Here is a 276,687-nt window from a genome sequence, read left to right on the forward strand (position 1 = left end):
TCCTAAATTTTATTTGTCTCCCATAATGTATTTAATGTCTGCTGTATACTGTAATAATAACAGTGACAATAATGATTATAATTATATTAATAAAAATGTACTATTAATTAGGTTACAAATGTAGCCTACTATTAATTAATCACAATATGAATATTAATTGTTTTTTTTTACTGTTTTGATAAATATTTATGTAAGATAGGCTATTTATGTAAGATCAGGTCTGTAGAACAATATTTGCCCATCTAAAACTTAAATGTATCAATCAAATTATAGAACTGTGGAAATATAATTTTAACAACAATTAAATATGTTCAGTAGAATTGCTTTATTCGACATACATTACATCGTTTTCATTACACAGTGATTTGAGGGAGCAATAATTCTAGTTCAAAAGCAAAAAAAAAAAAACTTGACAAGTTTTTTATTTTATTTTCCTGGAATTTTAATGGTGAGTCAGATTAAATATGTAAATTAATTCTTAAAGAGATAGTTCACCCAAAAAATGTGTTGCCCTCATGTTGTTGCATTCTCAGTCACCATTTGCTTTCGTTTTATAGGAAAAAAGGCAATGAAAGTGAATGGTGACTGAGGCTGTCAGTTCCTTTTGTGTTCAACAATCAATTCAATCAATTCCTCGACCAACATTATTTACATTTTTGGGTGAGTTATTCCTTTCAAAGATTATGCGGTTCAAAACATATGGGGAAAAAAGACACACAACAACAACAACAACAACAAGTTGTGTCAGGACACTTTATATATATTTTATTCATATAATATTAGGCAATAAATATTCACATCTCTCCGAATTTGCTTAATTTCATATATTATCTGTATATACACAAATAAGATGACTTCATATACCTTTTTTCAAAATTACACTTCAATCTGCTTTGACATACACACTTGTACAAGTTTACAGATAAAATTAATTTTCTTGGATCAAAATAAATATGCAATGATCATCTACATTTAATGACATCTCCCTACACACACACACACACACACACAGACATACCTTTGACACTTTCCCTGTCTCGTTGTCAATATTAAATCACAGTCTATTTACAGTTTGTTACAGAGCTCAGTAAATAAAGACATACTCGTGCAAGAAAATTCACAGAGAAAGACAGACAGTCAATGAAAAATATCATGAAAATCTTGAAATAAAGTAAATGCAATTAATAAGTTAGGAATTTCTAATCTTTATCTCATATGGATATCCGGCCATGGAATATATGTAAATGGAGCCCCATTTTCCACCATACTGTCCTATTATTTAGTATGGTGCTGATCATATGTAGCTAAATAGCATATGCAGGAGCACATAGAAAGAGATGGCGATTTTTAAGGGCATAAATATCTTACACACAATAACTGAGCATCACATCAAGACAAATAATACTGAGCATCTGCATTAAGCCCAGTCCACAAATATAAAACAGCACTTGAGATCACGTTATGCATCCACACAAACAGAAACTTCAAGCAATACTTACACTAAGGCCTTACTTAAGGATACATTACCTTGATTTCTCGTACAGGTAAACTGAAATCCTTGTATTAATGTGATCATTTATTTATACAGGTTCCTCCATCTTCCTCCTCTCCTTCATTAATCATACAGAGGAAGGTTACTGAAGTATGACTGAAGTATGGTGCTATATTGTCAAAATAGGTCGTTTTTAAGCCCAAACCAAAAATCATCTGCACAAAACATCATGACCGGTATACACAACTCTTTAAAAAATGTTTTAAATAATACCCATACGAAGTCTCTGACATTCAAGGTCACTTGTAAAGACAAGTGTGTTTGTCCATAAAAATCATCAACAACAATAAATCCCTGACACTTCACTGTTGAATGTCAAAGCATGAGAAAACATTTTCTATTTACAAGTTGTTGTTTTTTTGTATTTTGTCAAATTTAGTTTCATAACATAAAATAAGAATAGTTATATTCATTAAAATTGAAATTCATAGCAAACATTCATATAATAGCATAAAACTAAAACACCTTGGTAAAGAGGTTGGCAGTATTGATGAGGACCCAATGGAAACTAAATGCAGACAATTAAGATGTGAAGACTGGCAACAATCTTTCATGGCATGTTTCCTTCATACGTCACTAGCCCTCGTAAAAATACTTAACGTGGGAAAAGTGTAATATATATATTTTTTTTTAATGGATTATGGAGATATATTAATTTAATATAGTTCAGAAAACACATTCATTTATAAAGTGCATTGGATGCCTTTTATTTTCACATTCTGGGCCTTGGCAAATTCACTGGAACTTTACTAGAAATGTGCTGATAAGAATTTAGACATGGATGATAATGCACACAAATTGGCTCAGTGATTTTTACTGTAATGTGAGTCAACATCCAGTTTGAAATTCATTCAAGCCCTTTGGGATTCTTCAAAAATAAAATTACTGTCAAATTGGATTAATATAAAGTAATGCTGTCATGAGAACATTTTTAGATTTGAGGCACAATACTTTGGATTTAAAATAAAAAAAATAAAATTATAAAAAATAATTTACCAAAACAAGCTCATTACAGATCAGATTATGAAATTTGTGTATTGTTTTCTCATTTGTGTATACATTTATATTTCTTTTTCTAAAACAAATTAAGTTTGTAGATAAAATAAATGTCACTGATTTATTATCTGACTGATTCAACATTACTGAAATATTATATTGTGTTAACATTTCATATAATTTTACACATGGTAATAATACTGAAAGTGATTCTAGGATGATTACAAACAGCACATCCACATACAAGGCGTTTTACAGCTGACTAGAGTTAAGAGTGGAAGAGGTCAGGCCAATACTTGCTTTAAACAATCATACCAGGTGTGAGATATTTGCTTTGTGGATTTATCTCTATTAACACTTACATATGTCAATGTTATAGATGTATACAAAAAGAGCAATAGAGCATTTAAAATTATTTAGCAAGTAGAAGCTGGACATCAATTAAGTGAAAAGATTATTGCATCTTGCGAATGCTATAGCGACTAATGCTTAACATGATTACTGGAATGTATGAAATCGTTGAACATACTGTGCTTTGATCTGTCCAGCACAATGTCATTTGTATGCTCTCTGGTCTTCACATTTCCTAAACAGGTTCCCAGGTCAAACAAGGTAGAGTTTCTCCAATGCCTGCGATGATGAATGCAGAATGCAACCATTTTACCCTAACTTTATGGCTCTACGCAACTAAAAACAAGACTGTGGACAATTTTATGTTCGAGTTTGTCCGCGTGTCTTTTACATGCTTTAGTAGGTTATTTCTCGTCTGAATATGGAATCTAAGAAGAAGCCAAGAAGTCAGCTGGCAGTCAAACCCATCTACATCAGCCGAACTGAAAAAAAGTGTCCTAATTGTTTCTCTTTATTGTTGTCTAGTATATTTCCCACAGCACTAATCTACCCAAGAGCCGTCAACTATCTGTGTGGCAGCGTTGCCTCGGCAAGTCCCTTCGATCACACTTGTGGGAAGCGCAGGTGAAAGTAGCAGAGTCTTAGCAGGCTGCGTTTCTTTTTCCCACTGGCATTATTATCAGATTTGGCCCTGCTGCTGCCCGCCTCCTCCACCCTCGCAGAGGTCCCCCCTCCGATTACCAAAGGACCCTTCAGCGTCCCCCAGCCTCGCGACCTCCCCCGGCTCACACTACCGTGCTGATCCGGTTGGTAGGTTTGGATTTGGCGCGTTCGACTGTGCCCGTCCCCCCAGGTGCGGCCCCACTCTGGGCCGGCGAGGGCCCTTGCTGACCCCCGGCTTGGGAAGGTGGGCCTTGGTGCTGGGGGGGGAGAGGGGAGAGAGGCGTAAGAGGGATAAGGGGGGAGGAAGGGGGGGGTAAAGGGGAGTGGGGGGGGGGAGGGGGAATAGAGCCCAACGGAGGATACTGGGGCAGATACTGGGCGGCCGGCGGCCCGTGGTGGACAGTGCCGGACGCGGAGACTGGAGGCGGCTGAGTTGGAGCTGGGAAGGGCGGGGGCGGAGGGCTGGCGAATACGAAGTGAGGTTGGTGCACGGGGTGGGAGCCCGGGTGCGGCGTGTGTACGTGCACGGGGTGGGTGTGGGAGTGTGCGTGCGGGTGCGGCTGAGAGTGCGACAGGGTGAGAGGGGGCTTGCTGATGCCGCCTCTGGCCGAGTGTGTGGGCTGCGTGTGGAACAGAGCAAACTGCGGATGAGGGGAGAGTGGGGAGTGAGGAGAAAGGGGGGGAGGGTGGCCGGAGCCCATGTTGCCCATGCTCCCGTAGCGACCCTGCAAAGTATGCTGGGAGATCGGCTGGTACGGGGATTGCGCGGAGGGGTTGGGGAGTGGCCGTCGAGGCAAGGTGACCCGCTGAAGAGTATGGAGGGGCGGCGGCCCAGACGTAGGTGCGGTCTGTGTATGGAAGCGGTGGTGGTGGTAGTACGGGGGTGGAGGCTGTCCACTGACATTGTTGCTGGTAGTATGGCAGTACTGGGCGTGCAGGGCCTGGATCTTGGAAGGACCCCCGCCCTCCCCCGGGCAAAGTGAGGACGGGGACAGAGGCGGCGGCCCTCCTGTAGTCGGCGGGGCCACAGGGGCGGGGTAAGGTGGCCCCGGGGGGATTATAGGACCTGGCGCTTTGGATCGTTTGCCCCCAAAAAGGGAGCCTAGGAAGGAACCGGTGTTGTTGCTGCTGTTGCTCCCAGTCCCCATTCCAGTCGTTCCTCTCTCGGTGCTGCTGGAGACTGGCCCAGCGCCAGTCACCGCAGGTGTGTGTTGCTGCCCCGGCCCACCCCCCACCCCCACTCCGGGGCTCAGGATGGGGCGGTGAGGCCGGTAATCTTCTGCTCCATAGCATCCCGGGAGAACAGTGGCTACTGGATAACGCTGGTGAGGCCGTGGACTGCTAATGATGGAACCCTAAGACAAAGAGAGTGGGGGGAAAGGAGGAAAAAAGAGGAGGACGGCAACGCCAAAAACAAGTGTTTGAGAGAGAAGAGAGGGTGTGCAAAGCGGAGCAGGAATGTGGGCAATAAACAAGAGAGAGAAAGAAAATATAGCAAAAGGATACAGAGAGAAAGGTGGTTTCGATGGGGAGGAAAAACAGAGGGTGAGTTGATTAGGGTAGTGAAACAAAATTCTGTCCGCATCATAATTCAGAACATTATTACACAAACACATGCGCCCAACTTTCTATTATGCGTCCCGAATGCTAATAATGCCAATTTTGCTATTGGTAACTTGGAATGTTATTCCTGTTTTGTGTAATGGTCAAAACCTACGCTATCTCACGACCAATTCGTACGAATTCGTACGAGTGATTCAAAAGTGGCTAATTCGTACTAATTCATACGACCTCACTCGTACGAATTTGTACGATTTGTCTAAACCCACGTGATGGTTATGTTTAGGGGCGGGGTCAGGGGTAGGTCATTCGTACGAATTCATACGAATTGGCTAATTCGTACATTGTGTACGATTTAGCAAAATCGTACTAATTCGTACGAGTGAGGTCGTACGAATTGTTACGAATTAGCCACCCGTGAGATCGGGTTGGTCAAAACCTATGCTTCCAAATAATTACTCATCTGTTTAGTGGCCATAAAATTGAATATGAAACAGCATTTGTAAACCATACTTCTGTAATCTACTTCTGTAAAGTTGAAACGATAATTCGTTTAATGTGGGCTCGAATCAATTCCCTTGAAAAATTAAGAGATGGTCCTCACTGCAGAACATGAAATCCACGGGGAGGAGTCGGATCCAGATCCAACTCCTCCCACCTTACATATACCTAAACCTACCCAGCTCCACCCCCTGATCCCTAAACACACTTCTAAACCTACCCAACTCCAACCCTCAGATCTGGATCCGACTCCGCCCCCTGGATCCGGTGTACTGCAATGAGGTGCTACTGAAAATTAAAGGACAACTCCAGCGCACAATGAACCTTTGGTCACATTGGTATAGTCGACCGTTCTCTGAGATTTGTTTTCATGATAATCGAATGTAAAGAGTTTTATCTCTAAAACTGTTTAGTGTATAATGCTAGTATATGGGGGCATATAATAAGTAAAAAGAAATCGCTAGTTAATACCACTAACAAGGCTCAAAATAGCCCCACACTAACACAGTAACAAAATGAGGGTCCCTACATGCAAAACGAAGTATTGAGAACGTTGTAAGTGTATAGACAGTTTAATAAGAAGATATTTTATAAAGACAGTGTACTTCGTGTATACAGGCAGCAGCCATCTTTGTAAAACAGTCTCGACAAGTCGAACCACGAACGCCGTTCATACAGTTCAGAAGTTCGCTGAACTTCATACAGTTCATCTCACTTGGCATGTCGTTCGTGGTTCGGTTACGTTACTGTGTTAGAGTGTGGGGATAATTTGAGCCTTGTTAGTGGTATTAACTAGCGATTTCTTTTTACTTATTAAATGCCCCCATATACTAGCCATACGCTAAACAGTAGAGATAAAACTCTTTACATTCGATTATCATAAAAACAAATCTCAGAAAACGGTCAACTAGGTACCAATGTGTAATTAGACCAAAGGTTCATTTTGCGCTGAAGTTCTCCTTTAAGAAATCAAAAAATCAACTTTGAAGTGGATAAATAGTTGGAAAAGCTGTTCAGCAATTGATTATCAATTTAGGATAGGCTATACGTATAGGTTAAAATTTGTAAAATCAAAAATAAATGATGAATACATTTTGCCTATTGCTCTTTTAATATCTTTTGCCTATTATCGATTTTACGCTGAACCAGGAAGTGGCATACAATCGGCTGTCATTCATTGCTGGTCCCGGTATTAGAGAAGCTGTCAGTGATCAATGCTGTTTCATATGGGAATCAGCATTTTAGGATTGCCCCAAAACACACTAATAAATCATGTATAATGAGACTATGTGTACTTAACGAGTAAAAAAGGGTACATTTTATTACATATTTGACTTGATTTGTGAGGGACACTTAATAAAATGCAGGACTTAGTACAAAAATTAAGAGATACATAAAAAAACATCATACAACCACTAGTCCATGCATAACATTTCAAATACCAAACCACATTACAAAAGCACAATGCAACCATACAATAATGAACCATAAATAACTAAATGTATGTATTTCTATAGAATATCAATGTCATGCAGAATTAATTCCGGGTCAATAAGATGTCTTCTAGTCCAGATGTCTCAGAGTAAACTCTATAAGATATTCAAACATGTCCCGAATGACTGCAAATCTTCACAGGTGTCTGAATAACTGGTGGTATTGATTCATCGCCTCAGTCACGTGTACATTAACATTCCACGGACCACATATGGTCACACAAGATGCACACGCATGGCTCTGTGTCTATGGTAAGGACACATGCAGAATGACGCCATGTTTTGTGGGGATTCCAGGCAGGCATGCGGGTGGTTGGGGTTTGGGGACTAAAGCTAAAGATACAGACCTCTGCTTCACTCAGACTTACTTCCATTGTACTGTCAAGGGAACCAACGCTGTTTCTGCGGCCACGTTTCCCTGTTACCCAGTTAGCAGATGTCAGTCACAACTGCAGTGTGTGTGTGCGTGTATATGTGTGAGAGAGTGAGTGTAATACAATGACAGTCAGTGTTAACTAGAGTTGTCAGACCAAAAACTTCGGTCAGACTTCGGTACCAAGTCGGTACTGAAATTTTTAAATTGTGACACTTTGAGCGTCAAGGCAATCAGAGGTGTTTACGATTTCACTCAACAGTGCTCAAAGCGTCACACACACAACTGTAGTGTTAACATAATTTTAACTTTTTTTGTTGGAGTCAACAAAATTTTGGATTATTCTTGAAGAATATATCACCCCAAAACGACAATTTAGCCTAAATAAGCCCTATAATAAAGACATAAGGACAAATAAAAAGAATCATACAAAAAAAAAATATTCAGTATTTTTAAAAATTGTTTTGACAAAAAACTTTGCATATGTACAGTATGTACATTTAAAGGGATATTCCACTCAAAAATAAATATTCTATCATCATTCACTCACCCACATATCATTCCAAACACATATATATTTCTTTCCTCCTCCGAACACAAAAGAAGATATTTTGAAGAATGTTGATAACCAAACAGTTGCGGGTCCTATTGACTTCAATTGTATTTTTTGTTCATACAGTGGAAGTCAAGGGTAACCGATACTGTTTAGTTACCAACAATCTTCAAAACATCCACTTTAGTGTTCCACAGGAGAAAGTAAATAGTACATGTTTGGAACAACATGATGGTGAGTAAAGTTTGACAGAATTTTTATTTTTGGGTAATGATCATAATGACCATAATTAAACTGGCTGCCAGTCACAGTAAAGAGTCTCACCTGAATCAGACAGGTCCCTCAGTGAGGAGCTGAGAGCAGTGCGTTTGAGGCCCTCTCCTGGTGAATAGTTATCATCCAAACTAGGCCTTCCCATAGTGCCATTCACCACTTCATTCTTGACTCCACCCACTCCTGCCATCATGCTGTTGGTGAGCAGGCTGGGCCGCATTACTCCCTTCTGCTTCTCCAATTCAGCTGCAGGAGGAGAAAGAACAAATATCATCAGGTGACTGCACAACGTTTCCAGCATCAAGTCATTTGTCTGTACACATACTAAAAGCTAATTGTTTACAATGAGCTATTTTTGTCTTGTTTACTATGTGTTTTCTATGAATCATCATTATGTTGACCAGACTGGGTTCATGTAAATCAATGATGATAATGATGTCGTAGTGGAGGGCCAGAATAAAGTGTAGTTGATTTATGAGAACAGCAGAGGGTGCTGTACTCACACTCTACTCGGTATTTCTCCATTTCCTGCACCTCAGCAATGCTCTCTCTCAGATCACTGACGAACCGTGTGCGGTCCTGTTGACTAGGCGCCGTGAACACAATCAAAACTTTATGCTCACCGCCCGGGTTGGCTGATGCTAATTTCACACCATGAGGATAGTCTGAGGGTCGAGAGAGAAAAAGATCACGTTTATTGAGGGTTCACAAATAACAATGTCACTTTACATTTTAAAAAGGGGTCAAGACATAAGAAATCAAAATCAAAAATTTTTGATTACATTTTTTTCCCCCCGGATAAATATTTGTTTTTGTTTTTTTGTGCAAAAAAAAAAACTTTTTTAGCATTATAAGTTAACCTCATGGAACATAGTACAATTATTTAAAAATCCATGTCATGATCCCTTTAAATATAGGTATAAGTGATGATTTTAGAAAAGCAGAAAAATTAATATTGACTATAGAAATTTCCATGACTTTCCATGATCTATCACAATATTATTTTATATATTTTTTCCAGGTTGTCCATGGCCATCGCACCTGAACCATGTTGATTATAATAATTTACAGCTTTATGAGAAAACTCTAAACTAAGCCTGGGAAGTCTGAATATGACACCTTATTTCTTTTATTATAATATTTTATTAAAAGTTTGGGGTCAGTATGAAAAAGGACATATGTAAGACATTTATAATGTTCTATTTCAAATATGTTTTTTTTTTTTTTTTACTTTTTATTTATCAAAGATTCCTGATTCCTGGAACTGTTTTCAACATTGATAATAATAAGGAATGTTTCTTGAGCACCAAACCAGCATATTAGAATGAATTCTGAAAAATCATGTGAAACTGAAAATTCCGCTTTGCATCACATGAATAAATTACGTTTTAAAATATAATAAAATGGAATGCAGCTATTCAAAAATTACAATCGCATTTCATTATATTACTATATTTTTGACATAAATACAGTCTGGGTGAGCATTAGAAATCTTTAAAAAAAAATAGTATTGACCCCAAACTTTTGAACTGTACTGTGTATATAAGAAAGACAAAAATTAACTTCAAATCTTACAGGAGTTTTGGAACATGTGGACCTGCATCTCCACAAGAGGGAAGGACTGTCTGAAACTGTATGTTACAGAGGTTTTCTTCTTCTGGAAGATCTTTGTAACCTTGAAATATAATAACAAAGAAAAATTACCACTAAGCATTTTAATGTGTATGAACTTTAAAATAAACATTCATTGCTAAAACATCTTGGGCCAATTCATTTGGCATGCATTGTTAAAGGAGTAGTTCACTTTAAAAAAAAAAAAACTTCTGCTAATAATGTATGTCGATTTGATTAATGTCATCCAAGATATCCATGTCTTTCTTTCTTCAGTCGAAAAGAAATTAAGGTTTTTGATGAAAACATTCCAGGATATTTCTCCATATAATGCACTTTACTCGTAACCAAACGGTTCGAGGTCCAAAAGACAGTTTCAGTGCAAACTGCAAACTGTTAAAAGGGCTTTAAACAATTCCAGACGATGAATAAGGGTCTTATCAAGTAACAAAGTTTAAGTTTAATAAGCTCAAATGGTCGCCTTGCTCTGTTCTGTGACGCACGTTCGTGACTCTCCTGTTCAAACTCGTTTATCAAAATGAACGAATCTTTTTTCGAGTCATTTGGTTCATTCAACGAATGAAATGAACGAATTGACTCTGGAAAAGATTCGTTCAATTTGATGAACGAGTTCAAACAGGAGAGTCACGAACGTGCGTCACAGAACAGAGCAAGATGAGGATTTGAGCTTATAAAACTTAAACATTGTTGTTATTTTTTTTTAAATGAGCGATCGTTTCGCTTGATAAGACCCTTATTTATCGTCTGGAATCGTTTAAAGCCCTTTGAACAGTTTGCAATTTGCACCGAAACTGTCTTTTGGACCTTGAACCGTTTGGTTACCAGTAAAGTGTATTATATGGAGAAAAATCCTGGAATGTTTTTATCAAAACCCTTAATTTCTTTTCGACTGAAGAAAAAAAGACATCTTGGATTACATGGGGGTGAGTAGCTAAATTATCAGCAAAAGTTTTTTTTTTGTTTTTTTTTTAAAGTGAACTACTCCTTTAATTGATGTCTGTTATTGACATTACCACAATCAGGTCGTTGAACAAGAAGACCTCTCTCTGGTGGACTCCAGACCTTTGAGGACGGTTGGTGTCCGGGACTTCATAGAGCTGACAGCAGCACACCAGTCTGCGGTGGGGCAGAGACAGAACCTACACACAGAGCAGATATTTACATTTACTTTGGAACTACATTACACATTGTTCATCAAACAGGTCAAAAGTAGGATTTTAAACTGACAGAAGTTCAGATACGTTCTCAAACATTCACTATTCTCAAAGATTCCAATCCAAAAAAACTCAATTTGATAAATGTCTCAGTAGTACTCACAGGTTTCTTGCCCACAATGACTCTCTCCACCGCCTGGACCTGAGAAACATGGTCATCATTGGTCCTCAGTTCCCACTTCTGAATGCGCTGGTAGATTCCAACTAGTAAGTCACGTGGGATGTCCTGACCATTATCCACCCCTGACAGAGAAAGAAATGACATGCACACAAGAAGGGATTTAGTCTATTTGCAAAATCCCTGACAGTTACATGGCACATTTAAAAGCAGATTGAGACTGTGTTTAGTTGGCCACTTAAGTAAGTGCCAAATATGTGAATGCGTGATATTTGAGAGAGAGAGAGAGAGAGAGAGAGAGAGAGAGAGAGAGAGAGAGAGAGATTTGAATACCACCTCGCAAGTTTTTGATGAAGTCGTCCAGCTTCATCTTCCTCTCCGCTTTGATGTTGGGGCTGTACATGTCTGTGTTGAGGAGGATGATGGCAAATGCTAGGATGAAGATGGTGTCTGGGTTCTGGAACTGTCTTACCAGTGCTGGGTTACAAACACAGTACCTCTGACTACAAGACAGATACAGAGAGAGAAATAGAATTTAAATGTGCAAATATTGAAGCATAGATAAAACACATTAGTAAACGCATTATACCAGCTTTGCAATCTGATGGGATGAGCCATGCATGTTTGATGCCACTATATAGCTGAATTATGAGCAATATCTGTTACCAAGACCCTTTAATAGCGTTAAAATCATTGTAACACATCGCCTCTCGTACTTAATTTAATAAATGTGAAGGTTTTTTTTTTTTTTCATCAATAGGAATCATACCTGAAAGCCTCAATAAGTCTTTCCACTTTTTGGGCCTCTCCTTGCACTTTTATCTGAGCTTGAAATTTCCTCAAAGCATCATCGAGATCCATTCCAGAAAAGTCCATTTCATCCACAACACAACTGAGAAAAACAAAAGTGGAAGAAAATGTTACATGTTTATACATTCTAATGCAAAAAATGTGCATTCATTTGTTTGAGGGTCAAGAAATTCTTTATTGTCTGTGCATTTTTTATGTAATTTTGTTCAGAATATTGTATTGCTCGATGGCAAGGGTGTTGGGTCTCCACAACCCCAAAGGGGTCCCCAGGAGTACTTCAGGGGTCTGGCAATATTATTGTTCTGATGTAAAAAAAAAAAAAAAATGTATGATTTTATGACTATTTTAAGCATCTTAAAGTCTGTACAGTAAATATATTAACATAAATAATACTACATGTGTGTTATTATAAGTCAGACCTAAAATGCAACAGTTTACTTGATACAACAGGGTCCTTGTCTCTCTATCCACCAAAGGGTCCTTGGCCTGAAAAAGGTTGAAGATCCCTGCTCTGCTGCACTGCAAGCTAAGTCCAGTGTTATGGTGTATGAAGAGTTCAGATGCAAAAGCCTCTAAATGCCATTTGAAATTTTCTTCTAAAATGACCATTTTTATCAAGCTTGTATATTTAAGTTCAGTAATTTCACTTAAATGACAATTAATAAGTAATCTTCATTGCCATTTAAGTGAAATTACTGAACTTAAATATACAAGCTTGATAAAAATGTTATCATTTTTACCTGTGTTACCCTGTTTACACCTGGTATTACACCTGGAAATCTCTTGAAGTCTCATTTCAGGCCAACAAGGAAGAAAAGAAATAGTCGAATAAAGTCGTTATTTTTGTTTGTTTTTTCTAACAAAAAGTATTCTCGTCGCTTGATAAACTTATAGTTGAGCCACTGTAGTCACATGGAATATTTAAAAATTTTCTTCATTGACTTTCTGGGCCGTCAAGTGTCATTCCCTTAAGAGCCTATGTAGTAGTGATTCGGCTCTCAAATTTAATTAAAAATATCTTAATTTGTGCTCCGAAGATGAACGAAGGTCTTACAGGGTTGGTACAGCATGGGGGTGAGTAATTAATGACTTAATTGGGTGAACTAACCCTTTAAGATGTGTTTTGGTTGATCGCATCACAAGTAGACGACAAGCTACACATGCTGTGGTAATCTGTCTCTTTAGACTTTCAACCATTTCTGATTTTTTGAGGGGACGTTCATAGACCGGCAAATGTATGTTGTTGTTTTTTTTTCCAAATCTACAGATCCAGAACAAAGTAAACTCACACAATTTACAGATGAACGTGCCTGAAGATGACAGAAAAACATGCCGAGAGCATCAGCTTTCGTTTCTGCTCTGATAGCAAGCCATGCTCAATGCTGCGAGTATATGAAATCAGGAATGGTGAGAGAACATTGTGCTCGGTACGTTTTTCTTCTTCAAACCAAACTTGGATCTTCAGCCAACAAAGTTTGAAACCCGTCTGGCTACCAAGCTTCCCATAATGTTTACGCGTTAGTTCAGTAGGCGGAGATTAGGCCGTCCTTTGTGGCTGTTCGAACGCATTCGACCACATGAGTGTTTACATTACAAAAGCATCTAGTCTAATGTGTTTTCGATTACCTCCGGAAGTAATCATAAGGTAAAACATTTTTAGATCCCGTTTACACCTGTATTTAGTGTCATCCACTTTAGATCCGATCGACCAAAACACATCTTCATACCAGGTGTAAACAGGGCCTTAGATCCTTTTTAGAGGATTTATTGTGTGAACTCACTCCAATACATCTTTGTTGAACTGTTTCTGTCTGTTTCCAAGGAACTCTCCAATCATCTGCCGACTCAGACCTTTTCTCTCCAGGATGAAGCGAGCGATGCCCACTGGTGTGTCTGACACGAAGCCCTTTTCAATCAGGTACTGAATACCCTTTTCCGGCTTCCTGCAGTCCAAAAAACAACAGTACAGTTTAATCATGCTTAAATCAGATTCATTCAGTCCATTACTCAATGTGATTTATAATAGATTAGTCACTGGCTTGCTATTATATTAAATGGTGGGATTGTTGCTTATAGAGGTAGAGTTCAATTTTCTCGTACTTGTTGAAGAGGTTGAGTCCAATGCGATATTGTCTTCTTTGAACCACATCGTTGTTAAAGGCTGGAGAGTCCCAGCTGTGCCGGCTTTCTCTCTGGTAGGTCTGTTTCCCTAATGGGGGCAGGGGCTCCCGCAGACTGTCCCTTGATGAAGACCCTGAGCTGCAATTAATGGTCTCATTAGAGTTTGTGGTGGAGTTCAGAGAGTCATTATCACCATCTGAGCAGCACTGCTGCTCCAAGCCACCAGGTGGCAGAGGTGCTGAAGAGGAGGATGAGAGTGGTGTGGTTGGGGGCTGTTGAGGAGAGGAGGAGGACGAAGGAGTGTCTGGGTACTGGTGATGGTGGTGGTGGTGATGGTGATGATGGTGAGCCATGTGGTGTGGGATATGCGACGGTATCGATCGGCTAGCTGGACGCGTTTGACCTTGTGCAGCTGTCGAGGATGTTGAACGAGCATTAGGGTTGTGTTTTAGTGTACCTTGAGGTGACCCTCCCACTGAATCCTGCTCATACACCAGTTGTCTGCTGAGGGAGCCTCGGTCTGAGCGGTCACTCATGTCCACGGAGCTGTCACTAGGTGGTTCAATTGTAAGTAGTGGCAAGTGCCCTCCCCGTAAACGGTAATCGCGGCACTCTGTGCAAGGTGTGCTTCGGCGACTATTGCTGCTTCCTCCTCCCTCTGTGTCACGGCTATCCTCCCTACCACCTACCCCGCTTCCAACACCCCCCCAGAACTCAGTGTCTGTGCTGCTAGGGGCCCGGTCTAGAGAAAGTGGCGAGGAAGGTAGTCCGTCATCCATGTAAAGTGTGACATCGCTGTAGGAGGTGGCTGTGCTATCCTCGTGCATGCTCAAGCCCCCTGTACCTCCTCGATCCCTGTCTGCAAGGCCTCTCCGTAAGGATGCGTGGCTGTTGCTGCTCCATATGCATTCGCCAAAGTCATCCACAACACCACTTCCGTCCCCTATCCCTTCCTGGGAGTCATCTCGGCGTGGTCGACAAGTTAGGGCATCATCAATGGAGTCAGCCAAAGACTTCACCTTGAGTGCAAAGAAATGAACATTGTCCCATAAACTGTGCAAAATATGTACTATTACTACTATAGGGCATTACCCCTAAAGGGGGCATATACATTAAAGTTACTACTATGCACATTTTATGAGGAAATATGGTACAAACTTAATTTCTTTAAAGGAGAACTCCGGCGCAAAATGAACCTTTGGTCTAATTACACATTGTTAGCTAGTCAACCGTTATCTGAGATTTGTTTTCATGATTGCCGAATGTAAATAGTTTTATCTCTAAAAACAGTTTAGCCTATAATGCAAGTATAATGCTAATATATAGGGCATGTTGTAATGACAAATAAAAATCGTTTGTTATTACCACTAACAAGGCTCAAAATAGCCCCACACTAACACGGTAGCATAATAAGGGTGCCTACATTCAAACCAAAGCATCAAGAACTTTGTCAGTGTCCATACAGTTTAATAAGAAGATACTTTATACACACAGTCAACTTTGCGAATACAGGAAGAAGCCATCTTTGAAAAATAGTCTCTACCAGTCGATCTACGAACGCCGATCCAAGTGCGCTGGAGAGATGTGAATAAGGTGATAAGGTGAGCGCGAACAGTAGGCTACATGTACATATTGAAGAGAAGAAAATAGTTTGTGTTTGTGTTTCTTCCGGAAACAACGGACCATATGAGATTCTGCACAGTTTAGCGCACTTGGATCGGCGTTCGTAGATCGACTGGTAGAGACTATTTTTCAAAGATGGCTTCTTCCTGTATTCGCGAAGTTGACTGTATGTATAAAATATCTTCTTATTTAACTGTATGGACACTGACAAAGTTCTCAATGCTTCGGTTTGAATGTAGGGACCCTTATTCTGCTGTCGTGTTAGTGTGGGGCTATTTTGAGCCTTGTTAATGGTAATAACAAACAATTTTTATTTGTCATTACTCTATGCCCTATATACTAGCGTTATACTAGCATTATAGGCTAAACTGTTTTTAGAGATAAAACTATTTACATTCGGCAATCATGAAAACAAATCTCAGATAACGGTTGACCAGGTAACAATGTGTAATTAGACCAAAGGTTCATTTTGCGCCGGAGTTCTCCTTTAAGGGTACTGCCAAGTCGCTGGTTGTGGCCTATAGAGGGCGCAACAGGATCAACAATCTTGGAAGTCCACTTTAAAGCTCTGTGTCCAAACAGTTCAAATGAAAAATAAATGCATTCTCCACTCCACAAGCGCTCCAGAAGATGTTTGATTATACTATCCAGATGCTCAAAATTGATCGGGAGAATACCCGTTTTAAACAACTTATTGTACACGTTAGTTAATCGCCATTCTAAACTAATGGGTGTCGCATTGTAACGCACACAAACACATACAGAAGCTTGCGCATAACTGATTTAGAACGAGCAGAAACTGTGAGAAATATAACAACCCAAAGACAAAATAACCGGTAAAAAATAAGTTGTTATGTATAGCCTCCTGGGCAGCGCTGTGTCAATATGCAACTTGCATTCGAGTTTCAGCTGGAGGTTCAGGCTTATTTGTTCATTAATGACATCATCAGCGACTAGTCGACGTCGACTCGACTTTCATCACATAAATATTGACTTTAAAAATCTGAAGTCGTTCAAACCCTAGTACTGCCACAATGACAAGTTGTCGTTTTTGTTTTCTGAGAGTGAAGGAGCCACATGATAGACATTTGTTCATAGCATTATCTAGTCATGATTTGACAGTTTTGAAAACATTTAAACAATCAGTTCACGTAAGGATATGTACGGAGAAGCTAAAGACAAGCTAAAGCATTTGACCTGTCGGCGAGCTCAACGATTTGCAAATCTGGCTTAAATCAAGCTTAAAATCATGTAGTGTGAATTAGGCTTAAGCTAACTATGAAGCCTGTACATTCAACACATTCTCATCCCAAGGCGTCATATACGGCGCTTTTGCCAAAGCGTAGACATCCAACACACATGGCACCCTTTAGCGTCAATATAACACGCACAGATTATGGGTAGGTTTAGGTCTGGGGTAAGGTTAGGGTTAGACCACTAGGAGGCGCCTTCTGGCCCATATATATCTGCGTCTCAAATTGACGCTAAAGGGTGCCATGAGCGTTGGATGTATACCCTTTGGCAAAAGCGTCGTATATGACGTCCTGGGGTGAGAACGGGCTGGTACATTAGCATCCACTGTTGAGGATCAACATCCAAAACACAACACAAACGAGTGACCACTTTGTCTTTTCAGCCGAATAAGTTCATTCTTAACCCTCAAAGGCCCTTTATCTCTATGATGACTTCATATACAGACAAACTGAGAACTTACTTGTTTAGAGAAGGAGTCCTCAAGGTGAGTGTACTCTGGCCGTGATGGGGAGCTTGGCTCTGTGGTGCAGGTTGGAGAATGCGGAGGACCCATTCCCGGACTGTGACTGTAGTGACTCGGTGGGGGAGGTTGAGGATGTCGGTCATCAAACGAATACTGCAGTCGCATGTTGGAAAGGATGATGCGGCGTGTCATGCGGCTCTCAGAAGCTGAGCTGCGGAGGCGCTCAAAGTTCTTGTTCATACGATATTGACGGAATGCTGTCTGGATGGTCCGCGCTGCTCGTCTACTTACGAAGTAGCCTCCATATTTCTTCTCCAGCATCTCCACCTACACGAAAGTCTTGTCAGTTATATTTTCTCCAACAGAATGTGATTTACTGTGAATCATAATACTTTTTTTTTTTTTTTTGCATGTCTTACCTTCTTGTCTTGTAGGTCTGTAGAGAGTTCATAGCTGTCTGATAGGACTTTGCACCTCTTGTTTTCCTCTTCCTCTTGCTTACGTAGGGCCAGGCTAGCTGGTTGGTTGCGTGTACGCTGTGCCCAGGCGAGACTGGCTGGGCTTGGAGGGGGCACAAAAGGCACCCGGGGGCCTGGGAGGGTGCAGCTGTTGTCCCCGTAACGGTCAGAGCGGTACACGTAAGGAGATTTGCTGCTGGAAGTGTCTGAAAAGGGACGTGAAGCTGAACTCTGGGTTTCCTCCTCACTGAAAGGGGTGGGTGGGTGAGAGAGAGAAGAGAGAAAGAGAGATAATAATTTTGAGTCTAAAACGCCCCCATAATGAAAGGATAAGATAAAAATCTCAAGCAACTCGGGAATTCATGACATTATTCATTTTCCACTGACTTGGCATTTTGACTTTCAGGAAAGCTTTAAACAGGGCAAATGTCCTAAACAAGCCTCAGGCTTCCCTAAAATTATCATAGTGTTAAAAGCAAAGATTCCAGGAAAAGTAGAACCATTCTAGCTTATATAGTACTTAGGATTTGTAACTAGAGGTCCAAGTTATCTAAGTCACTGTATTAGATAATGTAATAGATTTCTAGGTTTTCTGGAGAAAATACAAATGGTTCTTGCCAGTGCAAAACTCACTCAAGGTACTGTGTGTTGTAGGCGTTCTGAGAGGTTATCACATTTCTATGCAGTTTCAAAAGCATTCTGAGTTATCACATTGCTTTGCAACTTTTGGGATGTTCAGGGTTGTTGCTATTCGCCTGTTAATGAGGTTACCACGTCTTGCAAATTCTATGTAATTGAATGTTGTTGTTTTTTTTCCAGTGTTTTTCTTTTTAACAGCCAGGCAATAATTGCAATTTGCTTGGAAAAGCAATAACACACTTCTCATCAATCCACACAATCTGAGGTACCATTCATGCCAATAGAACAAACAAGTTACTCACTGGGATTTAATACTTTGTGTTAAGGGTTTGCAAACCACTGCATAAGAAATTACAGAATAAGAACAAAAAGTCTATTATAGTTTGCAGGGTCAGTCACCCCAGTGCAGGGGCGGTGACCCTTGGGTTTGCCATGGGAAACACAACAGCATGTGATCTGAACTCATAATCCTGACACAGCTTTCTGACAGGACAGTGGGTATTTCTGAATCACTGCAAGCAGCTTCCTGTTCTGACTTAGAGGAGGTTATTGAAGGCAAGATATTATCATATAATGCTAATTTTATACTGCAATTCAGACATCTTACAAAACTATTCTCATTTTGCCTAAACGATTTCTCGCTCTCTCAAGCCCAAAGAAAGACCCTTGCATGCTTCAATCCTCGTTTTGTTGTTTATCACATTTGTAACAACAGGTAACCATTACACACAGAAAGGTCCAGTCTTTACAAAAGCACAATACCCTCCTTTCACTCTCCTTTGTATGCAGGAAATAGGCTTATAACAGCAGGTGTTAGGATTAAATGCCATACAATTTGCAATCTTAAACTGTACACTTACCACATTTACTAAAAACAGGTACATAAACCCACGCACATGAACATCCACCCGGAGAACGAGAGGAGGTTTCGCTTCCTTTAAGTCCAAATTTGGCAGTTGAAGCTCCTGGAATTCACCAAGTGCTGAACTTTGTGGCTTTTTAGAGTCGTTCTAGTTATGACCGACTGTCAGGAGGTCACCAACACATAGTCACATGGCAGTGCTTAAGCCCTCGCTCCTCCCATTTTCTCTCTCCCTCTCATTATTTACATTACACAAAGTGCTTTGGTGTAGTTCACCGAAGTCAGTGGCTTGGAAAGTGTGACCAGATATGTAACTGGAGTTTCTGGACCAATCAGCTTTAGGATCTCCTTCTGTGCTTGTATGTGTCATCTTCTTCATAGACGAGTCTAGAATAGTTTTTCACACAAGTGTGTGCGGTCATCTTCTATGAAATTCACAAAAAAAAGTTGAGTTCCCCTCTCTGTTGTGCTGGTATGTATTTTCCACCCCTAATATTGGTGGTTAAATCACCGTGGTTTCCTGTATTTGTAGGAAGTGGACAAAAGATTGAAGGGGAGGAAGAAAGACAGCCATCGCCTTTTGAGCTGTACTGTGTCAGTTGTACCCATTTGAAAGAAAAATCATAAGTGAGATCTCTTTAAAGTCTCATTTGTTTCTCCTGGAAAGCAATGATATCAAATGAGAACCAGATTGTATGATTTTGTTTCCCCTAGGGAAAAAGACCCCAGTGATATATCTCACATGTTCTCAAGCTCACAAGAATTCACAACAACGTCCAAAGTTAGCTACATTAATACGGCTGCAAAAAATAAATAAATTAATAAATAATGTAAGCTGAAACAAATTAAAAATTCGTACAATATCAAATTCATCTAAGCCACGCAATACAAATCATTTAGTGCTCACTGTACAACAACAGTCACATTTGTGAAACACTGCATGTTTGTATAAGGAACAGTTCAAACATGAACATTTTAAAATCTCCATAATAAACATTCTCTCATTATTTACTCACACTCACATTGTTCCAAACCCAAATGACTTGATATTAAAGTCCCCGTGAACCGGAAGTTGCAAACGATTTTTCTCCAGTGCTGTGACGTATTTCCAAGCGAAACGGAATATTGAACAGAGGGCAGGGTTTTACTCTAGCGCTCCTCCTCTCCATCTCTCGCTCATAGCAAACTAACGGTTTGAGGGGAGTGGTTAAGCGTTTCCCCACCCAAACTGTGAAACCTACGTCATCAGAAAAAGAAACCGTTCCAGACCGGAAGTAACATTTCAGATTTTGATTAAAGATTACCAAGGTAAAACATTTTTTAAATATATTTTTACTTGCACGGATTAATTGTTCACCACAAGACTAGTAATATGCGCTAACAAAGTAAATAGGTTCAATTTTGATTTCACAGGGACTTTAACACAATTTATTAATAATTCAATCGCAATGGCCACTGTTGTTTTTCTGTGCACCAAATACATATTTGCCCTATGCACTTTTTTCGCTGATATTCCTGCATGCTTTGTCAACTCTTTCCCCGCCAGATTTGTTTTTTTAAAAAAGTTGCCAGCCAGCGATAATTTTCTCAAAAACTTTCAGGGTCCCCAGAATATTTTGTTGAATGATATCTGAACATAAAATATATCAAAAGAAAGAACAGACCTCTGCTTTAAGAAGAAAGAACCATTTTATTCTTCATAGTTTTTTTTTTTTTTTAAATAAACCCTTGTGGGTAAATTTCATTAAAAAAAAAATATTTTGAAAATAGCGCTTAAGACCATGTCAAAATGGGATTCGTAATCAAAACATAAATCGAGTAGATTGAGTCAATCAACACCCCCAAAGCTTGAACTGTCCCATTCTTTTTTTCTCCATTCTGTCACCTGATGGAGTTTGGGTTTCTTGCCACTGTCGTCTCTGGCTTGCTTAGTTTGTCGACACTAACATTCAACAATATTATTGATTTGACTGTACTGACACTATAGTATGAGAACTAAACTGAACTAGACGATGACATCACTGTTTTCTGCAGAACTGCTTTAGATAAAATGACCTAATTTAATAATAGATAATCTTTACCACGGAAATGAATCGACACTGAACTGACTTCAGCTGAACAATGACATCATTTTCTTTTAGAGCTGCTGTACAGCCGAAATGAACTCAAAAAAAATCTGTATTGTATAAAGCGCTATATAAATAAAGATGATTTGACTGTACCTCTTCCTTGGTCAACATTTCATTTGGTGAAGTTTGCCACTTTTAATTTATAAGCTGTTTGATGTACACGTTAGCATAAGCAATGCTTCGTTTGCTTGTTTCTGCTTCTTCTTTTCCTGTGTTTCTACCTGGTGATTCAGTACTATTTCAGAGGATGCGTAATAGCGCCCCCCTACTGTATAACAGTGAAAACACGGATTTCTGGAAAATTCTGTCAATGCTAGGGAAGCATTGTCTCATAAATGACGGAAAATTCCGCCAATGGCAGGTAGAAAGAGGTAAATGTGTTAACGCTCAATATACTGCCATTGTATTGAATTCCTTACACCAGATATTCATTACATCATCACATTTTGTGTGCGATGGAAAAAAAGAAAGTCACACGGGTTTTGGAACAAGGGGAATAAGTTTTGATTCTGAGTGAACTATCCATTTGAAATAAAAACAATAGATTGCTCATAACTTGCCTACCTGAAAACAAATTCTAGTTTCACAATCAACACCGACGCCCGGTTTCACAGACAAGGCTACACTGTAAAAAAATATTGTTGGTTTAACTTAAAAAATTAAGTAACCTGGTTGCTTTAAAATTTTAAGTTGATTGAAATGGAAAAAAGTGAGTTAATACAACGAAGGAGATTGATTTAATCATCAGAAACTCAAAAAAATAATAAGTTATCTGAACTAAATAAATGATTTAGGTTGATTTGACAAAAGAAAAAATGTTGTATTTTTTTCAAGATAACAAATCTTGAAAATATATATATTTTTTTACAGTGTAGTCTAGTCTAATCCTAGACTAAAATGTTTGATGTTGTTTTAGCAGAAAGCAGTTTGCACCGGCGAATTTTAAAATATGTCACTGCCATTGTTTTGTCACAAGATAGACACCCATGGAATTTTTTTTTCAAAGGCACGTTTATAAAATCTACTTAAATGTTCTAACTGAAGGCATAATTGTGACATAATCTATTTACTCAGACATTTGAGTGACGTAATTATTTTCTTTGCAAATATTGTTTACATTTCGTCAGTCTTAAAAGGGCAGTTGACAAAACATGAACAAACATATCCACTATACTAGGGTACTTTACATCAGTAAATGGACTAGTTGCTTTCAAGACTTAGCCCAACTGAGTATATATGTTATTTACTGTTTTGGACTGTTTTTTAAAGAGCTTTAAATAGTTGCATAAACGTAAATCCTATAAACTTACACTGAATGAAAGAGGCCTGGTATGTCACTGAGGCCTGAGCAACCACATAACAGTGCATGAAAACATACTTATGCTTTACTTTAATACTGGTTTAGAAAGTTGGCCATAGCTTAGTTTAGCTGTGTACTGCAACATGGTTTAGAAATGTAATCAGACATCTGCTGCCTACATTCAATGACAAACCTGCAGTGCTGTTTTATTCTGGGAATGCTGCTCATAACATCTGCTCATAAAATTGTCTTTTTGCATCTTCCTTTTCCCCATTCCTCCCACTCCTCCCACACACACTCTCTCTCTCTCACACACACACACACATGTAGGAGTGAGGGAGGTAGGGTTGCTTAGTGACAGTTGCCGTGAGACCACCGTGGGAGGTGAGGCAGTCATTAGAAAGAGTGTTGCTATAGATACGGTCCGGAGCACTAATACGGTAAAACCGTGGGTGTTGGTGGATAAGTTGCAGGTTGTAAGATTGTAAGATTTTGAATGTTACAACAGATGAGTAAGATTAGAATTTAACTACTCACATACACCCAATTAAATGACTCAGTATGTGCTACAGTGTGCTGTAAATGAAGAATTTGCATAAATGAAACAATAATATTCAAAATTAACAGGATAGTCCAGCCAAAAATAGAAAATCATTAATCACTCTCATATCGTTGCAAACCTGTAACACGGGTTCGGCAGAAGAAAGAAACACATACAGGTTTGAACAACTTGAGGGTGAGTAAATGATGACAGAATTTACATTTTGTTGGTCTCTTAGGAGCTAAAGAGAGATATAAAAGCATTATTTAGAATGTCAAAAGGAATTATCTGGGTCTATATGAATTTTTGTAGCTTTTTTATTGTTATGGACGAGATTTATCTTTATTCTTGTTTTTTAGTTCAGGAGGAAGCAGGCTAGCTTTGTCAAATGCTTGTTAAACAGCAGGAATGTTGTAGTAACTTGCTGAGCAGGTTGCATCAGAAAAAATATGTCCAATTAAAGTTTTCTAAAAACTAAATACTCAGCATATTTTACTCTGCAAATACATTCACAAACACCAGAGCCAGCTTATATTAAGAGGCCCCAAGAGGTACTTTGACACTTAAGCCAAACTAAAAAACAGGCAAAATAAGTACCATTTATGTAAAGAAAGACGGCACAAACAGACCTTTCAAACTAAACATTTCGCAAAAAACACTTTGTGTTTTTGTGAACATTCACTAAAAAAAGCAAGAGAAAGGCTTGAGCAGAAGTCATTTGGTTTGACATTGAAGTGATTGACGTGTGCAAATACTTTTGCAAAAGTCACTTTTGTGTTAGGTAACACAATACTGTTAATTACTACTAACTACGACATACAATGTTGTGTAAGCTTGAGCAATTACAGTATGTTGTCTATTTCCAAATGTGCTTTATAAATCCAAAACCTTCATAACACCATCCATGTGTGAACCATCAAGGTCAGTTCACTAGAAAGAATATGGATTCCTTCACATACTGTAATGAGCTGTAATTCTGTGAGACTGTGTGCTGTGATCATTCACCTTGACTAAATTAGTCCCTGATTATTTTAATTGGTGGGAAGACAACTTTTCAACACAGTGACACAAACAGCACTATGAGTGACAGTAAATAACATTTCAATAATGGGCTGTTGACAACTAAAAAAAAGAAAGATTGACATGCCACACATTTGCGGTAAAATTTGGATGTGTTTTTAAGCAACTTTTATGCTTTATCAACATGCAAAAAACACAGACAGATGTTCGCTATTTTTTATATTTCTGATGCTCACCAAGGCTGCATTTATTTGATCAAAACCAGTCATATTTTGAAATAATATTATACAATTTAAAATAAGTGCTTTCTACCTTAAATGGGTGGTTGAATATGATTTCACTTTTCTAAATTTAGTTAATGTGTAATGTTGCTGTTTGAGCATAAACAACATCTGCAAAGTCCCAACACTTAAAGTTCAAAGTAAAGGGACAAATTATCTTTTACAGAAATTGCTTTTTAAGGACTACAACAAACGGCTGGTAGGGACTACATACAAAGCTTCCTCCCAGGTTAATGACATCATCAAAATGTACAAATGGTGCGTTCAAGCAGAGACTATTTATATAGAGACATGCCACTTCCTCAATCCTTAAAGTCCCCGTGAAATCAAAATTGAACCTATTTACTTTGTTAGCGCATATTACTAGTCTTGTGGTGAACAATTACTCCGTGCAAGTAAAAATATATTTAAAAAATGTTTTACCTTGGTAATCTTTAATCAAAATCTGAAAAGTTACTTCCGGTCTGGAACGGTTTCTTTTTCTGATGACGTAGGTTTCACAACTTGGGTGGGGAAACGCTTAACCACTCCCCTCAAACCGTTAGTTTGCTATGAGCGAGAGATGGAGAGGAGGAGCGCTAGAGTAAAACCCTGCCCTCTGTTCAATATTCCGTTTCACTTGGAAATACGTCACAGCACTGGAGAAAAATCGTTTGCAACTTCCGGTTCATGGGGACTTTAATACAAATGTATAGGGAAAACCCGTAACACCAAAGATGGCGCTTGTATGCAAATGCCCCGCCCCTCCCGTTGGACAGCCAATCGTCTGCTTTTAATAGTCAAGCCGGGAAACATTTAAATATGTAACTGTTTGAAAAGGCGGCAGATTAGATATGCAGTATGTGTGCGTTGTGTAAATATCAGACATCCCAAGTCTCCCAGAAGTTCCGGGTGTCTCCTGATGCCCGCAAATTAGTTCAAATCTCCCGGAATCTAGAGCGAGCGAGCAAGAGCGCGCATTTGAAACTGTGCAGCGCGCGCGACAGAGAGCGAGAGAACCCTTGCGCATGTGCAGTAAAAAACCTGTGGGAAAACGGAATTCTTGTGACCATACGTCAACATCCGCCTTTTTAGGGTACCCTTAAACGTCGGTTATGACGTTATCGGATCCTTACCCTACCCCAGACCTAAACCTACCCCTAAACCTACACCGTCACCTAACTGACGTTAAAGGCTACCCTAAAAAGGCGGATGTTGACGTATGGTCAAAAGACGTCCCAAGACGTCAGTTAAATGATTTCTTGGGATGAGACTGAGTTATACGTACGTTCGTACGTTCGAGGTGGGAAGTCGTGTTTACGACGGCAGTGCGTTCAAGTCACTTTCGTCGGAGGAAGATGGCGGAGTACTTTCTCTTAATTAATTACACAAAAATACAGTAAGGTTCTTAAACTCTTGTTCTAGAAAATGAAGAACTAAGAAATATACATCGGATGTACTTTGCTTTTTTTATGTTTTTAATTAATTTATGAAGCCAGCTGCCAACTTTATCGTTGCACTGTTATATTATAATGCCCTCATATTCTGTGCAGACAATTCGCTTAACTGCGCTGTAAATAAGAAAACCTTGACAATCTCACTGCATAATATTTAAGTATTGTGGTATTCCGCCATGTTTCTCAGTGACACGCCCACAACTCGGAAAGATCGAGGCTTAGAGAAAATCCCGAGCTCCCCACTGGTATTTACGACATTGTGGTGGCGTTCAAGTGCGTTCAACTCGTAAATAAGATCTATACGAGATGACTTGAACGCACCAACAATCCCCGCCCCTGGGAACACGATTTATAGATTATCAAGACAGAATATGCTAATCAATGACTAGAAGATAACTACACAAAAGCTACATAAATTCATCAACTAACCATTTAGAAATGTTGTCTACATGTTGTCACTTTTGAGTCTCTCTATCTTTGTCTGACTTCGGTTAAAAGGCTAAAAGTTTTTTTTTTTTTTAAATATTCAGTGCATGTCTGTGTGAGGTAAAAGGACACAAGCTGTTGTAAACAGTGTTGCCAACTATTTTCAAATGAAAGTAGCTAACGCCTTCCCTAAAACTCGCCAAATGTTGCTAGATGACGTGATACGTTAATTAGCATATTCGTGACATCATCACGCCGGACTTGCGTTCCGCTTGCCAAATGTGTTTTCTCTATAAATTAATGCTCAGCTCACATATTGTATTTAATATATTATTAATTATTTAATTAATTAATAATTAATTAATATATTATTATTAATTAAATATAGCCGAACGTAAAATAAAGCTGTTCTCATTTTCTATATATTTTTGTTACACAGAACGAGTTGATATAGTGAATGACAAAAAAAGCAATACTGTAAGCACAAGAAAAGAAAGGAAACTAAATTGTTTAAATAAAAAACATTATTATTTAGAGAAAGCAGATAAGTGATAAGTCCGTGGAAAAACACTGCTCATTCACATCTGTCAGTGGCCGTGCGTTCAACAGATGGTCTGCTCCTCTCAGCCATTCACTGAACAGGGCAGACGTAGAGTGAGTGACGGCAGGGAGAAAGCAAAAAGTCGGGGTCTGAAAAGTCGCTAAAAACAGCGACTACGCGATTGTTTTGCAGTTTGTACGAGGAGGAGAACATCTTCTGCTCTGTCTGTTTACAGCAGGGAGGGGCTACTGCGCGAGGACTGGGCCACCTGTGAGTGGTTTCTCACCTGTGAGAAAAAAACAATATGTGCTTTCATGTCAAAGAGTCTCCAAAAGTCTCTTATAACACCAGAAAAAGTCGTTAGATTTGTCGCTAGTCGCTTTTTTGAAAATTTGTCGCTAGAGGGGTCTGAATACTCGATAAATATAGCGACAAAGTCGCTAAGTTGGCAACACTGGTTGTAAGCTCCGCCCCGTTCCGGGAGCAGCAGCTCATTTGCATTTAAAGGGACAGACACAAAAACTGTGTGTTTTTTCTCACTCTCAAAATGTGACAATGTTAACATGCTATATCAAAATATATGTGGGGTATTTTGAGCTAAAACATCACATACACACTCTGGGGACATTAAAAAGACTTATTTTACATCTTGTGAAAAGGGCATTATACCACCCCTTTAAAGGGATAGTTCACTTTGAAATTAATTTTTGATATGTTTTAGCTTACCTCAAGGGCATCCAAGATGTACAGTTTAGGTGTCTTTGTTTTCACAGTATTTTCAATTTTGATATTTTTCGGTCAAACCATTGTTGTCTATCAGTCGTATAACGGAGATTTATGGGCCCCGCGTCAAAGAGCATGCACAGAGAAGTCCAAATTAAACATGATTTAACGACTCGTAAATGTAAGTACACATTGATCTTTATAATGAAAATACTGTGGAAACAAAGACACCTACATCTAGGATGCCCTTGAGGTAAGTTAAAACATTAGCTTACAAAAATTCATTTCAGAGAATCCCTTTAATATATTTTAATGTGTAATTCATTCCTGATGTAAAAGCTGAATTTCAGCATCATTACTCCACTCTTCAGTGTTACATTATCCTTCAGAAATCGTTCTAATATGCTGATTTGCTGCTCAAGAAACATTTATCATGATCAATGTTGAAGACAGTGCCTAATATTTTTGTGGAAACCATGACACATTTGTCCAGGATTCTTTGATGAATAAAAAGTTCAAAAAAAGAACAGCGTTTATATGGAATAGAAACTTTGTGACATTATAAATGACTTTTCTGTCACTTTATCAATTTTAATGCATCATTGCCGAATCAAAAATATGTATCCCTTTAACCCTTTACTACCAGGTGAAAACAGTGGTGTGTCTCATCTGCCCAGTGTTTAGATCACCCAAGACGCTCCATATACTTTTATATGATGACATTTAACCCTTAAGTGAGTGCAAAGACAAAGCCAAGGAACTCTAATTAGATACTTAAATCTAGGGTTTAAAAAATAAATTAAGTGGGCTGTTTTCAGTCCATTAACCAGGATATGACATGACATGACTTGAAGTCTATGCTGCAATGGCTTCAGGACAGGTGTCCTCGAGAGGCCCAATCAAAGAGCAACTCAGAAAAGTCCCGAAAAAACCTGACAGATTTTGAGACAAACTCCATGGTAATGAGAGAAACCGACCAAATAGGCACATTTCATCAAGTCAACCAAAGAAAGATCTAAAATTAGAAGTTATAAGCCCATATACTATTTATTCTTTAAAAGACATTCTGAAAACTGAAAAGGTCTGAATCCGTTCCATGCACAGGATAAGGGGCGCAATGAAAGAAATATTCAAGAAAATCAGCGAGTTATTGATGCAAACACCAGGAAAGAGCTGTCAAGACTTGCTTGAAAAAAAAAAAAGGATCAAATTGAGTCATTTTAAAGTTGCAAATTTCACAGATTCTCTTGTGCCAGAATGTAATCAGTGCTATACAGATATGCTAATCCGAGTTGTCCACGGGGATGAGAAGCGGTTAAAACACTACACAAACACAAAGATAGCAGAGTGGGTAAACGCAGTGAAGTGTTCATTCCTCGCTGACTGCGACGCATCACAGAATTATGTGTGCATGTTTTTATTTCCTTTTGCCTCAATGAAATGACCCACAGGTCAGTCCAGATGGATTGTTTCAAGGATTACAGTATAACACAACTGTGATGTAATGTAGTGAAAGTACCTCAGTGCAACAAAAAGAAGAACCAATACCAAATTAAGGACATGCACATGCATAATTAAAATAGAATATGATGTAAAGTATAAGCCTCAAGAAATATGATGAGATGTATGATAGTGAATAAAATAGAATATAGTCGAGAGAGAATAGATTAGAGAATTGTATGCAAAACATACAAAAATAAAACGTAAAAACATAGAAACTGCACTGTGTGCAAAAACAGCACTGCCTCCATATGGGAGAAATCTTCAGATTGGATGATAAGATTAAAGATGATAAGATGTGTTAAACTTAGTTTATAGCAGACTTATTATTTGATTCAGCCATTTAAACACAAGATCAAACAGGCTGAAATACTGAAATGCAAAGGGATTAAACTTTATGCAGGTATTTCTTTTTTGTTTTGTTTTTTTAGATTTTTTATTTATTTATTTTTTTTGGGGGGAGGGCATTTTATGAAATAATTCTATTACGTTTTAGGACCAAAAATTAATTTAATTTAATTTAATTAATATTTTGACCCCATTGACTTGCATATGTGTGTATTTATTTATACAAAATAATTATACACATTACACGCACATATATTATGTAAACACAAACTTTTATTTTGGACGCGATTAATCGTCATATATATATATATATATATATATATATATATATATATATATAGAGAGAGAGAGAGAGAGAGAGAGAGAGAGAGAGAGAGAGAGAGAGAGAGAGTTTTTCAGATATGGTGATGTATCCACTTGACAAGATTGCATAAAAGATTACACAAGATTACATTTTAGGACCAAAAATTAATTTAATTTAATTTAATTTAATTTAATTTAATTTAATTTAATTTAATTTAATTTAATTTAATTTAATTTAATTTAATTTAATTTAATTTAATTTAATTTAATTTAATTAATAGTTTGACCCCATTGACTTGCGTGTATTTATTTATACAAAATAATTATACACATTACAAACACATATTATGTATTATTATTATGTAAACACAAACTTTTATTTTGGATGCGATTAATTGCGATATATATATATATATATATATATATATATATATATATATATATATATATATATATATATATATATCCACTTGACAAGATTACATAAAATAATACTTCTGAAAATAAAAAAATGAACCAGCCAATTGCATCTGAACACAAATGCCATTAGTTTCACAACAAGCAGAAACACAATTTGACCAGTTTTACTTCGAAAACGATTAACTCTTCTCTTTTCCAGCATTCACTCTATCCTGTCAGAGAGATCCCATACTGATGATCATTCCTCATCCATCCTCAAAGACCATTTACAGCCTTATCCTCCCTCTCCTTGTACGGTATTTGCACCCCTCACACACACAGCTCAGGGTCTTACTAGAGATCCTGCCATCTCTTGATGACACACAGACACACATAAAAAAGGTATTTCACTTGTCTCTCTCTCTCTCTGCTGAAACATGTTCAGCTGCTCTTCAGCTGCTGGTTATGATTAGCATAGTCAGTAAACACACTCAAACCACATATATTTAACAGCAAGAAATAATTGTCCTTAAAATACAACAACAACAAAAAAAAGAACAAAGTGCAAATATGACCTCAGCATTTCCTCCTCTTTGCCACAGTAACACCATTCACACAACAACAAGAAAACAGAAAAGTTGACTACACTTTGCATATTAATCTGTATACATTTACCTAGAGCATGAAAAATGAAAGTATTTGAGCCTCAGACAAGAAATCTCAGGATATACTACAGTAATATCGCTAATAGCTCTGTAGCCTGTAACTGCCATAACCATTATATTCATATCAGTAATCCAACAACTCTTTTGTGTGATGGACAGTGGGGACAATATTGTATATGAGTATGACGAGCATATGAACACTTACCGTGTTGCTGGTTCAGTCAGACATTCACACTGATCCTATGTGACAAAAACCGCACCCTCATTCAAGTTCACTCCCTCAAACTCATACTGTAGAGTTGAATGACTACATTTCTGACAGTCTTTTGACAGCTCAAGCTGTGGCAAAACAATGTGTGTAAATACAGCTGGCTGACGCATATGGTAATTGCTGCCACAACATTAAAACTGAAAGAAGTGAATGCATGTCATACATACATTCCTGAGCAGTATGTGTGCAATCATAAAAAGGGGTGGGGCAAAGGTCATGTGGATCAGGAACCTGCGGGGGAGGTTAAAAAAAGCTGGTGAAATATTCATTTACTAGTTACATAGTTTCATTATGAGTGTGTGTACGTGTATGAAAGAGAAACAGAGTTTTCAGCCTTCACATTTATTCATATCAGTTTAATTTCAATAAAAGCACCTTGGTTTTGTGGAGAACCTCATTTAATAGTGTGCTTCTGTCCCTTTACATGTAATATGTGCGCATCAGTAAATAAATAACATTGTTCAAATATTGTTTCTACTACATCTTTGCCATTCTCAGGAAACGCTGCCATTTGTGTACCAAATGTGTCACTATGACTAAAGGTGTGGTTGCGTTTGTGAAATTCACGCAAAATTTAGTGGGCATTGTCGACTGCCAAAAGTCCAGCGATGTATGATGCACAGCTCACACAGAAGTCACTTTCAAACTGAGCAGCTTTCTGTTGGTCAATGCTGTGAATCTGTGGGATTTACTTGAACCCGCATGGGTAAATCTTTTGTTCTTAAGAAAAAATCTCGGTAACACTTTTTTTTACGGTGTCTGTGATACAGAGTAGTTGCTTAACTAATTACTTAGTAGTAGACGTTGTAATAACATGTAACAAGATGTAATTAACATGTAACAAAGTTATAGAACAGCCTGTACTTACAGATTGTAATTACACACATGTAATAGGCAGCTATTGTTACACATGTGTAACAGGCCGAGTCGGTTACATACGTGTTGCCGACTTGGTACAATGTAATTATATAAAAAAGTATGTTGTACTACTCAATGTAACAAAAAGTATTTAATTATGTTACGAAGGTGTGAAAAAAGCCAGCAGTTACACATGGTCATTTTGTACCTTCTAAAATATTGTATCAAGATTGTACTTAAGTGTACTTCATGTGTATAAGGTATGTAGATACACATGAAGTACACTTAAGTAAAATCTTGATACACTTTATTTTACGTAGCTTATCCCTGTGTAATATTATGTAATTGCAATGTAATTAGGAAGCTACCGAATGCATTTATGCTGTGAACGAGGGAGTTAGGCCTAATTCAAATTTAAGTACATATGGATTAGGTTTGTAGATTCACATGTAGTACACTTAAGTACAATCTCAATATACTTTATTTTACGTAGCTTATACCTGTGTAATATTATGTAAATTGGATGTAATTAAGAAGCTACTGCATATTTAAGCTGTTAACTAGAGGGTTAATTTACATGGATAAGGTATGGAGATACACATGTAGTACACTTAAGTACAATCTTGATTCACTTTATTTTACGTAGCTTATACCTGTGTAATATTATGTAAATTGAATGTAATTAAGAAGCTACTGCATATATTTAAGCTGTTAACTAGAGGGTTAATTCAGATGGATAAGGTACATACACATGAAGTACACTTAAGTACAATCTTGATACACTTGATTTAACGTAGCTTATCCCTGTGTAATATTATGTAATTGCAATGTAATTAGGAAGCTACCGAATGCATTTATGCTGTGAACGAGAAGTTAGGCCTAATTCAAATTTAAGTACATATGGATTAGGTTTGTAAATTCACATATAGTACACTTAAGTACAATCTTGATACACTTGATTTTACATAGCTTATACCTGTGTAATATTATGTAAATATTATGTAAGAAACTACTGCATGTATTTAAGCTGTTAAGAGGGTTAATTCAGATGGATAAGGTATGTGGATACTCACTAAGTGCACTTAAGTACTTGATACACTTTATTTTAGAAGGTACAAAATGACCATGTGTAACTGCAGGCTTTTTACCTTAGTAACCTTACCTTAAGTCCCTGTTACATTGTACCAAGTTGGTAACACGTATGTAACAGGAGCCGCCTATTGCATGAGTGTAATTACAATCTGGCTGTTCCATAACTTAGTTACATGTTAATTACATTTTGTTACATGTTATTACAATGCTTACTACTTTAATTAAGTAACTTCTCTCTATCACGGACACCGTAAAATCTCATGTGGAGTCCAGTTGAAATTATTGGATTTCACTTAACTTGTGACAATTCGACTAACAATGGTAAATGCACTTTTACAGTAATACTGATTCAACTTTAATTGGTCCCTTTTTGAACAAACAAATGGGGAATCCCCACATTTATAAGTGGGTTCAACTTCGTCAAGGGGCGAGGAAAGTTTATTTGGACAGACCCTCGCACCCTTGATTTTGACAAGAGGGAGCGAGTCTACTCAATATGTATCTGCCTCACTTCAGGCAGATCCATAGACCACAATGCACCATAAATTGTGACGTCACAGCAGATTGAGCTTAATGACACAGTCTATAATGACACAGTTTTGATATTTAACCGCATTTAATATTAGTAACAACCTTAAGATGACTGTTTTTTTACACAGTTATAGTCTATTGTGTTATTGCCATTTTTGTTTCTGTATTTTTTTTAATATTTAATATTATTGTATTAATTTTCAGAGGCTGCATTTGAGGCCAATTGCATCACTGCGGCGTGACGAAGGCTGTCTCAATTCAAAGGCTGCAAATGTGGCCTCCAAATGCATCCTACGTAGCCCGTGAAATAAAGGATATACAACAGACGGATTCTTCATGGCCTTGCCTGCCCCAGAATTCACTGCGTGCAGTGAGAACAGGATTTTTTGAGAGAAATTGTCGAATTACACTTTTAAACATAAGTATGGGTTTAAGCTTACTCAAATAATGATACAAAACAAATATATATAAAGCAGTTCAAATGTTGACTAATATCTTACTAAAATGCAGTTCATTTATACTCTTTATTATAAACAGAAATGGACCGTGTTAAATATTTTAAAAGTCTGTAAATTTTGGGTTTTAGACAGTTGATTTTCTAAAAAGTCTAGTACAAATGTTCCTGTCACTCATCAATGGCAGCTGTCACAGTTGCTAGGCGACAAGAACAGTCCTCCGTAGGCTAGACCGTCCCATTTAACAACGCTCAGTCCGACTTTCACGGCATTGGAAGTCAGAATGTGCTCTGATTGGTCGACTTGATTAATCGCATTGAGCATGTTTCGGAAATGTTACACCCCTTAACATAACCAAGATCTGGGTGAAAAAAAAGAGTATTTGCATCCGAAATTGCATACTTCCCTACTATAGGTGAAAAACAGTAATCACAGTACTCATAAAAAAAAATAGGCAAAAACTTCTGAAGTGTGCATACGATGGGCGGCATTTACCATTGCATGAGGCCATGGGAGAGTATTCGTGAATGGCAGTGAAAGGACATAACTGATAATGACAACATGGTTATTAAGTCCAGATTGCATTCATACTACACACATTCTAGAACATACTTGAAGTAATGACTTGTTCAAAATAAGTACCAACTAAATTCAAGAGAGTATATGTGTCTCTTGGACATGGTGACAAAACACTACCAGTGAAATTCAACCAGTATGCCTTGGGTTAAATTCATTATTTAAACGGGAAATACTGTGATGTGTTCGTTCCTGGAAAAAAAACTCAAGACTTCAAATAAGGCATTTTAGGGAGTTTGGAACTTAGCTTACTGAGAATAACTCTCTTTGGAGGGACTTTGTTCTTAGTAACTTTGCAGACCTTTTTCATGTCCTAACAGCAACATTACACGCTAAAGAAAGTTTTAAAAAAAAAGGCATAATATAGGTCGTCTTCAATGTTTAATTCAAGTTTTAATATGTTTTTTTCTAATCTGAATATCAGCTTACTGACTTCTACCTGAACTTTACTTTTATTGAAATTATAATGTCATGCCATAGTCAGTGTTGTGACATTTTCCTCATTTTCTGTTCCCCACTTCCTGCTTCTGACGTCCTGAAAATTCAGTGTAAATTTGAAGTTATATGGCAGTGTGTCCTGATAATGATCTACTCATAGTGACACATTGAGCTATAATATATGTCTTCTACTAGAGAAAACAACAAAGTGTAAACATGAATATGAACAATAGTTAACATGGTGTACACAAAATCAACAAGCACAGTGACATTTGCCATGCTATTCATTTACAAAACTAAGTTCTAAACAGTGTCTGAAATGAGGATTAAATGATATTAAAATGTCAGCATAGAAAGGAAAGATTATCCAGCAAATGTTCTGATCTTATGATGTATAAGCAACTTTAAAGACATCTTAAACGGCTGCAAAGTCATTATACCTTTGCAGTGTTGATTCAAACAAACAAAAAACAATCACAAAAAGCTCTGACACATGATATCTCTGTACAGAGAATATAAAAGTACAGTAATAGTAAGATAGCAACACAAAGTTTTTTTGATAGTCCAACACTATCTCACGACCAATTCGTACGAATTCGACGAATGAATAAATAGTGTATAATTCGTACGACCTCACTCGTACGAATTTGTACGGTTTGTCTAAACCCACGTGATGGTTAGGTTTAGGGGCGGAGTAAGGGGTAGGAATTCATAAGAGTTGGCCAATTCGTAAAATATGTACGATTTAGCAAAATCGTACTAATTTGTACAAGTGAGGTCGTATGAATTGTTACGATTTAGCCACTTTTTAATAATTCGTCGAATTCATACGGCTTGGTCGTGAGATCGGGTTGGATAGTCCGCCGACTGAATACAGCATTTATCGACTGATTTGATTGTGGAAATGAATTCAATAAGTTATCAGAAACACATGTAACAGTAGTTAATCGAGACTATTCAAGCTATTGAACATGCAATTACAAAAACTGAAACCAAAAGAAAATTGTAGTGTCTGTAAATCACAGAGTTCAACTAACAAATGTCAATCAAGCAGCTCCACTCATGCTGATTGGTTGCAGGTTAGCGAGAGGAGGGGCTACTGCACCCGGAGGCGGTGCAACAGAACTGATGCACAGAATCACTCCCACCCTCCTCCTTCTCCTCCTCCTCACTAATGATGAGGGACAAGAGGGTCAGAGAGTTGAAAGACAGAGATACAGGGACAGAAAGTCAGAAAAAGAGGGATGAAAACACATAAAGAACATTGAAAAATACACGCAAAATTATTGAGTTGATTCTCAAATAGGATAAACTATTGATGTCAGATTCAGAATGCTCAGAAAAACTGCTTGGCTCAAATATGTCCACTAGATGGCAGACTCAACACATTCCACTAGTTGCTTAATCACAAATTTGTGTCATCTATAGACTGGATCACCACAAATCTACAACTTTTAGCCTAATTGGAAAATATGTACATGTTTTTTTTCTGAATAAGTATAAACATTTTATTATTACAGTGCTTCCTACTGTTTAGCTAAAGTGTTTAAGCGCCATATTTAATTTATTGTGAATGAAAATGAGGCTATGAAGGCTGTTTATACTAGGTCACATGTAATTTTAGAAGCTATAGGCTATGTTTTGTTTGTTTTTGTCCACTGAAAATACCAAAATATGTAGTTTTAATGTTTTATTTACATTGAAGCTGAAGGGTGTAATCTCTCCGCTCTACAGAAACTGCAAAAACAAATATTGTTATCAAACAGGTTTCCGAACTCTCTATCTCAGTTGAGCTGTCGCTGTACGGAGCCGGTCAGACTCTCAAGCAAAGCGAGTTATTGCATCACAGAGAGTATTTGAAGAGTTCAGATGCAAAAGCCTCTAAATGCCATTTGAAATTTTTATCTCTAATGATGATTTTTATCAAACTTGTATATTTAAGTTCAGTAACTTCACTTAAATAACAATTAATAGATAATCTTCATTGCCATTTAAGTGAAATTACTGAACTGAAATATACAAGTTTGTTAAAAATCATCATTAAAGAAGAAAATTTCAAATGGCACTTAGAGGCTTTTGCATCTGAACTCTTCATTTACACTTTTAGGAGAAAACAATAAATTAATGGTTTACTTGGCTCCATATTAAACTGGGATAGAAGAAACTGTAAAATGACATTGGGCCTCATTCATGAGACTTTATTAACCATATTCGGAGTGTGTAAAATGGAATGGAACTTTCCAGAAACTCTCCTTTGGATTCAAAAAAGCTATTGTGTCTCCTAGAGTCCCATTCATGTTTAATTACAGGATTGAAAATTACGTATATTGAGAAGAGATTATTAAAATAACAAAAAGTATTTAATAATAGTGTGGAAAAACTATACCAAAATCGATTTAAAATACATCTAATTCATACCAAGTATACTTCAAATCCATTATGCACAAATGACTTAAGACTTACTGATGTACAATTATATTTAAACTTTATCTAGAGTATTTCTTTATTGCACACTACACATTTCTTAATATTACGTTTAAAATGTGTTTTAACATCACTATTAATAATGATTGTGATATCTGTATAATTTCAGTCTTTAAATGCAAGATATTTAAAGTGTACCTAAAGTACAAGTATACTAATAGTTCCACTTCAGCACAGTCTAATATACTTATAATATACCTATATGCATATCTTTAGTTTGTCCTCAGCACTACTTCTGCACAATTCGGGTGCATTAAGTACAAAATTAGTTGTTCAAATCTAGAAGATTTTAATTATACAAGTTTAGTGTACCAAAAGTACAATTGTTTGTGTATATATATATATATATATATATAAATTTTAGTGTATTCTTTCACTAAGGTAGCTTAAAGTCAAATACTGATGATCAGACTAATAGTGATTTATAATAAAAAATACAAATGGCCATGTGACTGTTTTTAATTATATTTGTTTATTCAAAATATCAATTTGATTAATTTTGTTATTATTTATTATTGGTAAATATTATTATAAAAATACAGTGTAATCAGTCTGCCTAAAAGAAAACACGTTCAGTGCATGGCTGGGAGCAGGTGTACATTTTTGGAAAAAAAAAAAAAAAACATTTTAGAAATTTGAACATTCATGAATCAGAAAATCAGATCATCGTTATAAGCATTTTTCAAAAAAAAAAATATTCTGCCTGTGTTCTTTTTCATTCGCGCTAAATTAAATATGACGAAAACATTGAATGAATCACTTGCAGAGTGATACAAAGTTAAAATAAAAAGCAAAGCATGATGATATCAGAGTGAAGAAAATAGGAATGTGAGTAATGAGAAGGCTTTTATTTTGGGAGGCATTTTGGGAGCCAGACGAGACGTGTGCACAAGGCTTTAAATGGCACACTTAAGGAAAAGAGAGAGCGACAGATCAGGTTCACACACTCTGCGTCTCTCTTCATTTAGTCTCTCTCTCAATCGTGGCTTGTTTTGTGAGGTTTGAATTGAGCCAGCCATGTTTGATCACGAAGAGCTCATTAACAGAGACTTAGGGGCCGTTTACATGACACCGTTTTCAGCTAAGAACAGAACACTTTTGATGCGTTTTGGCCGTTCATTTACACGACAACGGCATTTAAGAGGCCTTAAAAACACAAGCTTTTGAAACCGGGTTTCAAAGCGCACATTTTTGAAAACAATGCCGTTATTGTCTCGGTGTAAACTACAAAAAGGGACGTAATGGGCATGCGTATTACGTCTTCAATCTAAAAGCGTAGTGTTTCTTTAACAAGTGACATCACCAACTACTGGCCTGGCATGAATAATCCAGCGTTTTTAATTGTTTTTGCGGATCCGTGTGAACAGGGATCATTTAATGATGCTGAAATTCAGCTTTGCATCACATAAATAAATTACATTTTAAAAAAATGCTTTTGCCAACGTTATATGCGGAAAACACAAAGGAAAGAGAGAGAGAGCGAATGAAGGACACTGGTGGACAAGGACAGAGAAATAAATGAGGAACTGATGGTGAAACGGTAGCAACTGCGTATGACAGGCATCTGTCAAACCGTAAGACATTAATTGCTAGCTCTCACTTCCTCAAGCGTCTGTCTGACATGCTTCATCTAGCATCTTCTCTGACACAGTGCTAAAGTGATCACTCCCTCCTCCGCCGTCCCTTTTCTCAGCACTTTACAGCGAGGGCAAGAGGAAGGACACGGTGGAACCCACAAAATGTGACACACCAGGTGAGGGCAACAGTTTGGAAGGGTGCAGGAGGTCAAAGGTCAAGAGGTGAGGGACAGATTAGTGAAAGGCTTGTGGAAGCACATCAGTGTTGGTGAATGAGACACAGCGGAGAGCATTACACCATGTAACATCCTAAAGCAGGATGATATAAAGCAACAAGTGATAAATATAATCAGAGTGTACATATAATAATAAAAGTATTCCTTCCTTTCAGACCCCAAACTGTTAAACAGTTGTGTGTATTGAAGATTATATGAATATTGAGCTGTGAATTCCTGCTGATGTTCGGAACAAAAGCACTCTTGCTCGTGCGATACTGATCTTGTATCCATTGTTGCAAAATGTGCTGATTTGTCACTAGGGGGATTTTATCTAGCTGGCTAAAATAGATAAGTTTTTCTTTTTTCAAAACTACAGAAATAACTTGTAATCGCCTTGAGAGCCTTCATAAGAATCAGCCAATCAGTAATGAGTAATGCAAACGCACCATATACCATTGTGTAGCAAACATGAATTTATAGAGTAACATAACAGCTGTGAATGTGAATGATCGTATTGCCTATTTTCTTTTTGTAAAGAAAAAAATATGATTACACTTTAAAAACAAAAATAAAAAACTACATTTAATCCAAATCTATATTTCCAGAATTCAAATTTGATCATTCTTTCTTGGGGAATTTAGTGAAAAACTAAAATAGGGCCAAGTGAAAAAAAGATACACTGCCAGTTCAAAAGATTGGTAAGATTGTTAATATTTTTAAAAAGTCTCTTTTATTTGATTATAAATCCCCCTAAAAACCTGTAATATTGTTAAACATAATGAAAATTTAAAAGAACCGTTTTGATATGATCCTTCAGAAATCATTATAATATGCTAATTTGCTGCTAAAAAAACATTAATTATTATAATTTATTTGAAATCTTTTGAACCTTTTGTAACATTGTAATTGTCATGATGTGGTTTTGTCTTTGTATTATTAGTGGTTCCCTGTCTATTGAGTTTTTCCAGGTGTTTCCTATTGTCCACGCCCCCTTGTTACCTTGTTAAGTTTTCCTTCCCGTGTTTCTGCCACACCACGGTACCGGCATCACAGAACAACTCACCAAAACATGGATCTAGCAGGTAGTAGCCAGAGCTCACTGAGCAAACTTTGCTCTATTTATCAGAATAATCGCTGCATCGAGGATTATGTGGAGGAATTCCTTTTGTATAGCCATCTCGTTCCGGATGTAGAAGATACATTGAAGGACTCAGACACAGGAGCGACTAACATCGACCTCACACGTTCAACAACTCACAAACTAAGACAGAAACACAGGGCTTAAATAATCAGACAAGCAAACTTAACAAGGTAACAAGGGGGCGTGGACAATAGGAAACACCTGGAAAAACTCAATAGACAGGGAACCACTAATAATACAAAGGCAAAGAAAAAACCACATCATGACAGTAATTGTTTTTACTGTAACTTTTGATCAATTTAATGCATCCACACTGATTAAAACTATTGATCCCCCATTCTTACTGACCCCAAACTTTTGAATTGTAGTGCATAATGTTACAAAAGCTTTTTATTTCAGATACATGCTGTTCTTTTGAAATTTCGATCAAATAATATCAAATAATCCAGATTTTTTTTTTTTACATAACTGTTTTCAACATTGATAACAATAATAAACGTTTCTTGAGCAGCAAATCAGCATTTGAATGATTTCTAAAGGATCATGTGACAGTGAAGACTGGAGTAATGATGTTGAAAATTCAGCTTTGCATCACAGAAATAAATTACCTTTAAAAAATATTCAAAAAGAATGTTATTTTAAATTGTAATAATATTTTACAATATTACCGTTTTTTTTTTTTTTTTTTTTTTTTACTTTTAATCAAATAAATGCTGGCTCGGTGAGCATAAGAGACTTCTTTTAAAAACATTAAAAACCTTCCTGATCCCAACTTTTGAATGGCAGTATATATATATGAAGAGTTCAGATGCAAAAGCCTCTAAATGCCATTTGAAATTTTCTTCTTTAATGATGATTTTTATCAAACTTGTATATTTAAGTTCAGTAATTTCACTTAAATAACAATTAATAGGTAATTATCATTGCCATTTAAGTGAAATCACTGAACTTAAATATACAAGCTTGATAAAAATTATCATTCTAGAAGAAAATTTCAAATGGCACTTAGAGGCTTTTGCATCTGAACTCTTCATATATATATATATATGTTCACATATTAAGCACTGGAAAATGTCCAGACTGGATTTGATTTTGCCGCTTTGTACAGTAATTTACATTCATTGAAGAGAGAAAAAAAAATTACTTGACCCTAGAGACTTGTTGCATATCACATGATCACATGGTGTAAAAGTATGTTCACAATGTCAGCATTTTGCAGCAAAACTTTTCGACTTTAATCAGAGCTGGTGATTTGTGGAAGGCCTTTTTTAACCTTGCAGTAAGGGTAAAAGAGGATCAGGATCAGGACATGAACTAGGTCAGATCCAAACCTGGTTTTCCAAAAACCAACAGCTCTCCTATGTTCTGAGTATGTTTGACTTACAGGGATAGTTCACTTTGAAATTAATTTTTGACATGTTTTAACTTACCTCAAGGGCTTCCAAGATGTAGGTGTCTTTGTTTCCACAGTATTTTCAATTTTGATATTTTTAGGTGAAACCGTTGTTGTCTATTAGTCATCTAATGGAGGTTTATGGGGTCCACCCTCGGTTCACCTCTTAATGCACAGAGAAATCCAAATTAAACATGATTTAATGACTCGTAAATGTTGGCCTAAGACACGAAATGAGTGGTTTGTGTGAGAAAACAAACAGTATTTATATCATTTTTAAACATATTTAGATATACAGGAAATTGCAATGGAAGACGATTTCGATGTATCAAAAGACACATTTTTTTTTTCTCTGTGCATGCTCTTTAAGGTGGACAGAGGGAGGACCCCATAAAAATCCATTATATGACTGACAGACAAGAACGGTTTGATATAAAAATATCAAAATTGAAAATACCGTGGAAACAAAGACACCTACATCTTGGATGCACTTGAGGTAAGCTAAAACATATCAAAAATTAATTTCAAAGTGAACTATCCCTTTAATGCAAATGAGCAGTGAATGAGCAGTCAGATTCTATCACCAATAAAACTACAGTTTTAGGAGGTGGATCTCCTTCTGCACTCCCATTGGAAGTCTCTGCATTGTATTGCTGCTCATTTGCATACAGTTGAGCTCTAATTATCTTTTGCTTTTGTCGGCGGAAATTAATCTTTTTCAGAATGAATGACTCGGGTTGCTTTGTCACTGCAAATGTCTGTCATTGTGAATGACTCTTCAAGGTGATGTGGGAATCTGACGGGGGAAATAGGCTGGTGTTGTGGGTACGGAAACAGTGGACTAAGGGATTTTGGATCAGTCGGCCCTTACCTGGCCCGCTCTGAAGGCCCGCTGAAGGGCGGCTCTGGCCTGCCCAACCTGGAAGGGCAGCAGAACTGATGGTGACTTTTAGCAGGCTGGTGTGAACTGAAGGTGGAGGCTGAGGAGAGATGAGTGAGTGTGGAGCAGCTGGAGGATGAGTGTAGTCTGACACCTCTGAGAGAGACAGAGAAACACACAAACGGGGATGGAAGGACGAGTGGAGAGCAAATAAAGGGACAGAGATGGAAAGAGAAAGAACAGATAAGCAGATGATAGCAGAAACAAACAAACAAGCAAAAGCAGTTCATACAATACACAGAAAAGCTAGAGAGTTGATCTGACACGGCAATGAGATAGTAAAATGTTAATAAGTAATGTGAGATCAACTTAAAAATGATTGTTAGCAGCAATTACAAACACAAAGTTCTGTCATGAAACTCAAGATGGCGCAGACTGAGAGGTCAACTCAGTTTGCTTGCAATCACATCGTTCTCTATAGACCACCGCTGATTGGTTCTTGCCAATGAACCAATGAGTTTACGGCTCAGCTTTCAAATACTCGTTCAGCGTTTGCTGTAGAAGTTTTCAGACACCCTCCACCTGTGTAGATCTATATGGGTTATTGTGCAGCAGCAGCATGTCTTACATTCTCACAGAAGCGTGTCTGTGGACGTACTGTATTGGCAGTAGCAAGTCCAAACCAAACATATCTACATTATACATTACCATGCCAAACACTTTGAGAGTTGTCATAACAATTTCTTCTACTTAATATAGAGGGATATTCTCTTTGATAGACATGTCTTTTTAAATTATGTTTCTATATGTACTAAAAAATTATTAAAACAACGTTTACAGTCAATAAAGCTTGGCAACGTGATCTGCCAGCCCGTTCTCATCCTTTAACGTCATATAGAACGCTATATGCAAAAACGGCGCTATACTACGCACATGGCACCCTTTATCGTTAATATAACACGCGAACCCAAGACGTCATAAATCCTTTAGCGTGAATATGACACGCAGACCCTACCCCACACCTAAACTTAGCCCTCACAGCACGTGTTATATTAACGATAAAGGGTGCCATGTGTGTAGTATAGCGCCGTTTTTGCTTATAGCGTTCTATATGACGTTAAAGGATGAGAATGCGTTGGTTCTGCACATGAACAATTGTGTCAAGCTTTAAAACAAAATTATTGCTTTATTTTTTTCATGGGGAGTGTTATTTGCTTTTAGCCAAGCTGAACAAAACAGGGTTAAAAAAATAATAATAATTATTAGACCAATATAAAAGTGTATATAAATGACACAATCATTTAATTGTATTTTCAGCGCCAGCAAAATTAAATAAAATATATGCATTATGCACTTAGTAATTGTTTTATGATGTACTGTCTAATATGGCATAATATAATTTTGAACTTCTACTGACATATAGTGTCATGGATGCAGAATTATGTAAAAATCAATAGTTTTGGTTAAAGATGCTGCCAATGCTTTATTCACAGTCTGCCATCATTAATTCGGCTAATGAAAGTGCCCAGTTTGTGTCTGACAGCCAATAAACGGCCGATATTAAAAATCATTCAAGAAAAACACTATAAATACAATATTTTTTTTTGTGAATGTGAATTTAGGCATGAGAACGTTTTAATGCACATTGTGAAAAATGTATATTCATTTTAAGATTTGCTAAAAAAAATATTTGACAGTGTTAATAATTATTAACATATAACTTTCAGTGAGGGTTAAATTATGGCAAAGATAATCTAAATATAAAAATAGAGGAAATGAGCAAGAATATATGGCTGTCTGATACCAGTAATTTAATAATATTAATATTAATATTAGCAAATAACAGATGTCACCAACATATTGTGCATACCTAGTATGTATCTAGTGTCAACATATTTTTCAAAAGTATTCCAATTAAATTTGTACATTTTAACGAGTGCACGATTAGTCACGATGTAAGAAAACCATTCAAGTGATGTGTATCACCTTGCAATAATGGCCACCCTGCTGTAATGTAAAAAGTGACATTGTTTGGTGATTGAGAGAAAGAGAGATGGAGAAACAGCACTCTTGAGCTCTGAGAGAGGAACTAAAGAATCCCAACGCCCCAGTGGCTTACACAAACCAATACAGAGACTGAAATCTTCATATTGTGCAAGTCTGCTCATTATGTGTGTGGTATTTTCCCCATGAATCTTTTATTCATTTCTTTTCATACAGTATGCACTCATGAGATTTGCTATTCAGCTGACATTCAAAACCGCTCCACACGCAGTATAAGCGCTTCTGTGTGCTTCCACAGTGTTCTGTTTGGGAAGATTTCCAGTCTCATGCTGCAGCATCTCCAAGGAAGAATGAAGAAATCAGTGAAGTGATCTTCACTGAATCACTATATGCACTTCTACAAACCAGCTGTGCTGCGTGAGTCACTCAATCTGTAGCACGTTAGCATTTAGCTGTTGGAATGGGCTTTAGAAGCCAAAGATGCAGATCCAAACCACGTTTTAATCTCACCATGGCAACAACACGATGTGATCTGTACAGATCAAAATGTGTATTTTTTTGTCACAAACATTTTTCTGTCTAGTCACAATATGATATACAGTATTGAGAATGAGGAGATGACGTCATTTTACAGTGCCCCTCCCCTTTCCGCCATGTTGGTAGGATTCTCACGGCAAAACAGTATTGATTACGTGTGTTTTTAGCTCGGTAGTAGAGGAGTTTCTCGCAATACCAATACCGCACTGTTTACCATGCCTGGAAGTAACTGCTGTGTTAAAAACTCCTCCAGTAACTCACACGATACATTTGGAAAACATAGGAACAATGGAATTAAGTTTTTGGGGTTACCGAAATGGACACAGCAGGGAGAGTCTGATCTGACGAGGAGACGCCGGATTGCTAGGTTTGCTGATGCCTTTAGTATACGATTTTCACTGTTTGCTGTGCCTTAACGAACATATGCAAAAGTGTTGTTTGAGTGCCTTGTTCATTACTTTTTTATTTCATTGAAATACATGTTTGAAACAACTTGATATGGCCTAACAATATTTATTGAGAACTGAAATATATAGGCTATTTGGACAACAAGTTTCATGGACAACATAAGTAATAATAATAAAATAATAATGTTATTAGCAGTGTTGGGAGTAACGCATTACAAAAGTAATACATTACAGTAACATATTACTTTTTGCTGTAACGCAGTAGTGTAAGGCATTACTAATCAATTTTCAGTAATATTTTACTCGTTACATGTTCAGTGAGGCTTGTATTACAGTTGTATTACAGTCTGCTTTTACTTCTTAAAGGCAACAGACTGTGTAAAAGTTTTAAAGCAGTCTTTTAGTGCCAGTTCAGAGCGGTCGCGTCTGTAACATTGTTTTTTCCTCATAAATGCGAACACGAAAACTAAAATAAAATTAATATTTTAAGTTCTATGGAGACTGGAGAGCCAACCCTTCCTCATCCGATTTGTGCAGTGTAATTAACAGAATTACAAAAAATCGTTTTTGCCTCCTATTTTTTTGTCACGCATAAATGTGTGTCTTTTCCCTAATATTAAAAATAAAACATAGACTGATATTTGTCTAATGTCTGGAGTCCTTTAAGGAAGTAGCCTATACGTTTCAATACATGTATTTTCTGAGAATTTTTATTTCAAGTTTTGACTGCAAATGTCATGATCATAATGCTGGACTTCCCCATTTTTTAATAATTTATCCTCAACTAGTTTTGTGGTGTAGGTCTACGTATTTTATAATGTTAACTTCAAATAATACTAATAGCCTAATTTAAAGATAAGGCAGCATTGGATCTGGATGGTAAGGAGAATAACGCTGGAGTTGGAAGAGGTGTGTCGCGATTCTGTAGGTTCGTGGATCTGAGTCGTGTGGCGAATCGCGATTTCGGTTTCATATTGCATATCGTTACAGCCCAAAAGTTAAGTTCTACTTAGTTATTTTGGTGAAAGTAACTCAAAAGTAATACATGAGTAATGTAACGCATTACAATTCTGGGACAGTAATATTGTAAGGTAATGAATTACTTTTAAATAACAGTAACAAGTAATACCTAATGTATTACAGTTTGGAAGTAACTTGCACAACACTGGTTATTAGTGCAAAAGAACAAATATATCGATGCTGCTTCTCCAAATACAGCTGTTTTGCACTTTGTGTGAGTTTGTTCCTGGAAGGTCCCTTTTCTTTCGCCTTATCTTTTAGCATTGCTTTACTTTCTTCCTTTTTTTCTCGTATTCTTAGATCCGTCTCTGTCCTGCCAAAATAATAAATGCGCGAAAATTTAAGAGCTCTGGAATGTTTAGTCGCGTCTATGGGTTCTAAAGGCGTTGCCCCTGGTAACCGATAGCGTCTCCTACCATCATGGCCGACCGGCTCAGACCCCGCCCAAATAGGCACGTGACTCCTCATTCTCAATAGCCTGTTATTGATATTATCGAGTTATCAATATTATCTATTCTTTAAACAAATGTGTGTTTATTTCAAGTTTGGTTTTTCATCGAGGATGTATTAAATTGATAAAAGTGACAGTAAAGATTAGATAAAAATGATTTCTATTTCAAATACATTTTTTCTATGTATCAAAGATGCCTGGGAAAAATGTATTATGATGACCCTTATTTTTCCAGTAGTCCTCTGACCTTGTCTCTTGTGACACTGAAGACTTATAATATAAAAATAATGCCGAATGATAATTCAACTTTGCCATCACATGAAGAAGTTACAAAAATAAAAATAAAAAATCATACCCATCCAAACCTTTCAATTGTAGTGTATGTACAGTCTCTATGTAAGGCAAGCAGACAAGGGGTTGTGTATGCAAATCCAAGAAAAATATATCAAATGATTTGAGAGAAACAAGACAAAACAAAACGAACCATGTGACGTATATTCATTAGCTAAATTCAGCCACACACTGTCACAAAACTTCAATGCTTTTTCTTTAATTGGTCTCATGAATCTGTTCATAACAGCCTTGAAAAAAAAAGGGAGAAAACACTTTCATAATATTTGCCTGGTGAGAAACTATGCAAAGACTACCATCATGAGGTAATTAAGCCCATGAATTAATGAAATGCGAATTGCTCCTCAAATGTTATACACATATACTACAATGTTTAGTTAGGGTGATACACTGAGCTGTTGGACTGAAAAGTAGTGTAAATCATTCCAAACCTTAACATGTTGGCTCATGAATATTAATTAGGCGAGGTAACATTCGCTTAGTTCTCGTTGAAGCAAGTAAGTGGGCTCTAGACATAGTAAAATACCACTTGCATGTTCGTTCAGTCCATTACTGAAGCAAATAGCAGACCAAGGCTTCAGCTTGATTGTTTTATGTTTAGTTCAATGTTTTTTCTTTGCAAATAATTGCAAGTAGCCTAACTGAAAAGCACAAAACCTGCTTCAACGTCAAAGCAGTGTTGATAATGTACAGTATATATGCAAATCATGCGGATTGTCGCTACATATCATTATAGACATGGGATTAAACAGCATCTTACCTCTGTAAATGTTTTTTGACAGAAACTGAATTAAAGACAGGGAGAGAGAGAGTCGGTCCCCGGAGCAAAAGCTCCCAGTGGGAAGATTACGCAACACCGTCAGTAAGAGCTTTTCAACAGAGCCACGTTTATTACCCCTACGCCGCAACCTGTACCTATCCGCTAAAGCTCGAGTAATTGGCTCACCTGAGGGGTCTCGCTTTCCATTTCTCACACACATATTTGCTCAAACTCATTGCTTTTTCTAAAAGATAAGACTCGATTTCCATCTCATTCCTGTCACACTTAACTGTAATTAAAGAAAGACTCAATCCTCTTTTCTGCAGAGTTCTCTATTTATATTCTCCAGTTCCCTCACACCTCCGTTTATCTTTTCTGTTCCTCAATCTTTCTAGCGCTTCACCGCCTGCTTTTCCTTTGGCGTGCTGTAGGGTCAGGAAATTGGTCTCGTAGTGAGAGCTAGAGAGAAAAAGAGAGAGACTGTGTCTCGAATCCTATTGAGATGCCTATCTAGACAGCATTTGCACATCTAAGTATTAGACTTTGAACTAAAAGTCTTTTGAGCTGCCTATACCTGGACAGCATTTTTTGACATCCAGTAGGAACTTTTGATTTGAATGTCTCAACTCAAAACTTAGCGAGCTGCAGCTCAAAAGATAACATTTGGGCATCGTGAGCACATTTGAGCATTCAATTTTAATGTCTGAATGTAAAATCTGGTTAGCAGCCTTCATGTACATCGTTTGAACTTTTGATTTGAATGTCCAGACTGAGTTACCTAACTAAACAGCATTTTTAAGCATCATCATAACCATATTTGAATGTTTGATTTGGACATTAAAACTGAAATCCTAGTGGGCTGCCTAAACAGACAACATATTGGGGGACTACAGGAGTGTTTCATGTTTGAATCAAGCATTTGAAAGCAAAACCTGGTAAGCTGTCTACAGCATTTTAGTCTACAGCATTAGATTTAAGAAGAAGCACTCATTTTTTTAACTAGTATACATCACCATGAAACTTTCCCAGTGTCATTAAGATGAGAAAAAAGTTTAAATATACAGATTAAGCATTATCTAATTACATATGTGCTAATTTCCATATATATATATATATATATATATAAAACGAAATCTGAGTATTCGATAAAGCCAGGTTTAAAACAGCATCCAACAGCGTTGTACAGGAGATAGAGAGCTTTCTAACAGTGTATGTGATGACAGGGTGCAGACAGCGATCGTGGAGCAGCGGGAGGATTTAAAACGCCAACTTTTGTTGAATTTATGAGAAATCTAAAGACGTAAACAGACAAAGTGTAGTAAAATATAGACCTAAATGTGTATTTCTGACTTTTTTTCACCACAAGTCTGAAAGACATGTTATTGAAGACAAATATCTCAAAATCTAAAAAAAATAATAAAAATTTCGCCTTAAATTTCCGTCATAAATCCCTCACACTCATACCCTTCCAAACCCTTAAGATATTCTGTTATTTTCGGAAGACAAAAATGAAGGTATTTTTAATGAAATCTAAGAAATTTCTATAACTCTATTGACAGCAGCTACGAATAGAGTGGTTTAGTCCTAATTTTCTGAAGAGACATAGTCGCTTTATACGATGAACCGATTGAATTTAGGTTTTTATTCACATAAACGTTGATATTGCACATTCAATCTCAAAACTAGGCTGTCAAAACCAGTATTTTTGTAAATCTGTACTCAAAACCTAATGGCCCACTAATCAACACCGCAGTTTTAGGTGTTTCAAGCATGTTTTAATATTATATTTAATTCAAACACAGCAATTTTTGGGCGCTGTATATATTTCATAACTAAAACATTAAACTCAACTCAAAACCTATAGTGAATTGTCAATCAAGACAGCATTTTTTGACCATCCATCATGTGAAAATGTCAAAATTGAATAATAAGACTCAAAATCCAGAGAAAATCCAACCTAGACAGATTTTTTAAAAATGAAATAAAGTGAACTAAATAAAAAATGCTGTCTATGCAGGGGGCTCACTAGGATTTGAGACGCAGCCAATGAGTGAGTGAGGAGAGAGGGAGACATCAAGGGATGAGCAGCAGGATAAATGGAGAAACACCTACACAGCGAATGGTCGATCCAACGTTTTGAGGAGGCCATGGGATGGAAGTTTGGAAGCTCACATGAAGACACAGAGGTGGCTGAAGGACAGAACTAGGACTTCACACAGAGTGGGAGAGGAGAGTGGGAGGAGAAACACAGAAAATACAATAAAAAAAAGTGTGCAAAAGGCTTACTATGGGGGTGGCTGAGGGCAGGGAAAGAGAGGGGAGAGGATATATTTCTCCTGATTCGTAAAACGGTAGATGTTTAAAGATCAGTGTCAACGTGTGGGAGCATCTGTGCTTATTAGAGAGTGAAATAAGAGCAAGAGGAGGAGAACAAAAATAACAGCAGAGAAAAACAACAGGGACAAAAGAATGAAAAACGAGAGGAAGATTGTTATTGCACTTGAATCAGTCAGTCAGCACACGGTCCTCACTTCTCATATAGACAACAATAACATACAAAAATGTCCCTGTAAATATTTTTTCTCTCAATACAATCTATAATTCTGTAATGTTTCAAGATAATATAGCACACTCTTATTGAGCCGCTGAAATACTCCCACATAAATGAACCCTCCAATCAGTTAGGTAAAGTTTATGTAATGTGTTTTACAGTAAAAGCTCTTCTAGGTTCTGTAATATAGGCAGCGTTTCAGCAAATGTATCAAGGGGATGACATTCTTGTTTTCCAGCAGTGGCTATAGCCCCGCAACGGCTCACTCCATCCTTCTTTCAAACAGAGAAATACATTCCTGAAATGTCCTTGATGTTATCAGCTAAGCTACGCTGTTACAACGTTGCGATACATCTATCACGGGTAACAAAAATGGACTGGCAAGACAGATAACAAACTTCTTCACATAACAACTCTCTCTTTATCCTAACAAAGCTGCCAGTTTGACAAAATGTTGTGCTGATCTTTATCAGAATTCATTTATTGACACACAACAGATGCACAAACAAGAACTCTTCACTGTAAAAAAAAATATTTTCAAGATTTGTTATCACAACATATTTTCTTTTGTCAAATCAACTTTATAATAATTTATTTAGTTCAGATAACTTATTATTTTGAGTTTCTGATGGTTAAATTAATCTACTTCATTGTATTAACTCACTTTTTCCAGTTCAATCAACTTAAAATTTTAAGGCCACCCAAGTTACTTACTTTTTTAAGTTAAACCAACAATATTTTTTTACAGTGTAGTAATCACAACATTTTTTCTTTTGTCAAATCAACTTAAATAATTTATTTAGTTCAGATAACATATCATTTTGAGTTCCTGATGGTTAAATTACACTGTAAAAAAATATTGATGGTTTAACTTAAAAAGTAAGTAACCTGGTTGCCTTAAAATTTTAAGTTCATTGAACTGGAAAAAGTGAGTTAATACAATGAAGGAGATAAATTTAACCATCAGAAACTCAAAATTATATGTTATCTGAACTAAATAAATGATTTAAGTTGATTTGACAAAATAAAAAATGTTGTGATTACTACACTGTAAAAAAATATTGTTGGTTTAACTTAAAAAAGTAAGTAACCTGGGTTGCCTTAAAATTTTAAGTTGATTGAACTGGAAAAAGTGAGTTAATACAATGAAGTAGATTAATTTAACCATCAGAAACTCAAAATAATAACTTATCTCAACTAAATAAATTATTATAAAGTTGATTTGACAAAAGAAAATATGTTGTGATAACAAATCTTGAAAATATTTTTTTACAGTGTAGTCTCCTTCATTGTATTAACTCACTTTTTCCAGTTCAATCAACTTAAAATTTTAAGGCAACCAGGTTACTTACTTTTTTAAGTTAACCCATCAATATTTTTTAACAGTGTTGTTAGAAAAAGGAAAAGCCACTGAAACAAACACACTTTAAACACTCGCTCTCCAACTTGTCCATGAATCTCAAGTTCAGTTTGAGTGCAGCTACAAGCCCAAAACTATTATTAAAAAAATTGACAAAAATCTAAAAGATGAATCATGATGAATCACTAAAAGCAGATTTGACCTCTAAAATAAACTCCAGTGTTATTCAATCCTAATTAGAGCGTCTAAATTAGCCAATTATCTATTAATTAAACAATTTAAAGAAAGATAAATGCCCTCCAAATACAGATGACCATTATCTAGAAATAGAGAGAGGAAGACAGACGAACATGATCAGGGAGAGAGCAGAGCATAGACACTGTGATCTGTAGCAAATAGAGGATGAGGAACACTTTCGATTCATCTGTACTACAATAGCCATAATAATTTGAGAGCCATAATAGAGAGAGCCAAAATCTATGATAATTTGAGAATAATCTCAGTGAGCATCCCTTGCTTAGATTTTGCAATATTAACGCTTTCATTTCTTAAACTTAATTCTCAAAATCTTAGGCTTTAACATGGCACTAAAACAGCATTGTCCAAAAGATGTTGTCTTACTTTTTGTGGAGGTTTAGTCAATTTTGAGTGCAAGTTCACAACTAAATCATCATTTTGTCACATTAAGCAGTGGCACAGGATACAATTGCAAGCAATCACCAGAATCAAAATATCTGATTGGGATATTATGCCAAGAAAGCATTAGTCTTTTGCCCTTTTGATATAACCGCTGTCTGGTTAACAAAGCCTTGGTGATTTGCTGCAAAATTGGATGAATCAGCTGACATTAGAAGTGAATCAGATGTTGTTGCATATGTTCTTCTCAAAGACTTTAATATCAACAAACATATTCTGGGGATGTAATTAGAGCCCGACCGATGAAGGATTTTGAAGGCCGATACCAATACAAATATTTTTTGGTTTTAAAATCCGATATTCCGATATATCGGCCGATATTTTAAATTTTTTTTATTTCAGAAACGCGCAACATAACATTAACAGATTTCCCTAACATTAGTTATTTATAGTTATTTATGAGTTTTAACTAAAATAATATGATAATGCATTTTAAAAAGAAACTTGTTTCTTTTATTGTCACAACAGAACAGACTGATGATAGTGGCATTAGCTAGCTTTATGGTTAGCAAGTCTATGATGAGCAATAATTCAGCAATGGATCACATCATACTGCAAATTGTAAAACATACCTTTTCAATATAACAGTCACATACATTTTTAATATATGGTTAACATGGTTCAAGCATGTTTCGTCCGTTTTTATTTTATTTTTTAAATATTAATTTATCGGCCATTATAACTGCCAATACCGATAGTTTGGAAAATGCCTGATATCGGCCGATAATATCGGCCTGCCGATATATCGGTCTGGCTCTAGATGTAATACATTTTTACTGGTAAAAAACGGGCAAAAATATAATGAATTCGCCAAAATACAGAAGACAGAAACAGAAGAAAAACATTTAAAACAGAAGAAAAATATTTAATGAAAAAAAAATAGAAGAAAAATCATTGACAAACTCAGTCGTTTTAGTAAAACAGTTCAATTGAATTTCAGCATGTGTGTAGCAGCAATCATTATTTTACAACCATATCTGGAGGTAATCATTTGATTCTACAGACGCATGGCTCTGAACGTGAGGCTTCTGGCTGTGGCAGGAATTGTACAGCACTGAACTGGCATTGCTTTGTCCCCCGGTAACCAGGACACACTCCTGCTGCCTGGCAACCCAACGGCTGTGTGTGTGTGTGTGTGTGTGTATAGGGGGGTGTAGTTTGAGGAGTGCCAAGAGATGAATTCCAGTGTTCAGAGACCAAGATGAAGGATTATTACATTCTGACTGCCAGCACCTGCAACACTTTTTTCATTTTGCAGTGTTTTTGGGAGTTCCACTTATAAGCTCTCCAGTAATAACTAGTGGCACTACATCACTGGTTCAACACTGAGTGAATCTGTTCAGTTGCGCAACTTGTAACAATTTGTTTGTAACACTAACATTACACAATATCATATAAAATGAAAATGACTCATATAACCAAACAAGCAAGCACACAACGTCTCCTCAGGGCAACATGCACAAACTTCTACAATTTGAATACTAGAAATTCTCATTCCTGAGGTAGTTTGAAGTAGAAAAATGCCGCATGTTGCTATCCTATGTTGCTGTTTGTCAGCAGTGAATATTAAAAGGCTATGCAAAATACATGTAGTGTTCAGTATTAATAAAAAGGTTGACAACCCAAGGCTAAAGTGTATGCCTGGTAATTGGAAGGCTGCTGTTTTGCTCCTTGTAAGAGCCATGAGCCTTCACCATTATGCCCTTAACTCCAGGATGCTCCAGTTATCCCTGTAATAAGTGCACTTTACGTATAAAAGCATCTGCTAAATCACTACTTCAAAATCTTAAGAAGGTCTAAGTAGCACCTGAAGAAATTACTTCTAATATTAAAGATTAGATGACTTCTATAAATTTAATTTAGCTACACTTATCACTATCAGGAATAAAAATATAACATGACACATCAAATGAATATTTAACCTGAAAAAATATTACCTTCATGTCATTTCAAATGACTCTTTCCTTCTAAAGATTTTCCATGCAATTACAGTTAATCGGTACAAATACTTTTTGTGCTTAAGGACACACAAAACACCATTCAGTAATATAAAAGTAATCAATACAACTTTGGTGTTTTATTCCAAGTCTTCTGAAGCCATATTATGCAGTTTTTGATCAACAGACTAAAATTTAAGTCTTTATTCGCTGATAATCACTGATGGAAACTCCAACTGACCAATACCAAATCACTGAGTGATCACTGATTCAGTCAGTGTCCTGAAAAAAATCCCTCAGGGGTGAGTTTCCCATACAACAATTCGTTGTTTAATTACCATTAAGAAATCAACTAGCTGGTCACGACTGTTTCCGAAACCATATTGTCATATATTTGTCGTTCAACCACGTTGGTTAATGATGTCATACAGGTGGTCGGGTAATAACTTCTTAATGAATCCTTTTGAGTTAGAATTAATGCTAGATGTTTTGCTATAAATTAGGGCTGCACAATTAATTGAATGTCTAATCATGATTATGATTCTGGATGCACGATTGCGCGATTTAAAAAAAAAAAGTCCACTTACATTATTTTGCGTGCTTAACAAGAGGTATGTTTACGTTGTGAGAGGCGAATCACTAAAGTGTACAGTGATTGGTCGAATACACACGAAACACCCAGCCCGTTCTCATCCTTTAACGTCATATAGAACGCTATATGCAAAAACGGCGCTATACGCACATGGCACCCTTTATCGTTAATATAACACGCGAACCCAAGATGTCATAAATCCTTTAGCGTGAATATGACACGCACACCCTACCCCACACTAAACTTAGCCCTCACAGCGCGTGTTATATTAACGATAACGGGTGCCATGTGCGTAGTATAGCGCCGTTTTTGCATATAGCGTTCTATATGACGATAAAGGATGAGAATGCGTTGAAACACCAGAACCCGCTATTTTTATAAAGCCGCGTAAACAGCCTATATTACTCCATAAACTAACTCTATGAACATGAAAAACAGTGATAGACGGACCAAGGTGAAAATGGGAGCGTTGTGTGCTCAGGCTAAATAACTCAAACAACAACAAGTGGCTTACATCACTTCAGAGTTCCTACTGGCGGAGTTTATTCCGCCTATTTGTAACCAGGAAAACGTCCATAGGGGGACATTAGTTAGGCTTGTTCCTATAAATTCACAGAACTACCCAGAGCAAAAGCCCCTGTTATTGTCAAAGTGTCTGGTTGTGTTCCCTTGTTTGTCACTATAGAGGTCGTCGTTCTCACGGTGTCTTTCACATTTGACTTTATTTCCCAGCATTCTGTCTGTCACTCATCAGTTCATTGCACTCAGCTGTTTCCCATCACCTTGAGATTGTGTCAGAGCCCGTCTAACGGAGAGCCTTGGCACTTCCTATTAGCCCCGTTGTGTATTATCTTGGTTGCAGTTCCATTAGAATTCCACTGGAGGTGATCGCGGGCGAGAGCAGAATGAATGGGAGTCTATGGGGCTAAACGGCTAAATGTGTCTCTTTCACCTGCTTGTCGTTAAATCAACACAGATTTTATTGTTGATTCCGCAAGTTCAATATAGATTATAGGCCAAAAGTCGAATGAACGAGTACTTATGTCCTTTTGATTTCTTACAGGTTAGGCTGTTGTTGGCCGGAAAACGCTAGCATTCTGCTATTGTGTGACGTCATCACAGTTTTGAACGGATTTTTAGAATAGATAAGTGAACTTAAAAATGCAATTTTCAGCTGAGTGTATTTTCTTAGCCCTCCCTTTTGAATGCAACTTTAAAATTACTTGACAAAAAATTACATCCTGAGAAAAGTGGATTTCTGGGGGTGAAACCCCATTGACTCCCATTCATTCTGCACTCGACCGGGAGCGCCCCCGCATGGACAGAGACATGTAACTGCAGCCAGTCCAGAAACCGGAAGTAACCAGCCAGTGCCAATTCTCTTCAATTAGACATTCTCTGATTGTGTATAAATACCCTGTCTGTTTTAGTATTGTTACGGATTCCTTAGTCTGTGTCACACCACTTCAGGTGTGTGTTTGTTCTAGTTCTTGTTTTGTTTATTGTTTTGACGGCATATTTGGATTGACCTCTGCATGTTGACAATGAGTTTGGATTGCCCTTTAATTAAAAAAACTGCTCATGGATTATCTGCTTCCCGTGTGGTTTACGTGACAATTACACCATGCATATTTTTACTTTTTATTTATTTATTTAAAGAAACCAAACTAATGTATAGTTGACATTTGAGGTTTAATGCAATAAGAAGCAATAGAACACTTAGCTTAAAAGCAATAAAAGTTTTTCAGGAAGAGTGTTTTCAGCTCGTTTTATATTTGTATATAAAATTGTGTAATGCAGTCCCTTCAAACCATGCATACAGCTATTCAAAATATCATTCAATGTGAAATGTGATGATCGTTATTAATAATCACAATTGCAATTTTTCTACTATAAATTACAGATATGGCATCTGAAGGCTAATTCCATTTTTTTTAATTCCAGTTATTTTGCTTTATTTACAGATTCAATTATAGGCTTGTTCTTCGCACATGCACACTCTTCAAAAATGCTGCTTTAAATCTCTCGACAAACTAAAAGATGTAGATGACATTTATATGTATTTGAAATGAAAAATACATATTTTCCTGAATGCCAGCTTGCCTATTTTGCTAAAGGTAATGATTTATTAAGTCCCCATGCCATTGAAACAAGTCCCTCCCCTTCCGGTCGACCACCATGGGACCTTATTTCGGAAAAATATTGTATGGTAGTCAATGGCGAGAGACAACAAATATTTTGATCTCGTTTGAATTGTGCCCTGAATTACACATATGATGTTTGTCAATTTAAAAGATACATTTTGAAAGTCGCAGTTTGATGTGAAACTGTTGAGGTATAAGACTGTGAAAATACGTAATTACAAAGACTACAAACCCCAAAGGCGCACATTTTCTCTCAATGAATGAAGCTAACTTTACTGAGGCTATTGTCTGTCATTGTTTCTATAGTCTTACGTTATAATCATAACGTTACGCCGTCATACCTGAGAGTTTTGTACCAGACTGCACACACACGAGCAGCGCTCACTCGTTGTTTCGCTTCCCGGGGGATGTAGTTCAGAGAGCGATTTTCACATAAAACTAAATGTTACTCTTCTGTCTTATGACAAACTGCGACGTTTTTGACTTTCAGAATTATCTTTTAAATTGACAAACGTCATATGTGTAATTGAGGGCAAAGTTCAGACGGAATAAAAAGATAAGTTGTCTCTCGCCATTGACTACCATTCATATTTTTTCCGAAATAAGGTCCCATGCGCCGGAAGCGGAGGGGCGGGACTTAGGCTCTCTATACTGTAACCACACAACTTTTCGATACTGTTAGCAAATATTTGTTAGAACTATGGTTTCGGGAAACACTTACTCGACGGAACTTGCAACCATAGTTGGCTAACAATAGTTTCGGGACACACATCCCAGAATTTTTTTTTTTTTTTAACCACATCTGATCCAGAAGATTCGTTCACAAATCAGGCATCATATGGAATACTTTAAAGGTTCTTTATAATATTTTTGCACCTTTGTGTCCTTCAGTGTTCTTGAATGAAAAACAGAGATCAACTCATTCCTTCGGAATTTTACATTTTGTTCCACTGCGAAAAGTAAAGCAGGTTTGGAACAACTTGATGGTGAATAAATACTGACAAAACTAACTAAAATTTTGGGGTCCTATTAACACAGAGCCTAAGAATGAAATACAGTATACTTTCACAAACAATCTAAGGTTAAACTAATTCAAAAGAAGGAATAAATTAGCTGGCAACATCAAACGCAAATAGCAATGGGTAATCATGCCACCTCAAAAACAAATGCTGTGTCACTTATATATATATATATAAAAACAAATCCTTTTCCCCAACTCTACTGTTCTCCACATTACAGTCTTTCTCTCTCTTCTTCCTCCCACCCATGTTTCTTTCACTGTTGTGTTTCGCCCACTGAGTTGCTCTGAGCTCATACGGTTCCCTCGGCAACAGATCTCCTCCACTCAAGAGCCATGTTTATTAAGGAGACCCGCGAGAGTGCTAGTTATGGCTTATCACACATTACATATTCAATAGCTCCTGAGGCAGAAGCACGTCATCAATCCAAACACACAGAAAATCCACTCAGACGCTTATGAGCTATCATTACCCCGTTGTAAAAGACGGACGAGTTTTCATATGAGGCTGATGAATCAACTTCAAGATATCAAAAAAGAGTGCTGCATTTAATATTCAATAGTTTTGAAAGAGGGGTTTCCCAAAATCAGAGAAGAACTGCTATAAGGCAGTTTTAAGTGTGTAAATGTTGTTTATTTACATTTAAATGAAGAGGGAATGCTACATTTTTCTCAATGTGCTTCTCCAACCTCTACTGGACACGTGTAATTAAATCTAACATTCAATCCCATCCGATTAGACCAGCAGGAAAACAGTTACTAGTTACAACATGACAGATCATACTCTGTCACCATCTGCATGACTCTCAATAATGAAAAGAGTCCACATACTGTAATTAGCAGGTTCCAGATACTATAATTGACGTAACGAGAGGTTGTCTGTACACTAGACTTGCACTTTTTCCTAGAGTGATTGTAAATAGTAAGGAAATATGGCCAATTGAATTACTTCCAACATACATGATACGAGTGTATAGAGGCTAAATCTCAGGGCTGGTAACTGAAAAGTTGCTGTTTTGAAGCTAATAATTTGTGAGCCATAATCACTCCATTGCTCTTGAGTAAAGCAATTAACCCCAGTTTGCCCAGGGCAGGACAAGATTAGTTAAAGCCATGATTAAATGAAAATGGTGCAAGATCTTTTCTTGCATATTAATGGTAGAACATTTTTTAAGGCTGGAACTTGGATCTATTCATGGGTTAGTCTCAGCCTCAGATGTCACACCCACGGACCGTTGGCTGAGCGTCTGGTGCATATGGCACACAAAATGGGAAACACTTCGGGGGTTTCGAAGTCATCATCTGATCGGGAGACGTGTGTCACGCTGTCAAATGCAGGGTCGTAACCACCAACCACCAACCCCATTTTCCACTGCAAAGAAGGTTATTTTTAGTGGAAAAGTATTGTTAAAATGTTCTTTACACTCGTCACCATTGTGTTCAGTTGTATTCTGTTCTAGGAGTTTGTTGTCATTTCCGTCTCGTGTTCCTAATTGCCGCCACTTATCGGTCACCACATACACAATCATGACAGCTATTCGTCATTTAGTCATTTGTATTTAAGTTTCTGTGTTCTTTTCACTGTCCGATACAGAAAAAAAAATTTAAGTACATTTTTAAGTGTTAATATGTACATTTTTAAGTGTTAATATGTACATTTTAGGTGCTAAAATGTAAATTTTAGTTGTTAATGTATACATTTTAGGTGCTAATATGTACATTAGGTGCTAATTATGTGCATTTTAGGTGTTAATATGTACATTTTAGGAGCTAATATGTCCATTTTAGGTGCTAATATGTCCATTTTAGGTGCTAATGTGTACATTTCAGGAGCTAATATGTCCATTTTAGGTGATAATAAGTACATTTTAGGTGCTAAAGTGTACATTGTAAGTGCTAATAAGTACATTTTAGGTGCTAATATGTACATTTTAAATGTTAATATGTACATTTTTGGTCCTAATATATACATTTTAGGTGTCAATATGTACATTTTAGGTGCTAATATGTACATTTTAGGTGCTAATATGTACATTTTAGGTGCTAATTAAGGTACCAATATGCAGCCTTTGGGTACAAAAGTGTACCTTTTGAAAAGATACAGCCCCAGTGACAGCTTTTGTACCTTTTTTTCTGAGAGTGTATAACGTCTTTGGTGTCTAACGTATGTGTGTGTTGCTTCCTGTTTGCCCTTCTGTTGGATTATTGATTATTGTCGTTTTCATACAAGTTAATTTGATTCTATAGGGTCTAGATGAAAAGTTTGTAATATACTTTCGTTAAAAATTATCATTAGTTTTGTAAGAAAACACTAATTTTACCTGGTCAAAAACAACTTTTTTCAGCACGCCGTTTCAGTGCATAATATGCCTTTAAATGATAACGAGCTACGCTGACTCCTCCCCTCTGTTCTGCGGGCGCTTTGACACAACGCATGTGGAGTGTTGCTTTAACAGTTGAGGGTATATTTTGGAGAGAGAATAAATCAAACTCTAACTGTAACTCTATAGTAAGTACAATTGATATTACTACTTATTTGAGTAAGTACAATGTAACTTACGTCACCAAAGTGTAACTGAAAGGCTCTTCTTCTATGGCATTGCTGCAAAAAAGTTTTATGGTTTCGGGAAACACTTACTCAACCCTGATTTATTTATTTTATTTTTTAATTTTAATTTTTACCTTTATTTTAAGAGTGTATGCATGGATAAAAAATAAACAATAAGATCAATAACATGCATCAAGAAAATAGATATAGGATGGATTTTTATTTCATGCCAAATTTAATACTTGCTACATATGTGAATTCAAATTAAATGAGAGCTACTGAAGGAAACTATCAGCTGGAAAATGAAAAACATTTCACTGCTTGAGTTCTGTACATGCAAAATGAAACAATCAATCAAATGGCAAATTACTAAAAACAGCTTGCAGATTACAGAATGAGAAGACTATGCCCTTATCACTTTGGGCTTAGTTTAGCTCCTCCTAAATGGCACAAGGCAGGCCCAGCTCAAAGAAGGAAGCTGGTAGTCAACGAGGTGCGAAAGCAGGAGGAGAGGATGAGGTGTATAAAGGCCATTTCCCAGGCCAAGCAGGGAGATTGGATAAGACGAGAGAGTGTGGAACAACGCAAGATGGGCCGTCAAGACCTTTGGTCAATGGAAGAGAGTAGGATTAGTTTCCTTATCAGGTCAACATATGATGTTCTCCCATCACCACAGAACCTAAACCTCTGGGCAGGAGGGGATCACTCTTGTCCTTTGTGTTCATCACCTGCCACATTAAGGCACATTTTGACTGGATGTAAGGTGGCTCTTAGCCAAGGTCGGTTTACTTGGCGCCATGACCAAGTACTGCGATGTTTGGCTTTAGCTTTGGAAGGCAAGCGTAACATGACCAATAAGTTGCCACCTGTTCTAGCAAAACATTACACACAAGACAATATTCATCCGCCCAGACGAGCAACCACCAAGAAAAGATGTTAAAACCAATTCTCGCCCAGAACAACTGGAAGCTGCTAGGGACTGGAAAGTGCTGGCTGATATTGATCAACGGCTTATTTTTCCACCTGAGATTGCCACCACTAACCTCCGACCAGATATTGTTTTGTGGTCTGATCAGCCCACATTGTTCAACTAATAGAGTTAACAGTGCCATGGGAGGATGCTGTAGATGAGAGGAAGAAATTGAGGTATGCTCATCTGGCCACTGAAGCAGAACAGCGAGGATGGAGAGTCCATGTTTATCCAGTGGAAGTGGGTTGTCAAGGATTTGTGGCACACTCTACAACCCGGTTCCTCAGAGACATGGGATTCAGTGCCCAAGAGTTGTGTTGAACAGTAAAGAACTTATTTGAAGCAGGAGAGAGGAGAAGCAACTGGATGTGGTTGAGATGGGAAAAATTCTGGCTGGCTGTGTACAGGCCATGCTACGGTTTCGTAGAATTCTTGAAAAACTCAAAGAGTCTGTTGGTTTACTTGATTAGTTTGCATAGTAATTACAGTTAATACGTTCCTGTGTATATTGCGTAAATGAGGGGTGGTGTTTGGGCAGATATTGTTTTGCGGTAGGTGGTATGCCATACGGAACCGTTGCCACTTAACCTACTTTAACAAAGACAGTGGGGCTTGACAGCCTTAGTCAAACGCGTTGGCACTTATGGTTGGGTTGTGGAGAGATTGTAAAATTGTGGTTAGGTCACATGTGAACTACGAAGGAGCAACCTCAACAGCAGGAGGGATGTAAAGGTCAGTAAGGCCCCCCTCCATGGTCGCAAAAGTTTTAATCCAAGCTAAACTCAAAAGTTAGTAGCTATGTGAATTTTTAACATCTACTCTGTAATGGAAATCATCAATGCAGACCCAGAGTCTAGAGTGTCTGACAGCAGCTGCTAGAGTCAAGGACTCGTATGACACTTTTCAGTGTAAAAGCATGTCACATTTATTAGGTGAGAGGTTGACATTGCAAGCATGAAAATTATAGAGCTTTCGGCTCTATATAGGAATGGGTAGGAATGGCTTTTTTCTCTTTCCATGTGACTGTATCTGTTTTTTCTGTTTTCCTGAAGCTGCGGGAAAAACGGCCTCCTCAGCATGGAAGTATTTGTAATTCATTGTACTGCTGTTTACAAGTAAATCCCTATAATATGTAAAAATAAAATAAAATCTTATTTACTACTTATTTATTCCATTATAAATACAAATATTTTACTTTTCTGTGTCGCACAGGGTTAATTGCAGCAATAAAATTGGAACTTTTTTCACTTATGGTTTTTATCTTAAATAAAGCAAGGTATGTTCAGTAAACGTGGTTGGAACCAACACATAACAATTCAAATCCATCTTAATAAATGAACATGGATGGGACTAGTTTAAGATGTGATGTAACATTAACCAGAAAGATTAGCTCTAGGAATTAGATGCTTTGCACTTAAGTATGTATTTTAGGGAAGATAATGTGTGCAGTTATGGGAATTATTGGTTACTGCTAGGAGGCATATTTCATCAAAACTTTTACCTGCTAACACCCACCTGTTATATGGATATAACAGTGGGATATGAATTAGCTTTTAGAGAGGTAAAGAGCTTAGTCATTAGTTCATTCCATTAACAGCTTTGTTTAATGTTTTTGAAACTTTCAACAAGGTCCTACATAGCAGCCATAACCAGAAACTGAGGTGATTACTGGCATCAACAAATACTTACATGAGGGAGAGATATGCATATTAAAGTCACAATAAAATGCGTTCATAACCCATTTTACAGTACTTCTGTAATGGGATATATTCCATGTGCACTGATGAATTGTGCACAAGAAGACCATGTATGTGCATTAAAAAAGTCTTTAAAAAAGGTCAAACTTTTTTAACAAATAACCCATGACCCCATTCCTTTTTAAATAGGTCCACAAATTCCCTAGAGAGTTACTATTCAAGAAAATAAACAAAATAAATACATAAATAAATAATATACAGAAACATTAACAATGGGGACATGTATTATTGTTCGTTAACAATATTTACCCTTAAATTCCAACTTCAGTTCACTGTGTTCACAAAAATATCTAAACCGTTTCCAAAAATATGAAGCAAATTTAATATGTGTAATGATAAGTGCAGAGTATGTATGTCAACAGATCAGAGAATGCCATATTTAATTAAATTTTTTTGCAGTGCTTGTAAGATGATATTTATATTTATATTACTAAATAGGGTGATACAACTCCATTGTCATGACGACTAAGATTTATAAGGACAATTTACCTCCTTAAAACTAAATAATGATGACAAAATAAAATGATAAATATGAACCAACTTCCCTGTCTGGTGAACAATAAAACATGAAAATGACTCAAAAATGGTAAATAGAGTCCTCAATGTAACTCCTACAGATTAGCATCTCAAGGCACAGAATAACTGCTATGCCAACATGACATCATGACTTTTGCGTAAACATACACGCCACTTTCGAGTCAGGTGGCGTGTTATCTCTACGCATTTTGAGCTATCCGCGTGTATCTGCGTGTATGTCTTCGCCATTAACGTCCGCGTCATTCCGCGTCTGTACACGCAGTCAAATCTCCAGTCATAAATGCCATTAACCCCAGTGACGGTTAAGTTTAGGGATGGGGTTGAGGTAAGTCATATCTTTTTTTTTACCTAGGATGGTAAGGGAACAGTCATAAATGCCAAATAACCCCAGTGACGGTTAGGTTTAGGGACGGGGTTGAGGTAAGTCATATATTTATATAACGTTAAGTCAACGGCATTCATAAACACGCTGAAAGGCGATTATGCGTCTTGATAGCATGCCAAAAATGGAAATACGAATTGGCGTGGCATACACACGCTACTTCATGAGATCAGTCTGCCCGGGCACTTGCCCTTGGGACTTTGGTGTTGGATCCCTGCACGCACGGCGTTGTAACATTGTGTTCCCCTAGCGTAAGACATTACGCAGTACGACAGAACCTCTCGTAAGAGAACATACTAACGTAACCTCAGTTCTCTCTAGAAGAAGGAACTAGTATTGCGTATCTTGCCGTGCCTGCAACACGCTCTGGTTCGGCGATGAAAAACCAGTGATATCAGCCCATCGAGCTATACTTATCGAGTGTGACGCAATGGGCGTGAAGTGTCCCCATTGGGCCGTCACCAAAGGGCCTCTCTCGATAGGCTGCGGCAGTTGCCGCAGGGCAGCCAATATGTTGCGCAAGCCGCCTTGCCTATGTCTGCATGCTGCCGCAACGCGTTTTACATTATTACAAAATTAAGGATAACTTTTGGCTTCAATATCTTGTGGAAAAGAGGTTTTACCCTAGCATAAATATTACGCAATACTCATTACCTCTTCTAGAGAGAAGAGAACCGAGGTTACGTTAGTAACTGAGTACAGTTTCAATTGTTGCTTTGCACAGTATCACTCTTAGAAATGAAGCATGGGTGTAGTTTAATTTAAATACTAGTTTTATGGTAAAATTACTAAAAGTATTATGTTTATGCAGTAAAAATAAGCGAGTTTCATAGCATTAAATTAATAGTATAATATTTCAAGTCAACAAAATGTCACAGATTTAAACCAACGTAACCAGATCATTTTAAACCAACTAGCGGTTGAAGATTGTCCCAAAGCGCTTTCCGTACATTCAATCTCGCACATGATGCACGAGAAGATGATAGCATTTTCCACCTGTCCTTGGGCAACTTTTGAATCCATTATCATCCATAAATTATTTGGTAAGTAGAATGTTTTTTTTTTTTGTAATATATTTTACATTTTTACATTTGTGACAACAGATGATGTTTTTTGCGCTTAGCTGTAAACTTGTGCCCAACCCTGCTCCTGCCGATCGACTGTCCTGCACAGTTCATCTCCAATTCTAATCAAACACACCTGCCTTTAATTTTCAAGTGATCCTGAAGACCTTAATTGGTTGCTTCAGGTGTGTTTGATTAGGTTTGGAGATAAACTGTGCAGGACAGTCGATCGGCAGGAGCATGCACACCTTTTAAAACGATCTCTTGCTAGCTTAATTTACACAGCATTAGCATGTATCCTTGTCATAGTAAGTGTGTTAGAAGTGGAAATAGTGAGAATTTGGTGGGGTTTTTTTTTTTTTTAGTTTAGTTGTAATTTAGCTTTAAACTTTTTTTATTGACATTTAACTGTAGCTTAACATAACACATGGCCTAGCTATATTCTTTTTTAATGTTTTTTTTTTTTTAGCCCCAGTAGGCTATAGTATTAAACTAATATTGTTTTTGTTGTTTTTTAAGCTCTTTATTAAATAAGTGCTGCTGTCTGTCTGTTATGCCTGAGGAAGAAAGGAAAGCACTGATATTGGAGGTGAAAAAGAAGAACAACCAACAGCTAATCAAAAGTAAAATGGAAAGAACCTTTGCCTATAGAAGACAGGAAGTCGTTAAAGATATGCCCTTCATAGCAAAGTTCAAAAACAGATGGCCAGCCCTGTTTTCTGAGAGCCAGGTAAAGTATTATTCATCATCTGTATTTAATTTAAATATGTGTAATTAATGTCTAAATACTGTATTAGGGTATTAATTTTAAACAAATGAGTAATATTTAATTGACAAAGGTTTGGAGGCAATGTCGTAAGAATCCATGCATATGGTTGTTCTGCTCTATATTAGGCCTACAATGCACATTACACAAACATCCATATAAAATGGTTACAGATAGCCCACATTGAACAGACAACTAAAAACATTTAGCCAAAAGCAAACTCATGTTCCCTTCCAGGGGTGTCAAACTCAAAGTTACAGAGAGGGCCAAAATTAAGAACTGGTACTGTAGTGCTGTCTTAATATTATTATTATGGCCACGCCAGCTCCACTATCGAGGCAAACTGGATATAATTGTACTACGGCCAGATGTAGCCCACAGAGTTTGACATATTTTGTTTTAACTTGAATTTGTGTTTTAATACGTTTCAGGTAAATGCAGAATTCACCCTCATCACCACAGTCCCCCTGTTCTCAACCTTTATGTCCCGACTGGATCATTACTCCAACCAGCCATTGAGGGTATTCAAAAAGAAGGGGGGAACAGCAAGACGCGATATTGACGTAATCATTGCGGAAATGGACAAGGTATGTGTTTTGGGTGTATTTTGGGCTCTGACCCTGGGGGTTTAACATTTACTCTAAACATAATTACTACATTAAAACGAATTACTCTAAATATGACTTGCTATCACAAATACAAAATTCTATGATTTGTACAAATAGAGGTATTTCTGTAAATGTTTTTAATTTACGAAAAGGATGCTTTAAATTCTGTGCAGATTTATCATGAAATGTCAGTTGTACATCTGTAATTCTGCTTGTGAAATGTTGAATCTGCCTTTCTGAATTGCCTGATGCAATTGTTCATTTGTCCATTCAATTACGTATATTTTAGTTCAAACTGAACAATACTGCCTCCTTCAATGTGTCAATGGTATAAGCTTGAGAAACACTTTAGGTATCTGTGTAAATTAGGGCTTGCTAAATAGTGAAATTATTTTCTCAAAATAACATCCTTAAATGGAATGAGTCTGTAGATCACGCAGTTGACAAATTAATGACAAATAAACTACAGATTTACAATTGATATTTAATTAAAATTGCATAAATCAATTAATTAAAAAACTTGGTAGAATAAGGTCATAATAGATTTGTCAATGTGATAATGGCAGTTTCCTCAAATAAAATGTTCAAAATCAGTTGTTGGTTTCCCACAGAATCCCAGTGTTGAAGTACGACGGACTGAAATGAAAAGCCTGGCAGCCTTATTAAGGAGCACTGAGCACTGAGATGAGAGAGGTATCCATCAACTCGTCTTAGTTAAGGGAATAACATAGTTTAATATAAAAAATGGTGGAATGTTCAACATCTTTTTGGTTTGTTACTAGTGTCATATATGCATAATTAATAATGGGTCTCTTTGTTTGTCATAGGCTATCGAGGATATTGGTATTTATGCAATGACGGAAATGGAGAAACTGGCTTTGGGTCTCTATGTTGTTCGACATGATGGAGCAGATGCTACAGATCCACCTGAGGATGTTGGCATCGTCATTGAAGGCTGCACAGTGCTGCGAGATCTGAGAGAGGTTACAAATGGATGTGCAGTCCTGTTTGGGTTGATCTACTGTTTAAACTTGAGCTATCCCATGGAGCTGCGATACTTTCGAATTTCTTCAGGAAGTGTTAATGGAATTGGATGGATGGGAACAAGCTCTCCACTAAAGTGCAGGTCCTCAAAAACAAACTGCATGAGTAAAATCACCTGCACCAGGCAAGACTGGACCTGGCCTTTTGTTGACTGCTGCTTTATTTTTGGACTGCTGCTGGACAAGGTAAAGCTGTGATCAATAATGTTTGGAATAAGCAGACAAGACTGTAGTTGATTAATTTTAATTAGTCTATTTGCATTTTATGTGTATTTATGTTGGTGTCTTCAATTTTATTTGTACACTTTGCATTTGTAAGTTTTGCTTACATATTTTGCATAATTGTGTCAGTCATGACAGTGCCAGCTAGTAATGCACATTGAAGGTCAAAATTACTTTGACTAATATTTCAAAACCAAAGGTGAATAAAGTTAAAGTGACTTGAGTATTTTTATTAACAGTTTATATTATTGATCTGTGTTGTATATTTCATGTTATCATTGTGAAGCTGCTTTGATACAATCTGTATTGTAAAATGCGCTATATAAATAAATTTGACTTGACTTAACAGCAACTAAGTTCTAGTTATTAAGTACAATCAACACAAATGGACTACATAGATACCTAAAATGGCTTCTGTTTAATAAATTTAACTTAATCAGGTCATGTTAGTTCAAGCTATAGTCATTAAATGCAATGCAATAATTTACATTTATTCAAAATAATTGTGCAATGTTCCATTTAATTAACACAGTTATGAACGATTTACTTAAAACATTATGTTAGGATTAATTGTATATTACCCTTTCCATTTAAGCAAGTAAGTTTTGTGGGACCGGTTGACATAACTTTATTAATTAAAGGGTAACTAAACCCCTGGTCAGAGCCTGACTCCACCCACTAGCAATATTTGAAAAATGCTGAAAAAATGGGCAGACCCCAGCGGGGCTAGGGGGCGTGCACCTGAGACCCGCCGTGAGTGACAGCTGCTGTCAGACTCTAATAGAGCGAGACTAGTCTGGAGTGACTCAATAGCTGCCTTTGCAACAGAGCGGCCATTTGAAGTCGAGGACTTTTCTCCCTCACCTTCACCTTCACCTGAAGTGGATGAGGGTGAATTGTATACACAGGGCCAAATCCATTCGAGCTGCTGGCTCAAACTGCGGTCTTAACTCCCGCATCGCGACCGGCATCTGATGAGTTATGTCGTCGAGTTGATCTCAATAGCGCACGCTATTGATATTATGCCGCTATATGAAAAAATCCAGCAAAATGCAGCGGCTCGTTTGTCGACCCTAGAGGATTAACTTTATCCTAACCATAAATTGTGATTAAAATATCCATGATCACTCACATCAAGACGCCACTGCGGTGGAGGAGTCCATGCAGGACGAGCAGTGTTTGGCACTGCGTGTGCAGCTGTGTGGAGAAGCCCATGTCCACCTCTATTCCGTTACTATCCTGATCACTGTACTAAACACTGATAAATCTATGCTAACTTGAAGCTATCCTAACTGTACTATGCTACTAGCTACACAAAATAATCTAAATTATCTATATAATGCTATGCTAAATAGATGCAACAATACTATCCTGGTCGTTTTCAAAAATAATCTAAATAACTATATAAATGCTATGCTAACTAGATGCTATTATATGCTATAGTATCCTGATCGTTTTCAATATTCATAAATCCAACTCCTGACTCGCTACAGTAGTTTTGACGGAACCAGATGCTTTTATACCAGGGGCTGCCAAGGGCGTGGTGAGCTCGCACCAAGGGTGTGACAGAGTGCGTCTGAGAGTTCGCTACGTCAGCAAGTACCCCTACTGCAGGAGCTTTCCGTTTAACCTGAAGAGGGCAGCACTCAGACGTTTTTACACCATATATTTGAAAATCAAAACACTTTATACTCAATTGTCAAAAAATGTACTCGAATCAATGAACAGCATTTATGAAGCTCCATTCTTACAGATCATTAACTAAAAAAAGTTGTTTTGGTGTTTAGTTACCCTTTAAATACAACATCTTATTTTTTAGAGTGTATGTGATATTTCAACGCATTCTCATCCTTTAACGTCATATACAAATCTATATGCAAAAACGGCGCTATACTACGCACATAACACGCGCTGTGAGGGCTAAGTTTAGGTGTGGGGTAGGGTGTGCGTGTCATATTCACGCTAAAGGATTTATGACGTCTTGGGTTCGCGTGTTATATTAACGATAAAGGGTGCCATGTGCGTAGTATAGCGCCGTTTTTGCATATAGCGTTCTATATGACGTTAAAGGATGAGAACGGCCTGGATATTTTATCTAGGGATGCACGATGATATCGGGACAACATCGGTATCGGCCAATAAAGCCGATGAGCCTTGCCGATTGGGTGGTGTGTTTCCTATGCGCACGTGACGACCACGAACGAAGCATGAGCGCCAGCAACTTAAACTTCCAACTAGGGGTGTGCGTGCGTCTGACGGTTTCTGCTTTTGAAGAAAAATTATAGTAGGCTATCGTGCATTCTATCAGTTCAATTCTGGCGCCTTCATCTGTACAACGCGACGTACATTCACATCACATCACATGTAAACGCAGAGATAGAGTTACACTCACGGGACACCGCAATTCACAAAAGTTGATTATTTGCATGTGCGTCAAAGTCTTGCTAGGTAAACGTATCATTCACGTGCTGTGCTGATGCGCTGTTCTAACATCCGCTTTTCTGAGCGCGTTCACCCGACGCTCACAGGAACTAAAAGCCTGGCACAGCGCCTGCTAATCTTCCGAGTCTTATTGCGCTGATACAGTCAAATACACACAAAGTTTACATAAACAAAGTCGGTTATGTCTAAAGTGAAAGCAAACAGAGAAAGTCTGCTTGTCAAATACGTGTATATTAGACGCATCACGTGCAGTTCTTAAAGAGACAGTAATAATATGCTGCCGCTTGTCCTTAAAGAGATACTGCACCCATAAAACTTCTGTCATTATTTACTCACTCTAATGTTGTTCCAAACCTGTATTCATTTCTTTCTTGTGCTTAAATATACTATGGAAGTCACTGGAGTACAGCAACTGTTTGGTTAGCCACATTCTTCCAAATAACTTTTATAATTTCAATAGAAGAAAGAAACTTGAAAGAGTAGTAAATGATGACAATTTAAATTTTTTGGGAGAACTATCCCGTTAATATTAATAAAACAACAAAACACAGAGGAAATCACTCACTGCTCTTGACTGAGAACTTTAATAGAAGCTTTAATAAGCTTTTTTTGCACTTCAAAAAAAATACAAATATATCGGTATCGGGCAAAATTAGTTTGAAAATATCGGCATATCAAACATCGGCCAAAATCCTATATCGTGCATCCCTAATTTTATCTACATGATACGCGGCTAGAGTTTTGACACCGAGTCAATTGGCTCTGTCTAATTCTTTCTTTGTCATTTGTTTATCGTCTTTTACTATTCACCCGTCTTTGTTTTCTGAGCAGGTGCCACTCGAGAAATTGGCAGTTCAGGTTGTTTGTCCGCCATTAGCACAGCAGCGGCACACCGGCAATCTTGAGTTTGGTTTGAACGACGGTACACGCTGTGCAGCGCATACACGATTGACACTGGGAGCGGTGTATTTATGCAAATGAAAATAGGACCACTGGGAGGAGCCAGATGAGATTGATTTTTTTTCACAGATTATCTGTCTCATATTCTACTGCCAGGACATAATGACAGTTTTAAAAAATATGTGATGTTTTTTTTGTTTTTTTTTTACAAAAGTTACCTACTGCTTTAAGTGCTTCTGAAGCTTAAGCTTAATTTATATTTCCAGTCTTCAAAAAAATATAAAAATCAAAAAGATTTATAGTCCTAAGAGAATTTTCAAAAATGCTTGCTTTTTCTAACAATCTGGTGGACTATTTCAAAGCTGAGTAATTTTTTAATTTAATTTTTTTGGATACATGAACATCTGGGTTTGGAGTGTACCTTATTTTGCAAGTCATTCTGTAAAGCAAGGTTGTCATCGCTGGTTACACAAGAACCGTTTGAAAGATGTGAATGAGTAATCCATCTCCAAGCGGAGGTGAAGAGGATGCTCATCCACAAACACACACATACACATTCACTCACTCTGAGAAGCGTCTGTGGGTAGGAGGCAGGGGGCGGAAGGGTGGCTCGAACCCTATGAACAGCCTGCGGGAATCTTCAGTTTCCACAGCAACCATATTATTCATACAACGATCTGCTTTTCATGTGTGAAAAAACGCTTTTATGGAATTAGAACAGACTAAATTAATATCTGCTTTGCTAAACCGTGCGTATGGGAAAACACACAAACGCTTGTGCACACACAAACTCTGGCTTGACTTTGTAAACTCTGATGTTCTGAAAAGATCAATGCTTAAACAGGAAATGGAATTGATTTTTATACTTTCTAACCAAGATACATGCAATTAGAACACAAAAAATAAAACAAACAAGAATACTGACCAAGTTATGTATTGACTTTGTATGAAGTGCTTTACATATGCACGTTAGCCTATACATACTGTATATCACAGTTCCAGTTAAAAGAATGGTTTCTCCTCGACTGCGAATCACTGAATGACACATCATAAATGCATATAATTATTAACAGCAGGTTTTTTTCGCCAGATTGAGAATTGGAACATCATTAACAGCATAAAGCCTTGTGGAAAGATGTTTAACAATGCATTTACAGTACACTGGAATCAAGAAATCATCGGTTCAATGTATCTGCTGCTAGTAGATTCTCTTGCACAGTGGAGTGAAAACATACACATTACAGTATAGAGCTTTTAGAGTCATCTTGTCCAATAACATAATACAACAACTGGACTGTTACCACTCAGGTTTTTTCAAGTATTATTAAAGGTACTATTTATGTAGTATTATGGTTAAAATGTACTGACAAGCATTTATGGTAAATAAATACTAAAACAATTTAAGGTAAACTAAACTAAAATATATTTCTATTGAAGCATATAGTTGGGTCATAGCAAATCTGTGACCGTGGCGAGCAAAGGTTCGTTTCTCACTGGATTTGTCATCTATAAAGGTTAAAGAAAAAAAATGAGCCGGAATGCCCCTCACAAAGATGTGGGGAAATTTTGTGAATGGCCGATATCCAAAATTGCTGGAAATTAACTTTTTAATGGTTTTCCCCACAGTTTAGCATAGATGGTTTCTGAGATTATTTGGACCCTAACCATCTACCAATACTCTAATGAGAGTTAGTTGACATGTAATTGCAAAGTTACTCATAGTTAGTAGAATGTCTGAAGTGGACCATTTAAGTAAAGGATAACTTTGTAATTAATTACACATTTGAAATTATGAAGTTGCAATTTAGTGGCATACAAAATTATATCAAGTACTTTGCATGTGTTTTAGTATTTTAATCAGTCAGCCCATCAAAATAAGTGTACTTCTATAAATAATGATAAAAAAAAAATCATTAAAAGAGAATTGTAGACCTACTTTAAAAGTGTACTTGAGTGTGTTAATAAAATTAAAGTAAAATTGAATCTCTTCAAGTATTCTTAAGAGACATTTTACTTTATTTCATGAATATTATTTTATCTGTAATTAGTTTTTTTTAAACATAATTTTAAAATTTAAAGTGCACTACACATGCACAATAGCACACTGTTTTGTTTTCACAGGATTCGTTAAGTAAAAAGCTATAGATTTGTTTTTTAAATAATTAATTAATTGTTCTGTCAACAATTATGCAGTGAGTATTAATGAATTCTTACTTTTACAGAATATCAAGGCTTATTGCTAATTTAACATCACAGCAATATAACATACTGACTCCTGAAACTGTTTAAGTTATTTTGAGACGGTTGATTGTTCTAACCTCTGGTGGGAAGGACATTTAGAGACCTCTTGTACATTTAAATGAACGCCCCTGCTGTATATAAAAAAGCAGCAAACCGAACACACAGAACGGATCACACACACCCACACAGATAAATGCAGAAACTTGGTTTCAGTTGGACATCTCTGGCAAGAAATGCCACTTTGGGCTATTTGTGCAATGTGCAGAAGCCTGAGTGTGCAAGTGCGTGTGAGGGAAAGGCAGTTTGCAAAAAATAGAGAATTAAATAAATAAATAAATGCAGGGCTTATATAATATGCAAGGTGAGAGTGCACTCAAATAACCAGGAGGGACGGTCCCACGTTTAATAGTCATCGCCCCTCTCTCTTTCTGCCACTCAGCCGTAAGTCAGTACGGGACAAACTATTGTGTGACAGTCCAGTTCACCCTCACTCTCTCCATTGGTTCAGTCCTTGGTAAATGCTCTTGTTTGCTTGCCATGAGGTAAAAGGAGCCACACAGGCCTGGCACGATCGCATCGCTCTGAGCACGGGATTACATCATCACAGCCAACAAAAACCTGAACCCACAGCAGGGTCGCTCTTCAGGGACGTGGCCTAAAGATACTCTTCAAGAAAATAAATAAATAAACAAAAGAACAGAAGACAAATAATGCACTCTTTAAAGGGGTGTTGACATGGATTTTTTGTTTAATTAATTTAATATGTTCCTTGAAGTTCACTTATAATGACAAAAAACAATTATTTGCACCTTCATTCTAGCCCTCTGTCTGAAATGATCAGTTTTAAGGGGCGGCTGAGCGGCTCCTTTAAGGCTTGTCAGTAAACTGCCAATTTAATGATTGGCTAACGTCATTGCATTGGAAAAAGTATCAATGCCCACTCGCTATTACACGAAAGTAGTAAGTGTTTTGAAAACATTATCAATATAAAACCTGCATTTATAGAAACAGCATTATGAAATTATTTACTTATGGTTTGTAGCCTGTACAGAGACACAAACGAACTGTTTAAACTGGACGCATTAAAACAAACCTTCATTCACTCTTCTATTTGTCCTGTTGTCGACAGTTTTAGACGCCTAAAGTATGTCAGAAACTGAACGTGCATCTGTATACTGTATCCAGTGATTATAATGGGTTCTATATGCAACGCTCGCATCTACTGTAGGCAAATGTAAAATGTTATTCAAGCTATGAAACTTGCAGGAAGTTTTAATGTTACAAAGACCTCTGAAATATCAAAAGATCATGGCAAAGACAAACTTTCTCATGTCATGGCCCCTTTAAATGTCAACACCTCCCCATCTCACTGTACATCCCCTCAGCATATTATGAGTGAATTCAACTCTGCAGTTCTTAACCATTTTTACATATTAAACTATGTTATTCCCATAAGACGAGCTGATACATACCTCTCTCGTCTCGGTGCGTGCACTTAATCGCTCTGGCGTGCGAGACACTTTGATTGCACTTAATTTAGCCCAGTTCATTCAATAGGATCCAAGCAGAGAAGCGACCAAACACCTCCACGTTTTCCCTATTTAAATGTAGTTACACGAGTAGTGTAACTCGACCAAGAATTACACAAAATAAAACGTTGCACTTTTCTAAGCGTGTAAAGTGGATAACTATATGAAGAGTTCAGATGCAAAAGCCTCTAAGTGCCATTTGAAATTTTCTTCTAGAATGATCATTTTTATCAAGCTTGTATATTTAAGTTCAGTGATTTCACTTAAATGGCGATGATAATTACCTATTAATTGTTATTTAAGTGAAATTACTGAACTTAAATATACAAGTTTGATAAAAATCATCATTAAAGAAGAAAATTTCAAATGGCATTTAGAGGCTTTTGCATCTGAACTCTTCATATTGTATGGCGGAATACCACAGCAAGTGTTAGGGAGTACTACGACTCGGCGCAGTAATATCATCACTCGTGAAAAGACCTCTCCCTCTCCGGAGTGATGATATCATTGTGCAGAGTCGAAATGCTCCCAAGCACTTACTGTGGTAGCACTTCGCACTCCTCTGCTAGTTTGTTGAAATGCTAAACCCCGCCAGCATATGATGTGATTGGTTACAAAGTAGTTTGTGACATCAGAAACACCACCGATTTCAAACCGCGTTTTTGAAACTGTCTTTGGTTCACTGCAGATTTAAGGAGAAAATACTCAACAATGGTGTTGACTTAAACCACATTAAAAACACCACATTTTAACACAACATTAAAAGCTTGATTTTCACCACAGGGGGACTTTAATATCGCCATTTGATTTAAGCTCACTTTAGGCCGTGTGTCCACCAAAGCGTTTTTCCACTCGCCTGGCGTATGTTTTCAATTGTTTTCAATGGGAACGCTTCGTTTTTTAAACGCCAGGCGCTGAGCGTTTTTTTCAAGCTGAAGTGCTGAGCGCCCGGCGTTTTTTACTGGTCGCCGAGAATTGAAAAATGATCAACTTTGGAGAAAACGCAGCGCTCAACACTGTCACTTTTTAACCATCCGTCCAATCACAGTGGAGGAGGGGCGGGACTAAACCACACTGACCAACTGTCACAACATTCTTTCTGTACAACGACATCAACCAGCAGAGCTAACCGAACAAAATTGAAGAGAAATAAATTTTAGTATGAAACCAATTATATGCGAAATCAGTTACAAGTAAACTGTGCTGCAGATATTCTGTATCATAGCAACGAAACATCTCAACGGAAGAAACGCTGCGCTGCCAAAACGCTATCAAGCGCCCAAAGCACGGCTTCTTCAGCAGAGCGTCTGGCGTTTTCAGCTGGCTAAAAACGCTTTGGTGGACACACAGCCTTATGGTAAGCAGTGTTGGGCAGTAGCGTCGCTACAAGTAGTGACGCTACTACTACATTTCTCAGTAGCGTGGTGGTAGCGTCACTGTTTTCTGAATCAAAAGCTTTTCAGTAGCGAAGTTCTTTTTTGATCAAGTAGTGCGGTAGCATCCACACACTACACACAAGCTACATTTTCCTAAATACATTTTCCATTTAGCTACAACTGCTAAGTATCACTTATCTGAATAATTGACGATTACTTCTTCATGTTTTTTACCGTGGTTGGCAACCATAGGACTATATTACATTCCTGCGATGCAGAAAACATGGACCGAATCGCGGAATCCAGGCATAGAAACGGAATTTAGCCCACTGCATAACACGGAAATTCACGGAATTGTCATATCTTGGATAAAACCGCGATATAGACTATGTGAATATTTGCATAAAAAGTATTTAAATAGGAATCATCCAGGTTCTGCGTGTCTCCGAATGAACCATTTAATGATGTATCATTTACCACAACACTCAAACACAGACTGAGGCACGCAAGACGCTCTTGATGTTTTCAGACTATATGAGTACACTAATACATGAACTTTATCTACACAGCCGCACTGAGAACCACTTCTGCAGCATTTCAGCTGGATTTGAGAAAAACTATCGTCATATCATAAAAAACACACAGAGACAAAGGTCTACACGGCAACCCGTCAAAATAAAAGGTTGGTTTAACCTTTGAAGAAAGTTTTGTTTAAATCATCACATTTGAAATCATTGGTTGTTAATGTAGTTAAACCCTGGAATGGAATCAAGAAAACAAAACAAAAAGAAAACCATTTTTTAAAGTCATAGTGCTCTAAATTTAATTAATTTTAATATTTGAATAAAACGATTGTTAAATTGTATAAGTTTCATGGTTTCAATTAATTAGATATGCTTTTTTTTATTACAAAAAAATAATTTATTAAAATGGGAGTCACTCTCCCGACACCTGGTTTGTTATAGTTTTATATAGATATGTTTTTTTTTACAGTTATATTATAGTTTTTTTTGTTATGTTTTTTTTTTCCAAATTGGAACAATTTGGAACAGTTTGTGAATAAACAATTGAACTTATAAATTATGCCAGCCTATCTTGTTTGACTGACATGATAGTATATTTTTTTCCTACTATGGAAGTCAATGAGACCAGAAACTGTCTGGCTACTGATATTCTTGTAAATATCAGAAAATCGTCTGAATGCATTGGGAAAACGGTAAAACTCAACTGTTTAACACTGGGGGAGTTGTAAAATGAACATATTTCCAAAAAAAAAAAAAAAAAAACCTCGCGTCTGGCGCTGCATTGCGCCGAGTGTATGATAGGGCCTCATATATTCAAGCCAAGCAGAACACATTAGAAACTGACTTGCAATGCCCTAACTAGAACCCAGAAACAGCCACAGCATCAGTGAGTTTTGCACAAGCATACACAACTTTAGAAAAGGTAGAAATCTATTTATATACACTGAACTGAAGCATGGAGAGAGGAAGATGAGGTATAGATAGAGGAGAGATAAAGGAAGGAGGACAGTGGGGTAAAACAGAAAACGTGAAAAATTTTATTTTCTGAGTCATCGCTTCAACACACACAAACATAAATGGAAAGAGATGAAAAAAAAAAGACAGAGCTATTCTTTGATACTGCAATGAGCCTATTCCAATCTGATAATACATACATTTAATAACGAAATTGCCCATGCACATTCAATAAACCAGGATGGGAAAGGACAGATGTGTGTTTATGTGTGAGAGGGACAGAGGCAGAGAGAAAAAAAAACTATCATAAAAATAGCAAAATTGTAGGCAGATTCAAGCCTAAAAAGCAAATCCTGTCAACTTGTCCTCCCTGGTGGATTGTAAGAGTTTCTGCTGGTGATTGTTAGCTCCAAGTTAAGATATTGCATAACTGGCCTGCTGAGAGTGCAGCATTAGGAAACAGTAATGCCAGAATGAAAAATAAACCACAATTATGCAAATGTATGAAATAAAAACAGTGTTGGATAATTAGGCTTCTTTTTATTCACTTACAGTTGAGAGCAATTCCTTCAGCACAGATAACAGTATGTGGGCACGTTTACACCGTTACTTGATTTTTCACATGTGATACTCATTAACCTTAAGTATTCATCTTGTGTATATTAATCATCCCACACTCTTTGTGCGATAACATTGTCACTGTGCCACTTGCAACACGTGTTATAACTTTATATTTTACCTGGCAGATGATAGGCAAAAATACCAGATTTACATTAAAGGAGGTTTACGTTTTTGATAAAAGGATGTGCTAAATGCATAAATATTCATCATTCACAATAATATTTTTATATAAAACAAAAGTCTAAAGTCTTGTTTGTCCCGCCCTGATAGGTCAAAGTAAATAAATGTTAAGCTGAATTTCATTTTGAGCACAGGAGAGAACACATATAAAGATCACAGCGGTAATTAACACTCTTGGCTCATTGTAATTACACTCAGGTCACACTAATTAAACACTCTCATAGTGTGTGTGTCGGACTCCCTAAAAAAGCTGTCTGACAAACACGTCATTGAGAACACTTTTACCTCCTTCACTCATTCTTTACATTTACTGAACAAGCTGACTTGACAGACTTTTGAGAAGTTGAGAAGACACGGTGTGACATTATTTTAAACCTTTCACTATTTATTTATTTATTTTTCATAATTAGCATCCGTACATCTTTTATGAACTCATATTGAGAGGACACGTGACATATTTGTGAAATTCATTTGTGACACCGCAGACCATTCCAAAGCAGTGAAGAAAAAAGTTGCTGAAAAGACATTGAGACAAGAAGCAAGATAAATGCATGGTCCATTATAACTACCCACGTGCAGGATGAAGGTGAATTACATAGTACAATATAACTGTGACTGTGGAAAATTGGTTTCCATTAATAGTTCATGTGCAAGTGAAAAAAGGTGATAATTGCTCACGCTAGTGTTCATGTAGCATTAAATAAATAATAATGTGAGTTATTAAATCAAAAGATTTTTGGCATTTTTTTTTTTTAATGAAAGATCAAAAGGAAAACAATGCAGATTTATTTTTTACAGCCAGTTTGGATCATATTTACCAGGGGTGCCATTAATTCTGAGCATGGCTGTATATATGGTCTTTGACATATAGTTAAAGTGTATTGACAAATGTACACACAAGCATTTATGGTTAGCTAAAATACTGTAATTTATATTGAAACATATATGTCATTTATTATTGTTAACCCTCCATTTACCCTCAAATCTGATAACACTTTTTACCCTCTGGGGTCAATTTGACCCCAGTAATTTAAACCTCCACAATATGTTTTTTTTTTTTTTACAAAGGTTTGTCTCAGTTAATTTGTCTTTGTTGACTACTTAAGTAACGTTTTAAGTTGACATCCACCCACCACCCCCCTCCCCACCCCACCTCACCTAACCCCTTATACATCCAGAATACCCATTGCACGACTATGGACAAATTTACAAATCAACATAAAATCTTACTGATTTGACCTAAAATTGGAAAAGTATAAATACATCTGGTGTTTTATTTGTTTTATAATATTTCTAAGTATAGATTTATGTAATCTATGACATTTGGAAAGAAAAACTATTTATTTTATCAAGGATAGTAACACGAGTTATGTTTGGGGTCAATCTCACAAAAATTATGTTTTCTCCTCCCCCATGGCACGGGCAACATCAAAATTCTCACAAAAATGATGTTTTCCCCTCCCAAATACACAGGAAAAAATTATTAGTTATCTTGAGAATTATGTCACATGTCATGTGAACTACAGTACTAGTAGTTCTCGCAATACTACAGATATGGTTATGTTTGGTTAGAGCCCTAAAACAGAGGGATGTTTTTTTGAAAATGATATTGAATATGTAAAAATACAATGAACATTATAAATTCAAATTATAACATGTTATAATGACCTCAATATAACAACCAAAACAAATGTGTGTGATATTTTAATATTTCTTCTGTTTTATTATACATCTAAAAGAGCCTGGGGTCAAATTGACCCCAAGGAACACCGATGTTACAAAATTTGTACAGGACTTTGAAAAAATATTAGCAGGTTAATTTTATGTTTACAGAGTTGTCCCCATTAAATTAGGAAAAGTCATTAAATTTGAAGCAAAATAAATAAATAAATAAATAAAATTATGTTTTTACAGACATTAAACATTGAATGGGGTCAAATTGACCCCAAGGATAAGCACATTTGGAATTAAGTTGCAATTCAGTTTATTTTAAAAATATTTATACTTTAAATGTAGTATCAAATAACACATAAGAGTTATTAATATATTATTATTAGTATTATAATCAAAAACTCTACTTGAGCTTTTGTATGTTATTCAACACACAAAAGAGTTGTACTTCATTAAAGCTTGACAAACAATGATTAACACAGAATGGTTCAAAATGTACTTTGAAAAACGTTTAATTTGACATTATTACAGTGCACTTTTTAAATGTGTACTTAAGTGTGTTAAGTACCCGGCATGAAAGTGTAGTCACTTAAGTAGTCTTTAATTTAATTTAATATTATCTATAAGTAGTTTTTAAAATACAGTTGGAAGTGCATATTCAATAAATGTGAGCACACTTACATGTTACATCCTTTTATGTTACATGTACGTACGTACAAATAAAAACAGTAATTTATGCATAATTGCAGCTAAGCCTAACCCAATAGTAAGTACATGTTGTTAATTAATATTACTCAGAACTTAAATGTATAACTGCACTGTTACAAGGACACCTTAAAAAAGTGTAAACCTTTTGTAAATAAGCTCTGTTATAATTGGCTTAGCTCAGCAAACTGGAGTAGATCACACTGTGGTTTGTCAAGGTGGTTTGTTGTTGAATACCGAACAAGGCATCAGGAGGTTGAAATGAATAGGAAGTTGGCATCAAGACCTGGCAGTAGACATGAGATAATCAGCTATTTATACACCTGAATCGCCGTGATAGACATAATTGCGTGAACATGCTCCTCTTAATGTGTGATCATGTGGCACAGGTGCAATATTTAAACAAATGAATTAAATAACACTAAATTATGATGTTAATAAATTAGCATTGTTGACTAAATGCCAGCATTTGCTGCAAATAGAAGCTCTGATGTTCTGTTCACAATAGCACATTTGAGTTATACAAATGTCACATGACTCATGTCAACATTCACTGAACTACATGAAATGAAGCATCACACAGAGCGCCACACAGCACACTGTAACGTGTTGTAACATGCCACTTAAAATTCAAACAATTTCAACATGACTCTTGCCCTTGTTTCCACTGACCTTTTGAAGCGCAGCCAATGAGTAAGGTATCATTTTACATTATGTGTGCAATGTGTAGCTTTGAAAAGTTGTGATGGATGGATGGATGGATGGATGGAATGGATGGATGGATGGATGGATGGATGGATGGATGGATGGATGGATGGAATGGATGGATGGATGGATGGATGAATGGATGGATGGATGGATGGATGGATGGATGGATGGATGGGATGGGATGGGATGGGATGGAATGGGATGGATGGATGGAATGGATGGAATGGAATGATGGATGGATGGATGGATAGATCAGTTATGACTTATTGATTTTTGATTGAATCTGAGAGCTGGATCACTCTTCCATAGGCTTCCTAAGGGACTGGCTCTTGACGGCCCATAAAGTCATTAAAGAAAAGGTTTAAATATTCCATGTGCCTACAGCGGCTCAATTATAAGTTTATCAAGCGACGAGAATACTTTTTGTGCGAAAAAAACATAAATAACGACTTTATTCGACTTATATTATGACTTTATTCAACTATTCTATTACTTCCTTATGGGCGCATGCGCGAGAACTGAGACGAGGACGTTCTCATTCGTCTACTTCTTGTTACCGGCTGCTCACCGCTTAGGAGTATTACCGCCCCGTACCGTATAAGATGATGTGCTGATATAGCTGGAAGCGCAAAACTTTCTGTTTACAAGCAGAGGAAGATGCGCGCTGTAAATACGCTTTTTAATTTGCGTATTTCCCGCACTATAAGGTGCACTTAAAAGCCTTTAATCTTCTCAAAAAACGACAGTGTTCCTTATAATCTGGAGCGCCTTATATATGGATCATCATTTTATACGGTAGGTGGCGGTAAAACTCCTAAGCGGTGAGCAGCCGGTAACAAAAAGTAGACAAATGAGAACGTCCTCGTCTCAGTTCTCGCGCATGCGCCCATAAGGAAGTAATGGAATAGTGGAATAAAGTCGTTATTTATGTTTTTTTCGCACAAAAAGTAGTCTCGTCGCTTGATAAACTTATAATTGAGCCGCTGTAGGCACATGGAATATTTAAACCTTTTCTTTAATGACTTTCTGGGCCATCAAGAGCCAGTCCCTTAGGAAGCCTATGGAAGAGTGATCCAGCCCTCAGATTCAATCAAAAATATCTTTATTTGTGTTCCGAAGAGGAACGAAGGTCTTACGGGGTTGGAACAGCATGGGGGTGAGTAATTAATGACTTAATTTTCATTTTTGGGTGAACTAACCCTTTAACATTGGGACCTACTTTATATTAAGTGTCTTTAATGTGCACTAACATTTCAATTAACCATTTGATACAATTCATTAATTGTGCACATTTACATTGTACTTCATTTAATCTGTAGGCCTAATTAATTTCTGTTCTTACATCTATAATTACAGCGTTGACCATGCATCAACCCCACACCTTAACCCAACCTTAAACCTTTCCTTTTTAGCAATCCATTTTTTCATGCAAGCACATAGTAGTTAAAGACACCTCACATAAAGTGGGACCCACAGTAATTAATGTAAAATGTATCCAACCATCCAGGCACATAAGTGAAAGCCAAATGAGGAGAGGGAAGCCCCAATTAATGAAAATAAATCATGACTGCAATAGACCTAGTTTGACTGTCTCAATAAAAAAAAAAAAAAAAAAAACGGTGCTTTTCACACAATAATGAAAAAAATTCCTGGACACAGACTAACTTGATCGAGCATTCTGAGGCAAAAACTCAGGAATCAGATATGGCAGGGTTTCCAAAAAGGGGGTTATTGAGGGAACTGCAGCTAAATGAATTAGCAATGCCATAAAGTCAAATTACTTTTCCTTTTCTCACCATAGGCATGTCAGAAGAAATGCCATTTCAAAGGTTGAGACAAACAATGATGATGAATCATTTACAATAAGAGAAGGGATATTTATTAAATAAACATGATCACATTTATTTTCATGTTGTCTAACCACAAATGCTCAAGGCTATTGCAAAGGGCATAAACAGCAGAGTTCAGACTGCTGGCACACAGCCGGAGCCATCAGACACACTCTAAAAGCACAACATAGGTCAATAATTAACATCCGCTGCAGATAACCCTGACCTAATGCCATATCATCAACACACAGATACAGGGAGAGATGACAATGAAAAGATGGAGATGTGATCTGATACAGGATTTACTCTAAGACTATGGAGATGAGCTAAAATGGAGGAGATGTAGGAGGAAAGAGAGATCAGCAGAGAGAGAGAGAGAAAGACCTTCTCTCAGCATGTTCGACTCTAAAAGAGAAGTGGTGGAACACACACACTGATTCGCCATCTGTTGGCCACAGAGAGGGTGGAGAGGAAAAAAGAGAGAGGGACACCTAAAAACATCAGGAGAGGGAGTTTAAAAAAGCAAAGGAGAGAGAAACTCATAAATGGATAGGTTGAGTCAAACAACAAGAGAGAGGGAGAAAAGACCACGGAAGTGGAGAGAAGATATGAATAAAGAATGACCTCTGACCTGAAGCAGTGAAAAGAGGATGTGAGAGATGAGTGTGAAAAGAGGATGAGACAAGACTCAGAAAGCAGAATGATGTCCGGAATAACATGCTTTATGCTTTGGAGGGGAAAAAAATCTTTAAAGGCAAAAAAAGTGCTCTTAAAAATAACTCAATAAACTGGAGTGGATGTTGAATGCATTAAAGCGACAGAATATCATCCTGTCATCATTTACTCACCCTTCAAACCTGTTTGACTTCCTTCTGTGTCTATATATATATATATATATATATATATATATATATATATATATATATATATATATTTAAATAAAACATATTTTCATTTTGAACTGTCCGAAAACTGAGGCTGTCAATCTCGAATGACAAAGAAAAACAAAAAGCATAAAAAAGCAAAAGATAAAATTAGACCTTGATATGACTTGTTGATGGTAAAGTTTGCAGAGGTTAAAAGACACTGGAGAGGATGATTATGTGAATAAATTACCTAAATGTCAGTCTGTTTGTCAAAAATAAAACTTGTTTTAGATGACTAAGAAAAAAGTCAATTAGACCACTTTATAATGGATTTTTTTTTCCATGATATGCTTTTGCATCCTTTGTGAAGCTTAAATGCTCCCATTCATTATAGTTGTATAAATAATAATAAGTACAGGCTTTTCCTTCTTTCCTTCCTCTTTCTTTCTTTCTTTCTTTCTTTCTTTCTTTCTTTCTTTCTTTCTTTCTTTCTTTCTTTCTTTCTTTCTTTCCTTCTTTCTTTCTTTCTTTCTTTCCTTCTTTCTTTCTTTCTTTCTTTCTTTCTTTCTTTCTTTCTTTCTTTCTTTCTTTCTTTCTTTCTTTCTTTCTTTCTTTCTTTCTAAGCGCCTCTATAATTCTATGGTTACATTTTGTTCTGAAAGTCTCCTACAATGATTACATTCACCGAGGGTCAAAAAACACTTACATTTTCTCATAATATACTCTACACATTACTTGATTTCTGAAAATGAAATCTTAAAAAAAAAAAAAAAAAAAAACGAATCTGAAAATGGTTAGTTTGAAGATTTAGTCTCTCAAAACCCCTCCCTTCCACAAATCTACTCCGCTCTGATTTGTCAGACAGCCCAGTCTGTTGTGATTGGTCCAGAGCATAAAGCGCCTGCAGGAAATTAAACGCTCATTACGATATCTAAATTTCCAGCCCGTTCTCATCCTTTAGCGTCATATGTGACACTATATGACAAAACTGTGAAATACTACGCATATGGCACCCTTATCGTTAATATAACACGTGAACCCAAGGCGTCATAAATCCTTTAGCGTAATATGAGACTACCCTTCCCTACCCCAAACCTAAACCTACCCATCACAGCGCGAGTAATATTTACGATAACGGGTGCCATGCGCATAGTATTTGGCCGTTTTGTCATATAGCATCACATATGACGCTAAAGGATGAGAATGCGTTGGAATTTCCACCCTGGAGGCTTCCTCAGCGCTTGCTACACAGTAACGATGGTTTCGGTGTTTCTGTATCAGTTGCAGTGAGAGACCTTATTCTTTTGAAATGCATCCAAAGTGGATTTGCAGTGCTGAAAACAGCATCATGTCGACAACACCAACCAAACTCTTCCAGGTCTCAGCTACAACTACAGTGTTTTGAGGGATGGTCAAAGTAGACGTTGTTTGTGGGCAGACCATATAGGCAGGTATTATGCAAATTTGTTACATTGTTGCTTAGAAATGTTACGGGAAGTGAGTCTGGAGTTGCTGATGACTCGTTTCAGCAGTTCAGAATCGATTTTTCCTTTTAGGCGACAATAGCTTCATTTGTTGTGTACTTTGATCTTTAAAACATTGCAGGCATTTTACATTCACAGCTAAACTGCATGAAAGGCAATATTCAAAAAAACATAATATGGGCACTTTAATATTTCCTAGAGAATTAAAAGAGGCTTCCTAAGAATGTTTACGAAAACTAAAACTACTATTATTTTCAATAATTTAAATAAAGCTATGAGATAAAAATTAACCTCAAAATTAGAATAACATAATTATTGAACTAAAATTAAAATGTAAAGATAAAAAGACAAAAATTTTACATAATTTGATAATAAATACTTTAATGGTAAATAATACCAAAATAACAGTGTTCCAATCAACCCTTTTATTGCTCTCATGGCACTTTAGCTGAAAAGCCGCATAACACATTTACTGTATCTCTAACTGATTTTACAATGTTGTGAAGTAGCATCCCAAAATTGTGGAAAGCTTTAGTCTGCACAGATATTATATCAGGTTTAAAAGTGCCCGTGAGGTCCTAAATCTGAGGTCATTGTGCTAAACCACACAAGCAAATTAAAATCATAGTGAAGGAGCTAATTAGAGGATAAATCTAGACAGAAATGGAAGCGTTTCATTTGCTGCCTCCGCTATGATCTCTGTAGTACTGGAACAAACTGCCCAGCCAATCAGCACAGTCTTACACCCACATAAATAACTAATATATGTTCCTTACTAATGACTAACGGCCCCATGGGAGGGAGGCAAAGAAGAGGAGGATGCAGAGAGAGAGAGAGAGAGAGAGAGTCAGTCAATGAATATCATTTGCCTGAAATACCAACCAAATGAATCCTCCACTGCTGATTGCTAACAAATCCTTTTTCAAAAAGTAACAATAAAAAACTAACCCGTGGAAAGTGTATATGTGTTTGGAAAATGACCGAACAATAAGTGCTAAGCCCATTAAAAATTTGCATTCAGCTAAATTGTCTGATTTTTAACTTTTTTTTTTCTTTTGTAAAAGTTATTTTTTAATGATTCAGATGAATCGATTTGCAAGAGTATGATGAGTTTGTAATGGTCATATGGGGTGGACTACATGTTGGAGCCAAAAGCAACATAAAATTTGATTTAATCTACAAAACTTTAACATCAGTAATAAACATCAGTGTTATCAGGTTTGTTTTTTCTCTCTATAAAAAAAAAGAAAAAAAAAAAGAGTAAAAGTCAACACAGGGACCTGGGAAAGATTTTGAGAGATCACTCAAATGAATTAGTGAATGTTTTTTAACCGGTTGACTGACACAAACTGTTTAAAATTTCAATAAATAAGTTAGACTGTCAGACATTTTTTTCAAAATGTCAGAGTATTTCATCTAATGACGTGTATCCAAAAATGTAAATGTATACAGACAGTTCAATAAGAAATTCTTGCTGGAAAACACTTTTTTAACATTCAAAGACATCTTCAACCCAGTAGAAAAGCTTCCAATTAGATATGGTCGGCAGTGGATGAGAATCATCTGACCAAATCTCAGCTTGAACTTCACACTGAACACTTAACGACAAACATTAAATCTGTGTTCCCCATCAGCCTGGTTCATTTTAGTGTTTTTATTTTGGCTTGTTCTGAACTCGATGATTCAACATTGTGAAAGGAGAGTGATGGATTGTTCTAGTCAATAATTTCAGACAAGCGAGGGTGAACGAGCCAGAAGATGAACAGATCTAAGAGCTCTCAAGATACTTGAGTAGAGAATACAGGGGTTGTGCAGCTGCTGGCGATGAGCGAGCAAACATAATTATATGAGCCGAGTATAGAGGGTTGAGCTCAATGAGGCAGAGAGGAAGACACACGCTGAGATTGAAGCTCTGGAGCTGCTGCTTCTGTTGATGCCTGGATCACCCAAGGATGCAGAAAAAAAAACATCTGCAGGATACTTAACCTTTCCCCCACCAACAACAAACTCCATGTGTTTGCTTACTTCAAAATGGAAAAAACACTGAAGCATAACATCTGAGCAGAATAAGCACACAAAATAAGCAGAAGTGGGAGAACTTGGTGTTTCATTTCAATTCCAGAGAACCCCAAAATTCTTTCAACCCCAAAGTTAACCCAGATTGTGCTTTTGTCAAACACATACCTGTACATACACAGAGCACATGCTTTCACACAAAAATGTAGACCTCACTTATATATAAAGTGTTTTACAATATTTCAGATTGCATCCATATACAGAAATAAATCCAGAACCAAGCAAAAAACGGAAGAAATGTGTTCTCAACACGTTCACGTCTCTGCCATTGAATCTTCAAGATCAAGTCTAAATATTTTCCTGCTTCAGGTTAAAGTTCACCCAAAAATGAAAATTTTGTCAGTATTTACTCACCCTCATGTTGTTTCAACCCCGTAAGACCTTCGTTCATCTTCGGAACACAAATTAAGATATTTTTGATGAAATCTGAGAGCTGGATCACTGCTACTGTACATACTAGTCCATATAGGCTTCTTGAGGAATTGAAACTTGCCGTCCTCAAAAAGTTATTAAAGACATTGTTAAAATAGTCCAAGTGACTACTGTGGCTCAATCTTAACTTTATCAAGCGAGGAGAATACTTTTTGTGTGCAAAAACAAACATAAATAACGACTTTATTATATTTATAATATATTAATTTCCTTCTTTCACGTAGGCTCACTATTGGCCGACGTTGGTCATGTGTCTGATGCGTGTGACGTACAACAGATCATACGCTGTTAAACTCGAGGCCAAGAGGGAAGGAAATGAAGAGTTGAAATAAAGTCGTTATTTATTTATTTTTTTTGCGTACAAAAAGTATCTTCGTCATTTGATAAACTTAAGATTGAGCCACTGTAGTCACTTTAACGATGTCTTTAATAACTTTTCCAGGCCGGCAAGTTTCAATTCCTCAAGAAGCTTATGAACTAGTATGCAGCAGGAGTGATCCAGCTCTCAGATGTAATCAAAAATATCCTAATTTTTGTTTTTGTGTTCCAAAGATGATCGAAGGTCTTACGGGGTTGGAACAACATGAGGGTGAGTAAATACTGACAGAATTTTCATTTTTGGGTGAACTAACCCTTTAAGTTTATAAATCCTGTGATATAGGACAAATATTATTATTATCATTGTTTTTTCATCCATTAGGTCACACTATAGTTCAAAAGAAAGTATAAATTTACATGAATAAAAAACAAACAATATTCAATCTGAAGTAATAATAATAATAATAATACTTATTATTATTATTATTATTATTATTATTATATTGTTGTTGTTAATAATAATGGAATAATAATATTTATTATTATTATTATTATTATTATGTTGTTGATAATAATAATAATAATAATAATAATTTTTATTCATATTATTCTTTTAGTTAATAGAAAATCAATATGTTTCCCTGTAGTAAATAAATGAGTTACTTACTGTGGTAAACAATGTGTTTTTGCTCACACTAAGTCACATGGTACACTGCCAGCATATGATGTACTACCACTCATACTATCAATCATAATATCTATATCTGCATGTGTGGAAAAAAGGAAAGAATAATATAATATAATATAATATAATATAATATAATATAATATAATATAATATAATATAATATACTTCTCCTTGCAGATCTAAAGAATTGTAGAAATCAAAGTCTAGGTTAAATTATGTTCAAGTCTAAGGGAAACGATATAGTTGGAATCACTTTCAGAAACTTTTTTTTTCCTGCTGATGAATGATAAAAACATTGAGAGCCAATAAGAATCCATCCTGCTTTAAACAACCTAAGTTTTTAATGAGGCAGACATAAAACTAACACAAACAGAATATATCGTCCGCTGGTGTGGACACCAATGTAGTTATTGTAATAGTTATCGCTCTTTGTGTGAACAGGCCTAAAGAGTCTCAACTCAATGTATTTCTGAATTAATTGAGTCTTAGACTTTCATCTCTTGCACAGAAGCACACACACTTTTGTTGACCAGACTTTGTAATTCATATCAACACTAAATTAACTTATCCTACCACAAAAATAGCACAAATACCATATGGCAACACAAATGCCCGAACAATAGCCCAATAGCCCAGATCAACCCATTATAATATGAGGTCTATAACACAAGAGAATGAGGCACTTACTGTTTCCGTAGAGTCGAGGTGTTGTTGGTCCCAGAGCTGTCATTGCGCTCCAGTCGGCTTCTCTCTTTCTCAACAGGTGCTGACCCACATGACAGGCCTCGGGTCAGCCTCGTGTGTGTCCGTCGAGCTGGACCAGGCACTGTGGATGAGGGTATATTACTGCTGCTGTTCTGAATGATGCCTCCGGAATTGTGGTTTGGTAGTGATGATGGCTGGCTGGGCTTTGAGCTCTGATTGTAGTTGTGGATCTGCTGCGAGTTCTCGGTTCCTGGGTTCCTGTCCTGCCGCAGGTCCTGGTTCTCCTGGTTGACCTGGTCTAGCTGCGTCTCGAGCTCTTCAATGCGTTTACGTTGAGTTTCTAGCAGCTTGGCCTGGTTCTCGATGATGTTATTGAGTTCCAGAAGGTACTCCACAGCCCGGCTTGGGCTGTCTGGGTTGGACTCCATTGTTTGGGCCTTACCCTTCCCCCCCACCTGATAAGTTCAGTGGGGGGGAGATAAAACAAAAAAGCCCGAAGGTAGAAGCTTGACAGATCTGTCTTTTATCCTATAAGTTGCAACGAGTATCAATAAATGAAAAACACCAGCAAAGGACATTTACAGCACCAATGTTATTTGCAGCGATTGCATCTTAATGTTCATCCATGAATCCTTCAATTGTGAAAAAAAAAGGTATGGCCTGTAACTGCAGCTCTCAGCAAATGAGTTCAGCTGTGATTGTACTTCAAAAAGTTAGTAAATAACGATAAATTCTAAAAAAGGGCATGGCATGGACCGTTCTGAGCATCGGCTTAGTTGTTCCAGACAAAAAAGATCCATTTGAGTCCACGTGACGACATGAACTCATGGACATAAGTGATGTAAATAAATGCTTATATTACAGTCAAAGGAAATCTGTAGATCATTTCTACTGTTTCCACAAACCCAGTCATTCCAAAATCCAGTCATCTTGGGATTTGTTGTGCTACACACAACTCCCACATGCTGAGGTAGCACAGTGGAACAGCAGCAAAAATATACCAATTTATTCCCTGAAATCCACTATGATCTGTATAGCTTGAGATTGAAAACATACTCTAAATATAAGTGAAGAAACGGCTTTCTTCATTAACAGACCAGTGAAATTCTAAAACTGAATCATAAATGTGAAGTCCAACATCTCAAGACAGTAACCCGCTTTTATACAAAGCAGCAGAAGAAGAATTTGAGATAAATACATTAAAAGTCTATGAAACAATTGCACGCGCTGAGCGAGCTTACTCTTCTTCTTCAATACAGTGTCAATGCATTTCAAAATCTAATTTACATATAGCCTATGGTTCCAGTTCCACATGTTTAAAAAAAATCCTACTTACACCTCTCTTTATCTTCGTTTTCTTTTCTTCAACCCATTTTAAGGGAAGCTTTCAGTGCATCTCGAGCGCTCCGATTTCTTTGTACATTCTTCGCGTCTTGTTAGTTTATTTTAACCTCGACGTTGGTCGAGTGTGAATAACAACGTCTTTTAAGACGGCATTTGTATGTTCTCTCATAAAACAGACTTTTCCAAGACGTAAATCAACGAGGTGACCGAGGACCACCTGCGCTGAAGTTCCTCCTGTATTTCCCGAAGTAACCGACGCTTGGTCACTTGACGCGCGCTGATGCTTTTGAAGATGCTCGCGGATGCTCAGATTCGTGAGCGCGCTTCTCACCTGACAGATCCAGTAGCAACTGAAAAGCAGAGCGTAAAGCTAGTCTTTCCTGCGCTCGTCACACAGTCTTCCCACGCAAGATCTTTTCAGTAGAACAGAGCGAGAGAGATTTAAACAAATGAAGCTTGAATCATACAAACATGTTAGGCTACGTATGTAACGTAACAATTTGAATAGTCTTACAAAAATTACCATAGGCTAACAACATCTCTATCAAAAATGTAATATTTAGCTACAACAGTTATTGTCAATAAATACATTTAAAGAAAGAGAATTACTTTGTTTAATGTAACAAAATCAAGTTGGGATATCCAGTTCATTCAAACTGGTGGGCTAGCTGTCTTTTTCTTTTTCTTTTTTTTGGAACATAGTTTAGTCATGCATTAGCTGGTTGACAATTTTCCAAAGCCATGGTCACCACAGGATGCTATGACCTTGTTACAAGCCCAGCTAAATCATGTTCTAAATCCAAGCAGCTACCACCTTCCAACAGGAATAAAAAAAAAAAAAAAAAAAAACCTTATTTCATTTGAAATTTAGAAATGATAGAAATGTTATCAGGGGAAATATGCTGTAAAAATCAAACCAATAAAATTGAAGATTTAAGTTTTTGTTGGCTTTAATTTAAGTAAAAAATTGTGCATCAAAATGTTAGTAAGTTAATTACACTTTTCACTTAAGAACTGTATTATTATGAACAGTATGAATATAACTGTATTAATCATGACAATATTGTAGTAAAGAATTAAACAATTTTTGGTTACACTATATTTTTAAGGTGTCCTTATAATTATACATTTAAGTAGTCAATAATATTAATTAACAACATGCTTTCACAACATCAATAGGGCTATTTGCCTGTACAGTAATTATGCATAATTTACCGTTGTTACTACAGTAAGCACATATAACATATATAACAAGTACGCTGTAAAATAAGTGTATAATAAAGTGTCTGATAAATTAATAAATAATTACATTTTTGGTTATCTCAAATACTAAAGTCAAGTTATTTTTATCTTCAAGTTATGAAGTGTTTTTCAATACACTTTGCTGTCATCTACTGCTCAGGGTAGAAATTACATCCACATGGAACACTACACACACACACAGAGAGAGAGAGAGAGAGAGAGAGAGAGAGAGAGAGAGAGAGAGAGAGAGAGAGAGAGAGAGAGAGAGAGAGAGAGAGAGAGAGAGAGAGAGAGAGAGAGAGAGAGAGAGAGAGAGAGAGAGAGAGAGAGAGAGAGTCCAGTCCACAATTGATCTCAGGTAAATACATTAATGTTTATTATAACTCTTATACAGTTTGTTATCTGCATTTGGATTACAATAGATTATAACAATATAATCATAATAGAAACATAATATTATATGTATATATATTAATATTATATGTATATATATATTTATTTATATTTATATCTATTTACAATCGGTACATATGGCCATTAGTATGGACATAAAGACAATGTGAGACTCTAAAATGGACCCTTCGAATTTAACGTGTAATAAATATAGAGGCGTAGGACTCGTTAGTGAAAGCTTATGTGGCATTGGCTCATACTTTGAATATCATGATATGTTTAAAGATGCATGGACCACCAACACCAGACTGACTTCGACTTGATCCCAGACCTGCTGGGCTGCACAGAACACACTGCTGTCCCAATGATCTAAAATGGCAACATCTTATGCATAGTTTAAATGTGCGTACAAGTTCTGCTAGACAGTATGACACACACAATGAACAATATTGGGTGACATTTGGGTTTGAGGACACAAAAAATGAATCAAGGAAATAAGTAGTAGGCACAGTTCTTAGGTTAAATGCTAAAATATCATTAGTATATCTACAGTTCACAAGAGCATAATACAGTCATCCTCTCTCGCACTTTTACTAGCAAGCTTTCACAAATAAAGAGAAAGACCTTGGTACATTAAAATAAAGAGGTTTTGCAGGCTTGGCACAGCACCACTCAGTATTGCATCCAACTTACAGTATATTTCCAATACAAATGTTCAGCACAATAGGCCTTTTTGGTTGACGGGGTCAAAACGCCCGAGAGCAGAAAGAGGGCCGTTTCATAAAGCATTTCTTTGTCCTTTATCAATTACTGTTTATATTTAAAATAAATAGATACTTCATATGATTTTCATATATACTCTATATTCTCTTTATGGAAGTTGGACTGAGAGTTCATCTTTGTATAGTGTGAATCATACTTTGATAGATGCAGGAAATGTGTCAAGCATTGTTCTGGTAAATGGCATAAACTAAAATCTCAGAAATGAAAACCTTTTAAAAATATATTAATCAACATTTCTTTTGAACTCAATTGAGATTTCCGAGGTCAGCAGACGAGTCTTTTGTTACAAAGGCAATAAGGGCAATTTTGAGGGTCTATAAGGGATTCATAAAAAAAAAAAAAAAGTTTATATATTTATATATATGCTTCCTGAGATGTCAGAGACCCAGAGGGCACAAGATGAATACAATAATAATAATAATTTATGTATAAATGCGTGAAAAACTAAACATGTTTCAGGGGAAACTCTTGGGAATACGACAAATATATGGCCTCTTGTGTAAGCTTACATGTTTACACACCATTCACAAGAACACTAATTTATACAGTCATATAAGCAGAGATCTGAATAATGCTTTTTTTGAACAAATTGTTCTAAGTTAATGTTTCGAACATGAAATCTCAGGCTACTACTGTTCAAAAGTTTGGGATACGTTTTTAAAGTTAAAGTCTCCTATGATCAAAAGTACAGAGAAATTATTACAATTTAAAATATTTTAATATATTATAAAATGTAATTTATTCCAGAAATGGCTAAGCTGAATTTTCAGTAAAGTCGGATGATCCTTCAGAAATTATTCTACTATGCCGATTTGCTGCTCAAGAAACATTTCTTATTATTATCAATGTTTAAAACAGTTGAGCTGGTTAATATTTTTGAGGAAACCAACATATTTTTCCCCCGTATTCTTTGATGAATAGAAAGCATTTACTTCAAAAAGACATCTTTTGTATCTTTTAAAGTCTTTACTGTCAATTTAAAAGTATTATTAAAAAAACAAAAACATACTGACCCTAAACTTTTGAAAGGTAGTCAATCAATATTTGCTTTGAAGGTAATGAAATGTGCGCATACAGTGTATCATCGTTCCATGGTTTATATGGAGCATTGTTTAAGATTATAGAGAGTTCACACAGTGGTACAGAAGAGGGAAAACAGCTGTGCAAAAGGTAAGAACTGGACTCAAGCTATCATTAAAGATAAGAAGATTATTTGGCCCTAAGCATGATCCTCTTGTTGTATACGAAGTCAACATACTGTAACAGTCTGGCCGAAAAGTAAAAGATGTTGTGTTGATCAAGGCAGACATTCCTTATGAAGGACAAAGTGGAAAAGAGGAAGAGAGAAAGGCTTGAGAGAGCAAACTGGTGTGGGAGTGTTCAAAAAAACAAAAATATAATAATGAAAATAATAATTTCCTGTAAGTGGCATTTGCCATCGTCACCATGATGGTTGTTGTAAATGGTTGCTAGGGGGTTACTAATATGCTTAAAAACGTCCTTATCTTTTAAACTTGGCAACTTGCTATTGTGTACGATAAATATTGCTGCATGGCACAAATTACTTGTTATTTTCCGTATTCAAGTCACCTTGGATAAAATCATTAAATGTAAATTTAGATTTTCTATTACTTAGAAAAGGAACAGAACAGCTCTACAAAATTATTGCGAACCATTCATCCATGCATGTTTATTATTTAAAAAATTTGTACACCTCGTCATTTTGTTTTATTAAAATGTCCTAAATCGCTCTTTCGGTGAAACCATAGACTTCCCTCATGTAACGTACACTGTAAAAAAAATATTTTCAAGATTTGTTATCACAACATATTTTCTTTTGTCAAATCAACTTTATAATAATTTATTTAGTTGAGATAACTTATTATTTTGAGTTTCTGATGGTTAAATTAATCTACTTCATTGTATTAACTCACTTTTTCCAGTTCAATCAACTTAAAATGTTAAGGCAACCCAGGTTACTTACTTTTTTAAGTTAAACCAACAATATTTTTTTTTTACAGTGTAGTAATCACAACATTTTTTCTTTTGTCAAATCAACTTAAATAATTTATTTAGTTCAGATAACATATCATTTTGAGTTTCTGATGGTTAAATTAATCTCCTTCATTGTATGAACTCACCTTTTCCAGTTCAATCAACTTAAAATTTTAAGGCAACCAGGTTACTTACTTTTTTAAGTTAAACCATCAATATTTTTTTACAGTGTATGGATTTCCTCAATCATTTAGTTTACGTAAACCTTTCTGCTTTCTTATAATCGACTGCAAGCTTGCATTCAGATTTGCCTCCATCCAATCAAAAATTGGAGAGCCAAGTCTCGGCCTCGGGCCTTCATTTGTTTTCAATCTGTTTCACTCAGATGTACGTCACAATACGGAAGAAAAAAAGACTATTCCGTTTGATCGCGACTTTGAACATAAATATGAGCAACAGTAAAGAAGATCATAAATCATGTTTCAGTTCTTCTACCTTTCCCTAGCATTCGTATCCTCTCAGCCTCTCTAATGATTCTCTTTGAGCTGGGTTTTAGCCAGGGGCCAGGAAGTGGGGGGCCCGAGGCCCTTTGTGTGGTTTTTGACTTACTCAGATACACAGAGAGACCAGAGATACTGGCCGCAGACATGCTACACTCAGACACACTGGCTCCTGACTCGGACTCTGCGTAGTCGGACGGCCCAGACGCGAGGAAAGCGAACGGGGTCCGATTGAACTCAGCGTCCCCTGCCGGCCCTTCCGATGAGAGGCCAGATAAGGGTCGAAGTGTGCGGGGCTGAATGTCTGAAGGTAGCACACGGACGCCCAAACAACGCAGGCGCTTATGAAAACTAATTTCTTGCTCTCCGTTCAATTCGCCTTGTTCAGTTTTTTTGTTCAGCTCCCACTCAAGCGCTTCCTTATTCGCCATTCTCTTCTTTTCTCTTTCCCATTCCCTGTCGCTCTCTGATTTCCTCTCCTCCTCCCATTCTCTCTCTTTCAGCCTTTCTCTCTCTCTCTCCAACTCATCGTCCTCCTCGTCTTCCTCCCACTGCAGTTTAGGCTCAGGAAGTCTCTGGTTATTGATGGTTTGTTTGTTCTTGCTCTCATCCCCTTCACTCGTTCTCTCCACCCGTCTCGCCCTCTCTTCGCTCTTGCTCCGTCCTGACCTGTCTTTCTTTCTCTCGTTACCTTTTTCCTTCTTTCTCCCATTTCTTTCAACACTTCCCTCTTCACTATACCCTCTAAGTGTGTTTCTAGGCAAGCTCTGCGACCGTTTGTCTCTCGACCTTCGCCCCCCACCCTCGAGACTGTCAGGGCTTTGGCGGTCTCCTCCGTCACCTTCCCTTTCTACTCTCCCCCCTTGGTTGGTCTTCCCTGGTTTTTGAACGCTGGATTTGGCATCCTGTTGAGCACGGCGTCGGGTTACTGCAGCCAAACCCGACTGCAGGGCCTGGGGTGAGGAGGAGACGGCTGTGACGTCTTCAGGGTCTGAGAGTGAGACGTAATGGCGGAGAGAAAAGAGGAAAAATGAACATTGTAAGCATTTACTCACTCGATTATGTAACATTATTACATTAATGCAACAAACATTGTTGAAAAGAGTTCAGTGCTTCTGTTGCAGACAAGATATTTGTGTGGGGAAATCTTTCAGTAACTCTTGTTCAAGTCAAATGGAGAGTGAATTATGGTTTAGACATGAAAACCAATCACAACGAATGTTCCGGAACACTTCAAGTGTTTCGCGCGGGTCTTTTGTCACCCTCTTCAGCGAGGACTTTGAGGTCATTCTGAATGTGCCGCGTGCTTCACTTTTATAAATGCGGCTGACTCATTAAAACTAAAAGCTAAGAAGCTTTTTGAAATGCAAAAGAGTCTGTTTGATATGCTAATAATGATCTACTTATTTATATGCAATACCTTTATTATTGCATGACATAACTTTACTAATAAATAATATATAAGAAAACCTAAGCCATGTTTATAATTACAATAAAATCAAATAACAAAATAATTGCCAAAGTTCACATTATTCTTAAATAATAGAGATTCCAAAGGACGCGATGAATCTTTCACCACACCTTTAGTGTGAAGAACAACTTAAAAAATAAATAAATAAACTTTTATGCAATGGAAAGATTCCATGGCTGTTAAAGTCTGACGGAATTATCAATGCAAATAAATATAATTTTTTTTTATATGTATAAGAACAAAACAAACAAATAAGAACAAAATGAATGAATTATGTTTCTAGTATGTAATATGTTTGGCAACAGTTCTTCTACCCCTAATATAATATATATATATACTGTATATATATATATATATATATATATATATATATACTATATATATATATATATATAAAATCCCTGGTAAATATGATAAAAAATGGCTGTAAAAATAAATCCGCATTGTTTTTCCTTTTGATCTTTCATTCAAAAAATTGGCAAAATCCTAACCTTTCGTTTAAGTAAAAGAATTAAAAATGTGGGGGAAATCACATTATAAAATAAATGTTTTTCTCCAAAATGTGTTGGCCACAATTATTCACACCTTTTATTAAATACCTTTTTGCAATCTCCTTTTGCCAAGATAACTGCTCTGAGTCTTCCGCTATAATGCCTGATGAGTTTGGACAACACCTGACAAGAGATTCCTCCATACAGACTCTCTCTAGATCCTTTAGATTCCCAGATCCATGTTTGTGCTTCTTCTCTTCAGTTCAGACCACTCATTTTCTATATGGTTCAGGTCAAGACACCGGGACAGTCATGGCAGAAGCTTCATTTTGTGCTCCGTAACACATTTTTGTGTTGATTTTGATGTTTGTTTTGGATCGTTGTCCAGATGGAAGATCCAACCACGGCCCATTATATGATTTCTAGCAGAAGGCGTCAGGTTTAGTTTTTTTTAACTGTTGATATTTGATAGAATCCACAATGCCATGTATCTGAATAAGAAGTCCAGGACCTCCAGCAGAAAAATAGGACCCCAACATTAAAGATCCAATGGTATATTAAATTGTACACATGGGGTACTTTTTATCCTTGTGTGCACCAAACCCATCTAGTGTGTTTGCTGCCAAAAAGCTCTTTTTTTCTCATCTGACCACAGAACCCTGTGCCGTTTGAAGATCCAGTCGTGTCTGACCACTGAATGTGCTGGAGTTTGTTTTAGGAGCATTTTTCTTAAAAACCTCCCAAACAACATGTTGGGATGTAGTATATGGGTTGTTTGATTTTTTTTAAATAGGCTTTCTGACCCCCAAGACTGAACTAATCTCTGCAATTCTCCATCTATGATCATTGAAGAGTCTTTGGCCACTCAAACTCTCATCCTCACCGTCCATTAAGAAAATATAGACACACATCCTCTTCCTGGCAGAATCGTAACATCTTTAGTTGATTATAACTTCTTAATTATAGCCCTGATGGTCAAAATGGGAATTTTCAATTCTTTAGCTATTTTTCTTACCATACCATACCATACCATACCAACTTTATTTATAAAGCACATTTAAAAACAACCAAGGCTGACCAAAGTGCTGTACATTAACAGATAAACAACAACAACAAGCAAGCAATTAAAACAATCAATAAACTATAAAACTATACAAGGTACAACTCTCACGCAGGAGTAAATGCCAATGAATAAAAGTGTATCTTAAGTCGTGATTTAAAAGTGTGTAGGCTAGGGGCTAATCTGACGTGCAGAGGCAGATCATTCCACAACCTTGGGGCCACAACTGAAAAAGCTCGATCACCCCTATTTTTGAGGCGCGTTCTAGGGACCGATAAGATTAGCTGGTCAGCAGACCTTAATGACCTCGAAGGAGCGTGAATCTTCAGTAGTTCAGAGATATAAACTGGGGCTTGACCATTAAGAGATTTAAAAACAAACAACAAAATCTTAAATTGTATTCTAAAACAAACTGGTAGCCAATGAAGGGAGGCAAGGACAGGCGTAATATGATCTCTTTTCCGTGTTCCGGTTAGGACTCGAGCAGCAGCGTTTTGAACCTTGTAATCTAGAGAGGGAGGTCTGGTTAATGCCCACATATAAGGCATTGCAGTAGTCCAGACGAGTTGTAATAAAAGCATGTATAACCCTCTCAAAATCTGTAGATGATAAAAATGGCTTTAGTTTGGTAAGCAGTCTAAGTTGAAAGAAACTGGCTCTTACAACGGAACTTATCTGCTTATCAAGTCGAAAATCACCATACATCCACTTTCTATTTTGTGAAGCTCAACAATCTTTTGATGCACATCAGAACCATGTTCTTTGGTTTTATTCATTGTGATGGATGATTCAGGGAATTTGGCCTTTGTGCTTCCTCATATTTAAACTCCTGTGAAACAAGAAGTCATGACTGGACAATTTCATGTTCCTAGTCACCCTGGTATGCTAAAAAAGGGTAAATATTAATGGGAATATATACTTCATAGATATTTTATTCATAAAAATTCTAGGGGTATGAATAATTGTGGCCAACGTGTTTTGGAGAAAAACATTTATTTTATAATGTGATTTCCCCCCCATTTTCAAATCTTTTACTTCACAGGAAGGTTCGATTTTTGCCAATTTTTTTTTTAATGAAAGATCAAAAAGATAAACGATGCAGATTTATTTTTTTTAAAGCCATTTTCAATCATATTTACCAGGGGTATGATTAATTATGGGCACAACTGTATATATATATATATATATATATATATATATATATATATATATATAACATAGATGTGATCTCGAATAGATACGTTCTTTAAACATAGATGTGTTCTTATTTTATATAGATGTGAATTCATTCAAAGGTAGAGTGTGTCAAAGAAAACTGCAAGATGCATAACCTCCTATGCAAGTGGGACGTGAACAGAAAAGAGGATGCGAAACAGTTTGTTTTTCTCAAAAAAAGATAAGCTTGCTTGCACATGTAGCAGAAACATGTTATTCAGGAAGAAGTTGTCTTTAAGAAATGACGTATGTGTTGTTACTGTGAGTAAATAAGAATAAGGGGTGTCAGATTGTCAATGGGTCATAAGTGGGTATGAACAAAGGGCCAATGAATTCCGAGAACTGTGTGAGGAACTTGAGCAAGCTGTTGTGTGGAGATAATAGGGGGAGGTGTACTGTTTTAGGGTATATAAACTGTGTGACATGAGAGGACCTTTGCGCTTCTCATGTCAGACTCTGTCTGTGTGTGAACTGCCTTTCTTATGAGAAATAAATACTCATGCTTATGACTTTCGAGATCTTAATTTGTTCTTTAATTGTTGTTTAAGATTCAGGTAAATTAATTTCCATACCAGTTTGGCGAAAAAGGAAGGGGATCGCAACACTGACGACCTCCGTGGAGGGATCAATTGTCTGATCAACCCAGAGAAGCCTCTCTGGCTCCAAACCCCCAACTTTGAGGGACGGGAGAATTGTGAAACCACGGGAGGCCTAGGTGGACGCGACTCTGAGTAAAATCACACTGCAAAAAGCACGGTGAGAAACAAACATTTTTTTTGGCACTAAAAAGTTATTCCAAAAGACCCAGGGAGACGTGCACATTTCCCTAAAGGGTCAAAGAGGTGTGGGTATCTCATGTTAAAAGCCCAGTAGTGACGATTATTGGAAAGTCTCAAGGAAAGACCAACAGTGACGGACTGTGACACGGGAAAACTTTTCAGTAAGATATTTCTGAAAAAAGCTATTTTAGTGCTGGAAAAAATGGGAAGTTCTAATAGTAAAGATTCTTTAAAGACAGCGGATTTCTCGAAACCAAATTATAATTATATGACTAAGAAAAATGGAACGTGGTGGCATCAAAGTGTACCACGAATAATTGAGAAATATGGTTTTAATGGAGGTTTGAGTGTAAACCATCTGCAAAAGACTAAGGAAAATTGGGAAAAAACAAACCCAAAAAGAAAAGATAAAAACAATTATAATCTTGATGGTCAGATCATAGAGTTATGGTTAAAGGAGGCAATTATCAGACAAAGAAAACAGAAGAGTGCAGCACCAAAACCGATAGAAGACACAGATAGTAAAGATAAAAAGGCTGAAGAAGTCAAGAAAACTTTCCTAAATTCTGTTTCTTTTTCTTCTGAGGAAATGAGATGCACAAAGACCCGCCTGGCTGAGGATGACCACTGTCCGGCTCCCCGCTTCCCCCACCGACCGCAGCCCAGCATACAACAACAACAAGAACAGCTAGGAGCGGCTGGAGGACGAGATCCTGAGGGTGATGAAAAAGAAGACGACAAACCACTCCATGTCCACCCAGACCTGACACCATTGAATATTCTACCCTCTAATCCGACTCCTCCACACTACACTGCTTCACCTCAAAAATCTAAATCATCACCCAAGAGAGGACTGCAGCACGGCCAACCACTAAAGAAAGGTCGAGGTGGAGGACTTCAAAACCCTCAAAACAGATCAGTAACCAGATCATTGACAAGAGAGGATACAGGAAGTCGATTCCTGAAACTGAAGGCGGAGGATGACTGGAACTCATTGACAGAGGACGAACAGAACGATGAGTGTGAAGAAATGATGCTCAGAGCAAAAAAAATCAAAGTTACGGGCCATAAGGTTCCAATCCTGATCCACAGACCATGGACAGAGGCAGACATCAAAGAAGCAGCCTTCAGTCATCTGTCTGACCTGGATGTAGGAGGAAAACAGCTGGGTGATGAGATTGAAGCATTCTGCAAAGAATTCAGACCGACCATCGATGAACTAGTAAGACTTTTGAAACTTAAACATGGTCCCGTCATATGGTCAAAAATGACTGGGCGTTGGCCCACCGACGCACGCTCGGTGAACCCAAATTGGGGGGACAAGGGAAACGCTGAGTATGTGAACAAAATCAATGAATTGAAAACCGCATTTGCAACAGTTTTTCCTAGATATGTCAACATCTACAAGATCAGAGCGTGTAAGCAGAATGATGACGAGAACACTGAGGATTATTTTCAAAGACTGAAAGCAGTATTCGACCGATGCAGCGGTCTCACTGAACCAGGTCCACCAGCTGAGGGTCTACCACCTCAACAAGACATGAGTGCTTATGAAGACTATTTAAAAACTTTTTTTCTGGATGGCCTGGACCCAGAAATTGGGGAAAAGGTCAAAACGTCTAGTGTGGCGTATCATTATGCGCACCTGAAAGAAATCCGGCGGCATGCCACTCATCACCAACAGCTGCTGAGAGATAAGGCGAAGGAAAAGCAGAGAAAGACTGACAAAGACACTCAACTTCTGTTAAAAATGTTTGTGTTAATGATGGAAAATCATCAAGGAGGACTTAGGGGTGAGCGAGGAAAAGGTAAAAGAGGCAGAGGAGGAAGAGGAATGGGTTACAGACCCACAATGGATCCTGAAGCCAGTTTTAACTGCAAGGAAATGGGACACTGGAGAAATGACTGTCCGTATCGTCCAAAACAACGAGGATTCAGTCCGCAGCAATAACAAAGAAATGATTTTTCATCAGGAGAATTTCACCAACAACAGCAGGGAGATTGAGAAGGGGAGGGGAGCGACGGTGAAGGGTCAGACTCCCAGGTGGTAAATATGTTTTCTTATTTCTGCTTCTTGCAATGAAGAAATCTTGCTTGCTAACTCTGAATGTATGTATGAAGCATTTCCTAAATTACCAATGATTGAAGTACAGGTTGAAGAGAAAAAAGTTGAGTTTTTAATCGATTCTAGTGCGACTAATTTTGTAATTTAACAAAAAGAATTGCCTGATTTAACTGTATAGAGGGAATGCATTGACGTCACTTTCCCGCCGGAAAAACCCCCCTCAGCCTGACCGAGTGGCAAAAGATCTGCTGCGTGACTGAATTTAATAGGGGAGACTGCGAAAATGCGACTAAAACGAACAATTTTATCTATCTAAACTATAGTGTTCCTTACAACTTCCTAAAGATCCAGTAATCCATGGATATTGACATGCAGCCAGGAATCGTGTTGCCTGACATTTATGTTTGCCTAATTTCGATATTCGGGGAAATAAAAAAAAATATAGACCTAAACATAAAGCAAATTTGCCTGTGAACGCTTTACATAAATAATATAGGACTAAATCCGGGTGATCACTTATATCACTGTTATATATTTATCATCATATCGTCAGGCCCTAAAACTTTATAGTTTTTTTTTTTGGTCAACGTTTATTAAAAAGCATCCAATAATGCAGAATATGCAATGATAAATATTTAATTGATGAGGTGTAAATATATAAAACAATACAATATATATGGGTATGGTTTTACACCTAAATTCAGCATATTGACACAAAATGATAACTGCAAATCCACCTTTCGCTGACTGGAGTCCAGTTGTTTCTGTGAATTGCAGCGATCCATTTGCTCCTCTAATAGCAGTCTGTAAAAATATACCTCCGATTTTTTGTCAAATCTAGCAGTACAGTCAATCACAAAGCTCTTTCCCACTTTACATGTGTTGTGTTTGTTTTTCGTGGCATTCACGCTGAAAACACATAAAGCCACTTATAAAGTCTTTTTGCCACTCTAACTGTGAGTTACTGGAAAATGGGCAACCTCCAGAACCGCCACAGGGCATCTGGTTAGATTTTTCTTGTCAGATTGGTGCTAACTCATTTGCTCATGCGTTTCTGGTAACAAACACTTGCCCATGTAATCTGCTGGGTAGAGATTTAATGTGTAAATTAAAGCTGAATTTGTAATGTGATGACAATGGTCTCACTGCTGATGTGACTATGGTAAAAATGCCTGTTGAAATTTTGTATGTTTTTGAATGGAGTACTCCTCACAGTGGCTTAAAAACAAAAGCCACAAATAGGTGGTCACTCCTGACCATGATTTCATGCATTGTATATGTCACATCAGCAATGAGCCAGGTGAAACTTTTGTTGAAAAGTGGACTGAAATTGAAGCCGAGGAACTGCAGACTTTAGAGTTTTTTTGGTCTGATGAAGTGTGTGCTATTAACATTGAATTGGCTTTATGCACAGCTGCACTACTTCCTGAACTTAAGCCAGCTCCTTTGTTTCCTGTCTGCCATTATTGGACAAATTGATTAGTTCAGGTGTGCCTGACCTCAGTAGTCATGGCAACAATAATCAAACACACCTGAATTAATCAAGCTCGGCCAATAATGACAGACAGGAAACAAAGGAGCTGGCTTAAGTTCAGGAAGTAGTGCAGCTGTGCATGAAGCCAATTGACTGATAGCCAGCAAGCGTTGTATGATGTGGTGTGATGTAGGAAAAATAATGTATGTACGCTTAGGTTTATAAAAGAAATTTCTGTTTTGTTTTTACTTTTCAAAGATATAAAAAATTGAGTGGAATGTAATGGGAATTCTTTTTTTAAAACACATATATATATATAGACCATTTCACAAGATGTAAACAACACTGGTCCAGAAGCACTTCCTGTTTCAGTTTTTTAATACTACATAAAAGCTGGGATACAATACAACCAACAGAACATTTAAAACTGAATCAAAAAGTTAAACAAACATCTTTAGGATGTTTTCTTTACATGTGAAATAAAGAAAACAGTTACAAACTGAAACAGGAAGTGCTTCTGGACCAGTGTTGTTTACATCTTGTGAAATGGTCTATATATATATATATATATACACTTGTGTGTTTTATTAAACATAGATGTGTTATTTAAACATAGATGTGATCTCATATAGATACGTTCTTTAAACATAGATGTGTTCTTATAGATTCAAAGTTAGAGAGTGTCAAAGAAAACTGCAAGATGCATGACCTCCTATGCAATTGGGACGTGAACAGAAAAAGGGATGTGAAACAGTTTGTTTTTCTCAAAAATAGATAAAGTAAGCTTGCTTGCACATGTAGCAGAAACATGTTATTCAGGAAGAAGTTGTCTTTAAGAAATGATATATGTGTTGTTACTGTGAGTAAATAAGAATAAGGGGTGTCAGACTGTCAAGGGGTCATAAGTGGGTATGAACAAAGGGCCATTGAATTCTGATAACTGTGTGAGGAACTTGAGCAAGATGTTGTGTGGAGATAATAGGGGGAGGTGTACTGTTTTAGGGTATATAAACTGTGTGACTGACATGAGAGGACCTTTGCGCTTCTCATGCCAAACTCTGTCTGTGTGTGAACTGCCTTTCTTACAATAAATACTCATGCTTATGACTTTCGAGATCATCATTTGTTCTTTAATTGTTGTTTAAGATTCAGGTAAATAATTTCCATAACACAGGACAATTTCATAACCAAAATGTCTAATATAATTGGCTAATAGAATATATAAGAGCTAAGTAAATTTTAATGACTGTTCTAAATTAGATGATTTAATAATAGCGAAGCCATTTGCAGTCTTTGTGCGGCAGAACTGAATTATTATTAAAAAAAGGTATGATATTAAAGCGCAACACACCATTGATGGTTGAAATGATAATGAGCAGGCCATCTCTGTAACATATTTTGTTTTCTCTCATTAAACAAGGAGCTAAACGCACTGGGAATGACTGCACAACATTTTAATCATGCTCCCTGACCCATAAATTCTGTAATGAGGAATTTTCCTCCCATTGGAGCAACTGAAGCTTGAAGTACCCTCTAAATGCTATGCACGTTTTGCATGATTTAATTGGATGTCAAAATAATGTAATGTATCTTAATTACGTTCATTTGGTTAGTTTATAAGCATTTAATTAATTTGATTATTGAATTTTAAATGATTGAAAGCCATATGATACTTGAACATCTACTGACAACCTTAAAATAATATAATGCAAAGTTAATTAGCTTCATCTGGAATTACCAACAAACATTTCAGCTGTTTTTAAATCATTACCTCTTTTGTCATACTGCATCACAAACAGGTCGACATCACAGTGACTCTTTGTGTATTATTAACTGACATGACTGGGAGACCGGGAAACATGGTCAAAGACGTTTAGACGACAGAGAAATATGAGACAGATGTAGAGAAACAGTAAAATGGAGGACTAACAGGAACAGCTACCAACCGCGTATTTTCTGTCCTTCCAATCACATAGAAACACGGTTCGCCCAGCTTGGAGTTGGTCATACAGAGAGAGAGACTGGAGAGCTCCACTAAAGGAGGAAGAAAAGAAAGAGAGAAAGCCGAAAGGAGGAGAAGAGGAGGAGGAGAGTGAAATATTAAAAAATGGTTCAATAAAGGCAATGAAAGATCAAAGATGTAAATATAAAGAAAGCAATGAGATAAAAATAAGGATGAAGGGCAAATTAGACGAGATGACCCAAAAAGTAAGTGTAAATAATTTGTTAAAAAGACACAAATAATGAATTATAAAAAAATGAAACCAAGGAGAATGGAAAAAGGGAAATGTCCAAATAGAAAAACCAGAGAAGAGCTGTTAGTAAGCTAATACACTCTCAGAAAAAAAGGTACAAAAGCTGTCACTGGGGCTGTACCTTTTCAAAAGGTACACTTTTGTCCATTTTAGGTGCTAATATGTACATTTCAGGTGCTAATATGTACATTTTAGGTGCTGATATACACATTTAGGTCATAGTATGTAAATTGTAGGTGCTAATATGTACATTTAATGTGATAATATGTACATTTTAGGTGCTGATATACACATTTTAGGTCATAGTATGTACATTTTAGGTCATAATAGGTACATTTTAGGTACTAACATGTACATTTTAAGTGTTAATATGTACATTTTAGGTGCTAATATGTCCATTTCAGGAGCTATGTCCATTTCAGGAACTATGTCCATGTGAGGTGGTAATATGTACATTTCAGGTGCTAATATGTACATTTCAGGTGCTAATATGTACCACTAAGGTACAAATATGGAGCCTTTGGGTACAAAAGTGTACCTTTTGAAAAGGTACAGCCCTAGTGACAGCTTGTGTACCTTTTTTTTCTGAGAGTGTAGATACAGAGATTTTCATAAAAAGACAAAGACTGTTGTATACTGTAAATACTATTGACTGATGAGCATTTAACTTTTGAAATAATTAACCCTGGATCATCCTGGGTAAATGTAATCCTGGGTTATCTTGATACCGTTTATTTGCAACATGTGGTGATTCAATGACCATCCAAAGCGTGTGAATATGAGCCCTACATTTGGTTGTACAATACTAACACCACATGGTTTCACATTTTGCAAGTTTGGCACAGCAATGCAGAGAAAAAAAGCAGTGCTAACCCTGCTTCTAAATAACAAGTGTGAAATATTCCTTTACCCGGGGCTAAAAGCAGGATTTAAACCAACGATAACCCAGGATTAAAAGCCTTATTTAATTCTACACATTCTATATGCAAGTCTACATCAACAAAAAATGATTTTTATTTATCTATTTTTATTATTATTTATTGAACATTGGTCTATTTTATAATTTAGTTTAGCTGTTTGAAAAAGCAACAAAGAAGCCACAGAAGGCTTTTAGATAGTGATTTTACCATGGTTAAAGGAGTAGTTCACTTTTCAAAAAACTTTTGCTTATAATTTACTCACCCCCATGTCATCCAAGATGTCCATGTCATTCTTTTTTTCAGTCGAAAAGAAATTAAGGTTTTTGATAAAAACCTTCCAGCATTTTTCTCCATGTAATGCACTTGGTGGGAACCAAATGGTTCAAGGTCCAAAAGGCACTTTCAGTACAAACTGCAAACTGTTCAAAGGGCTTTAAACGATTTCAGACGATGAATAAGGGTCTTATCAAGCGAAACAATCACTTATTTAAAAAAAAAAATAACAAAGTTTAAGTTTTATAATCATTAAGTTTTATAATTTATATATCAATTCGTTCGTTTAGTTTGTTGAATGAACCAAATGACTTCGAAAAAGATTTGTTCATTTTGATAAACGAGTTCGAACAGGAGAGTCACAAACGTGCGTCACAGAACAGAGCAAGCTGACCATTTGAACTTATAAAACTTAAACTTTTTTATTTATTTATTAAATAAGCGATCGTTTCGCTTGATAAGACCCTTATTCATCGCCTGGAATCGTTTAAAGCCCTTTGAACAGTTTGCACTGAAAGTGTCTTTTGGACCTTGAACCGTTTGGTTCCCACTGAAGTGCATTATATGGAGAAAAATGCTGGAATGTTTTCATCAAAAACCTTCATTTCTTTTTGACTGAAGAAAGAAAGACATGTACATATTGGATGACAAGGGGGTGAGTAAATCATCAGCAAAAGTTTTTTCAAAAGTGAACTATTCCTTTAAGGGGATTTTATGCTAACAACGGCCCTTTACCACAGTTAAACCACCTTTACATACAGCCTCTCATGGCTTTTATTGCTTTGTACATAATCATGTTATGTTATTATTTGTTATCTGGTGACCATATAATCCTAATAGTAATGTGAATATGATCATCATGTTTTAGATGATAAAATTCGGGTGATGTTCAGCTGACTTCTGACATGTTGTCTTACCGTAGTCAGGGACGTATCCATTTCCTCTTTTAAACACAAGGTGTATCCTGGTTCCTCCGGTCCTGATCTGCTCCACAGCCTGACTGTGAGTCATTCCTGTTGTACTGTCTCCATTGATCTCCACCAGCTGATCGCTCACCTATAGCAAACACAATTGCAACACAAATGAGCCACAATTGTGTTTTAGACATTATTATTATTATTATTTGTACAGTGAATAAACATCAACATTTATAAAAGTAAAAGGATTTCTTTTTTGGACCAACATTAGTGCGATTAAACACAATTAGGTATTATAGGTAAATATTACAATATTCAATATAGGTAAATATTTTCTAATTTGTGATGTTTGCTAAGGAGCTTTTCTAAGCGAACAAACTGACAGTAAACATTGACAATAATAAGAAATATTTATTGAGCATCAAATCAAAATATTAAAATAATTTCTGAAGGATCATGTGACACTGAAGAATGGAGTAATGATGCTGAAAATTCAGCTTTGTCATCACAGGAATAAATTACATTTTAAAGTATATATTATATAAAAGTATATATATAGTATTTTAATAATAAAAACTCACAATACAATATAAAAGAGTCTTCTTAAAAAAAAAAAATCTTTTAAATGGTAGGGTATTATAAAATAGTATTGTTTTTTAAAATGTCTGACAATGTATACTGTATCACATGCTCTCCTCCAAAAGCAACATTTTGCAGCCTCTACCACACACTAAATAAGGATGTAGATAAATAAGGTAACTATAATTACTACAGACTAATACTAACCCCAAAATAATACTTAGAATGAAACCATTGTCATTATTTAGTCTCTTTACACTTTTTCAGGCATTTTTGCCCAAAATTATCCCCAAAAGTAGTTATTTTATCTATAGATCAAAGCCACCCATCTGCACCTGTATTTTGTGGCTGCGCGAGGCCGGTCCTCCCTCCATCAGTCCCAGCACATAGAGTCCCATGTTGTATTCACTTCCTCCTCTCAGACTAAAGCCGAATCCAGTGGACCCCCTCTCCAGTTCCACACTGTAGTACCGTGTGGCATCCTGCTTTGTGTTTCAAAGAGGAACAAAAAATGAAAAAGGAGGGAGTTATTATTTGTAATTTTTCAGCCAGACAGCTTAAGTAAAGGCATTGTAAGGTAAAGGTATTGCTAACCTTTGGTTTTGACCTGTGAGTTTTCCTGTTCTTATAATCAGAATCATTCTCTGCTCGCTCTGAGGAATCTGACGGGAGAAAGGTATTAGGATACTATTTTGTTTCAATGTTATTTATTGTTTTAGATATACAGTATATTAAATATAAATGAAGAGTTCAGATGCAAAAGCCTCTAAATGCCATTTGAAATTTTCTTCTTTAATGATGATTTTTATCAAACTTGTATATTTAAGTTCAGTAATTTCACTTAAATGGCAATTATTTAAGTGAAATTACTGAACTTAAATATACAAGTTTGATAAAAATCATCATTAAAGAAGAAAATTTCAAATGGCATTTAGAGGCTTTTGCATCTGAACTCTTCAAATACTTACAGTATATATACATATATAAAAAATATAGGGCACTGCTTAGTAGTTTCTTACTGGCACTATTTATTTAATGAAGTAAAACATGATCAGCACATGTGTATGAAGTAATCCACTTACGAGCGCTGGCGCGGGGTACGATGGTCAAGCGGAGGGTGTTTCCAGCTCTCCTCAGGATCTGAGCCAGCTCTCTGTGAGGTAAATTCACCACTGATCTCCCATCCACAGCTTCCAGACGATCCCCAGGCCTGATCTGACCACTGCGAGCCGCCGGGCTGCCTCTGCGTACCGTCACAAACCTGTGAGGCAGCAGAGACGCTGCTGCAGAAGAAACAGAGAAATGTTCATTTAACATGAAGAGAGATGCTTGCCTCTTCAAAACCTGACAACACAATATCAGGGAGTTTAGGGTGTAGAGAATTGTTATTTGTTGCTATTGTGTTTTAAGCAGGAGTTCTACACTCACCTAAAGGATTATTAGGAACACCATACTAATACTGTGTTTGACCCCCTTTTCCCTCATTGTTTTGTTCAAGAAACCAATTTGAAATGATTCGAGCTTTGTGACATGGTGCATTATCCAGCTGGAAGTAGCCATCAGAGGATGGGTATAGAGAGCCCAAGTCCCGCCCCTCCGCTTCCGGCTCATGGGACCTTATTTCGGAAAAAATATGTGTGGTAGTCAATGGCGAGAGACAACTTATCTTTTTATTCCGTCTGAACTGTGCCCTAAATTACACATACGATGTTTGTCAATTTAAAAGATAATTCTGAAAGTCAAAAAACGTCGCAGTTTGTCATAAGACAGAAGAGTAACATTTAGTTTTATGTGAAAATCGCTCAATGAACTACATCTCCCAGGAAGCGAAACAACGAGTGCGATCCGCTGCTCGTGTGTGTGCAGTCTGGTACAAAACACTCAGGCATGACGGCGTAATGTTACGATTATAATGTAAGACTATAGAAACAATGACAGACTTTAGCCTAAGTAAAGTTAGCTTCATTCATTGAGAGAAAATGTGCGCCTTTGGGGTTTGTAATCCCCGTTTTCACAGTCTTTTACCTCAACAGTATACATCAAACTACTTTAAATTGTATCTTTTAAATTGACAAACATCATATGTGTAATTCAGGGCACAATTCAAACGAGATCAAAATATTTGTTGTCTCTCGCCATTGACCACCATAGAAATATTTTTTTCCGAAATAAGGTCCCATGGTGGTCGACTGGAAGGGGAGGGACTTAGGCTCTCTATATGGTGGCCATAAAGGGATGGACATGATCAGAAACAATGCTCAGGCATTTAAACGATGCCCAATTGGCACCAAGGGGCTTAAAGTGTGCCAAGAAAACATCCTCCACACCATTACACCACCATCACCAGCCTGCACAGTGGTAACAAGGCATGATGGATCCATGTTCTCATTCTGTTTACACAAAATTCTGACTCAACAGAAATCGAGACTCATCAGACCAAGCAACATTTTTCCAGTCTTCAACTGCCCAATTTTGGTGAGCTCTTGCAAATTGTAGCCTCTTTTTCCGATTTGTAGTGGAGATGAGTGGTACCCGGTAGGGTCTACTGCTGTTGTAGCCCATCCGCCTCAAGGTTGTGCGTGTTGTGGCTTCACAAATGCTTTGCTGCATACCTCGGTTGTAACGAGTGGTTATTTCAGTCAAAGTTGCTCTTCTATCAGCTTGAATCAGTCGGCCCATTCCCCTCTGACCTCTAGCATCAACAAGCCATTTTCACCCACAGGACTGCCACATACTGGATGTTTTTCCCTTTTCACACCATTTTTGTAAACTCTAGAGACGGATGTTCCTGAAAATTCTGAGCAGATTGTGAAATACTCAGACCGGCCCGTCCGGCACCAACAACCATGCCATGCTCAAAAATTGCCTAATCACCTTTCTTTCCCATTCTGACATTCAGTTTGGAGTTTATGAGATTGTCTTGACCAGGACCACACCCTGAAATGCATTGAAGCAACTGCCATGTGATTGGTTGATTAGATAATTGTATAAATGAGAAATTGAACAGGTGTTTCTAATAATCCTTTAGGTGAGTGTATATGGTTGCTAGGGCACTGCTTAGTAGTTTCTTACTTGCACTTATCAGAGAGAATAAATAATTGAAGTCTGTCTGACATTTTTCTTTTAAATAAGCATTTTTATCAGGCTCCTATGTTTAGGTTCAGTGATTTCACTTTCATGACAATGAAAAGGTTATTTGTCAGTTATTGAAATGTCTTACTTTTCAAAAATGCCACTGATAAGAGTAAAATTGAAAACATAATGCTCTTTTAAAAGATAAATGTCAGACAGACTTAAAGGTTTTTGCATCTGAAGTCTTCAATTATACATCTGATAGACTGTAATTTCGTTTGGGCAAAGGACAGTATGAATGAGACAGACAGAAGAAAGAGAAAAGAACAATCAGAAAAAAACATTGTTTTTGTGTTAAGATGTTACAAGCTGGTTGGTGGAAAATGTTCTTTAGCTCAACGACTCCAAAATCCTTAATCTTTATTGGGTAATTTTTGACCCCACACTCAAACTTGATAACAGATAAATTCAGCATTTTCTTTTTCAGCTTAGTTAAGATTGCCAAAATAAAACCTTTCTTCCCACAATGACTTAGAAACTATTATTCAAGCATTTATTTAATTGAGATTTGACTATTTGCAACTCAATACAAAGTTCTGTCATGAAACTCTAGATGGATCATGCTAAGATCCTCAACCAAACTTGCTTGCAATCACATCATTCTCTACAGGGAACAGTTGATTGGTTCCTGCTGTATCAGTAGTCAATGACCTTCAAATACTTGGTGAGCATTTGCCTCAGCAGTGCAGCATGCTTTCAGACACCCTCCACCTTCCCCAGCTACAACTGTATAGACAAGGTTAATTCATGTACGCTGTATCTTAGAGGAGTAGCATCTCTTACTTGCTCACAGCAGTATGTTGTGTATGTATTGGGAGTAGCAAGTCCCGAACTTGCTCTACAGCAGCAGCATGATAGCTCTATCCTGTTAAGACCAAATATTTCAAAATCTAAAAACCATTTAAAACCATTACCATACCAAACACTGAGTCACACTACAGAATTATATTTAGGGGTCTCTCAATCTTGTCTATCCCATCTCCAGTTGGTCCAAAATGCTGCAGCCAGACTTCTAATTGGCACTAGAAAGAGGGAAAGTATTACACCCGTTTTTGGCTCCAAAGTCCTTGAATGGTTTGGCACCACACTATTTATCTCTCTTACCCTCAGCCCAATAGGTACTTAAGGACATCTAATACTCTGTTGCTGTCTGAACAGATGTGCTTAAAACTTAAAGGGGTGGCAGCACCTCAGTTCTGGAATGACTTGCCATTGTACCAAAAATCTTCCTCTTCTAAATGTGTTTTTTAAACATTTGCTTAAGGTGTATCTCTTTAAAATGGCTTATGAGTTAGGGTTACCAGACCTGGAACCTAAGAAAGGGGATTGTTTGTGTAATTTACCATTATCTGTAATTTTATTACTGTCTTGTTTTGTGTAATATTGGTTTATGTCTTGTTATTATTGTTATTTACTTGTCTGTGCAGCTCTTTAATCAGTTTTGTCATTATTAAATAAATAAGCTAAATTAAACTGCACTAAAATCATATTGCATGATAACTATCCCCTATGTGTACAATGACAGTTAGCCAAGAAAAACACACAGATAAGAATAAAGATGGATTATCTAGGGAGAAGCAGATAGAGAAACCTCTGTTGAGATTTCTCTCTCCGGATAGAGATAAGAGAGATGATGGATGGAGGGTGGAAAGAGTAAAGTGGGAGGCATTCAAATGGGACAGAGAGAAAGATTGCGAGAGAAAGATAGAGGGAAATTATTTATCAGTGTGGCAGGAAAAAAGTTACTCTCTCTCATTCAATGTCAAACTCTTTCCAGGGTGGCTTTTAAAGGCATCCATCATTAATATACGTCTGATTCTGTGGCTGCTGCAGATCCTCTCAGTAAACTCACACTGAATGTCACCTACAGAAACCTGACGCAGCTCGCAGTCAGATTATCAATGTAGATTTAATGCACATCCTTCATCGTGGTGCTTATATGATATTAGGGATTACAGACAGATAAGAGATTACACATTTCTGATCTGGAGCTAAATCCTCAAATGAGACCTTTTTCAGATATTCTTTTTTATGTTGGTGGTTTACTTGAAGTAAGGTATTAATCCAATTCACATGAGATAAATTTGAATAAATTATTATAAATTTGGCATATACTAATAACTAATGGTGCATTACATTCTAGACAGTAACGGTTATTGTACATCCATAATGTTTTTAACTACGCTATCTCACGACCAATTCATACGAATTCGTATGAGTGATTAAAAAGTGGCTAATTCGTACTAATTCATACGACCTCACTCGTACGAATTCGTACGATTTGTCCAAACCCACGGTTTAGGGGCGGGGTCAGGGCTAGGTCATTCGTACAAATTCATACGAATTGGCCAATTCATAAAATATGTACGATTTAGCAAAAACGTACTAATTCGTACGAGTGAGGACGTACGAATTTTTACGAATTAGCCACCTCGTAAAATTCGCATGAATTCTCGTGAGATTCTTTTGTGAGAGTTTTTAAAGGTCTAAATCTTTTAGATGTTTTGAGTGAAATCGTGAAGACAACTTTTAACATGCTTTAAATAAACATGATGTTGTACGTTCGAAAATATGGATAACTTATGGAATATGGAAATATGGATAAAAAAAGAGAAGAACAAAAATGCTGAAAAAATGAAATACTTTCAACATTCAATGTTAAACATTTGAAAACAAAACAAAAACAAATCAGAAGCAAAGCAAACGAAAACAAAACGTGGAAACACCATCTTACTAAAAATTAAGAAATTGAGTCTATTTCCTTTTAAAACATACTCCAATAATTTTTTTAAAATATATATATATGTGTGTGTGTGTGTGTGTAATATACAGAGCCACGCACATGCAGACAAAAAAAAATGTGGCCACTATTTACAAATTTGTTCACTCGTTTCAGTTAACCCTCTGGGGTCCAAGGTGTATTTGGGGTCCTTGAGATGTTCTGACATGCCCTGACATCTGTGCTTTTTTCAGTTGCTAATAAACATATTAATGGGACAAGTGAAATTACACTATATTTAGCACAAGCAGCACCAGGGCTACCATAATATGTGAGCAACATGTATGTACATGTTTGTATTTTTGAGAGAATATTGTTTATGCGTGGTTATTGAAAAAACTAAAAATGAAAGTTTCTGAAATAAGGCCACAAAACACAAACAAAATATGCGTCCACATTACTTTTGACTAATGGATGTTGTGGCCTAGAGTTTTTTCTTCACAATGATCTGAAAATCATCCGGCCTAATCGTTCACATAAAGCTATGAATTGGGTTATATTGTGAAAAATATTTTTTGTTTGCCAAGGCAATATGCGAATGGAAATGAACAGGAGCGAGAGTGAATGAACGCACAGCGCGTGAGCGTCTAAATTTTATTAATATGGCCATTAATGATGGAGTATTTTAAGTCTATGTTGTAGCTATGTGGGGAAAAAAAAACGATCAAAACGTGTTTTTGGTCCCCAGAGGATTAAATCATGGCCAATAATTAAGAATTTTTTCCAACGACTTATTAATCTGTTCCCTCGTTTTAGTAAATCGTGGCCACGTTGAACTCATCTGTTCCTTCATTTTAACTAAAACAAGGGAACAACATGCATGCTTTAGTAAAACAAGGGAACGAATAATTAAAACGAGGGAAAGAATTAGTAAAATATGCTAGCGTATTAGTAAGTTGCGGCAACACATTTTTAATTTGAGCTCTTCATGAGGTGCATCATGGGATACTATTAAACACTATTTTACATGTATGTGCTTTCCCTCAACCATCTGGTCCAACTCATCCAATAAATAAATAGTCAAATATTCTGACAATCACTGTATGCACTAACATTTGTTACAGTTGTTAGTTTGCTAAATACAGTATGTTCTCTATTAAAACCGAACCAGCTGTTGAGTCTAAACTGGAAGTTTCTTAAATCAATTATTAGGGGTAATGTCTGTGTACACATAGATAGAGCAATACTAATCCAAAAGTCACATGCAGACACTAACGGGAAATGACCTTGTAAGTCCACATCTTTGTCCCTAAAGTCAATCTGCCCGTCTCCATTAGCGTACGCCATTACCGAGAACAGAAACTTGTCCTGTGCCGACCTACTTAGAAACACACACTCACACACACACACTGTTGGAGGCACAAATATTCACATGCCCACACACATCTCTCTTTCTGTCCAGCCTCTGCAAGCAGAGAGCTGAGAAACAGAAATCTTAAGTAATGTTTAATGCTTGCTCGTTTTAGCTCAAAGGGAAAAATTCATGCTTAGCCTTTTAATTTTCCCTCCATTCTCCCCAGCCTGAGGGAATATCTGTAAGAACTAGCATTAGCGTCTTGGATTAACATGACTTTCTATTACGTTTCTGGGCCAATGCCAGTGTAAGATCTGCCTAGGAGGTGTTATGCATTACAGATTCTGCTTTTACTCAAGAAATTAATTGACTGAGACCATCATGTTAATGACAATCCAAGTACCATTTGACTTTTAATGTTGCCTGATTGGCAGTTTGGATTTTGTGTTAAGTGTCTATGATAAATGCCATATTCTACACATTATAATGTGACAAACACATACAAAAGCAGTAATTGAATCTTATTTGAATCATTGTGCACTGTACATTTAAGACATATACGTTAATGATATGGGCTTGTCATATGTGGATTAATTGTGGATAAATGTGTTTGCTAAATGATGTTTATGTAATTATGGTTGCCCAAGTTCAATAATTAATCATTTTGATCTGGCTTTTTGAGGGTCGGCAGGCATTTTAGTGGTTAAGTGTCTGGGTTGGTAAACCCAAAGGCTCAAATCCCATAATGGGAAATATAAGAAGAGGAAAGTGCTCGGAGTTCCCATCACTAATCTGCTTGTGAGTAAAGCACTTAGTCCTGATTCCTCTGGAGGGACTGTTCCTGTAATAAAAATAAGTCACTCTGGATAAGATGGCAGCAGTATTACGTAGACAGTTACGTATATGTTATGCATTCGTAATGCCTTATAATACAGCTTACAATCAGATGTTGGAATAATAACCACAGATATTATCAAATAAATTATAATACTTATCAATTATATGTACAGTACCGTCTAAAAGTTTGGAGTCAGTAAGATTTTTCGGAAAGAAATTAATACTTGTATTCAGTATGGTTATGTTAAATTGAACAAAGTGACAGTAAAGACATTTATATTGCTACATGAAATTTATATTTCAATTGCTGTTGTTTTAAACTTTCTAATCATTATAGAATCCAGAAGAACATTTATAACAGTTAAAACATATTAAGCAAGCACAACTGTTTTCATTATTGATTGTAAGAAATGTTTCTTGAGAAGCAAATCAGATTTGAGACTGTAGACTGGAGTAATCACAGGAATAAAGTAACAAAAAATAAAATATAAAACAGTTGTCATCAAATCAAATTGTCTTATAAATAGTAATACTATTTCACAATATTACTGTTTTCACTTTATTTTTGATCAAATAAATGCAGCGCAAGTATAAAAGTATTGTTTTCAACAACAATAAACTTGTAAATATTTCCTACTGAAATAAAAATATTGCCCATTGTACTTTTATATCTCATATTTTCATTTTTTGGGGCATAATGCTAAGAATATTCCAAAAATGTATTCAAGAGAGAAAAAAAAACATCATGTGATTGTAAATATAGAATTGACTTGACGTACATGACTTTTTATTAGTGAGATTCAGACAATTGCTCTTTCAACTCATGAATCAAACCAAGAATGATGTTATGGTCAAAAAATTTGTTAATCTTCAAAGATTCAGGTACTGTAGAATGACTAGAATAAATGATTGTTATTTCCGAATGTGATATTAATAAGACTTTAGTTGTTGTAAACTGTTATAAATATATTTTGATGACACACACACACACACACACACACACACACACACACACACAAGTTTCTACCATAAAACACATTCATTTTTGTTGCAGAGAAAGTAAAAATCTGAACTGCTGGTCTGACCAGCCAGTTGTGTTTCTCACTAGACAGGATTCAACTGTTACTAAAACATCAGTTATGACAAATCACTAAATTACTAAATAACAACATAAGTCCTTTCAATGCGAGAAAGTGTAAAGCTGAGAAAAACAGACAAGCAGAGTTATGAGTGGAGTGGAGGAGAATCGTAATCACGGCTGTCACTGAAAATCATTCGTTTTCACACAATGCAGCATCCAGTGTGAGTCATACAGATTCAGCCTCCGGAAACACTTGAGTGCTGAATGAGAGAGCTGACGACTGACGTGTGTGAGTGTGTATAAAGAGCAGACACATTTACATTTGTTCGGAATCATTGTTGCCAAGACAACGTTCCTGAAACATAAGCCACCTTTAACCTCTTAAAACTTTTCATCTTTCATCTGTTCGACCTCTCCTGCATCTTTTTCTTGCCCTTCATCTTCTTCCCTCTCATATCAACTCTCATTTCTTTACATTAACTCTCCATCCCCCATACTTTGTTACTCTTTCAGTGAAGCTGCTGTTTTGTTGAGTCAGAATCATTTTATAGGGCATCAGACCCAGAAAACACAACCTGCATGTAGAGCAAACACTCGTTCAGCAGTAAACAAATTACAGTCAGGGTTCAAACATTTACTTTTTGATGTCAATCCCAATGGAGAGTGAATTGGGAACATTTAACAACTATAAATGTTTCTTACCAGCCATTAAATTAACTGTTTTTAAGTATCTTAAATAACACATAGTCTGCATTCTGTGTCTTTGTGACAATCGGTTTATTTAGCAGTTTTTCAGTAAAAATGTTATGATAAATTTACATTAACATTTATTCATTTAGCTGACACTTTTATCCAATGCGACTTAGAATTGCTATACTGTATATGTCAGAGGTCGCACGCCTCTGGAGCAACTAGTGGTTAAGTGTCTTGCTCAGGGTCACATTGGTGTAGTCGTCGTCTCTCAGCAAAATGACACCAGCCACAAAAACATCAACTCATTTTTACTCATTGTCATTGTTACTGAGTCATTGTTACTCATATTTGGTAATTTGGCTCACCGCATGGACTTCGGGAACATTAAAAAATTATTAAAAAAAAATAAAAATAGATAAAAGATGGTAAAATCATCAGATGATGCACAAATTGCAACATATGTTTTCTTAAGTAGATTTAAATTCTACACATCGTTTGCATCTGTGAGGGTCAAACTATCATTCATATACACTACAGTACAGTGATTAAATTTAAATAATGTATTATGTTGCATTTATGAATAATAAATACGCATGCATCAGGTAATTGTTGGTTGTATAGCATTTTAAAGGTGAAGGGCGTATTTGTTATGGACAAATGAGACTTCTTGACTGAATTAGGGTAAGGGTGTAATTTCTGAATTGCAAACATAACTGCTTTCAAACAGACTTCTTCAACACCCCTGCCGTTACTCGTACAAGCAGACTGTCCTGTCACAAACCAAAATTAAATCATCCTACAAACTGCTTACTTATACATGTTTTGTCCACACAATGGTAGTCAATAGTTACCAAAAATGTTTGATCACCAACATTCTTCAAAATATCATGAAGAAAGAAAGCCATACAGGTTTGAAATAGTATGATGTTAAGTAAATGGTGACAATTTGATTTTGGGTGAAATAAGAATGATGCTCTGTCGATCTTTGATAGCTTGATAGCTGGAAACTGCATAACAATATTGGGCTTGAAGTATTGCACAATGTACATAGACATGTGCACTTAGTCTTGATATCCTGGAAAACACTGGACCACCTTCAAACAGGCAGTAAGTTATGGAGTTAAGCTGAACCATGTGAACAGCACAAGACACTTCTTATTCACGTACACACATCATTTTATAACAGACCTGACTGTAAGCGTTGAAGCCATCTGCATATATGCTAATGCACTCCAAAATAGAGAAAATTCACTATATGATATATTAAATCTATAATGTTCCAGGAAAGTAGAGCAAAAATATTGATTACTCTTTCTGCACTACACAGATTTCTGTCAAAACAAATGCTTGATTTGGCTGTAGACACAAGGCCGTAGGCAATCACAGCCGTGCTGAAATTCAGACCAATGATTGTGAATGTGCTTTTAGACACAATAAAACAACAAAAAGTTAATATTGAGTAACACAATATTTAAGTAATTATAGACACAGTTTAGATATTGCTATACTCTAGAGAGAAGAAACCTATACCAAAATACATTTAAAATACATTTCATAATAAGCGAAACTTTTTTTGAGTATCTCTTCAATGCACATGTCTTAATATTAAGCCTAAAGTGTGTTTAGTATTCCTATTAGTAAGGATAGTATTATTTCTGTATAATATCATTTTAAATGAAAGATATTTAAAGTGTACTTGCATTACTAAATATATTTTTAGTTTACCTCAGCACTGCTTCCGGATAACTAAAGAAGATTGAGAACAAAATATAGTTCAAGTACACCAATTTAGAATATTAAAAGTACAATTGCGGGGTATTATTATTAAGTACATGTAAATGTATTTTTTAGTATACTTAGCATAAAATGAACATATTTCAAATTAATTTAAGGATATTTATTTTTAGGTTTGCACCTAAATAGTTTCAAACTCAAAACAGATTGAACCGTTGAGTCGAACAAGTAATACACAGTAGAGGAGTTTCATTGAGTGAATTTGTGTTTTTCAAACAAATCGACTGAGTGAATAATTTAATAGCCCCTTTTAACAATACAGTCTTTACAGGTAAAATTACCGGTAAATTACTGATAAGAGATCATGTGTGAACAAGGCATTTAAAAAAATACTAATTAGTTCCAGCATTTTATAGTATGAGAAGTTGTAACATTACCAGTTTTAAGTACTGGCGGTATGATGCGGTGTGTGTTCAAAGAAAGAAGATTACCGTTATGAGCATGTACAAAAATAGGAATGATGACGCAAGAAGTCTCCTTTATACAAATCATCAAGTTCTTATGGAAATGACACAATTACTCCGCGCTGTTTACAGTAACCTCTGCTGCTTTTTAAAGAGCCCTTATCATGGATTTTTGGTGTGGTGTGGAATATAGCTCTAAGGGAATGAAAACATCCTGCAAAGATTTATATCTGAAAATGCACCGTATATAAAGTTATTGTCTTTCAAAAGTAAGAGTCGACTCTGAGTCTATGAAATGAATTGTTTTTGAAACGAGTCATTAGCTGTTACATCGTGACGTAGAGAGGTCATTGGCCGCGCTCAATTACTGCGTGCGCAGACGGAAGTGTAAACTTGAAGTCTACACATTCAAATACTTCATCATAGCATCATGTCAAGAAGACGCTGTGTTCCACAATGCAAAGATAGTTCAGCCACTTTGTTTTCATTTACCAGGGACGAGCACGTGAAGAATCGGTGGTTAGAGTTCATATTTTCAACGATACCACAACAGTACAGCCCGATTGTGTTCTCATCATTTTAATTACGAATCGTTCAAAAACATAAATGAATTCAAATGTGGATTCACAAGCGGTTGTTTCTGAAGGAGGGCTCAGTAACTTACTTACCCAGCGTATATGGATCAGCTTCCTCCTTTGAATCATAACCTGTAAGTATTATTAATAATTGTTGCTTTTATGGGTTTTGAACGGTTTTTTAGCGTAATAGGCATAATAAGTATGTGTGTGCACACGCGTGTGTGTGTGTGTGTGTGTAAGTTACGCTCAGCGCAGCTTCTAGGTCTCCAATGTCAATTTTTTTTTAAAATATGTGAAAAAAATGTTTTGTCGCTGTTATTGGAGTTGTCATAAAGAATAGAGCGTCTTGTAGTACTGCAGTGCTTTATCAATATGTTTATGCGTTATGCTAACAAACAATAACTGACTGGGTCTGTCATCTGACCAATCACCGCCGATTAGCGTCACGCAAAGGAGTGGTTTGGAAAAATGAGTCGTTGTACGAATCATTTTGGAGTCGGTGAGCAAATCAGTTAAAAATAAATGCATATTATAAGACAAATAAAGTGTTTTTTATCCTTGCATGCATGTTAAACTGTATTTGAGAACTCCTAAAACAAAAATAGGAACATTTCAAATGCTATGATAGGGGCTCTTCTTTAATATTTGTTCTATGTAAATATGCACTAGATGAACATCTTTGACCGGCGTTGTGCTATGTTTTGCAGCTTTTTTAGTGTCACACTCAAGACAAAGTCTTCTTTTCCATTCATCAGTGCTGCGGCTCTGCAGTTGAATACTATTATGTGTGTCTTGTGTTTTTAAGAGCAAAAAACACATTCTTTGTGATCATTCCTTTACGCCTGTCAAAAATGTTGTCAAATTGAACAGATAGTGAAACTAAAAGGCTTCTCCTCATGCGGGTGGATGAAGACAATGGCGCAGCGTTTAAAGATAATTTCCGATCTGACATCACTGAATTTAGTTACCGGTATTTTGGCACTCATGTGTGAATGGTCTCTTAACGGTAAAAAGCCTGAATACCGGTAATTTTACGGTAATTTACTGGTATTACTGTGTGAAAGGGGCTAATGATTCAAACATAATACAGTTACTTATTTCCTGAGTGAACCAGTGTTTTGAATGAATCAGTTGAATGAATGATTCAGTGGCTCACTTACTCATAAAGACAGTCACTTGTTGCCACCTACTGGCATAATGATGTAGAAAGAGTGGCTGTAAAATCCACAGACTGACAGTCTGTCTAAATAGAACAAACAGATGAGCACAGTGATGCAAACAGTGCGTCTTTTAAGTGACATGATGAAAGTTTGTCATATAACAGCAGTCTTTGTACAGTCTTCATCTCAATAATAAAAGTGCTCCACAGCTGCTGAAATGCACTGGCTGGCACTGTAACACCATTCACTTCAGAAGACCAGCGCTGCATACTAAAATACAAGAGAGAGACTGAGCGGTACAAGAGAAAGACACAGAAAGAGTGTGTGATGCTCATTATCAACCTGTGTTGCACTGCAGCAATATATAGCTTTTCCCAGTACAGTATCAAATATAGGTATGACTGTATAAATAGTGACAACTGTTAATAAAAATAAGTAACAATCCTGTAAATGGGTGTTTTCGATGGCAATACAACACTATTTTACTCATTCATTTTACTAATTCATTAATTTAACAAGCCCTTAAGCGCTAAAAATCTAATATATAATATGTGCACAAGTTGTAAGAAACACACAAGCACTTCTGACTTCTGAGCAAACAACAGCTTCAACTGATTGGAAAAAAGTCTGTCAAGAAAATACATTACTCATCAAATTCATACGAGGAATGAGACAACAATTACAAAACGTAATTAAAGATGACAAGCCTCAGCATAAAGTTACAAAAATGAATGTCTAAAATATATCACAACTGAAGCAGATGTGAATACGAACCGTTATGAATGAGATGAAGATAATATATCATTTTATCTTGCTAGTTAATGAGAGAATGTTCTGCAGATGTGCAATTGATTTAGGTACAATGCAGTACTGCTGTATCTGAAGCAAGAGCAGAGAATGCAGTGGGCTTTTGCACTGTCACAATAATAGGTGTGTGTGGTCCAGGTAAAGCCTACAATATGAGGACAAAATGTCCCCACAAGGATGGCAATATTCAAAATCATTATACATTTTCGGTCCCCAGGAGGAAAACAGCTTATAAAGCATACTAAATGTTTTGAAAAAGCTAAAGTTTTAGGTTTAGGGGGTAGAATAATCATTGTGTGCAGTATAAAAATCATGATGTATATGGAATGTCCCCATAAAACCCCAAACATGTGTTTTTTGTGTGTGTGTTGTGATGTTTTTGTGAAAATCTAAAAAAAAAAAAAGAAGAAGAAAAAAGCAGAATATTTTCTATAATAGTTTGGGTAGATTTATGAGGTAGAACATACAGTTTATACAGCTTTATGTCTATAAAATAACCCCATAAAACCCCAATGTGTTTGTGTGTTTTGTGGTCTAGGGGAAAGTCCCCCAAACTAATTTTGACAGGTCAAAAAAAGCAATAACATATTTTGTGTAATTAGTTTCTATGCATAAAGATCAGATTTTTACATTCACAAAATACACACAACACTTTGTTTTTATATTGTTTATATTTTATATGGTGGTTTCCAATGATTTTAAATGTGTTTACTGAGCGAAAGATATTTGTACACAGTGAAACTGTATAAATTATTCCTCAACATCTGCATATCTTAATCTTAATATAAACGCACTGCAGATATCACCTGTCATAACAATTCAAATTAGCAGGCCAGAGCCAATTAAACCACATAATAGTAAAGCACTACATATCTCTCCCATTTAAAACACAGATATTCTCCCAACAGTAATATGACAGCTTGTCTTTTTAAGAAAAAAGGGATGAAACCAAGTAAGAGAAAAAAATATTTACGTTTGGAGTCCTTCACACTTTTCAAGGCAGACTGCAGTCTCTCCAGCATGGCTTGGTTTGTGTGTGTGTGTTAGTGTGTGTATGTGGAGGCAGGGTCCCGATCCCGGATCACACTCCGTTTAAATCCCCACACATGTGAGAGCGATCACGCGGAAGGGTCATAATGAGAAAACTAATGGAGGGCATAAACAAACAACTGAAGAGAACAAAACAGAACGAGCCTCTGTATTGCTGTGCGAGCGAACTGCTTACTGTAGCGGGTTCATTTTCCTTTGGCATCTGGAATCGGTGAATGAGATGAGCGGGAGGGAGGGAGGTGGACAGGCAGAGAAAAGGAGGGAATAAAGACAGAGAGATGGAGATAAGAGGAGGGGCGATAAGAGAGCGAACGAGATGAACGATTTAATCCTTGGACCACTGCAGAGCGGGGGTGCCGATCGGGGGAATGGAAGGGAGAGCGAGAGAGAGAGAGAGAGAGAGAGAGAGAGAGAGAGAGAGAGAGAGAGAGAGAGACCTACATGCACATACAGTATGTGTGTAATCTGACTTTTGGATTGCTGATGCATGCTGGTCATGCCAATAAAAAGCATTTGAGGGATTGAAATGCTGTATCAGTGAAATAAGCATAATGACAACACTGGTGCAACATAAAAATATTTAATGTAATTATAGGGATAAATCGACCAAAAATGTATCTACATAATAAAAAAAAAACATAATTATCTGTGCACAGTCAAAATGTAACTTTTTGTGAATGGCATTGCACTTCTACACTGTGACTGTGGAGGGCAGTAAAGTAAACCTACATATAACATACGTATAACAGATCTTTTTACAGCATATTGATGTGAAAACTAAACAAAGAAAGCATCTCTTATATATAAAAAAAAAAATACAAAATGGGCCACGATGAAATTAAAACCAATTTTCCATACGTTCGTTTTTAACTACACATACATCCAACGCACACGCACAACGTCCGGCCGCTGCACTTCCATGCTTCAGAGTTATGCCTATGTTTCGTCAATATTACATTATTTGAAAATATTAGAAAATCAAATTTTATATTTCTTAATTGATTCAGAATCGTCCACATCGCGATTAATCTAAGCATGGATTAGATAACCCCCACCCACCCCTACTCTGCCCCGTGTGTGCAGTGCTGGAGGAGGTTATAGATCGCACTGAGGGCAGACTGCGGTTGCCTTGGCACCGTGATAGGGGGAGAGGTTGCTCGCGGAAGGCTTGACGATCGGTTTTTCCCTGACCATAAGCCAGGTGAGCCTTCCATTCCTTCCTGATCTTCATACGGAGATCGAGAGGGCATGGAAAAACCCATATTTGGCCTGTATCCATCAACATCAGCGGGCTACCTGTAGTTTCACTGATGCTGAGGGGATTCGTGAACATGGGTATTTGTCGATGCTGCCCATGGACGAGATGTTCACAAACTATCTATTTGTGACACTGAGAGCTCCAACCCCGCCATCCAAACCGCTTAATGCAACATCTAATTTCAATGGCAGAGCATACCCAGCATCGCCCTCCTTGAGCTCCGTTTTCAGTAGGCTGGGCAGTTCTGCAGCCCCTAAAAAAAAAGAAAAAGGCTGTGGCTCCTCCGAGCCCTCAGGTAGATCTATGCTTACAGACTAGCCCTCACCAGTGCCTCCTCTGCAGCTGGCCTAGGCTATGCTACGGATAGTGTAGGCGTTCTGCTAAAACATTTTTGCCTCTAACCCTTCACTTTGTGAATGTAGGTCTTTTAGGATCCCTATATGATAGCCTCCTCCCATGAGAGTCGTTAGGCCAATGCCCACCCCCTTTCTGCGTGCTGGGGCAAGAAGAGTAATGCAGGTTGGAGTGCAGGTTTCATTGATAAAGACCTAGGCCTTCAAGCCTCCCCAGTGCATTGGGTCTTTTTGGGCAGGGTCAGGCAGTCTTTCGCTCTGTGAAGAGATTGTTTTGATTCGTCCGATCCCACCATGTAGAGCTGGCATATGGATTTGTGCCACCAGAGTAGGCTCCATTTAGCTCACTGAGCCTCCGCTCAAGCAATGGGCTTAAGGTGGTTGACTCACAAGCAAAGTCAACCACTCTCTCTCAGCACTGTATCTTTCCATCTCACACCACTATGGCTTGGGTTGAGAGGGAATTTCTAACCTTCACTTTGTCTTGGTCTACGAAATACTCTCCCTTGAAGACAGAACACTTCCCTGAGCTGACGCCCATGTGTATAGATGGTAGGCCCCTGAAACTGGGGTCTCCATTGAGGCAGAGTGACATATGTTTTACTCCTGTGGGTGGCCTCAATATTTGTGTTGGTGTAGTATTATTCCCAATGGTATATGTTTGCAGCAGAATAGACTGGCTATTAGCTAGTAGGCCCTATTAAGCCTCCCTGAAGACGAGTTCCCGGCAGTATGGGTAAATTGGCTGACCACACTGGCTCTCAGGCCTAGTAGCCCTCTCATCCTTGAAGTGGGTTTCAAGTGTCGGGGTACACAGCCAGCAGTGTTATTGGTCAGCCCTCCCTGACCCTGAGTAACTCAACATGGGGTGCTCGGCTGTTAAATCTCACTGGCTAATCAGACAGTAGGCTTTAGTGGGCCTGAATCTGAGGCTGGCCCTGATTATGATTAGCTGTATTTGCCACATTGGCCGTTTTAGGCCTCCCCAGAAGGCAAACCCCCAACAGCGTAGATTATTTCTGCCAGCCAGCAAGACCACTGTCAGGTGGTTGACCTTGAATATAGGTCACCATGAAAGCTCAGTCTTTAAGCAACTGGACAGCAAGCCTGTCCGGCTATCAGGTAGTATGCCTCACCTGGTCTCCCTGAGGGCGAGTTCCCAAGGGTGGGCAACTGTACAGCTAACCTGACAGGCTATCAGGTAGTAGGCCTCACCAGGCCCCTCAGAGGGCTTGGTAACCAATGTTCTGGTTATCTGGTAACAGGGCTCACCAGGCCTCCCTTGGGTGAGCTCCCAAGAATGGACTCTAGATAGCCAACATTCTTTTATCAGGTAGCAAGCCTCTCCAGGCCTCCCTGAGGGCGAGCTCCCAAGTATGGGCTCTAGGTAGCCAGTCCTATGGTTATTAGGTAGTAGGCTTCACCAGGCCTCCCTGTGAGTGGTTTCCCAATGATACTGGGTTCTGGCAACTGTGGCCGCTCTGCTATCAGTTCAGCTGGCCTTAGCAGGCAGTTTCTGAAGGTGAGCTTAGGCCCTAGCATGACTAAAGTGTTAACTTTCTGCTACTGGTTCCCTCCTGCAACCTCTCTATCTAGCCTACAGCCTGGTTTGCCTACCAGGCAGGTTGTAAGCACTATGCTGAGTCATGCTCTCCGGTATACCCCGTCTCTGAGATCCGGGCGGATTGGTTCACTGCCAGCTTTGCAGTCCCTCGGGTTGGATGCCTTAGTTAAAGGCAAATGTCCAGAGGTTTAGTCTCCGGACAGACAGGAAGTGGCCAGACTAAAGTGTACAATGTTAGCGACACCAGGTCAGGCCTTCCTTGAGGCATTTTGGTTGAGTACATTCCCCTGAATATTCTAGCCACATTCCCTAGAGAAAACCACTTATAAATTTGAAGCTGTGGTCCTAGGTAGAGGTCTTCACAGTGCACCCGAGACCTGTCGGCCCGGGACCCGGTATATTAATGATCAAGCATCGAGCACTTCCTATTAGCCCATTAGTATATTTTAAATGATCAGCCGGGTCCGGGTCGGGTCGGGTCCGAATCTATTACTTCGGGTCCCGGGTCTGTTTAAAATTGTGTGTAATACCCGCGCGATCGGAGTGCAATCTCAAGCGTGTGTCATGTTTCTATGGCAACCAGAGAAGAGCTTCAGCCAAACCGCGCTTTACATTTTCTCCAATGTTTATAATATAAATGAAACGTCTTGTTTAATCTAAAGTTTTGGTAGTCAGATTCAGACTCAATGAAGAGCAGAGAGCACAGATATGATCAAACTGAACAAGCAACAAGCAATCGTTATTATAGTTCAAAAGGCAAACAGTTGAAGTTATTATGCGAGCGAGTTAACTCGAGTTAGAATGTACATGTGCAAGGTTGCATTTGTCATCCATCACCGTGACATCAAGTGGAATTTTAAAGCTGAAATAATAAGCGGATTAAGCTTGGAATAATGAGAGAAATAACATGGATAGAACTTTCTTGTCGGTGGACTGTAATGCATCACAGTCAGTCAGGTAACGTAACAAGGAAGTAAGACGACGGCTACTAAATTTAGGTAAGACAAAAAGTTTTATTTTTCGCAACTTGTGTGAAATAATGTGACAATCGGGTCCAATCGGGTTTGTATCTTCCCGCCGGGTTCGGGTCCAGTTTTCAAATAATAGACGGGTCCAGGTCGGGTCCGGGCAGTACATTTATGACATTTCTCGGGTCTGCACGGGTCCGGGTCCAACTTTTGAAATGAACGACGGGTCCGGGTCAGTTCGGTGTAGCACATTACGGGTCTCTTCCGGTTCGGGCATTAATTTTTGGACCCGTGAAGACCTCTAGTCCTAGGCCCTTGAGCAGGCCCAGGTAGGCCTCTCATCAAATAATGTTTATGCAAGGGGGTAATCCATTAGCTGGGAGTTGAAGCCTCGTGGGAGGCACCATTGTAGCAGAACTTCACCCGCTGTAAGCAACCCATTGACTCACATTCATTTTGGCATCACTTTGACAGCGAATAACTTTACATCTGAGGTGTCCAAAGACTTCATTTGTCCATTATTTATTTCTAAATAAACTGGACAATGTATAAAATGCTCCATTATTTTATATCTTACGTTATGGCCCGTAGATGCCGTTTTTTGTGAAAAATAGGCTAACGATTGCGTCATCACTACGCAACTTTCTGTCGCACAATAGACACAGCTACTAGAAGATTTACAACCGTCAGACTGTCGTCATGCTCAGTTTGAGCCTGTGCAGTCGCTTAGACAGGAAGTGCAAAAATCGGGCTTCAGTCTTCTTCGTTGAAATCAATGGGGTCGCCCTGTCCATTTCTTTTACTGTCTATGTGTTTATGGAGGTTTTCCTGAGTGGTTCAGGCATTTAATTTGAACTTGCTGGTTCTGACAGTTGTCACTCCCCTTAGCATGATGGCGTTGGTATATCATTTGCCAAATCATCATTCGATGCAGCACAAGTTCCCTTTCGAAAGGGAATGTCTAGGTTAAGACTGTAACCTTGTTTCCCTGAGAACAGGGAACGAGACACTGCGTCTTTCACCATGCCTTGGGGCCTCCCTGCCAAACAGTCCCTTCAGATGTAAAGGTGTTTAAGGTGACCAAAAAGTTCTATTTTGGTCTCATCTGACTACATGACTTTCTCCCATGACTCTCTGGATCATCCAAATGGTCATTGACGTTGATCAAACTTAAGACGGGCCTTGACATGTGCTGGTTTAAGCAAGGGAACCTTCCATGCCATGCATGATTTCAAACCATGACGTCTTAGTGTATTACCAACTTGGAAACGGTGGTCCCAGCTCTTTTCAGGTCATTGCCCAGCTCCTCCCGTGTAGTTCTGTGCTGATTTCTCACCTTTCTTAGGCTCATTGAGACCCCACAAGGTGAGATCTTGCATGGAGCCCCAGTCTAAAGGGAGATTGACAGTCATGTTTAGCTTCTTCCATTTTCTAATGATTGCTCCAACAGTGGACCTTTTTCACCAAGCTGCTTGGCAATTTCCCCGTAGCCCTTTCTAGCCTTGTGGTGTCTTTGGACAGCTCTTTGGTCTTAGTCATGTTAGTAGTTGGCAGAGCCCATCTAACGGAGAGCCTTGGCACTTCCTAATAGCCCATTGTGTATCATCCTGGTTGCAGTTCATTAGAATTCCACTGGAGGTGATCGCGGGCGAGTGCAGAATAAATGGGAGTCTATGGAGCTAAGCGGCTAAAAGTGTCTCTTTCACCTGCTTGTCATTAAATTAACATAGATTTTATTGTTGATTCCGCAAGTTCAATATAGATTATAGGCCAAATGTCGAATGAACGAGTAGTTATGTCCTTTTGATTTCTTACAGGTTAGGCTGTTGTTGGCTGGAACACGCTAGCATTCTGCTATTGTGTGATGTCATCACAGTTTTGAACGGATTTTTAGAACAGATAAGTGAACTTAAAAATGCAATTTTCAGCTGAGTGTATTATCTTAGCCCTCCCTTTTGAATGCAACTTTCAAATTACTTGACAAAAAATTAGATCCTGAGAAAAGTGGATTTATGGGAATGAAACCCCATTGACTCCCATTCATTCTGCACTCGACCGCGAGCACCCCCGCATGGACAGAGACGCGTTACTGCAGCCAGTCCAGAACCCGGAAGTAACCAGCCAGTGCCAATTCTCTTCAATTAAACATTGTCTGGTAGTTGGATTCTTACTGATTGTATAGGGTGGACAGGTGTCTTTATGCAGCTAACGACCTCAAACAGATGCATCTAATTTAGGATAATATATTGAGTGGAGGTGGACATTTTAAAGGCAGACTAACAGGTCTTTGAGGGTCGTAGTTTTAGCTGATAGACAGGTGTTCAAATACTTATTTGCAGCTGTATCATACAAATAAATAGTTAAAAATCATATGTTGTGATTTCTGGATTTTTATTTATTTATTTTTTTAGAGTATGTCTCTCAGAGTGGACATGCACCTACGATGACAATTTCAGACCCCTCCATGATTTCTAAGTGGGAGAACTTGCAAAATAGCAGGGTGTTCAAATACTTATTTTCCTCACTGTACCTGAAGAACTGTCACTGTAGTTTTTTACGTGGAGTTTTGGGCAACTACAGGTGCCGGTTTTTAGTGTAAACAAAATCTTGACAGTGTACTCCATATTGCAAATCTTCCGAAGCCATATTATAATTTATGTGACAAACACAACAAAATTGCATTTCGTTATTCACTCACGAATAGAGATTCAGCTAAGATTCAGCTAAACACTTAATGAATCACTAAACTTTAAAGTCTATCCGTCTGTCAAAGTTTTTGACTGGCCACAACACTTGATCTTTTTGTGTTTCACCTCAGAAACAAGTCAATTAGGTTCGGAAAACTCATAAAAGTGAATAACATTTTTTGGGTGAACTGTCTCTTTAAGGGATCTAATGGCAGTGGCAAAACTAGTATTGATTCATGATCTGTAACTTCCATGGTTTGCTTGCTGACATCATTCATTCTCTCTTTATAATTTGCAGTGTCTTCCTAGACATTTCTTTTATTGACACCATCCCTGAATTTGATATAGCTCTACAGTCATCAGCTGTACACACAAACACACACACACACCAGTGTTTCATCAAGTATCACAGTCTCAAGGCAAACTCTCTTTTATCTCCATACTGAGCCTTTAATTGCCAGCCATTAATGTACGGTACATGTGTAGGAATTCAATTTATTTTTAGTTTAGGCTATTTCCCAAATGCCTAGGAGAAGGAACAGGATCAGTTAGATGAGCCAGACTTGATCTTGCATTGCCAATTTGAGAACAATAGCTTAACATAAATGTTCTAAACACAAACTAACCAATAGGCTAGTCAATGTGAATGCCACTACAATCAAACTATATAATTATAAAATGTAAAACATTGTCATGTATATTATCATACTGTATATAATCTCAATCATAATACTGTCATAATCTCACATTTGAACTGTAATTCTACTTGAGTCTCCGAGGCTGTGTAAAACATCAAAACAACACATTCATCTAAAAGAGATTATGAAATCAAGTCATACAGAAGAGAAGGATCTAATATATTGATATACATGGAAACAGCTGTGACATTGGGGACAGGCACTTTTTTAGATGCTCATGCTTTAGTGATGCCATGGCCTCAATAAAAACCAAAGGAACACTGAGCAAAATGAGGTCATTGTGGGCTTAGGTAGGGGAGAGTGGGAGGGTGAAGGAGGGGTGCGTGTATCTGGGCCTGACTGTTGGCAGGCCTCAATGTTGGCAGGCCTTTGTCTCACTGTCAGTCAGTCAACTTAATACAGCTGCCACTAAATAAGCACAATTATGCACACAACACAGTTTGTGGCTGCTTTAAATGAATAACATACGTACTTAGTACTTTTAGCCAAAAACATAGCATGAAACTCCATGGAGCTTCATTAAAATGGAACGTTTGTGAATTCCCAATTACAAATACTGATCAATAGATATTTTGAACATATTATTACAATTGCTTTTTTTCTGTTTATATTTTTAAATGTAATTTATTGATGGCAAAGCTATTTTTTTTAGTAGCATTACTCAGTCTTACTCCAGTCAGCGTCACAGGATCCTTCAGAAATCATTTAAATTTGCTTATTTGGTGATCAATATTTCTTATTATTATCCATGTTGAAAATAGTTGTCCTCCTTAATATTTTTTAAATACATTTTAAATAGAAATATTACGGTGGGATCTAAGGCTTTCAAAGCAAGCTTCTGTGCTATTGTTAGGTTTTATGAAGCTGCACACTCTAGCTTTAAAGTCTTTGTTAATTATTAACAAATAATTAACAAAGACCCCCCCCCCCCCCCCCACACACACACACACACACAGACACTAATACAGGGTCACCATTCAGATGCACCATTTTGCTGACCAGCTGCATCACTGTCTTCTTTATGATGTAGAAAAGGCTAAAACATGCCATAATGGCATAATGGCAATTTGATAAGGATGTTTCTAATTTTCCAATCAGGTGATTCTTCATTTTGATCATTAACCTTTTAACCAATTAGTATGACATCTTGAGTGGAACTTGTTGGCTGTTTTCAATTTTTTTTATGAGTAAGTCAGCATGGGGGTATTTTCTGTTACTTGTGCAGTGTCTCATTAACAGAACGATCCAAAAAACACATCAAATAACACTGAAGAGAAGAATGTCTATTACTCACAGCCTCAATTTCCTTCCCATTAAAAATCAAAGATGGTGCTGCCACATTTAAGGTCTATAGTGAATGTACGAGTAGGTGTTACAAACCATCCACCTGTGGTAAAACTCTCCCATCTCTCTATGTGCCCTGGACACTTTAACATCCTCACCCAGACTCACCAGGATAATACATATGTCTACATACACTACAGACTCACATTGCACTGTCTCCAAGTTGCGCTGTGTCCCCTGAATGTCTCTTTTTGCACCACTGCACTGTTGTTACAAGTGAAATTCAACAGTACAGTTTATATTAAGTATTTGTATAATTTTGATTATGTATATGTATAGTTAGATTAAGTGTGTAGTAGTTAATATTTGTATAGGTATAGTTAGAATATATATAGTTAAGTTAAGTTTTCAATAGATTATCTTTGTGTAGGTTTATACTTGTTTATTTGTTTATACTTCAACTTTTTATATGTTAATATTTATGTCAAATATTTGATTCCACTGTAAGTGTTTACAAAGAGTAGAAAGACAATAAGGGCCCTATTTTAACGATCTAAACATAGAGTCTAAAGCACACGGCGCAAGTGCACTTTTGCTAGTTTAACGACGGGAAAAATGTCTCTTAAAGGGGCACTTGGCAACTCTAGTCATTGTTTTGCTGATTTTCACTTTTGTTGTCACATGTTGTCTCATTGAGCTCCCCCTACAGCTGTGCGGTGCATATTTTCACAACACTGTCATAAAAAAAACTCACTTGTGGCACCTTCCTCCCGCCTTTCTCCCACTGCCCATGTGCATTTGTTATTATCAGAGCCGGACAACTCTATCGCGTGGAGCTATGTCTACCGAGGTGGGTAATACATCATGCAAAGTATCATAGATTTGTCAAATTGCCATAAAGCAGTTTGTGTTTCTCGCTCATTCTCACTTCTCACAAGACTTCCTATTTCCAACTTACCGGGACGTTAGTCCTCATGCTGCAAGGTTGGTTTTCCACCTGGAGATGCTGAGGGGGGCGGGAAAGGCACCATTCTCTCCAGAACACGTTATTGAACCATTCAAATTATTTTTTTTAACAGTTTTATTAAGTTGCAATAGTTGCCAAGTGCCCCTTTAATGAGTATTGGGTGTGTTTTGGGCGTAACGTGAAATAAACCAATGAGAGTCTTATCTCCCATTCCCTTTAAAAACCTAACATTTTCAGACACAAAATGGGCGCAAATGCATTTGCTATTTAAACACCGTGGTGCAGGACGTGAAAATGATAACTACATTGGGCTGAAACTAGCAAAAACAAACAGGATATTGCATGGTGTTGGTGCATTATAAATACTGACCTTTGACATTTTCCACATCCTGAGAGGCGATAACAAATCCAAAGCCTTCACCTGGCTTCCTCTTCAGCTCTACCTCATACCCCCGTAGCACAGGCTGTTCTTTCTGCTCTGTTCTTAATCTGGGACTGAGCACCGTCCCGCCTTCTTCCAAACTCATCCAATCACGTGGCTCAAGCGTGAGAGTGACAGGTACAGAATCCAGGAAGCTGGTGCTCTGGACCAATGAGGAGCGCACCAGCGCTGGAGAGGGTGGAGTAATGGAGCTACGCGATAATGGCACAGAGTCGATAAGAGGGACTTCAGAGTCAGAGGCTGACCGAGGAGGGGGAGGAGTTAGTCGCCGCACAGAATTAGGGGAATTGGAGAAATGTGAGGTCCCTACAACGAAAGGACAGAATTATTTATATTTGATGAACGGGGATGAAGACTACACAATTGTTATGGATTTTCAGCAATCTAAACATGCCACTTAATTTTTTTAAAATAGTACATACACTAGGTTTAAAGTCTGAAGGTTGAATTGAAAAATGAACATGAATATCTGAATGTATATTTATTTGGTTTGCATCCTGACAGCATGACTCGAGCTGCATATATGATATATCAGTATTGGCCGATAAATGTGTCTCTTAAATAAAATAAAGGTAAAGGTATTTAATCTATTTCAGACAAACTTTGTATTTCTTAATTATAAAAAATAATGGTAACACTTTACAATAAGGTTCATTAGTTAACATTAGTTAACTACATTAGTTAACATGTACAATATGTGAACAATACTTCTTCAGCATTTATTAATCTTAGTTAATATTAATTCCAACATTTACTAATACGTTATTAAAATCAAAGGTTGTATTAGTTAACATTAGTTAATGGACCGTGAACTAACATGAACACACAATGAACAGCTGTATTTGTATTAACTAACATTAACAAAGATTAATAAACACTGTAACTAATGCATTGCTCATCGTTAGTTCATGTTAGCTAATGCATTTACTAATGTTAACTAATGAACCTTATTGTAAAGTGTTACCAAAAAAATAATAAAATAAAATACCCTATAAGGTTTTTATCCAGCCAATACATATTCAAAATATAAATAACTGTGGTAGTGGCAACAATTTCTATATCACACCTAGTGAGGATAATGTTATGGAGAATTATTTGAAAATATTCAAAATTATTACATGATTAGTGACCTATAAAAAGTGCAGAATCTAAAATATTTCTTAGACATTTTACATCATTCCAAATCCTAAAGCTTTGTTTATTCGAAAGTATAAATCGGGGATGTGTATTTTCAATGTGAACACTGTACTGTAATGAGTGAACACATAACTTACCCCCTCGGTAAACCAGGAGAATAACCTCCCCTTTTTTAGTGTGTTCTTGCAAAATCCGTTGGACCTTGAATAATACACAAAAATAAAATATATAATATATAATTGTACACCATAAAAAAACCCTGAATATTATCAGCTCTTTTTCTACCTGTGCAAAGCTGAGACTTTGTACATCTGCTCCATTGATCTTCACAATGGCGTCTCCAGACTGCAGCCCATTACACTGTCTGTGGTCCCAGACTTTCTTCACAAGGGTCTGTCTGCCTCCATGACCTCCTGCCGTCACACTGAACCCCATATTGCTGCCTCTCTCGCATTTTGCCAAGGCAACAGGGACTAATTCCCCACCTCCCGCTATTCCTCCAACTCCACTTCCAATCACAGCGCTCATGGCTCCAGGTGAAGGAATGCTGTTTGGGCTGCCGCTGCTGGCACTGGCTGTGCCGTTGAAGGTGAAGTAAGGCCCGTCTGAATGGGTGCTGCTAGGTGGGGTTAGCAGTGTGTTTTGTGGTTTACGGAGATGGGAGTAGCGCCTTCCTCCTCCTGGAGAGTAAGGGACGGGACCCGGACTTAGTTCAGTGTGGGCTAGGGGCAATCGAGATATGGGCGGTGGAGTACTTGAGGAAAGGTCACTCTCAGAAGATTTGAAGGAGTTCAGGCGGAGAGGTGGTGGAGTGGAGAGAGAGTTGTTGTTGTGGTTACGGATAAACGAGGCCCTGTGAAGATAAAAAGAGAAAGACCATGTGGTCAGGCAAAGCAAAGCACAGAAGACATAGTTTATCAGGGTTGGTAGGAACAGAATACATGTACGTTCCAACTTAAATGCTGGTAATCAGTTAGATTCAAACAGTATTTAGATTTAACAGCATTGAAACACTCTTATGATGTTTCATTCCTCCGTGTAGACACGCTGGCTGAGTCGTCAAGAACAAAAACTGAAATTATTGAGGAACTTTGGTTTTGGGAATTATAATATCATTCTGCTCATAACAAAAGGGCTTTGACAGATGAAACAAGATTATGGCAATATGTGGTTTTTCTGTGTTTTTATGCATTGGTACGAGAAAGAAAAATGAAGAAAAATGAGAAATATAAGAAATGCTTTAACATTTAGCATTGCAAAGACAGCTACAAATAATGTATTTTCTACCTCATTCCATGAAAAGAATCGACCTATGATAAGTTGGGAACTCATTGGGGGTTTAAGTAAATCATGAGAAGCAGAAAAAAGTTAAACTAGTGTAAATGATCATGTTATCATTTAGCTTTATGCTAAACTAAAGTGCTATTTCTAGTGTTTGTGATACCAGGCGCCGCTATTACATGATACAATCTGTCAAGAAAAAATCTATTTCAGATCATAAATAGATTATAGATACATCATGATCATGTTATCATTTAGCTTTATGCTAAACTAAAGTGCTATTTTAGTCCTTGCATGCACTTGATACCAGGCGCTATTGTATTACCTGATACAAACTGTCAGGAAAAAATCAATTTCAGATCATAGATAGATTGATAATGAAAAAATGTTTCTTAAGACCCAAATCAGCATATTAGAAATTTCTCTGAAGTATCCTGTGACGCTGAATACAAATAATGCTAAAAATGCAGCTTTAACATCACAGTATTACATTACATTTTAAAATATCTTAAAACTTAAAAAGTCATTTTAAATCATAAAATTATTTCACAATTTTACTTTTTTAATATATTTCTGATCTAATACGTGCAGCTTTGGTGAGCAAAAATTCTTGATCAGTAAAAAAAAAAAAAAAACTTCAAAGAAAATAAATGGACAGTTAAAGGGGTAGTTCACTTTCAAAAAAAAATAAATTGCTGATAATTTACTCATCAAAATGTCAATTCATTAATTTCGTTCGTTGAATGAACCAAATGACTCGAAAAAAGATTTGTTCATTTTGATGAACGAGTACAAACAGGAGAGTCACGAACGCGCATCACAGAACAGAGCAAGGCGACCATTTGAGCTTATAAAACTTAAACTTTTTTTTTTTTTTAATGAGCGATCGTTTCGCTTGATAAAGACCCTTATTCATCGTCTGGAATCGTTTAGAGCCCTTTGAACAGTTTGCAATTCGCACTGAAACTGTCCTTTTGACTTTGAACCGTTTGGTTCCCAATGAAGTCCATTTTATGGAAAAAAAATCCTGGAATGTTTTCATCAAAAACTTTAATTTCTTTTTGACTGAAGAAAGAAAGACATGGACATCTTGGATGACATTGGGGTGAGTAAATTATCAGCAAAAGTTTTTTTTAAAAGTGAACTACTCCTTTAAGAAGCAGTGGCAGATCTTTTTTCACTTGTTTATACTTAAAACAAATCAAATAAGCAATCTAACACAATATGTTACAAATTACATTTTACAGCACGCGTTATATAATCTAACCCTGGTCATAACAGTGACAATATAACATATAAAATCCCTTCACCTATGTGATCCAATCGCGGACACCACCTCACTGTCACTCTGGCTGGCCAGTTCTGCACTCTGTAACCTCCTTATGCTTCTTGCAGTGCGTGGCGGTCTCAGGAATCCACTCCCATACCCGTTAGAGTACTGGTATGATGATGGAGGTCTTTGAGGTGAAGCGATCGGAGGTGAATTACCATTAGCATCCAGACTGAACCTTGATGCCCGTACTCTGAGATTCCTTGAGGATCCCCTCTCAAATTCAGACCACATGGGACCATTGTGGTTAGGGTGTAGCTGTGCGTATGGGAGAGGAGCCTGGGCCTGGGGTTGGGTGGTGGTTGGTGGAGGTAGATGTAGTGACTGGTCTTGGGAAGCCATTAGCCTAGAATTGGGCATTTTCGGGCAGCCGTCAGAGTTATAGAGCATAGGGTAGCCCCTACGGACTACAACATCCACGGTATGACCCACCGGTATGGCTTTCAACATTTCCACTACCTCTTTGTGAAAGAAGCCGAGCACACAGGTATCATTGATATACACCAGAATGTCCGCTGGAAAAAAGGCAAGAGATGGACTGTGTTAAATTGCATGCAATTCATAATATGAAAGTTCAACCTAACCTAAAGTTCAAAACTATTTAACTAAATAAGACAGAGGGCCCTATTTTAACGATCTGAAACGCAAGTGTAAAAGCGCAACGCGCAAGTAACTTTGTGGGCGGGTCCCGGCGCTGTTGCTATTTTCCCGGCGGGATAAATGCCTCTTGAGCCTGGCGCAAATCTAAAAGAGGTTGGTCTGAAGTAGCTTCATTATTCATAGGTGTGGTTTGAGCGTAACGTGAAATAAACCAATCAGAGTGCCATCCAACATACCCTTTAAGAGCAAGTGCGCATGTTGCATGACGGATTGTTATTATAACGGCGGGTTTACCAGGCGAGCGTTCAAAGCCGATGAGACCTACGTTCTTGTCAGGGCAGTGAAAGACAGATAAGTGACGTTGTATGGGTTTGGGAGAAACCCTCACACATCAGCGTCGATTAAACATTATATACGTATGTTTCTTGCCACTATTGGGCAAACAGGTCTGATCCTTCCTTACTACAATTAGCCATAAAAAATGGGTAATTAGGTTTTTTCATCTTCATGTAAACCGCAATGATTTCCCTCATGTGTTAATATTTTCCTTGTTATAATGTATGATTTGCAAAAATAAAAACTACTACATCTGTGTTGATGAGAGAATCAAAGTGTATGTGCGTTGTGCACCCGCTACATTATGGCCAAGCATGCGCGCTTAAAATAGCATTATGAACAACGCGCAACGCGACACTGACTTTAGACCAGTTTTTTTTTTCTGGTCAGTGGCGCAATTTGTTTTCTGAAGTGTTTTCTGGAAAAAGCCTGCTTTGCGCTTGCAAAATAGGAATGAGACATGCGTTTGTGTATAAAGTCATTTGCGCCGGGTGCAAGATAGAGCCCAGAGAGTTGGGAGCCCAAGGCTCATCGATGCAAAAGGGTAAGGAAGGCTGTCAGGTCCGAGCCAACTGGAGGTCTACTATGGCAAAAATGTTCATGATGGTTATGGGACGAATGTGTCACAACACTCTGCTGCATATAGGAAAGACCAATCAGAGTGCCTATGATGACTCCTGTCCACCAACAAAAGTATCTACAATGGGCAGCCAAGCCTCGTAACTGGACCTTGGAGCAGTGGAAGAAGGTCGCCTGGTCCGATAAGTCCAGTTTTCTTTTACATCAGGTGGACGGCCTTATACGTATGTGCCATTTATTAGGGAAGTAATGGTGCCGGCCTGAACTGTCGTTTGGCGGCAAGCCATTGGAGGAAGTGTGATGCTCTGGGCAATGTTTTGATGGAAAACCCCGGGTCCGGCCATTCATGTGGGCATAAATTTGACGTGCCATCTACCTAAACATTATTGTAGACCATAGGGCTGGGTAATAAATATCGATTTCTCGATATTAATCGATTCTCATTTTTACGAACCGATATCGATTCTTAAGTCTCAAGAATCGATTATTCATCCTGTTTCATTTGAATGAATGGGATATTGTATCGCGGCTGCGCGCATCAAAAAAATCGCAATAATCTTTGTCCTTTGTTACTATTGATATGAAGCAAAGTCTCAATTTTCAAATTACGTCCATTGTCTTTAGAAATTCAAAAACATAAATAGAGTTTTGGCGCTGTGGCGTGAGATCGCTCTGGCGCAGCTGATGAGAAGCAGCAGCGCTGATCTCTCTTCCGGCTTGATAATACCAGTCACCGCATGAACATGAGGTGTGCAAATAAACATGAATGAGCGTCTGAAAGTGTGTTAAAAGATAGAGTACAACTTATCGAAATTCGTATCATGTCACATTGATTCGCTCAATCAGCGTTTCAACCGTGGAAAGACGTCAGTCAAACAGCTTGTAATCAATGTATCGTCATATTTACCTCAGAAAACCCACATAAACTCGTTAGTCAGCTGAAAAAATAACTACAGAGAGGAGCATTTTGCTAAATATATAGCCACCATTTAAATGTTTATATTTCATATAATCTTCTTATTATAAAAATAAATAAAAGTGTAATTTAAGTGATTCATTCATTATTACCTTCATATTAGGCTAATGAAGCCTAGTAGGCCACAACTAGACTCCCATAGTTTACAGCATTAGTTAAGAGATTTGATTTCCTTGAGAAAAAATGCCATTTATTGTAACTGATATCCAAAATAATCGATATTGAATCGAATCGAATCGTAATCGAATCGAATTGCAAGCTTGTAAATCGAAATCGAATCGAATTGTGAAATTTGTCTCAATACCCAGCCCTAGTAGGTATACCCCTTCATGACAATGGTGTTCCCAGGAAGAATTGGCCTCTTTTTTGGCTTGAGGAACAAAATAAAGAGTTTAAGGTGTTGTTCTAGCCACCAAATTCCCCAGATCTCAATCCAATTGAGCATCTGTGGGGTGTGCAGGACCAACTTAAGATTGAACATACATATATTTTTAAGTCTGCATGTAATAGCGAAGTGAGAGAGAGCGTGTTCATAATTTCACATTTTACTTGTAAATGTGTGTGTCGGCAGTGAGTGATAGCTGGATTACTCCATGCTGGCCATTAGGATTAGAGGGAGATCGAGACTCTCATTCTACAGGATCACACAATCACAACACTAATCCACAGTGGGACAGAAAATGTAATATAGAGGAAGAGAAAAAGAGAGCTGCAACCTATAGATAAAACATAGTCCTCTACCGCAGTGGGCGGCTGAAGAGAGATGAGGTGTTACCTGTGTTAAGTGTTGAAGGTCCTCCGGGGGTGATGCTGTAAATCTGCAGGAACTCCCTCCGCCTGCTGCCTCCCACTATGTTGAAGCCGAAGCCCCGTGGACCCTTCACCAAACGAGTGTGAACCGAGAAGCCTCTCAATTCACCCGGCTGGTCTGTAAACTCAGCCACTACATAGCACAAAACCAGAGAAAGAAGATGGTCTGAGGTTTAAATTATGATGACAGACAGATTATTTAGGAAATTAACCCATTAACAGTAAAGAAAAGAAGCAATGATAAACATTACAAAAGATGGAAGGTGAAAGGTAAAGACAAATATGATAGGTAGAGACAAGTGAATCTAAATTCTGTCCCGCTAGCTCAACATGATGCTAGCACTGCTAAGATCATGGAATCAAATCCAAGGGAACACACAAACTGACAAAAATGTATACCTTGAATGCACTGTAAGTAGCTTTGTAAGTCTGTGAGTGTCTGCCAAATGCATGAATTTGAAATGTCTGAAGGAAAAGAGAGGTAGAAGTACAGACAGAGGTAAGCATTTGCATGTTTGAGCACACTGTTCAAGCGTATGTTGAACAGCAGATTCGCATGCAGCACTTTACAGCACTAAATGAAAACACATAACCACCTAAAGCAAACATGGAGTTTTAAAGCTGTAATGGCATCTTGTTCTTATAACCTAAACTATTTACATTTATACCACCCTCTACAGTAGTACATTGATGTACTGTACTGCATACAGACTTCAAAGCAATAACTTTGTACACTTTTAGTATTATTTTCTTATTAAAGAGTACTAACGCACTGAAGAGTTAAGAGTATAATACTGGTATTTCAGATGATTTATAGGCATTTTATTTTATTCATTATATATATATATATATATATATATATATATATATATATATATATATATATATATATATATATACTGTACAGTATGTATTTGATATAATTAAATATCTAGTTTATGATTTTTTATGGTCAGCAGGTTATCATTTGCTTGTCATGACATAAGAATTCAATTAAAAAAACATAAAAAGTAAACAATGTTACTCATTTTCAATGTTATCTTTAATCCAATCGAAAAAGAGTTTGTGTCTACAGTTATTTGTAATTTCATGGAAATAATGACCAGTGCATCATTCAAAATCTCATTTGTAATCACTAATCATGTTATACAAGTATAAATAAACAGATACTTAACCTGAAATACTTAGAAAAGGATATTTTAAAAAGCACTTTTTGTTAAGTATCATGTTTGATACATCAGGCCTTTATGAATCATATACTAGGATATAATTTGGATCTTCTACTTGAGAAGAAAAAAACACGTAATTCTTATTCAGTGACCCAAACTGAGCAACAATATTCAATTTGGTGCATTCGTTGATATTTATATGGCCAAAAATAAGATGATATTCTGATAGCTTGTAATAAGATTTTCTGTATAAAAGTTTAGCAGATTACTTACATTACTTACATCATTCAATAACTCATGATAATATGTTTTAGTAAGATTATTTTGAAATGCTCAGTTTTATTAAAGCTCTTCAGTTTTTATTGTGTGTGGGGGGGTGGGTGAGGGGTGCAGTGCAATACAATGATGATGATACATTCCTCAAAAGCCTGATGTATCATATTTAATACTCACATTTGTATGAATAATCAAGTAAACCTAAATTGCTTCAGTCTAGCAAATTATCATCTTGAAATGCTACTAAGAATATAGTTAGTATGTTATTCTTGCATTTACTTAATAATACCAGTATAGATTTTACAGCACAGAGACACATGTATTACGGCCTAAAGAAGGGCATTTTAAGAAATATACTAAAAGGCATTTTACTTGCTAAAAAGTATCATATCTTGCAAATAGCTATCAATCAGATGACAGAGGTTTTCAGCTAAATCTTGATACCTTGGAAAAATTGTGTATCAAATATGATACAGTTAGGCTTATACTTGGGTTAAGAACATGTTAAATCGTCCATTCATGGGTAGTTTTAAAATATACACAAGTTATACTACCTGAATTGATCAACTGAAGAAATAACCAGCATGGGCCTACCTTTTTAGAAAGGTAAGATGTTTTGCTCATGGGTGATATTTCATGCATGGTAAACCTCGATGATGAGTAAAAGTGGGGATTTTGTTTTTAACCCTTTGCCATAAAAATCACACGGTGACAGCCATATATATAGACTTTATATACCCACCCAAAAGAGTTGTGAAACATCACTTCTTTTTTTTATCAAACTATCAAGCAAACATCCTAATGTAGCTGCAGCACCACAGGAAGTAGTGTATTTACAAGATAATAAAACTTTTATACAGTGCATATACTAAATATGTATTCTTATTTAAATCTAAAACTGTTAAATGACTTAAACCCTACTGGAAACAATAGAATAGAATAGAATAGAATAGAATAGAATAGAATAGAATAGAATAGAATAGAATAGAATAGAATAGAATAGAATAGAATAGAATAGAGTCTTACATTCTGACATACAGACATTCTCTCTGCTGTGAGTTGGGCGATCATGCCAAGAGGATGGCTTTAGATGATGGCTGCAGGACAAACACATAACACAAGATGTCAGTGTTGTCATTGAAAACACCACTGTGCATGACTGGAAGCATTTCTTCACAATTAAAATATCACACTTAAAATAATTGTGTTGCTAATAAATGTTATATGGACTACATAATAAAAAAGCAGCTAATCATGTACTTGTTCATAGTTAAAATAGCAAAAAAGTCTTACATTTTTAAATGGGAGGACAAAATATTTCCATATCTCTTGGAGTCAAAATCCAATCAGACTCTACCATACTGTACTGCAAATTCATCCGTGTCTTAGTTGAAGCCAAATTATATAGATGTCAACCAGCACAGGTTGTGTGACATTCCCAAGGTCAATACAATATGACCCAAACTGCATTAAAACAAACACATTTACATTTAAGAGACGTTTAGTAATAGAGTGCCGAAGTTACAACGTCACTCTGTAGACCAAAACGCGGAAGTGAGTTAGCATTTTAGCACTCCGGGTTCCCTCGCTCTTAAGTCTATGGGATTTTTGAATAGGTTTTTGCTAAATCGCCTGAAAGTCTGTGGTGAACAAAGCCTCTAAATATTTTCACGTTTTGATCTATGACATAGAACACACAGTTATAACCTGCTTGTGGTTTTTTAAACTTTATTATGTCTGCTTGTGTTTTTAAAAAACTTTATATAGGCTTCAAAATGTATACATTTGGGATTAACTTGTAAAGATTATCTTGATAGACAAAACTTGTAAGGGTCAACTATTTGTTAAAAACAGATCTTATTTTTTGCGATTTTCCAAAAGTCTATGGGGAACATGCATAGCTTTTCGAACAAGGAAACCCAGGTGTCGCTAGCTTCCGAGTTATGTTAAACAAACATATTTGGGTCACACTTTATATTAGGTGTCTTTAACTACTGTAAACTTACTACTACAGTTACAATGTATTCATGTTGTATTGCCAAACACTTTTTCTGCTTTTGAGCTGGGGTACAGGTAAAGTTCGGGACAGGTTTTGTGGTATGGTTAGGTTTAAGTGGTAAGGGAAGGGTCACTAGTGTATTAGTAAGTAGAACCCAATTTTGGGGCCACTTGTAAGCAAAAAACCCCATTTGAATAGACAAAAACAGAAGAGAAATTCTTCAAAATATCTTCTTTTATGTTCTGCTTTTTAGGATGAACCATTGATATCCATTGATTCTATTGTAATATCAGGGTCCTGAAGTAAAACCAGCTGTGTTTTTAGTGCTCTAGATCTTGTGGTCTATGGGATTAACACAGTATAAATCATTCATAGTGATCATTTATCTTCTTACTCTTTGTAATAGGCATTCCCTGAGTCGCTGTACGCCATCTGCCAGTTTTCTGACCCTGTCACCCGTGCTCCTCTACGAGGTCCGAGCCCATTCTCCAAGGCACTGCCGTCTCCTCCACTTGAATTTCGTGATTGGCTGGGGGATGAAGTGGGCACGCGGGCACTGCTCGCCCCAAGCGAACCACCTAAAACACAAATGAAGAGAAAACAAACTGAAACACAAAAACTATTCTGTCTGAGAGCTTCCAATTGAACATTCATTGAATTATTATTCATAGTCATTCTCTTTTCTATTTACTGTAGTAATAAATTGGTTTATTTCTACTATTGAACACATGAAAGCAAGAACAGCAGAATGAAACTATTATTGTGCATTACCATCATATAGGTTTCTATTTATAGTTTGCTATTTACATTTTCATTATGTCACCTAAGTTTGCATATGTGTGTGTTTAGTGAGATTCAGGGACACCCTACGTTATGGGGACAAAATGTCCCCATAAAGATGGCACAAACAGCTTACGATTTTTTTTTTTTTTTTTTTTGGAAAACAGCTTATACATCATACTAAGTGTCATTTTCTAAAAATGTAAAAAGGTGTAGGTTTAGGGTTAGGGGATATGAAATACAATTTGTACAGCATAAAACTCATTATGTCTATGGAATGTCCCCATAAAGCACTAAAACCCAACGTACGTGTCAGCTAAATATATTTAACATACTATAACTGAACTGATCAAAGTGCTTAATTCAGCAATTAGAAATGCACTCAGTAATTAGACAGAGCAGCACATCATTTTTTAATTCAGGAGTTTCAATCTGACCCATTGCCACAAGTGTATAAAAGGAAGCACCCATCCACACAGTCTGAATTTAAACATTTGTGGAAAAAAGAGTTGTTCTGAAGAGATGTGAATTCAAATGTGGAACTGTGATACCTATGTCGCACCTTTGCGATAAGTCAGTTCATGAAATTTCATGCAAGATGGTTAACTGTAAGTGCAGCCACTCAGCCATGAAGCAGAAGACCACGTAAAGTCACAGAGTAGGGTCACCATGGTGTGTAAACCTCTCTGCCGATTCCATAGCTGAAGAGTTATAAACTTCTACTGATTTCGATTCCTTGTTTCGATTCCGGTTCCTAACGATTCTCGATTCCGATTCTTTTAAGAAGCAGGGTCAAAAAAGTTTAGCTAACCTTGCTAACCAACGGTCTTTCTGAAGGAAATACTCCTTGTGTCACAAATACTTCTTGTGTCACAAATTTTGCATTTTGCCGAGATTTCGTTATTTTTAGAAAAGTGAAGCCACACTTTGGACCGCCGACGTAAGCTACTCATGTTCGACTCGCGCGGTTATGCCAACACTTCCGGTAGACGCTTCTTCGTTTCTTCTTCCGCTCGGCGGACTGTGAATATCGAAACTAGGAATCGAAATTTTAACTTTTAAACGATTCCGGGAAAAATGAAAAGTTAGCCCCGGTTCCAATCGATACTCGATTCTCGATACCCAACCCTAATTAATACCACCACAAAACCTGTGAGATCATGCTTCTCTGTTTGGCAGTCTGATTGGAGAGTCTGGGTTTGGCAGATGCCAGGAAAACTTGACTGCATTGTCCAAACTGTAAAGTTTGGTGGAGGTTTTTGGGGCTGTTTTTCAGATGTTAGCTATTGGGCCCTTACTTCCGATGAAGGAAAATCTTAATGCTTCGACATGCCTACATATTTTAGACAATGCTATGCTTCCAAGTTTGTGCGCACAGTTTGGGGAATGCCCTTTTCTATTCCAGCATGACTGTTCTCCAGAGCACAAAGCAAACTCCAAAAAGACATGGTTGGATGAGTTTGGTGTTGAAGAACTTGACTGGCCCACAGAGAGCCCTGACCTCAACCCCATCGAACACCGCTGGGATGAACCGCAACAAAGCCTTTCCGTCTAACTTCAGTGATCTCACTGATCTCACAAATGCTCTACTGGATGAAAGGGCACAAGTCCCACAGAAACACTCTTGTGGAAAGCCTTCCCAGAAGAGTGGAAACTGTCATAGCTGCAAAGGGGGACCAACTCTTAGAATGCAATGTCACTGAAGTCCCTGTAGCTGTAATTATACATGACAGCCATCGGCACAGATCCTCAGCAAAGACCACGAGAACCAGACAATCATCTGAACCTACGACCATAGTACATCCATACTGGCGTCATGAATCCTATATTCAACCAAAGGAACTGGATGAAATATTTGAATGCTACCGATACACAATCTAATCATGACTTATGCGGCCTGAATCATAATCACACCATGTTCGTTATTTGCACTGACACTATGGGATGGCAACGGAACCGAGCTAGACGATGACTGCTTTATAGATGAACTGCTTTATAGATGAAATGAACTCATTTAATAATTGATGATCTTCACAACGGAACTGAATCAACACTGAACTGACTTCAGCTGAACGATGACATTATTTTCTTTTAGAGCTGCTGTAGCCTACACCTGAAATAAACTGTTTGCATCATTGAATCATTTTCCTGTTATTCCTGTAAAGCTGCTTTGAAACAATCTGAAAAAATGCTATAGAAGTAAAGATGATTTGACTTGACTTAATGGTCAGGTGTCACAATACTTTTGTCCATGTAGTGTACTTAACGACAACACTAACAGTGGTTTAGTGTATCACTTTCAAAAAATAATGGCTTGAAAATACCTCTTCTATAAAGAGAATGCTTTTCCTGTTTGAGTTCAAATGTGTTGCTATATCTTTGTTCATAAAATTTAAATATCAGGAATACAACTGTTCGGATATGATGAAGAAAAAGAATGAAACTCTCAGTAATATTCTTTTTAAGTAGTTTTGAAAAAAAAAATTATTTCAAGCATTTTTTAATCTAAAAATGTTATGACATATATCAGGTTGTTAATGCCATGCCCAAAAAACGTTAATGATCTTTATGAATGATTAATTAATTTTATTTGTATTGGTGGAAAAAAAAAAACTTTTTACACTGAAAAATATCTTACAAAAACATGTTTAAAAAAAATAATGATTAAGATAAGGAAAACAGTGTTCATCACTATATCAGTAATCAAGGTTCACTATGGTGATTGAATGTGTTTGTCATTCCCAAAACAAACTTTTTAGAAATTTGATTAAGCTAAAAAGCAATCCCAAGTTTTCCCTATTCTAAATTCTAAAGGAAATCGCTTCAGTGTCAATTGTGAACTGTACTGTGCGCAGGGTCAGCATAAGAGACAGAGCGCTACATTGAATCCACAGAGGCAGATCGGTATGTTGATTGGCTTCAATGTCATGCTTTGATCGATGCCTCTGTCATCTATGCCACTACCCATGGGGTGAAGACACCAGGGCTTGACAAAAGTGCACAGACAAACAAAACCCAAGTGAACTTATGAAAGAGTTGACTGGACAGTTTTGTCAGCTTGTAGTCTGAACTCTGAAATGTCTTCTGACGTGTATTGTTGCTTCATAGTATGCACTGAAACACAGTTTTCACTGAAACATCAAAACCAAAATTACAAATTACATTTAACTGAAAACCAAATACATTTTGGGTAATAGCTTTCAGGTAATTGGATAATTGTATGCTGGTCAGTGTGTTGTTTTGTCTGGTGATAACTGAAACTAGTAATGTTCTTTGAGAACCAGCAACATCTCTTTTTTTTTACAAATTTTACATAGTGATAGTGATTTCAGGATCCTTTTTGGGCACAGTGAAAAACATTGTCACTGCTGACATGTTCATTTTATCGCTGCTGTGAGCACTAAATAGACACTGACATGGTCAAAGATGGGCATCATCGCTAAAGTTCAGATTAAATGTCATTGTTTTGACCAATGATTTATTTCAGTCCTCCAATTGGGTTTTCTGTACTTGCAGGTATTTATAGCCTACTTATAGAGTACACTTTCATGCCAATGTTTAGTGCAAAAGTGCACTTTATAATATTGTCACATTGAGCGCTTTTTCTTTAAAGTACATTTTAAATCATTACGGTTTAATAATAATATAATGTAAAGTGTTTGAATTTAACTTTGTTCAGAAAATTTTATTTACTTTTTTTTTTTTAATTGGTCAAGAACGCGATTTAAAAAAAAAAAAAAAACTTTTATAATGTTCTCTGGGGTCCACTTATTATGTTATCAAGATTTTTACATAAATGAAAAAAATCCCAATTTAGAAGAAATAAACTATTTTCTATCCTGTTTTTGAGCATCTCTTTCGAACACTCTGTTTTGATGGACGTGTCGCATTCAAGACTTGGGGCTCGTTCTTCGTACGTCGCTAACTCAGTTAGCTGGATTTGATTGTTGGCGATTTGCCATGATCTTGGATCGTTTGGTTCTTCGACGCTCATCCTGGACTTGCTGTCATAGCAACAGGTCCGTCAGCTTGAACCTGCTCGCGAGCAGGCTTATTTCATGTAAACAGGATTAGATCGCGGCTGATACGGGAAGTCCTTCAGCGCAGTGTGACAGTGTAGCCTAATTTCTGAGATTTATTTTTTCTCGTAAAAAACGATCGTCGTGAGGGTGTCGTTTAAATACATTATTATTTTGTTGAAAATGCACATTAATGTTCGATTCGATATCGGGCTTCAACAACAGCACAAAATGTTTGCATTGCCCTAAAATTATTTGCGAGTGGCTTCCTTTACACTATTGGAGATGCGGAGAACTTGATAAGCTTTCTGTCGTTTTTTTTTTTTTTGCCAACTTAGGGTATATTATAATTTTTAATGAAGATAATGCAATCATGATGACCATGCCGATTATGACTTATGACTTAGGCTTAACTTAAGTGATTGGTGCCATACACTGTAGACTACACACATGTTCACATCAAGGCCTCAATGAAGGGATTTTGTGAGCAGAAAGGGGGCTTATGTAAATGTGCAGCCAAATATTACAATTTTTAATATTCCAGATTAGTAATATTATATCACTTTTTTTTAAAAGGCAGAGTAAAATCTCTTAGATGGTGTGTGTGACCATGTTCCATATCACAAATCAGTGTGAAAGCAAAATGGCCAGTGCATTACTCAAGAATTTTAAGAGATTCACATTTATGAACATTATTTGAATGTGGTGAGAAAAATTATAAAGATCAAACTCACGGTATTACATACACTTATGCTGAGAACTGCATTTTTCCATTAAACAGGTGATTACAACAGGATCCTGCATGGAGACAGGTGTTTTATGACCCCATTCCCTGACCCAAACCCCAGACCAGTTACAATGCAGCTCTAGGACAAGGGCACACAATGACATGAGCTTTGGCCAACTAAAGGGGAGATTTCAGGGTCTGAAAAGCCTGAGGGTTGCACCTGACTGGGCCTGTGACATTGCATGTGCCATATTACACAACAGTGCCAACATCAGAAAAAGAAAAAAAAAAGTTTAATTAAGCCTAAAATAAAAGACAAGACAAATTTGCAAAACTCTATTTGCTTAGAGTTTTATTTCAATAGTTCTTAGTAAAGAAAAGCCAGTTATTCAGTCATCTTTTAAAAAGATATTATGCAAGGTCAGCAATAGTACTCTGTGTGAAATAGTGTATTTTACTCTGAAGTTTATTTTGAAGCAACTCTATTTCTAGTGCAATTTTTTCTTTGTCAAGTTCTATTTCTCCCCCTGATTTTTGTTTTTTTCAAAATACTCTATTTTCTGTTGAAGACTCATATAGGGAACGAATTTAACCCTGTGTCGTTTGTGTCACACATGCCTCATGCAACAAATAAAAAGCAAAAGTTGTCTCTACACTGCCCACCCCTGTATCACTGCTGTGTGCAGACTCTTCTGTAGGCCTTTCTGTACGTGTGGACTCTTGTCAGAAATAATAGGCATAGGGACAAGTAGAAATCAATTAAAGCCATCAATTAAATTAAAGTACTTCCTCCAAAGGACAGTCATCTGAGAAGTTTTCTTCACTCTCCAGTGCAATGTGATTGATAACTCATGGCAAAATATTTTTACATTAACATAAGTTTATCAGTTTTTACTTTCACAAGACAAAGCAATTTATCATTACTCAAGATTTAACAGTTGAAATGACTAAACCAGACATTTGGATTATAGGTCTACTACTTCATTTAATGCAGCAACAAATTATTTCACAGTGTACAAAGATAATTTCCCAGTGATGAAGGTGTTGCTGCTACTGGTCCCTGATGTGGCTCTGGAAGAACTGAACCCAGGGATGCCCTTCACAGGGCAATTCACATTCAACCCAAGGGTCAGCTCTTCTGCCAGGGTCAGGAGCATCATTATTATTTTTTTCTCAGCCTTTTTCCTGGTTGCTTTTATAAACAGACAATCATTTATTTAACAGTGCCTTTTTAAAAGAGACTAGTAGGCCTATAAGGCCTAAAATTACCATTAAGTAGAACATTTTTGTACTTAACTTTCACCATGTCCATTATTATAGTGTGGTGACTCGACATTACAATGAACAAAGTAATTATGAAATTATGAAAATAAAAATAAAATAATAATAAGTTATTAAAACATCTAACATGGCCACCACAAACGCATTTAATTTGTCTTCTACTTTTGCCAGCACTCTCTCCTGGCTTTTGCACACTTTGAGGTGTTCCTGGCGTTTTAATTAAAGACTGAAATTCGGCATAACCTTGCATTAAAAGCGCTTGCTCTGCTTGGGAGAAAAACTGGGCGTGTTCTTTGGCCATGCTGAACAGCCAATAGCAGCGTTGCTGATCACTGGTTCTGCTATCGATACATGTCCCCTTTTAAACCAACGCGAGAACGCGCAGTTATCTCAGATAACTCAATCCAGCGATACTAATCATAAACAACAGGTGTGTTCGAAGAACCCAATTAGCCGGATCATGATTAGCACGATGATATTATCTTGGATGTCTCATTTGATCTCGGATGTTTTAAGCAACGTACGAAGAACGAGCCCTTGGAAGTAAACGTTCACTGTTATGATTGCATAAGAGTTTTGCTAATTTAAAAAAAAAATGTTTTTTTTTTTGTTCATGACCCCTTTAAAGTTAATATAGTTAAAAATCATCATTGAAATGTGTCATCACCAGTGTTGGGAGTAACGCATTACAAAAGTAATACATTACAGTAACATATTACTTTTTGCTGTAACGCAGTAGTGTAAGGCATTACTAATCAATTTTCAGTAATATTTTACTCGTTACATGTTCAGTGAGGCTTGTATTACAGTTGTATTACAGTGTATTTTACTTCTTAAAGGCAACAGACTGTGTAAAAGTTTTAAAGCAGTCTTTTAGTGCCAGTTCAGAGCGGTCGCGTCTGTAACATTGTTTTTTCCTCATAAATGCGAACACGAAAACTAAAATAAAATTAATATTTTAAGTTCTATGGAGACTGGAGAGCCAACCCTTCCTCATCCAATTTGCGTAGTGTAATTAACAGAATTACAAAAAATCGTTTTTGCCTCCTATTTTTTTGTCACGCATAAATGTGTGTCTTTTCCCTAATATTAAAAATAAAACATAGACTGATATTTGTCTAATGTCTGGAGTCCTTTAAGGAAGTAGCCTATACGTTTCAATACATGTATTTTCTGAGAATTTTTATTTCAAGTTTTGACTGCAAATGTCATGATCATAATGCTGGACTTCCCCATTTTTAAATAATTTATCCTCAACTAGTTTTGTGGTGTAGGTCTACGTATTTTATAATGTTAACTTCAAATAATACTAATAGCCTAATTTAAAGATAAGGCAGCATTGGATCTGGATGGTAAGGAGAATAACGCTGGAGTTGGAAGAGGTGTGTCGCGATTCTGTAGGTTCGTGGATCTGAGTCGTGTGGCGAATCGCGATTTCGGTTTCATATTGCATATCGTTACAGCCCAAAAGTTAAGTTCTACTTAGTTATTTTGGTGAAAGTAACTCAAAAGTAATACATGAGTAATGTAACGCATTACAATTCTGGGACAGTAATATTGTAAGGTAATGAATTACTTTTAAATAACAGTAACAAGTAATACCTAATGTATTACAGTTTGGAAGTAACTTGCACAACACTGGTCATCACAAATATATTTCATTATATGACATTTAAAATTTTAAATAGAAATTCAATTTAAGTATATTTTACTTATATTAAAGTATATTCATGTAAATAAATGTCAGTACAATTTAACCATATTTCAATAGACAATACAAGTAATCATGAAATTATATTTAATGTATTTTTAATATTTAAATTCAAATGACATGCAATTAAGTATCCAAAACATTGCATTTGGTTCACACTTAAATATATAAATTTAAAGTATATTATTTCCATAACAACTGCCACCACTTTATAAAAGTGAGCTAAAGGGTAAGCTTATTTAAAATAATTTTTTGTACATTTATAATGTGTAACCCACACCAACTTAAAAAGAACCGGTATAGAACCGGCTTCACAATCATCTACAGAAGAAAAAAAAAGCTGTATGGCTGTTAAACTGAACCCGTATCTAACAACTATTCATTAATATAAAGACATCCTCTTATATCACTTGACATACCATATTGCTAGTATACAAATGAAGGATCCCCAGCTGGGACCTGAACATCTGCAACCTGCACTCTGTATTGAGGTAATTAGCATATTCCCACAAGAATCATAAGCCCAGCTGCAAACAAACACACACACCCTTGGCTGTGGTGTCATATACACACAATCTATCTGCTTTAACAGCACTGCTGTTTAGCAAGAGGGGAATTATACCATGAACTCTGACATCCAGATGCTATTTTAGTCAACATGATGGATATAGCCATGAATTTCTTTTCATATTTATACCATATTACGGTATATTCAATATAATACTTGCAATATATAATTATTTAGCAAAATGTAATTGTTAGTTTAAATTGACATTTATGCATTTGGTGGATGTTTTTAACCAGTGACTTAGATTTGATTTAAAGTACACATTTATCTGTACAATACACTGCATTCCCTGGGAATTGAACCCATGAAGATGGCATTTGAAATTTCAGTTTACCTCTAAATGTTAAGTGTAAATCAAATTGTTAAATCTGCATCTAAAAGTTTACTCATCATCACACTTCTACATTTAATGTCAGCATTGCACAAGTCTCTTTGCATAAGCAGAATTACATTGAGACTATTTTTTTTAGTCACAAAACAACCAGTGCTGAAATGTGGCAAATAAACCTTTAAGATCGGACTTAAATTATGCAAAATGGTTGATTTTGGAGTCCTTAAACATTGCAATATGTTTTATGCCTTGTGAAAAAGATGTACACTTTAGCATAAGTTTAGCACATATTACAGAAAAAAACATGTACATAAGTGTATCCTAAATGTAATATTTTCCGACCTTTAATTCCATGTTATTTACAAATAAAAATACTGTCGTAGACTACACTTGACAACAAAAAGTAGCCTTTTGTTTCACTGATATTATATTATCTGCAATTACTTGTGATATGAGCCAATTAAAGGTGGTTAGACATGCATGAAAAGTGGAGCATCACCATAAACTTGATCAAGTTTAAGGGTGGAATGGTGTTTTAGGGTACACTATGTATCTTTTAGTGGTTAAAAAACAAAACTGCATGCATTTGGTGGATAAACATTGGTTGTGCTTTGGCTCTCTGTGACTGAGTGTGGATGAAAAATGCTATCCTTTACTGCTCATAAAACATTCACTACTAGATATAACCAGTTTAGATGAAAGGATCTCAAGATGATTAGCTGAAGATTAGCCATCTTTACGTCACTTTAAGAGTGGCGTAACATGTCACAACATGTCAAATCCATCAGTTCTCACGATTTCCAAAAAGCAATGTTGATTCTCGTTTTATTACAAGCTATATGCAATTTCGTTTTAGCCAGTTAACTTTCCTCTCTTCAATGTGTTTATTTTATTTTATTTTAGCTTCTCCACGTCAACTTTCTACCACTCCCAAAATACACACGTCAAAGTAGCCAGAGAAACTTTTCTCTATTGACGGATATAACGAGAAACGCACGGGCGAGTGATGCATGTACGCAATTTCCAGTAAAAACCATCCAGTCACGTCTAAAATATAAACCCTTATAATAGGCTTGTCATAGTGAATCAGGGTAAGACAAAAAAAATTTTTTTTTAACAAAACAAAAAAGTTACATAGTGTCCCTTTGTCACCTTTGTACCTTCTCTGTTTTCATGGACTCTTATTTCCGGTTTCCTGTGTTTCCATTGCTGTTAGTTTCTATCCACAAGTTTCCGAGGGGCGCTCCTGTAAAAAATAAAGTGGGTGAAACTTCCGGTGAGGCGGCGGAAGTAGCATTCTAATGGTATTTTGTGTGTTAGTTAGCGAAGAGGCTAGCTGTTTTTCGGATAATTATTTTACTATTTAAAGACGCAAATCTTTATGAGAGATGTCGTTACGGAGCTCAGGGACAACATGTGCTGTTCGCGGTTGTATGTATAACCGGACTAAACTAATTTTCAGTGGTTTAAACGTGATTGTTTTGAACATAAGCTGAAAACGAAATCAGAGTGATTCTGCCAGAGCCCGTCTCTGATCCTGCCAACGACTGTAGTTTCCATCATCTCCCAAAAGACGACGAATCTTCCTGTGTACATTTGTTTACATTCTTAATATTCTATAAACTTTTATCAGCATGTGATTGGCTGTTCTCTACTGATGTTGCACCTAAACTCAGGATCAAAGCCTGTGTTGACAGAATACCAAATGTGCCAGTTAATGTATTCAAGTAGCACATTCATTTATAATTTTGAATAAACTCTAAAGCACAATGACTAAGTGTGTATTTTTTATTTTAATTGTTTGTCAGCTCGCACAACTGTCTGTCACCATGCCTTGATGAGTATTGATTATTAATAATGTTATTTATAATAATGCCAATCAACTACTACGGAGGGTAAAGGTACTGTTATTTCACCCTTTTGAATTTCGTTGAGGTTGTGTTCCCACATCATTAGCTAGTTTGGATCGCTATAACTTGAATGACTGTCAACTGTTGAATGAACGAGTGTCAAGCATGTCAAATCGCGCTTTGTTTACTTCGAACCGGAAGTCGCGCCCACTTTTGACGCAAGGCCTCGGGGCGTAGGAAACTTGTGGATAGTTAACCTTTTTTGTAACCATGCCAACTAATCACCTGCACCTGTCTATCATTAGTCCCTTGTTGTCATCTAGTGCATTTAAACCCTCAGTCATCCTCTGTTCATTGTCTTGTGTTAATGTTCCGTGCTGGTATTTCTCTTTATTGGTCCTTGTGTTTTTATTTTTCATCTGCTCCAAGCCTCTTGAATATGGATTATCAAGTCAAGCAGGTATACATGACAACCTTTAAGATACTGAAAACGTAATAAAATAAAACCTACCCAGACAAACATAATCCTGGCAGTGGTGCTATATTTTTCAAGGTGAGAGCATCCATGCCCTGTGAAGTATGTAAGTCAGAATAGTATCCTCTCAAATGTGTGTCTGGTGGGCCGATTGCAGTAAGCACAGATGGTTCATGCGCTGTTCAAGTCTCTCAAAGTTCTTTGCAACTAGTTAGCAATCTTAGGAATGTTTGTGTTCTCATTTTGTTGCAAAGAAACAGCGCCAAGGCTATTTTTTTAAATAGATTTCAGGGGGAAACAGAAGCTGAGCTTGATCCCATCCTGACCTTTTGTTTGCTCTAAAAGCAACATTGATTGCACTTCGTCTATCTTCAAAACGAAGTACACAAAAATAAAAGTAATTCAATCATGCATTTGAACCAGAAAAAAAATACATTTAAATGATCAAATCTGTGGGTTTAATAACAGGATAATCCTGTGTAATGATGTGACAAGCCTCTGTGATATATTGTGTTTTGTGCCCACACAGTCCCCTCAGATCCAAATGTCAGGGAAAGGTGGAATAATAATAAATGACAAGAAAACCTGAAATAACAAAAGGCACGCAGGTTTGTAGGCTTCTCAAGAAGAAAGAGAATATGTTAGAGCTGACAATAGAGGGGGATATCAGAGACTGAAAAAGCTGGCTGGTATTGTTTGCCTGGTAATTACTCTGCTGTCACTTTGAGCATGAAAGACAAAAGAAAAACTGGGAATTTTTATGTATCAACAATTACAGCCACACTTTTGGTCTTGTATGTATTAGCTTTATCTTATTATTTTTTTAAGAATGGCATCAATTATCAAAATTCAAATTTTTAAAAGCAAAATGACAGAAATTGGCTATTTTGTGTTAATATAGCCCATATTGTCATAGGTTAGAGGATTTGAGTCCATTCTGTAATATCCAGATTCAATCCAGGATCACCAGAATACAATTAAAAAACAGGGAGATGATGTGGTTTGAATCCTTAAACAATAAACGGTGTCCTTAAAATTTTTGATTATATAAATTATATTGTTATATTATCACGCACGTTATAATCTTGCTGTCTGAATTTAATTAGATTAGATGTTTGTAAAAAAAAAATGCACCTTTTGCATTTCCTTTGCAGTTGTCCATACAGGCGTCACAAACACCAACAACATAACACCCAATCAGGTGTTGTCACAAGGATGAAGATGAAAGGATGAACATGGAGAGCTAAAAAGTTTCCTATAAACAAAATTATTTAATGAAAACAAACTCATGTAATCTACAATGACGAAGAGAATGTAAAGTGTGTGAAATGCACAAACAACAACCTACAAACACAGAGTGAAGGTAAGGACTAAATTACACAGTGATAATGAGGAGATGAAGAACAGGTGTAATGATCTGATGAGTGTCCATGACAACTGATTAGTGGCGGGAAAATAAGACACGTGTGATGAACGAAAAGTCCAGAACAAAACTGAAAGTCCATGAAAGTGAAACTAAAGATGAATAAGTCCAGATAAATATGACAGGTGTAGTCCAATTCATGGTCTTGTCCAATTTCATGACTCTTATTGTTGGTTTTTGAATAGTTCAAAATGATTCATGAATTTACAAATTACCCGAGTTTAATCAGCATGATGAATCCTTCACTCCCTCAATGAACTCACAAACATAACTGCAAGTTAACGTTACAATAAGTAATGCTTAGAAATTCAGAAAGTTTTACTTTCTGTAAAGAGAGAAACTTGTCAAATCTGTTGGCTTACCACGGATATTACTACTACAATGCTTCTCTGACCAGAGATCTCAATCTTTTTGTATTGTCCTTTCTGATTTTGAGAGAAAATGTAGAATAATGTGGATTAGATTTAAATATAACAAAACAAATAAATTGAAAGGGAGTATAGTAGGCAGGGATGTGTCCTAACTTCCTGGACCATAATGTGACAAAAACAGGAGTTATTCATTTTTAGAAAGAACAGTTTTAACCCAGAAGCCAGCATTCATTCATGGCAAAAATGTTGAAATTGTAGAGATGTATAAGGGTTTAGGAACCATGTTTGACTCTAACCTCAAGTTTGACAAAAACACAGAGCTAATCAGAAGTGGGGACAACAAAGAATCCACTTGACGTGGAAGCTAAATTCTTTCAATGTATCTCAGAGGATCTTGTGTAACTTTTATTATTCATTTATTGAAAGCACATTTTCTTTTATCTGCTGGTTTTATGGATTGTCTGTGGGGGACATGAATAACCTCAGCAGTATTGTTAAAATCTGCTTCAAGATCATTGGAGCCGTTTTTACCAAAGGTAAAAACGGCCGTTTTTACCAAAGGTACCTCAGGTCTGTCAACTGAACTCCAGAAGGCTAGACAGGTCATGAGTTATCCTGACCATGTTTTTGGTCAGGAATTCTGTCTATTGCCCTCAGGACGGTGCTACCTTGAAATATGATGTCATTGACAGTGTTTCTGAATGCTTGATTGGTTGTCTTCTTGTCTTGTTGATAGGCTAAATCGTGTAAGCTAAAACTTAATTGCCCTGTGGGGATAAATAAAGCTGTTTGAATTGAATTAAATTGTACTCTCAAAATATACTTTGCCAATAAACTTAATGAACAAACACACAAGGGGCAGTGGATGTGTATACTATATATGGATGTGTTTTCATTGACTGTGCATCTGCAACCTTGTTATTCACATGTATGAATAGGTATATCAGAAATAGACATTAAAGGCATAGTTCACCCAAAAATTAACATTCTGTCCCCATTTACTCACGCTCAAGTTTTTCCAAACCCGTATGAATTTCTTTCTTCTGCTGAACGCAAAAGAAGATGTTTTGAAGAATATGGGGCAATAACAGTAGATGTGCTCCATTGAATTCCATTTTTTTCCCATACTATTGAAGTCATGGAAGGTTTGGAAAAACTTCAGGATGAGTAAATGATGACAATTAAAATTTTTGGTTTGGGTAAATGAAAGTTTCCTTTAAGCATTTAGATTATCATTAATGTGATAATTCTTCATATGGATATTACACATTAACACAAACCAGCACATTCTCGTCTCTGAAAGGTTATAAATAAGTGTTTTTCACTGACATTTTCAATGAAAATTAATTAATGTGAGTGATAAACAGCATCATATTAACCGTTCCAAGATGGCGGACATGCCGACTTGTCTGGAGCAGTCGAATAAGGCATTCTTCCTACCTGATAGACCCGAGTCCTCCTCACTGTTGTCGCCCTCCTCGCCTGCCTTCTCCAGGTTGCTGAGGGACTTGCTACGGGTACGGAAGTTTCTCAGCAGGTTGCGGTGCTCCTGGTAGGTAATAGGAGGGCTTTCTGGACCGATGTGAACAGGACGAGGGGTTCCGTAGTAGTTCCCTAATCCAGGAAATATAAAAAGGTTCTCACTCAGGCCTTTCAGGGACAGTTATAATACTGCTTGGAAGTTATTTTGTTCATAAAGTGTTGATTTAGTTTCTTATTTTAGGGTCTATTTAGTGTACCCTAACCTCATGGTACAGGAAACATGTTACATCTCTCTATATATACTGTATATAGCCTACACACCTATGTTCCTCAACAGTTTTTCGCATCACTCCGACTCCTCACTATTGGCTGGTTCCAATCCCACCCAGGAATATGGAGGGAGTACTCTGGGTTTGGGCCAAATTCCGACCTCGGAGCTCTCCCCTCGCCAAATTCGCATACTCTCTACACTCTCTGAATATTTGTAAGTGTGAACAAATGAAACACAATTAAAGGATTTACATACTAGGGATTTATGGCTAGTGGTTAAAGCCATGGATATGTTGTATATTTTCTTGCAGAGTGAATCAATAGCTTTATTTCAATACAAATAGCTAACAGGAGCAACAAATCAAGGTCACCTTAAAAAAAGATTATAATCCATTATATTGTCATAGTATGTTGTCTAAAAACATATAAACCACCTCAAGGATGGAATACTGTACAGGAGGGGTGACATTATACAGTATCTTCAGATGGTACCATAGATTTTAAACGTGTCCTGATCTCCATCTGTTATTGATTGAGTAACTTGCCTTTGCAGTGGTGAGTAAATCATACCCTGCCGTGTCGGCAAGGTGAGAATGGCGTTTACGGCATTTTGTAAATGCGTCTGCATTTTTTATGCTAATTCATTTTATTCGTTTAATCAGGCGGCGTAGGCGAACCTGCCCCTGAGAGCCATAACTTACATGCTAAAGGCACATGTGTCTCAGAGCCCACAGTAATGATGCCGAGAGAGGAATGAGCTTGGAATTCCACACTGAACACTGAATTGTGATACATTTGCCATGAAATGCCTATTTTGAAGGGTATTTCTGTGTAATGGACAATGATCTTTTATTTATAGCATAAACTGATATTATGTGGCTCAAAGTAGTGTAAGCATTTCTGCAGATTCCTATAAAAAATTATACAAATATAAAGACATGAGACAGACTGAAAGTAAATTAAACTTGCTCTAACCAGGAATAACAAATTATGTTATTAATGTACCATTGTCTTGACATTTGTATAGTATAGATGTTGTCGTTGTTGTTTTTATTTTTTTATTTTTTTTTTTTTTTTTTGTTATTTTTAACTTTTTTTTTCTTCCTGTGCTTGTTTTAATGTAAATGTTTCTAAAATCAATAAATACAATGTTGAAAAAAAAAAATAATTAAACTTGCTCTTATTATCAGTTTTACTTCCTTATGTGAAATATCACTCTATTTTAAGATATGAGAGCCATTTTATAAGACCTCAATCAAATTTTGCTTCTCCAAACATGTTACAAAAGAAATAGGACACTAACCGATTTAGAAAATTGTTAAATTCATGTAAACTGATCACGTAAAATTCATGTAAACTGTAAATTGTTATGCTGACTATACAATAATATAATATAATATAATATAATAATATTTAAAAATAATCAAGAGTATATGAAGACATACAGTATACTCGATATTTAGGCATAATTCCATAGAACACAAAATACATTATTTATCAAAAATTCCTGAACAACATTTTTCTTTAACAACAAAAATCCAAAAAGGATTTTTTTTTAAAAATGATAAAAGGGGTCTATACAAGTTGTGTGCTATTTTCAAAAGCCGTGATATCTTTGTATACCCCCTTTCATACAACGTTGATCCCGAGAAATTGGCGGGAAATTGCCAGAACGCCTCCTGTGTGAACGCAAACACGACCCAGGATTGATACCGGGACTGATCCCGGGTTGGGGACCTAGTAACATTGCCGGAATCAGTCCCGGAACGCGCGCTGTTTAAAAGCCAGGACCGATGCCGTAAAGGGTGTGTCATAGTGATGACGTTCGTGCCATCGCGTGACTCTGTTGCTCTTAGAAGAAAGTTTGTGTTCGTCATCAACAAAGAAAGGACGAACAAATACCTGCAAACTGGAACGAAGCAGAGACCAGGAGCTCCACACTATCCACGATGAAGCTGAGATCGTTCACCAGCTTTGTGGAACTGTATGCGCGTGTACATGTTTTCGACGCGTACGTTACACGTCTCATCCTGACGTCATTACGGTATCTTTACGGGTTGTGTGTGAACGCACTCACAGATCCCGGCAAATCACTGGCAGTGTGAATGAACCGAAATCAAACAATCCCGGGACAAATGCCAGGTCACATTATCCGTGTATTTTCCGCAATCTCTGTGTGAAAGGGGCTTATGAGAAAGAGAATGAATGATGATTTTTGGGTGAGCTATCGCTTTAAACGTTGAACTGTTGTATAAATGAGTATTGCCAACACAACAGTTGTGTTGATGCATGTTGATGTGTGTAAATGGAGCTCCAGCAGTGAATCAATAGACCAACACTGGATAGAAAGCCCCATAGATATCATGTGTGACCTTAAAAAGAGTCCAGAGAACAACTGAAATAATGGATTTTCACTGTAACACTTTATTTTCTTCATAAATTATTCAGGTATGGTGTCATGAACGTGGGCTGACCTTTAAACTTTCCACTTTCCAACAGCGCCCCCGACTCCTCCAATGAGAAGAACTCCTCGACGGAAACAAAGTTATAGTCGACTCCCGTGATCTCGCCGTCTCGTGGCTGTCTAGTCGTACCTGCGGGTGACAATGTACAGAAAGGGACGCGTTAAACACAGCAAGTCCAAATAAGTTAAAGAATTATTGACAGATCGCTGACCCGCACTTCGGCTTAGTGTGTGTTTGTGTGTGTCTGCTGCCAGATTAAGACGGCATTTTATCCCCTCTCCATCCAGCCTTGACTGACAAGTTAACAGAGCTATGAACAGCCCAGACCAATTACAGCGATCCAGCCTCGAAAATCTGACACAGCCCTCCCTCTCTCCGCAGGCTTTGAAACGGCTCCACACTGACACAACATCAATCACGAATTCTTTATCACTCTATCCCACACACACACACACAGATCCTACCTCCTTTCCGCTTCAGTGTCTCTAATTAAGAGTCTGATAAGCGAAATCCCCCAGTACATCACAACATGAGCATTAGTCCCAGCACTTCACTCTTGAGGTCCTGCACTCTGCAAGTGTGTGTGTGTGTGTGTTTGTGTGCATATTGATATTTTCACCCGCAGCTCACACAGCTAGAGGCGCACTGGAATGATTAGACCGAATTACTAACCGCCACACCCACCACACGTCAATCTCAGATAGACAAGAGGACACTCGGAGCGAGGACAGGGAAATGCAGAGTCTGTCTAATTTAAGGCTGGCCTCAAGGGTGTGTGTGGGAGCATATGTGTGTACAAAATTAAGCAATGCCTAATTGCACGTGAAATGAGTGGATTCTGGGCAAAAATACTGTTGTGAATAGTGTATAATAGGAAAGGTCTGTACATATCACGTGTTATGCATTTGCAACTGCAACTGAGTGTTCATTTAATAACCAGTCATATACACAATGAGTTTATTGACATTAGCATAGATCATTCTGAAGAGCACACTGCTGTGCGTTTAACAGATGTAAAATTGTGGCAGGCCGCTCGCGGTTTGGATGGTATCGAGTGGGTTTCTTCCATGCCAGTGGACATGTAACGAGATGGATGGATGGCGGGCTTTGAAACGGATATCAGATGTGAGAAATGAAAGATCAAATATTGTGCTGTATACAAATGCATGCTAGAAAGGAATCCAAACATAATTCAATATGCAAATATTATAAGGACAATAAGCTAAATAGGACAAGCAAAAACATCTGTCTTCTGTTTTTTATGTGGAAATTTGCAAATAAACAGACAATAGATTTGTTCTTTATGGAAGCTTAAATTTACACTTATTCATTTAGCTGACACTATTATCCAAATTGAGTTACAATTGCTATATGTGACAGAGGTCGCACGCCTCTGGAGCAACTAGGGGTTAAATGTCTTGCTCAGGGACACATTGATGTCTCACAGTGGATTCGAACCCAGGTCTCTCACACCAAAGGCATGTGTCTTATCCACTGCACCACCACCACCCCGAATCTAGTTTCTTAAAAATGAAATAAAATAATATGAGATAATCTTATTCTCCTGATTATGCTGTTATATCACATTTTCAATTACTGTCATGATGTGGTTTTGTGTCTTGTCAATTTGTATTCAGTTGTTCCCTGTCTAGTTATTATCCCAGGTGTTTCTCATTTCTCACGCCCCCTTGTTACCTTGCCTAGCTCGTTTGTCCCTATTATTTAAGCCCTGTGTTCCTGCCTTGTCTTTGTGAGTTCTTGTTTAATGTCGAGTGGTCGATGTTGGTTGTTCCTGAGTCTAAAGTCTAGTCTGTTGAAGTCTGTAGTCTGTTTGAGTTTTGAGCGTGTTCAATAAAACGTGTGCTGCACCTGGATCCAATGCCTCCTTTCTTCAACCGCACTACCACCGTCACATACTTTCCAATAAATGTGACTTTGTATATATCATAAAGTTTTTTTTTTCTTTTTTTACAAATGTACAATTACAGTCACAATTATCTTTATTTATTCTAATTGATAATTGATATATCTAATTGATAATTTATTATATTTCACAATTGTATCTTTATATCTCAAAATTGTGGCTTTTTCACATTATGCACTCTCAAAACTACATTTCTATATTTCACAATTGCAACTATTTGAATTAAAAATATGCATTTTACACCTCAGAATTGTGATTTTTTTTTCACAATTGCATTTATTTCACAAATATATATTTTTAGAGCCGGGACTTTAACGCGTTAATTAAGATTAATTAATTACAGACTTGAACGCATTAATTAATTACACAAAATAAATTAACGCATTTTAATCACACTTATTTTTGGACCGCGGAACATTTCTCACTGGATTAGTTTAGGGTGAACCGATTATACTGGAGCACCAACTAGCATTCATGACTTTTTAATTAAACAACAAACCACTGTGAACATGAACGATGAAGCTGACGAGACCGCTTTGGTTGGTCCCATGGATGGGAAATTTTGTTATAAAACAAACGGATGGAAGCGTCATTAAGAGCATGGTTGTGTGCAAGCTACGCAACAAGGAATTCGCATATCACATCGACCCTCGTTGAACAAAAATAAACAATATTTTGTTGCTTAAGCTCATGTATTCATTCATTCAGTCATTATTAAATGGTATACTAAAAATCCATGTGAAAAAAAATCTTCTCACTGTTCTCAGTTCAAATATTTATGCAATTAAAATGCGATTAATTTCAATTAATTAATTACAAAGCCTCTAATTAATTAGATTAATTTTTTTAATCGAGTCCCGCACCTAATATTTTTATATCTCAAAGTTGTCACAGTTTTTCACAAAACTGTGGCTATTTTCCACAATTGGGCCTCAAAAATTGCACCTTTATTTCTCACATTTGCAACTATTTTTACCAATTGGGACTTATATCTTATAATTGTGTCTTTATACCTCAAAATTGTAGATACTGTACTTTTACAGATGTGCATTTACATTTCACAATGCCAACATCATGTCAGAACTATGACAAAGTCAAGAGCACACTACACTTCCAACCAAACGTTATTAAGACAAGAACCGATGCAAACTATGGGTTTAAATACACAAAGGATAGTAATTAATGAAACAAGGGAAAACCAAACTAACGCTTCCTTAGTTTGGTTTCTTCTTGTCGTTAAGTAGTGCATATTTAATCATTTGAAGCGTGTTATATGTTACACAGCGATAATAACAAGCTGACCATCTAGTGCAGTGAATGTTAATATGGTTGTCTTTATCGTTTTGGCTTTCCCCACTATAGGCAAGAATAGACCTGATGTTTTAAATGATTCCTGTTCTCTTCGACAACAAAGTAGGCCTACTTGAATGCAACAAGCTCATAATCCCAACTACAGAAGTGGGAGGTTGTAGATGATAGCATGTAAAGGCAGCATAAAACACACCGAAACTGACACTCATCTGCTATCAACTACAATTTGAAATAAAAACACTTATCCAACAATCTCTTTGTAGTTAGCATGTTAGCATTAGCTTTCAATTACTGTGTTTTACTTAGCTGCAGTTTTGTATATTTGAATGTAAATATATACATGGCAATGTGGAGTAACAAATATATTCACGAGAGAAAAATAAATGTTTCTGGTCACCTAAATAGACTTGGGAGGTAAACAACAGCTTGCTACTATTACAAATATGCTAAAATTGCAAACCTAAAATACTCCTCTACAAACCCTCTGTTGTTTCGAAAGTCTACAAATATCAGCATAAATTCCCCGAGGCTCACAGGGTTGGCAGTGGTATCACAATCCTCACAGACACTATAGACAAGCTCAGTGTGAATAATTCTCTCCAAGCTCCAGCTAAGTGATTGAAGCAAACATCAGACATCGAGAACACATTAGGACTCTCACCCTCCATGAATTAATGATGAGCTCATTAATTGATTGCCAGGTGTTCCCGACCCTGCATGTCATAACGGTGACCTTCTATAAATAACCTCCCGCTGACCTCAGCAAAACCCAAGGTCCTTCTTGACAGATTGAGACCCACAGCAAGAGTGACACTTCAGTTCACACTCACTCAAACAAACACACACTCAGCAGAAGTCTTCCTTCAACACGAGTACAGGGGAATTCAGCAGGGCGTACTGATACATCTTATTTCCACTTTGGTGAAGGACCACAAATTATGCTCAAGGCACGCACAAAGCAAATGAATGACAAACACATGGTGCCAAAGGGAAAATTATGTAACTTGAATACATTTTTGGTGATTCTGTTTAGCAGCACTGATGTATTTCATTTTTAATTTTTAGAATACAATCAAACTACTTGATTTTGAAAGTTCGTTGTACATCATACAAAAGCAGAGTAATATGTGCAGTGTGCAAACTATTCTCTAAAGAGACCCCCTCTTTACTTACCCATTATAAAAGCCATTTAATTTGATTCTATTGCATGAATAATTGATAAACGACCGAGCGTTTCTTAATTCCTTTAAGCGGTTTAATCCTTTATGTCCTGCGCTCTTCTTTAGCAGTGGACCATGTGAACTCTCTCTCAGCGCCGCTGCCCCAGTCGATCTCTATTGTTCAATGGCTTTGGTTTAGTTGAACCAGCAGCTATATTTGCTTTATTCTAATGTGCCCTCATTTGAAATCGATACAAAAACACTTTAAATATCTGAAAATACTTCTAAAAAAACAATGTGGTCTGTGGTGGACGGATTTATAGACATACAGTATGGTGAGAATGAATTTACCATGATAAAAATAGTATATTAAAACTTGCTTGTATGCATACTGTTGACCTCTTTATAAACTTGAAATGAGGCATGACGGGATAAACAGCATTAAACAATCCAATCAAGTCAGAAAATACAATCATAAAGTCAATTAATTTCAAAATGAATTATAAAACTAAAATGTTTGCTGGGGATTTAAGTGTTCCACTTCGAATGTATTATTGCAATATATTTTGCACACACATATTTGCACACTGTCCTCCTCCTGCCTACAGCTATATGAGACAGACATTATGTAACAATGGTCTGATACAGTCATACAGTCTCTAACAGTCATTATACTGCAGTCATTTGACTTAGAGACCAGCTTTGTTGTCCACAGCCTTATAAAGGAACAGTAAAATCCAATCATTTCAATAGGAATCCATGCATAGGAATTTCTCATATGCAGTGTTGGGAGTAATGCATCAAAAGTAACACAAATTATGTAATCAGATTACTTTTTAAGTAACTAAGTAACAGGTTACTTTTAAATATCGGAGATAGTTCTTCAAATAAGTAACGCAAGTTACTTTGCCTTCCCATGACTGACAGCTCTCCAGTCCCCATATGTTGGGAATCTAGCCTAAAACTCACTTGCACAAAAACGGATTCAGTATTCCTAAAAATGAATAAAAACAGTGAAATTAAACTCTGAATGTTACGCAAACCAGCAATTATTAAATGTTAACACAAAAGTATTTAAATATTTAAGTATTTAACCTCACTTCATGAACCAATATCTTTGCTGCTGACCTTTGATGATCCAATTTAACCTAGTAATAAACTCTAGAGAGCCAGGACATTTTTTTAATATAACTCAGATTGTATTCGTCTGAAAGGAGAATGTCACATACACCTAGGGTAAAACATGGGCTAATTTTCATTTTGGGGTGAACTATCTCTTTAAGGTGTGAAAGGGCCTTTACAATTGCCAAAAAATAACTTTTTTCCTTTTTTCCTAGATGAAAAAAGCATGCATTTAGTTACTTTTTAGGGAGTAACGCATTATTGTAACACATTACTTAGTACTTAGGATCTGTACTAGGATTAGTACTTAGGATTACTTAGTACTTAATCTGAAGGATCTGGAGAGATTCTGTATGGAGGAATGGTCTCTGATCTCTTGTCAGGTGTTCTCCAAACTCGTCAGGCATTATAGCAGAAAACGCAGAGCAGTTATCTTGGCAAAAGGAGATTGCAAAAAGATTTTTAATAAAAGGGTATGAATAATTGTGGCCAACATGTTTTGGAGAAAAACATTTATTTTATAATGTAATTGTATAAAAATACAAAATATTCTGGGGGCCATGAAAAATGGTCAAAAACGCTGGTGGTGGCTAGAAACTTTTTGTTTTTAAATGCTGGAGGGGAAAAAGTTAAGCATAAAAATACATCACACATAATATTTAGGCAATAGCTATTTAAAAGCAGCTATATGCTATTAACAATGAGCGTGAATAGTGGTGAATGCCATGTGCATGTGTGTAAACAGATACAAATAGCATCATATTTACACTAAGTGCAAATAGTGATAGATTATATTCATACAAAGTGTAAATAGAAATGATATGCTGTTTGTCCAAAGGGTAAATTATCCAAGCAATGGTGGACAGAGTTAGTGCTAATTTGCACTTAGTGTAAATAGACACTGCCTTTACGTATAATCTTCCCCCATTTTGGATATTCTAGGATTGCCATCTCTGTAAAGAATACATGCATTATTTTGCCCTTGAATTTTGGCAAAGAGACAGCAAGTCAACTCACACAATTCAGTGGCTAAAAGATTACATAAACCAAATATATTCACCATAATATAACATATATTACCTAGTAAAAACCACCATAAGGATTTTCCATTTTTCCATTTGGTAACGCTTTAGATTACAGCCCGGAAAGTACTGCGTAATTAAAATGATTTTACAATGTAGTTATAATGTACCAGGAGAATAAAAAAAAATAATAATAAAATAACCTTTGGTAATTATACTGTAAAGTACTTGCATGTATAAGGGAACAATATGTAAAGTTTGGGGAATAAAGGGGTAACAACCAGGAGAATTAAAAAAAAAATTATACTGTAAGTATTATAGAACTAAGGGGTACTTATTCAACTATTATGATACAACAATCTTACATTTGGGAGCAATTTAGCAAGAACATACACTCCGTACCTTTTTGAAACAATGGTGTACCAATCAACACTATATAGGCTATTTAAAAATGAAAGGGTACATACTGTATCTATGCGTTTATACAGTAATCTTTTTAACAAAAGTGCACTGAAAGCTGCAGCTTTTGCTTAAATATTGGGGAAAGATACTTTTGTTTCATGCTTGTTACCCACCATGTAGTTACAGGGTAAGTACAAATACATACACACAATCTAATATCAACGACTCAGAAACCTTTTTTTGAAAAACGACTTAACTCGAAACAGATTTACAATCTGTAAATAATACTTCTTTTTCGGTTAAACTGCTTTTTTTTAAATCAACAATTCAGTTCAAATGCTTAAGTCTTGACAGAAAGTAGCACCTTTTGGCAGACGCTTTTATCCAAAGCGACTAACATTGCATTTTAAGGTACACATTTCCATTCTTATCAGTTCTTGCTTTCCCTAGGAATCGAACCCATGACCTTTGCGTTGCAAGCGTCAATGCTCTAGGAAAGTTCTCCAGGAAAGCAATTACCGAAATTACTGATAATTACCGAAAATAACGCTATAAATTATGCAGTACTTTCCGGCCAGTATAAGCATTACCTTTCATTTTTGTCAGCAGATTCAAAGTCAGGATTTGACTCCCATTGATTTATTTATTAAATATTTGACCTTAGATCAAGGCGTGATGGTATACGAATTCATGTCGCTCCAATTAGTGTCAACATTAATGCTGCATATATTGGACAGGTAAAGTATGACTACCAAGCTGGAGGCATCCAGACTGTTTACTCTGCTATTTTCCATCTCTGTCAGATGAAACTAGAGCTCCCACCCGGAGGCCTCGACAGGCCTTCCTGTCTACTCTACTTAGCCAAACTTAAGCCCCTCCAGGGTCAGGCAGAGTGATTTGCACAGCTATTCTACATTGTGTGAAAAAAAAAAAAAAATTATGTCATTGTTTACTTGCCCATATGCCGTTCCAACCCTGCATGACATTCTTTCTTATAAGTGAAGAAGCATTTTTCCAAACAATGAAAGGGAATGGTTGGGGACAAGGGACAACCATCATTCACTTTTATTGTGTGGAAAAGAGCAGCTTGGACATTTTGCTAGATAGCAGACTAATAAAAAAGTATTTGGCTCATGTGTCTGAACGACACATTTGAGATCAGTAGAGCTGACAGAGCTGGTCTCAGAGTACAAGAAATATAAAAGCCAAAAGTGTAACAAGCAAGAGAGTGAAAAGATGTGATTTGAAAAGAAACTGCGGACAAAAAAATTCTTATAAATGTATACAACACCTGGCAGAACTGCATTACAATAGCTCTGCTATTATTACTAACAGTACACCTATATTATTGTCATTATTCCGCAATATTCACTATATCATCATGAATGAAAGTTTATTGTCAAATGACTTGTATTTTGCACTAAAGTACGAATAATGTTAATTTGGTAATTTGTAGGCTGTTTTTGCGCGTTAAGCAATGGTGCTTAACAATTAATCGATTTCAGTAACACTTTAGACAGTATAAAAATTAGAAAACAGAGAAAAATAAAAAGGAAAAATTAGGCGAGTGACAAAAAAAAGCTACCAGGAAGTGTTAGTGCAAGTGGACTGGCTTAATTAAGGGACTTTGATAACTGCAGACGTCATGGTCAGTTTCCTCAAACCAAATCCATGTCCTTTAAAGCTTTGACTGCCTTGTGATGATTATTCATAAGCTGAACTCTGTTCACTATCATAATAGAATCAGCTTTTTAAAATGCAATCTGTCTCTCTGGCAAATTACGCTGTGAAATGAGTCTTATTGCGATAATAAGATCAAGAATATATCATCAAAGACTTCTCTAAATGATAATTTTGCCCAAATATTGCAAGATTTTAACTGAAGCCTTGTTCATGCTGTCAGTCTAAATGATTTTAGTGCATATCTTAGTGGAATCTGATCATATTTAGTATGTGTGAACATCAAAAAAAATCTAATTACGCAAATAATCGGATTTGGATTGATAGTGTGAAATGTGAATGTAGCCATATATTGTTGTCTGCAAAACATGTTAAAACATAACATATGGCAAAGTGCACAATGGCTTAAATGATCACACATCAGCAGCTGAAACATCTGTAAACATCTATAAACATCTCTGTTTGTACAAACGGCTTATTCTCAGGACTAAGTGTAGAAAGTTAAGGTGAGACATCATCGGGAATTGAAAGTACCTAGCTTAAGGGGCACTGCCTCATTCAGCAGACTGAGATAAAGAGAAAAACTAGCCAGAACAGTGTGTTTTGTGTGTTCACTGTCCTGTGTAATTATTTGAATAATTCATGTTTGAGGGTGTCCATGTGAGTGCAGCATGTGTGAATCTTAAAGTGCGTTGTTGCAGTATCCCAAATGAAGCTTATGTGTGTTTTGGAAGAGCCAAAGACAAGCTCAAAGGCATCCCTGCAGTAGTTATTGTGAGTGTGTGTGTGTGTGTGTGTCAGCAAGCAGAATGGCACACGACAGGCAGCGTCAAGCTCGGCATGACCTACTTCACTATAAATCACTATAAATCAGAGATTACCCCACTCAAGTCTACGCTATGTTTCAAACACACTCCCACACACACTCAAACACATGTGCAGAGCCAGACCATGCAGCATCGTGTCCGAACTACGAGAACTCACTGAAACATTTTGAACAATGAAAGAGAAACAAGAGAGACAGCATCATCAGAAAGTTCCCAAAGTAGCCACAAATGTTTTATAATGTAAACAAAGTCACTTTGAGACAAGCCAGTTCACTCTGTAGGCGGCCATATTGGTAACATCACACATTCTAAGAAAAAAAAAGGTACAAAAGTTGTAAAAAATGTCCACCTGTCGCCTTAAAAATGCATATCATACCTTCAAGGTAAATATTAGTACTACAGTGTACATATTAGAATCACAGAGTACAGGCAGCTCCAATTAAATTGAGTGAGAAAAGGCTAAACTCTCTGAAACTGGTATCAAGACTGTTTCAATAACATATGTATCAATAACACATCAAATCAGCAATACAATTTGATAAGATTGATAAATAAAAATGATTTTTTTTTTAGCTCAAATAACACTATAAATCTTTAGAGTTATCCCTTTTTTTAGGGTTATCTTGTGCAATATAGAATAAACAAACTCAATCAAAAAGGTGATTGGCTCTTTTAACTCAAAGGTTAGCTTACTCATAGGCTTACATACTCATAGGTTTACCTCATATGTTATACCTATGATTTCACAAAAAAACACAATCTCATGGTAATTCGCAACTACTTTTTCCAAATTAGTTTCTAATTCAAAGAATTTGTACAATCATATGTTTTCATAGAATCTTCATATAGCCTGCTCACTGTTAGCTTTATGGGTAGGGTTAGGGGTTTTCATATGACTCATGCTATGCTAATCATGCTATACAAGTTCGTGCGAAACAGCCATCTCATAATATCTTGTGAGATCAGTATGTTATTTTCTACAAGTGGTCTATCTCCCCCTCCTTGTATCGTCTCTGGTTATAATTCCACTGTAAAAACCAGCAGAACTTCATCTACTTAACAAAAGCTTATGAATTTGACAGAGGTTAATCCAAATCTATTTCTTATCACTGCACAAAGATTAAAATATGAAACAAATTACTCAAAATCAAAATATAATTAGGATTTTAAAGCTCAGGATAAAGGGCACAGAAAAATGAAAGCAACAGGGAGTTGAGCGGAAAAGAGGGTGTGAAAGAGAGACAACTGGTGGAAAAGAGCGTGAAAAGTGAAGTGAAAAGCATGGAAATGTTATGAGGCCATATTTCTCTCAGTTTTCTCTCACAGAGCATGGAGATTGCCTCACTTTTATGAAAAAAAAAATCACTGCCCATATTATAGGATTATATGAAGTATAAAACACATTCTTTAAACACTCTTTGGCATTCCACAGGAAAAATAACAGTATGTTGGGTTCGGAATGACACGAGTGTGTCATGTAAATAATGATGGGAAATTCACTTTTGCCACAACTATTGCTTTGATAACTATCTTTCATCTTCCCCCTTCTCTGTCTCTCTTTTCATTCTCTCGCATCCTTCCTTTTTTGTCTCAGTGAAACCAGTTGGAGCTGTCAACACCTGCTTACCATTAAATGGATCACACGCCAATTAACACTTCATCAGAAAAACTGCAATACCTTGAGCTAGATCAGCAAGCGTGCAAGATGTTAACTGCTGTTGCATGAAATAACAAGATCATTTTCAAGTAGTTCAATAGTTTGTTTAAACATATGTGCATGTGAGGTTAACCATGAAAAATGACACATAAAATCTCTGACAGCAATGAAATGAAATGAAATGGAGCAGATGGAGACTTTTCCTTTAGTCTTTTGCTTCTCAGATTTGTCTTTTAAGAAAAAAATAGATCATAACATGTATAGAAAATGACAAAGATTAGAAATAAAACATAAAGATTTCGATATGCACGCCAACAAATCTTCAAATCCTTCTAAAATCCCTCAATCCTCCTAAAACAAAATCATTTGAGTTAGGCTATCCATATACAGTAAAGGTCCCATTTCTTTATCCTATATATACTGTGTATAAATAGTTTCTAAATAGTGATATATCTAAATAGTGATAAATCTAATAGTTTCTAAATAGTGATATATCTTATAGTTTCTAAATGATATATCTAATAGTTTCTAACAGTGTTGGGTAAGTTACTCTAAAAAAGTAATTAATTACTAGTTACTAATTACCTCTTCAACAGTGTAATTAGATTACTAATTACTCTCTCTAAAAAGTATTTAATTACTTTTAATTACTAATTACTTTCAAAATCCCATATCAATCTCAACCACCTGAATAATATAAGGATAGACATGAATCTGTTTTAATTCTTTCAAATAAATACTATAAAATTGCATGAATTATCCTTAAACTGACTAAGGTGGAGAAGGTTACATTATTAATACATACTTTTTAGCATCAGACAATACATTTTGATGTTAAACCCACTATTGTTTTATCTGATCTCATGACATTTCACACTTTTTTCATACATATTTTACAATAATTCATACGAATTTGTACGAGTGCGGTCGTACTATTTAGACACCTCATAAAATGCATACGAATCTCTGTGAGATCGGATTGATCTATACACAGTATTTAACTCAATTACATCAGAAGTAACTGTAATTAAATTTCAGATAAATTTAGAGTTATCCTTTACATTTTCAAGGGAAAATTAATTAAATTACAGTAACTAATTACTTAGTAATTAGTTACACCCAACACTGGTTTCTAAATAGTGATAGTGATATATTAATGGTGAATATAAATAATGTATCATTTGTTTCTCCTGGTAAATAATGTATCAATAATGTATCAATTGTATGTGTCCTAAGGGCTTTTAAAAAAAAAGGCTGAGACAAACCTAAAGGCACTATCAAAATATTGCTCTGTTTGTTTGAGCACTTAAGTAACTTAACATTAAGTAACATCTCAACCAATAATGTGAGTTGGGGGTGGAGCTATCAGTTTGTCTAACCAATGACAGAAGTGGGGGAGTGTTTGGGAAACCTGTCTGGAAATCAGTAACTTTTTATTCTGTTTGTGGCACTAGTGACAATTGGAGATAGACAGACATAAATCCTCCTCCTAGCTATGTTCTAAAACAGTTTTCTAACATTATTATTAAGTTATTTCTGAGCGTTAAAAACAGATGAACATCCAACAAAAAGAAAATGTAAAGTTAATGTTTTTGTGCAAATGTTTTGAGAGCATCATTGAAGACCAGATAAATTTGAACAAACATTCTATGTTTCTGGAAAAAAAAACATTTGTTTTCCCATTGAACATTCCCTGTAAGATGGGATATAGGTGTTTTAATCACTAAAAGAGCAACTTCTGAACAATCTTTTTTGGGGTACTCACAGGGCACGGCTCTCAAGTAGAGGTTTTCTCGGATCACCTGCTGGAGTTGACTGTCCATAGAACCCGGTGTGAAACATTTGCTCAGGTATAACCTTAGATCCTTGCATAGAGTTGAGCCTAAAAGCAGGAAAGATGAGGAATTAGAAAGGGAAAGACAGACAAGCAAACAAACTAACAGAGACATTGTCATTCATTTAAAACACAGTAAGAATATCCCATAAATTAACATTTACAAACGAGGCAATGTGCTTACCCGCCTCAAAATCTGCAATTCAAAAAAACTGAAGAGCTTGCGAAAATAAACACACACAGATACATTCTGCCTATCCCCTGGAGGCAGCATTGATTAACCTTTAGATATCAGAGGTGTTTCTAATCAATCAAATGAAGCCAGCCTACCGTTTGGCCAGAACCGCAAAGAAATGCTACTGAAGAGTACAATGAATTCACATTTTTATGGTCAGTATAATGGTGTATCACTCTATGTAGAAACACATTCGGGTTTTAATGAAAAGTGTGTGCCGTACCGAGACGTTCTCCCACAAACACACACGCAGCCTTGGATTAAAGTGAAAAATGTCACACACGCAGTCTTGGCACGGCTGCCCAATGCTCCACTCAACATGGCTGATCTCTTTATTTCATCTGCTGTGGTTTATGGTCTCTGATGACAGGCCACTTGGCTGTTATAGATGAACAGAGTGCCTCTCGAACCCATCAAAATGACAGACCCACCCCCACCCAACCTCTCCTAGTAATAAAACACAGCTCACAGTTCTCATAAAGGAACATAAGCCCTGCAACCACATGAGCACACACAAACGCAGCATATACAGTATGTATGAAATGACCGCTATGACATTCTGGAAGGACACTAATGCTGGTCGGCTGTTCTCCTTGAACTTTATTTATCTAATTCAGCCAGGGCTGCGTTTCACAAGAGCCTCGCAAAGACCATAGCCGCCAATGCTCTCTACGATCAACTTCGAACACGATGCTTTTAGGAAACGCGGCCCAGATTAGTGTTGATTGCATTAGTAAGAGTTAGGGATCAGCAAAATGTATTAAACTTCAGCATGTGCCACTTTGTTTATTCTAAGAACATGAATGATGCCTCAAATCATGCGACTGAGCATTAAGAACAAGAGAATAAATCCCATGGATTTACATTAAAGGAAGGAGCTCTTTTGGCCAGTAAGCAACCACAGAGCAACCACCGAGAGCACCCTATCAACCACCTAGCAACGCCCAAGCAACGGCATAGCAACGCTCTAAACTGCAATCAGTGACCACATAACAATGATTTGACTACTCTCCAGAACATCCCAGTACTATTACAGGATAGCCATCTACAACTACATTGCAGCATTAAACAGAAACACATCAGAACACCTCAACAACAGCATAGCAATCAATCATTTATGATAACTATCCTGAACTTTCTAGTAATGCCCTAGTAACCACATGGCAATGTGGTTTATAGGGGCCTCATTTATAAAACTGTGCGTAGAATACTCACTAAAAGTGTACGTACGCCCGAAAGCCAAAAATGTCGTACGCAAAAAAATATTCAGACTTATAAAACCGTGCGTACGGCAGAACCTGCGCAGAATTCACTTTATAAATCCCAGTCAGCGGAAAAATGCGCGCACATGCGTCTCCACCCCGAAATAACCATATATGGAGATTTCAACGCCTAGTTTTACTATGCATATCCTCATCTGCATATCATTTGCATTACATTTTAGAGAAAGTTTTTCTCAATCTTTTCCACTGGCCAAATAGTATTTTAATTTTTAAAATATATTTTAATATATTTTTAATGGAAACAGATAGACCTTGTTGTGCATTATTTCCACGAAACCATTTTCTCAGACAATCTGCTATCGTGATAAGCAATTATCTAGGTAGTTAACACATTAAAACACACAAAGCATGCCAGAGTAAAAGTGTTCAAAAGCATCACATCCACATCAAATATTTATATTTATTGAATATAAAACTCTTGTAACTTCTCAGTAATGATTTCATGTAGTTTAAGTGTAACTCCATTAATGAGAATGGCAAATTTATTCTAAATGTTTATATCAGAAGTAAAACATAGTTTAAATCATTCATTTATGTATTTAAACTGTTATTGTGAACATGCACTGTATTTTTGATGGACTCATAATGAAGATTTACGGTTTTACTTCATCTGCCTTTAGATTACAGGCTATATGTGAGTCAGTTTCACTAAACGGCACAACGCGCTCGCTGGCGCGGCTATTTAAGAAGGGATGGATTTTTGCTTCATGTGATAGGTTTGGTGAGTGAAATTATATTTGTATTATCTTTCTGTATATGTATAATTTCCTCAGATTTTCTGTCTAAAAGTGACCAAAAAGACATTCAACTCGAGCTCACCATCGGTGTCGCCAAACTGCTCCATCTCCAAAACGTTTGTACGGTGCGCAAATTTTCCCGTCAAGTTTGTTTTTATAAATCACAACTTATTCGTCGGAAGTGGTGTACGCCTCTTTCAGGGCCTGTTTTGTGCGTACTCAACGGTTATAAATGAGGCCCCTGATGTTTTAATCGCTCTCTTATTTATGTTTTGCATTGCTAGAGTGTTATGTGGGGTTGCTAGAGTGTTGCTAGCCAATTTCCAAATGGCTGCTAAGTGGTTCTGATATGCCCTGTTTACACCCGGTGTTAAGATTGGCCAATTTGATCACAAGTAGACGACATATACCCATTTACACCTGGTGTTTTAATCCATCTCTTTTGTCTACTTTCAACCACTTCTGTCCTGATTTCTTCAAGGGTAGGTAAATGTAAGGTTTTCCTTTCGATCAAATGGATGAAATAAGCTTTTACAATTTACCTATATGAATGCGACAGGAGATGAGAGAAAAAAACACACTGAGAGCATCAGCTCTTGTTTCTGCACTGACAGCCGTAAGATCATGCTGAAGACTGTGAGTGTATGTTAGTAATCATGAATGATGAGAGAATAGTGTGCTTGGTACGTTTTTCATCTTCAACCCAAACTTGGGTCTCCAGTCAACGTTTAAACCCTGTCTGGCTAAGGCGCTTCTCATAAGTTCAGTAGGCAGAGAGTAGGCATCTTGCAGCTGTTTGAACATATTCAACCACATGAGAGTTAACACTACGAAAGCAATCCAGTCAAATGCATTTTCGACTATACCTCTGGAAGTGCTAGAAAGTGGACAATCTCAAAACTATTTAGACCATGTTTACACCTGTATTAATTCCACTTGTGATCGGATTGATGAAAACGCATCTTAATACCAGGTGTACACATGGACCAAGAATACTGTATACTAACCATATAGAATTGTTTCTGAACACCTTAGCAACCATATAGCATTGATCTGGTAGTAACCATTCAGAACACCTTAGAAACACCATATAAAGCAACCATACCAAATAAAGCAACCACATAGCAACATGCCAAACACTACTCTCAACACCACAGAAACCACATAACAATAAAATAACAACTACCCAGGTCAGAATATCCAACAACTACAAAGAAACAGTAAATATTACCCAGTCATCTAGCAACCATCCAGAACACCCTAGCAACCACTGGTAATACTGTAGCAGCCATATAGCAAAGCATTAAACACCATTGAGTACACCTCAGTGGCCATTTAGCAATGACCTGGCAACCAACTAGAACACATCACACATAATGGTGGCATAAAATTTAGTCTAACTGAATAAATAAAATGGAAATGAAACTGGTCTAAATGAAAAAAAAAAAAGAAAAAGAATCCTCAGGAGTTCACTATGATCAATTCCACTGTTTGGGAGACAGAGCTGCTTTTATAAAGACTTTATAAAGGATTTATTTCAGCAGGGACATATTGATCTTTTTTTTAAAATAGAAGTGCCAGAATTAGCACAAAGCTCCTCTTTCTCTGTGGCCACTGTGTTTATATAGGATACACGGGCAGATCAGAAGACGATATTAATAACAGAACAGGATACATAATTCTGCATTTCTAGGACTATGAGATATTCTTAACAGCTAATTCAACATGCAACAGTGAAATTTAACCTTACTGACAAAGCTCAACTGAATTCACTGTAGTTGGTAGTTGGAGGTGTTAGAGGTGTGAGAACAGCAGAAGAAAGGGGGGCGCAGCAGACTTGGTCGGATCATCTAATAGGATGGAGGAAGTCATGGTCAGGTGTGACACAGTTTGAAAAAATAAAATCACCCATGCCATGACACTGTGTGATAAATTTCAGCGCCCCCTAAGGGTGACATACGACCCATGTGATGTAAATATCACCATCCAGCAACAAGGGAACAAACTATAAAGAGTTGACAAAGATGGATTTCACAGTGGGAGTATGTGTCAGGGTTCTGTCACTTCTGTCTAGTCTATTTCTTGGTTTTGTTACAGAGCCCTGACAATCTGGTTTTGTCTTGTCTGTGTGCCTTGTTTCATGTGCGGGGCGAGGTGTTTGGATCCTGGCACGTCGCTCTAGTTTGTTTCGGGTTCTCTGTCAGTATTCTGACATTTATGGTCAGAGGATTTTTTGGCTGGAGGCTAAAGACTAGTCAGTAGTAGGGGCTATCCCGCTATTTTCAACCCGCCCATAGAGGATGTGATCTCACTCACAGAATGTACACATAGTGTCAGCCATATTTTTTTGGAAGTTAAGCTAGCATGCTCTTGTTCTGTAGAAAAAGCTGAATAGTATAAGTTACCATCCTCTTTTTCCAGGACATGTCCGGCCGTCAATGTCCGGGATTCAGCTTTTATTTTCTTTCTTCCACATAAGCCAAAAATACATTTTCTGGCTTTTCTCAGTCTAGAAAGCTCCAAATTCAAAAATAATTTCACATTTCTTCTAAATAAATGACCCATTTTAAATACACATTCATCTTTCCAGAGGTGAAGTATCCCTTTAATTGAAATAAAGCTGAATTAAAACAGTACTGAAATATCTAAAGCTAAAACTGAATAAAAAATTTAATCAAAGCTATATTTAAAAACAACTAATAAAAATGACACAAGCACATAAGAAGATTACTTAAACTAAAATTAAAAATTAAAAGCTAATTCAAAGTATTAATATATAGTATATTATACTATAACAGTCAAAATAAAGTAAAAGTAAAATTACAACTACAACTGGGTTTTTTTTAATTATAAAAAGGTAATATTCCTGTGATGCAATTATTATTATTATATCAGCATTATTATTTCATTCTTCAGTGTCACATGATCCTTCAGAAATCATTCTAATATGCTGATTAGCTGCAAAAGAAACATTTTAATTACTATGTTGAATTATTTATAATGTTGAAAACAGCTGCGCGTTTTAATATTTTTGTTTATTAAACTTCAAAACAACAGCACTTGAAATCTTAATGTTTTGTAACATTATAAACATCGACACTTTGGATCAATTTAATGTGTCCTTGGAGAATAAAAGTATTCGTTCAGTTGAATGGTGGTGCATTTGTAAATGAGAGACTAGGGGGAAAATATATAAACTATTAGACTGTTGTGGGTGGTTGACAGGGTGTTGCTATGAAGTTGCTAAGGTAGTTGCTAAGGTAGACTGAGTGGTTGCTAGGGTATTGCTAGGTATTTGTTCTTGTAAGTGTTGGTTTGTAAGTGTCATTAACCTAAAGTATGAGCTGTAGCAGTAGTGATGCTTGCATTAACAAGAATCACTAACAATGATAAAAACGCTATTGGAGAAAAAAAAACATTTAGAGACCAAAAAGCCATGTTCAAGCCAATTATGTGAGAATGTAATGTTCTAAGATTACCTGGAGACACTGATTTGATACGGATTGGATGGGGGCAGGAATTTAGGAGCCCACGCACATCTCCTAAAGTCAGGCCCAAAACAGGAGTTCCCCCGATTTCTATGATGATATCGCCAACTGTGATCCCTCCCCCTGGTGCAGCCGTGACAAATGGGAACTCTCCATAATCGGCCCCACCTCCGATGGCAATTCCCAACTCTCCAGAGCCGCCAACCAGCGGTATGAAAGTCTCCTGCACTTTGGAGCGCCAGTGCAGCTTCTTTCCTGCAACTTTAGACATGGCCAACGAACTGACAGAGAAAAAGAGAAAGAGAGATAGAGAAAGAGGGGATATAGACAGAGATTAAATTCATGTCAGTAGGGAATAAACATAGAAAATCTAATGCTAAACATTCAGTGTTTGCACATGTTTTAAATATCCATGGATGTAAGGTTTTCAAAAGACTATATAATCACAGAATAATCATTTTGGTATGAACTATTTCTTTAAATCTAGGGCTAAGATCGAGCAGACAGATCAGGGAGGGCAAGAGATCAACATGTGCCCTAAACAACAAGGAGTATGCCCTCATTTCTATGTGTTCTGTAAGGAGCCTCGAGACAAATCAACAGATGCCGTCTCAGTGGGAGGCACAATGAACATACACAAACCCCCTTTACTAAAACAGGTGGATGAGCTCTTCAAGGCAAACATGCTATTTGAAGCAACCCCTCAACAAAACACCTACAGTGGCCCCAAAAAATATTTCAGCACTGAAGGCATGCTTAAAAATGAATTAATATCATTGTATTAGACAAAGATAGATTTGAAATAACGATAGTACAGGCACATTTAAAACCAGAGATATATTCTTTAAAACTGATGAAAATGTATTACAATATTATATGACAATTATAAAAAATTATAAAATTACAAAAATGTATGATAAATTGCTTGTTATTTATAAGTTTTAGGCTTATGTTCCTTTATTTTTAAGTCCCATTAGATAAAAGCATTTGCTAAATGAATGAATATAAATGTAAATTTAAAGAGCACCTATTAAGCTTTAGCGTGTAATGTTGCTTTTGAGTATGGCAAGTCAATCCAAAGGGAGTAATGCTCTATATCACCATTCCCTTTCAGGAACTCAAGCTGCATGAAACGCTATGGGAATGCCCCTTGCGTTGTGCGTCATGAAGCACGTATGGAATCAGTCCAAAGGCGAGAAGGCGGTAACGTCATCGACAAGGAAACTATAAAGCACTCCAAATCACAACCGCGACAACTTCTGTTGTCTTCATCAAGCGCTCTGTGTGTGAATCTGTTCCAAGTGTTTTTGTCTGTCTTTAGTGATTCCTAGGCAGGAGTTTTCCACTTATATATACAGTATATATTCACATATATTATCATGGTGAGCGAACAGCAATATAGTGTTCCTCCCTGTATTCGTTATCTCACCGGTGAGGATCTGTGTGTTGTTTGTCTGGGAGTGCAGCATGCCCAGTCAGCTCTCGAGGGGACTGATTGCGAGCATTGCAAGCGTTTTCCCCTAAGAACGCTCCGCTCCCGCGATCACTCTTCGAGGAGAGTGGTTCGGTTCGCACTCCCCGCGGCTCAGGTCCCGCTTCTGTCGAGGCAGAGTGGTGGCACTTGTCGTGGGGATCGCAAATGGATCTGGCAGCCGGGTTTGAGACAGGCTTTGCCTTTTCTCAGCCTTTACCTGCCAATTCCAGTGCCTCTGTTCCGGGTGTGGAAGCACACGCTGTGGTTTCTTCCACCCAGGCAGAGGCACCAATAATTCAGCTATTCAGTTCTGAGGAGCTGGATGTTGTTAGTTGTTAGAAGAGAAAGAGCTTATGGAAGTGCTCACTCGTGCTGTTTCCAAATTAAGCATTGAGTGGCCAGCTGTTAGGCAGGAGGGTGTTTCTAGAAGCAAGCTTGATGAAAGATTTCTGCCTTCTCGTGTTCACCCTCCATTTCTGTGCCTACCATTTCTTCCCGACCTCCACACCGAGGTGTCGCCTTTTTAGCCCTCTGATGTCCACTTATGCTAATATTTCGGGGGGTAAATTATATGGTTTGGAACGATGCTTAAGGCGGAGGACACTCTAGTTAGCCACCTTTCCGCTGAGTCTACTTTGTCCCTTAATGCACCAGCTTTGCCCTCTAAGCCGCTTTGAAACACTTCGGCTTTGGTGGGCAAAGTTTATTCGGCCGGTCAGTATGGCTGGTCAATCTTGCACGTGGCACTCTCAGGCAAAGTCCTCTGGTAGTAAGACGGAGGACAGTCATTATTGCCAGAATTGCTTAGTCTAAGATGAAGTCCTGACACCACTGGCTCTGGTAATGGAACAAGAGGTGAAAACCCTCCTACAAAAGGAGGCCATAGAACGGGTTCCTCCTCCCAGTATCGAGTCAGGTTATTACAGCCGATATTTAATCGTTCCAAAGAAGGAAGGGGGTTGCGTAAAATTTGTCAAATCGCTCAGTAACGAAGCTCAAGTTCAGGATGCTCACTCTGAGGTAGATCGTGTCACAAATCGGGTCCGAGGACTGGTTTGTCACGATAGATCTGAAGGACACGTATTTCCATATCTCCATCCTTCTGCAAACCAGGAAGTTCCTGAGGTTTGCTTTCGGGGGCAAATCGTACCAATATCGTGTTTTTTTTGTTTGGTCTAGCTTTATCTCCCCACACGTTTACGAAGTGCATGGAAGCAGCGTTAGTTCTACTGAGCCTCCAGGGCATTTGTATCCTGAATTATATAGTTGATTGGTTGATTCTGGCTCAGTCAGAGCATCAGGTGGTCTGGCATCGAGATGTTGTTCTCGCTCACATCAGGGGATTAGGGTTGAGGCTGAATGCCAAAAAAAGCATGTTATCTCCAGCACAGAGGACCTCTTTTCTGGGTGTTATATGGGATTCGATGTTGATGCAGACCTTTCCGTATTACTTCGATTCTTTCAGCAATTAAAACAAGTAAAGCTAGGCCAGTTGCTCACTGTAAAGTAGTTTCAGAGACTGTTGGGTCTGATGGCAGCAGCATCCAATGTTTTACCTTGTGGCCAGCTGTACATGAGACTGTTACAGTGGTGGCTCAGAACCAAGGGGTTCTCCCCGAGGGGAAACCCCCTTAGCATGATCAAGGTTACACAGCGTTGCCTCTGTGCCTTGGTCATGTGGAAGGATCCTTGGTTTCTGTCCAAGGGACCTGTGTTGGGTGCTCTTTGTTGTTGTGTAACGCTAACGACAAATGCCTCTCTTATAGGCTGGGGGGGGGGCGATCATGAGTGGTCTCCAGCCCAGGGTCTGTGGTAGGACCATCATCGGTTGTGGCATATAAATCGTCTAGAGATGTTGACAGTGTTTCGGGCTCTGAAACACTTCCTCCCAGACCTAAGATGTCATCATGTTCTTCGGCCACTTCGGTGGTCTCTTAAATAAATCATCAGGGGTGTCTGCGCTCTCGCCTGTTGTACAAGCTGGCTCGCCAGACGCTTCTATGGTCCTAGAAGAAGCTTCTTTCAGTAACAGCGATTTATATCCTGGGGTATCTAAATCAGGGAGTTTTGTCAAGGAATCTTGTCAAGGCAGGAGGTGAGGCCTTTGGAAGCATTTCAGGTGTGCCGAGGTAGACCTGTTTGCTTCCAGAGAAGCATCACACTTTCCACTCTGGTTTTGCTAAGCCATTCAGCCCCTGTTCGCCTTCCCCCGGATTGCTCTGCTCCCAGGAGTTCTGGAGAGGTTCCACCGGGACCGGGTCAGTCTGTTATTGGTAGCCCCATTCTGGCCAGCCCAAGCCTGGTTTGCAGACCTAGTATCTCTCCTCGACGGCTCTCCTCTGGAGATTCTGATCAGGAGGGACCTTCTCTCTCAGGCAAGTGGGTCGATACTTCACCCCAGCCCAGAACTGTTGAAACTATGGGCTTGGCCTCTGAGAGGGCCCAACTCGTAGGTGCTGCTCTCTCAACTGAGGTTTTTGAGACCATCCTTCACTCCAGAGCTCAGTCCACAAAAAAGTTATATGCCTTGAAGAGGAGATTGTTCACTTCTTGTTGTGGAGAACACCAGCTGGACCCAGTTAACTGCCCAGTGGGTGCAGTGCTGGAGTTCCTGCAGGAGCGTTTCTTCTCAAGGCTATCCCCCTCCACACTAAAGGTGTACGTGGCGGCACTAGCTGCTTACCACGTCCCTTTGAGTGGAGTTTCTTTGTGGAGACACCCACTTATTACACACTTTCTCCGTGGTACCTTGAGTCTGTGGCCTGTAGTCCGCATGAGGGTGCCAACATGGGATTTGGCCATTGTTTTAGAGGGTCTCTCCCTAGCTCCTTTCGAGCCTATTGAGGAAGTTGCTGAAAAGTTCATCACTTTGAAGGCTATCTCGTCTCTCAAAAGGATTGGAGACATTCAGGCTCTTTCGGTTTCTCCCTTGTGCCTGCAATGTTTGCCTGGTATGGTGAAGGCCTTTCTCCATCCCAGGCCAGGTTATGTCCCTAAGGTTCCTACTAATGTCGCCAGACCTATAGTTCTGCAAGCTTTGTGTACTCCTCTGAATACATCATTGGATCAGGAAAAAAAAATTAATTTACTCTGCCCGGTTAGAGCTTTAGATGCTTATGTCCACAGAGCTGCCCTGTGGAGGAAATCTGAACAATTGTTTGCTTGCTTTGGGTCACTCAGGAAGGGGTGTACTGCATCTAAACAGAGAATGAGTAAGTGGGTGGTCGAGGCCATCTCACTTGCTTATGAGTCAGCCGGTCAGCCTTTAGCTTTAGCTGTTCGGGCTCATTCTACTAGGAGTATGGCGGCTTCCAAAGCCTTATTGTCAGGAGTTTCTCTCCATGATGTTTGTGAGGTGGCAGGCTGGTCTTCACCGCTTACTTTCGTCAGGTTTTATAACCCAGATCTCAGCTCCACTCCTGGGATGCAGGTGCTCTCGGCTGGATGTGCCTCTTGATTCACACAGTCGGTCACTTGCTCGTATAGTCACTTGCTCCTATAAGTGTTCCCATAGTGTTTCACGCAGCTCGAGTTCCTGAAAGGGAACGTCTCGGTTACGCATGTATACGCCTTGGTTCCCCCGAGGGGAACGAGATGCTGTGTGTCGTTGCCATAATCCCGGCATTCCCGTGATCGACTTGCTTCAGACCTTTCAGTTTTTGGGGTGCTTTATAGTTTCCTTGTTGATGACCTTTCAGGGCCTTCAAAGTGTTCATTAAATATCTGTCAATGGAGCCCCCCAAGCCATCAGATTTCATAAAAAATATCTTGCTTTGTGTTCCAAAGGTGAACTATGCCTTTAAGCTGCATTCACACAAAGTGACATGATCCAGCCCATTCTCATCCCAAGGCGTCATACACTGACGCTTTTGCCAATGCGTAGACATCCAACGCACATGGCACCCTTTAGCGTCAATATGAGACGCAGATACATACGGAGCAGAAGGCGCCTCCTAGTGGTCTAACGCTAACCCTACCCCAGACCTAAACCTACCCATACTCTGTGCGGAGCAACAATGTCAAATTATGAAAAATAAGTCATACTAAAAGTCATTGCAAAAAATGTCTCAGAAAAGTTACGTTATTTCTGAGAAAATCTCTAGCAGCATTTGTTTGCAGACGCTACATGATTAGATATTGTATTATCTAATGCAAAAAAATGAATATATTTTAAGGGTGGCTTATGTGACCAAATACTATTTTTGGGCCACTCTTTAGTGTTTTTCAACAAAATCCTCTAGAACTGTCCAACTGGGGCCTGTGGTCTGTAATATTAGGCTGCATATACAAAATTGATATTGCATAACGTAAACAAAGCTTACTGAAATTATGATTTACTGCTGTATTACATATAATGTTGCAACTGTGTCTATTCTTCATGTAATCTTTTCATGTCAATGTAGCATAATGTTAAATATTTCATGCAATGATTAAAATTAATTGTATTTTAACTATGCATTGATTAATTATACATTACTACTTGCAAAATTAGCTTAATGTAGCATGGTAATACCATGGTATAATTTGAAGCACCTTTCAGTACCATGCAAATATATTATATATGCAGTTTGAAATATAACATTTTATTATTTTATTATATTCTCAAAAAAATTAATTTCAGTCATTTAATTAAAGATTTTTTTTGTGATTTTCATATTATACACAAGACACAGTCCAATTGGCCCAAAAACATAAACTTCAAATGTTTTCTAAAAAAAAAAGATAATTAATCAAACAAACAAAAAAACAATATTTTTCACTCAATTCTTACTTGGCAACATTGATCAAATTCAAAGTCCAATTAGAATAGACAGATCATTTGATAAAGGTGAAAGACAGACCATAATTTAAAGAGACTAGGACTTTTAAATCTCAGAGCTTTAACATGCAGAGATGCCCCACTAAGTGACAGTTGGCCGGGCTCGCGCGAGGGGCAGGTGCGGTCTGAGCGAGAGCGCCTTGAGACATGACAGTATTGGAGCAGCGCTGTCACTCCCTCGCCGGCCCCATCCAATCTCTTACTCTGAAGCGACTTTAAAGCGGCAGAGATGTGTAGATGTCCGGTGAGAAACAGATAGGGGAAAGAGAGAGATAATCAGAGAGGGAGATCAAGACAGGACAGATGGCGAGGGAGCATGAGGGGCTGACAGAATGAAGAAATGAACGTGAGAGGAGGGCAAGGAGTTGGGTCACGGAGGAAAACACAGAGGTAGGTTAGTTAGAGGACTGATGCCAAATAGAGCAGGAGATAGTGCTATACAAGAGGGGATAAGGATTAGATAAGCTGGGGGAAAATATGTTTGTGACAGCCAAAGGGGATAATGCAGATCAGGCAGTCAGTGTGGAAAAAACGAGCAAGTAACTGCCTTGCAAATATTTGCAATGAAAACCATAATTTGCCAAAATGCCAAAGCTATTAAAGTTGCTACTCTACCAATTTCATCATGAAATTAGAGCTTCTAAAGGTTGTTTGGAGATATTATAGCTCCCCTGTTGTGCTGTAGCATTGAATGCTATTAACATGAATATTATTTCAGGTAATAAGGCTTTTTGAGGTGTGCTATTGCTTTTCTAATACATGTGATTCTCACTTGGCACTTGGCAGATGATTAAACTGTTAAATCAATTTTTATTAACCAGCTCTTATACTTTCCCAATCACCTAACAATACTTTAAAATATTCGGGAGTGCAACCATCTAGCAAACAACCACCCATAACAGCTAGTAACCACCTAACAAAGCTGTAGCAACCAATTAACCATCACCCAACAACCAAGCAACCATCTACAATCCAGAAGACACTAACAACAACCTAGCAATGCTTTAACAATCAAATACCCACACAGAACACTCTTGCAATCACCTAGCAACACCTTAGCAACTAATTAACCACACAGAAATGTCCTAGAAACCAAGCGACCATCTAACAACCCTTTACAACACACTAACAACCGACTAAAGATTTTTCTAGACAACTAATAGTTGCTCATTTAAGCCATTAGTCTCACATTTATATTATTTTAATAACTTAAATATGTCCATTACGGACTTTGTGACTTCTCCACTTCCTGTAGAGTTTTTTTTTTCTTCCACTAACCGACTACAGTAATACAATTTTGACTGACTAAGCCTCTTCTCTTCGCCTAATGTTTGGTCGACTATTAGGAGGCAGCCTTACAAGCAACCATCTTGCAACCACCCCGAAATGCTAGAGAAAACAAACAACCATCTAACCACAATCCAGAAGATCCTAGCAACCCCCTAGCAACCCAGCAAACAAATTTAGGTTCTGGGAACGTTCTGGGAACCAAAAACTAACGTTCCCAGAAACTAAATTTGTTTCCTGGGTTAAGGGAACATTCCCAGAACATTCTCCTTACGTTATAAAAATGGAACCTAAAATAACCAACATGGAAAGTTCCTATAATATTCTTGTTTGGTTCCCAAAAAAATAACCTCATGGGACCATTCGGGAACGTTAGGGGAATGTTCTGTGTTTGCTGGGAAGCAACTAAGCAACCATTTACCAAACAACCCAAAACACTATAGCAACCACTTAACCACACCCCAGCAAACACAAAACGGTTTTAGCATAGCAACCAACTATACTTGCATCACATGTTTTCGATGGGCCAACATCACTTGAATTTTCTTCAAAACATGTCTGATGATATTAAAATACTAACAATGATTGCAGTATTTGACCCTTTTTTAAACCACTCTGGGCTAGTTTGCTTGTTTATGGTGATCTTAGCTAGTTTAAACTGTAAGCTGGTTTAAACTCACAGCCTGGCTTTGCTGGTGTTCAACTGGTTTAGCAGGTCTCCAATTCCCAACTACCTCTAAAAGAGTGATGTAACGGCTGAAAACAGTTGTTTTTCCCACAGGCCCTTTTCAGGTTATTCAGATTGTAGAATTTAAAATGCATAAAACCCTAAAAAAACATCCTGTGAATAAAAAGAGCATCTTTGCACTAACCATAAAACCTGATTTATAGAAAGGCAGTGCATGAGTTAGCTTCCAGCGCCATATAACACTTTCCTCTTAATTGTCTCTGTTATGTTATTACCACCGGGGGGTCTGAGAAAGATCAATACACCCTAATTGATGATCGATACAATCCTAACCAGGGGTCAGATGGAGGAGCAGTCAAACAGACTGTGGCACAGTATTCACCACGGTTATGGCGTCCGCACGTCCCCTCAGGCTGTCCTGCCCACCAGGCTTAATGAGGCTAATTAAACAGCATGAGAAGCATCTGAGGAGATATGACTTTCCAGTTGAGCAATTGGCCGATCGGTCATTTATCCAGTCCCACCCCCTGGAGAACCAGCAGCTGATAGGATGAGTCTTCTCTTTAACAGCTACAGAGACAGAGATAAACTGAGCCAGGCTCCACGCAGGCTGCCATTGGCACAGGAAGAGGAGTCGTGGATGTGACCTTGAAGCAGGAGAGCTCAGGTGTCCATGGATGGAGGGGCGGGATAAAGCCAACTATCTATGTACACAAAAATGTATTCCCTTACAGTGATTAAATAACTTGAAAGGGAACATAAGAATTAGAAGTGAAAATGTGAAGTGATGTAAAACAGAATAGATATTCTGTTCAAATAACAGTGCTTCAGTCCCTTATAGCCTCATTTCATGGGTAGAAATGGATGTAGGATTAAATATATCATCTAAGGTCATAGGTAGATTTGAGTGATTTGTTTTGTGAGCTGAAAGGCATATATTTCAATGTCATGCATGTATACAGATGTACACATGCTGTATTTCCCCTTCTCGTTTTTTTTATTTTTTGCGTCCAGCTGTGTGACCTTCTGTTGGGACAGTACCTCTGCACATGGTTTTGCACATGAAAACGAAATGCATGCAGCTCCAATTTATAATAGGTAAAAAGTAAACATACATTATAAAGGATAATATATATTATTTACAGTAATTTATAAATACACATTTGACAAGGTGTTGACTTGACAGTCTAAGCTTACAGTAAAATAAACCTTGTTGATAGATAGATAGATAGATAGATAGATAGATAGATAGATAGATAGATAGATAGATAGATAGATAGATAGATAGATAGATAGATAGATAGATAGATAGATAGATAGATAGATAGATAGATAGATTGATTTGCAAATATAGACAGACAGATAGATAGACAGACTGAGAGAGAGAGAAAGATAGACAGACAGACAGACAGATAGACATAGGTAGAACGACAGACGGACAGACGGATAGATAGATAGATGGATAGATAGATAGATTTGCAAATACAGACAGACAGATAGATAGATAGACAGACTGACAGAGAGACGGACGGACGGACGGATGGATAGATTGATAGATGGATAGATGGATAGATTTACAAATACAGACAGACAGACAGACAGACAGACAGACAGACAGATAGATAGATAGATAGATAGATAGATAGATAGATAGATAGATAGATAGATAGATAGATAGATAGATAGATAGATAGATAGATAGATAGATAGATAGATAGATAGATAGATAGATTTGCAAATACAGACACACAGACAGATAGATAGATAGACAGACAGACAGACAGACAGACAGACAGACAGACAGATAGATAGATAGATAGATAGATAGATAGATAGATAGATAGATAGATAGATAGATAGATAGATAGATAGATAGATAGATAGATAGATAGATAGATAGATAGATAGATAGATAGATAGATAGATAGATAGATAGATAGATATGCAAATACAGACAGACAGATAGATAGATAGATAGATAGATAGATAGATAGATAGATAGATAGATAGATAGATAGATAGATAGATAGATAGATAGATAGATAGATAGATAGATAGATAGATAGATAGATAGATAGATTTGCAAATACAGACACACAGACAGATAGATAGATAGACAGACAGACAGACAGACAGACAGACAGACAGACAGACAGACAGACAGACAGACAGATAGATAGATAGATAGATAGATAGATAGATAGATAGATAGATAGATAGATAGATAGATAGATAGATAGATAGATAGATAGATAGATAGATAGATAGATAGATAGATATGCAAATACAGACAGACAGACAGACAGACAGACAGACAGACAGACAGATAGATAGATAGATAGATAGATAGATAGATAGATAGATAGATAGATAGATAGATAGATAGATAGATAGATAGATAGATAGATAGACAGACAGACAGACAGACAGACAGACAGACAGACAGATCATGGTCCAATGCTGTCCGTTTACTTGTAGCAAGATCAAGCAAATATATCCCTAGTTACACACTCAAATGTCTAGAGGTGTCTTTGTGTTACACAAACTGTCAAGTCTGGTTGCTTTGAGACGGCTCATGCTGTCAGGCACACACACACACACACACACACACACACACACACACACACACACACGCACACAGTGCTGGTTCTGGTTATACAGCTACACATCTTCACGCTCTAGAGTCTAGACTGTCAACCTTGCTCAGCAGCATTAGTTGCATCTATATTCTAAGGTTGAAACTGTGAGATCAAAACCCTCGTTGTCATTGCTGCAAATAAAAGAGCATTTTGATCTATATCTAAGGGAAACAAAACACATTTAATGCATACATTTGTAAATTCATCATCATTTAATTTTGATTATTTATCATTAGTGACACTGGCGAATGTATACTGCTGCAGTCTGAACGAGAACGGCTCTGAACGGCTGCAGTCTGAACGAGACATTCTGGTGACTCTACGAAGATGCTGCATATTTTACATGTAGAGTTGAAAATGCTGACCCTTAAGGTCAAGAAAGAGCTGACCACCCCATATCCGTTTTCATATCACCAGTGAAATTCCATACAGTCCCGGAGCAAAACAATCCGTCACATCTACCGCCATTGTTGTTTTCTCTCAATACACATCCTATAAGACCTATTTTTGGATCAGTCCTTATTCCAGGAACACCCGTGGCATCTCATTCATGAGAACATGAATAACTAATGCTAAAGGCTATACATCGTGTGTGCCAATGAAACTAGTATAGAGTCATGTGGTCGGCTGCTGTGTGTCTGTTCGTGGTCGGAATGTGGAACAACGGATGTTCATCTATGAATTCATTATCGTAGTCGACCTTACCCTGGGCTGCTGACTTTTTAGAGACTGCTGAATTCATTATCACTGTAAGTGTTTAAAGAAAAGCATTCTCGAAATGCAGACTTTTCTGGAACAGGAAAGCATTCAACTTTTAAAGTCAAGTTTACATTTACATTTATTCATTTAGCTGACATTTTTATCCAAAGCGACTTTCAATTGCTATATATGTCAGAGGTCGCACTCCTCTGGAGCAACTAGGGGTTAAGTGTCTTGTTTAGGGACACATTGGTGTCTCACAGTGGATTCAAACCCGAGTCTCACACCAAACGGCATGCGTCTTATCCACTGCCCCATCACCACCCACCCGTTGTGATAGTCTTGTGATAGTCTTTTCCTTTCCTATTATTGTGATGTATCCGAGTGAGACGAATGCTCAGACAAGAAAAAATGTAGGTGGGACTTGAATTTGTTCAACTGGCTTTGATTGGATCAGTGTAGTTTCCTATTGCTGTGATCTCATGTGAGTAACAGATTGTCCTGCACTCACGCTAGTAAACAGAGAATCAGAGAAGAGAAGTCTATGGAAGCTTATTTCCACCACAGAATACAAAAATCATACATTTAGAATTTTTTTCTCTCAATTGTGTGTTTATATCTCATAATTCTGCCTTCATAACTCACAATTGCGAGTTTATATCTCACAATTCCTAGATAAAAAGTAGCAATTTTCCATAGATATCAATGCAAGTTGGAAGGGAAGTTATTTTGATTAAAGATTACGATGGCATGAATGAAAAAATAATGATGATGGATATATCATGTAGTAAATATTGCATAGTCCATAAAAATAAAATAAATAAAAAAACATTTTGATTTTGTGGTGACTATAGAACTGCAGAAAGGTAAGTCTTGGTTAGATGGAAACAGCAAGCAATTTCGAAGCATGTTCGTTATTATGAACACCCAAAGGACAGAGGGAGATAAAAAAATAAATATGAGTAACTTTTTTTGGCCAGTGAAGATAAACAGGGGCTCCAGGCTGTGACACTAATTAGAAGGTGACTATGGCAATAAAGGGATTTATCCGTTCAGACGGCGCTCTGAGAGAAAAAACAACTGAGATAAAATAGCAAAGATTCATAACATTTAATGACAATGTAATTAGAAAAACTGAGGCTCTTTTACATAATTATCAAAGTAACACTGCAATGAAACTTCATTGAAATCGTTCAAAAGTGGACATTATTAATAAACAATGGTGTCTGACTCCTGACAATCTATTGTTTTGTTTTTCTATCAAGATCATTCAGAGCTCTGTTGGTCACCCAGGAGATTGCAGGCAGCCAATGCTTGCAAAATAAATCAAGCAAAACTTGTTGCTATAGAAAAAGTATGTAAAAATCTAAAATCCTGTTAATTGGTTAACTGTCAGATGATTCCTATTTCTGTAATAATGATATTTTTACTAGGACAATACTGTTCTGGGTCAAAAGCTTAATCGAAAAGAAGAGAAGCGTGATGCAGAATAAATGAATAACAAAGACTTTAAATCAACACAAAGAGTGATGGCAATGGCATACATAACTACTGTAAAAAAAAATGCAAATCTCTGAAAAGGATGAATTCACGCACAGGTGACTTCATTGATCATTTTGACAATGGTGTCGTATGTACCCGGAAAACTCAAAGAAAAAACTTCTCTGTTTTAAGCATATCTTTGTGATACATAACCGACTAGAAACTAAATAAGACAATGTAACAGAACATGACTGATGAATACATGTAATTGTACTGCATTATACTCTATAAATTGTCTATATATATATATATATATATATATATATATTCTTTATTTAATAAGACAATACGTGTATTTTTACAGTAAACATTATTCAAAAATAATATATTTTGCAAGCAAAATGTATGATTATATTTTAATCATAGTTACGTTTTGATTGTTTTTAATAGATATACAGTATACCTAACTAACAATGACAATACATTTGTTACATGCAGCATATACAGTATTTACTCATTTTTGTTAACAATTACCTAATAAAAATACAATTGATCATTATTAGTGCCAATAGCTCAGGTCTATTTATGAATGTGCAGCTTTTGATTTCAATAATGTGTAAATGTTGAAAATAAATAACACTAAGATTAATAAAAGTTTTAAAAGTTTTTTATTGTTAGTTCATGTTAACTACTGTTATATTGCTCATTAGTTATCATTACATTAATGTTAACAAATAATACCTTTTTTTTAAGTGTTACAACTATTATTTTTTGTGACATGAGTTGTAGTGTGATGTTTTGTTTTTGCATGGTTATGTCTCAACTAGGTTGTGTTAAACTCATGAAGACGAACATTAGTAAAATAGTCTTTAATGACAAAGCTCGGGAGATAATACTGGATCCCAAACGGAAAACAAAATTACATTGACGAGAACATGGACCAAACAAATGAGCTGGATAGGCTAATTCACAGGACACAGGTGAATAACATGACTAATTCAACAAACTAGGTCACGGGAAACACACACACAAAAAAAACAAGGATACATTTAATAAGTTAACAATGTCCACTGTCTGAACATGTTTAAAAAAAATTTTTTAAGGTCATTAATGCTAAACTAAGCAATTTATCTGACCTTCGATAATTATATATTTTGGTATAAACATTTCGGTTAAAGATAGAGTCAATGTTGTGCCGCATATCTTGGAACCCACGCCTACAAACTCAATCTCAATCTCAACAGAGACGTGCCCAAATTATGAAAGTACAGAGAAGAGTGTAAACAAAATGACTCAATTACAAAACTGTCTAATTGAATTCCACAGTCAATCAATCAAAAAATGGGCAACGGACATTCAAAAGGAAAGGAAAGAAACAGTGACTGAGACAGAATAAAGAATAAACCACCAAGGATTGAATTATAAAGAACATGTTGTTTATCAAAAGAAAAATTGGATAGCAATATATAATGTATAAAATGTCCACCAAGAATAAAGACTAACAATCAAGAACAATAACACATCTACCCGCAACAGCAACAAACCACAGTAGGTAAAACATTAAGTTATCTGACTCATGACATCTATCCTAACAGAAATAAATAAGAGCTGTAAGGTGAATATTGCACCTGTTATATCTGATTAATCGTAAAAACATGCAGTGACAGCATCTGCTCAACCATCTAGAGCATTTATTCCAGTCAAAGCAGGAAAAGCACCTCATTCATATGAGAAACACCTTTCTCTAATAGGAATATCACCCAGCGTGAAATAGGCATCTGTGTTTGTGCGGACTGATTGTTATGCCGGCTGGGGACAAAAGTGGGGAAAGACAAAGGAAACAAATCTTGGAATTAAAACTGAACATTTCACCTTGCAGATTTTCTCCTTCACAAATCGTGAGAGGAATCAATTTACTCAGTCATTCCACCGTGTTTGTTTTATCCTTGCTGTGTTAGTGTTGTTAAGCATGAGAACTGTCTGACTGAATTACTTCCCTTCACAGAATCATTAGGGACCAATAGTCCAATAATGCTTTTATTGGTGTCTTGATATTTTATGTAACAGGGGTCCACCTTTAAATATATATTTGAAAATCAGAAAATTTGATGGATGAATATGGCTATCCAAAATACATTTCAACTACGGTTACCCTTGTGTTGTGAAAAAGAAATATGCTTTAGCATACTTACTTAACACTGAAATTATATACTTTAAAAGAATATCCTTAAGCGCAAACTGAATGTAAAGTTTCGAACTTAGTTGCATGTTATTTACATTATAAAAATGTGTTATTGTTTAAATTTATATTAAATTTAATGGGATTAGCTGAACTTGAGAGTACTCATTGACAGACCCACATAAGGATGAAAGTACATCTTTAAATAAAATGACATATATACGTATTGTCTTTGATTAAGTTTTAATTTGAACCTAAATGGCCCTTTATTTCATTAATATTATCTGCGAGTACATTTTTTTTATAAATATACATTTAAGATTTGATGTACACTACAAGTCCGCATTCAATACAATTAAGCACACTTCTTCTTCACACGACTCGTCATGTCACGGTAAAGTAACTGGAGAAATAATATAGAAGTAAAATAATGACAAATATTTTTGAAACAAAAAAGCCTGTTGAATTGCACTACTTAAAAAAAAATGCATTGTATTACCGTAACACTGCTTTAGGGCTTGCACTTTTAAGGGCTGAAATTCAACATGGTTGTATATTTAAGCTGTGAATATTAGAATTCAAAACATTTCACACGTTTTCATTAATAAAAATTCAATAATCCATATTCAAAGGGCTACGAGGAAATTGCCAAGCAGCTTGGTAAAAAAAGGTCCACTGTTGGAGCAATCATTAGAAAATGGAAGAAGCTAAACATGACTGTCAATCTCCCTCAGACTGGGGCTCCATGCAAGATCTCACCTCATGGGGTCTCAATGATCCTAAGAAAGGTGAGAAATCAGCACAGAACTACACGGGAGGAGCTGGCCAATGACCTGAAAAGAGCTGGGACCACCGTTTCCAAGGTTACTGTTGGTAATACACTGATGGTAATATACAAGAGGTCATGGTTTGTAATCATGCATGGCATGGAAAGTTCCCCTGCTTAAACCAGCACATGTCAAGGCCCATCTTAAATTTGCCAATGACTATTTGGATGATCCAGAGGAGTCATGGGAGAAAGTCATGTGGTCAGATGAGACCAAAATAGAACTTTTTGGTCATATTCCACTAACCGTGTTGGGAGGAAGAAGAATGATGAGTACCATCCCAAGAACATCATCCCTATTGTGAAGCATGGGGATGGTAGCATCATGCTCTGGGGGTGTTTTTCTGTACATGGGACAGGGCGACTGCACTGTATTAAGGAGAGGATGACCAGGGTCATGTATTGCAATATTTTGGGGAACAACCTCCTTCCCTCAGTTAGAGCATTGAAGATGGGTCGAGGCTGGGTCTTCCAACATGACAATGACCAGAAGCACACAGCCAGGATAACCAAGGAGTGTCTCTGTAAGAAGCACATCACGGTTCTGGCGTGGCCTAACCAGTCTACACACCTAAACCCAATAAAGAATCTTTGGAGATTCGTGTTTCTCAGCGACAGCCCAGAAACCTGACTGATCTAGAGAAGATCTGTGTGGAGGAGAGGACCAACAGTGTGTGCAGTGTGTGCAAACCTGGTGAAAAACTACAGGAAAGGTTTGACCTCTGTAATTGCAAACAAAGGCTGCTGTACCAAATATTAACATTGATTTTCTCAGGTGTTCAAATACTTATTTCCAGCTGTATTATACAAATAAATAGTTAAAAATCATATATCGTGATTTATGGATTTTTTTTTTTAGATTATGTCTCTCACAGTAGACATGCACCCGTATGATTACAATTTCAGACCCCTCCATGATTTCTAAGTGGGAGAACTTGCAAAATAGCAGGGTGTTCAAATACTTATTTTCCTCACTATATATATATATATATATATATATATATGGAAAGGCTGATAAAGACACAAAAGCTGTGTTAACATGCAAGTCTTCACAGTTATTTTTGCACATGTAAGCAGCTTTCTACCGTGAACAAGATTATAATGTTATTCCCCAATGCTGATGTACAGATAAAATGTTAAATCTGAGTTAGCAGACATATGTTTCTTTCGATGTGCTGCAAAACTGGAGGTTCCCTCAATATGTCATTCTCCAGAATGTGGTCAGGACACTTAACACAAAATGGACTAATACAAAAGTATAAAAGATCAAACTCACACCGTATTTGGGGATGTAGGCTATACCAGATATAGGAACAGGCATCTGGAGCAATGGAATACATGTAAAGGCATTACGTATTTAAAATACAAAATATGAGTACCTGCATTCAGTTATAGTTCAAACGATTTGTAATCAGATTAGTTACATTCATATTTTGATTTCAAAATAGATTGCTTGAATTGAATTTTTCTCTTATCAAAACAATTTCACTATTTTTCACATCAAAATACATACTACACAAGAGTCTAATGCGTTACTAGGAATAATAATGTAAGCTTTGGCGTTGTCTAATATTTTTTAAAAACCTGCATTTGAGCAGTTATGTCACCCCTTCACTGTCCTAACCTGTATTTGGCTGCGCTGACCCTAATCTTTCATCACCCTCCATGGAGACACTTGCTGGAGGCCAGCCAGCACATGCATCTTAAATTACAAACGACCTCCAAACAAACCTTAGCATCCACACAGCCTATAGACCGCTGGAGAATGTCTGATAGTAACACATCTCGCATCTAATCACTCTCCCGCACCCTCAGACACGGGGTGCGTTAAACTCCGTGATGCTCAATCCTGCCCAAATCTGGGCCACTGGTGTAGCCGACACACACACGGACAGCCGTGACAGATTTAAAAATAAAAGATTAAATGTGAGTGGGCTGAAAAACACGCAGCAAACATTCCCAAACACAGCAAGGACACACACACATGTCAGAATTAATACCGATGAAACTCAATACAATCAGGGTAGGAAATAAATGTGCTACTATGAATTTAATAAGGGAATATAAAATCGTGTACACTACCATTCAAAAGTTTGTATCTTAAAGAGGTTTATTTGATTTATATATATATATATATATATATATATATATATATATATATATATATATATATATATATGAAGAGTTCAGATGCAAAAGCCTCTAAATGCCATTTGAAATTTTCTCCTAAAATGATCATTTTTATCAAGCTTGTATATTTAAGTTCAGTAATTTCACTTAAATGACAATTAATAGGTAATCTTCATTGCAATTTAAGTGAAATTACTGAACTGAAATATACAAGCTTGATAAAAATGATCATTCTAGAAGAAAATTTCAAATGGCACTTAGAGGCTTTTGCATCTGAACTCTTCATATATATATATATATATATATATATATGACAAAGCTGAATTTTCAGCATCATCATTACCCCAGTCTTCAGTGTCACATGACCTTTCAGAAATCATTCTACTATACTGATTTGGTGCTCAAGAAACATTTCTCATTATTATCAATATTGAAAATGTAAAAAAAAAAGAAAAAAAAAAGCTTAATATTTTTTGTGGATTTTTCACAATAGATTTTTCAGGATTTTTTTTATTAATAGAAAGTTAAAAAGAACATCTTTTATTTGAAATAGAATATTTTTGTAACATTATAAAGTCTTATAAATCCTGCTTAAAGGGGTTATAATTTCACTTTTCTAACTTTAGTTAGTGTGTAATGTTGCTGTTTGAGCATAAACAACATATGCAAAGTCACAATGCTCAAAGTTCAAAGCAAAGGGAGATATTTGCTTTTAAAGAGCCCCTATCATGGATTTTTGGTGTGGTGTGGAATATAGCTCTAAGGGAATGAAAACATCCTGCAAAGATTTATATCTGAAAGTGCACCGTATATAAAGTTATTGTCTTTCAAAAGTGAGAGTCAACTCTGAGTCTATGAAATTAATTGTTTTTGAAACGAGTCATTAGCTGTTACATCGTGACGTAGAGACATATTGGCCGCACCCAGTTACTGCGCGTGCAGACGGAAGTGTAAACTTGAAGTCTACACATGATTCAAATACTTCGTCATAGCATCATGTCGAGAAGACGCTGTGTTCTACAATGCAAAGATAGTTCAGCCACTTTGTTTTCATTTACCAGGGACGAGCATGTGAAGAATCGGTGGTTAGAGTTCATATTTGCAACGATACCACAACAGTACAGCCCGATTGTGTTCTCATCATTTTAATTACGAATCGTTCAAAAACATAAATGAATTCAAATGTGGATTCACAAGCGGTTGTTCCTGAAGGAGGGCTCAGTAACTTACTTACCCAGTGTATATGGATCAGCTTCCTCCTTTGAATCAAAACCTGTAAGTATTATTAATAATTGTTGTTTTATGGGTTTTGAACGGTTTTGTAGCGTCGGGCGTGAGGAGGGAAGGCATAATAAGTATGTGTGCGCGCGCGTGTATGTGTGTGTGTAAGTTACGCTCAGCGAAGCTTCTAGGTCTCGAATGTCAATTTTTTTAAATATGTGAAATGTTTGTCGCTGTTATTGGAGTTGTCATAAAGAATAGATCGTCTTGTAGTACTGCAGTGCTTTATCAATATGTTTATGTGTTATGCTAACAAACAATAACTGACTGAGTCAGTCATCTGACCAATCACCGCCGATTAGCGTCACGCAAAGGAGTGGTTTGGAAAAATGAGTCGCTCTACGAATCATTTGGGAGTTGGTGAGCAAATCAGTTAAAAATAAATGCATATTATAAGACAAATAAAGTGTTTTTTATCCTTGCATGCATGTTAAACTGTTTTTGGGAACTCCTAAAACAAAAATAGGAACATTTCAAATGCTATGATAGGGGCTCTTTAAAGAAAATGCTTTTTAAAGACTACATCAAATGGCTGGTAGGGACTACACAAGCTTCCTCCCAGGTTAGTGACATCACCAACCCTATAATTCACATAATCCCCACCTCCGGGAACACATTTATAGATGATCATGACAGATTTTGCTAATCAATAACTAGAAGATAGGCTTGTCCGACTTCATGCAGCTCTGCGCAGAGGGATCGGTGGCTGACTTGAAGTTAAATTTTGTCCGACTTGATGCAGCGCTGCTGCTGACACCACATGACTGTGAAGTATGCTATCAATACCGCGAGAGTGATTCGAGAGTAGCCGGAGGACTTAGACAGCACAGTTTCTAAACAGCGGCTGCACAAGCTCCGATGATGTCACAGCTGTTCCACGATTCGCCGGATTCACCGCATGACAACGATTACATGCGTTTCGTGTTTATTATTATAACCCTTTACTTCCACTAAAGCTCACAAATCAGTTTTTTATAACAGTAAACAGTATTTTCATGTAGTTGCCATGTTATATTGTGTCATATTTATCAAAATAAAACTAATTAAAAAACGTTCACTCCACTTCATTGATATAGCTTATTTTGAACTTTTTTCTAGTTCAAACGGATGCTGTATGAGGCAGTAACGTATTGAATGAAAATGTGTCTGAAATAGCTGTGTATTTGGCAAATATTGCATTTACTTCCCTTCAGCTGTGGTAAAGTATCCAAACACCACGTGAACGGTCACTACGGGAACCAGAAAGTGTCCGACTTCACGTCTCCGTTTGCAGCTCCTCCCCGCCTGCACGCGGCTATTCTCGCCAATCGCTTACATCCAGCCACAGCCTATGTCGAACACACCTGATAACTACATAAAAGCTACTTAAATTCATCAACTAACTATTCAGAAATGTTGTCAACACGTTGTCACTTCATCTTGAATCTCTCTATCTTTCTCTGACTCCAGTTTGAACATAAAAGGCTAAAGGTTTTTGAAATATTCAGTGCATGTCTGTGTGCGGTAAAAGGACACAAGCTGTTGAAGCTCCACCCCCTGTGCCGGGAGCAGCAGCTCATTTGCATTTAAAGGGACAGACACAAAAACTGCATTTTTGCTCAGCCTCAATTTGAACATTTTGAGCTAAAACTTAACATACACACTCTGGGGACATCAGAGACATATTTTACATCTTGTGAAAAGGGCAATATACCACCACCCCTTTAATAAAAGTATAAATTAATGCTACACATATCTTATGCATATACATACTTTACTGATATCACATTTTCACAAAAAATGGATGGAAATACAGCAAAGTACTTCAGAGATTCAGTCATAGATCAAAAATGCCTGAAAGCTTTTAATTGTATTTTCTCTATATCAAAAGTCTTTTTATTGTGAGAGATAAGACATAATTGTCTCAGAATGATGTGCAGAGGCTGAAAACAAAAGTATGACGGAGCAAAACGCATGTGGAGGTGGGGTGATTGTCTGTAAAGATAGAGCGAGAGATAGACCAAAGCTGTTGACATAATATAAGTCAGATGAAAAATGACCCAAACTCGAAAAATGTCTTGGCATATCGTGAAATGACAAAAGACTCTAAAGCTCCATGATGACAATGACATGAAATTGGAGAAAGTTAAACCATCACAAATCATAAATCCTGAATTCCGTGTAGTAGCTCTAGAAGGGCAAATATAGGAAGAGAAAAGATTGAGTTTGAATAGATGAAAGGTCAAAGGAGAAGGGATAAAAAGAGACTGAAAGAAAAATGAAACAGAACAGAAAGAGTCCCAGCATGCTCGGCTAGGTCACAGTGCAGTAACCCGAGTGGGAAAGATTGTGCTGAATCAGATGCCATCGCTGAAGGTGACCCTCCATCGCTCCCTTCTGCATTCTCTCTCCTTTTTCTCCTCTCTCACACCGCCTCCTCATCCTTCCTTCAATCCCTTGCCCCTCTCTTTCTCCCTCCTCAACCATATCTTCCATCCCTTGTTCTTCTCCTGCTCACTTGATATTGATCCCTGCAGCAGTGCAGCCTACAGCTCAAGGCTGTGTGCGGTTTACTTGTAACAATTTAACAGCGACACGCTTCTTCCGTACCGGCTATCAATATCCATATAACGAGGACCGATCCATCACCATTCCGATTTTTATTTGTGTTGTTCCAAGCAACAGACATGTCAAGGTCCATTTGGCCTGGATAATGAAGCCAGGGGAACTATGGTCCAGGTATTGACTCCCGGGTTAAATAGTGGGAAGATAAAGAACGATACAATCTAGACTGTGCCACACTTCACTGACCCATGTTAAGGTTTAAGTGTTCAAACAATTTGGTTCATTGATTGGTGAGGGTGTGTTGTGATAGTTCTGCTTTTTTTTTGTCCTTAGGGTATGTATAACAACAATGTACTTAGTATGGAAAAGTTTTTCTTTCACATTTTTCACGTACAGACGACACCATTGTCAAAACGATCCACATTCACACGGATCCGTGAAAAACAACTATGAAACAACATTCTGCTGCCAGGCCAGTAGTTGGCGGTGATACTTTGTCAACAAACACTATGTGCCTATGGACTCAACCACAATACACAAAAAAAATATTATCGGCCGATATTAGGCATTTTCCAAACTATCGGTATATAATGGCTGTTATAATGGCTGATAAATTAATATTTCAAAGATAAAATAAAAATGGATGAAACACTCTTGAACCATGTCATGAGTGTTGGAGTTGTATAGTTTGTCCACCAGAGGACGCTCTACACCTGTTGGCAACACTCGTTGAGTTGGTCACGATACATTGAATAACAATTAAAAGAACATCCGTATCGGTTCTCTTAACTCAAATAAGCATGACAAAATTTGTGACTCATGTCCAGTTTTGCTGCTGTTAAATAAACCGAGAGTGAAGCGGAATTAGCTAGTAATAGTTGTTATGTTGTTACAGTGTAGTTGACTGACTGTCCTTTTAACTTTTGATAACGTTACTGAAGTATTTCTTTAATAGCGTGTGACAGTTATAGCAATGAAACGTATCGTTCATCTCTCCTTGGCCTGTTATATTGAAAATGTATGTTTTACAATTTGCACTATGACGTAATCCATTGCTAAATTATGGCTCATCATAGACTAGCTAACCATAAAGCTAGCTAATGCCACTATCATCAGTCTGTCCTGTTGTCACAATAAAAGAAACAAGTTTCTTTTTAAAATGCATTATCATATTATTTTAGTTAAAACTCATAAATAACTACAAATAACCAATGTTAGGGAAATCTGTTGTTTTGTTGCACGTTTCTGAAAAAAAAAAGTTAAAAAATATTGGCCGATATATCGGAATATCAGATTTTAAAACCAACAAATATTTGTATCGGTGATACAAATTTCAAAGAATTTTGAAAGTACACAGTTCGCACACACATTGAAAGCGTTTGCAAAAGTTTGTGCTTTAAGGCTCCCAAAACGCCATTGTTGTGTAAATGAACTATCAAAAGGCATAAAAGTTGTATGTTTTAATTTGAAAATGGTGTTGTACAAATGGCCCCTGAGTCTTGTGCCATTACAATATTTGCTTAAAGGGACAGTGTGCTACAAAAATGAATGTCTTCACTACCCCCATAGCAATCCCATGTGAATTACCATAAAATTACTAGAATGACTTCACCGGTAAATACATATTGTTCACACAAGTGACTGAGGCTTTTTACTATTAAAAATAGACCATTCACACATCAGCACCCAAATACCGGTAAATTCTGTGAAGTCTTCATTCGCTAGCACGAGAAGTCTTCATTCGTTAGCATGCTTTAGTTTCTGTTCAATTTGACTTTTGTTTTGTTTTTTTACGCGTTTAATACTTTTTGTGCAAAAAAACAAACAAAAATAACAACTTTTTTTCGACTACTCATTTTCTTCCTTGTAGGCCTGAGACGAAAGTTCAAGAGATTTCCACGACGCATGCGCGAAAATTGCGACCTTCTTCAACTACTGCAGTTCAGTTCTCGCGCATGCGTCGTGAAAATCTCTTGAACTATTGTTGAAGGTCTTACGTGGTTGGAACAGCATGGGGGGTGAGTAATTAATGACTTCATTTTCATTTTTGGGTGAACTATCCCTTTAAGAAAAAGATGCGAGAGATGCAGTGCAACAGTCAAAGATGTGTCCATCTAGTTCTGCAGTTTTACAGTTCCAGTTTACAATACATGTGCAACATTCTTAAAAAGGTTTGTTTTCGTGTGGGTTTCATATCGGCTTTGAAGTGTTCAGTGTTTGAGTGTTCAATTTAAAGACTCAAAAATTGACATGTAAAACAACCAAGCAGAAAGTAAAAGGCCTACCATATTGTCCTTACACACTGAATGCATGTGATGTGAATGTAAAAAAATATTGATTGTATCAATTTTAATTAAATATATTTTTAATTTTAAAATATATTTCTCAGAGTAGTATTACTTATACAAAATGCGATGACTTCATGAGACTTTGTAAATATTATTAAGTTTTTCAAGAGTTGCAACACATGCCATTTCACTATCTTGTCATAAAAAGTTAATATGATTTAATATTTTAAGACACTTTACTGACCTTGACATTTATGTCTCATTTTTTATTTAATTATTTATTTTGTTCACACCACATGACTTTGATTTAGCTGAGTTTTTGTTAAATATTTATTTTCTAATAACTAATAAAAGATCATGCCAAACATACCAGCCCCTGGTCACTGTATGATAATTAGCACCATGGAAACTCTTGCAAATATCTCCATTCCTGTTTCATGGAAACAAGAAAGTCATACAACATGAGGGTTAGAAACTGATAACAGAAATGTCATTTTTTTATTGTGACATCAATTCCTTTACGAACGACCTTCACAATTGCTCATGATATGACTGATATTCCATTAGACATCTGAGACTGAATGAGACACAGATTAGCAGATTGTCATGGCCATGTAATGCAAACAGTGAGTCAAAGAAGCAGAGCTATATCTTGCAGCGCTATATCCTACACAGCAAGGTAAAACTGCAGCATCCACACATATCTCTCTCCTGCATCCACGCCTTCAACACATCACCTTGAATATGCATGAAGTGAGGTGTGGAGTGTGCATATGATCACACAATTAACAAGCACACACAATACATGCGCCGCGCAGATGATCAGAGTCTTCTCATTACCAGACACTCAGCTATCAGATGAACTCAAACTAGGCAATATTCAGACAGCTTCAGTAAGATGATTATAAGTAATTGGTTGAAGTTGGAATGATAATTTAGCTGAAATTGAGAAGGAGAGGGTGAGGCTATAGAGTTAACACACACACACACACCCTGGAGAGTAAACTGACTGTTTCTCTGTGATTCGGGATGGGGAATATTGCAATTGTTGCTTTCTTCAGACTTCTCTCTCTTCCTCCCTGTCTCTTTCTCATATTAATGAATGATTCATAACTGTATAGGATAACCTTGACTGCTCCCTGAGCCTTCAGCAATGCTGCACTGTTGTGAAGTCTGGGTCACAACATTCATTATTTCAGAACCAGATGAGGACAGACACACCCAAACACACACCGCAAGAACTCCAGAGTCTCTCTGCCGGTTTCTTGCACACATACACTCACATAAATGATTGAAAGTTACATAAACATATTCACACATACTGTACATGCCTTCAAGAGTTGTTCAAACCTGATGAAACGCAAAGTCGAGCATCGAGGTGATGACATGATGGAAAAATAAACAAATAATCAATCAAAATTAATTATCTGCCAAATCTAATGAATGAAATTAACATGGCAATCAATGCATATCTAGTTTCATCTAGTTTGCAGATGAAGGTCTAATTTAATAACAAATAAGTTACAAATAATAATAATTATATATATATATATATATATATATATATATATATATATATGAAGAGTTCAGATGCAAAAGCCTCTAAATGCCATTTGAAATTTTCTTCTAAAATGACCATTTTTATCAAGCTTGTATATTTAAGTTCAGTAATTTCACTTAAATGACAATTAATAGGTAATCTTCGTTGCCATTTAAGTGAAATTACTGAACTTAAATTTACAAGCTTGATAAAAATGATCATTTTAGAAGAAAATTTCAAATGGCACTTAGAGGCTTTTGCATTTGAACTCTTATATATATATATATATATATATATATATATATATAAACACACACACACACATGCATATATTACTTTAAGTTTAAATCAAATTAATATATGTATGATTAAAGTAATGTATGCTAAAATGCCATTAATGTGAATGTAATTGGTGCTAAATTGTCATTAATTTGAAACAATAGATAATAATTTATATAGACTTGGTATTATTTACAAACAAATAAATAAATTGTATATTAGGTCTGATTATAAGTCAACACTTATCTATGAATGAATTTACTTGTATACTTCATAAAGTAGCCTAATTATTTAAAGATTAAAATAATTAAATAAATAAATAAAAAGAAATGTGTCTAGCCTAGTTGAAACTGACTTGACTTGACAGCCTGAAATTTGACAATAAGCCTTAAATAAATAAATAAATAAATAAATAATCATAGATAGATAGATAGATAGATAGATAGATAGATAGATAGATAGATAGATAGATAGATAGATAGATAGATAGATAGATAGATAGATAGATAGATAGAATTATATAGCATGAGCTGTTGACAATGACAACCACAAATTCAACGTAGTCTAGTGTCTCTCCCACACCCACATTTACAGTCCAAACATTTCTTCAACACGGATATTTAGCAGAAAACACACTCACCTGCACTGCCGCTGACACACACACATTCTCTTCAAACAATTCAGCCGGTCAAAGATCATCCGTTTAAACGCGTCTATATACATTGATAAACTAGATTTGACCCCGACGGTCAAATTCCTAAAAAAAGGAATTCCTAAATGTTAATTATTCGGAAGGATGCTGCGAGATTTGCAACTTTATACGACTTGTAAACGTCTGTTTTCTACAGAGAACACTGTCTGCACGCAGACGAGACGCGCGCGCCAGACGCGTAGTGGACAGTGTGTGTTCAGCTGGGAACGGGACCAGTGATGATCCGCGAGGAAAAAAAAGAAAAAAAAGAAAAAGAAACCGCACATCGGATCGGACAGCACGTTTGCACTTGGTTGTAGACACTCCAAAACAACAGACACTGTCATTGGATTGTGGCTTTTGGGCCAATGATAACTTATGTCCCAAACAAACTGAATCGCTTTTTAAAAATTTTCTTCGTGTTAGCATCACCATGAGTGATTTACATTTTTCACATAGCAACACGTCCACTTAGAATCAATGGCAGAGCCCAAATCTTACCTTAGTTATCTTTCCTCTCATCGTGTGTCCCGAGGCGTTTTTATCCGCGTAATTATTATGACTTTTTGGATAAATGCGCTGATCGGTTACATTGCAGCGGTTATGCTGAGTCTGGCTCCTCGCATCGCTCGATAAGCAGAACACGGCGACAGTATCGATTAGGAACTGGAGGACAGTGTCACGGATGTCCGTGAAGGCATTGCTGCGGGAAGCGATGCGTGTCACCGGTTCAGATCGCATCTAGCGCACGCTTCGATATTCCCAGGCGCAGGCAATAAGGAAAGAACACTGTAATAAGAGTAAGAAGCGATATTGGAGGCGCTGAGGGGAGGGAAAGATATAGGGGAAGATCCGCCCCTTGTGTAAACGAACCAGGTAGTTTGCAGGTTTTGTTAAAAGCGTGATAGGTCAAGGTAGGGAATGCGGACAGGTGAAATGTAAGGATTGAGATGAGAGTTGGGAAAGTGTGGAAGGGCATTTCACAATTTACCACAATCTCAATATTAACTTTTTCAACTCCCAAAAAAGAAGAAGATTAAACCAAGGTATCGTTTAATTGCTGGTCTCTGAGATTAATCAGTTTGCTGGTTTCAGATAAATCGACATAAACCAGTTAAGACCAGCAAACAATCTTAGGCTGGTTTTAGATTATTATTATTATTTTCCCAGTAGGGTTCTGTCTTAATAAAGAAAAATAGTTATGGATGGGAATTATGATTTGGGCAAGATAGAGTCAAAGATGAATAGGCCTAGGTCTTTTCATTTTTTTTTACGCTTTTATTAATCACTGATTAATCACTTTTATGAAACCTTTTACAAATTCCAGATGTTACGGGCAAAGAGGCTAAACAACTAGCTAAATCTTTATGTGCTTCTAGGCTTGCATAACTCATGTAGGCCTATATTAATTTTTATTACAACAATTTCCATACTTAGGAAAAATATGTATTTCTAATTTAATAATTTGTTCTAAACTATGCTTGGTTCATATTTTCGCCGCAAATTTATAACCTCATTTTCCATTAAATTAGGGGTCACTGCAAGGTGAATTTAAACAAGAACTGTATGAATTACTAATGTATTAATATAATAATGTATTACTAACAAAATAATAGATAAGTTAATTGTGCGTTATCAATGTTAAACAACATTTTCTCTAATATGTAAAACATTAGTCTAGAAAAAAGAGATGCAGTCGTTTGTACCGTGTTGCACTATGGGAATTGTCGTCTTTCGGACCCTTCCGGGTATAGAGATGTTTGCACAATAAAACTACATTTACCAGCGATTACAACACACAACAAACATGGCGTCGCCGGAGTGGCAACAGGAGCGTCAATCACTGAAGATTAATATTGGTCAAGATGATGGAGGCAAAAAATCTGCCCCAATATCATTCGGTTTTAGTAAAACATTGAGCAGACCCAAACCCGGGAAAGCGGAAGAGCGAGATTTTTTAGTTGAAGTAGAAGGGAAAGAACTAAAAGGGTGAGTTGAATGCTAACGCTAGCTAGGCTAGCAAATAGTTTCAATTATTAAAGCAGTATAATCAATGTTGATTGTTGTTATATATTTTCGTGTGCTTCAACTTGTTCATGCCCGTTGCTTCTACAGAACCAAACCGGTGGAGAAACCGAAGGAGCTTATTATCCCGTTGATCCACAAGAACCGGTGGTACCGACAGGATGCTGAGCGAGGGGAAAAGAGCAGCGATGACAAGACCAAAGACCCGTCCCGGGAGGAGCAGGACACGGTGGAGTCTCAAGCCGTCAAAGAACTCATCGAAGGTGTGTTGCTCTATTATTCGTTCAGTTGGTTTTTTGATGCGTTTTAAAAACCCAGTGAGAAGCCTTTAAGGACGCGTTTTGGGGCACCCACACACATATAACATTACCGAACTTAACATCACTCATGTCATATAGACTGGAATACCACGGCAGTACATTTTTAAATAAATATCTTATTAATTAAATGTGTTCAAAATGTTGTCAATGTACTGCAAAAAAAGTTGCATATGATGCCCTAAAAGGCTGTCCAAGTTGCTAACTAGTTTCAAAACACAACCTTGTTTGTTTACCTCTTGTTCACTTGTGAGATGTCAAACTTACCCTACAGTTTCAGATTATGACAATAAATCTTAAGAATTTCCCTCGTGAAAATGAATTTTGCTTAATTGAATTGAATGAGCGCTTATATTATTATAGCTCAAATCTTTAAAGTTAATGAAAAAAATACTGTACATGCAGATATATTAATGAAATAAAATGCCACTTAAGTGTACTGAAAGAGTGCACTTTCATGACTTCTTCTTAAAACGTTCAAGTACACCTTTAATTTATTCTTATAATATTTTTCATGTTTTAAAGAAATACACTTTTTTTGATATGTTAACTTGACTAACTTACTAAAGTGCGCAACGAACAAGTTGAGATAGAAATTACATTAAAGCATAGCCTATTTTAGTTTGCTATAAATGCTTGTCAGTACATTTAGCAGTACATTTTAACTATATTTCAAAGACTATAGAAGTAATTTTGATTAAATGTAAAATAATGAAGTACTACTTAAGTGTGTCAAAAAACTCTTATGATCAACTAATGGCATTTAATATACATTTAAACTAGAATACAGTTTCATTTAAATGCAATTAACATGCAATTATATGTTCAAAAACATTACATTCTTTTCACTCTTAAGTGTATGTTAATATTGTGGCTTGATGGTTATAGATCTGGGCTGGTAAGTCAAAGGTTGTATGCTCTACTCATTCAGTCATTGTACTAAAAATACAGTAGTTATTTATACGGAACAATAATGTATTAATGTAGTTCTGTTTGAATGTCATCTACTCCAGAGTCTCAAAAACACCAGGAGAGATGGAAGAACGGACCACAGTCGGATCCGAACCTTTCCATTCCTATTCTCATGCAGAACCAGGCTCCCGAGGGCTTTGAGGATGGGGACAAAGTCAACGTGGATATGAGACCTGAGTCGGTAGGTCCTTGATGGATACAAAAAGATGGATTGTTTCACCTAACCTGCTTAAGCCAAAGTTTTCAGATAGTCTATCCAGCTAGGAATGTTGGTTCTCAGAATGGTGTTACACATTATTAAAATGATAGTTAACCGAAAAATGAACTTTTGAAGAAAAAATAAGAATATGGGAAACCATGATTACCCATATTCTTCTAAATATCTTCTTTTGTGTTCAGCAGAAGAAAGATATTCATGGGTGGTGAATAAACGATGACGGAATGTTCATTTTTGGGTGAACTGTCCCTTTAAATTATTAAAGTCTTAAACGCGTTTGCAAACTGTCTCCTCCTGAGAATCCTGCACATGGGATATATTTTAGTGTCAAATTCATCATAGCAATGCTATTGAATTAAATGGAAAAATCTTGTAAAGCTGGATGAATCTGCCCTTATAGATCCAGAATGAGTTATACCACAGAACGAGACAGTAGTTTGCACTCAAGTCTAATGAATGTCACATTAGTGAGTCACAATCCTACAGAGTCTGTAAATACCGCGAGTTGAGAAATTCTAAACATTAATGGTTTACAAAAAGGTTTGTAGTATTTGGTTTTCTCCTTTTGTGATTTGGTACAGTTTGTCTAGCTAGAGTTTTGTAAAACAATGACTAATGCACAGCCAAAACTTGTTTCGTTAGAGAATAAGTTAACATGTTTTGTCGATACACTATCTTTTAAAACCGGGGTGGGATTTTTAAAAATGTATTTGAAAGAAGTCTCTTTCGGTTACCAAGGCTGCATTTATTTGATCAAAAATACAGTAAAAAACATGATATATTACAATTTAAAATAACTTTTTCTATTGTAATATGTAATAGCACTGGGTGACAAAACAATTACAATAATTATTGCAATATATTTTTAAAGCCATATTTTTTATATATTTTTCATATTTTTATATTTTTTATCATTAAAGCCACAATATGTATTTTTTCTGCATTAAAAATAGCACAAATAATTGTATCTATGTTATATATTTCTGTTAGATGTGTACTTACATTATCCCGACAGTTTCCACCAAATTTCAAATACGGAGAAATTTATAGTTTAATTCGAAGACACGGGACGTTTCTTTATTTCCGTTTCGTCGCCCGTCTATGGCGTCATATAACCTTTGACTCCTCTATTTTCTCTAACTTCCTTGCGGAACCCGGCGAAACCGCCAAACACAAAGGGGAACACTGGACTACCGCCAATAAAGCAAAGAAAATGACGAAGAAAAAAAAGTAGTACGTATTTTTATGTGTGTAAATCACGTGCCCGCTCACGAGCGCTCACTCTTAACAGACACACTGTCCCCGGTGCTGCTCACGCATAAAGCGCTCCCCGTTCACAGTAACCGTGTCGTCTCATTCAAAACAGCCAACTGTTGCTGTTAGCGAGCCTTGCACATTGAATACTCTTATGAGTCAGGCTGCGAATGTACGTGCCCGCTTCAGCGCGCTCATGCTTACTAAATAAACGCTCATTAGCTAAAGCTCAAACGTACCTGAAAAATATGACCCGAGAAGGGTTTGGGACAGGAGAAGCATGACACAGGTAAACATTGGGGTTGCATTTAAAGCTTCTTGACAAGGTATATCTACAGAGAGATGCCGTATATCCGTATATTTTGTGAAACGATGATATGTCATGAGTTGAGCTGGTTGTCATTGACAGCGACAACAACTCCCGTGAGCCCACGCTCTTTCCCGACGTCATCAAAGTACGTCTTTTGTTATTATTTTAAACGAGTGACCCCTGGTGGCCAAAAATTGCATACTGTACGTTTAAACGACACAGCTGCTCATTTCAACAGGGCGCCATACAGAAAATGTTTCGGTTCGGCTCAAAACACACCACAGCGTGAATTCATTTGCTTGCTGACCGTCTAATAAAATAAAATGAACCTCAGTAAAAATTCCATCATGCAAGCTAATTGTTTAAAAGAGAAATGGCTATTATTGGTACTGCACCTTTTTGTGCTCGCCGTATATGGCTGTGTACAATTCTGTATACAGATAAACATCTCTCCAGTTTAAATTGCAAATCCGGGCCATATCAGTGTGTTTGAACATGCTGAGGATTTCTAGTGCAGTTGTAGCTGTTGATTCGTGAAGTGTGTTTTATTAAAACTCATTAGTCTTCTATGAGTTTATTTTCTGCTGCCTGAGCTGTTGTCCAGCAATGGTGCCAAATGTGGTGTCAGCACAGGGCAGTTCAAGGTCATTGCACACGCAGTGTTCTTGTTACATTGTGTGTGTGTGTGTGTAGTATAAGGGTGTGTCCTAATGAAATGAGTGATGAAGAACTCTCCTGCTGCATCCAAACAGCTTACTCTGCATAAACCTCTTTCTCTCTCTCTCTCTCTCTCTAATACATACACCTCCAGTGTCATTTTCTCCTGCAGTGCAAGTCCATCACTTGTAGATTGTTGTGAGAGCGCCAGCTACAGCTTGATTAGGCTTTAACATGATTTTGAGTGAATTCTTCTCTGCCTGTCAAAGAGCTTGTTTATTCCACTGCGTAAAAAGAAGCTGTTCTATTTCATCTAATTATCAGCTTCTCTGTAGGTTGAGGTGTGTGTTTCTAATTAGTGTGTGAATGTGTTTATGGTTGCTTTGTAAGTCTGTATGTGTTGGCTTGAGCTTGATTTCTCTGTGGAGATGTTTGAGTTGTGTATTGAATATTGATCTGATTCGTTCTGATTCAGTCCACAGAGGCCGACTATGAACTTGTTCCTGTGGAGGCTTATGGGTTGGCCATGCTGAAGGGAATGGGCTGGAAGCAAGGAGAGGGAATTGGACGCACATTTAAACAGTAAGGACAGCTTTATTTCTCTTGAATTGTAATTAAAGTAATTAAAACAAGTGTGTGTGTGGGGTGGTGGGGGTGGGGGCATTGAACCTGTTTCTCCCACATGAGCACCACAGCTCAGTGTGTGCCACCATGTAGGCCGCAGTTTCGACTGAATTGTTTTTGTTTTTCAATTAAAAAAATGAATATCTTTTTTTTTTTTTGTGCTCTTGACACTCAGCATATTAAGATGTTTTTTTCGTTGTTCATTTCCAAGCCAGCTTTTGTGACTATTTTTTAATGGTGAGAAAAGTTTATGGTAAAACTATCATATTTTTACAATCAATTTTTGGTAAAGATTTCGGTTTAACTTTGTTACATTTCTTTGAAGATTTATCAGAGGGTTTAACCCAGTACAGGCTAATACAATATCCATCAGTCATAAAGGATTTTGATATTTGATATTAGGATCTTCTCCTAATATTTAAAATCTTGTCAGATGTTCGTATTCAGAAGTACAGTGCAATTTACCATAATGGCTATCGTGATATTAAAAATTAAATGTTTAAAAGCTGAAAATTCAACACAATTATATATATATATATATATATATATATATATATATATATATATATATATATATATATATATATATATATATATACACACACTACCAGTCAAAAGTTTTAGGTAAGTTTTAGGTAAGATCGGTAAGATTTTTATTTAGTTTTTAAAAGAAGTCTCTTCTGCTCACCAAGGCTGCAATTATTTGATAAAAAATACAAAAAAAACAGTAATATTGTGAAATATTATTACAATTTAAAACAGCAGTTTTCTATGTGAATATATAGTGAAATGTAATTTATTCCTGTGATCAAAGGTGAATTTACAGCATCATTACTCCAGTCTTCATTGTCACATGATCCTACAGAAATTATTATAATATGATGCTCAAGAAACATTTATGATTATTATCCATGTTGAAAACTGTTTTTTACATTTTTATTTCAGGATTCTTTGATGAATAGAAAGTTCAAAAGAACAGAATTGATCTGAAATGGAAAGCTTTTGTAACATTAATCACTACCATTCAAAAGTTTGGGGTCAGTAAGAATTTATTTTTTATTTTTGGGGGAAAGAAATGAGAAAATACTTGTATTCATCAAGGATGAGTTAAATTGATGAAAAGTTACAGTAAAGACATTTATAATGTTAGAAAAGATTATATTTTAAATAAATGCTGTTCTTTTGAACTTTCTATTCATCATAGAATTTTTTGGGGGGGAAATGGTACACGATTGTTTTCAACATTGAAAATAAAAATTTATGTTTTTTGAGCATAAAATCAGCATATTAGAATGATTTCTGAAGGATCATGTGACACTGAAAACTGATGTCTAATCAGCAACAGTAATTATGTTGAAAATTCAGCTTTCAAATTACATTTTAAAATATATTAAAATAGAAAACAGTCATTTTAAATTGTCTTAATATTTCAAAATATTACTGTTTGTAATTTTTTTTTCATTAAATAAAGCAGCCTTGGTGAGCAGAAGAGACATTTAAAAACATAAAAAATCTTACTGATCTAAAACTTTTGACCGGTAGTGTATATAAGAAAAATTATAAAATTATGGTCAATTATAGCCTAGGTGATTGGGTCTTCATTCATCCCTAATTGTATATCTATATTATATACTTCTGTCTTCTCTAAAAGAGCTTTACACTGCAGGCTGTCTCAGAAGAGCAGGAAACATTTTAAAAGATCCTTTCCATCAGGTTCATCATTTGTTTGAATTGCTGCCCTCTGGTAAACGATTTAGGTCCATCAAATCGCAGGCCAACACACTCAAGAACAGTTTTTACCCCAGCGCCATACGGGAGTTGAACACTGCCAGCTCACATACACACACTCATACTCATAAACTGAGCTGATGAGGCATGTTATATCTCAACTTATAGAAGGTTAACAACACACTCTATATTTCAGCGTATATACACGTATACTCTCGCTTCAGTACTTACTGCATAATATTTTTCTGCACTATTTAACTGTTGCCTTGCTTGCACTGGTTTTGTGATTGTTTTATGTTGTCTTTGTGTTGTCTTGATTAAGGCATGTTGTTTATTGATGTATTGTACTGTATATTGGCCATTAATCATATTCTTTCTATTCTACTTAAATTGTATTATTTAAATTAAAATTTAATTAGCATAAGCTATATATGTGATTGTGCCATAAGGATTGCATACATTTCGCTATAGTTACCTTTTTGTAGTGACAACAGAGAATCTTGAATCACTGTTTTGTGCAATAAGCGCTTTCTAATGCATGTGACGTTTGGCTCTCTGCAAATTTTTTCCGCTCATGTTTCCTTGTGTTGGGATTATTGTCCCAGTTGGAGACATTAATGACGCCAGATTATGATTTTATGTCAAATGCAATGAAGAATTATTTCAGACCGGCTGAGGGAATCTTTGGCGCAGACTGGCCGCAGACTTTTTAATCTTTTGTGCTTACGGGCCCATCTGTCCACTTGTATGGACATGGAAACACACAGGCTGCTCTTTATGAGGGGCGGGATGCGCGTGCACGTGATGGAGATTCTGTTAGCTTGTGGTTTATTAAAATGTCCTAGTAGCTCCTTTTGAATTATTTAGTTTCTTTTTTTTTTTTACCTGTTAGAGATGTGAAGCCTATAGAGCATCAGTTGAGGCCTAAAGGACTGGGTCTGGGTGCTGATCGCTCATCCATCAGAGACCTGGAGCCCGGCGTCCCCAAGAGACCCCCGAAACCCGGCGATGAGAGGGGGAAAGAAGAGGAGGCGCTAGTTCTGGGGCCTGGAGGATGTGTGCAGGTTGTTGCAGGAGCGCATAAAGACCTGTACGGGAAAGTGAGTGGACTTTACTTCATCCCTATTCAGTTCTGTGACAGTAATGGAGAACCTGTGTATGACACACTAAAGAGGTGATAGAATTACATTAGATGGAGCACTTCAAGGCATTTTGTGAGCCAGCAAAGCATATATTATGCTTTTAAGATATTAGATATAATATTTTAAAGTCCCCCTGTGGTGGAAATCAAGTTTTCAATGCTGTGTATGTCTCTGTGGTGTTTTTAATATGCTTTAAGACAAACCATATGCAAATTCAGAAGTCAATACCATTGCTGAATACTTTCTCATTAAAACTGCAGTGAACCAAAGACAGTCTCAAAAACGCTCTTTGAAATCGCTGTTACTGACGTCACAAGCTACCTTGTAACCAATCACATCTACGAGTGGATCTGAGTGGAGGTGGGGGTAATTAGCATATTCATAGAACCACATATACTAAATAAGGCAAGGGTGTAGTAAAGTTACATGAAGATTTTTTTATTATTTATTTATTTAGAAGAAAATAAAACCTATATATGAAACTTAAATATGTCATTTTGGTGATCAGAGATAAGTTTTAAGGCATAAAGTTGATTACAGGGGGACTTATTAGTGGGGGGAGTATTAGTGATCTGAAAAAAGCATGGGATTTTATATCCTAGCTGAAACCAGTTTGAATAGATCCGACCATGTAAAGTGTTGAGAGAAACCGCACACAACGGTAATTACAAATGCTGTGTCTAGAAACCTGTTTCCTTTGATCTCATATCTGGTATTAATGCTTTTAATGTGTTGTAGCCTAGAAATGTATACATATTTGTGTATACAATACATTGTTTCCCTGTGTGTTGGAGATATGATTAAAAAAATGTTGTGGCCTTGTGTTCATAATCTGGCCCTGTTTATAGCTACTTATATCTATATGTACTTTATATATACTACTATTTATATCTAAGCTTATCAGCTTTGTTTGGTGGTTAATAAAAGTTGTTAGCTACCTGCCCTGTAAATCAAATAAAAATTTTGGAAATAATTTCCAGATAATTTTTTTTTTTTGCAAAATGATATATATATATGTATGTATGTATGTGTATATATGTATATATATATATATGTGTATGTAGGTATGTATATATATGCGTGCATATGTGCTTGAGTAAAATAAATAAAATGCAACAAATAATGTAATTTTTTAACTAGAATATAATAGTCTGAGTGAAATTTCTACTTGATTTTCTCCCTGTTTTTTTTTTTTTTTGCTCATTTGTCCACCGTTTCTTTGACAGATCGAGGGAGTGGATCCAGATAACGCCAGAGTTGTAGTCAAACTTGCAATCGGCGGCAAGACAGTAACCATCAGTCAGCACTCTTTAAAACTAGTCACTCGCAAGGAATACGACAAATACAGCAAAGACCTCAGTGAGTGTGCTCTTACATCTATATCTTTTGTTCATGACAACTCCAACACTGTCAAATTGCTTTGAATGTGAATGTGTGGGAAATAATGTAGATTGTGAAAGTGAGCTCTGATATTATTAGTTTATATTTTAATGTGCACTGATGTATTATGCTAAAAACTTATCCTATAGTTTGTACAGTTGAGAATAATTCGACTGAAGAACTGGCTTGACTGTGTAAATTGCAATTCGAGCTTGTGGGAAAACAAGCTGTTCGAGTGCAAGCGTTTAAACCCAAAACATCATTAGCAAGTCTTTATTTTTCTGTAATCAGATGCTGTGTGGTCTGGGATTCTCACAAGCAGGTTTGCACACATCAAACAAGTTTCATCATTTTTAAATTGTAAATATTGTTGGGGTTTTTTTTGTGCTTTCAAAACAGACAATTAGTTGTCTATGAATGTCCACTTGCCCTTTCTTTTCTTGAAAAAAATTAAAAACTCAATCATTAACATTCAAAATTATAGCTACAAGACATAAACAATGAGTTCAGCATTAAAAATGCAGCAAACCCTAAATCTCTAAAACAGCTTTAAAAATGTATTTAAACAGCTTTACATTTGTTTTACTGAAAAAAGAAATGAATGCGAGTGCTTGTTTAAAATCATTAGCTTCACATTTTTCTCAATTGTTTACTTCTGTTGTAAGTGCCCCAAAATAACATTGAATTAATAGTTGTTTTTGTCTCCCAGGTCGTCTTAGTAAAGCACACAAGGACAAAGAGAGAGAAAAAGAGCGGGAACAGCAGAGGGAACGAGAGCAGAAGTTAAACGGCAAAGATGAGAGGGGAAAGACAGATCGAGATCGAGACAGAGAGAAGGATCAGAAGAAAAGGAAACACAGAGAGTCAAGTGCAGACAGGTAAGACAGGCACTCACCAACACCATGTTTCGCGTGTATAATATTGAATCTATATTTATGTGTTTGAACTTCCTGTTCCTGCCAGAGAGAAGCCTCCCCCGGCTAAAGAGTCACGTCCCTCTCCACCGGCCCCCTCATGGCTCCAACGGGACCTCCGTGTGCGTTTCATAGATAAAGCGTTCAAAGGAGGAAAATACTACAACTCTAAGGTACTTGACTAGTGTTGTGAGCCTGGGTTGTTTAGTACAGTGTCTGATGTTGAAGTGTGGATTGGTGTTTTAGGAGGGAAACACAGATGTGTTCTTGTTTTCATAAATGCACTGAACCGATTTTTTTTTTTTCTGATTATCCATAATTAAGATATTGTGAAGCCATAAGATATTAGCATAAATTGAAGTACATATTTTTGTGTGTTTAGATGAGAGTCGAGGATGTCTTGACGCCCCACACCTGTGTGTGTCGTACAGAGGACAACAGGCTGCTGGACGGTCCGACACACTTTCACCTTGACTATTATAAGAGGAATTTTAACAATGACACTTCGGCCTAATAACTGGTTTTAAGTTTTAATCATTTGTCTGTTTCAGATATTAGACAGAAAATGCTGGAGACCATTGTACCCAAGAACGACTCAGACTTCATTATGGTGGTTATGGGAGAACACCGAGGACAGGTATATGGATTCACTTGTTTGCTCTGTTTTTCGAATCCTAGTGGGCCGCCTACTTAGACAGCATTACAGGCGTCATACACTTCTGGACTTCATCAAGGTGTTACGAGTAATGTTGACATAAGCCAGTGGTGTTATGAAGTAAAACTATTCAAATCATTTTCATTAATTGAAGTTAAGCAAAAATTAAAAATAAATATCTTAAAAGTATAAAAGTAAACATATAACTTAAAAGTAGTTCACTTTAAAATAAAAACTTATGCTGATAATTTACTCACCCCCATGTCATCCAAGATGTCCATGTCTTTCTTTCTTTAGTCGAAAAGAAATGAAGGTTTTTGATGAAAACATTCCAGCATTTTCTCCATATAATGCACTTCAGTGGGTCCGTTCATCAAAACAAACCATTTTTCGAGTCATTTGGTTCAGAAATGAACGAAATGTCTCAAAAAAAGATTTGTTCATTTTGATGAACGAGTTTGAACAGGAGAGTCACGAATGCGCATTGCATGCAAGGCGAGCATTTCCATTTAAAAAACTTTTTTCGCTTTCGCTTGATAAGAGCCTTATTCATCGTCTGGTATCGTTTAAAGCCCTTTGAAGCTGCACTGAAACTCTTATTTGGACCTTCAACTGTTTGGTTCCCATTGAAGTCCATTATATGGAGAAAATGCTGGAATGTTTTGATCAAAAACCTTAATTTATTTTCGACTGAAGAAAGAAAGACATGGACATCTTGGATGACAGGGGTGTGAGTAAATTATCAGCAAAAGTTTTTTTTTTTTTTTTTTTTTTTTTAAGTGAACTACTTCTTTAATCAAATAAAAATTAGAAATGTTGCCTTGGCAAGTTATTTAAATAAAATAAGTTAGAAATTACAAAAAGTAAAATAAAAATCTAAATAAAGCTGAATAAATAATAAACACAAGTTAATAAATAATACTAAAATAGCTCTGCTTATACCTCATTTGGTCCAAAGGCAGGCTGCATGGCATTTATCCTATTTTATTTGACTTTTATTCACTACTAAAATTTGTTAAAATTGGTAACCTAATTAAAATAAAATATTTGTGCATACCAATTTGGGCCGTGAAACGATTAATCGTGATAAGTCGCATCCAAAATAAAAGTTTAATTAATGTGTGTGTGCACTGTGAATAATTATTTTTATATATAGATAAACACACATGCATGTATATACTGTTTATATTTATATATTATTTATATTATATATATACATGCACATACATACATAAGTACACAAACACACACACACACACACACACACACATATATATATATATATATATATACACACACACAAAAACAAAATAGTTATATACACACACACACACACACGGTACATGCATATATATTTGTAAACAGTCATTAGCTGTTATAATTCTAATTTGCATTTACTTCTATCCATATATGAAGAAGTGCATTCTGCTGAATGATAATGGGTCATCTTGCAGGTGGGCCGCATCCTGAAGCGAGACCGGGAGAAGTGTCGAGCCATGGTTCAGCTGGACCGGTACGAGGAGCAGCTGTTCACTCTCGACTACGACGCCATCTGTCATTATGTGGGCGGAACAGAGCACTGAGAAACCAATCGGATGATGCGACGCACCTTTCATCATCCCAAACCCTGTTTTGATTGACTTCTGTTAATTCATAGTGACCAACATGTCAGATACATTACATTTTTATTACAACCAAGACTTAATTTATTTTACTAGCTGTGTTGTATGTTTAAACGCATCTGAATGATAAGACATGTGATCTTAAAGCAACATAATATCTTGTTAGTAAGAGTCTGTTGTTACAAAAAAAATATTTTGCATATTTTGTGTTGTGCTTAGAAATGTGAGTGGGATCAATGACAAAAAGTGACATTTTCCTCTCTGTATAGTGATAATGAACATTTATGCAGGTCAGCCATTGTAGCATCAGTGTTTGAGTGTCTGCTGCTGACCTGGGAAGAACATGACATTTCATTCTGGCCCAGTGTAATTAAATATCTCACTGCCATTTAATTAGAATCCAAAAACTTTTGAAACTCTGCATGGTTTCTTAGTCCAGAAATAAAAGGTTAAGAGTTTGTACAGACTTATACACAAGCCACTTAGAATTTTCACTCATGTTATCTTTTTATAATAAAATATTAAAACTCCTTCAAAATGTCTTTGAAATGATATCTTGGTGTATAACATCACTCATTCTTTACTCTATAAAGCATACGGCATCATATTTGATGCATACATTTCTAAAACCTTGACATTATCAACATGATTAACTTTCCTGACAAACCTGTTGTTTTTTTTAAAGGCCTTTTAATTTAGCAGATTTTATACAAGTAAATGTAAGAAAAACCTTTATGTCATTAATATTTCAAGATACATTTGCAAATTGGGTTTACATACTTAATTATCCATACATAATATTTTTGAAAAATCCTGTTAAAACGCAAGAATTAAATGTACATCAGGCTGTTGAGGAACTTTTACTTTTATTAAATCTTTCAATCATTATTGTATTGCTTTGCGTGATTTGCCTCCACAATAGAAACTGCAGAGCTTTGATCATAAAAGCTAAACTAAAGTTGAATTAAACTTAATTTATACATCATCTTACTTGGACAGTATTAGGAGATATACCCCCAGTTTCACATACAAGACTGAATCTAAGTTCTGTCTGTGAAATCAGTCTATAGAGTGACAACTGATATTTATATATGCATTTTATGTAAGTACTCTAATGAAAATCTCACTGATATGCATTATAAGAATCAGAATTTCATCTCACTTTTTGGCCATATAAATAACATAATCTGAACCAAATTGCATATTTCTGCTCAGTATGCCTCTGAATAAAATATATTTTTTTCCTCGAGTGAGCTCCACATTTCAATGTGGGCCATGATGCAACTGGTGCACCAAATATGTTATAAAACATCAGGTGCAAACTGTTTTAATCTTCATTAGTATTATATATTATTATATTATACTGTAAATATCTTTATTTCTGACCAGCCATAATTATCCGTTATTTCATATGTTGTCAAGATTAAAGAATACCAAAAAAAAAAAATGCTGTTGTTTTTTTTTTTATATTAAATATCATCTTGGTTTAATATCACTACTTCAGCTTTTCTTTCTGTATGCCGATGTTTTCACTTGTTTTTTTGTCGATCATCCTGTCGTCTGGCTCCAGACCTTTTCTGCTGCTTCATCCATACAGACACTGATTCTGCCATTGTCTTTTTCGCATCAGCAAATGATATTACGCTATCATTTCAACATGGCTAAATCATAGGCTGTAAACAATACACTTGAGAGGGTAACCCGAAGTAGAAAACTAAAAAAAAAATATTTTAGTTGACGTTATTTTTTTTCCCAGTACACATATCTAAATATTATTAGTCCCTCTGTAGTCTATAATTGTATCTTTGATCAACAAAATTACATAATAATAAAAAAAAAAATTCTTCAAGCCTTAAAATAGCTTGAATATAACTACACCTTGAATACCATATACCTTGATTATAACTACAATTATTTATTTTTTAATTGCTCAAGCCTTAAAATGGCTTGAATTTAACTACACATTGAATACCATATACCTTGATTAACTACAATTATTTATTTATTTTTTTAATTGCTCAAGCCTTAAAATGGCTTGAATATAACGACACCCTTGCCTCATTTAGTAAGCAGGCCAATGAATATGCAAATTAGCCCCACCTCCACTCACTCACACCAGCTGAAGGATCCACTTGTTGATGTGATTAGTTACTGGATAGTTTATGACGTCAGAAACACCAGCGATTCAAACCAGTTTGGTTCACTGCAAATACTCAGCAATGTTGCTGCTTATGAATTTGCACATGGTTTGTCTTCAAGTAAATTAAAAACACCACATTGACATTTAAACAACACTAAAAGCTTCATTTTCACCACTGGGGGCTTTAAATCAAGATACATAAAAAAATAAGTAAAATAGCTTAATATGTTAAGTGTTCTTGTTTTCAGATTTTTTTTTTTTAAATCATCTATTCAAAATAAAACTTAATTCAAGGGAAAACAAGATTATTTTTCTTACATCACTGACATATTTTGTGTTTTCTTGCTTTAAGCATGAACTCAATTACGTTTCCCCTCTCCAATTCAAGACTTTATAACTTATTCAAGACTATATACCTTATTTAATCTCTTTTAATGTGTAAATCATTTCAAATGAGCACTAAACCACCTGACGCACCTTCAAACAAAATGTTTATTTTGCAGGGAATGGCATCACTATGTTATGTAAAATGACAATTGTTTATAAAATGCATAACATACAACACATGGTATATTTACAAATGAATCTGTCCTAAATGTAAGAAAAGAAATTACAAAAGCCTTCTAACAGTCATAAAGGCTTTAAAGACCGTGTTCCTGCTCAGTCATCATCAGAATCATCGTCCTCCTCCAGGCGTCTCGTGTTCTCAGCGTTGGCTCTCAGGACGGCTCCAGGACTGGGGTACGGTCTCTGCTGGAACAGGGGTCCTGCCGCCGTGGTGTCCGCTCCTGTCTTCGCCTCATTGCGTTTGGGGAGACCGGTGGACCATAAGCCCCTAAAAGCGACAGCACAGTATATCGATCAGGAACATGTTCTTTATTACAGAAACAACCTATTTGTAGATCTCATATTAACAAATTTTAACTGCATTGTTAATGCACTAAACATTTCAGTAAATTTAGTAGGTATTCAATGTACATTCATAAAAATTTGAAGGAATTTGAATGAACTTCATTTCCAGAGTTACTCTAAGTCAACTTCATGAGCATTTCCATTTCATAAAAACTACCATCAAATACACACAGAAACCTAAATGTCTTCTGGACAATTTAAAATAAAACATGAAGAAATAGTGACAGAAATACTAGTGTAGAGTAAAATGTACTTCTCAAAAGTAATAACAATAATATTACATTAATACAACATTATTTTTTGAGGAATATCACATAATTTTTCTTCAATATTTGCATTATACCATTAAATCTTAGTTCTCCAACACGCAAAATCCAAAAATGAAAGCAATTGTTCAAATTTACAATTTAAACAATAAGGTAAGTTGTTAAAGTGTTATGCATCAGTTTGATTACCACCATTTGTGGTAATATATTTGATTACATTTTTCTAGATTCCTTGTTTTATGATTTAATACTAACAATGACTTTCTAAAAAATGAATGAAAAAATAGTTTTTTTACGGATTCAATGGACTGACTCAACATCCTTTTTGATTCAACCATTAAAACGAAGTCCAGAAAATTTAAATGGACCACAAAGCATTTGGGAGAAAATAAAACATGAAACTAAACAGAAAACTTCAGGCCACAGAGTTAGTAAGAGGAATTATCCCATTTCAAACACAGCCATAGTGTTCATTTTAAACCAGCTGCTCATTACCTTGGAGCATCCGAATAGGCGCTGGGATCCATGGGATCCATTTCCTCCTGCTGCTGTTTCCGCCCTCCTCCCAGTCCTCCTAAAAAGTTTACATTTATTCAAGCTTACTGTAGAAATACTTTTAATTATGGATTAAATATCTAATAAGGCAGATTATGCATAAATTACCTCTCTTTGATTTGTTGTACGGTGCACTGTCGTCTCTCCGCATCCTTCTATCACGGTCCCGGTCTCTGTCCCGGTCTCGATCTCTATCCCTATCTCGGTCTCTATCTCTGTCCCGTCCGTCCTCCCTTTCTCTGTCCCGCTCCCGCTCTCGCTCCCTTTCTCGCTCTCGTTCCCTTTCTCTCTCTGCCTTCTCATAGTGGATGTCCACTTTATCATGTCCAGTATCGCCTAGGAAGTAAAACGCAAACATTTTCAGCATGTCTCAATCACAAAAGCATTGTGTACTTATGCGTGTCCATCCCTGCATCCCAATGTCCATAATATCCATCCTAAATAGTAAGTGAGATTAGATTAAGTGTGTCCTAAAACATAGTATGTCAAAATTTGCAAAGTAAGTGTGGATGTATGCACACTCTTAAGGCGTTTGTTGCCCACACAACCCATTACACTTTGAAGAAGGATTCGGTTCAGCTACAAACACGAGTAAAAAGTGTTAAAAAAACTACAAAACATGATGGATATATGATGGATTTTAACTGTGACAAGATGATTGACAGACAAATTTACAGTGTCAGGATGCGACAGAGAGCAACCATTAAAGACACAAATGTATGACGTGATAGTATGTCCCAAATCGTATCTACCCATTTGCTTTTTTCTTCACAAAAGGAGTACATACTTTTAGGGCGTAGTGTATAAATAGGTGAATTGGGACGCAGAATGTGTCTTACCTTTCTGTTTCTTAACTCCCTTGGTGATGACAGCAGAAGGGTCATTAGGAGACAGCCAGGACACTAAATCTGTCTCCACATTCCAGTAGTATGGAAGACCGCTAAAGACAAGAAAAGTGGATGATAATTGTGTATATGCAATGGTTAAAAAAGTTTAAATCTGTAATTTTGGACATGTATTACCATGCTATTCTTGTATGTAACTTCAAGAATCATGAATATGGTAACTGTTCATTAGCAAAGTAAAAGATGATATTTCCATCTCTCTGATAATCTGTGTTGCGCAGTAGAGTCATAGTATTCTTGTAGTTACGTTAAAAAAATAATGTCTTGAATTCTTACCGCTGACCAGAGAAAAAGCAAAGCTTGTGAAATGCTTACCAAGAGGGGTCAAAAACTTTGTACCAATTCGTTGGCAAATTTTCAAGCCTTGTAGCCTCATAATCGACGTTGTTATCATCATAGTCTTCAGCGATGATCTCCTCTTCGGCCTCTGATGATGATGATGAGAAACAATAAATGAGTCCATGAACTCATCATTCAGTATGTTATATAGATTACCCAGCAAGATAAATATGCATGATGTATCTTACCTTGGTCAGAATGTTTCACAATCCCTCTTTTAGCGAGGCGTGCAAGTAAAGCTGGAGGCAGAGGCATCTAAAGACAGCAAATCATTTCAGTGATCACTGTTGACGAGCCACGAGTAACGTTAAACTGCAACTATCTAACGTTAAATATAGGATGACACAGAGGCTGTTTTTGTAGCCAAATAATGGACAGAACACTGGGCATGCAATTTAAACAAGAACTACATGATGGTGAGTGCATAATTTACCTTTATGATGTCCAAAATGTTAGTTATGTAGTATACGTTTCATTGAAAGGAGCCAAACAAGCGACGCGGACGCGGAACAATGACGTGACAAAAACGTAACGTGACGTCATCTAAAGGAAGCCAGAGCCCGTCTAAACGGAGAGCCTTTTAGCCCATTGTGTATCATTTTGGTTGCAGTTCCATTAGAATTCCACGGGAGGTGATCGCGGGCGAGTGCAGAATGAATGGGAGTCTATGGGGCTAAACGGCTAAATGTGTCTCTTTCACCTGCTTGTGGTTAAATCAACATAGATTTTATTGTTGATTCCGCAAGTTCAATATAGATTATAAGCCAAAAGTCGAATGAACGAGTACTTATGTCCTTTTGATTTCTTACAGGTTAGGCTGTTGTTGGCCGGAACACGCTAGCATTCTGCTATTGTATGACGTCATCACATTTTTGAACGGATTTTTAGAACAGATAAGTAAACTTAAAAATGCATTTTTCAGCTGAGTGTATTTTCTTACCCCTACCTTTTGAATGCCACTTTCAAATTGACAAAAAAAATACATCCTGAGAAAAGTGGATTTCTGGGGGTAAAACCAAAGATATCATGTCTATGGGTAAAACCCCATCGACTCCCATTCATTCTGCACTCGACCGCGAGCGCACCCGCATGGACAGAGACTCGTTACTGCAGCCAGTCCAGAACCCGGAAGTAACCAGCTAGTGCCAATTCTCTTCAATTAGACAATTCTTTGAGGAAGAAATCCGCGTTAGCAGCCTAATGAGTAAAATGTCTATTTTTCCGGCGTCCCCCAGCTCCTCGTTTAAGCAAAAGGTACGCTAAAACAACGTATTACATCGACGTTAAACCACGTTAACCGTGTTAACCATAACCTTTTAAATACTCGACCTAGTTCCATTGCTTAGCAACGGGAAGAAACTCCTGTAACTTCAGTGCCCATACTAACCCGTATCACGACAAGACGTGAAATAATCACGTTGGTCCACTTTGGAAAACGTGTAGATGTCACGGTTTAGTTTAACCCTTTCATGCATAGTGGTCACTACAGTGGACAGCTATTTAAAAAGCATTTTCTTGAATTTGCAAGGGTTTTGATGGGAAAGTTGCACATCAATCTCTTCAGTGGACCCTGGTGCATCATCCTATGCATTGCAACAAAGTTATAAGCCATTGAGTTTTGATTTTTTCCCCCTCAAAACCAAAGATGGCCAATGGCCAGTCAGACATGCCAAGGTGCTCCGGAATATCCACCGTATTGTAACAGTATGTATGGTGCATAAATGTAACAAAAGGGTAGAATAAAGGTGATTTTAAATACAAGAGGCAATAACCTAAGAAACATTACGCCCATACTACGAGTACACTAGACCCAAAGAGGAAAAAGAGAACGGTTTCATACAAAAGAGGGAGCTTTATTAACAAATAACAAAACACAGAAACAAGTGAACAAATTGCCATATGTTGATAAGCGAGTGTTTAATGGCTGATATTCATCTCACTGTCCTCATCATCCTCTGTGGAAAAAGAGGAGAAGCAGACCGGCTCACACTCTAAAGTGCGCAGGTTCACAAGACAGGCTGTCTGTGTGCTGCTGAACTCTGGGATTGCTAACAGGAGAACATCTTGTCCTTCAGGTCCTGAGAGAGACGAAAACATATTGATAAAGCATGGCCACACTGTTATGCTACGTTCACACCGGACGCGAATAGGGCGTCAGGCGCGAATGATTTCAATGTTAAGTCAATGCAAAGACGCTTTACGCGCGTGAAAAATTCCTGTGGCGCGAATGAGCCATGGAGCGCGGCGCGGAAGACGCGAATACGCCTCATTCGGGCGTCAAGTTCGCGCGAATGGCACGAATTGAGCGTCTGGCGCGTTAAGCGCGAATGTGCCATTTGTGCATTCACGCGTTTGACGCGAATTCGCGTCTGCCGCCCGAGTTGAAAAATCTGAACTTTGGCGTAAATTCGCGCCGCGTTAACCAATCAGGAGCCTAGCTTCTTGCTCACGTGGTGAAGTGTCTGGATGCTTCAATAAATTATTTTGTTAATATATATGACTAGTGGGATTATGCACAACAAAGCTAATGTTTTATCACTTAAATCATTATTTCTATATACGAGACATGTTCATTTTGTATTGAATGTTATTCATTCTATAGCTAGATTATATAAAATAGTATTATGTTGTAAAGACAATCAACATATGTGCATAAATTCGTGTCTGGACGTGAGAGAGAGAAAAAAAAAAAATCACAGGACAGGTTAATAACTTTTGAAGGCTGGCTCTATTTATCATCAAAACAAAAATTAATGACAGCTAGATTAGGTGGATGAGGGCGAGGGTGATCCTCGCTCCGATGCGGGACAACATGTCATCAAACTGGGCGTGTGACAGGCGGAAGTACCGCTGACAGCGGCCGTCATCCAGCGCAGCTCCTGGAGCGAGCAAATGGTGAAACTCGCCAAACGGTTCGGCTCCGAAGGGTCCGGTGGACACAAATATACGGCGACGATGATCCCCACGCCGCTGTTCTGCTCTCCAGAGTAAATACAGAGCGGTAACTCTCTTGATGAATGCTCGGTCGACATAAAAACAATGGCCGCCAACGGATTTCGATTCTGACGCGCGTCACGCGCGTAAATTTCGCTTCAAACTTTTGTTTTTACGCGCGCCAGTTTTGCTCTTGACACGCGAAATAACACAAAGTGGTCAAGCGTCAAACTAGACGCGTCAGGCGCGAATTTGACGCGCGATTCGCGTCCGGTGTGAACGTAGCATTACATAGTGTTGTTTTTAATATTATTAAATAGTCTTCTATTCACCTGTGAGTCGTTTACATTGGTAGCTTGGTGCATTCCCGCAAAAGTACACGTGGGGGCATTCTTCCAATATAAAGGGATCTTTCTGGTAGAATGGGTAACAACCTAAAGGGTCAATAGAACAGAGTAATCTAGCATTAATCATGATGCAATATACAAAATATATGTAATATAACATATATATATATATATATATATATATATATAAATAGTCAGAGAAACGAGTGTGTCCAGACCCAGTGTGTCCGGTGCGGTGGGAGCCAGGTGACGGAGTCTCAGTGTGCTCTCTAATATTTCCAGATGATCGTCCACACTGCTGTACTTCACAATATCACTGACATTCTGTCCTGCTGTGCCCAAGAACCTGAAACCACAAAACGGTCACTGTCATGTACACTTTCCACAAACACAGAATACAAATAAAGGCAGTTACTCACTGGACACCATCTACGACGGCCTGGTATGGGTTGCTGACCAGCTGCAGTGTGGGGAAGGGCACAGACAGCGGGAACATGCAGCGGTGCAGGGGCTGCTGGGGGAGGGTGTAGTTTGTTGGGTCATACTGTCCAGGCATGACATCTACAGGTACAGAGGCCTGTAGAGGACAAACCATATATTAAAGGCACTTGGAACAAATGAAAAGCCTCATTCATTATGGAATGCCAAAGCTGACTTAATTAAAAATAAATAAATACATAAATAAATGTACGAAGAAATGTAAAAAAAAGCAAAAATACATAAATAAATATACAAAGAAATGTAAAAAAGTACAAATAAATGAGTATTTCACACACACATATATTTACTTGTTTCTACATTTTATTCATTTATTTACTTCCACTTTTATTTGTTTCCACATTCATTTATGTATTTATGTTTTTATGTCTACATTTATTTATTTTCATGTTTATTTATTTCCACATTTATTTATTCCAACATTTCTTCCTCCGTATGCTATTGAGGGGGGCGTGTTTTAACTCAGACATCAGCAATCGAGCTCAGAGTGGCAGTGTTTTATCTAAGAGCAGAATCTATGAAATATCAAGCTATCAGCCCTATCCACCGCGTTTACATTGTTATTAATAGTGGATACTTTCACATGCTTTCATGTCCAAGTATCTGCTATCAGACCCGTTGAAGTGCAGTTTCTGTTCATGTGTGCTATGTGTGTTAACCCTATATAGTGTAACCTACATAGGCTACAGTTAGGGTTATACACATGACTTAAAATGTGATATTGCCTGCACAGCTCTTGCGTTTCGTTTGGTCACACACCACAAGGTGTCACTGAGGCCTCAAAGCTTCAGCACTGCCACTCTGAGCTCGATTGCTGATGTCTGAGTTAAAACACGCCCCCCTCATTAGCATACGGAGGAAGAAATGTTGGAATAAATAAATGTGGAAATAATTAAATGTAGAAATAAATAAATGTCAAAATAAATAAATGTAGACATAAAAACATAAATACATAAATGAATGTGGAAATAAATAAATACATATATGTGTGAAAAACGCAATTATACATAAATATGGAAATAAAGGTATAAATACTCATTTATTTGTACTTTTTTACATTTCTTTGTATATTTATTTATGTATTTATGTATTTTTGCTTGTTTACATTTCTTTGTATATTTATTTATGTATTCATTTATTTTTAATTAAAGGTATAGCGGAGGATTTTCTTTTTGCGGGTGGGTAGCCTATATTATTGGTCCACCTAAGTGTCAATCATTCTGGTGATATGTTTACGTAAGGCCGTCGTACATGCTCGTCCCTATGTAGTTTTCACTTTCAGGTGTATTATGTGTGATGAGTTACGATTTCAGCCATTCCTTTGAAAATGGCTGAGGGTCGAAAGAGAAAAAATGTATACGAAGTGTATGATAAGAAGAGAAAGGCCGCAGAATATAGAAACAAGACCAGAGAGATTTTGGGTGAATATTTCACACGCTGGCGTGCGCTAAAAGCACAGGTTGGGTTTCCCACTGATGCTGCAGTCGTGAAGATTCTACTAGACAGGTAAAGTTTGTCGCGCTATTTGGAGAAATCCATTTAAAATCACTGCTAGTAAAAGTTAATGTAAGCTATGATTAGCGATGCTAGCCCTGGCACGAGTCATGCACCGCATAGACACTGTAAACATCTCAATTTGTCTAAAGGAGCCTTTTGACCAAATGGTAAATGGTATCACGCTGAAATATTCTAAAACCTTGTGTGTTCATTTTCGACAATTCCAATGTGTTAACCATAGTATTTATTACAAAAATGCAACAAGCTACTTCTCCATTGCATATCATGTCTTGAGTCCTCCTCGGTCACTCAATCGATCAGTATAATAAGTAAATAAAACACGGAAGGGCATTTTGACATTTTGTCTTTTTTATGAATTTTTTTTTGTTAGTTTATAATTTGCAACATAATTGTGCAAGGCGTAATAGGCGTTCCCTCTCGGGAGCAAATGTGCATGTGCATTTAAAAAAAAAAATTGGAGAGGGCGGGAACTAAAATTCCCTTTTCTAAAATTCGGAAAGATCCTCCGCTATACCTTTAAGTCAGCTTTGGCATTCCATAATTCATTACCAATTTAACAGTATGACAGCCAGTCTAATCCCACCATGTGATCAGAGAACAACTAAGAGCTACGGGACCTTGTCCTATAAACTTGATATATGGAATAAATGTAGGGCCCTATAAAATTCGTTGTATTTTTTCCCAAATTCCATTTTATTTTTTCCCAAATTCCGTTTTTTCCGTTTTAATTTTTGCAAATTCCGTTTTTTCCCGTTTTAATTTTTGGGAATTCATTTTTTTTTTACCCTTTACTGTTATTTTAGTTGTAAAAAGAGTTTTTAATGTTAATGATTAAAATGTACACAAATAAAATAGGCATTTACTCTTAAAATGACAAATTCTGCATGATGCAACATAACACTGCACTCTAAGTACTTCAAGTAACAACAAAATATGGTTATGAGCTTTAAACGATCCTGTAAAATAAATTATACTAGTTTATATAAGTTAAAATAAATGTCACACTCTAGCTGCGTCGTAATGTGCATACTATCCATCCTAAATAGTATGTGACATTAATAACTGTCAATACTATTTCGGGCATAGTGTGCACATTGGGACGCAGCTTTGCGATTGTCTCTCACGCGCACTGTCGAGCGCTCTCTCGGACACACTCGGTCTCTCTCGGACACACTCGGTCTCTCTCGCTCGCACTGTCGAGCGCTCTCTCGGACACACTCGGTCTCTCTCGCGCGCACTGTCGAGCGTGCGGTCTCGTCTCTCTCGCACGCTCTCGACTCGGGCACACACACTCGGTCCGGCACCTCATAGACAGACGTGCACGGAGGGGACATTGTGTGTGTGTGTGTGCGACGAGTTTCTTAACTTTTTCGCCGACGAAAGCAGAGCCGTGGAGAGCCGCTTCGCCATGCTTTCAGTGGAAACGCGGCTATTGTTTTGATGCCGTCATGAGCTGAAATGACGGAAGGGGTTGTGTCGCCCAGATTTGCTTCCCCGTCTCTCTGCATTTTCCCCAGACATACGTTCTTCTCCCACACAAAAACCGAATTTCATTCCAAATATGTAAAATTCCGTGTTAACACTAGATTCCGCGTTAATTGGCCAATTCCGCGATTGTGGAAATTATAGGGCCCTATAAATGAGGGAGAATATATGTCGACTGGTCCTAAATCAGGCCCTTAGTCATTTTGGTCCTTCACAAACACTCACCACTAACTGAACTAGAAGCTCATCCAGCAGTCTGATAGCCTCCACACTCCCAGCCTGAGTCTTCTTAGTCAGATACTTTGCCTTCAAATAGAAAACAGTTTCATTGAAAAGACGTATTCACTAAATGTAATTGAATTCAATTAGCACTGCTTGGACCCTAAGTCCAATTTGCACACCTTAGTTGTTGAGTCTTTGTCCTGAGTGCTTTGACTCAACAGGTTTCCAGCTAATATGACTCTCGAGATGGAAGCCACTCCGCTCTGCTCCCCCTGGTCTCCGAGCTGACCGGTTACCATATCAACCAAAAGCTGCAATCCCATCATGCTGTCTGCTTTGCTGCCGTTCAATCCCAGGCCAGAGGCAAGAAGAACAAACCTAAAATGAAATTGCAAAGGTCATGTGTGTACCACTTTAACAGTAGGAATGCAATATAACCAATATCTAAGATTTTTTATTTATTTATATATCGAGTTTGTACGATATTTTGAAATATTTTAGAAATGATATAGGATGAGGCAATACAGTTTATATCGATATACAGTAGTTTGATATTACGAGCGCGTCTGAACGACGCAGAACGAGCTGCAGCAGTGAAGTGCATAATTCATTTTCTCCCAACCATGAGACATGCTTACGGAGGCGTATTGCATTCACTTGAAGAAAAAAAAAAATCTACTCTGTTTTTCTGAATTAATGAGTTCATTTTTCATGAGAAAAAAAAATTTGCTCTGTTTTTCTGAATTAATGAGTTAATTTTTCATTAGAAAATTTTTTTCTCTGTTTTTCTGAATTAATGCGTTAATTTTTTGTGAGAAAAAAAATGTTTGCTCTGTTTTTCTGAATTAACTCGTTAATTCAGAAAAACAGAGCAAAAAAAAAAAAAAATTCCATGAAAAATTAACTTGTTAATTCAGAAAATAAGAGCAAAAAAAAATCCATGAAAAATTAACTCATTAATTCAGAAAAACAGAGCAAAATATTTTTTTACTCATGAAAAATTAACTCATTAATTCAGAAAAACAGAGAAAAAAAATTTTCAATGAAAAATTAACTCGTTAATTCAGAAAAACAGAGCAAAAACTTTTTTTCTCATGAAAAATTAACTCGTTAATTCAGAAAAAAGAGTCGAATTTTTTTTTCTTTAAAGGAACACTCCGACTTTTTGGGACTTTAGCCTATTCACCTTACCCCCCAGAGTTAGATAAGTCCATACATACCTTTTTCATCTCCGTGCGTGCTAGAAGTCTGTTTGACGCAGCCACCGCTAGCCTAGCTTAGCACAAAGACTGGATGTGAATGGTTGCAGCTTTCATACTAATCCAAATGAGTGACAAAATAACGCAAACGTTTTCCTATTTACATGTTGTGGTTTGTTTAGTCACAGAGTGTGCAAATATCAAGGCCATATGAGACACAGACATCTTTTAACCGTATAAATACTATATTTTCTGAAGGCGAAGCACTGCTACTTGGGCAGAGTGAACCATCACCTGAGACGCACCGTGACGAGGAGCAGAGAGTTCGCTCAGTGTTGGAGTAAAGAGTCAGCAATTACTAACGTTAGATAGAAAAGCATAGTTTATCATGGGTGTTTGCTTTATTGTATGAGCTGTGACAATAAACAGGGGAGACCAGGTTATACAGTACCATGTTTCATTGATTTCCAACCAAAAACGCACCCAGATTTATAAATATCACATGAATAAATAATTATTATTACAGGAATCAATATATTTTAAATGCAATTTATTAGCTGAACCAAATGTATTCAACAGTATATAATATACAGTATAATTGCATTACTATAGGATAGAATACAGGGAAAGTAATAGCACAAATTGTTTTTGCACAATGAACTCACAGCCTATCGTACCCTTTTGCACGCTCAAGTTCGTAATTTCCATGGTTATTTCAAATTTAGGCTACTAGGCGCGCCGCGTTCAACGCGGTGAACGCGCTCGTTTTTTTTCCAAGCGCGTCCGCGCCGCATCAAGATAAAAACATATTCATACCCTAATCATATAATAGTGTCACTAACGTTACATTAGATCTGGCTAAAGGCACTGTTACAGTAGGTCATCTAAAAACATAACGGAACACTTACCTCAGCCGCAGGTGATCCACTTGTCCTGCCTGTATCGATGGGATGGCCGTATCCTTCAGCACATTATGGTCCGTGTGGCAAATTCCATTTTTCAAAATAGTCGTCCATTGAAATGTACCGAGCAAACATAATGTCCCTTGATAATCTTAGGTGTGTTTGGATAAATATCCAGAGTAAGTTAGCCATTTCTTCATCCAGTCAGCGTTTTTAGTTGGAATTCTGTGAAACATGGTATTACCTCCCCTGTTTACAGTCGCAGCTATTTACAATAGAGCGAAAACCCATGACTGTAAACTACGCTTTTTCTATTTATAAATTGCTGACTCTGTTACCCAAACTCTAAGCGAACTCTCCGCTCCTCACCACGGCGTGTGTCCGGTGATGCGGTTATCACTCCGAAAAGTAGCAGTGCTTCGCCTTCAGAGAATAGTTCCCAGGTTTTATACGGTTAAAAGATGTCTGTGTCTCATATGGCCTTGATATTTGCACACTCTGTGACTATACAAACCACAACATGTAAATAGGAAAACGTTTGCGTTATTTTGCCACTCATTTGGATCAGTATGAAAGCTGCAACCATTCACATCCAGTCTTTGTGCTAAGCTAGGCTAGCGGTGGGTGCGTCAAACAGACTTCTAGCACGCACGGAGATGAAAATGGTATGTATGGACTTATCTAACTCTGGGGGGTAAGGTGAATAGGCTAAAGTCCCAAAAAGTCGGAGTGTTCCTTTAAGTGAATGCAATACGCCTCCGTACATGCTTAATATTAAGGGCTTCAAAATAACATGTAAGATATAGTTAATGCGTATAGTTTAATCTGGCTTGTTGCTCTAATAGAAACTTGCTATGCTATATATTTTACAGGTATATTCTCCATCTATAATTATTAGAAATGTTGCAATTCTTCTTATTTTTTCCCTTTTTTAACCTCGTAATTTTAGATCAAAGTGTAATTACTGGACCGTCCTGTGAGACATCAGACTTCTCGCTGGTGAAGTAAGCAGGGCATTCTCGAATCAACAATCGATGGATAAAACTAAGTCCACGTCCTACACGTTTTCTTTTTCGAAGATCGTTCGATACTTCCATTTGTTAGTGACTTCAATACTCCTCATTTATCAGTTAAAGGTGGGGTAGGAAAATTCAGAGAGACTAGCAATAGCAAGTTAGCTTTGAAAACATAAGATCCCACCCTCCCTTCGGAGCATCTCCAAAGCCACAACTTCTCCAAAACACACACAGTGCCACAGCAGAGTCTCCAAAGCGTCACGAGAGACAGTGTTAAATAACCTCAAGTCTCAAAACACATAAGTTAACATTACAAAATTAATGCAGGTAAACAACTTAGAGCTCTAGTTGTACCACCTGACTCTACAGCAGATTCATTTCAGAGTTGATAAGAGTTTACATAGAAAAAACGCATTAATCCAATTAATACGTCCTGGTTTGCCATCTCTAAATTAAGATAGTTATGGAACGCAGTTGTTTTGCTTCAGGAGGAACAGTAAATATGGCTGCTGTTTGTTTGTGGCCCTCGGTGTCTTTGACTTTATGCATAAACTCATGTAACATGCTGATTCAGACCTAATGCAATGATTCAACGGACATTTTTTTTTGGTCCAGAGTAGGGATGGGGCCGATCCGATCCAGTATCGGTATCGGGACCGATACCAGCGTAATTCACGTATCGGATTTTTCCGATCCAACCTGCGGAGAAATCCGATATTTATGATCCATGTCTGCGCTTTAACGTTGGCTGCTGAAATGACTCCAAAAGGGATTCCCCGGGGCTGCTAGTCTGCTAGCTGGCTGCAAACTGTGGAATGGATATCCTGAACGGAGGTGCAGCTCAATCATAGACTGTAAAAAATAGGGCTCAATGAGACACACAGACGCCCGCTCAAGAAATCCATTCCGCAGTTTGCAGCCAGCTAGCAGGATAGCATTGAGCTACCAATATGTTCGCTGTGTGGAAATCCTATGGTGGAAATACTTCACACTGGAAACACCGCAGCAGAGCAAGACAGCAAAATGCAATATTTGCAAAGCCGTATAAATTAAACTATTTGTCTGTGATGCATGTTTGCAATTCGCAGTCCAGAAGAGAAAGAGAGAGAGATCTCTCACGCGGTGCCACAGCATGCACAACACGACAGCCCTGCTTAATGAGTGACGACAGAGAAAACATAGCCTGGTTACACTTTAGATCTGTGATATTAGTCTGATTTCCAAAGATTAAAGAAAAAAAAATTAAACAATAGCCGCATTCTGTGTAGCCAACTTCCTTCCCATCGCGGCGGTGCACTGTCATTTCTCCCTAAAACTCAAACTTTAAGACAGAATCAGCACGATCTGTGATTGTTGTAAAATGCAGTCTCTGCTGTTGCTAAATTGCGGGACGCTTTTAATAATAAAAAGAGCTATTAAAAGCACAAAATTTGCGCAAGAGGGCGGCGCCAGCTCCGAAACAGACAAGCAAATTATACTTTGGGCTTCATATGCGCGTCTAAACGATCAAATGTAGCCTGCACAAAAATGTCAAAACGACCGGCTTGGAGATTATCACTTAACTACGTTCATTTTAGACATAAACGGTTTATGGAAATAGTTGGGAGAAAATATGGTGCATCAGTAGACTATGAAATCCGCACTAGTTCTTAAAGGGGCAGCAGTATAAATGTGACGATTGCGACATTACTGAGAATAAAACAACCAAAGGCAAAGAGAAAATCACTCACAGCTCTTGAATGAATAACTTCAGCTTTAATAAGCATAAATATATCTATGAAAAACTTTGCAGTGCTATTTTACTTTTGATTACTTTATTATAATTCTTTTTAGACGATATACCTGAATAATGTTAGTAGACCTTCCTGAAATTAAAGCACTGTGTAGGCCTGTATAATGCGTATATCTTTGTTTAATTGTCTATCTATTGTTTAATATATCTATTATATATATATATATATATATATATATATATATATATATATATTGACATAGGCTACATACGTACATATCATCCTTGCTTGTAGAGAGGTGTTTTTTTCAGCATCATATAAAATCAACAATAATGATAAATAATGTTAAAGCAAACACAGGTCTGGTATCGGAAAAGTATCGGTATCGGCCGATATCCAAAGTCAGGTATCGGGATCGGATCGGAAGTGAAAAAATGTGGATCGGTGCATCCCTAGTCCAGAGACTTCCACAGAAGATATATATGTACTGTATATGTTTGTAATATTTAGACCACTTCTATTATTGATTGCTCTCAAGATGTGAAGAGAGTTTCTTCAACCACTATAACAAAAAGTGTTTATTAATTAAACATTGCCTACCCTACCTTTATTATTAGTCATAATAACATTTGAGTAATTATCAGTTTATCATATTTACACCATGACTAAACACAAATGTCCTGCTTTTGAGTCAGTCAGGTCAGGTGTGTGTTTCTGTACCTGTCTGAGCTGGGAGGCTGTCTGGGTTTCTGTGGAGGAAGATCAGCCATGCAGAAGTCTTCAACTGTGAATTTCCCATCATTTTTCTCAGCGCCCATGATGGCAATTACACTCCCTGGAAATACAATTTCATTAAAAAGCAGGAAAATTGAGAAGCATGAGATGGGTATGTTTATCTTTCTATAAGTCTCCCACCTGTTACAAACTTGGGTGCGTCAATGTTGCCCTCCAGTTTAATCCTCTGAAGTTCATCCTCCAAAATAAGCTCATCTGATTGGCTGATGTATTTGGAACGAGGCGGCTGGGGCAACAGATTGTGCTAAAGAGAGAAAAGACATGTTGAAGAGATAGTTCACCCAAAAATGAAAATTAGCCAATGATTGACTCACTCTGTGGTGTATATGACATTCTTCTTTCAGCTGAAAACAATCGGAGTTATATTAAAAATGTCCTGGCTCTTCCAAGCTTGATAATGCAATTGAAAGGGTATACTTTTTTGGAAGTCCATCAAAGCACATCCATCCATGATAAAAGCGCTCCATACGGCTCTGGGGGATTAATAAAGGCCTTCTGAAGTGAAGCGATGTGTTCATGTGAGAAAAATGTCCATATTAAAAACTTTACTGACTAAAATGAGTAGCTTCCGCCAGACACATTGATTTACGGCAAAAGATTAACACTTGAAGTTGGCGCACAACGTAATGACGAACGCGGTTGTCCAGCACTGATTGTGAACCGTGAGAGGCATCAAAGCTTACGCTACTCCTACATCACGTCATACATCGTCAAGTGTTACTCTTTTGGTGAGTAGAGTGTTACTCTTACTCACAAGTCGACTTATGTAGAGCCGTCTGCTGAAAGCTAGTTATTTTAGTTGATAATGGAAATTTTTCATATACTAACCACTGATCTACATAGAATTTCATTATATAGATCAGTGATACTAACGCATCACTTCGCTTCAGAAGGCCTTTATTATTAATCCCCCAGAGCAATTTTCAGCACTTTTATAATGGATGGATGCACTTTGATGGACTTACCAATTCACTCCCATTAGAATGTTTGGAAGAGCCAGGACATTTTTTTTAATATAACTCAGGTTGTATTCACCTGAAAGAATGTCATATACACCTAGGATTATGGGGTTTCATTTGTGCCGAAATTATGTCGACATGCTGTCTGTCTATGCTATGTGTCGTCTTCCGTGTTTATGTGTCTGTTCACTGTCTATGTGGACATGCTGTCTGTCTATGCTATGTGTCGTCTTCCATGTTTATGTGTCGTCCAAATGGAACCCCATAAACCATTGGCTAATTTCCATGTGTGTGAGAACTATGTTTAAAAGGGAAGACCAAAAAATGGTTGTATCATGCAAGTTTAACCTCCTCGCTGATCTCCTTCAGGATAGATGGCTGCAGCTCCATGTGTTTGAATATGGTGCCCACTATTATACACTGTTCACCCATCTGCAGGTCACACAGCTTCCTGATGGGCACGACACAACCTGCCACACGCACACACATTCACTCATGTTTAGAAGCGCTTCAGGGGAAACACGAGCCTGTCAATGAGTTCACGGATGTTTCTCACCCCACTTCTGCGTGGCTCTGTCCCTGAGGATGTTTCTCATCTGCATGAGTCTGGTGGCGTAGATGTGCGCGTACTGGCGGCTGAAGCTGCGCTCGCCGAGGCGGAACCGCTCCGAGCAGCCGTTGTATGAGGGCTGGTGACGGTCAAACACGAGCTCCTCGGAGCCTGGAGGACACAGCAACGTCTCCTTTGGCACGATCACGTCTGAGAACATGACTGGAGAAAGGTTGTGGACGCTAAATTAGCCACAGAGCAGCTGTATGTATAAGACAATGTATTCAAAATCGTCAGAGTTGTCATCCTGCTGTATGCTAACAGCACCGTAGCTTCACTTTACCTTATTCCTTGCGGTGTTGGTTTTCTACTGTATATTGTAAATCTAGTTTAATTCGATGATAAAGTAAATAAAAAAACAACAAAATCAGACAGATCTCGTCTGTGTTGATTTTTGGTATCTCCCGCTAAATACGTGACCTCTGACCTCTATGGAAATATGACGCGACCTCCGCTAAAATACGCTTTCATAATAAAAGCCACCGGAAATAAACAAGGATCTGCGTTTATTTAATGGCACTGTTGCGTTCTTTAGACGTATTATTTACATTTTACATATAGCATTTAATATTTCATGAATACTTAAGCCCATTTTTAACATTTTTGCCCACCAAAATTACTATAATTTAAAGTAACTACCAGCATTTGCAAGGGAAAACAAGAGAGTATGACCACATAACATTACTTATTGAAATGTATTAGGTATATTATCCTAAGGTACAGTTTATGCGTTTAATATGTATCCCACAAAATGTGATGTTTCAAATTTGCAGATATTTATTTCACACAATCACTTCAATGAAATGAAGTGCAACTAAAACAGTCTACAAGCGATTTGCTAGAAGACTAATGCCAATGTTAAATGTGCTGTTATTTAATCATTCATGCACTGAATGTTAAACACATTGGTACAACACCACAATACACAGATTACTTTGCATTACAGTTTTTCAACAGAGCACAGCACAAGTCCTGTGAAGTGTACAAATGTAGCAGGATTATAAGCACAATAATAAATGTGGAAGATTTGAACAGAACAGAAAACATGAGCGATCTACTTCTTCCTTCCTCCTCTCTCCTTAAGGGCCAGATGGATGACGGAGCCATTGTTCATGTTGTAATATGCCAGAGAGTTGGAATCTTTGATGAAAATACCCTGGAGAATCAAACACAATATGAGATCTTGGTTTTCAAAGTTAATACTTTTATATTAGCATTCACCATTTGTATAATTAATACATTTTAAGATTTAATTAAACCAAAATATTTTACCTCATATTGCAGCTTCTGCTTTCCAGCCGGCATACCAGTGGCTTCATGGATCTTAACCTTGATGACAGATACCTGAGGCACATAATGGCAATAAATTAGCTCAGATTTTTTCAGTGATTAAAAATATGTACAGACACTGGATAGGCAAAGTCTTTACCTGGTCTGTGAGAGGCAGGTTGAAGTTCAGCACTTGGCCACTCAGCTTCCATTCGGTCTTGTCCTGCATGTTGGGCACTTGCACTTTGACTGCAACAGGTCCCTAAGAGAGAGCAAAGATCAAATGAAAAAGATTAACAAATGTAATAATGTAATAGTTATAAAATATTCATTGATCCTACTAAGTGCACTCAGATTATGTTGCAGCAGTGTTGTACCTTGGTCCTGCGCAGGAACTCGTCTTCTGGAATCAGGTTGTCCTCGGTCTTCATTTTCTTGCTGGAAGGCTCGTCCTCGTGAGGAGGTGGAGGATGAGCAGGAGGCATGGGGGCGGAAACAGAGCTGGGAGGTTGAGGCACAGGGGGAGCGGGGACAAACCCTGAAAAACAAAAACAGTTTATTCACTAGAACAAAACTATTATTAATATACTTGGAAGGTACATTATGTAACTTTTTTTGTCCAAAAGTAATTTAAATAATGAGTCAATAGATCAATCCTTCTTCCAAAATGAGTTTCCAATCCTGCCAAAATAGGTACCCTGATTCACTATGGTCACTTAAGCCTATTATAAGGGTTTAATAGAGGCAAGTTTGCTGGCAAAATGGTAAGGCAACATTTGGCTTTTGGAAGATGGCAAAATATGGATTTTAAATGTTGTAAAAGCGATATGGAGATGGCATTATTATAACTCAACAGGCAAGTAAGGTACTTTTATTGAACAGATAAATTTAACAAATTTCCAAAGAATGATCTACTGTGAAGGGTCATTTCATTATGTTTTTTGTAGCGTTGTGCTGGTGTTCATTTCTTTAAAGGAAGTACCGTGTCTATTAAAGGGTAAAACTACAGTAACATCTATAGTTAATCAGCTTGAGATCCTCTCCATCTAAACTGGTTATATCTCTTAACTCTTGTAGTGAATGTTTTGAGCAGTAAAGTATAACATTATTCATCCGGATGCCGTCACAGAGCCGAAGCACAACCAAAACAACTTTCTTCCCCAAAATGCATGCATTTAGAGGGCAAAGTTACATAGTGTACTTTTAATATTATTTAATTATTTAATTTAATTATTATTATTTAATCCAATTAGTTGTTTTTTATTATTATTATTTCTATAATTTAATTAAAATAATTTACATACAACACTTAAACATAATACATAAAAAAGCTTAATAAAAGTATAATTACTGATGTGAATTTCTTGTCTTTAAATTGCATTTTAGAACAATGTACCAATAAGCTACATAGTTACAACAAGAAGTTACAATAGTTATTTCAGTAACAGTAATTTCAGAGACTCACCAGCAGGGACCACCATAGGCGGAGGTCTGGGTGCCATAATATGTGGTCCAGAGGGTGGCATGGGCACCACATTGATGCGTGGGGCGTGGAGCATGGGTGGCATGGGAGCCAGAACTTGTCCAGGGCCCAGACGCACCACGGGGGAAACTGGAGGTCTAGGTATAACAGGCACAGCAGGAAGCAAAGTGGTCCGTACTTGGGGCGCCATCTGGAATATAAACAAGAACCGTTGGTTACTCAGGATTAGCACTTTTATTTTTGTGTTCGACAATCACAGTGATCTTGGAAAACTCTTGAACGCAGAAACAGATAGAGACTCACGGGTCTGGTCATGGTGTTGATTGGTGGGGTGGGTTTGGGCATGCTGGAGGCTGATGATGGCATGGGCGGCTGAGGCATCTCATTGGGCTTGCTCGGGCCGATCTTCTCTTTGGTGTCGTCCTCCTGCACCAGACCTTTAGCTTTGTGGATGGCTTCGATCTGCTCCTGCAGGGTGATGTTAGCCTGAGCCGCCTGCTGGGTACGAGCCATACTGCCTGAGTGACCATCCCATGTGACCTACGGAAAAAGTGGAAGTGGTGTTAGTTGAACACTACTACCTTCTGGTATACTTGTGATTCTCTGCAGTCAAAACAGAAAGAAGACAATAATCATGACTTTTTTATGAAATGAAAGTACTGTTTCAGTAATATTTATTTTTTAATATTTTGAGGGGATTTCTGGGTAGTAGACAATATTCACTCGGTTTGATATGTGTTATTTTGATTATATATATATATATATATATATAATTTAAATATTTATTATATAATTTTGTGTTACTTTTCTTATTTGACTAGGGTAGACAGTTCTCTTAGGTCTAAAATAATAAAAAATCCTACTGAATTAAATGTGACCCATTTTAGTCAACCCAATATAAAAATAAAAACCTAGTTCTCAAAACCTAGTTGAGTCCGAGTTCGCGGTTTATTATGAATAACATCAATAACTTTCACAAACTTTAAGCAGTACAGCTTAACACTTTAGAAAATAGATTTTTGAAATTTGCAAATTGACACAAAATCAGTAGAAGAATCATGATTTATATATGATTCGCACACCTACCATTTAGTCCTTTCTGAACCCCAAAGGATACTTATAGCGTCCGCATTACAATTTACGGTGCACAGCACAAACAACAGTGCATGCACAAGGTGAATGTTGAGAAAGAAGTATTGTTGTATTGTGCAGTCTTCTTACCTTCTCCTCAGGCTTCTGTATCTCCTCCTCTCCGATCTTCTTACCGATGGCCGTTTCTTCCACACCAAAGATATCGGTACGTCTCTCGGCCAGCTGCTTCAGGCTGCTCTCGATGTCCAGGCCGGGAGCGTACACCTCCTCCTCGATCCGACGCTCTCTGATGTTGCGGTCGCGCTCCTCCAGCCAGCGGGGATCAAGCAGGCCGATGCGCATGTGCTCCTGCATCTTACTGGCTGGGATCTTCTCCCCCGTGATGGGGGAGATAAGGTACTCGTCAGAGGAGGCCATGGGAAGCAGGGACTTAGAGGCTGAAGAGAAGATGAGATGGAATGTGAGTGGATGCAAAAAAATATGGGCCATTTTAGAATGATAAAGTGAGTTTTATAAATGCGCTCACCCTTGGGGTCGTAGTCTTTGCGAATGATAACCTGGTCTGGGGTGGGGGGAAGAGGTGGTGGCATGGGGTTATCAGGGGGTAGAGGAGCTTTCATGCCATCATCCTCTTCATCAGAGCCCTATTGAGAGGAACAGCAGATGCTAATCAGTCAGAGTAATAGTTAACCCACTTCTACAAACTCCTCATCGATGGCATTATGTGAACATAACCCTGGTTGTCTCTCACCTCGTCCATGTCCTGCAGCTGCGTGTCCTGGTCCAGGTGAGCTGCGTGTCTGTCCTCCCTGCCCCCTCTCTCATCCTCTTCATCTTCACTCTCTACCTCCATCTCCACCTCCTCACTCTCTCCAAATTTCTCATAGCGCTCCTGGATCAGGATACGAGCGCCCAGCTCCTCAGGAGTAGTGGGAGGAGGGAAATTACCTGTAAAAAAGTATTAATAATGATGATGATAAAAAAATAACATGAATAATAATTAATTTAACATCAATCATGTAATTGTCTAATTAAACCACATCTGAGATTGAAGAAATGTCTTGCTATTACCAAAATCAAGAGTATTCTTCTGATACAATAGGATGATTGCGCAATCAAAAATAGTCAAATATCTAAAATCATGCTACTTGTTGTCAACTAAACATGCTCACCTTGCTCATTTGGTTGGAAGTCCACCGTCTCCACGACCACAAAGTCATGCCAGTCAATCTGAGCATAAGCCACTCTCTCCTTCTCTCGCTCCTCCTCTTCCTTCTTCCTCTCTCGTTCCTGGAATTTGGCCCACTCCACACGATATCTGACCTAAAATATTGGGGAAAGATGTGATGTCAGAGGTCAATCTGATCTGTCCTTCCCTTTTGAGATCTTACAAGTTTCAAAGCTCAGATTGACTCAACTTTATTGATACAGGACTAACTGAATTTCATGAACAACTACTTTGATGACATGTTATATTTCACAGCTTCAGTTCCACTCTCTGATTCACCATAAATTCCCTAATGTGGTTTTTAATCACCGGCATACACTCAGTTATCCATTTTCCACCAGAATGGTTCGTATTCTGGAGCCAGAATCTGTTCTCGGCCAGTCGAACTGGAGCCTTTCGTGAACAGTGCACGTTTCCACAGACTTGAGGAACAAGCGGTGACGTAACACTGCTACATGTAGTTTACCTTACTATAACCAGTCTTATAAATAAACGATGCACGTTCCAGTGTTTGTGCACAGTGGAGCACATCTGTTTTGTGGGAGTGTTTTTAGCAAAAAAGCAGCTCACAAACTCCTGGTACTCTCACCTGTCCTTTTTGGAGAGATATTGTACATGAAGTGTACATTGTACACGCATTTTTATATATTTAGATTAGGGCTGTCAGTTTAACGCGTTATTAACGGCGTTAACACAAACCCATTTTAACGGCGTTAATTTTTTTTATCGCGCGATTAACGGTCTTTTTGTCCTAGCAAACTTTGTAGTTTTTTCACATGCTTTTGCAACAGGACGCGGCATGCGTCCGATCCATTTTGGCGTCTCGCGCTCGTCATCCACTCAAAGCCAGCTCGCAAGCCCAAACGTGTGTTTGCGGCGTGCCTGTTGTTTTGTTTCCGGTCTAGATCCGCTTGCGCTTTGGTCGAAAAAGCAACAAAACGTCCTCGCGCGGCGCAAGCCATTGAAATGGATGGGTTTCAGAACGCAGCACGAGGACGTTTTGTGCACACACACTCGTTTCGGCTTGCGAGCCGTCCAAATAGTAACGTTACGTTTTGAGTGGATGACGAGCGCGAGACGCCGAAATGGATGCCCTAAGATTCTGAATGGAAAGTTTACTTTTAAAAAGTTGCCAAATTGTCCCATTGACAAGACCAAGTGATCTGTGTTTTGTCGTTGTGAACTGAGCGATCATCATCACAGCACGTCCAGTCTGAAACATCACTTGATGATGGTCAAGCAAACACACACACACACAGATGATGCGAATTCTCCACCCCCTCGTCAATATCAGGACCTCGTCAGTATTTCTTTCACCCTTTTATTGATAGACATTGTTACATTGTGTGAGAGATATTTTATATATGTTAGTGTGAAATTGAACACTATTCCAATGTTATTTTCAATAATAATAAAAAAAAAACAAGCCACTAAACAAGCCAATCCACATATTCCATATTTTTTTTTAATAATAATGTAAAAAAAAAATAATGTAACAAAAAGAAATCAAAAGACATTTAGAATAGATAAAAATGTGCGATTAATTGCGAGTTAACTATGACATTAATGCGATTAATCGCGATTAAATATTTTAATCGTTTGACAGCATTAATTTAGATATATCAATGAGACACCCATTTCTCACATCATTTCTCCACCCCCGCTCCCTGCCTCCATTCCAGACCAGAACGTTATTAGGGAGTTGAACCAAATCACATTTTCAGTGGAAATGCACGGAACAGTTTGAGAACGGTCACAAGTTGGAACCCGCACCAGAACCATGTGACCTGGAATGTCTGTAATAATTACCTGGTCCAAGACCTCACGAGAATTCTCTGCTTCCTTCTTCAGTTTCAGCAAAAGACCTTTTGGAGGGATTAAAACCTGCAAGAAGCCAATCAATTAAGTGAATTTAATGTCACACTTGAATAACTTTATGATTTCCCAAAAGCTCCTCAATCTTATTCGTCTTGAATATTGCTCCCATACCTTTGTGTACTGTTCCACCAGTTTTGTAAAGTAGTTGAACAAGCTGTGCTGTGGTCGCAGGAAGTCAAACTGGTAGTTCCTCTGCTCCTTCTGCATCAGCTGAGTGAGAAACTGACGGCCATTTCGGGCAACGAACTGTGCGGTCAGCTTCACCACGTCCAGGTCAAAGGCTGAGATGGAGGGAGGGTCGGCAATGAACTCAAACTCAGGTGGAGGCTCCTTGGGTACCACAGTCTCATGGATCACCTGCGCTTGAACCTAAAGGGCCACAAACGCATAAGCTCTTCAAAATATATTCAGCAATGAAAGACTTTCAAATCAGACCTCTTAGATTCTGACTTGACTGGTTTTATTTCAATTACTAGTAAGTCAATGACAGGATCCTGACCTTCTGAGGAAGCTGCTGTGATGCTTGCTGTTGCATGACTTTAGGCACCGCAGCAGACGGCTCCTGAGCTTTGCCCTCCTTGAACTCGTTGACCTTGTGGCGGTAGTAAGCATGGTAAGGGTCATTGGGGTTGAGGAAGTTGAATTTTGGGTTGTTGATCTCATTCTGTCGAATCCTGGCCTCGAACTCAGGTCCATTCCTTCAAAGAAATAAAAAGTGGTTAATTATTGATTAAACAAATGTACAATATTGAAACTTGATATGATGTCATATGACTTATATGATTTCAAACCTGGCCACGAAGCTGGCAGTCTTGTCAACAATGTTTCGGACTTCTGGAGGCGGATAGATGATTCCAACCATGGGCTTTGTGGCTGGAGTCTCTTCTTTCTGCTCTTCGGGCTGTTATTAAAACATTACACAACTTAACTGATCTGATCCTTCATTAACACTTTGGTTGCAAAGACTGAATCTGAAATCGCATAAGTAACGCAAGTAGTTGAAAAACAGTATGTGAAAAAATGTATGTCTGAATTCACAGTACTCATAAGAGAGTAGGCAGCAAAAGTACACGGATGACACACTACTTCTGGAGAGATTCTGAAGTGTGCATACAATGTACAGTTTACTATCCCGGCCACAGGAGAGGATTTGTGAATGGCACGCTTCAGGATCTCACTAAAGCCTTATCTTTTATGAGCACATACTGTTTTTCCATCATAGTAGTAACGTTACATATATTATATATATAGAATGTGTGTGTATATATATATATATATATATATATATATATATATATATATATATATATATGCATACATACATATCATACTGTACCTTTTAGCGGTGAAGTAATTATTCAAAATAGGTATCTACTAAAGAGAGTAGCTATGCTATTTTGCTATCTCGAAAGCAGCTATAATGCTCATGCGATACTATGTATGTTAACATATTTATATGTTTATAAAGACAACTATGTTAGTAAGTGAATATAAAGCAGATTAATGTACCCTTTACTGTATCTAACGAAATAAATCATAGGTTTATACCTTGTTATTTAGCTCCGGCTGCATGATCTGCACAGGCCCAGGCGGCATGACTGCGACACTATGGGCTCTTCTCTGGACGAATCAAGTACGCTGAGGAAAAATAAACAGTTACTGTCAGTCTACGGGTGATTTGTTTGAAAAAGTCAACGTATAGCCGTTAAAAACTTATTACATAGACCATTCTATGTACACTTTAATTTAACTTCACTAACCTCTGGTTGCGCCAAACGCCACACAACAGAAGACGACAAATGATAGACTACTTCCGGTACTAGCAAGGCCAATGGGCGTTGTGGGAAATGTAGTTCAACTGGAATAATTCCGACTACATGAGACCATGGAAACCTGGTGTGTATGGAGCTAATGCACATGTTCTTGTTACAAAACTAAAACGATTCCAGAAGAAACACATATTTTGGTCTGTTAAACAATGGCTCATCTGTTAGGCCGTCAGGACTGTATCGACAGTCTTCGGAGAGATCTTATTGATTTACAGGGAGCGGTGCTGGATGTTTTTTCTAAGACTGGACCAGTCCGTTTCCCTTCATGGAAGTTCCCCGACAAACTGTCATATAATCTGGATTTGGTCAGTCTTTTAGAAGAATATGATTATGTGGATGGTGAGGAGGAATTCAGTCAGCACTCCCACATAGTCCTTCTAGAGTTGCTGATGGACAGGTAGTCAACTTGTTGTGATTTGTGTAGCCTAGTTTTTTTTAAAGTAAAAAAAAAAAAAAATATATATATATATATATATATATATATATATATATATATATATATATATACACACAAATATTACAAATTAATATTTTCATTATAATTTTAATTTATAAATATTATGAAATACTACAATACAATACGTAGTTTAAAGATTTTTTTTAAAGTTTCTTATGCTAAATTTATACTTGATCGAAATAAAGTAAAAACAGCAACAATGTGAAATATTATTACATTTGAACTCTTATTACTCATAACTGTTTTATTTAAAATATTTAGCAAAGAATGATATTATTTATTGATGGCAGCCATTACTCCTTCAGTGTCTTATACGATCCTTCAGAAATCACTCTCATATGCTGATTTGGTGCAGCTGCTTAATACATTTGTGGGAACTGTCTTTTTTTCTTTTCTTTTTTTGCACATAAAATCATTATGTACATTTGTGTGTTTGTCCCAGATTAATGCTTCTTCTTCAGAGTTTCAACGTTCATACAGAGATGTTGCTTGAAAATCCGAGAGCTTTATCATCTGGTCAAAATGAATCATCTGTTTCCATCGGTCCTGTGGTCAAACGCTTCTGGAACAACCTACTTCAGCTCAGCAATCCACAAACACAACAGGTAAGAAACGTCTTGATAAAGACAAAACTAGGTGAAGACCTATCAACAATGACCCTTGCTTATAAACTCAATCATTAAACCGTGTGATCAATTGTATTTCACTTAAAACAGAGCACCTCAATTGCAAGTACCCATAAAACCACCTCAAGTACGCCAGATTCCTCTTCCCACTATGGACGAGCGTCCTCTAAAGGCTCCTGTGTGTCTCGGTCCGCTCACACTGTGAGCTGTCAGACGGTAGAGTCAGCCCTGGTGCCCTGTGAGGCCTGTGCTTGTGTTCAGACGGTGATGAAGGAGAGCAGTGATGCTCTAGTGTCTCTGTGCCGGTCTCTGGGTTTGCCTTGCTCCATGCAGAGCTTCCTGGAAGCTGTGGAGGAAACACAGCAGTTGGGCCGCTTGTCTGCATCGGACATTTCCCAATGGGCAAGTGAGCAGCGTAAGGATATGAGCCGTGTTGGGAAGCATGTTCTGGAGGTGAGGGACTTTTTTTGAAAGAAGTCTTAGTTTTATGCTCACCTAGACTGTATTTATTTGACCAAACACAGTAATATTGCTAAACATTATTATAATTTTATATAGCTGTTTTCTTTTTTAAATATATATTAAAATGTAATTTATTCCTGTGATGGTAAAGCTGAATTCTCCAGTCTTCAGTGTCACATGATTCTTCAGATAATCATTCTATTATGCTGATTTGGTGCTCAATTATTATTATTTCAACTGAAAAAGCGAATTATTCCAAACTTTTGACCTGTTGTGTATTTCCTGATTTGATTTTTATAACTATTCTTTTTCAATCGGAGGTGAGAGAAACTGTTGAGCCACTGAAAAAGAAGCTGAAAGAGACAGAGATGGAGCGAGAGAAGCTGAGAAAACAGCTATCAGAGACGGTCAGAAGAGAGAAGGAGGAGAGGAGGAAGATGGAGGAGAAGTGTGAGCGCAGAATGCAGGAGGTGAAGGTCAAGGGAGAGGAAGCAGTAAGGAGGCTAAAGGAGGAGCAGGAGGAGTTAAAGAGAGGTGACACCCTTTTTAAGAGCCTTAAAGGGTTAGTTCACCCAAAAATGAAAATTAAGTCATTAATTAATCACCCCCATGCTGTACCAACCCCGTAAGACCTTCGTTCATCTTCGGAACACAAATAAAGATATTTTTGATTAAATTTGAGAGCTGGATCAGTCCTACATAGACAGCCTGAGGGACTGCCTCTTGACGGCCCAGAAAGTCATTAAAAGAAAAGGTTTAAATATTCCATGTGCCTACAGTGGCTCAACTATAACTTTATCAAGCGACGAGACTACTTTTTGTGCGAAAAAAAACGTAAATAACGACTTTATTCGACTTTCCATTACTTCCTTATGGGCGCATGCGCGAGAACTGAGACGAGACCGTTCTTCTTCGACTACTTTTTGTTACCGGCTGCTCACCGCTTAGGAGTTTTACCGCCCCCTACCGTATAAGATGACGTACTGATATAGCCGGAGGCGCAAAACGTTCTGTTTACAAGCAGTACATCAGCTTATACGGTAGGGGGCGGTAAAACTCCTAAGCGGTGAGCAGCCGGTGACAAAAAGTAGTCGAAGAAGAACGGTCTCGTCTCAGTTCTCGCGCATGCGCCCATAAGGAAGTAATGGAAAGTCGAATAAAGTAGTTATTTACGTTTTTTTTCGCACAAAAAGTAGTCTCGTCGCTTGATAAAGTTATAGTTGAGCCACTGTAGGCACATGGAATATTTAAACCTTTTCTTTTAATGACTTTCTGGGCCGTCAAGAGGCAGTCCCTCAGGCTGTCTATGTAGGACTGATCCAGCTCTCAGATTCAATCAAAAATATCTTTATTTGTGTTCCGAAGATGAACGAAGGTCTTACGGGGTTGGTACAGCATGGGGGTGAGTAATTAATGACTTAATTTTCATTTTTGGGTGAACTAACCCTTTAACTCATATCTGAAACTTATTGTATAACGTTTAATGCAGTTCATGTTAACAATAATTTGCTTTCTCAGGTGTGATGTTATTAGAGGACAAAAATTCTGAACTCACAGCAGAACTGAATTTGCAGACAGAAGCAAAACAAAGTCTTGGTAAGCAGGACGTCATTATAAAACTACTGGCCAGCTGTTTCTACTACCACTAACTGTCCACAAAAATGGAATTGTAATAAAATCCTTAAAAATCTTTTCTTTTCTTTTTTTCTCCTTTATTTTTGAGCTTATCATAGTCATCAATACATTGATTTATGTTTCTCTTAACTATTAGTAAATACCGTATATGGAATAATACAGGACAGGGGTTTTCAAAGGTATGGATGTTAAAGGGATACTCCACTTTTTTTTTTTTTTTTTTTGGAAATAGGCTCAATTTACAACTCCCCCAGAGTTAAACAGTTGAGTTTTACTGTTTTTGAATCCATTCAGGCGATTTTCTGATATTTAGAAGAATATCAATAACCAGGCTGTTTCTGGTCCCATTGACTTCCATAGTAGGAAAAATATATATACTATGGAAGTCAATGAGACCAGAAACTGCCTGGTTACTGATATTCTTCTAAATATCAGAAAATCTGCTGAATGGATTAGAAAATGGTAATCCTCAACAGTTTAACTCTGAGCGAGTTGTAAAATGAGCCTATTTCCAAAAAAAGTGGAGTATCCCTTTAAGGATCCATACATTTGGATCCATACCCCCTTCTTAAAATGCAATGACAACTTTTTAATAAATATATTTATTTTGATATATACTGTATATATACACTCACCGGCCACTTTATTAGGTGCAATGCAAATATCTATATACCAACCACATGGCAGCAATTTAATGCATTCAGGGGCCGTTTACACGACAATGTTTTAAACTAAAAACAGAAAACTTTTTATTCATTTTGGCCGTTCATTTACACAACAGCAGCGTTTTGGGGGCCTGAAAAAGGTAACTTTTGAAAATGGGTTTCAAAGTCTTTTAATGTGATACCGCTATCATCTCCGTGTAAACGACAAAAACGTGAATTTGTGCACTTGCATATGACATGTTCAGTTTAAGTTGGAACTGAGCATAGGAATGGGCAGGAAAGCTGATTTAAAATGACTTTGAATGTGGCACTGTTGTTGGTGGAGTATTTCAGAATGAAACTGCTAATTTACTGGGAATTTTACACACGACCATCTCTAGGGTTTACAGAGAGCGGCCCGAAAAAGATAAAATATTCAGTGAGCAGCAGTTCTGTGGGCAAAAATGCCTGGTTGATGCCAGAGGTCAGAGGAGAATGGCCCGACTGGTTTGAGTTAAAAGAAAGAAAACAGTAACACACTGTGCTGGAACAGGAGATTCGCATCATGGATGTGCAGCCGGCAGACCTGCAGCAACTGCATGATGTTATCATGTCAATATGGACTAAAATCTCTGAGGAACCATCAGCACCTTCTGTAGCAGGAAGAAAAAGGCAGTTCTGAAGGCAAAACAGGGTCCAACCCGATGCTAGCAAGGTGTGCCTAAAAAGTGGCTTGTAAATGTGCATTTTCAGCATTAAATAATCAAGAAAAAATCCAAATATTAAAGTGATGTATAAAACTGAAGAACATTTAATAAAAAATTTAATTTAATTCAAATGATTTGCTCTATTTAAAGTAAATGTAAAATCATCTTTAAACATATATTGCCTTACATCTCAGTGAGCAAGAAGGAACTTAATACAAACTGTTATTGAAAATATGTACGTCGTAAGGAAGGATAGATAACCTATAACAAATGTTTAAAGCATAGTTTAAAACTATGACTGTCAATAGAATAAAATATAATATAACAATTGTGATTAATCTAGAAAATAATAAAACATCTAATTCTATAAATGTGTTAAAAAATATTGCATTAAACAATTTTAATATCTTGTCCTTGACAGCCCTAATAAATACTTGTAGAATATATTACCGTATTGTAGAATTTTCTCTCATTTTGGGAATAATGTGCCAAAGTCCTACAAGATTGATTTTGTCATGATATAAGGAATGGGTTACTTTTTTTTTTCAATAGAATGTGAGAGGGCTGCACTACAGGATCAAGTTCATCACCTGCATAATTCACTAGACACCATGTTAAAAGAGGTGGAGGAGAGCAGGACAAACCTGGAGAAGGAGCTCAGAAGTACACAGACACTGTTAGACAAAGAAAGCGCCAAAAACCACAGTGTGCAACGCCAGCATGAGGTGTGTCAGTGTGATTACTGTGATAATTATTATAATATTCAAATCAACAAGAACAACTTTAACAATGTTACTTCAATAACATGATATTCAATGAAGAAAACAGTACTGAGCTGGACTTGATTTCATCTAATTTGGTCATTGTGTGCACAGGCTCTTCAGGTGAAGCAGACAGCTCTCCGGAAGCATCTGGATGTGCTGGTTCAGCAGACTGAGGATCTACATAACAGTCTGGAAGAATGTGAGGATGAAAAAGCTGATCTCGCCAACAAACTCGCAGAGATCATACAAGAAAGAGACACACTTCAGGAGCAACTCATTCAGCAGCAGGTAAACATCTAAAGTCAAAAATATTGGAAATGAATCAGCCCGACTACATTAGGTCACAGCAACTAAATAAGAGTTTCTTTCTCTGCAGTCTCGGTGTAGTTCACTGTGTATTGAGAAGCAAAGGCAGCAGACACAAATCACAGAACTGGAGGAGAGTATGTCTCATCTGAAAGAGATGCTGGAAGAAGCTGCTCATAGAGAGCGGATACTGGTGGCCTTTCCTGAGCTGAGTCCACAAGCAGCACCACAGAGTGAGTAACTCTGCCCACTCCTGCCTCTTAAAGTTCACAGGAAACCCTAGTTGCAATAGTCTTTTATTCCCTATTGTAATATATATGAGTGAAACGGCTTTTCGAAGAAGAAAACATGTTGGATGGGACTTGATTTTGCCCATTGGGAATTGTTTGGAATGTTGTGGTTTGCTATTGCTGTGAGTGACAGGCCGTCCCGTCCTCATGCCGGTAAACACAACACATCCTCATCATCAGAAGAGATGTCACTGCAAGTGAAATAAGAAGTTAGTTTGATTAAAGATTGCAAGGGCACATGCATTTAAAAATAATAGTAATGTGCACAGATAAATCATTTATAATACATTATTGCAATACTGAAATATTCCATAAAAAAACAAGAATTGTCCATTTTGATTGAATGGTGACTTTAAAGGAACACTCCGACTTTTTGGGACTTTAGCCTATTCACCTTACCCCCCAGAGTTAGATAAGTCCATACATACCTGTTTCATCTCCGTGCGTGCTATAAGTCTGTTTGACGCACCCACCGCTAGCCTAGCTTAGCACAAAGACTGGATGTGAGTGGTTGCAGCTTTCATACTAATCCAAATGAGTGACAAAATAACGCAAACGTTTTCCTATTTACATGTTGTGGTTTGTATAGTCACAGAGTGTGCAAATATCAAGGCCATATGAGACACAGACATCATTTAACCGTATAAATACTATATTTTCTGAAGGCGAAGCACTGCTACTTGGGCAGAGTGATAACCATCACCTGAGACGCACCGTGACGAGGAGCAGTTCGCTCAGTGTTTGGGTAACAGAGTCAGCAATTACTAACGTTAGATAGAAAAGCATAGTTTATCATGGGTGTTTGCTTTATTGTATGAGCTGTGACAATAAACAGGGGAGACCAGGTAATACAGTACCATGTTTCATTGATTTCCAACCAAAAACGCACCCAGATTTATAAATATCACATGAATAAATAATTAATATTACAGGAATCAATATATTTTAAATGCAATTTATTAGCTGAACCAAATGTATTCAACAGTATATAATATACAGTAAAATTGCATTACTATAGGATAGAATAAGGGGAAAGTAATAGCACAAATTGTTTTTGCAAAATGAACTCACAGCCTATCGTACCCTTTTGCACGCTCAAGTTCGTTATTTCCATAGTTATTTCAAATTTAGGCTACTAGGCGCGCCGCGCGCAGGGTGCAAGTTCAACACGGTGAACGCACTCGTTTTTTTCCCAAGCGCGTCCGCACCGCATCAAGATAAAAACATATTCATACCCTAATCATATAATAGTGTCACTAACGTTACATTAGCTCTGGCTAAAGGCACTGTTACAGTACGTCATCTAAAAACATAACGGAACACTAACCTCAGCCGCAGGTGATCCACTTGTCCTGTCTGTGCTATCGATGGGATGGCCGTATCCTTCAGCACATTATGGTCCGTGTGGCAAATTCCATTTTTTCAAAATAGTCGTCCATTGAAATGTACCGAGCAAACATAATGTCCCTTGATAATCTATTTAGGTGTGTTTGAATAAATATCCAGAGTAAGTTAGCCATTTCTTCATCCAGTCAGCGTTTTTAGTTGGAATTCTGTGAAACATGGTTACCTCCCCTGTTTACTGTCGCAGCTATTTACAATAGAGCGAAAACCCATGACTGTAAACTACGCTTTTACTATTTATAAATTGCTGACTCTGTTACCCAAACACTGAGCGAATTCTCCGCTCCTCACCACGGCGTGTCTCCGGTGATGCGGTTATTACTCCGCCAAAGCAGCAGTGCTTCGCCTTCAGAGAATAATTCCCAGGTTTTATACGGTTAAAAGATGTCTGTGTCTCACTTGACTTTGTTATTTGTACATTCTGTGACTATACAAATCACAACATGTAAATAGGAAAACGTTTGCGTTATTTTGCCACTCATTTGGATTAGTATGAAAGCTGCAACCATTCACATCCAGTCTTTGTGCTAAGCTAGGCTAGCGGTGGGTGCGTCAAACAGACTTATAGCACGCACGGAGATGAAAAAGGTATATATGGACTTATCTAACTCTGGGGGGTAAGGTGATTAGGCTAAAGTCCCAAAAAGTCGGAGTGTTCCTTTAAGTTGAGGCAATTTCTTATTCCAGGCCAGAATTCATTAAAGAAGGCAGTGGATATTTATAAATTTAGGTGCTATTTACAGTGAGAGCAAGCAATGGTAGATACATTTACATTTAATCATTTAGCAGACGCTTTTATCCAAAGCTTTTTTTACAGGTGAAACTCAAAAAATGGTAATATCGTGCAAAAAGTTACAGCTTATGAAAATCCCAAATTCAAAATCTCAAAATCGAATCAAAAAATAGAATATTACATGAAATCAATAAAAAGGTTTTTAAATACAGAAATGTTGGCCCTCTGAAAAGTATAATCATGCATATGTATAAAGTTATATATAATCAATATATTAGTTTCACCTTTTAATTTGAATTACTGAAATACATTAACTTTAGCAAAATATTTTTTGAGTTTCACCTGAATATTAATTGCATTATTAATAGCATTTTTAATAGTATCCATAGCAATACGTGTGTGTGCATGTGCCAAATGTCCCCACAAGGATAGTAATACCCCAGTACATTTTGACTTTATGGGGACACTTTTTTGTATCCTCATGAGGAAAACAGCTTATAAATCATAAGAAATCTAGAAATGCAGACAGTTTTCTGTGATGGGGTTAGGGTTATTGTAAGGGGAATCATTCTAAAAATAATTACATCTACGAGAAACCCTATATAACCAGCTATATTTAAAATAGTTAAAGCCATTTTACAACCCAACACTTTGTCTTTTTGTAAGCTTGTGACTCACCTCGTTGCTGATTGGTTTGGTTCACGGCTTATAACTTTTTAACTAAGAGTTTTCTTTCAAATTACCTATGGGCAAAATGAATGGGACAAATTCCAGAACTAAGGCTGGTAAAAAAGTGGGTGCTGTCTAAATAAATGGCACAAAACATACACTGATTCGGCCTGATTCAGAAAAAAAAAAGAACTCATCAACCATGCGAATGGTCGAAGCATGACAACGGTGCCCAATTCCCAGAAGAAAGACTCCAGTGAGTCGGCTATTTTTAGTGAATCAAAACAGTAGTAACATAGTCTGATTTGTGAATTTGCAAGACTAATAGCTTACATTTTTAAACGCATATAGCTTACAATTGTGCTATGTTTAGGCCTATGCAGGTGCATATTTGTCATTTTATAAAAATAAAAGAATAAAAGAAATATGTTACCACATTTTATTATTGTTATTTGATACATAATTAAGGCCAATTGTTACATCACATTTATGTTTTCTCTCTTGAAAGAATGTAAAACCTTTTGAAATTCTGTATAAACAACCCCTGTTGTTAAATGTTGTGTGATTCCCAGCCCTACCTGCCACTTACAACTGGTTCTCTATGTGTGTCACAGCTACAGGTGATGTGATGTGTGATATGGAGCAGCAGCTGAAGGCAAACTCATTGAGGATCAGGGTTCTGCAGCAGGAGAACGTCTCCCTGAGCAACAGTCTAGACAGACTGAAGGACAGAGAGGAAAAACAAAGATCTTCAGTAGTAGTAGAGATGGACAGGAGCAGAGAAGCTGCAGCGATGGGACCCTCGGAGAGCTCTAGCACCTCCTCTCCCACCTCCCCTTTATCTATTCTTCATCATCAGACTCTCTCCCTCTCTCTCCATCAAGATGTGGAAGAAAGATACAAGAACATTCGTCAGGCTGCTCGCATCCGGTCTGCAGGAACACGCCGCAGAAGGAAGTGATGTCACTTAAGTCACTTAAGAGAATGGTCTTATGTGGTGTTCATTTGAGTGGCGTTGACCTTACAATGGACATTTGGCATTTTACGAAGGTTGCACAATGAACAACAACAAGCAACAATGTTGTATGATCTGGATCTTCAAATCCCATGCTGTTCAGCAACTGGGTTGAAAAATATTGTTGCTTGTAAATATGTCAACCCAAAAAAGATGTGATTCTGGCTGACTTTTTCAAGATAATTCAGGTTTTGTCAGGTTTTATCTGAAAAAATAATTCAGGTTTTGTCAGTATCACACTGATTGTGAACACACACTGATGCACACATACGCGCGCACGCACACACGCGCACACACACACACGCACGCACGCACGCACACACACACAGGTTCCCAGGCCCCAGGTTAAAAAAGGAACCTTAAAAAATTGAGAAAGTAAATTTCCTCACTCTTATGCCCTTCTGCTCCAAGTTTTAATTTTCTTTAAAAACAACAACATTATTGACCACTATACTTTTACAGGTGAATATTGATCAAAACGAAAGTAAAAATCTACTGTACCTGCTCGTCTTGCGTCATACTTTCCGTATTGTGTTTGACTTTGATTGGCTCCCGGCCTCCCGCGCTAGATTTGAATCTAACTGTATCAAGGGAGAGATAGGATGACGGAAGGGGCTCGGGGCTGGACCAGATGTCTATGGGCTGGACCACTTGATATTTGTAAATCTATATACATTTCCGTGACATATCATGGCCATTATGTTGGTCCATTTATATGACATGCAACGTCGAAAACATTTGAAGTATTTTTTGTAACCAGCCAGACATGAAGGGCATGTTTTTTGAGGCACCATAGGTGTGGATGGAGGAATCGCGTGTGTGCATGAGTGCGGGTTTCTCTAGAATTTTAAAGCTCTCGTTTTGTATTGATTTATCAATTGGCTTTAGTTTCATTCGTATGCTGTGAATTCTGCGCAAAACGTGAGTATACATTTTCTAACAATGAACAAACAGATTTAGCTAGAATTAAATGTATCATCTTATCGACAAATGTTGCAAAGCTTAACTAACAAGTTAGTTTGCTTTTTTTCCTGCAAGTCTTTCTTCCCCCAATGTTTGAATATGCACGGACTTTGTGATGTACTATACGTGCCCTTGATTATCACAGGAAACAGAAATAAACGGAAACAGAAAGTTATTTTAAAACAATCCATTTTGTGTATAGCAGCAACGATAAATGTGCACTATACTAATACTTACCTGGCTAATTATTAACTAAAACGTCATGTATCTGCAGTGCGCAAAATATTTAAATGGCTCAGTTAGCTATCATTTGAGAATTACACATTGTTTTAGTTATATATGGTATAATATGGTATAGCCTAATCTAATTTGTCATTTTTAATTAGCCAGATATTTACGTACACAAAATCATAGTGGATTTCCTTTCTCCTATAATAATGTCGTAAGATCATTACAACATTATAGAGGTTTATTAATTTTGTTAATTTATTAATTATGGGTTTTGTAATATTTTCCTTTATCAGGTCTGCTGAATTAACACAAAAGACGTCCCAAAACGTCAGTTATATGACGTCTTGGGATGAGACCGGGTTGGCTGAATATGTAGACTCGCTGCTCCTCACTCATAAAGTCAGCAGGCTCTTTGAGGAGGATCTGAAGTCAAAGTCCATCAGATTAAAATGAAGAGAAATTCTGTTAAAAGATCTAAAACCAAACAATCATCAGCAAAAAGGAGATGCCTGAATAAAAGGTCCAAAGGTAAGTTCAATTTATTTAAACACCTAAACAGCACAAAAACTACAGGCTGCCATCCCATGTTAATCTTGAGTAGTTACCTGTTCATAGCACTGTTGTTCTGAAGCACTGGAGTACTCAACTCATTTTTATTTCTTATTGCGGGTTTCCTAGATGACAATTAAAGGCTAATCAAGATGTGGCCACATTTACAATTGCTCTGCAAAATTTCAGTCATTCAATGGGAATCCATGTGATCTGGAATTTCTTGTACAAAGTTGCTGCACCTTTCCAACAGAAAGCTGTTTGTTGCTTATAGTTTGAAAGGGACTATTGTGTGACTGAGTGGTGCTTTATGCATTGCTATTGACAATAAACCTTTTTCGGCTTTAAAACTGAAATGTGAAATGTGTGCAAACTGCATATTAAATATTTCATTGAATTCATATTCTTAAAATGTCAAGCTGTTTATAATGTCTCCATCCTCTATTTGTTTTTCCACGTCTCTCCTGTTGAAGCGGACCCAGAATCAGAAAACAAACCCCCTTGCCCAAGTCCAGTGCAAAATAAATCTGGTAAGGAACTGTAAAACTGTAAGTTGAATATAGGTGTCATTTGAGACATTGGTGTCATGATCCTGGCTCGTTCTCTGTCTCCCCCTGCTGGATATTCGTTCACTCACTCACCCACTTGCCGCTTTCACTTTCATTACTGACAGCTGTTATCACTTTTCATTAGGCTCATCTCTCTCCACCTGTCTCCTGTTCCCCCCCTCATTATCTTGGCTTTTTCTTACCTTCTCTTCCTTGTCTTGTTGTCAGTTTGTTCGTAAGTTTCTATGCGTGCATCTGTCTAAAGTCCAGTCCTGTCTAGAAGCATATCTCTGATTACTTCGAGTGTTATTCTGTGTCCATGCGATATACTTCCAGAACCATACCTGCTAGGAGTCTGAGGCTGTGTTCCTTCTCCATGCTCGCTATCCCGGCCCTGTGAGTTTCTGGGTCCCAACTGTTCCAGCTCTCTGCTCTTCTTTGCCTGAACCACAGAGGGAGTTTTCTGTTCAAGTTCGACTGCCTGTTCTACAGGAGCCTTCTGTCGCTGTTTAATATTATTCCTCTGTTACAAGTTACCTGTGGTCATCCTGCCATTGCTATTAAAAGAGCTGTGATTGTCGCCCTCGCTTCTGAGTCCTCTCTAAATCCATCACAATTGGATCATTTAGTTGATTTTCAACTTAAATTAATTTAACATACAACTCAATCATGGGTCAAGTCTACAGCATTATCATTATGTTAACAATCAGTTTTTGACAGGTCATTTCTGTTTTTGTTTCTAATTTCTATCAGCAAGGGACCATGCAAGGACAATTTTAGCTCCTACTCCTTCACGTCTGAATGTCACCGCTTCAGCGGATCATGGAAGTCCAGTCAGTGCTCCAACAATTAGCCAGACCAGAGTGAAAGGAGACTTAACTATAAATCAAAACTGTAAGTTTTTTTTTTTTTGCTAGCTGATTTGTAAAACATATATCATAAGATATCTATAGAAAATAATACTATGCCTCTTTAGTTACAATGGTTTTGCAGAAGCCCTCTGATGATTATCCTTTTGCTGAGGTAAGTGAAATGTCTTAAAGACTTTTATTGTTAATAATACATATTTGAAACTTCACCTCATGAAACTGTATTTGAAAATATTAGTGGCATAAATATAACTCCCTTTATTCCTTTCTTTCTGAATTAGAATCACTCAGATGGGGGGAAATATAATGAATATCAAAATCTTCCTTCACCGAACACTAAACAGTACGTAACTTAAAGTCAATTGCATTCGGGTGTGCAGGAAAATGCAGGAAATTAACTTAATAGGTAACCAGTGTAGAGATGATAAAACTGGTTTTAAATTATCAAATTTTCTTGACCTAGTAAGAACTCTTAACAGCTGCATTTGGTCTAATTATAAATTGTTTATTGAGGATGCAGAACAACCAGCTAGTTACTGCAGTAAAGTTAAACTGCTTGCATTACTTGCTTTGACACGTGAAAACAAACCTTTTATTTCAAATGTTTACAAGTGAATAAAAGCCCAGTAAAAGTTTCATAGTTTGTATAGTCTTTACATTTTAATTACAATAATAATGAGCAAAGAATTAAAAAAAATATATATAATAATGAATTCCAATCTTTTAACTTTTTCTTGTAGGGTTCTTCAAAAATGTAAAAGCTCTCAGCGCTTACATCATCAGAGACGCTTGTCCTTCAATTGTCAGGAGCAACCGACATTAACTCTTGCAGAGGTGAAAAAGAACACAAATCACCTAAGAGAGGTTAGTAAACAAGTAGCATATTTTGATTTCTTATCATTTGGCTTTTTACCCACTACAATAGTTTGGAATATTAAGATTCTTGTTGAAAGAAGTTGTTGAAAGAGGTCTCTTGTGATTACCAAGGCTGCATTCGTTTGATACGCAATACAGTAAAAACTATTTAAAATAACTAAGATAAATATTTTAAAATGTTATTTATTCTTGTGATGGCAAAGCTGATTTTTCAACATCATTACTCCAGTCTTCAGTGTCTCATGATCCTTCAGAAATCATTCTAATATGCTGATTTTCTTTTCTTTGAAGTCTAAATAATATCATTTTAATTTTAGATTACTGTAATTGGAAAGATCTTGGAGAATCTGCCAGCAATCAACAACATCCTACCTGATGAAGAAGGGATGCAATATTCTCATCACACCCTCTATGATAACACAGCAAAAGTTCCCTTGAGTTTAGCAGATAGATTTCCTGTAACCCTCAATCAGTGGTATATATTTAAAAGTCTTTCCATCTGTGACTTTGGCAAAGGAAATGTACTCTGTTCCACCGAACCTACAACGCTGGAGCCATTTACTCCTTCAGAAGACAATTTACAAGAACCTGAAGAGACAAGCATCTCAGGGCTTGTCACTGAAGTCTTACTGAACTTTGAATATTTTTGTTCATGCGGTGCCACTCTCTCTCTCTCAAATTCAAAATTCCTTATTAAATGCAAGAAGTGCAGAAAAAGCTGCAGGTGTGACAGAGTTCAAAACCGAGCCAAGGCCAATGTAACCATCAAACAGCTCAATGGAACAGAGCAGAGAGTGGTGTTAAATGATACACTGCTGCACTCCATTGTCAGCTTCAAGAGAGAGGGATACTGTGACAGTCAGCTGCTAGAGGAGCGTCTGCTGAGAGTAGAGAGGATGACTTTAGTCTGTGTGGATGATGAGCCTCGCTGTGTGCAAATAGAAGCAAAGGATGTGTCAAAATCACTTTTTTCGAAGGTGAAATGCTGTTTGTTATGAAGCCTTGTCTATTAAAGGTGCAGTAAGTGATTTCTAAAAAAAAAACGCTGTTGAAAGTGTTGAAACCAAACACCACAACAGACTTTTATCCAATCAGCAGTAGGAGGCCGATACACTCATGATGGGGGAGGAGAGAGAGTGAGCAAGAGGGAGATTTGTATCGAATTAATTTTGAGCCAATAAAAATGAACGTAACTTTTCAAGAAACGAATGAAAATATAAATTGAAACTGAATAAAATATCTCTGAAACTGAAAAAGAATGAACCGCAAGCAATTTTTTTGACTTTGTTTTTAATACACTACATGTTTTGCTAACTATTCCTCATATTTCGTTTACTGATCTACACTTACAAATGCGCTTCCAGAGTTTTCATTTACGCTTCTGAAGTTTTCGTTTACACTCCCTGAGTTTGCGTTCGCTGTTCTGACACAAATCTCTCGTGGGGGCAGGGCTAGTAGCAGTGTATTCTCATTGGCTACTGAGTTTTTGATTGACAGCTTCTTGACCTGGAAGTGAAGACGTCAGTGAGTGTTGTGTTTACACGTTTGGATGTGAGCGTCTGTAAGCGTAGCTTTCTATTTCATTTAGGTGATATTAAGTTTATTTCTTTATTTATTTACTGCTACACTATATTGTTGATATGATTTCTTATAGAAGGAATAGTACAGACAAATGATATAATTTGTCATCGTCGATATCAGAATACTGGATAGCATAGGCTACTCGTGGTAAGTCTGATTGTTTTTATTTTTTATTATTAATTAATACTAAACTAATACTAATTATAATACAGTTCTTGCTTTTTCAGGTGGAGAGGCATATTAGAGCTCAGTGAGAGCCCATAACATTATACAGCAGTGTTGTCTTGATTTAATTGGTAAGTTGTTAGCCCAATCATTCTTGTTTATCTAACGTTATATACGGTTACAGTCTTCGATTAGATCATATTTGCTTCAATTAGATCATATTTCCCCTCTGCCACCCCAAACAACATTGTGCTAGAGTACTGTACAGTATCTGTAGTGTAGCCTACAGTACAAAATGTACTGTATCAGACAATGACCGATGCCATTGGACCAGAGCCCTGTCAATCACTGCCCGGTTCAACTTTGGCAATGTAAAGCCAATTGCTGATTAATTTGTGATGCAGAGTTTTTAAAAGAAGAGAGAGAGTACTTGACCATTTTCCACGTCTCCATTCATAATATGTAAACACTCATTTGTTTTGAAGTATAACCCTGGGCGCAATATTTATTCTGCAAAAGGCAACAAAATGCTTTTTCTGTATCCATATTTTAGTAATAATTATGTTAAAAAAACAACATTTTGGAGAAAAATGTTGAATTTTTAATAGTCTTTAATAATTTATATATATATATATATATATATATATATATATATATATATATATATATATATATACAGTGCCCTCCACAATTATTGGCACCCCTGTTTAAGATGTGGTCGAGGACTTTTAAAAATTCTCCCTTTTTTTTAAACAACATAGAATCCAAATGCAAAAAAAGAGAAAAATCCAACCTTTTATTTAAGTACATTACTTTGGTGGTAAAAAAAAAATTTAAAATTTAAAAAAATAAAAACTTCAAATCATGTGTCCCACAATTATTGGCACCCCTGATGTTAATACTTTGTACAACCCCCTTTTGCCAACAAGACAGCACTTAATCTCCTCCTATAACATTTCACAAGATTGAAGAACACAGAGAGAGGGATCTTTGACCATTCTTCTTTGCAAAATCTTTCTAGATCATCCAGTATCCTGGGCTCTCTCTTGTGCACTCTCCTCTTTAGCTCACCCCACAGGTTTTCGATTGGATTGAGGTCTGGGGACTGAGATGGCCATGGGAGGACCTTGAGTTTGTGACTGAACCATTTTTGTGTAGATTTTGCCACACGTTTTGGATCATTATCCTGCTGAAAGACCCAATGACGACCCATCCTCAGCTTTCTGGCAGAGGCCATCAGGTTTTTATTTAAAATGTCCTGGTAGTTCAAAGCGTTCATAATGCCATGCACCCTAACAAGGTTCCCAGGGCCTTTGGAAGAGAAACAGGCCCACAGCATCACAGATCCTCCACCATACTTCACGGTGGGCATGAGGTACTTTTCGGCATACTCATCTTTTGTTTTACACCAGATCCACTTAGAGTGTTTGTTGCCAAAAAGCTCAATCTTAGTCTCATCCGACCAAAGCACACGATCCCAGATGAAGTCCCAGTGCCGCTTGGCAAACTCCAGACGTTTACGTTTGTCAGTGTTAGTGAGAAAAGGCTTTTTCCTAGCATGCCTCCCAAACATCTTGTTGGCATGTAGAGAGCGTCTGATGGTTGTTTTGGAGATTTTGTGACCCCAAGAGGCCACTATTTGATGCAATTCTGTGACAGTGAGCTTAGGACTTTTTTTTACTTCTCTTAGCATCCTCCTCACAGTGCGTTGTGGCAAGATAAACTTGGGACCTCTTTCAGCCTTGTTTGTCACTGTTCCTGTTGTTTTAAACTTCTTAATGATTCCTCTAACTTTAGATACGGGCAAGATAAGGTGAGTGGCTATTTTCTTGTAGCCATTGCCTGACTTATAAAGGTCATCACACATCTGCCTTACTTGAATGGTGTGTTCTCTTGTCTTTGCCATGTTGACAAATGGGTAAGAGAATTAGGCCTCTGTGTCATGTCATATTTATACCCCAGGGAAATAGGAAGTCATGAATTACTAATTAAAAGTTCCTAGATATCCTGACCAACATTAGCAACTACAGAAATTATTATTTTTTTTTTTAAAAATCAATTACATTTTTCAGCGGAATTGTTAGGGGTGCCAATAATTGTGGGACACAGGATTTGAAGTTTTTATTTTTCTAAATTTTTACATTTTTTTTTACCACCAAAGTAATGTACTTAAATAAAAGGTTGGATTTTTCTCTTTTTTTGCATTTGGATTCTATGTTGTTTAAAAAAAAGGGAGAATTTTTAAAAGTCCTCGACCACATCTTAAACAGGGGTGCCAATAATTGTGGAGGGCACTGTATATATATATCCAAATTCAAAACCTAATACATGCAAGTAATTATGACTGAAAAAATCCAGCAACTAGGGAGTAGACGCTACACAGCCATGGATAAATGTTTATTGGGCTATAGAGCCATCTACTGGTTATACAATAGTATTACAGATGATAAATGGTGTGTGTCAGGTAAACATTTAGTACTGTAAAATCCCTTAAAACATTTATATAATTAGTTTGAAATAATTATTTTAAGTCTGCAAATGGTTACTGCATGTGGGAGTTCAAAGCAGTTTGTATTGTTAGATTATAATATTTTTCCTTTCTCATTTTCCAGGGATTTGAGCAACTTTTCCACAAACAAAATTCTGATGCTGACACAGAGGATGGAGTGATAATACCAGAGATCAGCTGTCTCCATCAGACAATAATGTTACTTTGTTCAGACATATCACCTTTGAATGACTGGGATCCTTATCTTCAGACACCTGTTGTATTTTATTTTAATATTATAAAATAGCAAATATTTTAATTTCTTTGGAGCTCTAGATTAAAACAAACACAGTACACAAGAGGTTGCAGTTTATTCTTATTAGTCTCTGCTGATCATGGATTAGCATACCAACAGCATATGAATGGAATAGTTCATCCAAAAATAAAATTGTCACTTATTTTACTCACCCTCATGCTGTCCCAGATGCATTTTACTTTCTTTCTACAGATAAATACGAATTAAGATTTTAAGGAAAGTAATCCATCTCTGCAAGCCCTAAAGATGCTTTAAAAACCACACACAGTGACCGTGATGTCCATGTGACCTCAGTGGATGAATCAATACTGAAGTGAAACAATAGAATAAAAAAAAATAAATACTAATAATGTAAACTGTTTTAACTATTAAAAATCATTTCCGACCAACTGCCATACATGGGTACAATCCACTTGTGTTATGTGGACTCACAGAGATGTATTATTTCATTAAAAATCTTTGTGATTATACATTTTATTATCTATATTATGAGAATACTGTGCATTACATGTATAGTATGCAGTTAATGTTTTGTGGATTCTGGTCTTTCCTGTCATAACTGCATCCAAGACTTTCACTTTGGTACTTGTGTATATGCTGTAGTGACAATAAAGAATGAATAAATTTATTAGATTTTTTTATTTAAATTCATTTAACTGATTTTATAAGTCATAATTGAACCTGTTGATGATTGTTCAAATACACTCACCGGCCACTTTATTAGGTACACCTGTCCAACTGCTCGTTAACACTTAATTTCTAAGCAGCCAATCACATGGCGGCAACTCAGTGCATTTAGGCATGTAGACATGGTCAAGACAATCTCCTGCAGTTCAAACCGAGCATCAGTATGGGGAAGAAAGGTGATTTGAGTGACTTTGAACGTGGCATGATTGTTGGTGCCAGAAGGGCTGGTCTGAGTATTTCAGAAACTGCTAATCTACTGGGATTTTCACGCACAACCATCTCTAGGGTTTACAGAGAATGGTCCGAAAAAGAAAAAACATCCAGTGAGCGGCAGTTCTGTGGGCGGAAATGCCTTGTTGATGCCAGAGGTCAGAGGAGAATGGCCAGACTGGTTCGAGCTGATAGAAGGGCAACAGTGACTCAAATAACCACCCGTTACAACCAAGGTGGGCAGAAGAGCATCTCTGAACGCACAGTACGTCGAACTTTGAGGCAGATGGGCTACAGCAGCAGAAGACCACACCGGGTGCCACTCCTTTCAGCTAAGAACAGGAAACTGAGGCTACAATTTGCACAAGCTCATCGAAATTGGACAATAGAAGATTGGAAAAACGTTGCCTGGTCTGATGAGTCTTGATTTCTGCTGCGACATTCGGATGGTAGGGTCAGAATTTGGCGTCTACAACATGAAAGCATGGATCCATCCTGCCTTGTATCAACGGTTCAGGCTGGTGGTGGTGGTGTCATGGTGTGGGGAATATTTTCTTGGCACTCTTTGGGCCCCTTGGTATCAATTGAGCATCGTTGCAACGCCACAGCCTACCTGAGTATTGTTGCTGACCATGTCCATCCCTTTATGACCACAATGTACCCAACTTCTGATGGCTACTTTCAGCAGGATAATGCGCCATGTCATAAAGCTGGAATCATCTCAGACTGGTTTCTTGAACATGACAATGAGTTTGCTGTACTCAAATGGCCTCCACAGTCACCAGATCTCAATCCAATAGAGCATCTTTGGGATGTGGTGGAACGGGAGATTCGCATCATGGATGTGCAGCCGACAAATCTGCGGCAACTGTGTGATGCCATCATGTCAATATGGACCAAACTCCCTGAGGAATGCTTCCAGCACCTTGTTGAATCTATGCCACGAAGAATTGAGGCAGTTCTGAAGGCAAAAGGGGGTCCAACACGTTACTAACATGGGGTACCTAATAAAGTGGCCGGTGAGTGTATATTTACCATTTTAAATGTTAGAAAATAATATTAACAAAATGAAATAAATAAAATTATCAGCATGATTAAAAAAATACCAACAAAAATATTCTTTGTGTGAAATATGTAATGAAATGCCCTTTAAGGTCTGTATCATCTGACAGCAACCCACGATTGTAATTTTCATATAGTTTAAATTCCTCTTATTTAAGTGATCATACATGATCATTTGATGGTGTAAATGCATATGGTAACAATGAGAAATTTGATGGCCATGGTTGCCAACCTTGATTACCTGGTTGAAGTGAAACTTTCTTGACTGCTGAATATATCACACACGTATACTAGTAGGCTATTCTCTTTATATTGTAATAGCACAACCTATTCAGAGCCTAACATGCAAACGAATCATCAAGAATAAACAAATATTCTCCTAAAACATTGGACAAAATATTTTAAGTAGTCATATACAGTGGGCCTACTTTGATGTACAATTACACCTGAATAGACTGATCTCTTGTGAACCTAAAAGATTCTGTTGACAAAGTAATCGCAGCAGAAGGTAAATACAGATAAAATTAAAAAACAAACATAACTTAATATTACTAAAATTAAATAGAAAGCTGCGCTTACAGACGCTCACATCCACACGTGTAAACACAACTCTGACGTCTTCACTTCCAGGTCAAGAAGCTGTCAATCAAATGCTCAGTAGCCAATGAGAATACACTTCTACTAGCCCCGCCCCCACGAGAGATTTGTGTCAGAACAGCGAACGCAAACTCAGGGAGTGTAAACGAAAACTTCAGAAGCGTAAATGAAAACTCTGGAAGCGCATTTGTAAGTGTAGATCAGTAAACGAAATATGAGGAATAGTTAGCAAAACATGTAGTGTATTAAAAACAAAGTCAAAAAAATTGCTTGCGGTTCATTCTTTTTCAGTTTCAAAGATATTTTATTCAGTTTCAATTTATATTTTCATTCGTTTCTTGAAAAGTTACGTTCATTTTTATTGGCTCAAAATTAATTCCATAGATTTGAAGAAAGACTGTAGAAAGAGAGATGGCTGAGAGACATTACAAGAGAGAAAAGGTCAGAGAAATATCACTGGAAAAAGAAGGGTTATGATTAGGCAACAGCTTAATATTAGAAAAGTCCTACGTTTTTATTGTGTGCACCGTATTTACAATTTTTGTTCTTCCTCGTCATTCATTTGTCATCTGCTTTATTTCACGAAAAGCATTATTTTTCAGGAAGAATTATTTTGCTTCGCTTCAGCTATGATAAATATACAGTAAAGAGACATTGTGTGTAAGCAATGAAGGGAGGGCGTGTTTGTTTGGGTTGATTTCAAATACCAACAATGTTTCACAAAAAAATTGTTTCAAGTTCTTTTCACTTCAATGAATGTGTGAAAACATGTTCATCGCAGAAGAGATGTGTTCAAGTCATTATGTATGATGTTTACTAATTATGTATTTACTACATTAATTATTTAATCAATCATCTGTCCATTGACTTGGCAACATGCATACATGATATTACTTCAAGATAGATTACAACTGCTGTTGTAGTCTCATTGCCCTCTATCAAGTCTCATTGCCCTCAATCAGAATCCAGAGTTTTGAGAAGATTGGGGAAACTTAATTTTTCGCCCACCCCAAAAAAAACGTAAGGGGTACCACTGTCGTTTTTTTTTTCGGGTCGAAATTTTGAGTTTCGATATCTCAGCTCTGGAACGGTCTAGAGCCTCCATTTTTGCACTCAGGACTGTCTCACTGCCCTCTATCAGAATCCAGAGTTTTGAGAAGATTGGGGAAACTTAATTTTTCAAAAATATTTTTCAAAAAAATATTACTCGTTGTTAGTTCATGTATTATTAACTAATTTTAAGAAATTAGTATTTATTTGTATTATTAAATGTGTATTTATTTAAGTGTTGCCCATAATTTCAACCTTGGCAACTGAATAGATGTGAATGTTTACACACAAAGACCTCAGTGTGTTGTCATGGCAACACTTGGGCTGGAGTGAAACATTATCTTTTCACTACAGAGATCCATCAGTCTATCAGTGCTGTATGTAATATTGAATCGACTGCACACACAATGTTTTCTGTCACTGTTTCCTGTGGTAAACTCAAGGAAGGTACACACTGTCCATATTACTGTATTGTGCTTATATGACTGACACACTCAGCATGTAAAAGAGAAATGTAACCCCAGTGTTTTGTTCAGTGGCTTTGTTGGGAATCTCATGTGCAGCTAAGCATGATGGGTGTCATATTATGGAGTCTGGGTAGATCCTGGTTGTCAAGCTGAATCATTGATGTAACATTTGGCAAACACAGCAAAAGCAAACGCTCCAGTTATCTATCTACACCTAACGTTAGTTCAGCCGAGGTCATCTAGGTCAAACTGGTAATTGGAAAAAAAATCCCATGTGACTTCTCACAAGTTCTGCTTAATCTAATGATCCATTCCTGTCAAGATAGATATCTCATTCTAACACAGTCTCATCCCAAATCGTCATATAACTGACGTTTTGGGACGTATTTTGACCATACGTCAATATCCGCCTTTTTAGGGCCCCCTTAAACGTCGGTAGATGGCGATCCCGGGCCGTCATACAACTGACGCTTTACCTTTAACGTCAGTTAGGTGACGGGTTAGGTTTAGGTATGGGGTAGAGTTAGGATCCCATAACCTCATCTACCGACGTTTAAGGGGGCCCTAAAAAGGCGAATATTGACGTATGGTCAAAAGACGTCCCAAAACGTCAGTTATATGACGATTTGGGATGAGACCGGGTTGCTCATTCCTGATGTTTTTACTGTCGATTATAAAAAATGCAAATAAACTATCATTGACGCTATATAAAAATAAAAACTCCACAAAAATAAATATAAAACAATACCCCACAAATTGAATAACCAAACCATGATGCTTCAAAACATTTATTCATCACTATATAATACAATCTCTCATAACAGAAAGTTACAAAGACAGAGGTATATGCTCATGACACAACAGAGGACATTTCTTAATAACAAGTGGTGCTTTTTGAGAGAGATCAGAGTGCAAGTGAAAATGGCATAAACAAACCAAACTGGTATACAGGAAAATGTGTAGAAAGAGGTCAAGACAAAAAGAGGTGCTCCAAAAATGTTTTAAAACAAGATCCCAGCTTTATAATGATTTTCATCTTTGATTCAATAATCTTAAATTCCACAAAATGACAGTCTATACAAGTCTAAAATTACAAGTCTACAGAAGCTGTATGTAAAACTTTGGGAATGCTTCAGTATCTGAATCATTAAGGCCATTGGTTACATGTGCTATACAAACATAGATATAATAATTACTTGTTTTGTGCCTCCATCTAGTCTTCAGATCCTCATTAAGCAACTACATTTGGCTGCCAGAAAGACATGAAGTGGATTATACAGCAGAGTGGACTGGCAGACATGTTCAGATATAAATTCAAGACAGCAGTTGAACAAAAGCAGGGAACGGATTGAGAATATAAACCTCTATTAGAAGCGTCTGAACAAACACCGGGGCCAGTGCACTCAGTAAAGGGAATATTTTAAATGGACATTCGATCTGAATCAGTGTATAGGCAGCCACAATGTGATGTGTTGGACTTTTTTCCCTAATCATGTGATAAAAAAAATGGGATAAAGGACATAAACAGGAAATTTTAGGATTACGACGGAGCAGTCACATTCTTTATATCAGTGAGGAAGTGTTAAGAGTGCATGATTAAACAGAAACAGCAGGAAGTAGAATGACACATCATGTTTCTGAATGTGTGTAGTGCAGCTGAAGCTATCCGAGCGACAATAATAATCTCTGATGCACAGGGATAATCTGGGTCAATCTGTGAGGGAGGGAACGCTGTAAATCTAGGGGGTGAGGGAGATTAAGGGGTTTGTGAAGCAGAATATCCCATACTTGCTTTTGCATGGAATCTTTTTTTAAATGCCAGTATCCACTACGTATAAAATGCACTCTTCTATTAACCCTGTACCGAGGAAAGGGTCTGTTCTGTGCTTGTTTGTCAATATTAGAGTGTTAAGAAGATGTATAAATAGTTTTAAGTTCCCATTTAAAGCAAATTTACCTTTAGTACTACTAACAGGGACAGTTCACTTTGAGAAACTCAAGGTGAAGTGTTCTGAA

General features: G+C 37.2%; 8 protein-coding genes and 1 long non-coding RNA gene across 14 annotated transcripts; 4 read left to right on the forward strand and 5 right to left on the reverse strand.

Moving 5' to 3' along the window:
• Positions 1–739: 739 nt before the first annotated feature.
• iqsec2b (IQ motif and Sec7 domain ArfGEF 2b) lies at positions 740–92,716 on the reverse strand. The gene is given in 15 exon segments (XM_039671744.2): positions 740–3,897; positions 3,900–4,917; positions 7,464–7,534; positions 8,367–8,561; positions 8,819–8,980; positions 9,891–9,990; positions 10,961–11,086; positions 11,265–11,404; positions 11,616–11,782; positions 12,049–12,171; positions 13,871–14,032; positions 14,190–15,229; positions 17,548–17,877; positions 17,970–18,255; positions 90,992–92,716. Coding segments are annotated over 15 exon segments (4,761 nt in total). The 5' UTR covers positions 91,438–92,716; the 3' UTR covers positions 740–3,502.
• LOC148973693 (uncharacterized) lies at positions 65,788–69,108 on the forward strand. Its single transcript, XR_016146477.1, has 5 exons — positions 65,788–66,100; positions 66,641–66,851; positions 67,319–67,474; positions 68,107–68,188; positions 68,323–69,108. It is a non-coding gene; the product is annotated as an uncharacterized LOC148973693 (long non-coding RNA).
• Positions 92,717–93,949: 1,233 nt separating the features above from the next.
• Positions 93,950–211,167, reverse strand: magixb (MAGI family member, X-linked b). Of its 5 annotated transcripts, XM_089119441.1 has the most exons (19): positions 210,871–211,167; positions 183,515–183,804; positions 177,712–177,828; positions 164,851–164,970; positions 162,065–162,238; positions 147,483–147,666; positions 146,116–146,186; positions 144,044–144,109; positions 143,610–143,777; positions 140,324–140,858; positions 138,018–138,585; positions 137,870–137,933; positions 136,524–136,901; positions 111,848–112,048; positions 111,360–111,427; positions 111,101–111,250; positions 110,187–110,325; positions 107,752–107,855; positions 98,066–98,257 (listed from the first exon to the last, which is right to left on the reverse strand). In XM_089119441.1, exons 2-19 carry the CDS (start codon positions 183,792–183,794, stop codon positions 98,192–98,194), a joined length of 3,453 nt encoding a protein of 1,150 aa, XP_088975567.1. In that variant the 5' UTR covers positions 183,795–183,804; positions 210,871–211,167; the 3' UTR covers positions 98,066–98,191. The 5 variants fall into 5 exon arrangements, with proteins under 5 accessions (XP_039528093.2, XP_039528091.2, XP_039528092.2 ...); XM_039672159.2 differs by lacking the exon at positions 107,752–107,855 and having other exon boundaries at positions 93,950–98,257; positions 111,848–112,045; positions 210,871–211,165; XM_039672157.2 differs by lacking the exon at positions 107,752–107,855 and having other exon boundaries at positions 93,950–98,257; positions 210,871–211,164.
• A 986-nt stretch (positions 211,168–212,153) lies between these two features.
• On the forward strand, positions 212,154–224,724 carry gpkow (G patch domain and KOW motifs). Its single transcript, XM_039672610.2, has 11 exons — positions 212,154–212,358; positions 212,485–212,657; positions 213,725–213,864; positions 216,597–216,703; positions 219,366–219,573; positions 220,842–220,974; positions 221,705–221,873; positions 221,959–222,082; positions 222,292–222,361; positions 222,461–222,546; positions 224,019–224,724. Exons 1-11 carry the CDS (start codon positions 212,177–212,179, stop codon positions 224,145–224,147), a joined length of 1,521 nt encoding a protein of 506 aa, XP_039528544.2. The 5' UTR covers positions 212,154–212,176; the 3' UTR covers positions 224,148–224,724.
• Positions 224,725–226,800: 2,076 nt separating this feature from the next.
• Positions 226,801–229,889, reverse strand: pqbp1 (polyglutamine binding protein 1). The gene is made up of 7 exons (XM_039671636.2): positions 229,737–229,889; positions 229,492–229,558; positions 229,280–229,391; positions 228,899–228,999; positions 228,168–228,395; positions 228,000–228,078; positions 226,801–227,161 (listed from the first exon to the last, which is right to left on the reverse strand). The coding sequence occupies exons 2-7, from the start codon at positions 229,556–229,558 to the stop codon at positions 226,987–226,989; spliced, it is 762 nt and encodes a 253-aa protein (XP_039527570.1). The 5' UTR covers positions 229,737–229,889; the 3' UTR covers positions 226,801–226,986.
• A 1,246-nt stretch (positions 229,890–231,135) lies between these two features.
• pold2 (polymerase (DNA directed), delta 2, regulatory subunit) lies at positions 231,136–243,959 on the reverse strand. 2 transcript variants are annotated; one of them, XM_039671737.2, is made up of 11 exons: positions 243,805–243,959; positions 243,468–243,683; positions 243,260–243,381; positions 242,073–242,196; positions 241,878–241,992; positions 236,487–236,685; positions 236,311–236,391; positions 233,004–233,161; positions 232,803–232,930; positions 232,570–232,671; positions 231,136–231,381 (listed from the first exon to the last, which is right to left on the reverse strand). In XM_039671737.2, exons 2-11 carry the CDS (start codon positions 243,679–243,681, stop codon positions 231,221–231,223), a joined length of 1,404 nt encoding a protein of 467 aa, XP_039527671.1. In that variant the 5' UTR covers positions 243,682–243,683; positions 243,805–243,959; the 3' UTR covers positions 231,136–231,220. The 2 variants fall into 2 exon arrangements, with proteins under 2 accessions (XP_039527671.1, XP_039527672.1); XM_039671738.2 differs by having other exon boundaries at positions 243,468–243,723.
• A 238-nt stretch (positions 243,960–244,197) lies between these two features.
• sf3a1 (splicing factor 3a, subunit 1) lies at positions 244,198–252,288 on the reverse strand. Its single transcript, XM_039671735.2, has 16 exons — positions 252,232–252,288; positions 252,020–252,109; positions 251,263–251,372; positions 250,971–251,169; positions 250,583–250,840; positions 250,403–250,477; positions 248,538–248,688; positions 248,117–248,313; positions 247,892–248,009; positions 247,495–247,802; positions 246,577–246,813; positions 246,256–246,463; positions 245,168–245,328; positions 244,951–245,052; positions 244,794–244,865; positions 244,198–244,677 (listed from the first exon to the last, which is right to left on the reverse strand). Exons 2-16 carry the CDS (start codon positions 252,065–252,067, stop codon positions 244,576–244,578), a joined length of 2,346 nt encoding a protein of 781 aa, XP_039527669.2. The 5' UTR covers positions 252,068–252,109; positions 252,232–252,288; the 3' UTR covers positions 244,198–244,575.
• A 161-nt stretch (positions 252,289–252,449) lies between these two features.
• On the forward strand, positions 252,450–263,659 carry ccdc157 (coiled-coil domain containing 157). Its single transcript, XM_039671736.2, has 10 exons — positions 252,450–252,697; positions 253,200–253,362; positions 253,474–253,836; positions 254,166–254,379; positions 255,364–255,441; positions 257,384–257,556; positions 257,707–257,883; positions 257,972–258,134; positions 261,612–262,933; positions 263,500–263,659. The coding sequence occupies exons 1-9, from the start codon at positions 252,450–252,452 to the stop codon at positions 261,956–261,958; spliced, it is 1,926 nt and encodes a 641-aa protein (XP_039527670.2). The 3' UTR covers positions 261,959–262,933; positions 263,500–263,659.
• A 656-nt stretch (positions 263,660–264,315) lies between these two features.
• Positions 264,316–267,204, forward strand: LOC120479366 (uncharacterized). Its single transcript, XM_089119443.1, has 6 exons — positions 264,316–264,699; positions 265,057–265,197; positions 265,280–265,326; positions 265,454–265,515; positions 265,913–266,036; positions 266,366–267,204. The coding sequence occupies exons 3-6, from the start codon at positions 265,285–265,287 to the stop codon at positions 267,044–267,046; spliced, it is 909 nt and encodes a 302-aa protein (XP_088975569.1). The 5' UTR covers positions 264,316–264,699; positions 265,057–265,197; positions 265,280–265,284; the 3' UTR covers positions 267,047–267,204.
• The last annotated feature ends 9,483 nt before the right edge of the window (positions 267,205–276,687 follow it).

Source organism: Pimephales promelas, chromosome 14, assembly GCF_988280905.1.
Source record: "Pimephales promelas chromosome 14, fPimPro1.hap1.1, whole genome shotgun sequence".
In the NCBI taxonomy this organism is placed as follows: Eukaryota; Metazoa; Chordata; class Actinopteri; order Cypriniformes; family Leuciscidae; genus Pimephales; species Pimephales promelas.

Excerpts from the sequence above, each read along its gene's own strand:
- magixb (XM_039672157.2), bottom strand. The coding sequence starts at position 183,794 with ATGTCTAAAGTTGCAGGAAAGAAGCTGCACTGGCGCTCCAAAGTGCAG. Across the intron at positions 138,586-140,323 it reads TCCGCGATTGGATCACATAG|GGCCTCGTTTATCCGTAACC; the intron begins GTGAAGGGATTT and ends TTATCTTCACAG. Across the intron at positions 111,251-111,359 it reads CTCACAGGTCAAAACCAAAG|CAGGATGCCACACGGTACTA; the intron begins GTTAGCAATACC and ends TGAAACACAAAG.
- gpkow (XM_039672610.2), top strand. The coding sequence starts at position 212,177 with ATGGCGTCGCCGGAGTGGCAACAGGAGCGTCAATCACTGAAGATTAAT. Across the intron at positions 212,359-212,484 it reads GAAGGGAAAGAACTAAAAGG|AACCAAACCGGTGGAGAAAC; the intron begins GTGAGTTGAATG and ends TTGCTTCTACAG. Across the intron at positions 219,574-220,841 it reads ATAAAGACCTGTACGGGAAA|ATCGAGGGAGTGGATCCAGA; the intron begins GTGAGTGGACTT and ends TTTCTTTGACAG.
- pqbp1 (XM_039671636.2), bottom strand. The coding sequence starts at position 229,558 with ATGCCTCTGCCTCCAGCTTTACTTGCACGCCTCGCTAAAAGAGGGATT. Across the intron at positions 229,392-229,491 it reads TGTGAAACATTCTGACCAAG|AGGCCGAAGAGGAGATCATC; the intron begins GTAAGATACATC and ends CATCATCATCAG. Across the intron at positions 227,162-227,999 it reads GCCTATTCGGATGCTCCAAG|GGGCTTATGGTCCACCGGTC; the intron begins GTAATGAGCAGC and ends TGTCGCTTTTAG.
- pold2 (XM_039671737.2), bottom strand. The coding sequence starts at position 243,681 with ATGTTCTCAGACGTGATCGTGCCAAAGGAGACGTTGCTGTGTCCTCCA. Across the intron at positions 232,672-232,802 it reads CACCGCACCGGACACACTGG|GTTGTTACCCATTCTACCAG; the intron begins GTCTGGACACAC and ends TTGACCCTTTAG. Across the intron at positions 231,382-232,569 it reads CCAATGTAAACGACTCACAG|GACCTGAAGGACAAGATGTT; the intron begins GTGAATAGAAGA and ends CGTCTCTCTCAG.
- sf3a1 (XM_039671735.2), bottom strand. The coding sequence starts at position 252,067 with ATGCCGCCTGGGCCTGTGCAGATCATGCAGCCGGAGCTAAATAACAAG. Across the intron at positions 248,314-248,537 it reads CTTCCAACCAAATGAGCAAG|GTAATTTCCCTCCTCCCACT; the intron begins GTGAGCATGTTT and ends ACTTTTTTACAG. Across the intron at positions 245,329-246,255 it reads GCCTATGGTGGTCCCTGCTG|GGTTTGTCCCCGCTCCCCCT; the intron begins GTGAGTCTCTGA and ends TTTGTTTTTCAG.
- ccdc157 (XM_039671736.2), top strand. The coding sequence starts at position 252,450 with ATGGCTCATCTGTTAGGCCGTCAGGACTGTATCGACAGTCTTCGGAGA. Across the intron at positions 253,363-253,473 it reads GCAATCCACAAACACAACAG|AGCACCTCAATTGCAAGTAC; the intron begins GTAAGAAACGTC and ends CACTTAAAACAG. Across the intron at positions 257,557-257,706 it reads GTGTGCAACGCCAGCATGAG|GCTCTTCAGGTGAAGCAGAC; the intron begins GTGTGTCAGTGT and ends TTGTGTGCACAG.
- LOC120479366 (XM_089119443.1), top strand. The coding sequence starts at position 265,285 with ATGGTTTTGCAGAAGCCCTCTGATGATTATCCTTTTGCTGAG. Across the intron at positions 265,327-265,453 it reads ATGATTATCCTTTTGCTGAG|AATCACTCAGATGGGGGGAA; the intron begins GTAAGTGAAATG and ends TTTCTGAATTAG. Across the intron at positions 265,516-265,912 it reads CCTTCACCGAACACTAAACA|GGTTCTTCAAAAATGTAAAA; the intron begins GTACGTAACTTA and ends TTTTTCTTGTAG.